The 273136-nt window shown below is 39.0% G+C and overlaps 1 protein-coding gene and 1 long non-coding RNA gene across 6 annotated transcripts; one reads left to right on the top strand and one right to left on the bottom strand.

Moving 5' to 3' along the window:
- Window positions 1–58008: 58008 nt before the first annotated feature.
- NTRK2 (neurotrophic receptor tyrosine kinase 2) lies at window positions 58009–262197 on the bottom strand. 5 transcript variants are annotated; one of them, XM_084505477.1, is made up of 18 exons: window positions 261622–262192; window positions 243981–244055; window positions 243679–243750; window positions 237571–237639; window positions 233818–233972; window positions 219731–219867; window positions 216507–216639; window positions 214652–214951; window positions 209608–209640; window positions 204925–205025; window positions 203327–203426; window positions 183136–183207; window positions 144843–145031; window positions 111593–111723; window positions 105546–105718; window positions 102090–102324; window positions 64455–64613; window positions 58009–63623 (listed from the first exon to the last, which is right to left on the bottom strand). In XM_084505477.1, exons 1-18 carry the CDS (start codon window positions 261840–261842, stop codon window positions 63438–63440), a joined length of 2541 nt encoding a protein of 846 aa, XP_084361603.1. In that variant the 5' UTR covers window positions 261843–262192; the 3' UTR covers window positions 58009–63437. The 5 variants fall into 5 exon arrangements, with proteins under 5 accessions (XP_084361603.1, XP_084361607.1, XP_084361604.1 ...); XM_084505481.1 differs by lacking the exon at window positions 261622–262192 and adding an exon at window positions 246706–246767; XM_084505478.1 differs by lacking the exon at window positions 209608–209640 and having other exon boundaries at window positions 261622–262197.
- LOC311427849 lies at window positions 103737–123547 on the top strand. The gene is made up of 3 exons (XR_014687594.1): window positions 103737–104008; window positions 105653–105795; window positions 123266–123547. It is a non-coding gene; the product is annotated as an uncharacterized lncRNA (long non-coding RNA).
- Window positions 262198–273136: the final 10939 nt, after the last annotated feature.

Genomic DNA, 273136 nt, shown 5'->3' with positions numbered 1-273136 from the left:
ACCAGTTAAAGCCAAGCATTCACTTGGGGCTACCTGATGAAATTGATTTTGAAACATTGGCATAGTTTGGAGTGGTTGCAGATTTCTTTCTAATTTCCTCCCAGGCTGACATGGCACGGTGTGAGCCTCCAAAGGGTACATTCTGAAAAGTTTTATTAGCAAATGTACTGATTTTATGTAGTACTGTGTTTCCTGCATGCTCTTTAGAGAGTATCCAAACTTAAAAATGAGAATGACCTCTTCCACTTCAGAGATCTTGGAAGAACATTACATAACTTACCATTAAAAGTGAACTCTATATTCTTGGTGTGAGGGGGCAGTAATAAATACTTCCATAGTGGAGACTTTCCTTGTTTTCTGTTCGATGTCTGTATATATCAGAAATGGTTTATCTAATGGTTTTCTCTCAAAGAGAAGGATGCTGTTCCCAAGAAAGCAAGTGGATTTCTCCAGGGTATCATAGCATCATTTTTACATTTTATGTAATGTTATACATAAACCTCCTTCAAGGGAAATATGTAGTTTAACTCATACTTAGTTTCTTCTTGAAATGCTTAATTTTGCAGTTCATAAGAAAATACTCTTAGTGTCAACCGACAAGCCACAATGCTTTTTTTGATATGTCATGAGCAACAACAACTAGAATGTATAGTAATAAAAAGAGAAAACAGTCTTATAGAATCAAAATGTTGTTTTAAAAATCTTCATCCGCTCACAGGCTGAGAAGGTGGAACACCAATGGCACTCCAGTGCAGATAGAAGTTTCTATAATGCTAATAATTCTAATTCTTCATGTCATTCTGTACTCTGATCTGGGATCATTGAATCTGTTTTTTGTGGAGAAGATAAGACAAAGAATAATCTCTCGGTATCCTCTTACCTTAGGTGATGGTAGTTCTTCTCTAAATATAACTCTCAACTGTTCCTACCCTGATGATGGTATCTTTTTTATGAAATATATGGAGCACTTCTTGGAAATGAAAGACCCCTTAAATAAATAAATAAATATTATTAAATGAAATAAAAAAACCCTCCAGATGAGGTGGTTGCATTCAATCTTAACAGGAGTGAAAACAAGATAAAAGCATCGACATTCCAAGTATCCTTAACCTGAGAAAAATGCTGGCAGGTCAACACAGTTTTTGACACAGCTTTTTCTTTTTTTCACAGAAGAAACACGGGCCAGAAAATTCAGTGGCCTGCTGTTTCCTTAATCGCACTGCACGCCTGCACCTTCCCTGGAGAATGTTCTTCAGGGACACAGTTTGAGAGCAGATGCAGAGGGGATGCTCTAGAGGAGTAAATGGGGTTGCTGGCAAATGTGAAGTTGCCATCCATGGTCTGAGAGGAAGCTTGCCTTTCAGCTTGCTGAAAGGGGCCATGGAAACAGATCTGTGCATTGAATCCATGTCTCTGAATGCGACACCACCGACTCCCTTGCGATGGAGAATTGCTGAGACTATAATTTGTACATTCAGCCCCTGTGAAGAGCTGACAGAGAAGACAAGTGTAGTGTGAGCCTGCATCTGTGCTATTATGCCAGCTGTGTATGTTTACCCCATGCACTTATGCACTGAAGTTCTTGCAAAAGGCGTAAATACAATGAAAGTCAAAATAATGAACTCTGATTCATCATGCTTTATCCTGACTGAATCAGAGCAAAATATGCAGTTACTTCTGTCCTCATCTTAAATTATATCTTTTGAGCTTAGATAACAACCTTTATGAGGCCAAAACTGCCACTTAGAGCTTTACTGAACAAACGTTCGGAAATAACACCAGTATCAGCAGCAATGATAGCAAAACCAAAGGAAATCTGAGTGAGAAGCCCGTCTAGGAGCCATGCCTGGCCACAACAGAGCAAAGCAGGACTCCACGTTCCTATTCTGTTCTCCCTTTGTGGGCGCAGAGCTGCTTCTCTGCCTGAAGCAGCCAAGCTTTCTGACTTGCAGAATCCCTACACAATCCTGCAAACCCAATGGTGGTAGCACAGTGAATATTGCACATGATTCAAAGTCTAGCCAAAGAGTCTACGCAGATCAGGGTTTTTTGTTTCCCCAGACGGCAGAAAGAAGGCTGTTCTAAAGTGGTATTTAGCAACAACAGATGCTAAACATTAACATTTGCATCTGCATTACAGAATAAGCAACCCCTTTGAAAGCCATAGAAATCGTAAGTGTATTTGAATTTTTGCTGTCATTATCTTAAAAAGTATATATATATTTAGGTGTACATAAGTTACACATAGTTTGGCTACTTGGAGGAAACAAACACAGAGAGGACCTGAGGCTGTGGTAAAGCTATTTCAAATACTCACATGTCAAAGAAAACAGTGTTGTACTTAATTTTATTAAAATCTTAGCTAATGTCTGTTGATGGTAACAATTTTTTCCCCATTTCTTTTGCTTTTAAATCCCAGACTTAGCTGAGTGACAATCACATAAACAGACAATAGAATTTCTCCAGGATGAATGAAAGATATTGGTTGGGAGACAGACGTCTGTTACCAATGATTTATCATCATACTAGAAGGTTATATTGAGTGAGGATTTTAACCACAGAGGATTTATGCTAGATGATGGATTTGCAACAACTGAGCAACATGATGGAGCAGAAAGTATGTCTACAGATAGCACTCAACATACCAGCAAAGTGGGAGGTACTGCCACCAACTGGGGGCATGGTATAGGAATTCAGAACAACCTGAACAAACTGAAGAATTTACTTCTGAAAAAAGAAAGGATGGAGAATGGCTGAGTGTAAGGCACCTTCATAAGTAAAGGAAGGGAGATGGAACAGGTCTGTAGTAGTGCTGCAGTGTTGGTGTAAGAGTTATAATGGATGGGAAGCCAAACATGAGTCAGCAGTGTTGTGCTATTGTGAATGAGGCAGACATCACAGAAAGGAGTTTTAATTGGCTTATAGCACATGTGAAGTAATCTTTCCAAAACACTAAACCTTAATCACTGTAGAGTGTCCCATTCACACATGGCACCTAGAAAAAGCTGACAACTAATTAGAGAGAGGCATGAAGAGAACAGCAAAAATGTTCAGAGCATTCAAAAACATGATACGCAAGAACTTGAAAGAAATGGAGATTCTGAGCTTCAAAAGAGATAAGGTGAGTGGAGGGGCATGACAATTCTTAAAAGATATTAAACAATCTTGCAAAGCAGAAGCAAATAGGTTTTCTCTGTGGGAGGACAATAACACACTGAAAAGTTGTGCTTTCTCTGCCTAGTGGTAGTTTTCGAGAATAGGGGAGATAAACTAATCTAAGGAATGAGAAAAGCATGGTGATCCATGCTGGGGCACATGCATGGACAAGATGACCTCTTGAGAGCTTATTCAGGTCTATTTTCTAACATTTACAGGCAGTTTGGAATGCATGACTATGATTTCATGGAAATGGAGAGGAGCTACTTGCTCAGCTTCTTTGCAGTCTGATCTGGGTGTCCGGTTATTTTGGATTCCTTTCACAACTCAGACTCTTTGATTTGGTGATTTGGCTTACTGCTAAGCAAGAAAAAAAAATAAAAATTTTTGACCCTCACAAGAATTTTACATATTGGAATAGGATTAAAAATGCAAGGTAGGTCATAGAAAACCTTCAGCCTGCTGTGAAGGAGAGTGTTTTCAAGTTACCAGAATATGAATTCAGGGCATTTAGCAGAGTCCAGATTAACCTTCTTCTTACAATTGGTAGATTAAAAACCATTGATCCAAGAAAATAAAGAACCTACAGGCAGGAGGAAAATCTTAACTGTTAGGACTTTTAAAAATGTGTGTGTGTGTGTGTGTGTTCTGACACAGTGCTTTATGCTAATAAACTCTCTGATATAAAAGAAAAGAATTTATGCAGATTTAGATTTACCAAGGCAAGCTAAAACTAGCAAGGGTGTGTGATGAATGCAATCCTCTGCCCCATGATTCACTGAGGCATGATTCCATGCTTTGCTGAGAGCTAGTAGATAGGTGTGTCCCATGCACCTTCAATCACACCTCTCTCTGAGCTGCCATTGTTCTTCCCTGATCCAGATAAGCTTTTTTCTTGCCTATCCCACAGTGGCTCTGATGTTCCTTCCCTTCAGGCACATGATCTTACCACTCCTTGCTGAAGTTAGTGAGGAGCAAGGGTGAAGAAGTGCTTCAGTGCTTCTTCTTTCCAGAGCCTGCCACCTCCATGGTTTGTTCATCTTCAGGGCTGAGGGTTATTTGGAGCAGGGCATCATAAAGTGTCACAGAGACAAACCAGCTCCTTAGTGTTTCTGCTACTATCTCTGAGGTAGCAAGGCCACTGAAAGGGAAGAGAAAAGATAGCACTCAAACTGCAGAACTGCAAAAAATACAACTCCATTTCCTCCTTTCCCATCTTTTGCCCCCCAAAAAAGACTTGGAAGATTTTACGTGCTTTTTTCATCCAAAATGATCATACTGTAAGTGAATAAGCTGAATCCAGGGCTCATGCTGCGTCAAAGTATGTCCAGGACAATGTCTGTACTGGATTAAGGTATGACAAGGTAGGCTTTCATTTGCTTAATCCCTCACCATCTACATGTAGCTTTTGAAGCTTTTGCATTCTAGAGAGGTCATCCCAGACCACCTTACATTACTTAAACAATGAATGGGCTTTTCTGTATTTTCATTAGAATTGCCAAAAATTATTTATTTTTATTTTTTAAAATTGATTTATGGATTTATTTTTTTTTCTCGAAAATGATCAAGTGTGCTTAGTGAGGCCAAGGCACTGCTATTTAAAAGATGTTTGTTCATTGTGACTCATGGTTGAAGATAAGATGTGAGAAGTTTTCTTAGGAAGACTTTACAGACAGTCTTGCTTTCATTTCTCTGGGCAGAGCTTTATCCTATCAGGGAAAACCACAAGGAAATCAATGGCATTTATTTTTTCCAGCATGTAAGTATGGTAACATCTTTCTCTCTGTGTACCATCATAGTTTTCTAATGAAAGATGAGTACTGGGTCCCCATCCATTATGTCACTGTTACTATTAATAGTGTTCTTGCTGACACTGGATTGGAAATGTTTATAGACATTTAGGATATTTATAAGAGTGGTGACATTTATGCTTCCACTAACATGAGTGGTTGCCAGTGTTCATTATCCTTCATAGCCTGCTGTTCTTGTCAATATTTTCTGAATCGATGTGTCTACCTCATGCAAAAACATTTGCACTGCACCAGACCTGGTGCACCAGAAGTATGTAGGTATCAATAAGAAATCTCTGTGCTCTACTGCTTTAGGTTTGTTTGCCTGGCTCCTGCATGTTCTGAGGATGTACTCATCCCACGGGGGATACCCAAGCTGCACCACAAACCAACGGAAGAAATTTCTCACCTGTGAGCAGAAGGGAGCTGTTGAGATATGCAGTCTGTGCTGAGCTATACAACTCTTCTGGCTAAATGCAAATGCTGTCATGCAGATGACATAACTCCCTACCACCTGAAACTGTATTTCTTTGTAAAATTAATCAGAAAATCTTTTAGACTCTAACCTTCTTGCCTGGATCCTGTTTCTCCACCTAAGATGCCTTAGCATCTTCTACATGGCCTTTTGTTTGCTTGTTTTCCAGTGTTTTTCTCCTTCCTTTGACGGTACCAGCCCATTTCAGCCATGAGATCAGGGCTTTAGGGGAGCAAGCCATGATTGTTAAGGCAACTACAATGTTAATGACAATCCCAGATTGTCATTCCCCGGCCCCTGGTAGGTATGTTTAGCCCACAGCATATTGAGCAAAGTCCATACCAATGAACAAAAGCAATTGCTCAAACCTGTTCTTTTCTATCAGTGTTGCAAAGGCACAATTTAATAACTTGATGAATGTGTGTCAAGATAACAGTGGCAGAGGCTTATATTCAGAAAACAGATTATCACTTTGCTCTCCACAGCAGAGCTCCACTCTGAATCCAGAGTGACTCTGCCTTTACAGGAATGAGAAATGAAATTACAATTCCCCACACTCAAGGCATTCCTGAAACACCTAGAACACTCAAAAAGATTTTTTTTTTTCCTTTTTTTTTTTTTTTTGGGGGGGGGGGGGGGTTAGAGGGGTAGGGGAGAGGGCAGTGGAGTGGTTACTTTCCTTGGTCCACAAGCAGCCATCACTCAGTCTCCTCTGGGGACACAGAGTTTTCACATCTCCCTTCTGTTCTGTGTTTCAAAAAGAGATATTAGTTCCTGTGAGCCCTCATGCCATCCATCCACCACAGCCTTTATACGTAAGCAAGGTAATTGCTCACAGAAAACCACATCTGTGATGGGCAATGCATTCACAAAGGCAAGGCCTTGATCTCCACTTCTTAATTGTTGGTGTTTGGTAACCAGAAATTAATGCTGTCATCCAAAGAGTGCTCCTGGGATTCTTCTAGGCAGACTCAGACCGTCTCGTCTCCCAAAAACCTTTCATTACTTAACCCTGGAGCAGTTGTCTCCCACTACAGACTTTTTTTGTCCTTCTACTAAATGCAATTCAAGCTAAATTACAGAAGTTAAATGAATGTATAATGGAAGCTTGTTATTTTCTTCCTGTGTGTGCATACACATGTGTGAAACTAACAGGGAAAGGCAGAATGAAAGAGAGCAAGTGTGAGAACTCATTGTTATGAAGCTTGTATTAACAAAGAAAACTCATGTAAAAATCACCACTGCTGCCTTCAGGAACCAGGTGCATTGCTCAAACACACCAAAGAAACACACACAGTGCTCTTCTTACTGTTCCTGGTAGCTACACCAGAATTTGGCTCAAAGCTACAGCCCAGCAACAGGGCAGGGACAAAAACCCACAGTGCTACACACGACTAAACACTGAGTAAAGCAAAATCTCTTGGGGGTATGGCTTTGCTTCTAGTCTTTTTACAGATCAGAAAATGTCTGTGGGCTTGATCAGCTCATCTGGGTAGGAAACACCAGCAGGCCAGCCAGTGAGATAACCCACTGTGTGGTGCAGGTTGACCTGGTGATATTGAAGGTCTCTTCCAACCTAAACGATTCTGTGATTCCATTATTCTAGGTGTCTGCAGACTGTCTTCAGTCCTTAAAGAAAGGCACAAGCAGCTCAAGGATGTCAGCTACATCCACACAAAAAGAATAAGCAATATATTTGCAGTCTGTTGTCTCTTAGAGCTGATAAAGAAAAGGGATCTTCAGTGACTGTTCTAGACAAGATGGGATTTTCACTACCCATTGCACCTGAAGAGGTCAGGAAGCTGTCAGCTGTGGTCCCAGGGAAAGACCAGGATGCAGACTCTGTCTTGTTGCTCTCACCTGTGGAACACCCGGCTGGAAGCATCTGTGCCAGAAAGGGTAACACTGCAGACTCACACCTACACTGCATCCTGTAAAACTGTATTATTTAGGATTTATGTGAGTGAGGAAAAATTGATCCTGTGTGGAACATCAGACAAATCCTCATCATTTTCTGTCCAAGCTTTACGTAAATCCAGATGTTCCAATGCACTGGGAAGGACAGAGTCAATATGCTGTACAACACACATGTGTTCCCTCTTTAATCCTCCAAAATTTCAGAGGTAAGACTGGATTTTAGACGAGCATGACACACCTCTGTAAGGAGGTAAGGACGTGCAAGAAATCCTACTTTCCTCCCATTTCAGCGTTGTCTCATCAGTTACCTGCCTCACATTATCAGAGCCTCCAGTCTCCTCCTGGAATGTCTGGTTCCCTGGGATCCTCTGCGGCGGCTGCAGCTCATCCACTGGACAGTCTTGAAAACAGGTTACTGTGTGGCTTAGGCTGCAGGACATTTCAGTGAAAAGGGAAGCTGTTTCTGACTTTTAGGTAAGCACAAATATTATGTTCATTAAAAGCCTTATGATGTGGCTTAGATGAAATGCTTTGGATCTCAATGTGGTCTCTTCCCTCTCTGTCTGTTGTGTTGTGGCCAAAAGTGGGTTACACCATTTCCTCCTGGGCCATGAGTAATGGTGGGATAATCAGAGCAATTTGGTTTCAGCAGAGTCAGATCCTTAGTCATGTTTGAAAGATGACAGCAAAGCAAGATGTCTCAATGGGAATTTATTCTCCCAATTGTATCTGTCACAAAAAAATGCCATTGACTGCCAGTCCTTCCAGCCATGCTACCTGCCTTCGATACTGTGCCGCTGACTGTGGAGGTCACACAGTGCCTTCCAGGCAGCCCTGTGGGGCATCTGCACAGCTGGGGACACCTTGCCAACCTTGACTTGAAGTTCACATAGTTCAGGATGGTAGAGATCCAGATATTTCTTTTATCCTCATTCTTTAGAACCTGATACTCAGAATTAGATCTAGATTGTAAAGCATGGGTCTTGTTGTCTAGTTTCTGTATGCCATATCAAGGTGAAACAGGGATGCTTTTATGCAGACATGAATGCCCAGTGAATCATTTTATCTTTTGTTATCACTGCCTATCACAACTCTGTTCTCCTGAGCATTTTGGAGACTTTTCCTCATTCCCTGTCATCTGTCAAGTCAGGATACCATAATATTTTTCCTCACAGACTCAAGCAATAATGATGAAAACGTCATCATATGTCTATAGTTTTTAGTGTGCTTCCTCTGAAAACATTGATAAACAGGTGTTTATCAAAAAAAGCTGATTACACTTCAAATGCAGAACACAGAAAGAAGCAGCTGCATTCTTTGGATAGGTCCTAAACCTTGGGGAGGGATCCTAGAACACTCTGTAATCAAGCCAAGACCTCTGGATTGTGTTCTCTGAATATACGAGAAAACACATGATTTAGATTTGAAGCTCACAGCTTTAAAGCCTCTCTCTCAGAGGTATGCCACATTCAGCAGCAAAGTTCCACAGTTATTTGTAAGCATTATACAATTCTTTGAATTATCCCTGTATACAAATTACTGCTGACAGATCACTGTCTGTCTGAAGAAGGCCTTTAGTGAATTCTTCAGTGATTTTGAAGGTTCATCATGCTGGACTCTAAAACAGTTCATCACACTTTAATTATTTCACATATATGTATCCCACACACTTTCATAACCATATCCATCAGTAGAAACCATATGGAATAATTGCAAAATATTTTTCCCTACCCTGCATTCCCTTATTCTCTTAATAATAATAATAATAATAATAATAATAACAACAACAGCAACTACTACAACAATAATATGCTGTTCTTGGCTGCTCCTCTGTGGGTCTGTTCTTGCCAACTCCCCTGGTCCTCTGTGACTGCTGGTACTGCACACCCCAGGAGTAAAATTGCTCCCTCTTGTTTGTAGTTGACAGCTCCAGAGTCTGCTTCTAAGACCACCATTTAAGGACTGGACACTCTCAGATGGGCTCAGGCACCCACGAAGATACAGCACAGATTCATCACACAGGTGTTTTTATCCAGGGTGCTGCGCTAGTTTCAGGCACCCACCAGTGACAGAAGTGCCCACTCCCCCAGAAGCCTGAAGACAAAGAGTCCAAACAGTGTTTTCCACTAAAATGTAGTTAATTGGTTCCTCAGACATTACCTTGCACATTCTCATTTTACCTTTACTCTCACATTAGGAGCCTTTCCTGATCTTTCTAACTGATTAGTTACTTTATCCCCATCCTAAGCTCACTTAAAAATATCAGCTAGTATCAGAATCAGGAGGTTGGTTCTTGCTGACAACTTTTAGTATGTGCATCCTCCTACAATATCACAAAAGTCTTGCATAGCACTGATTAATTCTTTTATAGGTTACAGACATTCTGTTCATTAGTCCATTGTTAGTTAAACTCTCAAACTGTCATTACTGTGGATGCCCAAATACAGTAATTATATATATATACATATATATATTTTTCAGCTTTTGTAGCACAGCTTTAACTTACAATTGTGATAAAATTTGAGGAGCAAGGGACAAGAGACAGAGATAAAAAATGGGCTGTTTTCTCTGTAAGTGATACTGCTAGTGGCTCTTGTGGTAGTTGGAAGGAGTGGAGACAAGTGCTCCAAAGATTTTTAAAGCTCTTAATGTCCAAAGCAGAACTTAATTTACCTTTAGTGCTGTCAGAGGGCTTACCAGAGTTTTGCTTTTTGTGATCCATAAAACCAAATAGTTTATGGGTTTCAAAGCTCAACTGCATTATCTCTGCTTTAACCACATGAATATACATGTATGCCTAGTACGACAGCAGTGAGGAAAAGTTACCAGTTATGCAAGAAGAATGATTGTCTGCTTCTGAGCAGTTTCAAATGCTGTTCATAAATTGTTACAAAAACCACGAGGGCACAACAATGACAACTTAAAGGCTGAACTTTTTATATCCTTTTCTGTTCCTTCAAAGTTAAATCAAAATTAAAGTGTATTAATTAATTTCAGAAATTGTCAACACAAAAGATGATACTTCTCATCTCTTGGACTGACTTCTCAAGCTGGCCCATCAGCCCCAAGCAGCAAATTCATTCGGCCTGAGTGCACACAAGTGCAAAACCGTATTTTGGTTTTAAGATCTTCAGATTTTCAGACATGAATTTTCGGACATGTCAGACTTTCAGACATGAATTTTAGGAAAAAAATAATAATCTGATTCCCACAAACTGTTTTTGACCAGCTCTGTTGAGGGATAAGACAACGCAAGCAGTCAAACCAAACATTGCCTGCAAGCAGAACCCAAGGAAATGATTAGTCTTAAACAAGTGCAGATCTCTTGTGAGATCTCTTGAGCATAGATGATGCAGTTATGTAAGTTTAATTTCACCTCACTTGGTAGCGTGAACTTCTTAAGTGATAGTTGTGTATGAAAAGTCTTCTCATTATATTCTGCACAGAGATTAACATTTCTGATTGTGAAATAATATTTGAGGATAAATCTCTGCAAAAGATCCCATTACTCTTTGGAACAGGATGAACAAGAGGCTGATAACTCTGCTCTAATGTTGTCAGTATAGGTTTCCCAAAGTTACATTACCATCAAAGGAACAATTCTGAGAGCATTTGCCTGATCAAAAAGAAAATGTTAAATTGCAAAAATATTAGAGTTTTTTAAATAAGGATGCAAGTGTCACTTTAACATAACCAAACTTAGTTAATTTTAAAGCCATCGTTGTCTTTTGGTGTACAAACCCTCAAAGAGGTAACAGTAAATGACAAGAGTTAGCAAAACACTTTGAAAACTCAATATCTCGTCTCTCAGTCCTGCAAATGTGAAGCATTACAAGCATGTTGCATGCTTGTATATATGTAAATAATAAGAAAGGTACAAATTGATAGCACTTGATAAAAGTTGGCATCATTTTGAACTTTTGTAAGACCAGCAAATATAGCAGCTGTGCATAGCAAACAGCATCCCTCAGTTTCTCTTTACAGTAGCATTTAACAGTGTTCTCCCATTTTTGGCCCATTTTTGTCATTTTTGACACTTATGCAAAGTGCCATATATATAAACTGTGTATTTGTGTTGTGGTGGTTTTACTTGGGTGGGCAGCTGAGGTCCACCACAACTGTTCTCTCACTCCCCATCCTCAAAGGGAAAGGGGGAGAAAAATATGATGCAAAGGGTTGAGATAAGGACAAAGACATCACTCAACAATTATCGTGACGGGCAAAACAGACTCAGCACAGGGAGATAGTATGATTTACTGCCTGTTATTAACAAGCTAGAGAAGTGAGAAACAAAGGAAAGAAACCAAAAACTTCCATCTGCCTCCTTCCACCCCCTCCCCCAGAGCGGTGCAGGGGAACAGGGAATGGGGGCTATGGTCAGTCCCTAACGCTTTGTCTCTGCCACTCCCTCATGGTCCCTCCCTGCCCTGTTCCCCATGGGGTCCCTCCCACGGGATGCCATCCTTCCCCAACTGAGCCTGCAGGGGCTGCCGACAGGCAGCAGCTCTCCAAGCACTGCTCCCACACGGCTCCGTCCCAGGGGGTCCATCCATCCATCCCCCAGGAGCAAACTGCTCCAGCACGGGCCCCCCACGGGTGGGCCGCAGCTCCCCCCAGACTCCCTGCTCCTGCGTGGGCTCCTCTCCACGGGCTGCAGCTCCGGCCCAGGGCCTGCTCCTGCGGGGGCTCTCCATGGGCCGCAGCCTCCTCCAGGCCACATCCACCTGCTCCACTGTGGTGTCCTCCATGGGCTGCAGCGTGGAGATCTGCTCCACTGCAGGGGGACATCCTGCTTCACCAGGGGCCTCACCACAGGCTGCAGAGGACTTCTGCTCCGGTGCATGGAACACCTCCTGCCCTCCTTTCTGCACTGACCTTGGCACCAGCAAGGCTGTTTCTCACTCCTCGCACTCTCCCAGCTGCTGTGTGTGGCAGCGTTTTTTTTTCCTCTGTCTTACATACGTTCTCACAGAGGTGCAAACCACATCATTTATTAGCTTTGTTCTGGCCAGCAGTGGGGCCCTTATCTAACCTGGGGCAGCTTCTGTATTCTTCTTACAGAAGCCATCCCTACGGCCCCTAGTACCAAAACCTTGCTATGTAAACCCACTACATGTGTGTGTGTTTGTGCTTAGTTTTACACAAGAGTCATTCAGACTTAGGCTGAACAATAACTTTCTGGTGCTATCAAATTTAGAAATTCAACATGGTTACACAGTTCTTACATAAAACTGAAGCAGAGAAATAACATAAGTTTAAACCAAAAAGTCCCTGCCACTAGTAATATTGCTTTGTGCAAGTTTACACCATTTATTCAGATGATCAAAAATCACTTTTCATATATTGTAAACCAGAGGCTAGCTTGCATGGAGACTTGTGTAAATGGTAATGACATATCAAGAAGAGAGGGAATGTGCCTAAAAAAACTCGTTGCATGTGAAATACTAGATAATCCTAAAAGTTGTCTTAATCAACTTCATTTTGATGTAGATCTCTATTTACTGAGAAAGAAAACTTGGGACACCTCTTGGCGATTTTCCTGTGGTTTAATTACCACCACTCCCACTCTGTGCATACTCCTGGTTTGGGTTAGATTCTCCAAGCACTACAGTAATAGAAGATTCTGGGAGAAAAACCTGTGGTAAAACCTTTATGAACATGTGGTATATCCTTATGTGGTATATCCTTTATGAACATTTTTTCTCTTACCAAACTGCCTGACATGCCTACCTAAGCTGTGTACCCTCCTTCTTTTCTGAGTGGAGGCCCAGGAGTCTCACTGTTTGGAACTAGAGATGCTACCTGTATTTACTCACCTTAAGATTACAAAGATATCAAAATGCCTGTAACTATACCATCCATGCCTATGACACACTACTGAAATATATTTAAGTACCATGAATATTTCTACTTATCAAATATGAGGTTATAATTTATGTATTTATATTTATTCCTATTTTATATTTATTCTGTATACACATATTTACATACAATCATTTCTCTTTATTCTCATCCAGTTAAAACTTCTTACTTTTATTTCATATCACTCTCAGTTTTGACCACTGGTAGTAAGGTTAAGTAAGATTACTAAAACTGGCACCATTATTTGGTTGTTACATTTGCTAAAACAGGTAAGGAAGAAGCAGGGAAGCAGGGATGTTTCTTCTGAGTTATTACAACAAGCTGCACCATAGCTATTTTTAACTTCAACCTCTTCCTCTTCATTTTTCTGCATTTAATCCTAATTCCTCTCCACTGCACGACTGGTAAAATGATGCCTGTGATTGTGTCATAGTTCCCATCCTATTGCATGCTTATCTTTCAGGAAGAGCAGATGTTCCCCTGTGTGCCCTATCTTTATCCTCTGAAGCTTTTGCTTTGCAAACAGAAGATTGTATTTCCGTTGCCCTTTTTGTCTGGAGAAAAAGATACAGCATTAAGGAGTTTTTCTGTATTACTCATCAATGGGGTTTGTAGGCAACCAGAATGGTCCCTATCCTACTTTGTCCCCATTACTACCATCCTCAGGTATTTTGCCTTAGTATCTGCTCTTTTTCTCCTCTCTCCATCAAATCTTCATTTCCTCTGGTTTTCCTTTCAGCTGCCTGGTCTGATGAAGGAACAAGAACTTACCTGGGTGCACAAAAGATATGATCCCACCTTACATTTATTTCCCCTGTGTTCTTAGCATGGCCTTCTACCAACATGATCTGCAGCAGGACAGCTTTGGGCTTGATGACAAGCCACAGGTGCCATATGTGATTTACTGCTGCTGACCTCCATGCAGACACAATGGTGTCTGAAGAAGTATGGGAAGACCTGCCACCTACTTGGAGGGGAATGCAAATACAGCTACTTTGGGATGAATCTGAAGTCAAAATGTGACTCCATGCTCACTGCAAACACTGTTTGGTGGTCCTAGGTTCTCATTTTCCAAAACCAGTCCCTATCCTTCCTTGTATTCCCTAGAAAAATTCCCAGCTCTGCTCTGCACTTACCCCGTGTCCACAGAAATCCAGAGTAAGTTGGACTAAATGGTCTTTGAAGGTCTGAAGTATTCTGAACTATCCTATGTTCCTAAGCAGGCTCAGATGAGTCCTCATGTTCACATCCCAGGCAGCTCTTCTACTTCAGCACATGGGGACTGAGAACCAGAAGATATCCTGATATGGACTAATCTCAGTGACAACACATTTCCTCACCTGTTAGTAAAGACAGTGTTGGAAGACTTATTTATATGAGCAAGATTGATTGTAATTGTAAATTATAGGTATATTTTAGCCTTTGGCTCAGCTGCTTAAAGGCACTGGCCAAATGACACTGGAAATGAGTACAGCACAAGACTGCATCTGTAGAGCAACACACGGGATGTCAACAACCTGAAGTCCACACTATATCCTTTACAGAAGGTTTATTGCAAATAAGCTGCAGTCTGGGGCTGTGGCCTGGACACCCCTTAGAGGCTGAATGATGAACAATAAGATGAATAAGATTCATCTTATTGTTCCATTTGCTTGTGGAGAATGCCCTACCATGAGAACCAAACCATGGTAAACAGGGCCCAAGGAGAAGCTCATTTCAAAACACACACCCCAGCAGAACCATTAGGAGAACATAGGCTCATTTAACTGCCTTTAGCAACCAAAGCTCTCTCTTGGGCTATACAGGAGTTTGGGGTCTAAATATCCTTCCGGATCTATCCTCAGCTGCTATTTCTCACTGCCATTATTTACTGTAGAAATCTTTTGTTCTGATATTTATTCCATAAAGCATTTCCAGATACAGCTGGCATCAAGAATACTGCACAAAATGAAGTCATATTGGAGATTTAGAGATTTCTTCCATAAATAGGATGTAAGGAGCTTAGTATTACTCCTGCCTAGGTTATTATGAAAAGTTGGGCCTTTTATGAAATTTCCATAACCTTAACAGTTTAAAATGACTTCTGCTTTTTGCGTTATGGCAGGGAGTACACATGGATGGCAGGGCCTCATCTGGCATTCAACTACTGTACCCTGCACTCCCCCAATCCCCAAAGGATATTGCAAATTAGGCAGGGTCAGAGCAGGGCACAAAAAATTATTAGGCACATGAGAAAACTGGTTTAGAAATATAGATTAAAAAGACTGGGATTGTTTATTTGTGAAAGGCTGTGAATGAGAGAAGGCATGATAAGAGCATACAAAATAATGACTGTTACCGAGAAAGCAGAGCAGGAGCCTCTATCCTTCCTGTCTCATAACACGCATGACAATGAAGCATTCAAAGAAATCAAAAGGTGGCAAATTCAGACCTGATAAAAGGAAATATTATCCCATACAAAACATAATTAGACTGTGGAAGCCATTACTGCTGCCTGTCCTGCTGGCCAGGAATGTAGTTCAAAGTTAAAGTTCAAAACGAAAAAAGAATGTGTTCTTTGTATAGAAAGATATATAGTGGTAACACAAAAAGAAAAAGGTGTCAGAAAATCTTAAGTATTTCAGAGATGCAAACCACTCAGTAGCTAATAGGACTAAGAGGAGAGAGGCTATGCCATTTCCTATCTGCTTTTCACTTTTTTTTTTTTTTTTTTTTTTTTCACTGAAGGTTAACAAAACCTTCTTTGAAAGCATATGGATTAGCTGCTGTCACAATGCATCCATCTGGCATCACATATGGAAAACTAAATACACGGCACCTGAAATTAATACATCAGGCTGTGAACTTCAGTGCTAAGGAACCTGCGGTTACTGCTATCACTGTCCCCTTAGCCACAGTGAGGGTAGCTGTCAGCACATGGAGCACAGCATCTTAAATTGCCTCAGCTCGATTTACTGCAGCTTATCTGGAAGCACTCTAAGGCAAAGCGAGGCAAAATGCTGTCACACTTAGCTGGTTGTCACTTCATGCATATTTCATAGTCACAGAAAAGGTCTTTTCTGCTGTCTCTTCCAGTGCTGATATCAGTTGGAGAAGAAACATTTATTTTTTACAGCTTCAGTACAAGGATACCTTGTCACAGCCTCTCCAGTGTTGGGTCTGTAGCATTCCACACCTCATGCACATGTGACAGAGGGTACAAATGAGAAAAAAAGGCCCTAAAGCTACAGCAGAAGGTAAAGATTGTCGTTATTTTGACATGATACTTGAAGCTTTTTATCAATTCAGCATCCAAAAGGCAGGATGTTTTAACTTCTCTATCTCAAGCTTTACAAAAAGGAATTTGTTCCATTAACATGGCAACAAAACCTTTTACTTACTATCATGCCATGATGGTGCTCTTCCAGTTCCCCCAACGTTTTACAGGTTTTCTTCATCTCTTTTTGCCTGATTTCTAGGGATTGAAGCAGCTTTGGGAGGAGGTGTGGAAAGAGACAGATGTGCCTTGGGAGGAGAGAGGAAAACTTTTGTGTTTTAGAAAAGAAGCAGCTAGAAGTGACCTGTGGGGACAATTCAGTTCTTTGGGAAGGCTGACTATCATTGTGATGAACTCTCCCTTTCGGGCAAGATGAATATAGGCATATAAGTGAACATTTACTTTACATGTGAAAAGAACACTATGTGGTCTGGACCGTGAATTTTGGATGAGACAGCAAATCAAGAGTGTTCTTGGTGCAGTGCTTTGAGAAAAGGCTGGGAGGTAAGTGATGACATATTCCTGCACATGTACCTCAAAGAAAAACACATTGGACTTTCCTGCCCATGTCTATCTTGTCAATGAACAACCATCAAGCATCAGACTAAAGTATTCATCCTATACCAATGTTTCCATTGTCTACAGTACTATTCTATGATATTTTGTTATAGAATTAAAGAGTTCCACCTTAAAAGTCCATATGTAACAAAAACAAGCCTAAGAGTCACTCGTACACATTCTAGTAAGACAATCAAGGTCTGCACTGCATTGTGACTGACCTAGCTTAGTTCTTTGTCATGTATTTTATGCTTTTTCACATAGAATCTCTTTCTTAAAAAAGAACTGCTCATGATCAGGAAGACCACAATAAGTGACCAAGACTTGACATTTGTGTGGGGAGTTTGTGACGGTGCTTGTGTCTGACACATGCTCCCTTGAGATCAGCCTGCAGTTCACCTATAAACCTGAAGCTACTAAAAACAAAGACATCTGATGCCTTTGGAAGTCCTGGAGACAAAAATTGCCATGTGGCCTTTTTCTGTAGTTCAGGTAGCATCTGTCTTCACTAGTCTTAGTGAATCACACAATGTCTGAGGTTGGCAGGGACCTCAGGATGTCATCTGGTCCGAGCCTCCTTTTCCAACATGCTCACATAGAACAGGTTCCCCAGGACCACATCCAGGCATCTTCTGCAGATCTCCAAGGGAGGAGACTACACAACCTCTCTGGCCAACCTGTACCAATGTTCCGTCACCCACACTTCTTATTAGTAGAAAATAATCCATTAGCCTCTCTTTGGTGTAAGTCTTTTCTACTGTGTATGGGTGTATTCTAAAATCACATAAGGTGTGTTCTAAAGCCATGATTTTAAAACAGCTACAACATAAATATAAACACATTACTTCAAGACAGTTAAATCTGCAGTTTGGTGAGAAAAATAAAAATCATCATCTAAATAAGGACATCATATGCACATAGAAAATAACTAGAAAGTAAATAAGAATATTACAGGTTCAAAGTGTGAGGAGATCTTACCTTAAAGAATTTTGGGAGTACTAAGTCAATGTTTTGTTATTAAAATACCAGCATACAAAGCTTGCAGAATATATGTGACATATGGATAAGAAAGCTGAACGATGATGGTAACCCATACTAATAAACATACCAACTTTAAAAAATTGCTGTCTGTCAAGTTTCTTTTGGTGCAACACTGAAAATGCACACCAAGAGCCTATATACACTCCACTAAAAGCATTAGCCTCATCACTTCTATTTCCACCCTGAATTTCTAGGAGATATGCTGCATTAGTTCTGCTGTTGCAGAACAAAAAGCAAAAACACAAATCTTTGAAGTCTCAGGTGAGAAGTTCAGACCAAATGAAAATGACAGTAAAAAGAGAGTCAGACAGACTCTTTGTATCAAGCAGTTTGTTAATATTAGTATGCATATTGCCTGGTGACCACAGTGCAATTAAGTAAGTACATGTCCATAGTGTGTCTGAGAACAGCGTAGCAAAATAACAAGGTAAATAATCCTTCTTTCAGTGTGGATGCATGAAACAGCTTGAGACATCACAAGCTACTTCAGTGCAGCCTTCCCTTCAATCATTATTGATGTATTATTCAGATCAAAAAAAACACAGTGGAAGCCCTTGACACTTTTTATACATATATTATACTTACATCTCTCTTATATATCAGTCATAGCTTCGGTAGAATTGGTTTTGTTCCGCACCAGAATAATCAAGAATTACTGAACCACTTAATTATTATTATTATTATTATTTTTTCTAATTGTGTTTCTATTTTTCAGCCTGCTTCCTGTTTTGGAGCAAATTTTGGTGATTATTAATTAATTGCTTTATAGATTTAATTAATGAAAAAACAAAAAAACAAAACAAAACAAAACAAAAACAAAACAAACAAACAAAAAACTTAGAAATCAGCATGTATTTTAAAAATCACATAAGCAAAATGAGCACTGTTTCTTGTAGGATATTTAGAAGTATTTGTTTCCAACTCCAGTTTTAACTGGAATTTTCTTTTTCATGCCAGAAACAAAAGTGAAAGACAAGTAGACCAGGGAAAATTGGTTTCAGTCAACCATATGGTATGGTTGAAGTAGAGTAATTTTCCAAATCTGCCTACAGATCTTGGCCTGACATTCAGGAATTGTTGAAGTACGGGATCAAATGAGGATGAGAGTTAGTGTGTTAGGCAAATGCTTCTTAGAATTTCAGCTCCTTCATTTTTGCAAGAGTATTTTTGTTATTGTTGTTGTTGAAGTCTAAATATCCAAAAAGAGAATGTATTTATGTATTTACAGTCAGTCAATTAAGATCAGTAGATATCACAGACTGTTTGCAAGAGTAGTGTTGACTTATTTTCTTACTTGTGAATGATAAGTAGTTCTACAGGAGTGGAATCTGAATAATGTTGCTGGGGAAAAAAAGGTCGGGGGGGGGGGGGGGGGGCAGAAGAAAGGAAAGAAAAGACAAGAAAAGGCTGCTGCTTGTTTTATTTGAATCAAAGAAGGTTTCTGCATGCTGTGTGCTGGGTGATCTACCCCACTGTTACACCTGAATGAAACGGAGCTCCACTACCCTCATCCAAGTTATTAGTACTTGTTATGATTACTGAGTACAAAAAAAGTATATGGGGTTGTTTCTTCCCTTGGTTCAGAGAAAGTCTCATTTTCTTAGAATACCATAGCTCATATGAATGAACACAATGATTTTCTGTTCTTTAGAGCCACTAGTTTATCCATCATCTCTTGAAAGGAGAGAAAAAGAGGGAGAATTCCCATTCATGGCAGTTTTTCTCACACTCAGCTCTTTCTAAAACAAAAACAAATGGTTGATCTCAAGGCACCTGGTAGTATTCTTTAAAGAAATCTTCCCAGTGTATTTTCATACCCACCCAGAGAGACAAAGTTCCTGGAACATTTTATCAGTTCAATGAGAGCTGGGAGGCTAACGAATATAAAAGAGACAGTGTTCTTTTAGCCAATTTCTTCCTGTTTAATAACATCATCCTTAAAGAAAATAAAAGGTCTTCAGTTTCTGCTGATTCAGGGCCTTGGACTAGATGTATAATTCAGATCCCAGTTTGAAAGAGACATCTCCATCTGCATACACAGACAGTGAAAATAAATGGGAAGAAGAATTGGTTCTCATATATTGTGTAAACATTTTGATAACTTCAGGGAAAGTTAGTCTCAATTAAGTCAGAAAGTGACATGAAAAAGCAGGTCAGACCCTGCTGTATGTCTGTGATCTATTTATATATGTTGTTGCCAAAGCCATTAAAATAATGTCAAGCATGTACTGATAAACTTTAGTAAGATATCTCTGACAATGGCATAGCACCTAAGACAATGGAGTATCATGGTTTAGTGCATTACATACTATAATGAACCATTAACAGCCTTTGTATACCAGCCACACAGGGAAAGGAATACTATGGACAACCAATGAATTGCTTCCACACCCTCAGAGGGACTGCTTCCCCTCAGACTTACACCACTCAGTCACTTCAGGGAAAGCAAGGCATTTTCATCAAACCAGATGATTACACCCTGGGGCAAGGGGTAAGGGATGTGAATAAACGATTATTATGTGAGAATTTCACCTAGCAATGTGGTTCTTTCCTTACATATATTATTTTTAGGGCTTTATTTCTATTTATCTTCTTATATGTAGCAAGCAGGGAAGTTATCTGAAGCAGCTGAACACTTTTGCTTTTTCGCACAGAAAGATTTCAATACTGCTGAAACAAGAGTGCATACACCCTTACTGTCTATCTCAAATGTGTGACTTCAAAAAAAATTTTTTTTTAATATATTTGGTTTAACACATCATCAGAAAAAGCACAAAGCCATTGTCCTCCTTCTTACATGACTCTCACTTCCACCTTCCTGGTGAACTGCTTCGATCTATCACAGACCTCCTCATGCCATATATAAAATACTGATTACCCATGTCAGATCTCTATGTTAGAAAAAAAAAATCGGAAAACTTTTTTTAACTTTTTTTTTTGTCTTTAGATGTTTTTCAAATTCCCTGAGACAGCAACAAGTGCTGCAAGTATGAATCTTAAAGCTAGAACAGCAGGTCTTCAGCTCAGTTCAGAGAGGCTTTGAAGTATAATTGAGGCTGTATACAGCCTTGGCTGATGCATTTGGAAAGCAAACCAAGCTGGGTATCCCTTATGGCAAGTCTTGTCCTCTCCTCCAAAGCCCTCTTTGATGGTCCCATCTACCTGTGTTGTCCCTGCCCACCCCAGAGCCAACACCCCTATCTCATCACCTGAAAGTCCCTGAGCCTTGTCTACTCTAGACCCCCATACCCCACACCCATTTTCAAGGGGTTCCCTGAGCTTGCCTTCTCGGCAGCTGTCCTCACCTCCCTGCCATGTCGGTGGAGAGAGCCACCTGGGAGGGAAGCAGACTTCTGGCCCTTTGGCAGAGGTAAAATATTCACGTGTCTGTGCAAGCAGCCTGTATACACTGCTGATTGCAGCCTGTCCTTTCTCCTGTGATAACATTTGTTTCCCACTGCTTTGCACAGTGTCTGGCACAGCAAGCTTCCAGCCTTCAGGGTCTCTACAAATCAAAAGTGGGTGGGAAGGAGGTTCTTGTGACAATTTAGCAGTGAGTTAACTGCTCTATAATGACAGGTGAGGGCAAGCCCTACTACCCACGTCTGTTTTTGCTGCACCATTTCTTCTGGTCCATGCATGAACTGCAGTGATTGCAGGGGCCCTTCTCAGCCTGAAGAGTGCTCTGCAGATTTGCTCTACACCTCCTGAGCTCAGGGCCCTGCTCATATTCACGGGGGAATTAGACCTTGGCTGGTGAGAAAGTGCACGCCAGGAAGCTATTGGGGCTCTTCTGTTGCTTGCTTTGAAAGATCACTTGGCTGACTGACCTTCCAGCACTACAGAGATTTAATTTGCTTCACGTGCCATTCCAGTATTCCTATTTCCCATACACAGGGTGGTTCATGTGCCAGCGCAGTTAGTGCTACCTCCTAGAAGATGATGATGGGCATAGGAGTAAGCAGATTAAATCCTTTGAGGGCAAATGTGATAAACACAGTCGGGCTTTATAAGTGAAACAAGTCTAGAGGGTTAGCTTAGTCTCATTAAAGGAGCAGTAACATCCAGAAAACATCTCTTAGAAGGAGATGAAGTCTCTAATCAGGAAAGCCCAAGGGAAAGAAGATTGACAAAAAATGAAAGATTCAGAGAAAAACTTGTCGAGCATCTGCTCTCATTCTAACTAGCTTTGTCAGCTCCTAACCCATATGAACAGCAAAACTGCACCTGAATTTTGAAAAATAGTATTTTGAAAGAGAAAAGAAAATATATAAATCATGTAACAGATATTGAGATCAACCGTGTAAGTAAACTTTCTTCAAATGTGGCCAAAATTGCAAAGCAGCAATATTTGTTCACAGAAACTAACCACTGTTAAAACAAGGTCACCCTATGAAGGATGTAAATTATCACAAGGTCAAATTAACCACAAATGGCATGCTACTGGCACACAGTAAGCAGGGCACTGAAAAGCAGGGTATTAACTTTTTGGTTTAAAAAATGTGCCTCAGATTTCCATTGCAGGTAAGGTATGGGATATGTCATGTAATTAGTTTTTCTATAAAATTCCTTGATCTTCTCCAATAGGAGACATTTTGCATTCCTATTGTCTTATAATGTACTTTTATGTTTTTGAAACCATCATGTGAAATATAAGAACACAGGGTTTAGAAAGCAGCCTGTTTTAAACAAAGATCAAGGCAAGCACAGTTGATCTGAAAGTTTCACTTCACCCTCAATATGCAATTTGAAGAGTTCAAGCTTCATTTGTTAATTTTTCTTTGTCTCACTCTTTTTTTGTCTCACTCATGTACAATGCTATGTTAAATTGTTTAATCTACCATAACATTAACAATAAATATATGACACTAGCAATAAGTGATAGCTAAAAGGGAACAGAATTTGGGTTTTTCTTCCTTTGTGGGAACAAAGGTACTCAGAGATGAAATGAGGATGAAAAATTCTGGCTATAGACATTCATGCTTCTCAGGTAGGCCAGGTTTGCAAAAGATCTTCTCAGTACTATTAAATGTCCCATCACCATTTTCATGGAAAGGCATTGGCTCATCCTAATGCAAAACATTGTCAGGGATTTCTCTTAAGACTCCCTGCAGCTCTCATCCCACCTCTAAACCTCTGTGTTGCTGCCACAAAAGCTGTCCTGGTTTCTCTGCAGTGTTTTCCTAAGGTAATGAAAGTTTTCCTGCCTGCATTCCTCTGTGCTTGCTGGGGACCAGCTAGCTGCCCATGGCCTGCAGGACTAGCACCACATAAATAACTGATATTTTAAGCAAAAGGTATTGTGGACTGCATGAGGAGTTTTGCTTGACCTGATACAAAATGTTTAGTTCAGTTCTGGGTATCTGAGTGCTTTTCAAGTGTTATTGCTAGATAAGTTTTGGGAGAAAAAAATAATAATGTTTCTCTAGAGTGAAAAATTGAAACATCTCCCTCTGAAAATGTCAAAACACTGTGTTCCAGAAAAGATATATTTTCTTTCAGTGTGAGCTACTTGACAAACTAGACACAAATTCAGCAATGATTTTGGACATTCTAAATCTTCATATATTTTTTTGGCAGACCTAATTCCAACCCTAATATTTCACATAACTAGAGACAGCAGTGTAAGCATAGCAACATTCAATTTTAAATGCTGTGAGCTCCCCTGAGTGCCCCTCAAATTTTAGGGCCAAGTTTTCTGATGCCAGCAGACATATTACAACGATCTATTTTTTTTTTTTTTTTTCTTCTATATCTTTCCTCATTGGACATGTGAAAGGATGTAAGGTAATGTAATTTGGATGTCATTTAATGTACTTGGGCTAGAAATTGCTTCACGTCTACAACAATTAGATTAAATAGCTATTGTCAGTGCTATGAGAGAAGAGCTTTCTTTTTCTAAATACAGCTCAGTGAAAACTGCTAGAAGTAGAAGTTCTCAGCCTAAATCTTTTGTTTTCTCTTACCAAACACACTAGCATTCCTCTGAAGAGGAACAAACCCCCCAAAGAACACTCCTGACAGCTGAGTCCCTGACAGTATCTTTTGATACAAGACCTCACTGGCAGCTCCAACACTCATGCAGGCAGCAGAAACTTTTCACACTTGTTCGGAGCACTGGCAATTTCCTTAGGATGCCTCCAGCAGCATGAACTAATCATCCTCCTGCATGAAGGTGGTTAGAAGATACAGTGCCGATCCCACATAGTCTAATGCATCTGCTTGAATCCTTTCAGGAGAAAAGTCCAATTTGCCAGTAATTAACTTTTTGGAAGCTACAAGAAGGACCCCAAGGACATGTATTCTTAATGACTATTTCAATAATTAATTTGCTAAAATCATCCATGAAATGCAGAAGTTTTGCTACTTCCAGATATGAGTTCCTGCTAGTCACATGTTTTAGGTTTGCAGAGGACTGCTGTCAAAATCTTATCTTCCATAACTCATGTATCTCTTTAAAGCATATTCTTCTTCTGAACTGTTCCAGGTGAATTTTAAGCAAACGTATGCTTAACTTTGAACACTTCATCAAGCCCATGGAACATGAAGGGCATTGATGTTAACTAAGGCAAATCATTGGAGATTGAAGGCATACAGAAATAAAACCCAATCAAAGACCTCAAGTTTTAACTGAGATCCAGCAAGAACTATTTTCAAACTTCTGTGTCTCTGTAGACTTTCCATTTGACTACAGAGAAGTTATCATGGCCAGACTTTTCTTTTCTTTTCTTTTTTTTTTTTTTTATTAAATTACAGCCTACAGTAGGTCTCTTTTTACATGAGTGTTTTTGAAGATGGGTAAAAGTAAAATTGTAAAAAAACAAGTATTGAACTGAATTTAAGAGTACAAAACACTAAGATGGGTGGCTGTGCAGATCAGCTATACCTGCTCTTATGGCTTTTGTGAATCTGGCAGGCGTGAAATCATTACAGCCCCTCTCGAACACGCAACATATCTGAACAAGTGTTATATTTGCAGTGATCCTTCTGTTTATGCTTTGTTAACTTCTGACATTAAGAGCTGATTTTACAAGTGTAAAATATACAAATTGTGCTGAATGAAATTTTCATCTTCCCTAATGCCACAGAAGCTCATAAAACTATTTCTTGGAAATTTAACTCCTGGATCACTTTACAAGGATTTTATTTTATTTTATTTTATTTATTTATTTATTTTCTACTAATTGGTAAATACCTCTATGTCTTGGCTGTCATTTTCTCATAGCTGACATAAATTAAGTGTGAAGTTACAATTCACTTAATGAATAATGTCAAGTAGGAAATGAAAAATACACTCACGGATGCTATTCCAGATATACACATTGCAGAGAGGAGGCACAGATTACACTTGGTCATCGTGCTTTGCAGAGAATGAAGAAACTCCTTGGATTTCTTTGTCTTTTTTGAACAGGAATTTGACATGATCTTCTACCCATTACTCTTGATGTGAGAAAACCCTCTATTTTTCTTTCAGGACACAATACAACTGTTCTTAGTGAAGCTGGATGGGACTTTTGAAATTCACACAAAAGGAACAAAATTTTGCCAACATATTTCTGGAGAGAATATTAGGTTTCCAACATGATATTTTGTGTTAACAGTCAAAAGTACTTAATTGCAAGCATATAGACAACACAGTTATGTATGCATATATAAGTTCACATCATGCACACATAGACATATGTAGTTTTACATGTTTAAAATCATACTTTACAGTTTAAATGTATATACTTCATCTAATTAATACATCTATGACTGCAGACTAAAAAGCCAATTTCTGAGAAACATCTTTTGCAATGGCACTGCTTATCTTCAAAATTGCATTGTTGTGTCCCCTTTGAAATAATTAGGACTTTGACATGTCTGTGCAGTAGTCAGCTGAACCATGCAATCTGGATTCCAAACAAGCTGCAGTGAGATACAGTTAAATTTTCTCTGGAGGTGGTTGATTGCCAACCTCCAACTGGGGATAAGCAAAGATGAATTAACCTTTGTGAAACCAGTTGCTTTGTTAATAAGCACTGAGATTTTTTGGTGGATGGACTAGCTGATCTGTTTCATTGTCTTGTTGCTTTTTATTTTAGTGATATGTCAGTATTTGCCATTATGGTAATCCTTGTCAGGACCAATGTTCATATGGAAGTTGCAACTTTGATTAGAAATGAAGCCACGTAGTCCTGTCTACACTAATCTACTTAACTGTAAATAACGTTTTTCTATCATTCTCTGTCTTTTCTATCTCCTCCCTATTCCTTTTATTTTATTTTTCCCCACTGATACAGGAGAGCCCCGACCACTGAATCTATATAATATATATAAGTAGAGGTACAAAGGCTTATAAGCCTTTGCTGTTTCTTAGTACATGGATGAATTTTCAGATAGCAGCCATTTTCTCCAAGTAGTCACTGAAGTTGTGTTTTTGTCATAGACATTTTCTCTGATCCTCTTTTTCTTCTTCCTGGAACATATACCTTTCCCTCTTTCCGCAAAATATGGAAATACCATTTTCACTAGCTTCAGAGTTCAGTCCAGAGGTGAACAACATTTAGACACCACAGTGGGTCCTGATTCAGCAAATGTAGTAGCTGGGTCAGACATTGAATATGAATAGCTTCATGGAAGTCAGTTGGATTGCTCTCACTGTGGAGAGGACACATAACTCAGTGTAAAGCCTTGGGCCACTGCAAGCATATTTCACATCAGACAGCTGAATACTTCAGTGTACCAATCCAAGATGGTGTGTTACTAACTACCTGTAAAATCCAGGCTTCACATCAGGACAGGAAAGCCCTGCAATATTCAGTGTTTTTTTTGTTGTTGTTGTTGTTGTAGTTTTTGTTGTTGTTGTTGTTGTTGTTTTTGTTTTGTTTTGGTTTTGTTTTCCAAACCTTGTTTTCAATAGTTGATAACTGTTCCAAAAGAAAACACAGAAAAGTTTCTTTCCTGCATCAAAATACTATATTCCTCCATTTAGAAATGAAGTTGTTGAAAGCAGATAATACCAAGACTGAAATTAACTTGAATTCTCTCCTTTGATTTTGATACATTTCCTTAATATATCCTAGGTATAGGTTTGAATGTAATTGAAAAACATATTTTTGAAGATAAAATGCACACCTCCCTGCAAGTACATGGTCTGCTTTTTTACTGAAGTAAAGAAGTGGGAAGCAAGGTCTCTTTCCACAGTGTCCTTGTTTAATTTAGGAACATTGTTTACTGAGTACTCGTTCACATTTTTTAGAGAGGCGGTCATCCTCCCATGCTTATTATATAACATTGCTTTAGTACTACGAAAGAGTGAGACATATGCTGGATTGCTATGATCTTCAACACAGTGATCTGCTGTGTAATAGCAATATCAGGGTACCTTTCAAACATTTCGTTCAGTATTGTATTCAGGATATAACCTGAAGTCCATTTGTCTTACTATATTGGAAATCTCTGGAAAAAAATCTGTTTTTACATTGATAATTAATAAATGAAAAAGTAAAATATCAAAAAACAGCAATTTAAAAAGGAATGTATTTTTGCTTGTTTAAAAATGATCAGAATTCATCAGGTGACATATAGGTACTCTTTTTAGTGGACTACATTTGTGTGGGAATGTATGCATATTTGTCTATAAATATGCATATAAAAATGCATAATATCAAAATGTTCACATATATAGGTATGCATGTGTATGTACATGCTTATATGTGTGTGTGTATAGATAGTACAGATAAAATAAATAATCAGAATATTTACTGACAGATTTTATGAGATGATGGTCCATAAGTTCTTCATCATGGTTGGCACTTACAGTTTCTGGTGTACCTATGCATCCCAGTCTACTTTTTAGTTACAAAAAGATCTTCCAGGCTTTCCAAAGGTTCAACTAAGCTAGAACCTTTTACACTTATACACAAAATGACCATGTTTAATTTCCATATGAGACAGGCTTGCCAAACTGGGTCTTAAATGGTTGAGGCAGTCTGAGGATGACCTACTTCTTTCTTGATAAAAAGAAGCCAGTTGAATCACCAAGAGGTGCCAAATGTTCAGAGATAAACACCTACCAGGAAGTGATATCCTGGAGCAGAGCACTGAAAGATGTTCTGCTTCAGACTCACAGACCATCAGGAAGCAGGCTGGTCCCCCACAGTCAAGGAGCCAGTGCTTTTACTCATTCAGTAACAAGGAAGTTTATCAATGGGGATTTCACTTTCCAAGGACACATGTCTTTCCCTGTCCTCCTGAAGTGAACAGCATTTTTGGGACATATTTTAACATTTTTTGGGTATACTTGCAAAAAGCCACATGTATGCATATGTTAAGGCAAACCATTCCTCTGGGGCTCATAACTTTGGTATCAGACATAAAGAAAAAGGTCATGAACTAGATTCTGAAGGAGTACAAAAACTATGTGTGAAAGTGAAAGCATGTTATTCAGCAAAATGGTCTAGAAATAGTCCTTCCTTGGCTGGTAAATTACAATACTTGTCTTAGGCAAGCAAGTAACATGGAAAAAAGCAATTCTGCCAAGTATGTTACATAGAATATCACCAGAATAACAGAGATACAGAAAGGTAACTCTGGGACTTCTCTGCAATACTCCTCTTTCAGTTAAAAGAATTAAAAGAGTATTAATGTACCATTTGGGACATTTCTTTAAAACCAGCAAACTGTCAAATCATCACAATACAGCTGATTTATTAACAGAAGTGGGAATCATAGTATTTAACAAACCTGAGTGATCTGTATATGTTATGTTAGATACTCTTTAAGGTAAAATGAAAAGGAGATAAGCAGGAGTCTTTCAACAACTATCCAGGTGTTTTTGTCCTTAACAAAAAGAGGAGACAATAGATACAATGTTTGAAAACACACTCTATCTTCTTTGCTCAAAACCCCCATATTTGGAGGGAATGCTTGAAGCTCAGCCTTTTAAGAGATGTGGAACCATACAGGTGCTAGGAATAGGTGCTGAATGACATCTAGAATGCCCATGGGAACCTTGTCTGGTTTCCAGTTCTTACCCTAGAGGGAAGAAGATCTGCCGTGCATGATATGCTGCATGTCAGGAGTATGGGGGAGAGCTGGAATCTGCCATTCTCCCAGGTGCCTCAGGATCCAAGTTCTTTACTTGAATTTTGTCCTGCATTCTTACACACCACTTAAATGTATAAGCCACTAAGGCAAATCATTATTATTATTTTTTAATTGCTGATACTGAAGTGAAATTTCATAGAGTTGCTTTTGCATGTTGTAAGTGACCAAAACTAAAATTTGTTATTATTTTAGTCCTGGTCCCTGTGTAATATAAATCAGAGGACTTTGAGTCAGATCTTGCTCAGACTACAACACAACTTCTGGAAACTTATGTCAATGATGTTTTAATATTTTTATTTATCAACAGTAAAAAAATCTATCCCAGACTTTCAGATTCTTTCAATAATGTCAAGAATATTTAGTGCCACTTAATTTTTAACATTGGTTTGGCCAGTTCTAGCTTCCAGACATTAAGTCATATACTCTCCTCCAAAAGACCAAAGACATCAAGAGTTTGTTCTTCGTGTAGGCAGTCTCAGAAGTATTGTAGCATGCCAATCCTTAGCCTTATTTTCAGTCAAGTAAATAGATTATGATCCTTGAGCTCTTTTTGTAAAGCATGTTTTATTGTCTTTGATCATACCATTAGCTCATCTTTGATCCTTCCCAGAACTGGACACACTATTTCAGCAGTAACTTCAAGGGAGTTAAACATGAAGACTAAAACATTAGTCTTCTGCATCTGCTAAAACTTTTCCAGATTCACAGTGTTCTCTCAATCAGTCCTCAGATCTGTAGGGACAAACTGCATCTTGGCTTTATGACTATGAATTTGGCTCTGTTAAAGTGCGTATGTTTGGATGGCCAGGTTTACCAAGTGATTGAGATCACTGCCTCTCAAAGATTTGTCCTCCATATTATGTAGCTCTCACCAATATTTGTGTCATTTACTGTCTCTGTTGGTAAAGATTTTCATTCTTCTTCTATGTCATTAATAAATAGTATAGCCAGCTTTTAATTCACTTAATGTGGGCCATGTTGATTTTGTACTGTTCTAATTTCTTAATCAAAATGTCATGTGGTATCAGACCAAATGGTTTACAGAAGTCTAAATACATTACATTAACACTATTACCTTTACCAGTCAAACCTGTAACCCCAGCAGAAAAGATATCAAGATAGCAATAGCTTTACATGTATCTTTTAAAATAAGCTTATGTGGATTGTACCACAGACCACTACTCCTCTGGGTAGCCACACTAATGATTTCCACATGAATAAATGACCCTGAATAATGTAATTGATTTTTTACTAGCATACAAAAGGAAAACTGAGAAAAATGTATTTCCTACAGATATCATTCCACTCAGTGCAAGTATCTCTTCCCTACATTAGTTGCTCTGTTACATAAGGTTTTAAGAAATATATTTTTAATGGATTACAATTCAGCCCCCAGGGATTTGGAGATGGGGAGTAGACAGGAGGCAGGAAGAAGGTGCTTATGGGTAGAAGATCTATGTGCCACTATTTATATTAACAAATCACAGTACTTGCAGTGTCAGAGAACTTTTTAAAGTAAATTAAATCTAGAATTCACTTTTTTTTTTTTTTTTTTTCCCAAGCACAAGATAGGTTTGATAGTTTTTTTTTTTGATATCTAAACTGATTTGGAGGCTGATTTTTAAACATTCACAAAGAAGGTAAGTGTGGCAGAGTAACTTTGTCCCATATTAGGACTGCAGAACATTCTCACCGCAACAAGAGAGTATTTTCATAGCAACATGGTACATAGCCTACTACAGCCAAGGAACAATCAACTATTTATAATCAAAGGAAGTTAAGGTTTTGTGTTTTCCATACTATCTTTCCTGATGGAATCATATTAGGAGAATAACACTTACAAACAAGGGCACAGTTAAGACATTCATTATAAGTTGTAAATAGGATTGATTTTAATGATAATTCCACTTGCCTACACCGTGTTCTCAGATGTGAAAAAAAGCCATGGGATTAGGACAAATATTGTCATGGTAACAGAAAGAAAGGGAAGTCATTCAGAAAGGGTTTCCAATAAGCAAGAGCAGCTAGCATTCTGTAAGTAGCCTCAATAGAAGTTGACATCTGTTATTCATTTGTTGTTTCTAGGTTTGAAGAAAAGCAGGATAATTGCAAATAGTACAGTGTTCTGGGAACATATTGAGTGAAAGGGCTCTTAGTGCTTTTTAAATATTGGTCTATTTATCCTTAAAAACATTTAACATGTACCTTCTTTGTCCATTTATAAATTGGACAAGCTAGTTGGAAGGTTGTCTAGACTCAATTATGCTCAAGCAGTGGAAGATCAAAGCAAGCCTCTTGCTTTTAATAAGGGGAACTACCATTTCAGCTGATCAGGGAACACCTATTTCTGGAAACTAAGGAGAAAATGAGTATGAATAAATGGTATAAAGTTATGTATTTTTCTCAAGCTGGGGATACTCTGGGAGACACATTAACCTGCACTAGAAGCAGGCACCAATACTGTTATGTTTCACTTCTTTTTCTCCAGCACACACATCTTTTAAGACCATCCTCACAGCTATACTGGTAAGAAAAGGCAAATTGAAATCCAGATATGGAACTCAAATAAATGAAAAAAGAAAAAAAAGAAAAAGCAAACCAAAAATCAGATGTTCTTAACACTGAAGGTTACCATTACCATTACCATAAACAGGGTACCACTGTATTTTACCGTATGTGGAATTTTTAAGACACTCTTCACAACATTTCTTAAAAGTTTGATAAAAATTTTATCATGGGCTGCTAAACATGTTCTGCTGTATGTTGGAAACCTTTGTTTGATCATCTATACTAGGCAATTTACCAAAGAAGGCCCTTTTATCCTGTGAATCCAAGAGATGTTTATGCATCTACTTTCTAGGGAAGTGGTTGATATGAGACACACACAGCTTTTGCAGCAAGAGCTTGCAAGTTAGTTTACAGTTAAAAGCCTGGGCATCTGGTAGAAGTAAAGGAAAGACAAGCAGCAATGATTTTGTTCATTCATCCTGAATATTATTTCATTATCTCTTCTCTCTTCATTATCTCTTCATGACGATGACAAAAAAAAAATGAGAGAATAATACAACCTTAAACCTTACACCTTACCTGCTTCTACATAAATCAGAAGTCTGGAAGGATACTGCTTTACAAAGTGTTGATAAATTTTCAGGAAAATGCAAGCTAGCTGAATTTTGTACACTTCTGCCAATATTACAGGTATCTTGGAGATTTCAAAGGAAGTAAAAAAAAAAACTTCTGCCTAAAGGAATAATTAATGAACAATTCAGTAGTGGCTGGGAAATCTGACTTTTTAACAATTTGATCTTAAAAATATCTAGCCCTTTCTCATTTTAGGATTAGATAGTGTATGAACACACCAGAAGACAGAAGGATAGATTTGTAAAATGTATTTAAGTACCCATGGAAGCACCCAGCAAAATTGTCAAAAGGCTTTTAACACCCAACAGAATGGTTAGATTCTTAATAATCTTGAATTTATGGACAAATATTCCTCCCATAAAAAAAAAAAAAAAAAAAAAAAAAATGGTACTGATCGAATGAACTTCGGTTATTCTGATTCTTTTTAAAGCTTGCAAACAATCATAAATTTGTCTGGCAAAATTAGAACATTCCTTGTTTTCTCACAAGCTAGAGCCACTAAATTAGCCCCGAAGACTAGCAATAAAAGGTGCCAATCATTACACATAACTACCTGACCAAACGGCTTTTATTTATCCTGTTCATGCTTTCTGCACAACACACAGGGGTCTCAGAGGTCCAAACTCAGTAAATGCTCCAACACAAAAATCTTCTCTGTGATAGTATGGAGTGATGTATCTGTGCAGGAGACATCAAATTGGCATTTGTTTTTATTTGACTGGCTTTGCTAGTAAAATGAACAAGTGCCTGGGACAATGTGCCTGCAAGATAGCTCCAACATCTCTCTCTATATGAAAGCATGTGCATGCACACAGCTGTACTCCCACACACTCCTTGGAAAGTCCCAAGTCAAGGACTCAAATGTGTTGCATCCATACAAAATAAGATGTAAGCATAGAAAAGTAGTGACGTCCTGCTTCAATGCTGTAGTTATTTTTTTCAACATATGTTCAGAGGAATATGTTTCTGTCTCAGGGTTGCACTGTGCTGCTTGCCCTGAAGCTCTGATAATCTTTGCAGCATCCTGAAATGTCATGTTGCACCCCACAATAAACAGGATTTATTAAGCATCAGTACAATGGGTTTCACTTCACTTGCTTGCAATTTTTCTTGAGAAGGCAATAGCACACAAAACACTTGAGTCAAGAACCAATAAAAAGCCATAAATGATCACCTTTCAGTTTATAAAATTAAAACAAAACAACGATGAAAAAAAGTTCCAAGAAAAAAATGCACAGATCATTTTGAAGACTATTTAAAAAAGAATATAACTGTGTCATGGCCCTAGTTTCACCTGCAATGTTGTACTTGCACTCTTTTTTTTTTTTTTTTCTTCCTCTCCAGACTATAAATTGTTTTTAACATTGATTCTCCCAGTTCTACTCATTCAGGCAACCTCCAGGGCAACACTAAGCTGACCAATAACTATAGATAATGTGCTAGATACAATTTCCAATTTGACAGCAGAGTGTTGGAGCACTATTCCAAAAATGGCCCATGTTTTGAAGCGATTTCATTTCAGTCTGCACTTTATATATGCAATTGCTTGCAGATGTTGCCCTTTGGATATAGTAGTGCATCCAGATATCTTTGCTCTAGCTTTCAGCTGAACTGTGTGTCACATGGGTCACATCTTTTGCATCTTTATCCCCAAATCAGTTTGTCCAAGTGTATAATTCATGCAGTCCCCAAATCCTCTTGAGCTAACGAGGACTTTGAAGGTAGGTGCTGCTCAGCCCAGACTCACAGTCCTGCGGGCTGCGGGGGAGCCATTAGATTAACAGCTACATATACTGGCTGTGTAACAGCTGGGGAATTCTTAGCATTTGTACAGCTTGGGCACAGTCATATAATATTTGTGTACATGAGAGCAAAAACAAACCCCAAAACATAAAAATGATTGAGTGTGGGGGGCTTTGTTTATAGAGACGTTTTGAAAATTTAGCTCCTACTTACTCTTGTGACTATTTGTCAGAGAAAGTCCAGCCTTGATTTTTTTAAATTTATTTATTTATTTATTTATTTATTTAATTTTAACTTACATCTCTGCCAGTTCTATATTTTATTTCGTTCTTCAGCTTTTTCCTGCATATGAACTTCATGCAGTGGACCGACTGCTATCAAATGGGGATTATCACTAATGAGGGGCAAAACCTGAGGTGTTTTGTTCTCACTGATTGGCATTCAGGGCTATAAGGGCTTTGTTGTTTCACACTGAGAGGTGGTCGGAATTACTTGGGCTGGTGCTGCCTGCCCCATGCCCATGACCAGACTCAGCCCAGGGGTACCATCCATCCATCCTGCTCCTCTTCCTTGGAGGAAAAGTTGAAGCCAGACCACCCTTGTGTCTGCTCCCATCACCCACCACTGAAGCAAGCAAGTTATCTCCAGGAGTCAAAATGTCCATGGGAAATGGAGAGGCTCCCCTGTCTGGGTTTGCTGAGAAAATGCAGGGCAGGGTTTAGAGAGCAAAAGCCACTGGTGTCGCAATGGTCTTTACTGCTGCATGGAAGAGATTACCAATTTTTACCAGCCAGAGGTAATCACCATATTCTGCCAGCTGTGGAAATCACCTCAGATCGCTGGAGATTATATAATAGGGCTGGAAATGAAATAGGAAGCTGATTTATTCTCATTGTCCATTACTGCAATTCAATGCAATTTATTTAAGGCCACTATCTCTCACTCTAAGGGAAAATGCAAACATTAATCTTCATAGACTGTATCTTGGATACCAGTGGTCTGGATAATTAGTTTGTTACACTCTGTGCATGCGCAGTCCTTTCATGTTCATCCAGAAAGACAGAAGTCTAATCAGCTGTAGTGCATGTGTGGGCTTATGTACACTCCACAGTTTAAACAAACAGGAGATGGTTATTGTCTGGAAATCAATGATGCTCTCAGTTTAATTTTAGAGACATTTATTTCTGTTGAGAGGTACTTGTGTTCTCACATTTAAAACCTCAGTGGTCTTACAGAAACCTCATTTCTCTTTCTGGAGTTGTCCAGACGTCTTTGTTGAGTGAGATGTAGCTGAGCTCAGGTGATGGCCCAAGAGTTTTCCGCAATTTTAGGGCAGATTTTGCTATTCCTGTTTATCAGTAAACCCATAGTTTACCTGTTCCACACAACACCCGTCTGGTACATTTCAACGTGCAGCTACATCTTGACTACAGTGTGCATGTTCCATTTCCTGTGGTCCTGAAGTCCCAAACATTGTTTTATGAAGATGTACAGACTCATCAAGCAGGAGCCCAAGCCCATCCTACTTTACAAGGAACTGAAACAAACACCACCAGTGGCAACACACGCAGAGACACTGACACAAGCAAAAATCGCTAACTTTATATTTCTTCATGACCCTACAAAAGTATCTGTCCTCCCATGTAATAATGGCATGGGGTCAACCTATGTGACTTCTCCCACTGTCTAAGACAAAGGGAGATGAGACAAGGAGAGGAGGGTTATATAGAGAAGAGAAAGTCAAGAGTGTCTTCAACTTGTTGGATTGGATCAACTTGTTGGATCAACTTGTTGGATCAACTTGTTTCGCTACTGGAAGGAGGGCCAGGTGTCATGGAAAGAATACAGGGATGCTGTTCGTGTTTGTAGGGAGAAAGTTCGTGTGGCCAAAGCACACCTAGAGTTGAAGCTGGCTGTGTCTGTGAGAGAAAACAAAAAGGGTTTTTTTAGATATGTGAATGGAAAAAGGAGAACTAAAGAATACATAGGGCCACTCCTTGATAGGGAAGGTCTCCTCACAGACAATGACATAGGCAAAGCAGAGACGCTTAACGCCTTCTTTGCCTCTGTCTTCAATGCCGATGATGGGCTTCGGGACCCAGGGTGCCCTGAGCTGGAGGACCGGGACGGTGGGAATGACAAACTCCCAAATGACCCTGAACGTGTGCGGGATTTGCTACTCCACCTGGATCCCTACAAGTCCATGGGTCCGGATGGGATTCATCCCCGGGTGCTGAAAGAGCTGGCGGACGTCATCGTGGAACCTCTCTCAATTATTTTTCAACGATCCTGGGAATTTGGAGAGGTCCCGGTAGACTGGAAGCTGGCAAATGTTGTGCCGATTTTCAAGAAGGGTCAGAAAGAAGACCCTAGCAATTACAGGCCTGTCAATCTCACGTCAGTGCCTGGTAAAATCATGGAGAAGATGGTTCTCAAACTTACTGAGGCGCACCTGGGGGACAAAGCAGTCATTGGTCCCAGCCAGCATGGATTTGTGAAGGGTAGGTCCTGCCTAACTAACCTGATTTCCTTTTATGATAAGATCACCCGTATGGTGGACCAAGGGAAACCAGCTGATGTGATTTTTTTGGACTTCAGCAAGGCTTTTGACACGGTTTCCCATAGGATCCTACTGGACAAAATGTCCACCATACAGCTAAATAAAAACATCATACGATGGGTGAGCAATTGGCTAACGGGCAGGGCCCAAAGGGTTATGGTAAATGGGGCTGCGTCAGGCTGGCGGGCAGTCACCAGTGGGGTCCCTCAAGGCTCCATTTTAGGGCCGGTACTTTTCAATATTTTTATAAACGATCTGGATGTAGGAATAGAAGGTATTTTGAGCAAGTTTGCTGATGACACCAAACTTGGAGGAGTTGTGGACTCGAATGAGGGTGTAAAGGCCTTGCAGAGGGATCTGGACAGGTTGGAGAGCTGGGCGATCACCAACCGCATGAAGTTCAATAAGAGCAAGTGCCGGGTCCTGCACCTGGGACGGGGAAACCCTGGCTGCATGTACAGACTGGGCGATGAGACGCTGGAGAGCAGCCTAGAAGAGAGGGATCTGGGGGTCGTGGTAGACAGCAAGTTGAATATGAGCCAGCAGTGTGCCCTGGCAGCCAGGAGGGCCAACCGTATCCTGGGGTGCATCAAGCACGGCATCACTAGTAGGTCAAGGGAGGTGATTGTCCCGCTCTACTCTGCGCTGGTGTGGCCTCACCTCGAGTACTGTGTGCAGTTCTGGGCACCACAGTATAAAAAGGACATGAAACTGTTGGAGAGTGTCCAGAGGAGGGCTACGAAGATGGTGAAAGGCCTGGAGGGGAAGACGTACGAGGAACGGCTGAGGTCACTGGGCCTGTTCAGCCTGGAGAAGAGGAGGCTGAGGGGAGACCTCATCACAGTCTACAACTTCCTCGTAAGGGGGTGTCGAGAGGCAGGAGACCTTTTCTCCATTAACACCAGTGACAGGACCCGCGGGAACGGGGTTAAGCTGAGGCAGGGGAAATTTAGGCTGGACGTCAGGAGGGGGTTCTTCACAGAGAGGGTGGTTGCACACTGGAACAGGCTCCCCAGGGAAGTGGTCACTGCACCGAACCTGTCTGAATTTAAGAAGAGATTGGACTGTGAACTTAGGCACATGGTCTGAACTTTTGGGTAGACCTGTGCGGTGTCAAGAGTTGGACTTGATGATCCTTAAGGGTCCCTTCCAACCCAGGATATTCTATGATTCTATGATTCTATGATTCTATGATTGTGAGATTTTATATCCTTTACACTATTCACAGTTCCTCCTTGACTGTCATAGGCCTAGAACTAGAGGACGTGTTTTTGCTTTGCATAAGAAGGTGTAATGGGAAGGGGAAGACAAGCCACCCCAGAGATTCAGCTCAGGTAGGACAAGGACTCCACCAGTTTTGTGAATTTACATGATAATTCCTGTTTTCCCAGGCAGCCTCCAAATGGTCACATGATGCTTCAACAGTGTCAAACAGCAACAGGGAATAAGACTTAAAAGGAAGCCAAAGAGAAAATCAGGTGTAGATAGCAGATAATTGAACCATGTAATGGCATGTCTGCAGAACAGCTCTTTGTGTACTAATCATAAAGAGCCATGCCCTGCAAAAACTGCTCTTCCATTGTGAATTTCAAATCACAATCTAGTAGAGCTAATTAATAGACAAGATATGCTCAAGGAGCAAGCCCTCAACAGCCAAATTAAGGCTGGCCCAACCTTGCACCCTCCACCGAATCCCCTTGTAGGTCCCTTTCCTGAGCATGGCAGGGCTGGCTCTTTGAGGTCAGGGGGCATTTTCAACCATGCAGGTTTCACCTTCTGACCTTGGCCAGACCAGTGGGGCATGAGGGCCACAGCCCCTGCACTCTTTGGTTGAGCCCTGACGTGTGTTTTCACAGCCCCAGTAATGTTCATCAATCCCTGCTGGCTGCTACTGCGCTGTTTGCGGTTTGTTCTCTAAATGTCTACGAGAAGATTAATAGTTTTGCTGCTAATGGGCTCCTGATTATAACTGAGGATCAGCAAAGGCTCTGGGCCAGATTTTCTAGCATCTCGTTGCGCAATGGAGAGGCACAGGAGAGGCGCAAGGGGAGCTAGGCGAAGCACTTCTCCCCCCACACCATGCGTATGGACCCCTGCACATGGGTGCACATGCGTGTGCACAGGTCATAGCAGCTCCAGGCCTCGTCACTAGCCTGCTTGCCTCAGACAGTCTGCAGCCTCATGCAAAGCCAAGTCTGCTTACACTGTTGTTAGACAAAGGACCCCATGGGCAGCTGGAGCCTGTAGCAGTGCGGAATTAACTACTGCCGGTCATTATAAGCAGCATCCTTACATATGCATCCTTACCCAAATATTTATAGAGGGCTGAACTTTGAGCAACCCTTTGTAAGCGCAAGTGAAACTATCCTGTAGACAGCCCTCACCATAGACTCGTGTAGATTAGGGCCGCTGGAGAATCCCAGGAGACCCTTACAGCTGCAACAAAATACGTGCAGCTTGGATTAGTTTAGGATTAGTCTCTGTCCTCTCTTAACATTTAAGAGCAGCCAGGAAAAAGAGCTCACACTCCACTTTTGGATAATGGAAGTAAAATCCTGGTGTGCCTCTACATATTTTCCTTCACAGAGCCACAGAAGAATAAGCCTGGGGAAGTGTTTGTTTTGCCCTGTGGTACCAACTTGGCATGTGTAAATAGGTCCAGGGAAACAGCAGTAACCAGTCCACAAGGCTGATGTCTGCTCTCGTCAGCTATTGACTTAGACTGAGCGTCTGTGATTGATACCAACTGGAGATTTGGCTGCTGGTCCACTTCACGTAGCACAGCACAGATTAACTGTTGGATCAGCCAAAGTGACTTGTGAAGTTAGGTCTATTTTCCTGAGCAGTGTTGGCTGAAGACAAAGCAAATAAAGAAACACTTCTGGAAGCATGAAAATGCATTGTTTTGGGTTTGGACATAAAAATCACAAGGAGTCACAGGCTCTCTATGCAGTGAGAATTTTATAGGCTTTACACTTGTCTCAAATCCAAGCTCTGAATATCATCAAGGCAGGAACTGAAGCCAGGTCTCCTGTGTCCAAGAATGCTATTTAATCTCTGGCTCAGCAGGAGGACACCACTTCTGCTTTCTCCTCACCACCTTTGTGAGTGGCAGCTGAAAACATCAGAGAAATTACTTTCTCTGGTAATGTGTCCTGGGAGCAACACACTGAGGAAAGCATCCACTGGTGACAGACTGAAGTTGTTCTGCTGCTGTGACTTCACCAATGCCCTGCACAGCAGGAGAGAAATCAGACTAGCCCTGCTCCTGCACCTCCTCCCTAAGCACATCACCCAGGGAGGCAAAAGAGAAGCATGTTGGGAGTGGGTAAAAGAAATTTCTCTGGAGGAGGAGGCTGAGAAGTGAAAGAGTTCAAGAAGTTCTGCCCTGTTGTCTGTTAGCTAAACATCAGGATTTATTACCAAGGATGAGAGTGTAGTTTGTACCTAACCCTAAGAGAGACACTGAAGGCTGAGAGAAATTGACAATTATGTAGATGTCTCTCAGTTAATTTGTTGCTGTGTAGACTGAAGACCACTAAGCCTACAACCTGTGAAAACATACTAGGCACAAGCTGATCTCTCCAACACTCACATTAGAAAGCAAAGCAAAACCATGACCTCTGTAAAGTCAATGTGAGTTTTTCCACTGGTTCCAGTGGAGCCAGGTTTTCACCCTGAGTTTTCCATAATGAAGGCCAGAATGTCCCCTTGATTTATGAACCATGAGACTTTTCCAGCTTCAGTGCATGTTGTCTCCTGTTTCCCAACAATACGTGCAAAAGCTGAAGCACACCTCCATGAAACAAAGGGACATACACAAATACACTTAAATAAAATAAAGTTTATAACACTGGGGCACAATGCTGACTGAGTTCACTAATTCTACTTCGTTACTGGTATAAATGCAAACCACAACATCACTTGTTTTCACAGGCAATGCTGCAGCCTTAGAAAAGGAAGATCATGGCATTGACCTTATGTTCAGGATGAACAAACTGACATGAACAAAGAAATCCCACAGTGCCTATCTCCAGTTAACTGCTTGTTTACCATGTTGTCCTGGTATATTTAGTTGAGAAAATTACAGCTTTTTAGAGAAAATATTTCAGTAACTTTTTGCAGTTCTGCTAAGTTTAGTGAGTCCATTGAGGTCTCCAGTTCAACAAAGTAGTTGTTTCATTTTTAATACCTCAAATTCTAACTCAAATAATCATTTTTTCTTCTTTACATCTTTTCAGTTGTAGTGAAAAAAGGCTTGGAAAATACGATGTCACAATGCCACACACCTAGAAGATTCAAAACTAAGAATGGAAAAAACACACAAGATCTTAAATTTTGTTTTCAGTTTATTTATTTTGTCTTGTACTGTGTATATTTGAGGTCACCAAGACCAAGCACACTAACAGACCTTAGATTCAGGGAAATGAGTTGCTTTACAGTGCATTAGCACTTCCATTTTCAGTGTGATTGTCAGGTGGCATCAGGCCGAAAGATGCCATTTATGGGAAGGTGCTCTGGAGTTTGGTGGTTTGCTCACCACATAGAGGAAACAGTTGATTAAAAAAAAATAGAAAGAAGAAGAAGAAAAATCCATACAGAAGGGCCCAGGGGCAATTAAACAAAATGTACGGTAAGTGCTAGATTGTGTGCTTGGGAGCAAAGAAGGCAGGCAGTCCTGAGAGTAAGTGGAAATGTATCCTTGGACTAAATGGCCCTGAATGGGCATTAGGGGACATAATGCATAAAGCAATTCAACATGAGAAATTCCACTGATGTGATAACAAAGTTAATAAGAGCATTGAGTGTATGAACAAAGAAGAAGTGAATAGGAATGGAGATAAAGGTAATTTTACCTCTCTGTACAGTACAAAGCTGACTACCAGGACAATCTTGCACAATAGTAAAATGATGCTGAAAAAAAGCTGAAGAAACACAGAGCTGATAGTAGAACTGAAATAAGTAGAGCATTTTCCAGACAGAAATGTAATAAATTCAGTTTATCTTATCAGAAAACAATGAAGCAAATAAACAAAAAATAATCTGATCATGGAAAGAAAGTGGGGAATGCTCACAGAATCTTTATTTTAGTACATGAAGGCACAACAAAGCCAGCATCTGGCATATAGTCCGATATTTTTAGATGAAAACTGATGGAACACCTCTCCTTACTTGATCTAAGAGAGATCAGCCACTAGACACACTTGCAGGGGAAGTAATGAGTACCCTCCTCTCGCTGACCTGACTGAAGTCTAGCTGCTTTACAGGAAAACAGATATAAATAAAATAAAGCTAAAGAAGCTTAATACAGCCATAACTGGATGAAATGTAGTGGCTTGTGATGCACAGGAGGACAAACTAGGTGATCTAATCATGCCTTCTGACCTTAAAATTTGTAAATTGTTTCTCACAAGGTGCCCTAATGAGCTAGCTCCCTATTTAGGCCTGAGCTGGCTCTGAGCTTCTTGATCCAGTTTCACTGCAAGGACAGCACTTGGACACTTTCAGGGCCAGGAGCAACGCAGGTGGCTGCAAAGGAGTTCATATCTGGCATCCTACCATCTCAGCAGCAGCAGTGCTGTGTAAGAGTTGTTTTCCAGGCTTTTTCTTGTTGGTAGGTTTCTGGTAGTGGAGCTGGTGGTAGTAGAGCTGGTCTTTGGACTTTCATTGTGTTGATTAGCTTATCTCCTAAGAATTGCATCTGTCAAAGGATCATATTTTCCAAACTCACTTTTAGGAAAGCCTGTGAGGTGGTACCCACATCTGTGGGGTCACACATGAACGTCAGTGTGGGATTGCTTTGTCTCTATTCTGAACAGGCAACATCAAACCACAAGCACGTAGTGAACAATATCCTAAAATCAGATATTTTAGGTTTAGAGGGAAGCTCTTACTTAAGACTATTTGTCTCATTTGAAAAAACAGTCTTATCACTCATTCCACATGGGGGTCCTTCTTGCTTCAGGAGCTCTGTTGAATGCAGAATACGCTTTTGTTCTTCATGCTGTCAAGCCCTCCCATATATTAGTATTTCTGTGTGGAGCTGATTGACTTGTTAAGAGATTCAGTTTCTCTGGGCATCACAACAAAGACAGACGTCCATCAAGTTTGTTAGAAATTAGTGATCTCCTTTCATTCAAATTTAATCACCAGTGAAGTTTAACTTGCATTTGTGAAGGCTGAGGCATTCTGATATGGCTTTATGGTTACAAAAAACATATAATGATTTGGATGCTGGAGCCAAAAGGACATCATCAGACAGGAAGAAAATTGTCTCCTTGGTAATATTTAAAATACTTTCAAAACCAAGTGCCTTGAATTGAAGCTTTGCCTGCTCTTGAAGGGCATAAGAAATTCTCTAATGTATTGGAAATTATATCTAAATGTAATGAGCAAAAGCACTAGTACAGTTTATTTCCAGATGAGACCTTGAAATTCTACCCTATTGTTCAGATATCTTTGTTACACTTTCATCCTGTTAATTAATTATTTAACAAAATTATCCCTTCTTGTTCTCCATGTGAATAAGTAGGTGACTTTGTTATATTTGAAATCACAATCCAATGCAGTTTGCTGACTACAAAAGTCACTGTTAACTTTTCATACTCATATATGTAGAAATACATCTGTGCAGACATATTTGCTCATATAATGTAAATGATAAATTACCTTTCACTTATTAAAACAGTTAAACAGGTATTACATCCCTCACAGGCTTTTACATTACATTTACACCAAGTACAAGAAGGAAAAATATTTATAATACTTATGGATTCATATATGCATGCCTGTGTGTTTTTCTGTGTTTATATAAAATGTTCATAGTGTTTTTACAGGTGCCAACATTTACTGCAATTGAAATTGTAAAGAATTAAAATTAAGGTAAAGTAGAATAATATTTTGTTTTGTTTTGTTTTGTTTTCAGAAGTGACTGAAAAAATATTTAATTTCAAATATGTGACATAACACAGTTCCAAAATACTTATTTGTATAAAACTGAACAACAAAATTATCCTTAAATACCTTTTTGATTGCTAATTTGAGGCTTGACTTCACACCGAGTGAATACTCCTATGGACGTCCCTGAGCTCTTGACAAATTAATATGTTTTCATGCAAGTAAGAAAGGTCTGTTTTAGACAACAGTTTAGCCCCACACTCTGCACCGTAGTGGAGTGAGACAAGATGCTTAAATATAGTTTTGTTCTGCTTGCTTCTCTCTACAATACAAAAGCATGTGTGAAGGAAAGTAAGATTGCTTTTGGGGATACTATGAATGGCTTGCAACAGTAACTGAATACCACCTAAAATGTCAAAAAGCTTTTTACTACAATAAAATAATTTTTCCTCAAACATATAAACATATTCTTTTCTGTGAACAAAGGTTTTTTTTTTTTTCTTCTTTTTCTTTTTTTTTTTTTTTTTATGTAATCAGGGAAGGACAGCACATACCAAGATCTGTGTGTGATTTTAAAAGGTCACCATAAAGGTCACCATTTGAACCATGGTTTAAATCTATTTGAAAATCATAGTCCTGCACTTGGATCCACATGTCCTGTTCTTGAGTAGAACTGGAGGTGAATATCATTGGGTAACCATTACTATTCATTCTTTCTTCAATCAAGCTAAATATTTGGGGTATATTTAAGTAAGAAAGAAACTTGTTTGGTTTTGAATTATTCTTCTAAAAAAATTGTACATCTTTGAAAAATTTGTTATTGAAAGTGAATGATGCAGAACCAACCGGAAATCAAAATCTTTCTTTTTATGTATTTCATTACTGTTTTAAATAGTATATTTCAGAGTTTTTAATAATTTGAAATTAGAAAGAATGGTCAGAATAAAATTGCTGTTCTTCTAAAATCAGTATTTTCCATTAGCAATGTTTCTTTCCCTCTGCTCTGTACAGAGACATTTCTGACTGACATAAAGCAGATGAACTCGGCAGGCTGCTCCTACATCCTTGGGAGCAAACAAAAACAGAAGGCCAAAACAGAGAGGGAAAAAAGAAAAAAAAAAGAAAAAAAAAAGTGTCAAAATAAAATGAAGCTTTTGGCAAGAAATTCTGTAATGTGTCTAGAGAAGAGCACTCAAGATTACCAGTCAAACCTTGCTACTCCTGCAAATCTAGCATTAACCTCTGTCATTTTGTTGATTTTTTTTTCAAATTCTTTGAACAAAAACATTGAGATATTAATAAAGGCCACTGTCCTCTTGAAGGTGATTTCACAGACCATTACAGCTTTGGTGTTAATTAGACAGAAGTATCAGATGAAGATTAAAAGACAGTTTCTGCTTTTAAAAATGCAATATTTTCTCTGCGTACTTTTTTTTTTTTTATTTTCCAGTAGTAAATTTTCACTTGCTACTGCCACAACAGATGTATTCCCTTCAGTTCAGTTTTCATTTTATTGTCTTGTACAGTTCTTCCAGTCATGTTCTAAATTCATTTTGAAAACAACTGAATTGCACCTTAGAAAAATTAGTTAAACTGCAACATTAAAAAATGTGGGTTTTGTTTTGTTTTGTGTTGTTTTTCATGTATTCTTCACTACCTTTTTCTTTATTTATTTGGTCAAAGAGGTGTTTGAAACTCTAGGACAATTCCAGGCTGGGCAGAAAAATATAATTTGCAGGAAAGGTTGTGGATGACTTTGACATTACTTTGAAAAAAAAAGATGCTCATGAAAACACAGGGTAATTTGGGAGTCAATATATTAACAGGTTCCAGATGTTTGCAGTGTCTAAGGAAGGGTCTGCAGCTGTGCATATCCCTGTTTCCCAGCTCCTACTGATTTTATTCTGCCTTTACATTAATCTGTCCTTATTTTCTCCACTAGCTGAGAGAGACAAATCAGCACAAATAGCAGAACAACTGGTAGCATACAAAACATTAATAAACATACAAGGTTATAAAGGAAGCCTTACTTTCAGTATGTGTGGCAGTTGTGAAGATTCTAGTGAACTCTTATCTTCACAGGAATGCCACCGTTTTCCTGTTCTATGTGCTCTGGACACAAGCATTTAGAAAGGCTTTTAGTTCAAGTTGTTAAGGAATTTTACTCTAGCATGCTACCACCCAGTAAACAGGAGTATTATTCAGGATGAATGACAAAGGGATCTGGCAATAGTTCAGTTTGTAATGGCAGTCCTGGACAGTAGTGACATTTCACTGTATTGAAAAAACACAGTCCCTGTATTAAAGTTACTAGGGGTGGTCTCTGAGTTGAAGATTATGGGCTAGTTACTTACTAGTGATTGTTACAGCAAGTATCCCATCCTGCAGCAGTTCTGCAAGGGGCTCTTCATACAGGAAGATGAGTCGATGCTCATACAGTTTGGATGGATTAAAGCCTCCCAAGCTTAAGCAGAAATGAATTAGTTGTCTGCCATATACAATGTAGTTAGCATGTAATGAATATGTAGTGAACAGCATAAGGGAAATCTCAGCACAATTGTCTTCCTATTAGAGGTATTGTCACTATATAAATAACTTAACAGGGTGAATGGTGGCATTTTAAAATAGCGAACATAAAAGGTGGTTGTCTCTTGCCTGTGTTGGATTGTCTCTTTTATTCCTTTCTGCAGATAATCATGATACCTTGCTGCTGTGAAGACAAGTGCCTTGTGCAGTGTCAGGCATCCCACAACTTTCCTTTCACTTCAGGCAGTCAAATATATTTTTAAGAAAAACTGCTTTCTGACATTACTGGTAGTTTTTTGATCAGGCTGCTAAGACTTCTCACTCTTTTTGCCTGATTCACCCTTTATGTCCTGCCAAGATAGACATATCTTCAGCATACCTTCAGTGCAGCCTTCAGCATCTTCATTCTCGGGTTCATCTTCATGCACTTTTACACATGATTTTTTTGTTTGTTTGTTTGTTTGTTTGTTTGTATTTTCCTTGCCAACCGCAGAGCCCAACACTAACAAACAGTGGAGGAAAAAGGCAGCCAGGATCCACCATGTATTAACACATTCACTTGTTTATAAATTTAAATTCTGTCTAATGTTCAGTCAGAAAACATCATCCTTTCTAGAGGAGGAGTCATCCTCTATGTAAACCTCTGCTTGAAACACTCATGCAAAGAATGTCTTCAGAAATGCCAGTAAAACTGCTGTTATTTGCATTTTGTTTAGTTTCATTTTCATTTGTAATGATGAGCATTGTGTTTACTCCCCGCAGTTGGTACAGCATGGCAGAAATACCCACACAAAAGGCAGAGGAGGGCTTTTTAAATTTTTTATACGAATCAATAAATAGTTGAAAGTGAGAAAAAGAATGTCTGGAGCGCACTAGGTCCAACCTCACAGGTCAAGGCCAAGCAGGGCCACCCGGAGCAGGCTGCCCAGGAGCACATCCAGGTGGCTTCCGAAAAGAATTGCAGCTTGTCAGAAGGGGGATTCGAACCCGTGTCTCCAGGGGAGATTGCGACCTGAACGCAGAGCCTTAGACCGCTCAGCCATCCTGATGTAGATACATATTTCTTTTTTTCTTTCTCTAAATCATTATCTGGTCTTCTGGACAATGGTTCTTTCTCCAAATTAATGTCTTAAATATATTGTGCTACCCAAATTTATCAGCTTTCAGGAGATGAGAGTGATTTATTTTTTTTTATTTTAATTTTAATTTTTTTTTTAATTTCAGTTTGTAGAAAAATGTATAGTGGCATACAAAAATAATGAATAAACATACCAAGTTTAAAAGAAGCTTCAGTTTAAATTAAAGTGTCAGAAGTAGAGATGCTGGTGAGCTGTTCTGTTCACGGCTACAGAGGAATGTCATCATTTTTCCATTTTGCATACCATGGATACAGGTATTTATAAAGGTGTATAGACTATATTAGCAAGCATGAAATGACAGCTCCACATACATAATCCTGAGTTTTGAAAGCTTTGTGACATAATCCCCTCACTGTGTAAGAAGTCTGGTATTCCACTGAGAGTACCAGCTGGATCAGAGACCATTGATCACTGTCATCTTGGAGACATAAAGTGGTCCCATGCCATGGAGATCTAAATAGATGGCATTCAATGTGAAATGGAATCTTCATCTGACTTTTAATAGGAAAACTATTCACTTAATGTCACTTCTGTCCAAGTGCTCTACCTGTCACTGTTACAACAAACACCTGGCTGAGATTTTTTTAAGTCGCCAAGGGGATAGGAGTTGTGTGTCTGGGTAATCTCAGGCAAAATTACTAGATGATAACTGAAAAGTATATGAGCAAAATTTTTTCTCTTCCATCACTTTGTTTCCTTTGTATACACTTATTGGTAGTTTGCATATTGCTACTGTTACTTTCACTACAGTGATTCCAGTTACTTCTAAACATCTTTCACAGGAGAAAAAAACAAGTAGAATATAGGAAAACAGTTATATAAAAATCATTAAAATTGAAAAGAATGCTTATGAGCAAGAGAAAGAAGCAAAAAAACTGACTCCATTTAATGAGGTTGTGTCTGAAGAGATTTCATTAAAGACTGAAATTACTTGAATGCAGAGGCATAGTTTTCTAATTATTCAATCTGAGATTTCACTGAGCATCATCAGATAGCAGCGATTTAAAAAGTATATTGGTAAGATTGTGCCTAATAGCTCACAGTTCACATGAAACCCCGGTTGTCAAAAATCATATTTCATAACAACAGCCATGCTATCCCCTCTTTCTGGAAAATAATCAGGTATGAGTGGTTGTACCCTGTCAGATGAGAGATCTCCCCATTCCAGAAGCAATCTGTGGCAGGTACTTGGAGATGGGTGCAATGACAGGAGGAGCACACAGTAATAACCGGTATCTTGTCCCAGATTGTAAAACGATTCCTATGGAATCCCATCAGTCAAAGACTGTCTCACTTTTTAAAGTATTTTTGTAGATTTTGCTTATGATTAATTTGTTCAGAAACATATGGCTTGATTTTGGGGTGGTCCTATATGGAACCAGGAGCTGTACTCTATGATTCTTGTGGGTCCCTTCCAACTCAGGAGATTCTATGATTCTACCTTCTGAAACCATCTACATCCCTGCTGTCCACAAGAAACTTTGGTCACATTGAAGCTTTGGCAGCTAGGCTGTAGATGGGTAGGGTGTCTTGTCTTCTTGTCTCTGGAACAACCTCCTATTTCTTTTCCATGCCTCTCAGTACTTGTATCTGAAAAAGAGGATGAATAATAATGCCATTCTCATTTTCACCAAAGCAGTCAGGTTTTGACAGTTCTCCACTCTAACCTGGAGAATTCCATTGCCTTAAATGGATGCCTTACCAAGCCATAAGGCACTCCCCAGCCACCACTCAACCATGAGAAAACCCCAGTGGGTGGTTTGTTTATCTTGAGGACTGAGCACATACTAGAAGCTTTCACTGTCAGAATAGTCAGCTATTACACAAGTAAGTAGCTATGCAGGCTGTTTTTCATCGTGAATACCAAATTTTCTCTCTTCTCGTACTTTCTTAATCAAGTCAATGCTCAAAGTAGAGAGGTGTCGTGGTTCCGCTCGAGTGGGCAGCCGAGCTCCACCACAGCCGCTCTCTCACTCCCCCTCCTCAAAGAGGAATGGGGAGAAAATATGTGAAAAGGGCTCAAGGATTGAGATAAGGACGAGAAAATCACGCAATAATTATTGTAACGGGCAAAACAGACTCAGCATAAGGAGATAGTAAGATTTATTGCTTACAACTAACAAGCGAGAGAAGTGAGAAAACAAAGGAAAAAAAAACCAAAAGCACCTTCCCCCCCCCATCCACCCTCTTCCACCTCCTCCCCCCGAGCGGCGCAGGGGAACGGGGAATGGGGGTTATGGTCAGTCTACAGCACTTCTTCTCTGCCGCTCCTTCTCGGTCACTCTCGTCCCCTGTGCTGTGGGGTCCCACCCACGGGATGCAGTCCTTGATGAACTGATCCGGCGTGGGCTTCCCACAGGCAGCAGCTCTTTCAGAACTGCTCCAGATATGGGTCCGTACCACGGGGTCCATCCCTCAGGAGAAAACTGCTCCAACCTGGCTCCCCTACGGGCAGCAGCTCCTGCCAGGTCACCTGCGTGGGCTCCTCTCCACGGGCTACAGGTCCGGCCCAGAATCTGCTCTGGCAGGGGTCTTCCACAGGCGGCAGCCTCCGTCGGTGCAGGGCCACCTGCTCCACCATGGTCTCCTCCACGGGCTGCAGCGTGGAACCCTGCTCCACCGTGGTACTCCAAGGGCTGCAGGGGGACATCCTGCTTCACCATGGTCCTCACCACAGGCCGCAGGGGACTTCTGCTCCGGCGCCTGGAGCACCTCTCCCCCTCCTTCTACACTGACCTTGGTGCAAGGCTGTTCTCTCACTCCCTTGACTCTCCCGGCTGCTGTGTGGCACAGCGTTTTTTCCCTGTCTTAAATATGCTCTCACAGAGGCGCAAAACAACATCGCTTATTGGCTCGGATCTGGAAAACAATGGGGCCCTTCCGAAACATGGGGCAGCTTCTAGATCTTTCTCACAGAAACCACCCCTATGGCTCCCTGCTACCAAAACCTTGCCACGTAAACCCACTACAAGAGGAAAAGCCAATCACATTTTCTTTGTTTTTCTTCTTTTATGACCAAGATAAATCAAATCAATTATATTAAAAAAAAAAAAAAAAAAAAAAAAAGTTGAAAGTTTAATGATTCCAGCTCATTATATTTTCCATATATATCATTTTTTCCACCTCCCCTCTTCTCTATACCACAGTTCCTTGAATTCAGTTGCTTTTCTTTTCCACAGAACTTCTGGTTGCTAAGAGTTGCAGAATTATCTCTACTCCTTTCATTGCTCACCTGCCCTGAGTCCACCAGAGCATTAGCTCTTTGGAGGTTTCTTTTGTGACCTCTCTGTCTCCACGATTGGAGCACGTCCAAAATGCAGGAAGATTTGGGAAAGTATGGAAGCATAAGAAGGTATCATAAAGAAGTATTGAAATATATATATATATACAAAAACATGCATATATATATATACATATATATGTGTGTGTATATACATATATGTATATATATACATATACATATATAAATGTATATATATGTATATGTTTATATATATACATATATATATGTATACATACATACATGCATGTTTTTGGATATATCCATATATATATAGAGAGAGAGAATTTCACTTTGAGGATGGTGAGGCACTGGAACAGGCTGCCCCATCCCTGGAGGTGTTCAAGGCCCAGTTGGACAAGGCCCTGAGCAACCTGATCCAGTGGATGACATCGCTGCCTAAGGCAGAGGGCTTGGAACCAGATGATCTTTGAGATCCCTTCCAACCCAAACCATTCTATGATTCTATGAATTTAAAGTAAAAATTACAGTTTTAAACTGAAATTTCTTTTAGACAAAGAAATGCTATCTGTTACAGTCTTGGCAATGCTAGGTCTGAAGGAAGTCTGTATCACCAGAGAAATGTTACTAAAAAGCTCACCAGCTTTGCTTCCGGACTATGCATAGATTCTTGTATGAGGATTTTTACCGGAAACATATTTTAGCTGTTAAAGAAAAAAAGAGAAATTAGATTGCCCTAAATAAGTGGAGAATCTGTAATAAAGGGCAAGAAAGAATCTGTCACTAGAAAGTTTAAATCATGTTAAGAAATGTTATAAAGGCAGGACTTTATAAAGGATAAAGTCCTTTATCCCCACTGGTTTTTGTACATGCTGATGAAACAATTCTCCTGTGTTTTGTTAAGCCTTGTTTTGGTCCTAGGGAATGTCTGGATTTGCTATATTTCATATGGATTTTTCTTCTTCTTTTTTTTTTTTTTTTTTCCCCTATTCTGTTCAGCACCATGTGGGTGACTACTTTTTCTTTTAAATAATGCATCTTTCAATACTAGCAAATAAAACATAGTGGTTCCTTGATGCCAAGATGCAAGTTAACAATATCACTCAAACTTTTTCTCATATATCAATTCATTTAAAATCTTCTTTGTAATCCATTGTTTTCCTTTTTCCTTCCTTCCTTCCTTCTTTCTTTCTTTCTTTCTTTCTTTCTTTCTTTCTTTCTTTCTTTCTTTCTTTCTTTCTTTCTTTCTTTCTTTCTTTCTTTCTTTCTTTCTTTCTTTCTTTCTTTCTTTCTTTCTTTCTTTCTTTCTTTCTTTCTTTCTTTTTCTTTCTTTCTTTCTTTCTTTTCTTTCTTTCTCTCTCTCTCTCTCTCTCTCTTTCTCTCTTTCCTTCCTTCCTTCCTTCCTTCCTTCCTTCCTTCCTTCCTTCCTTCCTTCCTTCCTTCCTTCCTTCCTAGATGACCCATAAGGATCATCTAGTCGAAATCCTGGCACTGCACAGGTCTGCCCAAAAGTTTAGACCATGTGACTAAGTGCACAGTCCAATCGCTGTTTAAATTCAGACAGGCTTGGTACAGTGACTACGTCCCTGGGGAACCTGTTCCAGTGTGCAACCACCCTCTCGGTGAAGAACCAACCACCCTCTCGGTAAAGAACAGAGTGTGAACTGTTCTAATAACAGGAATGTGCATGTGAGCAGGCAATCTTTTCCCAAGTAGCTTGCTGTGGCTGGTGTCAGTGAATACATGGAAGTCCTTATAGTACTGGCTTGCAGAACTTGTTCGGTGGCGCCATATGTAACTGTAAATGTTATCCTTTTTGGTTGCCTGACACTGCTGTGGCATGTGCAGCCCAGAACAGGAAGACCCATGCCATGGTCACCCATGCAGTGTGCACCAGCTGTGGTCCCAGGACTGCACAAATCAGCTGGTTTTCTAGTCACTTTCAAATGCTTCCCATTCTAGGGAAGGAACCTGTGGTGCTCCCTCTGCCTGGTGTACCACCACTTGCCCTGGCCTTGTGAGATTTTTGTCGTGGCCTGCAGTGCTTGGAATCCCACTTGGCAACATCAGCCATGATCTGCTGCATGATAAAACACAGCCTTATTCAAACACTATGAGAGTTTGCACTTCTCTGAGAATATGGGCCAAATCCAACACCCAGTACAGTCGTGGGAGATGGATTGGCCTCTCCGTGAAGAGCAACCTTGTTAGTGGCTCTCATTTAGCAGTCAGAGCTCTGCCTTTCTAATCACTCAGCAATTCTACTCTGTTCCTTCCCAAGCACCGAGCATTTCCGATTTGAAGAATTGCTTTCCCATAATTAAATGAAAAAGAGTTAGTTGCAGTCCTCTGCACAAATTACTACCCAGTGAATGCGGAATAACGTATTATAAGTAGTACTTTATTCTATTTATTGTACAGGTATTGATGTGTGTTGGATTTGTTCTATTTTGGAGGCACTGCCATGGTAACTAGTCTCTCCTGACAAAGGCTTTATGTCAGAGCAGAAGTGGAATACGCAGAAACTGAACTTCGGGTAGCCAGCGAGACGAAGGCTGCCAGCATCAGCCTCACCACAGCATCACCACAAAACTCTCTGGTGTGCCCGTGTTCCTCTGAGTCCACTGCTCACTGGGGAGTCATGGGGGAACAGAGGCAAGGTGGCAGCAGCCAGCTCTGTCTTTTTAAGGTGAAACTCCGCAAGTCAGCGCTGCCTTGTTTTTTAAGGTGCCGGCTGCATGCACAGGTTTAATCTTGAGCATGTTTTTAAAGAGGAAATAGCAGCATGAAAGGGTTACCTTGGGCTGACAGCACTAGTCGGTGCCAGCAGAAATACTTCAGGCAACAAAACAGCCAGGAGAATGAAAGCAACACCAGTATGTTTTGCTGCTTTTCACTGCTTTGTTCCCACTTTGTGTGTAACAGCTTTGCAGCCATTTCAAGGTACCGCTGCCGAATTCCATTTTTAGCTTTTGAGGGCCAGCCCTGGGTTGCTTTCTGAGTCTGGCACAAGACTGTGTCTACCTCACCCCAGGCCCTTTCCTGCCACACTCACTCCCCTCAGCACCCCAGGTTTTGATCTCTGGAAGGCAAAACTGCAGTGGCAGTGTCTGATGCCTACAGAGGGCCCAGGAGACACCCCCATCTCCCATGCCACATCATGCCCTCACTGCTGGCTTGGGCTTTACGCCTCCACTTCCACCAGGCAGTGTCTCTGCACTGTTGATCCTGGTGAGACCCAGTTGGTGCTGCAGTCAAAATGTTTTTGCCCATTCGTTGCATTTCTGGCTTTTAAAACAAAACCTTGGTATGGTCCAGAGGAAGCTGGCATCCAGATTTACCTCATACCATTCTGGCTTGAGAAAGCCATCTTCAAACCCATTCCTGAGTCACGTTCACAAGCAGGTGTTTAGCAGCAAATCTAGTCTGAAAATAACTGCCAAGCAACATTCCTTCTGTCATGACACCGCTATAGGATTTTGCACACCTTGGGAAAAAAATGTGACCTGTGATTGATACTGCACACTCCTCTGATCCCTACCCGGTTTCCTAGCACTGAAGCCAGTGATGATATACAACACAAGGCGAGCCAACGAGTGCTGGAACAGCTTGCAGAGCACCGAGCTCTTGCCAGATTGATTAGTCTCCCACTGGTTAAAAAAAAAACGACAGCATTTAGTGCAAATAGGTGTTATTTTAACCAAGCAAAGTGCATATTTATTTAGTGGCCTCTGTGGTATCAGAGGCACCATGTTTACTTTCCATCTGCTTTCTCTCACCCAAACCTCTTCAGATTCTGGGTGGTTAAAAATGACTGGTGATAATGACATTTGTCAACATAATTCCCCGAATCATGGAGCTGTGAAAAAAAAAAAAAGAAAAGCATAAATGAAAAGAGATGACCTGTATTTGCAATGGATTGTTTGCAGAGACTTTATTTCTTGTGTAACAGCTTGTACGAGCTGGAAGACAAACAGACTCTGTACTGAACCCCCCATGCTCAGGATGATGGGGAAAGGGGAGCAGGGAATATGAGTTCCATATGTTCCTCTTATTTTGTCTCCAGAAGACTTGCCATTCCTGGCCGTGATTTTTCTTGAAATGTTAATTATAGGCACTAGGGATATCAGCAGTGCTCTTAATAGACTTGCTTAGGTGCTGAAAAAAAATCACTTGATGAATAAAAAGACGATTTCAGAAATAGTGATCAGCTGCTGCAAGAGCAGAGTGCTTGGAGCAGAGGACTGCCCTGCTGCCTGTCCACATTGTGCCCAGCTACGGGTCTGTCTGGCTCCCAGCATGAGTGGTGGGAGCCCCTCGGGAAAAGGAGGCAGCAGGAGCCATGCCAAAGAGCCAGAACATGTATTTTGGTGTTTCAATCTCAAAATCATCAAAGTGGCAAAGCTATGCCAGGAAGAAGCTGGACAGAAGATCCAGAAGCTGGAGAGGTCACAGGAGAGGATTGAGAAGGACCATCAACCACAGTCTGGCCATGGACACACTGCTCACACTGGAGAGGCAATCTGCTGTCCCCAAGAGCATCCTGTGGGACTTCTCCAACTAGCTGTAGATGGACTGGAGGCTCATCGTAAATAAGGGATCTGCGGATCCATAAATACAGGGATTTCTTCTATCAGCTTTGTGGGCTGCTTTAACTGTCATTCACATTTCTTTTTTCCTCTCTAGTTCATGGACAACAATCTGCTTGTCCTTGTGGGTACTGAAAGCATCTGCCATCTTCTCAGTAGCAGGACACAGAAATTAAAGGGCACTTACAGGTGTGAAAACCAACTGGCAAAGTGCTGCTTCAAGTCCAATAGTGATCACCTCTGCCAAATTTGAAGGTTTTGCCCAGGTACAGTGGGCAAAACTTCCTCTGGGGAGGAAGAGATTTTCATCTTAAATGTTACCCAAGAGTTGGGCTGGTAGGGCCAAGAGGGCTTAAAAAAAAGGTGCTCTACAGAGGAGCTTTTGATTTTGATTATCTGTCATCAAAAAGTTGCAAATTACTTTCAGACTGTGAACAAGAATATGTTAAAGACCTTATCATTCCTTTTGCATCCCCAGCCTTTCACTGGAAGTCTTGGGTGACCTGGAGCAGGAGACAGCTGTGGGAGCTACCTGTGTCAATATTCCCCTGCTTATTCCCAATGGCTTCCAACTGTGCCAGCTGACAAACTCAAATTATTTAACCTTGGGGACTACTTTGACGACACTGTGACATACGAAACAGCATTATCAGCTTTTATGTATTTAAACAAATTCATCCGGAAGGAAAAAAAAAAAAAAAAAAAGAGTAGCAGACCTGGAGTTTCCACGAAACTAGCAGTCATCATGCCATGACAAAACATTTCTAAGCCTAGAAACATCATCTTCTGCATCAGAATTGCCCAAAATATGCATAAATAATTTGTTGGGTCTGCTTTATTTGTCTTTAAGCTCAGAATCTTGGACATAAAAAACACGCATTTCTGATATTTACATCACATTTTAAATAAGGGATTGCTCATTTACTCCCTGATCTTGTCCCATACAGGTCATCTTCTACTTGCATACCATTTAATACACATCTCAGAGAGAAAGAGCACAAACAGTGAACTCTTTTGTTCTTAGCATCCTCATATTTCTCTGTTACACTAAGTCCTTCCTACCAGAACCTATGTTTTATCAAAAATACCAATAAGCTGGTTTGGTAAACTAGTCTATCAATTAGTGTGGTATAATCTGCCTGACCCTATCCTAATGATATTTAAGTGTTGGTTTTATTTATTTATTCATTTATTGTCCTTCCTAGGGCCATAATTCTTCTTTGTAACATAAACATTTTCACTGATTTCAGAATAAATTATTATAGTCATTAAAAATAGTAATGGGAGTAATCAATAGGCACTGTGAATCACTCTAAAATAATACAGTGATCAAGATGATTGATTTTCCAGTTACTGAAGCATTTAGCACAAAGACTTCATCACAAAATCAATTGTGGGAGTTTGTTGAGCCTTAGCAGAAGCAGGAGCAGGACTTGCACTGAATATCCCCTCCTGGCTGTTTTGGTATTTCACAGCTCTCTGTGGAGTTTATGCAGAAGGCAGGCACAGGAAGCACCAGTGGGTCCTGGACTCTGCAGCTGGCTGTGGAAGGCTGATGCTGAGCAGCATCCAGAAGGATGCCCAGCTGGTGGTGCACACAGTAGGAGAGGCCAGTGATCTTAAACATGCTACCTGTTTCATCTGACATGTTTTGGAGCACTAGCAAGCTCTTGTCAGCCTTCCTAAAGGGTCTTCTCTGAGCTCTGAACTAACACTTTTATTCTTACAGTTGTAGTGAACTGCAATGTTCCCTGTCACTATTTTTAAGTTGAGGAGTTGAGGCTCTGCTCTGTGACACTGTGCTCTTTCCCAGGCAGAGAAGACAGAAACACACACAATACTGTTTCCCACACAACGAGAGATGAGCAAGGGCATCGAGGTACCATCGCCTTCTGTGTGCACAAGACCCTGTCAGGGGAGGCTGTGATGAGGTGTGAAGGAGCCATGGGACACTGCAGGCACCAAGGAGCAGCAATACCTGGTCCTGCTGCTGCTGCTGATGCACACCCCTTGCCTTAACCCCCCCGCCAGGGAAGGGGGAAGGTGTTTGTGGGGTGCCCCTGGGCAGCCCTTGCTGCTGGGACTGCAGGGCAATGTTTACACAGGCTGGCCCTGGGAATTTCTGCAGCTCTTGCTTCTTCCAAACACACTTCATTGCAAACAGAGGTGTTTCATTTTGGTATGGCAACACAACCCACCGTGTCTGGAAGACAGACGGGCCTTACTGTGAAAGAAGACAGGGCAGGTTTAAGCCACTGTCTGAACAAAAACTGCCAACAAAGTTTTTCAGTGTGGATAAGGGTTGCTTTAATATCTTTGGACAAACTTTGTTCTGAGGCTTCTTCTTTGTGGATTATTTCACCTTCACCTTTTGAACCTTTACAGACTGCTTGCCTCATCTCTCTCATCAAGAGGTCTCTTGGCAGAGAGAAGCAGGCACAGTCTGAAAGTGGCTCTCATATTGCTTTGCCCTAACCTTGAGGGGTTTGATTTAAATCAATAGCTCATGGAGGGACCTTCAAACAAGTTGGTGAACGTTCTTTTGGATGCCTAAGCGCTCTGTGTTCTGAATGTTAATAATCATGTTCTTCAAGGACTTGGGTTTAATGCTCTTTTTGTTCACAATATAGGCTGATATGAGTTAAAAAGAACAAACTTGTCCGCTGCTACATTTTTAATCAGGCTTCAGTTTGAGTGACACATTTGGAAGGCCTGTTTGTGCTAAAGGATAAACAGGCATTTGTAAAGCCAGCTCTTCAAATGGACTAGTGTTCAAATAGGATCTTCAGTTTGAAAAACAAAGAGTAAAAAAGACTCTATCAACACATTCAGATTAGATATTTCTTTTTTCTATTACTATGGGTCTCCTCTTTCATCAACTAAGAGTTCAGTGACCTGTTTTGTATTCAGGGTCTTAGAGCACAAACATGTCATGTTTCTAATCATACAAACCTCCTCCTTAACTTCATATTTTTCATAAAGAATGAAGATAAACAAAGGCACTCACACAAAAGAAAACACAACACTTCATGGAAATTGTACGTTTTTTAAAGTAATCGTTTTATCTTTCTTTTGGATGACATTGTTTATTGTAAGACATCATTTTATTAAATACACTGTAATACAAGAGACTTTCCATGTCATGTCGAGAGAAGCTGGTCACATGATTCACAAACAAAACTTTTAACACTGATACCTAGGCATCACTTTGAAATCAGCCAAGATGCAATGAAAGTTTAAAAGCAATGACTTGTTATAACAAACTGCAAAACAAGAACCACTAAATATTTGCACAGAGACATCACATTAAAAAAGAAGAAAAGGAAAAAAGAAAGAAGAAAAATTGTTCTACACACCAGGTCACAGTTTGGTGACAATATAGAGATTCTTATTTATGTGTAGGTATCTTCCTCTTTATCTCAAGTAACAAAGAGAGAGATACCTATAAATATATACATAAAGTATAGGTGGAGAGCAGGGCTGGGACAAATATTTCATAATTAATTGATTTTCTCTCTATTCAATTAAACAACAATGTTGAATTAAATTACTTTTATATAAAACATTCTTAGCTGCTTTTCTTTAAGTTACAGAAAGATACATATAAGCTGCAAGATATAGGCCTCTGGAAAGTTTTGATTTGATCTCCTTTTTCCTACATATTCCAATCAAATGGCCTCACTACTGGCAGCTTCTATTATCCTTGCCCAAAATACTCAGTGTTTATAAAATACCAGCCAGTCATCACTCAGAACCTTCTACAAGCAAACAAAAAATCCCCACAGACCTGGTCTAGAATGCATAGACGGTAAAATAATACACCCATCATTTCCCATTTCTTCTCCTGAGACATATGTTTAAAAGATGGCAAAATAGTCACTTGGTTGCTATTGTGAAATTCACAGTGTTTTCCCTGCAACATGTAGAGGTGTTTTTTTTTTTTTTTTTTTTTGATTTTTTTTTTTTGCTTCATATTTGTGATGAATGTAGCACCCCCCCTCCCCCCTGCCCAAATAAAGGTGTTTAACTAAGGCTGTTAAAGGACCTCTTGATTCAAAGCAGCAGTGGTTCATCCCAGCCCTGACAAGAAAATACAACTTCCTGTGCTATCAAAACCTTAATCTTTGATTAGAAACCCTGATCTGTTCCCCAGCCCCTCCCTGTTCCCCTCCCTCACATTTTATAGCAGTATTTGAGTATTTAAAATTCCCTTACAGGCTGCAACAACCCAGACATAGTCTTGTTCTAACACATACACAAGGTACCTTACTCATCCAGTGACCTCATCATTTTATTGGGTTATTTTGTTTCTTTGAAAAATGTTTTGTAAAGTCCACATCAACCACAACAAAAACTGTGTCTCAGAAAGGTGGGGAGGGTACACAAGAAGGAGGGGAGAGAGAAAGAGTGAAAGGGTGAGGAAGGAAAAAAAGGAAAAAGAGGAAATGAAAGATAAATAGAGGCAGGACAGAAGAAGGAAAGAAAAGAAGAAAAGGAATTAAAAAAAAAAAAAAAAAGTGAGCAAGAAACAGAGAGGAAAGACAAAAAAGAAAGAGAACAAGGCGGAGCAGAAAGAAGGAGAAAAACGGGCATTTGCTTTATAAACTGTAGACAATATATATTGGTTTACAAATCAAAATGAAGTCTTTTACGAAAGGGTACACTCCATCACGCATCACGGGGTGCTGTTGCTCTACAAGTATCTGTTCTTCATGACCATTTCTGAATTCTGCAGACCTACTGAGAGTGAAGGACAGAACGTGGCGATTGCTGCTACTATTACTGCCGAATTTTGGCATTCTTGATGTCCTACAAGTCGTGTTGCAGTCTGAATAGTCCAGCTCATTCTTGGAATTATTTCATTACTGCAGACAAGTATAAAATGCTAATGGAGCTGCACTGTTATTTTAGGACAATAAAACAATAGCACAAACCCAGAAATGACAGTCAAACTCTGCTTTTGGAGCTTAGGAGCTTATCTGTTCATTTCCTCATGAGAAATAAACAAGTGAGATGGGAATGGAAGAGATGTTTTTATGCAATCATTTGGGGAAAAAAATGTGCTTGTTGTTATATCTCTGGCATTCTAGCACCGCCTCTGCTGCACACCAGTTAAAAAGTTGAATCTTACAAACATAGAAAAAGAAATATCAAAAGAAAAAAATTATTTTGGTTACTCAGCAGACTTTATCAATTTATTAATAGAACTCTAATTATCATTTGTAATAACGTAGGTGTATGTAAATTTATACATATACACACAGCCCATACATAATGTGCATGCATGTCTGCACATATATAAATAAAATACAACAGACATAGGCATACATGTATATGCTATGTGTGTGTATATATATATGCCATATGCAAACACACATATATAATATATATTATATATATGATCAGTTCATAGCACAGTCCAGAGAGACTTTTTAAATGAGCCTGATTGTCATATTTACTCAGTGTACACAATTTAGCGGACAGTGCAAGCATGATGAATATGCACATAAACTCACCCTTCATTGTGATTTGAGCATATTTCTTCCATTTCTCTGCTCATTCTGCTACGCTTAAGCACCTTTTCATGAACAAATGCAAAATACATATAGCTACAGTTTATAGCTTGTCTACTCTGATTATACATTTTAAGCACTATCAAGAACATTAATGATATAGGTCAAGGTTATCCATACTGGTGGCTCTGTAGAACATTTGGTCCTTTAGAAGTTTAACTTACTGCTATGTTATTGCACAATGCATTGTAACACTATTCATTCTCTGAAATTATTCTAGTAGTCTCACAAGTAAATCAAAAAGAAGATGCCACTAACTACAGCTTCAAAGTTTTGTGGGTTTGTTGTGTGTTTTTTGTTGTTGTTGTTGTTGTTTGTTTGTTTGTTTTGTTGGTGGTGCTTTTTTTGGTTTGATTTGGTTGTTGGGTTCTTTTTTTTTTTGCTCTTTTTTTTTTTTTTTTGGTATACATTCTTTCAGTGTTTGGAAAACCCACCTGTTTGCTTTCAGGCTTGAGCCTGTTTTCCAATAGAAGCATCTCAGATGCCCTTTTCTTAAGCTCATAAGAAACTAAGACAGAATACAGCAGGCAGAAACTCAGCACCTCCCCCTCCACCACCTGCAGCCTTCTCCCACTGCACAGTATCAGTGGACTCTGACACCTTTCTTTTCTACCACTGTTATTTTGAAAATCAGTTCCAAATTTCTTTTAAAAGATGAAACACAGATTCTCATGTGAATGGGTTTCACTGGATGATCAGTCTTTATCTAGCTTTTCATGTGAACTCCAAGACAGTCTAGATAAAATCTTAAGGCCCATTTTGTAGGAATCTTCCTCTGGCTTTTTGTGTGTTTCCAGTTCAGTAGCAATTAAGAAATAACACCTAGTTTCTTAAAGAAATACTGAGTATGGCTTTATAGATACACTGTCATGTTTATTTGTAATGCTGCCTCTTCAATGACATTGAGAAGGGTAAAATTCCATCACTGTCCAGTGAACCGTTTTCTTCTGAAAATGTTCAAAATCTTTATAAGTTAGCTCTAAAAGCTTCTGATGAAAAAAAAAAACTAAAGCGCCTCAATAAATAATATATGCATGCAAATTATATATTAAATGTGTTATGGGAACACTTACAAAAATAAAATGCTTAATTTATTAAATAAAATATCCCCAATGCAAAAATGAAGGACTATTTTGATCTGGCTCATATCAGTAAGAGATAACAAAAAGAGAAAAAGAAAACAAAGTTGTTTTTTTTTTTAATTTTTTTTTTTTTTTTTTTTTGCAGTAACACCCCCTCACAGAGGGAGGCAAAAGTCTTGAGGAATAGGTAAGGTAGGTTTTCTTTTGTAAGAATTCATATTAAAAATAATCCTAACTCTAAATTTGAAATCCTCAGCTTCTGGTTTGAAAAATAACAGATATGCCCATGCACTTGTCATCAACACAGTGGCCATGCAAATGTACACAAACAATGCCCATCCAACCAAAAAATAAAGTATTTAAGAAAGACTGGATGTCAGTAATGACAGCACTAGTACCAATACAAACATGGTGCTGAGCTCAGGGTCTTTGCACTCTGAATAGTAAGCCATAACCTCAGAGTTATTTGTTTTCCCCAAGGATCTCACTCTATCCCCGCCACGGCTCAAATATAACCAGTGAACTCCATGCTTTAGATTATTCATGTAGTATCAGCCTATTGTATCTGTAACATTGTAAAGACATTTTAACATAGCTAATGTCTTTCATTATCCCCATTTAATGAAATATAAGTTATACTATTATGAGTTCGCTATGCCTACTAGAGAGTACTACAAGATGAGTGATAGTTTCTGCACAAAGGGCATTTATCGACAGAGACCATGCACAGTTTGCTCGCACGGTTTAAAAAAAAAGAAAAAGGATTGAGGAAGGAAGGAATATGCTGCTGGTCAAGCAGAGTGTAAGATACACCTGCTCCAGCATCTATAGCTTGTCCTGTCTTATCAAAATCCTTAGTTTTGATGTGTGATCCTGAAATTAATGCTGTACCTAGCTTCAGTCTTTATTAAAAAAGACTAGCTGGAGAACATTTTATACCAGTGGCATGACGATATCCTTCCAGAAGACAAAATAAGGGCATGTGTTTACTTCTCATGTTGTAACATAATCGTGTGCAGTGCAGGCAGCATCTTTTTCCCTTTTGCCGTAGACTTGTATCTGGCAATGAAAGGTACTGGCGAAGTGCCTCCTTGAACAATCCCTTTACTCTTCAGAAAGACTCTCCAGGGAAAGTGCTAAACCTCCTCTTGCCTTCCATCAAATCATTTCAATGTTTTTAGTGGGGTTTGATGCCATCTGATCCCATAGTTTCTCCAGATAGTGGATCACACAACACTGTCTTGTTTCCATCTGGCTTTATCTCCGCAAGGAATACTCTTTATGTAGAGAATACTAGTCTTCTTTTTCCACCCACGTTCTGAAGCAAAAAAATTGAGGTGAATCCATAGAAACTCTCAGTATCTTTACAGCAGGTATCACAAAGTTCGAGTCAAATATATTTTCCCTTTTTTTCATCCACATCAAAGGCATGAATACAACAAGGCATTGTTAGTTGTGGTGAGCAAACTGCAGAGTCTGCTGATATAACAAATCAGGTTTTTAAGGCCTTTGTCTATGCAGAGTTACAATAATGCAGAAGCCAAATTGATTAGAAAGACAGGAGAGAAGAAAAAGATGATAGGAACTGAAAGAGGGAGAGAGAGAAGAGATATGTCTCAGTAATGTCTAAAAAGTCAATACTGTGTCTACGGATGGAGAAGTGCACATTGCTTGCCCTTTGAAAGCTTCTCCGCAACTTTGTCATTAATACTGTCAAAGTTAAGAACACATTTTAATGGAGTTCAGCGGCAGTTGAACACATTCATTCACACAGCCCATAAGAAGAAATGCTAGGAGACTTTAGCCTAAAATATCCAGGTAGACTGGAGATGCCTTGGCCAAGTTCTGGAGGAGGGAATGGATTTCTTTGATGTTGAGCCTCATGTGAGGCTCCCGTTGCCAACAGCCCAGCATCAAGTCATACACTTCCTTGGGGCATGTGCGAGGTCGCTGCAGGACTCGGCCCTGAGTGATGCACTCAATCACCTAAAAGAAATCATAAGCAAAGGATCAGCACAGCTCTGCCAACTAAATAGGGCTCATCTATGAAAGTGTTAGCTGCTGATAGCCCCAGCAGCCTCACTGGTGGCAGTCAACTGTACAAAGGGTTGCATTTCTAGGTAGATGCATGGCAGCATCTAGAAAAAATCACTGTAAACATATATCACCAAAGAGCAGTAACTTCACTGATACTAACTTCATGCATGTCACCCCTTTTACCCTTAAGGAAATGATGGTCAAGAAGCACTCCCATACATTCCCTTTCTGCCTGTCTGCCAACCCCGCTTCATCTCAAAAAGAAGCTAAGTTTTCACTTTCCTCACACAGCACTTCAGCACCCCTCCCTCCTTACACCTGTTGAGTGTTGCTGTGGCTAATTTCTGCACAGGGGTTACTTCTGATTCCCTGTGCATTAAGAGATCTCAAAATTCCCTCAGTCTATTCAGGAGTGGTTCAGAACAATCGCTTTGCAGAAATGATATGTAGTTGAAATCAGCCAAAAACAGTTCTGGAGTCTGCTAAGCTCCTTTTCATTGCCTCATGGTCCTTCTCGGTCACCAAAGCAGACTCTATAAAATACAAAGGAAAAAGCTGCATTCCGACCTAGTTCTGCTTGGTCAACTTCCATCCACCTTGTGGAGAAAAGGGTGAAAAGGAAGAAATTAAACCACAATGTTTATGACAATAAATACTTGACATTGGGGTTTTTTCCTTTACTAAATAAATTTGTTGCTGTCTTTCCTTGAGAGAAGCCATACATACCATCAGTTTCAATGCAAGCCTCTCTTAGGCAATTTGAGAATGTATTATACACACCTCGTTGTTTGAGAGCTGATACCATGGCTGTTTGCCATAGGTAAAGATTTCCCATAATACAACCCCCAGGCTCCAGACATCGCTTTCTGTGGTGAACTTCCTGTACATGATACTCTCTGGAGGCATCCAGCGAATGGGCAGCATGGTGTGACCCCCAACCTGAGAAGAACAAATGAAAGAGTCAGAAATAATTCTTCAAGACCCTCACCAGGTAGAGTATCAAGATGTTAAATTACGCGAATATACAGTTTCTATTTTTCCCATATATTGCCATTTTCTACCCAGAGCTTTTAAGAGCTGGGAAGCTGTGATCCAAGCTCCTCTCCTCAAATGACAATCCCTCCTGTGATAGGTTTTTCAGTAGAATCTCCACAGATACTGTTTCTGAAATACGAACTCACCTTTAACATTTACTTGGAACCCTTCACCCAAGGAACTAATGTCCTATAAAATTATTAACTAATTCAAGCCTAGCAACCCACTTCAAATTAGGCTAGTTTTACTCTCCATTTTAAGACTCTGGAAACTATAAAAAGATTCATGCAATGAAATCTGCACTGAATATTTTTTTCTACAAAATCAGTGATACCACATGAAATCCACAGTGGTCTGACTGCTTGACACAGTAGAATTAAATTCTTTATGGTTTAATCTCCTAATTGTGATTGAAAACAAACAAACAAAGAAAACCCAACACTGTTTGCCGATAATTTCCAAAGTTAATCAGTGCATCAAAATATTTTTTCCCACATTAACAACCCAGTCCTACATAGTTTTACAAAATTTTCGGGTTTTTGGATATATTCCCTTGATAACAAAAAAAAAAATTGTAAGATGTGGACTCCCATCTCAAATCAACTCATGTTGAATTCACTATTTTTTCTTACGGAAAGAATGCCTTTCTGAAAATCATTTAAAACATTTTTCATTTCCCCTGGAATGCTTTCCTAAAGTCCAGTTACCTAACCATAATTTAAATAAATAAAACAGTTATTTCCAGTTTCTAAGCAATTCGTTTTTCCTGATATGTCCCATTCTGACCAGATCACATCAATAAAGAAATCCACTCAAGTACTTTTTAAATAGTACAACTGGCTCAGCTACTGTGATATAGATGTATAGGCATTCTGATTACTTTTACATCAAGACAGCTGTAAATATTTCCAAGGAAGTGAGAAAAAATGAAAGCTTCTTCAAGGACATCTAACTTTTGATTAATTCTCATTTTCCTGTCTGAAAATGTGTTTAGTTATAAAACCACATTTGCACTTTCAAGATTCTGTCAATTCAAAATATCATTTCTCCTTGTGGGACTTTACATATGTTGTTATAAATAATGCCCTCCTTGTTCTCACGTAAAAACGGCAAATGGAAGGAAGACCCACTTCAAGTTCAGTCAGGGTTCACATTATTTCTAAATCACTCAGAACATCCGTTTCCAGCTATTTGTCAGCAATTCGGTGTTAGTGCAGCATACCAAAAATACAGCTATGGCTTCTAGAGCTCAGTCCTGTTCCATACATCACCACAAGTCAACTGTCACTACTGATTCCATAAAAGCAGAGTGTCATGCCAAAATTTTCATGGACTTTCACACCTAGTCTATTACAAGGGCACTTCTCCTCCCTCTGTCTGAGATGCCATGCAAGTGAGGGAGGAGTGTTTTTTTTGTTTTGTTTTGTTTTGTTTTTTTGAGATATTAGGTGAAAGGCAGCATTCCCAAGTTTAATTCCTGACTGCACTGTGGATTTGCTTCTGACTTATTACTGGCTGCTCTACAGATTTTAGAGCCCTTCAAAAGGGGATCCAACTCCAACAGCTTTCAGTCTAACTTAAAAACATACATGTCATCAGTCCATTGACAGAGTGAATATGTACTTTTTAGTGATTTTTTCCATCAGGCCAATTTGTCTCTGTGATACAGTTTACCTCTCTGATACACACAATTTTTGTACAGCCATGTTCATTAATATTTTTAATTGTCTTTGACCAAGAAATCACTCAATGATGTGGAGAGTTTGAAATAACTCACAAACCTGCTGAGATGCAAGCAAAGCTTCAGTTTCCCACCTCATCATAAACTAGCTGGCATGGCAACCAAACAGCTCCAAATCACCACTTTTACTCCTGTCTTGAGAGGTATTTCATTAGAAAATCAGAAAAGTTAGTCCCTTTGAAACAGGCAGTCACATACACACGGCCAAAGGGCAAGTGCCATTAAAAGATGATTAGTGATGAGAGGCTTTTGGTCTCATTAAATATTGAAATGGCTCTTAGATCTGCTCATCATATAGTCTCTACAATTGGTTCTTTTCAGCAATTTCTTTGACTCATTCCTTAAAAATTAATGAAAGCTATAAACAATAAAATAAGTCTCCCTATTTTTTCTTATTTGTCACATCCCACATTAAGAGAATTTTAAAAAGCAATTAAAAATATCACTCTCCAAATCTTTCCCATCGTTCCTTGCTACAGAAGCACAGTGTGCTTGTGGTAGAACTCTGTGCTTGATTTCTAGAGTCCTTCAGTACAATAAATACCTCTACAGTGATTATGACATATGACCACCAAATGATGGATTCACAATGAAGTGATCTGTAACATCACAGACCTAACTGCCTCTCTTCACAGTCATAGCAAGACTGACTCATCAGTAGTAATTCTTACCATGAATTCAATTTACAGATATGCACAAAATACAGGGCTCTTTGGTGTTCTTCCCACATCACCTTGCCTGAAGCTGTGTCCATTTCTGTCCCTGAAGGCAAAACACTTCACTGGGCAGAGTACTGTTTCACTAATAGAAGTCTGGAGGTGTCCCACCTCTATCACTGTCCATGTCTATCATATTAGCCAAAGTTACCTCCAATGCCAAAGTCTTTGTGACAATAATATTTAACCTCTTTGCAAAAATACCAATACTAGTATTAGAAGAGGTGCTTTCTTGCCAGATGGCATTGCAACAGAGGCAACACTGAGCATCACTTGTGGCAGGCTGAGCATCTTCTATCCCTGGTCCAAGAGCACCTTCAACTCAGATTTCAGTTCAGCCACATCAAAAACACAGGTCAGGGCCTGGCCAAAGGCAATTTTTCTACATGCACAATTACTTGGTTCAGAAAAGCACTAAGGGCTGTCTTAGGTGCATGCTTAAAATGAAGCATGTGCACCACAACCTTCTTGAAGTGAAGCCTGGGGCTTGACATGGCTGTTCTCAGGCTGCCTGAAACAAATTGCCGGTCACTTGTGAGCTTCTTTTGATCTTTATTGGACTGCTGAGTCCAAGCACCTACAGCTATGTCATAATAGCAGCAACGAGAGGTAGAGTGCCTTTTTGCTGTGGCTTCCAAACTCTCAGCAAGGCTAAAGGGTGTTTCCCAAGTAGAATCAATGAAGGAAAACATGAGTACGCTGACTAAACTTTAAAGGTTCTGTGTGCTTCAAAGGTATACCTTCTGTGTATGCTTTAATAAGAAATGCAAGTATTACATGGCTCTCAGATATCAGCATCCTGCAGGATTCATCCCTGATGTGCACATTGTAATTGCAGTGCTGCTTGATACATATCATTTTAAAATGCTCATGTGCTAAGCAGACTACCACTGCAGGTGAACAACACCTTTATATTCAATCTAGCTAAAGTTATGGCATGTTTAAAAGGATTCCAGTTTTAACTTAATATGCTATCATTTTAAAATCTTTACTATAGCTGTAAAAATGCTGCAAAAATTACCATTTTATGGATACAAACTAGGATATACTTTTTTTACACTCACCTGAAGGCAGCTGCATTACAATGGTTCATTTTTTATTTAGAATTGCACTTCTATGAATCCTTTTTGTGACTTAAGTATTTACTTCTATATGTCAGTGTATGCAAGCAAGCTCTCCCTAGCCCTGCCTTGTATTAAGTTTACTAGTTATGTTTACTAGCAATATCGGGCTAGAATGTAAACCAGAAAGCCTAGTGAATTAGCTTCTGCAATGTGCAAACTATCCACAGGGAGGAGACTACTATGCCAGATCAGTGAGCTGTGATACTGTTCTCCAAAAAAGCACTTAAGGAGAAACTGCCACATTGTTCCATGTATAAGATGCTACACATTTGAAAACACAACATCATTCCACTTGTCATCACTTTCAGCACTAATCTGTTAATTTAATTTACTACTTTGAAAGGTGCCAAGTAAGCAGATCTTGAACACTGTTTCCATCTAATAACAAACATCAAACTTCAAGTAGAATCATCATGTCTTAGCCTTGAAGCAGGGCATCTAATGCCAAAGTTAGCTAAAGTTTCATCACTCTCTGGCATTGTATGTTCCATATCTTTCTTTGCAGGCATTAGGAGATTGTGAGGCTTGTCTAATATGGCAGCCTCTCTTTTAAGAAAGAAACTTGGGCGGTAGTAGGTAATTCTGTGGAAGCTGATTGCTGTAGCCCAAGAGTTTGCACATGTCTATCTGTCTGACCACCCATCCATCCATGCGATGTAAAACCAGCTTTCTGGCAATTAATATTATTGCTACAGACATGAGCTCTTGGCTTATCAAGCTAAAGGCAACTGGCCAATGTAATTGCCATATGCCATATGAAAATCTATCTCTCAATACCATGCTCTGGTCACTGTGTCAACTACCACTGTCCAGCCACCATGGGAACACAAAGTTCTGTTGCCTGACAATTGTGAGCAAATGGATATGCTTACTTACACAGAACAAGCACTGGCAACAGGAGGGTGTGGGTAGAGGCAGGGAAGCCAACCTACAGGGATGTGGAAGAAACAGACTCTGTGTGTGGCTACACCTCCAGGGATGGTGACTCCACCACTTCCCTGGGCAGCCCATTCCAATGCCTAACAACCCTCTCAGTAAAGAAGTTCTTCCTAATATCCAACCTAAAACACCCCTGGCGCAACTTTAGCCCATTCCCCCTCGTCCTGTCACCAGGCACATGGGAGAATAGACCAACCCCCACCTCACTACAGCCTCCTTTAAAGTACTTATAAAGAGCTATAAAGAGGATCAAGCTACAACTTTTCACCCATTTTTTTACCCACTCCTAACAAAGAATGTATCCTCCTGGATACTGAGGGATTACAGCATTTCATGGTACTTTCCACTATTTATGGTAGGGTCTTCTGACTTATTTCCCCATCTCAGGATGATGTAACTGCAAAGAAATGTTCTCTGCAAAGACTATCACGTCTTACTGCTAAAACTGAAAACCTCTCCTCTCTTGGTGAACATCTGCTCTCTCCTGCTCATAAAATGCTGGCAAGTGTTTCTTGCAGCACAAGAAAAAATCAATAATTGTTATTTTCATTTCTTTCATGCCCTGGCCTTGCAGACAAAGTCAGTGTCTTCTCTTAAAATATCATCAGTCCTGCCACTTGCAGAAAAGAAATATATTATTTTCACAGTCAGTCTGGATAACAAGCACAAGAGGTTATGAATTATGAAAATAAATTATGAAATAGAGCAGATTATATGCAATAACTAAAGAAATGTCCTTTCACTTTAACACTGCTCTAGCTCATCTTAATTCAAGAGGGGCTCATGTGTAAAGTTCTTAAGTAATTCTACCAGGTCTTCTCAGAAAACTGAAACAATGTCCAGAATAACATTTATTACACCTTCAATTCTCTGTTAAGTTGCTCAACTTGAGTTCAGTGTTGTGTCAACTTTGTGTCACTGGAGATAAAATTTGTCTCAATAATCTCTGTAAAGCCATGAGTGGCATGGAGAAGATGGAGAAAGAACAATTGCTCACAGTTTTCTGTAATGTGAGAGTCACAAAACAAGAGATGGAATTTGTAGATGGCAGGGTTCATAATGAACAAAACCAGGCACTGTCATGTAACATACAGTTGCTTGTGGAGCCCATTGCCACAAGATACTGCAAACACCCAGGGCTTAACTGGGATCAAAAAGTGATCAAGCACATTCATGAAGGATAAAATCTAACTAGGGCTATCAAACACAAAGATAAAATCTCTGGCCCAGCAAGTGCCTGAGCAGTAGACTGCTGCAGGCTAAGAGCACAGATGAGAGAAATATTACTATATGCTAAAACTGTTTTCGGACTATTCCTCAGGCACCCATTACTCACACAATCCTGGAGGAGAAGAGCTTCTGCTTTGGAGAACCTGCTCATGTGTCCCTGTGTAGACAGGACATATGTTTTTGCAAAATACAGTGTCTCAGCAACACTTACAGGGGGATAGAAGTAATTTTGCCAAAAGGATGGAATGAAGGAGATTAACCAGATGAAATCAAAATATGTGAATGACCCATTCTATCTTATATCTCAGCAAACCTCTTTTAAAATGCTAAGTTAAAAGAATAAAAAAACTATATCGCTGTGTTTTACACAACACAGCATCATATTGGGTTGGTCAAACATAAAGGAAAATTAATAATCTGTAGTAGCTATGAAGCTATGGGGAACTTAGCTTTCCAAGAATGGAAGATGAAATGTCCTTGATGTAAGATAAGTGCAGAAGAAGGTGATACAATCTGCATTTCTGATTAAACAAAAACTTGTCCCAAGTCAAAGGGTCAGAAGGAAAGTTTAACTATATGGAAACCTGCAGCAATGAGATGTAATGTATTACAGCTCATCAGTGTTCCATGATGAATGCTGGGTGAATGAAAAATAAATCAATTCCTTTAGGTTATCATTACTTTTACTTTCCGATGAGAAGAATTTATCTTCTTAAACAATAAATTATAATTTAAGTGAAAACAAAAGGAAATACACTGTGGTAAATTGATGGGAAAGGCAACTGGAACAGAGTATTTCAATGAGTTCAGTGGATATCTAGATTAATTTCTGAAGATGGGAATTCAGGACCCTGGTGAAAGAGCAGGAAGGGTTTACCATGGAAAATCTGGCCTGTGGAACCAGATGTTTTTGTTATTTTTCCTAAAAACAAACAAACAAAAAAATCCTTATATCCTCCTAACTTCCCATATCAAGTTATGCCACAGCATACAGTTACCGATCACTCCAAGTGTCACGACTAGTAATTCACAATATTGAGCTCATGGGAAGTCCTGTGTTCTGCTTTCCAAACCATGGTTGCTATGACACTTGTTCCCTATTACTGTTCCCTTATAAACACCTGAGTATCTGCTGCTTGTACCCCTGGGGATGAAGAGAGGTATGAGGTACCGGCAGACAAGAAGCTGAAACGGGGCATGTTAAAACCCTCACAGGCTCAGGGGTGATCATCTAATGTGTCCAAGTAATCAGCAAAACAAAATTTCAATGCAATATTAATGAAATACATTACTGTCTTTGTGATTTTCAAAGCAAACAGTTTGTAATATATCAAATTCCACTTTTTCCATTAACCCCAGAGAGTCTGGGCTACCGGAGCCAAAGACATATTAAAAGTAATCTTAATGTGCATTGGAAAATGACTCTGTGAGTCTCTACCATAGCTAAAATTCTAACTTCTGATTGCTTTTATAAAAAGCGGGGTTGTGGTATAATGTGATGAGATGTTAACTGAACCACACAGTCAATATCAACTAGTAGCAGGTATACTAGGGCAAACTCTGAAAGCCAGTTTGTGTTCATGAGAAAATCTCCACACCTGATGTCAAGTCTGAAGAACCCTTTCCCATATTTTTTATTGAAAATCACATTTTATTATTATTTTTTAATTTACTGTACAGTAGGCTAATATAGCATGTCTGGTTCTATTGGTCACATCAAATTACATCATGGTAGAAGAGGGGATCAACAGAGTTTGGTTTGTAGCTTTTCTTTTCCTTTCTGAGTCACAGAAGTGTTTCTGTAACGTACACCGCATGGGAGCACTACAATTTCTAGTGGAATTGTCTCAGATATTCAAGTTCTTTCATTGTTGTTAGATAGGCTTTCCACCTTTCCCTGGATGTTTAACTTACACAGTTTATAAATACCAGACTAAAAAACTGTCACACATATATCACAGAATCACAGAATTTCTAGGTTGGAAGAGACCTCAAGATCATCGAGTCCAACCTCTGACCTAACACTAACAGTCCTCCACTAAACCATATCGCTAAGCTCTACATCTAAACGTCTTTTAAAGACTTCCAGGGATGGTGATTCCACCACTTCCCTGGGCAGCCTGTTCCAATGCCTCACAACCCTTTCGGGAAAGAAGTTCTTCCTAACATCTAGCCTAAAACTCCCCTGGCGCAACTTAAGCCCATTCCCCCTCGTCCTGTCACCAGGCACGTGGGAGAATAGACCAACCCCCACCTCGCTACAGCCTCCTCTAAGGTACCTGTAGAGAGCAATAAGGTCGCCCCTGAGCCTCCTTTTCTCCAGGCTGAACAAGCCCAGCTCCCTCAGCCGCTCCTCGTAGGACTTGTTCTCCAGGCCCCTCACCAGCTTCGTCGCCCTTCTCTGGACCCGCTCAAGCACCTCCATGTCCTTCTTGTAGCGAGGGGCCCAACACTGAACACAGTACTCGAGGTGCGGCCTCACCAGAGCCGAGTACAGGGGGACGCTCACCTCCCTAGCCCTGCTGGCCACACTGTTCCTGATACAAGCCAGGATGCTGTTGGCCTTTTTGGCCACCTGAGCACACTGCTGGCTCATATTCAGCCGACTATCAACCATCACTCCCAGGTCCTTCTCTGCCTGGCAGCTTTCCAACCACTCCTCTCCCAGCCTGTAGCTCTGCTTGGGGTTATTGCACCCCAGGTGCAGGACCCGGCACTTGGCCTTGTTGAACTTCATGCAGTTGACCTCAGCCCATCGGTGCAGCCTGTCCAGATCCTCCTGCAGAGCCTTCCTACCCTCAAGCAGATCGACACGCGCACAGCTTGGTGTCATCTGCCAACTTACTGAGGGTGCACTCAATGCCCTCATCCAGATCATCGATGAAGATATTAGAGGACCAGCCCCAGCACCTAGCCCTGGGGAACACCACTAGTGACTGGCCTCCAACTGGACTTGACTCCATTTACCAGTACGCATATATGGGGCAACTGTCACACATACATGCGCAAGACTGGCGCATATATGGCCAGTCTTTAGTTTCACAAATACTAAAAATATGGGCATACCTACTGAGCTGACACATCTTTTCCACAGGTGGAAAAAGTGTTGAATGATCAGTGCAAAATGGGGATAGGAAATTCAGTGATTTTATGTCAGCTATTTTGGCTTGTTCCCAGACTACATGCATGATGCTGGGCAAGTTATGTCATATCAAATCTACCAACTAGTGACTACGTGAAGAGAGTTCAGAGATGTACTCCAGTGGGAAGCATAGCATCAACAAGGCTTCATGAATCAAAGGAAGAAAAGTACCTTACTATTTCAGAGCAAAGGATCTTTTCTGTGCACACTTCTCTCTATTTGCCTAAAGACCAAGTAAATTATGACCTCAACCACAGTACTGATCTGTCTTCAGTGCCCACATTGAGAATGTCTACACTGATGCTGTCAACAAGGTAGTCTATGCAGCTAGTCATCTACATAAGCAGGTAGCTGAGAAAGGAAAAACTATATTGGTTCTCAACCAGATGTCAATAAGCAAGTGAATAGTAAGGTCCTTGTCATCCTTATCTTCTGCAGTCTTCCTGATGCTTTCTGATTCTCACTTTCTCTGGACCATAATTTCTTTACATAAACTGGGAAGAAAAAAAAAAAAAAAGTTTCACTAAAATAGAACATAAAAAAACCACAACCCTCTATTGTTTTCTTTCTGTGAATTCTAGTTTTTGATCCCTCATTTATACCACGACATCACTCTATGAGTTGAAACAGGCATTTGCTCTGGAATGAGGTGTCCATTAAACAACATGTAATATGATCAAATGATGCACAGCATGATCATTAAAAATACCAGTAACTGCTATTACAGAAAAAATATATTATTTCTTCTTACGGAGTTTGCAAAATTTTATATTGATGTTATCTAATTCATATGTTGAATTATTCCTCAAGCCATGTTTAAAATATTTTTCTTGGACACAACAGTCAAAGTACGGCCCAAGCAGTGATGAAAATGTTTTATAGCTCTTGGCTGTATTTCTACACTGGTGTTAAGGGAGAATTTACACCAGCAAAGGGCCTGGAAGCATTAATTTGGTTTGGCTTTCTGACATAAAGCCTGTTGAACTGGTTCATTACAGAAGAAGATCATAGCCATCTTTGAAAGGATTTTGTAGTCTATAACAAGATTGCTGTATTTCAGGTAGGGGACATCTGGATTTCCACACCACACCACACCACAGACTGAACAGCATACTCCGCACATCCTTCACCAAACACTGGTGGTGTATGGACAAGAGAGAAGAGATGGGTGGGAAGGAAGTGGCCAGCTACACCTACTTGTCCTGCTTTTCCCTTTTTGCAGTACCTTGTGGGAACATTCTGGAAAATCTGCTACCTTCTCCTAGGATGATGCTATTCTTTACAGTAACCATGCAGTGCTGAGGTGGTGCCTTCTTCATGTACGCTCACCTTCTCTGGATGAAGAAGAATCCCATTAAAGATTAAGTCCTCTGCTTGCTGCACTGCTGTGATGCTATTAATAACTCAAAATCTGTGCATAAATGTGATTTTAAGCTTAGTTTCTGAAAATGCTCACATAAAGGTAGGATCTATACTAAAACTGAGACCTTGTAGGTTTGACCCTCCCCCCCCCCCTTTTTATTATGGCTCAGAGATGTAAACAAATGATATTACTGCAATTTTAAACAAAAGTAGTTAGATTTTTTTTTTTTTTTAATATATTGTTACCATTACAAGCACAAGTTAGCTCTATGATTTTCTATACAAATATTACATACAGCATTCCCAGACTCCAAAGCTCCCTAAGTTCAAGGAGGTCCTTGAGACATTTAAAATAAGCCAAGTGTGAAATGAATGAATCAGTGAATACTTTTCTTAAAATATGAATGTCTCAAACTACTAAGATTATATATATATATATACACCTATATATACATATGAATAGGATAGGATAGGATAGGTTGGATAGGATAGGATAGGATAGGATAGGATAGGATAGGATAGGATAGGATAGGATAGGATAGGATAGAATTTATTTTTTTGTCCTGAGATTGACTACAAACCCGGTGTTTTTCACAATAAAGGAATAATTTGGGCTAGGGCTCCCATATCAGAATGTTTGAAAAATTGTTGCTGAAATAAGTCATATTTAACCTAGCTTGGCACTAAGATTTTGACCAATGCTCATGTAATGCCTAAGTTAATGAAGTTCTGATCTATGCATGAATCTCATGAGCACCTTTGTAGTACATGTATTGCATAACAATGACACTTTTTTTTAGGCACATTTTAAAAATTATGAATGGGTTTACTTTAACTGCGTTATATGATAGTGAGTTATTGTAGGCCTACTGCTGTTTGTGAGTCATGTGTACTTCAGAATATTTTTGTCTGCTTCAGATGAAAACTTTGAAATATTGTTCCATAAAGCCTGCATTTCCATTTAAAGTCATGCTACTTTTATAACATTCTTTGGACATGTTTAGGATGATCCACACAGTACACTCAATGATGTTCTTATTAAAACGTTATGCGCTTCAGGCCTCACAGTATAGTTTTCTTTGTTTTCTTGCCAGGCTAATCTATTATTCTCTCTGTACATTAGGCTGCAACCTTGACCCACCCCTAAATCCTTGCCCCTATGGTTATTTCCATTGCAAACTTTAGTGGATTTTGTATCCATCAGAATATTTTTGTTTTATGTCTCACCATGGCCTACAGAAGGGGGTGATTCTGGGGTTCCCATTAGCCTTGACCTTGTACTTTGACTGCAACCCCATTTTATTTCCCTTTACTCTCTGTCTGATAGGAGTTCCTCTTCAAGAAACATCAGTCAATGAGCTAGCTAGGAGGCTTTGGTTAACAAAAAGCAGATGCACCACTAAATTCTCTTCTGAGAGGATCTTCCTCCTCCCATAACAATTCTGAGTTTGAAAGCCTACAATATTGTGCAAGATCCATTCTGTATGAGTACTCTAGCATACAGAAACAAGTGTTTTCCAAGTTTCAAGTTCATTTTCCTGGTTGGCTTAGCACTAACTGGCTAATAGTGACAAAACAGAGTGCCCTACTATCATTATAATTGCAAGTGAATACTGACATTTTAAATAAATGTCCTCCAAGTTACTGAACAGTGGATTTGTTATGCTTCTATTTGCTTTTTAAGTCTTTTGAAAACTTCACATAGTTATCTGCATTAGAGATTGGGTGTTCTGCTGCTGGGAACTATGAACTTGGTAATGAGAAAATTGAATTAATATAAACCATGATGCTCCATTGTAAAATGTATGTCACTAAATTTTGACACATTACCTACATCTGCTTATATAGGACAACATTTTTAGCATAATAGTAAAAGCACTGTAGTTTATTTAGTTAAGGTACTTAACTCTCAATGAGATATTGCTGTTATGGTCAGCATTAAATCTTTGATGGAAAGCAAGAGGTAACTCCAGATTTATATCAGAACTGTTGAGCTAAGGATAATCAGGTGGGAGATAATAATTTGAAACCCTAAAATAATGCTTCCAGTACTTTCTTTACTGTTTTAAAGAGACGACAATGAACACTGCATATGGGGCAATATGCCATGTAACGATCATGTTTTATCAAACAGAAATGAAGTCTGACAATTCGTAAATGGAATTCAATCCAACTTCTTACTCTTCAGGGTCAGACAGCTTCCCAGCATCCATGTCCTCCTGTGACAGGCCTGACATAATAACAGCAGAAGAAAGTTATCACCTCCAGGACTGCCTTGGCTCTAGAGAAAGCAAGGGAGACCTCTCCCTGTTGAACAAACCTAATAGGGATTATTCCCCCTGATAGCACTTAATCAAACAAGAACGTCTTACTCTAATTAGGGTCTCTTTATGTTCAGGAGGACCACTTTGATGAAGAAACATCTATTAAAAATGTAACAACTCAACAGCCTTGTCCTGGGGGAAATCAGGAGTGGGGAAAGGAAACAAGATGAATACCAACAGAAAAGAGGATTTGGGGATGAGAGGAACACAGCGTGAATAAGAATTTGGAAAAAAAGCAAAATGGTCAAGACCACAGACCAGGCACAAGGGAATAAATCTATTTTGTTCTTTTACAATATATTATAAAGCATCTCCAAGAAGCAACCAAAGAAGACAGAAAGAAAAAGAAAGAAAGAAAGAAAGAAAGAAAGAAAGAAAGAAAGAAAGAAAGAAAGAAAGAAAGAAAGAAAGAAAGAAAGAAGGAAGGAAAGAAGGAAAGAAAGAAAGAGAAAGAAAGAAAGAAAGAAAGAAAGAAAGAAAGAAAGAAAGAAAGAAAGAAAGAAAGAAAGAAAGAAAGAAAGAAAGAAAGAAAGAAAGAAAGAAAGAAGGAAGGAAAGAAAGAAGGAAGGAAAGAAAGAAAGAGAAAGAAAGAAAGAAAGAAAAGAAAGAAGGAAAGAAAGACAAGACAGAGAACACATTCTGCTCTTTACTGCACATCTGCACATTACTGATGTTTTGAAAAAAAACTTGATTCTGTATCAGGCAAAAATACCGAACATTTTCACAAAATTGAACTGTTTTAAGGAAGAAAAGTTTAAATTAAAAATTAAATTAAATTAAATTAAATTATAAATGTAGTGTTTTCCAGCAAAACAAAACAGTCTGGTGCTCCCAAAAGATTCCAGTTTGAATGTAAATTTAAAACAAATTGTACTCAATTAAAAATAAAATGTGACTGACATTAAACATATTCTACAGAATTATTTTTTGATACTGTACATCTTTGTAACTGGTTCTGAATTGAAGCAACAACCTACAAAGGTTTCTTAAGAAACATATTAGCAGTGTCTACAGAAGGAGGCCCTAGGAAGTAGAGGGGAAAATTATGTTTTTTTGTTTTTGTTTTTTAATGCTTTTTGTATCTTCCCACAGACAGTGGCATCTCAATTGAATAAGAAGAAGCCCAAAATCCAGGGGATTCCCTGTGTGCTTCAGGTCCTGGCCAGCATGGCAGAGTGAGGGACACACCACTACTCCCTGAAGTACTTCTGCTATCACTTTCAGAAGGAATTCCTGGAGGAACTCTTCCTCTGTCCAGAAGTGCTCCATGTACAACTCAGATACTGAAGATCTGTGCTCAGGGAAAGCTTGTTTAACAGAGATTCAGGAGAGAAAAACAAGTAAACAATGCTTCACATAAGATCAATAAACCATGTCTTAAAACAACTGGAACCCAGATAAGGCACATAAAAACATACTATAGGGACCAAAATATATTGGTAAAGGGATGGATTATCTGATACATGAAACAAAATCAAGCAACAGCAAAATGGCTAATTAATAGGCAAGTCTTTCTGAAATTTCTTTGGGCAGATTCTATCCATGGAAAGTGAAATGCTGGGAAAAAGTATTCAGTACTTATTTTCTAAAAAAATCAAAGTCTGAAATAGCACCAGTCAATGTCCTATTAAGATACCGAGATTGTTTTCCTTTAACAGATTAAGTATTTTAGTGTGTATATATCATAACAGAATTAATGATTCTAAGAATCTCTGGCTGTCGCATTACATTGTTTATCCAGAAACATCACAAAACATTTATAGCTCCTCTTCAGTAGCATAAAATGCACACACCTCTGACTGAAATATTGTCAACCCAGGACAAAATATTGCAAATGTTTAACAGAGAAATTTAAAAACACACATTCACACAAAACTGACTAGGCCAAGAAATGAAGAAAAACACCATTCCAAAAGAAACATGATGCTCTACAGGAGGGGAGAGCATGTCTCTCATCATCGCAGCTGGAATCCAGTAGAGCCCTGTCTTCTGTAACCATGAAAATGCATCCTTCTCTCCAAGCAGCATCTTTTCTGTAAGTCAAGTTCTACCATGTGCTGCAAGCTAGCTGGCAGCAGAAAAAAATCTCTTTATCTCCATCTGATTTAACGCTCCCCTCTCTTTCCTCTCTTATTCTCCAGCTGAATGTCACCATGATATATGACCTATTATCAAATGCAAAAAATTGAGAGGGTCTTCCTAACTTTTGTTCCTGTTCCTGGACAGCAGAAAATTAGGGGTTTTCCAATTTCTGCAGCTAAAAGCTGCAGAGCTCGTCTGTAAGACAGCAGGTGCATGCCCCGTGAGGTATCCTCCCTTAGCAGGCATGCCACTGCCCCAGCAAGTGCCAGGTGTCCTTCAGCTCCCTCCAGCTGTAGCCAAATGGCTGTGACTCTATCTCTCCCTGGTCTGCCATGCAGCAGGGGCACCCCTACTGCTGCTCGCTTTTGCAAGCACTGCTTGCCACAGCAGCCCTGGCCCTGCATACTAATTGGCACATGTAATGACTTTCTCTTGCTCTCCCTCCTGTCTCCTCCCAAGCTGCTGTTTGGGAGCAGAGGAGCCCGGCTGCCATGGAAACCGAGCATCCAAAAGCCCCAAACCTGCCTACCAACCTTTGGAGAAAATTCCAGTGGTGAAGCTCAAAAAGGGGATGCTTGTGGGGGTATAAAGGCGGAGGAGTGGGAAGGAATCATACTGACCTAGGTGGGAACAAGGCTGAGCTGTTTTGCCAAGAAACCACGGAAAATGACTGTGTAGTGGGCATAAGATAAAAGATATTTAGGGCAAAAAGAGATTAACCTTTCATAACATACATTTTTATTCAAAATGTTTCAAAATTTTCAACCCCCTCTACCCTATGCATTTAAAGTGTGGATCAAATACCCAAAATGAGTGCACACAGGCCACATCATCAGAGGGTGGGGGGAGTTGAAAACCTCAGATATGACTTTCAAATTTTCAAGGACTGTTTATAGCTAGTGAAGTGCTGTTTACAATAAGCAAAAGGTTCAAGGGGGCTTCAGGTCCTCCAGAACACAAGCTGGCAGAGGCCAAACCCCTGCCTAGGCAATAAGGCTGTGATCCCGTGCCCAGGCTTTCAGTCCTGCCTCTCTTTCCCAGGCTAGCAGCGGGACTGCAGTCACATGGAAATGCAGCCTTTGTGGTACTGTCTGTGTGCGTTGTTGCTTTTTCTGGGCAGCCACATAATTCAACTCCAGCACTGTCCTCAGAAATATTCTGGACCATGCTTTCTGGCTGTGTGGCAATGGGAACTATGCTTTTGTCCTCAGTTCTGCCTCCTTGGGATATCTGGGCTTGCAAGGGGGATAAGTGTACACTTAAAATTGAGTTACTACCCAAATCTCATCTTTTGAAGTACACCTTCACTTGCTCTCAGACCACTTTTAAGTTTTAAGGCCACTAACAGAGTGTCTCCTTGGATATCGCTTTTTCTAAGCAAAGTTCCCCATGATATAATTTATTCATGCATAGAGCCCTCAGAAGGTCAATAAAACTGGCGTGCTCCCAAAAATACACAAGCAAACAAAGCAAGGAAACAAAACAAAACAAAACAAAACAAAACAAAACACTGTTCTTTTATTGGAACACTGAGAAAATTTGAGACTGGGTCAGCACATTTCCAAAGACTAGATGGAGCTGATTATGTTCCAGGCAGACCCTCTCATGCAAAGGACATAACAAACATTTAAAGTCTCATTCTCTGTCCCAGCAAATTGAACAACCAGCTTAATGTTGGGAATTCAATTCAGATCCAAGTCAAAATGTGGCTTGCCATCAAGCAGTACAAAGTGTTGAAGCTGAAGTAACCAAGATAACTAACAGAGACCCTGTTTGGTATTCCTGGGAGGTAGGGAAAGGTCCACTGCAGAGAAGCACAATGAGGCAGGTTTGGGGGCTTGACAACTAAGGACAGTCCAACCTTCTTCCCATAATGACACTTCCTTGTTAGCTAAGACCAGCAAAAGGAGATTTGTGCTTGGATTTTCACTATCTACATGCAGGTACATTGTTTATGTTGTCTGGTACCTGATCTTGCAGTAATGTAGCTAGAATTCCCCCTGACTTATATAGGACAAGGACTGGACCATTAAAATTTCAATACACTAGATCGGTCACACATGAACTGTTGCTGCAGCACAAATTGGTGCATAAAAGATCAAGGAGTGCAGAAACGGTGTTTGTGAGTCACTTTCAAGAATACAATGCAACCCAAGAGGGAATACTATTTTACAGAATTTGCAGCATATGTGTAAGCCTCCTCTCTCAATAAATCAAGTTACAGTGATTTTATTAAATAACATTTGAAACAGAAAGTTCTAGAGAATTACAAAAAGGGAAAAAGACTATTTTTATTTTTTTTTTAAGGAAAAAAAAGAGTATTTTGTGGTTAATGTTACCAGGACCAAATGGCATTCACCAAAATCTGAACATATGCAGGTGGGAAAACTTCAGGTGTATTACTACCATTATAAAGAACAACCAGACCAGAGAGCTAATGCATTACACATGGATATAAACAGACTGTTTGCATCTTTCTGAGCAGAGTGGGAAACAAAAGCTTCTTTAGAAAGGGATTCCTCCCTACCAGCCTAGGAGTGGCACAATGGGGAGTCAAGATTCATCTAAGCAAAGGTGATCCAGCAGGCACACGTGCATTTTCAAAACAGCTGTGATAAGGCTCTACATCAAAAATTATTAAAGAAAATAAGCTTCTGCAAGGTTTAGGTAAGGTCTTTCTATAGACTGACAGCTGGTTAAAGGAAACAAACAAACAAAGAAACAAAAAAGAGAACAGGACTTGAAGGTCACTTCTCAAGATAGAGAGGAGACGGTAGTGAAGTACCCTCTAGAGGTCAATGCCAGGACCAGCTACATTCAACATCTTAATCAGCGGGCTGGAGATGGGAGGGTACTTCTACTTAATCCAATTTTGTGGGTGATAGTAAGCTCTCAGAGAGGCTTTATTGGGAATCATATTGCAAAACAGAGAGAGTAGGCAGTAGGTGAGCTTCAATGCTGATAACTATACATGTGATAAACAGGTGTAGTAACCTAGTAACCTGTATTTATACTCAGAACTGGCAGCTACAGCTCAGGCTGGAGATCTTGGAGCAATCTCTAAGAACTCAGTGAGCAGTAGCAGTCAGGAAAATTCAAGACATTGAGTATCATCAGCACAGGTACTAACAACAAGATGTAAGGGCATAATTCTGCTGTATGCTGTTCTGCTCTCCACAGCTCAAAGAGGATGTAATGTGCTGGAGAGGCAAAGAAAAAGGGAGCAAAAATGCTTAAGTTGAGGCTCATAAAATCATGAAAGTGATGGATAAAGCAAGGTCAACCAACAACAACTGAAGTACTGTTATTACCAAAGTCTGAAATACTGTAACAAGAGGACATTCCATTAAATTAGTAGGACATAAGTTAAAAACAGATACTTTTTTACATAATGGGTAGTAAAGTTATGGAACTTGATGTCACAGTTGTTAAGGCAGACAGTATCAGTAGGGTCAAAAACAAATTAGACAAATTCATGAACAGTTGATCCATAAACAGACAGTAACAGGAACTGGCGGGAATGTACCTAACATCCCTAATCCACAAATGATAGACTCTATAACAGTATAATTAAATGCCCACAAAAAGTGTCCAGGTTTACTTGCTCTCCCTAAAGAACATATTCTACAGCCATGTCATTGACAGAATACTGGGATAAGTAGACTTATGTGTTGTGATCTCATGATACTCACAACACCTTTCTTACATTAAACAATGGTACATGTATAACCTGCAATCACTTAAGGGCTTAGGATACTTTAGTTCAGACAGTGAAACACTTTCCTAACTTAATACCTTGGAGGAAAACAAACAAACAAACAACAAAACAAAACAAAACTTCAATTTTAAAATAAAACAGAAAAACATCTTTAAGAAATAAATATGTACATAAGTCATTGCTTGGTATTTTCATTCTGCTACAGTTCAAACCAAGGAATATCTTGCAGCTTTTCTGCAGTCAATCCAGAAGCCATCTCTTGCCTTGGTATTTCCATTGACTGAACAGGAACAACTGGAAAGGGTAAACTTTGCAATTATTAGATATGGACTACAAAGAAAAGTTGCTCTTCGTAATCTTCTCTTTCTAGTATCACTTTGGAGAGAGTGCAGATTGCTTAAAAGCAAGTGTGATTTATGCTTAAGAACCTCAATTTTTTGAAAGGCTGGAGTCTTGTGTGGATATTGAATTTGCTTGGGAAGGTTAGACAGTCAGGACAACATCCACCTCATCATAATGTGTATACTGTTTACATATGAGATGTCTCAATTTGAAGATGGGCCCAGTTTACTTCTTGCTTTCCCTGCTTCTTCTCATGTACTATGTGCATTTCACATTAGAAAGACTGAGTTAAACCTTCAATTTGGTAAGGAAATGAGGAAATATCCCCTGCATATTGAATGAAAATGTAATGGAGTGCATGAAGATCTTTGGCATTTCATAGCAAGAACTGAAGGTGCTGGAATCTTGAGCAGACAAACATAGATATATTCATTCCAGACTGAAAGACTCTGGCAATTGCCAGCTCTGCCAGCACTCCAAATATGCATTATGGAAAACAGTTTTAGTTCCATGATTTAATAATATTTTTTCCACAGGACCTCTGCTGAATTCTGTGTATTTGCTAGACTGTGCTCAGGATACGAGGGAACTGTTTAATATTGTTTTTTAATCTCATCACTCAAGTGTGTGGCCACCTGCCTAAGTTCTTCCGCATCTACTTTTACGCAAACACAACAGTTCCTTGCAACGTGTCAGCAATAGGATTTGACCCTCGAAGGTTTACAACTGCAGCAGAGACAACTGGTTCCTCAGCTATCCTACTAACTATACTATCTCCTATACTAGAAGAATGTAGAATGGGTCACCACTAAGACCAAGCATAGCCATTACAGCAAACCTAATCTTGTTGCCTCTTTGCTGACTTCTATAAGGAATGACACTTCCATTCCATTTTGGTGCATGTGAGATCCCCAGGAGGAGCATAAGCTGCTTTGTGAGGAATAAAATGGGAAATCTGTGGTGGAAGGGAATGTAGCCAATGTTCCCTACTACTGATGTAGGAGACAAGCTCTTCCCAGTAGTGTCCTAGAATGGCTTGAGCAATCATATAATCCCAAGCAGTGCACTGGAGAAGGTTAAGAGGACCTTTAACATTGATAAGTGTTTAGAAACCCACCCCCAGGAAAAGAATAATGTTCAAATCTGGGTATGCACATGCCTCTGCTCTTTTATGCACATGGTGGAACCAATTCTAGTGTTTACAAATCAAAACTTATTGAAAGCAAGTAATAGCTGTGTTTTTTAATTTGACGACCTCAGTATGACAAACTGGAAACTGTACTGATGAGTATTCTTCCTACAAAGCAGAAGAAAGAGTTGAGGTAAAGGGTGGAAATTGCAACTTACTAGTCGAATGCTAGAAAAATTCTGGAAGGACAACCAAATTTTTTCTGTTTTGTTTGTGTTTAATGGGGTTGGGGGATTTGCTATTCAGAGGGTAGTAATCTTTAAATAGTCCCCTGGTAATAACTATAATTTAACCTGTCTGTCCCCAGAAGTCTCCAGACTCCTTTTAAATTCTGAATAGTTGCTCTATAAAAGGCAGGAGATCATCCTATATAATTAAAATTACAGCTGCAGAGAGATACTCTCTGAGATTTCATTGTGGAACAAAAGCTCCACTGCCACCTTGGGACGTGTGTTTCCTGCCACTCAAGGTTCCCACTGCTCACAATGGAGAGCAAGACTAGACCAACACACCCAGACACCTACTAGAAATCAAGCAACTGATCTCAGTGCTGTTCAACCTGGTCCAGACTCAGCAACAGAAGAAAGGATGAAAACAGTAAGTGAAATTTAAGGCAACATGCCCTGGTCCCTTTCTAATAGAATACCTTCTAATGTAGGTGGTGCAGGGAAACATGGAGTGAGACAGAATTACTATTCACATTTTGAGAATAACAGATATAGATTTGCTTTATTACGTCTTCTGCCATTCTATCCAAGATAAGATTTAGCCTTTGTCCAGTTTAGCCATCTATACTCAGGAAAACTTGCAGATGGGTGTTCTGATCATCGTATCAGTGCTGGACTGCTGCTAGTTTCATCATCAGACTGGGGATCTCCAGAACTTGAAAACTCCAGGCACTGTCTAACGTTATAATGTTTTTGTGCTCTCTGTGAAAGTATGTGCAGAGAAGGGCGACGAAGCTGGTGAGGGGCCTGGAGAACAAGTCCTACGAGGAGCGGCTGAGGGAGCTGGGCTTGTTCAGCCTGGAGAAGAGGAGGCTCAGGGGTGACCTTATTGCTCTTTACAGATACCTTAAAGGAGGCTGTAGAGAGGTGGGGGTTGGCCTGTTCTCCCACGTGCCTGGTGACAGGACGAGGGGGAATGGGCTTAAGTTGAGCCAGGGGAGTTTTAGGTTAGATGTTAGGAAGAACTTCTTTACAGAAAGGGTTGTGAGGCATTGGAACAGGCTGCCCAGGGAAGTGGTGGAGTCACCATCCCTGGAAGTCTTCAAAAGACGCTTAGATGTAGAGCTTAGGGATATGGTTTAGTGGAGGGCTGTTAGTGTTAGGTTGGAGGTTGGACTCGATGACCTTGAGGTCTCTTCCAACCTAGAAAATTCTGTGATTCTGTGATTTTTGAGCAATGCAAATAGAATGTAATGATGAGTGTGATGAATTTGCTATACATTAAAATTCTAGTGAGAACCTCGTATAAACCAGCATAGAAGGCCCCATTTGCATGCAAAGCTGTAACTTTTTGATCTAAAAAAACCTTCACTGAACCAGCAAGGGTCATTGTGAACCTTGTCACAAACAGACATGCTACGCATGCTTTTAAGATGGTCATGGGCTGAAAAGATGGTAAGTTCAAATTGTTGCCCTTCTTGAAAAAAATTAAGATATGAAGGAAATAGGAGGAAGATATAGATGGACCATAAGAACTATTTGCTTGTATTCATCCTTTAATATCTTCTCCTGACTTTACCGTATGATAAAAAGAGGACACTGGGAGAAGACAATGACAAATAAATATTTGCTCGTCTTATGGTCAGACAAAACCATCAGTGAAACTAGAACCCAACCTCCCTACAATTTTGAAGGTTAAAGTGTAATAAATACTAATGAAAGTAAAGTGAGGACAGACTGCATGCAAAATTAAAAAATCAGAGAAAAAAAATTAAAAAAAGTCGTAGAGAGGATACAAGGTCTGAACTGATTTTTGTTGTGTGTATGGCCTTGCCAGCAGAGAGAGAAGCTAAAAAGTTACTAGAGTTGCATAGCTATTGACAAGTATTTTGATGAACCAGAAATATTTTCTCCTCAAAATTATTTTCTTGCCATAAAAAATCAGCAACTTTAAGCTTTCACAAATGCTTGTAACTCTTCTTGGTATACAAAGTGTACAAACCAAAGATGGGGTGAACTGATTCAGATTTCAGACTTTTATAAATTGCTCAGTACCACTTTAAAACAACAATTTCCTCTGTGGATTATAGGGTGTCCAGTAGCCTCATTCTTTTGATGGTTAGAAACCATCTCTAATTCTAATCTCTTGCTTAAATTCCTTCATGACCATTTTATGATTATCTGTTCCTTTGCAAACATCATCCTTCAAATATTTTTTTCTTCCCTAATGTTTATGTACATCTCTGATGCATTCATATAGTACTTAGAGAGTCTTAAACTCTCCTTCAACAAACACTAAGCCAAAGCATCTGATACTTCAGTTTGGAGGTATTCTGTCCTCTCAAAACCCAGGAAAATGGTTGATGGATATTTCAGGAGTTTTCTGCTGAGACTAGCAAGAGTAGGAGTAGGACCTTCTCTTTGGGCAGTAGTGCTGATTTATGCTACTTAAATTATTTCCTGAACTCTTAGTCTCCTGCCATAAAATAGGCTCTCCATTTCCCTCATTCTTCTAGGATATCTTCTTTATGTATGCTCCAGGTCTAGCTTTCATATTCTCAGTCCCATTAGCCACTTTGCCTGTATCTTTGTATTCATCACTGTTCTTTTAAGACCTTATGTTAAAAATTAATTTTGCTTCCAGGCCAAACTAACTCTCCTTTCCACATCATCATGTCTGTAGTGGTGCCACTTTCCTTCTTACTCTCTTTACAGTTGCGGGATCTTCTACTGTTTATTTTAATATCCTTTTCAACTTCAATCCCAAATGCTTCTTGGCACTTTTCACTGTATCCCTGTAGGTCCTAGCTTTATTTGTCTATTAGCCTTTCCCTGTGTGTTTTCACTTATTCCTAGTGTCCTTTGGGAGGTGAAATCACAGATAGTTCTTCAACCTACTGCTTTCTAACTCCTCTTCTGGTTTAGGGCCACACTTTTGCACTTTTTATTAAAGCAAATCCACATTTCCCCTCTACATAACTTGATCCTAACAACTAGTTCCTGCCTTTTCTCAGAGTTGACCCTCTGAAGCAGTAGACCAGTAAGAAAACACGGACACTCAAAATTTTGAGGTTAAAGTTATTCCAAAATCAGGTGTTTTGAGGATCTCAGGTAGTTTTAAAATCCATCGTTACCTCTCTGAGCTTGCTGCTTTTTGTCTTAAAAAGTATCTATTAAAGTGCAGTAAAATATTGCCAGATTAAAAGGGGAAAAAATATAATCAGGAAATAATCATTAGATTTATGCACATATTTTTGCTTGTGTTAATTAACGTGATGTTGTTTTCCATATCCCTAATGACAAAACCGAGTACATATGAACACAAGCCAGCAGCTTGTGTTCATATACACTATACAGCAGCTAACTTGGGTATTGTGAGTAGCACACACAGAGAAGTGTACGCCCCAGAAAAGGAGTATTCCCTCTGCTTCTGGCTAGCTTTGCAGTCTGTATCAAGCTCATGTCACAGCTTTGGAGCTAGCAGTGTCTGCAGAGTAGGCATACCTTCAGTCTCAGGTTGTACGGTGGAGCTGCATAAGCCTGTCTGTGACACTCCTTTTTATCTCCTAGCTTATGCAATTTTAGCTATGCTTAAGCTATATTTGAAGGGCTTCTCATTGCATGTAGTACAGCTTTATCTGCTGTGCAACCTTCAATTTCCTCCTCTCCTATTTTGTATTTTATTCTACTAACAAAAGCTGTTCAAGACAGAAAACAAGAGGGTTAATATTGCATAACAGGGAAGCATATACAACCTGGCTCAGATCCAAAACCACCATTTAGTCCCTCTCCAAACTGCCATGGAAACATTTGTTGTTCAAAACTGTATGCTCCTCCAGGCATGATAGATGTAAAATATCGCAACTGTGTGTCTATGCAAACAGGTAGGAGTTGTACAAGGTGGATCTTTCAATCACTTTCAACAGAATTCCCCCTGCAGAAGATTACAATATTAGGCCTGTATATCTTAAATATCTTGTAAGCTTTATGTTGTAGATTCAAGTAGTATCTGTTGGCTTTCCGCTGAGGGGCAAATTCCACTCACTGTGCACTGGCACTGAGCTTTATTTTAACATGGTTATGTTTTTCCCACACAATTACTCAACACTACATTCTTTTATCTGAAAAAGGCTGATATGGCATGAGACACCAGTCCTAGAATATGTGAGGATACTCAAGGAGCATGGAAAAACCATTTGACTGAAAAATGCTAAATTCCATTTTTCATTGGTGCTTTCAGTGCAGAAGACAAGACAAGACATGTTGCCAAAATTATGACATGAAATATTCAGCTCTATTTTGATCTCTCTTTTTTTCTCTGTGTCTTGTTTTGCTAAAGATGATTTAAAACTCTGCTTGCTGAATCCAAAAAACAAACAGCTCATGCATATGACAGGATGCCAAGAATGCAGGACCCTGCCCTTTGCTTAGCTCACAAGCAAGAAAAATCTCCTACAATGATACTGCCAGCCAGCTATGCTGCACTAAATCTCACCATCAGAAAATAGCACTGGCAGCATAATCAGATGCAAAAGAACTGCATGCAAAGCAGTAACTTGCAAAGAGCCCAGCCTATCAGTTATCCTTTCAAAGTGACTTGGTGGTGACAGGCATCTGGTCTATCAATTGGGAAAGAATCTCTATTCTCCAGGTTAACATCACAGTTTTATTTTGTGGGATTAGGCTGAGGCAGTATAAGAAAGGTAGATGACAAAAACAATATGGCAAATGATTTGTAATCATCACGTCTGTCATTTGTGTTTCCTCTTGTTTTTTTTTTTTTTTTTTTGGCTGTTTATACTGGCAGTGAAACAATTGCAAGATTGATGTGTTATCAAAGAATATCTGGCAATATTTTTAATGAACAGTTCTTTATCTTCTCAACATTCTATCACCAAAAAAAAAAAGAAAAAAATGAAAAGAAAATAAGAGCAAGTTCTTTGCCATGACAAATTTTCACCCTTTCTGTGTATAACATTAAATCCAGATTTATAGGAACTTAATATTGCATGTTATAAAGTAGTTTGAAGGAGTCCCTTCATACATACATGTATACCTTAGAGTGGACAAAATGATGTTATAAAAAGACCTAATAAGGAAGGGAGAATAAGGCTCCACCATATTTTACATATCAGTTGAAAAAACAAAACAAAACAAAACAACGTCCCCCTTTCCCTCCCCCCAACCTATGTTTCCAGCAAATCATTTGCTTCACATTGTGTCATGCATGGATTGGATCAAAAGCTCATCACAGTTGTGATTTTTTTCCCTTTTAGATATAACAATGAACAAACAAGTAAAACAGATGTAATACCATCACAAAGTTGCAGTTAGTAAGGATAAAGGTAAAAGTCCTGTCCCCAGTGATGTCAGTTCCCGTTTTCCCAGTGAACTGGAGCCGGACAAGTTTTCAGTCTCTGAATATGTATGAATATGTCTTTCTGTCTTCAATAAAAATTGTACGGGCTATAAAACTAACTATTTAGATCATATTCATTTTCAGTAGCAACAACAACAACAACAACAACAAAAAGTATCTTGTGGTTAAAAGCATCTTGGTCTCAAGCTCCCTTTAACTCTAAATGGCTTTTTATACATTTTATTTTCACCACATACTCCTTTATTAGTAGTATTTTACTCCCTTAAATAGTAGAGAGACTCAATATTTTTGTAGATGCAGTTTTGCAGTCTTTTATTCTATTATCAAAAGTCTTGCACTACAGCTCTTCCTTACGGTCATAGCTTCTAATCATGTGATTATGTGACTAATCGAGGTGACATTTATTTAAGAATGTACACTTTCAGGCCCTGCAGTTGTGGAGAAAATCTTGAGTACAGCTATGTAGTATATGGGACTGAAATAGGATTTCATGAGACATCAGGACCTCTCCTAGGTACCTCAAATGACTATTCTTTTAGCTTTTTCCAAAGTGTATCTACCTCTACCTTGAAAGCAGCTGGGCTTTATGCTGAAAGGGTGCTTTCAGGCTTAATTCTTATACTTACAAAATTTGCATTTATACTCTCAATCAAGCCAGTGCATACCTATTTGTTTCTGAACCAGCTAAACAGACCTTTAGCTTGAATAGCTCTTTAACACCAATGAATACTTTACTCCAATATATTTCTCATTCACAATTCTTGCCCTTAGCAAAAGGGACAAAAAAAAAAAAAAAAAAAAGATACTTTATGGATTTTAGCACTGTTTTTTTTTTTTTTTTTGTTTAAGTGAAAGAATTTAAGTTGCTCTATTGAATTGATGTGTATAGAAGTAATTCAACTAATGTCTCTTCTAATAATTAGAGCTAGCAATATTTTCCACTGCTGGTATGGAAAAAAAAAAGTCAGAGCATGTATTTTCTGTAACAGTGCTGAAAATGGTTTTGTTTCATCAACATCAGCAAGGATAAAGATTTATAAAGATTACTGCTGACCATTCTATTAGTTGCCTTCAAAAATTGGAGCCACAACTTTACTGTTTTTCATGACTCAATTCTGTATAAGGTGGCTTAGGCAAACTCCTCAGAAGCAAAATTAATCTCAAAAAGGGTCCTGACTTCATACGGTTAGGTACCAATTTGGATTAGTTTCAACAAGTGTTGGAGTTCCTGGTCACATGATGCAAATCAGAATACAGCTCCTTGAACAAAACCACACTCAAGTAGTCTTTCCTCATAATTGCCACAAAGGTAAAAAAAAAAAAATACCACAGCAAACTAAAAGTGTGATTATTCTAAGTCAAACTAAGTGTTGAAATACAATTTAAGGACTAACTACATTCATCAGCAAAGAGAACAGATGCAACTCATGCCAAGTCACACATTTCCTTAGGCCCATCCACTCACCACGTTAAACCTCTAACCAACATAAATGCACATTGGGGAATAGCTTGAGAACAACACAAAGATGCAGGACTAAATAAGGAAATAGTTTTCAAAACTTCATTTGTATCACCTCTTATGCAAGCTCAGATAGAGGTACCATACTCTGTCTGACCAGAATCAATGGGTCCGATTCTGCACCCAAATCACAGGCAGGAGACATTGCTGTTGCAATATCAAGCCCAGGATGACATGTACAGGAACAGAGGAATATGAACTGTTTGCATATCAAATTTAATGCAAGATCTTCAAATTAACAAAGGCTGGACAGCAGCTTTGCAAGGATACTGTTCACTGGCAAGTAAATAGTAACTTCTAGAAGTAAATTCAAAAGTATTAAAGTAGAAATTTTTCTTGAAAGCATTTCTCTGCATTGGGAAGAACAAAGTTACTTCCTACTTGTGGCTTTTCTTCTGCAGATCTGTTTACTCATCTGATGGAGATATAAGCATTCAAGTCAACCTGAGCATTGCTGATTTTCTTTTTTAAGATCAACCCTTGATATCAGATGCATCTCCCCTCATTCATCATAAAGCAGGCCTTCATCTAATCCTAAAAGTTTGGGCACGGCTAGAAGCTTGACAGCATTTTGTAAAAGTTTTGGCTCCCTATGTAAGACTATATTAAAGCAAAGCCAAGTTATCGCTGAAGATTAAGTACAAGTTCCTGGGCCTGCCAGATGCAAAATCATCTCACTTTTGAGGTCCTCACCTTTTGGCAAACCTGGAAACTGTCCTGACAACCTCTCAAAAACTTCAGCACTCTTCATGACGTCTGATACTAAACAGGCTTTGGAAAGGTATATGGGTTACAACTATATAAAAAACCTAGAGCATGCTCACATCACTTCTCTGTCACCAACGTCAACAGGCTCAGACAGGTCTATTTCAAACAGCCGAGGGACCCAGAAGGTAGTGGAGACCTAAGCTACCTGCAGTACAACACATTGCTTCCCTTCTTTGCAATTTCCACTCACCATCAGTTGCTCTTTCCTATGTGTGCACTGATCTACAGAACCATATTTTCAGGCTCCACTCTATATTGCTAGCTGATGTTGTCCTCATCTTCTTGATCCATTCTGTTACATATAGTATTTCAGCCTAATTATCTAACTCTTCCTTTCTGTGTTTCCTGAGTTCTGTACGCCAAGAGACTGCCAATTGTCCTCTGGACCTAGGAAAAAAATGCATGTTTAGGAAAACTGCTTAGCAACTGCTTTCCTTTCTGCAAGGAGGGAGCCTATTAGCATAAGAAAATCTTCCAGCTGGAAGCCAGCAAAGACTCTGCTGGGAGGCGAATCTGTGACCAGTCCTCAAAGGAGAACTCAGCTTAGCCCTGCTCCCTCTGGGTGGCCTTTCTGTGCTGACCCCACCATCAGCAGGGGCAGTGGCGTGGCCGCACAAGGTGCACCAGTGCTCTGCTGCAGCCCAGAGCTGCCGCTCCACTTTCTGGGTCTGCTCACAGTGTTCCCAGAGAGCTTTTTCTCATTTTGTTCCCACTTCTTCTCCTCACACTGTGTGCATCACACATCACAGTCAACAGCTTCAGCTGCTAACCTTTGGAGTTCTGTCATTTGCTTTGCAGATTTCCTGCCAAAAGTGACTGTCTGTACCACTATAGTACAGTATCTTTTTTTCCAGATATTTACAAATGCTTCCTTACCACAATTACAGAGTGACATTAGTAGTCTGCACAAGGAGCTAGCCCGTGAAGCAAGACTACAGAACTCACTTCATTATTTCTCTTGTTATTCTATGCCTGTTCTCTAGAAAATGCTGCCTGTAAACTCACTCTCTAAAACCCTGTGCTAAACACTGGCTCTTGATAAAATCATAGGAGCTAGTCCCCACTAATCATCAAACTATGATCCGGCAAATTGTGAATGGGGTTGGGATTAAGGACACGGCCCTCTTATGTGCTAAACATTTCAGCAGCAGCCAAATCTTTCCAGCACCTGCAAAGATGGCTTTGTAGGGCTGCACTGCTACTTAATGGATTACAGTTCTGCAAAGCTCTACAAATTGCAGTTCGTAAAGCTAATTTCAATGTGTGATTCACTGCTTTCCTGCAATTTATATCCATATGTGTGGTTATTTTTAAGAATGATTCAGTTTTGTATATATAATTTTAAAAGGACTTTTAAAGTTAATGAGCATCTGTGCTAAGAGCCCCTTAACAGAAAAGCTTGTGTCAGCCACCAGTGATGCTGACTGTGTAAACTTCCTGCTATTCTATAGGCATGCATATAGATCTTAAGGCTCTTACCTCCTGCATTCATCAGGAATAACCCTCCTGAAATCCACAGAATAAAAATGACTTTAAAATGGAGTGGACAAAACCAGAATTTCCATCTCTTTGAAAACTGTAATATCTGCTTTATAATCAGAGTAGGAGCAAACCATAAATTCTCAAAGCTTTTAACAGAAGCAAACAGAGGGAAAATTTCTAACCACTTTGGTTAAGATTTTGATCAGCATACACTCAGAACTTTCAGCAATAGTGTAGGTCAATAGAATTTCTGTATCTCATAGTGTAATTTTCTAGGTACTGGTTCCTGCCTGAACATCTTTTCTCAAGACAAACTAGTTTTTAATGACTATTTCTTGATATCCTGCATATGAACCATGCTGGCATAAATACATCAGGGACAGATTTCCAAAGGAAAAGACTGGTCACAAAAGCAAGTCCACTATGCTCTAGCTTTTCTTTCAATCAGCTCCATTTTTTAGCCTTGTCATTATATTCTTCTGGTTTTGCCCTCGTGGATCTCACAGACTGAAGGAGAATGTGCTCAAGAAACAGTGGAACTTGTTTCCTGGTTGCACATTTCATGTGAGAGGGGTCTTAAAATGCAGCAAAACAAAGTATACCACAACCTCTCAGTGAAAAACTCATTTTCTATATTACTGTCTTGTCAATAAAACTGCAAGATGGAGCTTAGTAGGAACTTGCTGTTAAACGTGTGATACTACACATGCTGGACATCTGATGTTTCTTCTCCTAACACTAATATGGAAAACTTTCTGGGACTCCCCTTTTAAGATCAGTGTCAGTGGAAACAGATGAAGACAGAACCATAAGCAAGACCAATGACCCTGATGTGAAGAAGATGAGAAAACTCCACTGGGAAGTGACTGCTTCTATTGCCATGCTAAAAATGGCAATAAAAATAGAACTACACCTGCTTGAGACAAAGCTGCCTTTGGACACTCTGTGTAGCACTGAGCAGGTCACTAAGCTGCAGCTCAGGAAGAAGCACCAACAGTCTGGGATGTGTAAAAGCAAGCACTGTAAGGAGCACGCTTCCTGCACATAATAAAATATACTCTCACATGGCCAAATAGCAACAGGCATTGTCCTTTAGCATCAGGATGTTGTGGTGTATTAAAGTTTCTGAATGATGACATAGTAGTGACTTTCAGAAAGCCTCTGACAGCCCTCTAGAACCATTAGGCTTAATTCTGTTTGCAGTTATTTTAGTGTAAGTTCAAAAATACTGCACTGACTTCAAGGAGACCTAGTTTAGATTTACATCTCTGTAGCTGCCCCACTATTTCCTGTATTGTTTCCAGTTGCATGAAATCATCTGTGCATGTCCTCCAGGGCTGCTGGAACCCTCTGTCCTCCCCAGCACTACACATGATGCAATGAGCCTCTGACGGAGGAGGAGAGACGAAAAGTCCATGTAGGGAAGCAGATAATTTCCTTTTGAGCAATGAATGCAAAAATAGCAGCTAATAAAAAGCCTTCAAACTGTGCCTTCAAACTGTGACAATTCAATACACACACCTACGAGGATGCCTTGACAAGCTGGTTGACTTCTCAGTAACTCTTTCTTGTTTTCTTTAGTGCAGCCTCCTCCAAACACCCCCACATAGGTATTCAGCTCTGTAGTGACAGCTGAAACCTGCAGGTGTTTGCTGCTACTGCCCTTTCGGAACAGACAAACACTTGTTCCTCACTGTAAACATTTGCATGGTGGTGCTTGCCTGGCTAGTTATAGCCCAAATAATGATGAACCAGCCTTTTCTTTTTTTAGTCCATTGCTGTCATGCATTAATTCTCTTTGCAAACAGGCATTTGGTACTGGAAATAACTTAAGTGATATCATTCTCTGGTGGTTATTTTACTAGCATTATCTTTTAGCAAATGTTTCATATAAAGAGTCACTAGAAAACCATATTATGCAGTCGCCAGAAATACAGCACTCTACAATATTAAGTATTAGGCTCACATGTGAAGGAGGGACTGTGCCTAGCAGCCAAGAAGCTCTTTTCCATTTCACTATTCTAATACCAATGTTGTTTCACTGTCTTCAAAACCAATATTCTGTTTTTTTCAGAGTAACACAGGAGATCAGAATCGGGCTTCCTTGCCAAGGGCTGTAATATTCCCAGGGTCAAAATTGTTTCTTAAAGGGTTTTTGACCTTTTTATGTAGAAAGAAGGTCTGGAAACTGGGTATTTTTAAAGTTGGCATAGAATATCAAATTGTGTAATTCTTAGTTTCTCTGGAAGTTTTCCTTGGAGTCTAAGAAGCATAACAACTTCTCACATCTTAAATGAAAGTTGCATGGGTACGCTATGTTTCAAGAAGATATCCTTTCCCAAAATACTTATTTAACATTAACTAGAATTGATCAAGAAATAAAACACTAAGAAACAAAGACACAAAAATCTAGGAAACTTGCAAGTCTATCTCACTCCCTTGTCAGTTTACTTTTTGGTTCCACTATTCTGTTTCTTTAGTTCTTTACTCACCATCAACTTAGACAAGACCTGAATTTTAATTAAAAAATAAAAAATAAAAATAAAAAGCAGCCCCCAAAGAAGCTAAAAATAAATGAAAGACGACAGTCTCTCTCAACCACCAGAGGTACAAGATGTGCCAGCCACTCACTTAGAGACTGAAACCAAAAACTTCAGAAAAGAGGATGTTCTTCATTTGAAAGCCACAGAATATGAGAGTGGCCCAGGGCACTGTTTGACAATACAGTGACTGTATGCCAATATCACACAGGCTATGTGAGTCTAGGATGTACTGTGCAGTGCATTTTCATTAGAGGCAGGGAAGTATTTCTGGTCCAAGAAAAGGCAAAAACCTTATTTGGAAAATACTGCTCAGAGCTCTTGTGATGTCTGAAACGGAAAGAGACACTTAAACTGTTGTTTCACACACTGAAAGATGTAAGAGAAGGCTACTGGGAGAAGAAAAAAGAACCTTTTCTCCTGACAGTTTGCCTTGTTTAACCATCCAAAACAGTCTGGGAGGGGAAAGCATTACTTTTTCTAAAAACATTTGACAAATTAAAGCTAGGAAGAGAGAATAATGCTCTCTGTTGGAGAATAATGTGATCAAGTGGGTGTACACTGGTCATGAACTAATTTTGACTACTTATTAAGATTTGCAGCCAGGACGAGTGAGAGGTTCTGGAGCAGCCTTCCAAGGAAGGCCCCATCATCAGGATCCTATTTATTTTCAATGTCCACCTTGGAAAATTAATGGGAGGGGCTGTATAATAATCAAGAGTGTTCTAGGAATTGGACATTCAAACTTCAGAGATAGAAGACTGCTGCTGTCCAATTTTGTACTATACGTGAGAGAGAGATCTGAAAACAAGGTTGTCGGCACTATGCAGGTTGGACCATATTTATGTGCAACTAACCTATTTCTTCAGGATTGGCATCGGTCTCCTGCATTTTTGTTTTACCTCTTGTTGCATGGTGTGGATCTGTGTTAAGCTCTGTTCCCCCACTGCTCTGAGGCACTGAGGACAGATGACATTCATAAACAGGATATTGAGCCAGATGTGCTCCAATGGTTGTTACTAGACCCCAGAAATGCCAGGCTGGTGTAGCTGGTTTGAGCACTCATAACATTATGCCAAACGGAACCATTACTTGCCAAAAGGTAATTCTGACTGAGACAGACTTACAGGGATTGTTGTCACCATCTGTTTTATGTCAGGGGTGATTGACTTTGGAAGACATCTCAGAAATTTTTGTCAGAAGATTTCTTTTTAGGGACCAAGGACAGCATTGATACCCTTGACATCTCTTCCTCTTTTCCCTTGGCAGATTGGAATTTTCATAAGATTTGGTGCTAAGGGTGTTAATGAGTATTGAGGTTTTCCCTGTGACTTGAGGAGGTCTCAGGCTCTTGTCACTCCTCTTGCCCTTAACACCTAATGTATAGATTTCTGCAGTGGAGAAAGGCTTAGGCTAATTCGACTTTTAAACCTCTCTGTAGCTTTTGGACAAGTTGGGCCTAAAGATGAAAACTTTGCTAATAGCTCCAGGTTTCTGATAGCTCTTTCTATGGTTTGTACAAGCAGAGATATAGAGTCCTTATTTTCTCTACTGTTCCTTGCACTGTTGCATAAAGGCAAGTTAGTTATACAATAGCTAAACAGGGATTACACAACTTAGCTCCATAAATCTAAATCAGAAACAGAGTTTCTGTTCTGCACTGGGCAGACATAACGTGGAAGGGTGAACTTCTGGTCCTAATGAAGTTAATGCCAAAGCTCTTACTTACTTCAGTGAGATCACAGTTTCATGCAAGATCTTGGCTCAAGCTTGCAGCTGGCTGACCAGGCTGGATATTTAAAGCATATCCCTGTTAAGTTTTTCCAAGTACTGAGGTGAGATGACCTTCTTTTTTGTGTTTGTTTGTATATGATAAGAAAATGTAGAAAAGTATTTTAAGACCAAGTACTGAGCAGCAGCTGCAAACTTCAACTCTGAGCCTAAAAAGGTCCTGAAGTATTTTCTGAGTGCAAGGAAGTATACTAGCAATCTGGTCATTCCCATGCTTTAGTATCAGTACGTCAAGCCACTGAAGGCTGCTGATGAGTCACATTATTTGAGTATCAGAGGGAAAGAAGGGAAACTCTGACTTGTGAGTGTTGGGAGTCCAAGCAACAAAAAACAGACATCAACGTCAACAAAACAAGTAAAAGTCCCTAATGAACCTGAGACCTAAACTCTGCAAATAAATAACGTCATGAAGTGATGCACTGTGCTACAAGGCCTGCAGTGCAGCAGTCACTGGAGCTTTTTGGCACATGGATGAAACTAATTATTTGACAGTTGCTTTAGTTTGACCTGAGGTGGATGGCAGTGCAGGAGAGGAAAAGGCATTGCAAATTCTTCGTGATCATCTGGGGTGACTTTTGAAAACTATTGCTGTTTCACTGTTAGCATGTATATCAGGACTCTCTCCACCCCCCAGATGTCTGATGAAAAAGGAAGGAAAAAAGAAGGGAGGAAGAAAAGAAGACGTTGTGTGTAACCAGAGCCACGCATGACATGCATTCTGAACCCAAGGGATATTTCTCCCTCTTTCTCCCTCAAAACTCTTTTAACTACTGAGCTGCTTCAATACAGAGTATCATTAACAATCTGACAGCAAACAAGTACTGGTGACCATCCTTATCTTACAGAAACAAACAATGAATAATCATCTTGGGCAAATCTAGCATCCTGACAAGGTGGTAGGATTTCAGTAAACAGACTCCAGTGCCTTAACAAACACAAATACCAAACACAAATACCAAACTGCAGAGCTTTTTGAAGCTGTATAAATCCTTCCAATGAACATCAGATAAAGTTGTCAAAGTTGGGGAAGAATTTCTTCTGTGCATACAATTAAGTCTGACCAGTTAAAAGAGACTTACCCTGCTATAAGCAATTAGTTATGGTGGGTCAGTGCCATCCCAGTGTCATCAATTAATTTCATTGCTTAGGCCTGCCATAGACATAATTGTTAAGGCAACATTCTGGAAAGTCATCATAGCCTTAGCCTTGACTATTTCACAGTCAGACTCTGGCTAGCCCATATATGGCCCAAGCTGTGCAGTCAAAAACCTCAAAGACTCAGCTGTGGCTTCCAGCTTTTAACAGTGTGAAATACAGTGGCAAGGCAGTCTGTGGCTCTGTCTCTCCTCTGTACCAGCTAAAAGACAGCTGGAACGTGCGGGGTTGGAGAAATGATCCTTTTAAATTTTCTCTCTGTTCAAAACAAATGACTACACAACTTGAGGTTTCATACATTTCCATCATACTGCAAACTTACTTCATCAATTTGGGTGGAACCATGATATTTATATTTTCATTCATCACCTCTGCCATATGTCTACATCTTTCTCCCTTCAACCACATTTGTGTCTTTTACTAATGCCTCTTTCCACTTTCCTTTTCCTTTTTCTTTTACATTGCTTAATGAACTGACTTATTCATTCCCTCTCTCACACCCATTACTGCATCCTCTTCAAACACTGTCCTTTTCTTCCTTTCCTTCTCCCCCTCTCTTCTCATTCCTTTATTTCTTCCTGGACCACACCGATCCTCCCTTGGCCTCAAAAGAATGATGTGAAGAAGGGAGGGGGGGACAAGAAGAAGAAGAAGAAGAAGAAGGAAGAGGAAAGGAGAGAATCACTCTGAAGAAGAGGCAATGAGAAATGCAATGAATCACTTGCATGAGGTACTTTGAAAAGCACCCCATGACTGTCCAGGCTACCAGAACCTCCCTATGTCATGTTTCAGGCAGGACAAAATCCTGGTCTTGTTCTAAACTCCTCCTTCATTTGGTAAAAGCTTTGCTTGAGTGCTGATGCATAAAACTCAAGGATTAAAGCCAGAAGAACATGAGGAGGTAAGGTGCCACCAAAGCCACTACACCAATGTTTGCACCAAACCTCAGCTGTCCCCAGGAAGCCTGTATGATTACCTAGTTTCTACCCCTTTTGCCTGTAGTTTTTCTGCAGCAGGATTTTTTTTTTTTTTCAAAAATTAGAACAAGACAAAGCATTTATTTTTCAAAAATGCTGTTCTTGTCAAGGTTTTTGCAAACACTTACTATTAAGCATGAACATTCATTCTTAATTCTAATGATGAACTGGTAAATAAATCCAGTCTCACTAAAATACATAACATAGATATGTCTCCAGTCCCAGCAAGTACTGTTCATTTGTCAGAAGCAAAATCAAGAAAGCCTTTGTTGCTCACTGGTGTCTTTGCGAACACAGAGTCAGTGATTACTATCCTATGTATTTTTCCAAGTTCTGAAATGAAGTCATGCTTGTTTTACATTGACCAAATAGCTTGAAGTGCCAAGTTTCCAAAATAACAGAATATAAGAGGAGTCTGGTTCATGTGTTTACAAATTACTAGGTTTGCCTTCTAAAATAAGATAAGAGGAACAAAGAACAGAGAAAGCTTATTTCTCAGCTGTTAAGAAAAACAATACACAACAAATAATTTTTGTGTGCACCCTCCTCTGCCCTGTCAGGCATCAGTTGGATGTAAAATCAATCTCTTTTCAGGCATCCGACAAACACTGGCACAGAGGTGACACTGTCATTTTATGGACACTGCAACCCAGTTAGGATGGATAAGGAAGAGTCCTTCATTTTACCTAAAAAGAAGTCACTGATAATAAGTGATGTGAGAGGCACATACAGAGAATGTGCTTCGAAGAGACTGAGTAGCTTATTTTACAAGATACATACAGTTCCAGCACCCACAAACTAACAGCTTGCCCATGGATTGCCTTCTGCAAGCCATAAAAACCTGATAGCTGCAGTTCCTACTCATGAAGCTACACATGTGGTAATCAACTACCTGACTTGTCACGTAGTACAAAGACAGCATCAGTGATACTGATTAATGTACAGGGTCCTGTTAATCCTAGCAACTCTAGGAACCCTTTACAAACTTTACACATCATTATACCACAACTGAGCCTAGGGAATACAACCTGGGCCAGAATCTGAACATGCACCAAGGGCTACTCTTACCCACTACTTAGTTATCACCCTCACCAGAGTGATGCAAAACAGTTCTTCAACCATAAGCAGTAGAATTAAAGAATAGGCTTAAGGCAGGAGAAGCTTGCAGATAGCTTTAAATGAACTGAGAAGTTAATAATTTCTGAACTAGTCTTTCCATGAGCGAAATAGCTCATTCAGCACTGCTATCTGCTACTTACAGCTACTCAAATAAACTTTATAATGGAACATCATAAAATACCTAAAAGAAACAATTTCCACTTGTATGAGAAACATATGATAACATATTTCAATAACTCAGAAGTATTGGGCCAGATCTGATTACCCACTCTTCCTTCCTATCTGCTTCGTTTTCGTCTTCGCTACAGCCAAACAACCATGTAAAATTTCTGCCCAGAAAGACCTTCCTATCTTTTACTATTAGAATTTAAAGTCATCGCACATAAACAGGACATGCCAATCTTATTCTGATTAATTTGCTCCAATTTTACTGGAATGTTGTAACCCAAAACCAGGATCTCCGTATACCAGCCTCAAAATTACCCAACAGTGTAAAACCAGAATCTGTCACATCAGTGTGGTATGATTACTGAACCAGACCTCAGTTGTTAGCACTTACAGCAGTTCACTTACCCTATAGTAGTCCGTGCTGTACACATCTCTAGACATCCCAAAATCCCCAATCTTCACCAGTAGGTTCTCACCAACCAAGCAATTCCGGGTAGCAAGATCCCGATGCACAAAGTGCTGTGATGCCAGGTAAACCATACCAGCTGCAATTTGCTGGGCGATATGAAGCATCTGGGACTGTGTCAGCTCGGCTGGACGGTTGCCTTCTGCCATCAGTACTGCATCTGGACCATGTGCCCTGCATCAAAATATAAGCTGATTAAGTGACAGGCCACTTGCAAGCTACAGAGGTAAAAGGTATTAGTGAGACAAAAACCACAAAAGTAACTTACTCAATTAAAAGAAAAAAAAAAAAAAAAAGGTGGGGGCTATAGATTCATTGATGAAATAGAAATAATTTGTCTCTTGGCTTTTTTGACTTTCTGTTTTCCTTCCCTGTGTGAAAGACAGGTGGTTTGAAGAACATATTACAACAGGTACATATACTGCTCATGAAAATAAGGCAGCTGGATTCATAATACCCCCTATCCTAAATCACCACCTTTCTCCTGTCACATCCTGGTAACTCAAAGATACTGATATCAGCATTCCTATGTACACAATTTTATGATAAGCATTGCTATCCAATCCTTAGCCAACTAATAAGATCAGCTAACAATCATTCCTCATTCCTCATTCATATACCTTATAATATTTTGAAAAGGACTTTCTATCCATTCTACTCGTCTCGGTCTTCAGTAGCCTTTTTTATTTTATTCCTGCAAAGTAATCTCTCAAAGAGACTACCTCTGCCCTTCCCTCCTCAACTATTTTGGAAAAACACTCTACAACCAATTTTTGTTTTCTCTCAGAAGGTCTTCCTTCCTCCAAAGTAGAGTTTCAGAGAATCACCTTTCCAATCAATGAAGGTGAGGCCTTATTCATCCCTAAGGGAAGGGCACAGGAGTTTGGAAAAGAGTTGCAAATTAATCAAAATCTGTGAGATCAAATCTGACATTACTTATTAGAAATATGATATTAAAATTGCCCCAAGGGAAGAACTTCATGAGCAAAGTGACAGATGTGAGAAAGACATAAAAGAAGGTGTGTAGCATTGCTGGGATTGCAGCTGGTACCAAGTAAAGAAGTTAACTGCACTTTCTCTGCCACAGGATACAACCAAACATTCAACTGGTCTGGGTGAAGCGGGATGTACAGGAGGATATGAAACCTCCAACCAAGACTCAGAGGAAAATTCCTATTGAGAAGCACTGTACCTTTTCATTGCACTGATTTTTTTTTATTATCATTTTTTTTATTTTATATTTTTTTGGCTGCTCTTAGATATGAAGCCTCAAATCACTAAATTAAAGAATTCTTCTTTCACTGGCTTCCTTGAGGAGATTTGTATCTAATGAAACTTTTTTATTATTTTTAACACTCCACCCATCTTGCAGTTGTGGTGCTCCTCGGTGTCTGCAACAGCCAGTAATACTGACGGAGATTTCCTTGGGTTCACATTAGCCTCCACTGCCCAGAACAAGCATGAGGCAGGCATGGCTTTGAGGCTGTGGTCCTAGATCTGAAACAGCCTTTGGCTACACACAGACAGCGAGGCTCATTCTTAAATTTCGGATTTTTTCCCGTCAGCCTTTGGTGGCGCTGCAGGGTAAGAAATTTAGGCTTTTACAGACCACTTACAGCTAACCTCTGATCTGCAGCACAAGCTGCGGCAAATGTGAGAGGAATGACAAATTGGAGCTTAGGTTAAACAGCTTGTCCCGGCATAATCATTTTATGTTCTAAAGACCAGGGCTGATTAATAATTAAAAAAAAAAAAAAAAAAAAAAAAAAAAGAGAGAGAGAAAGAGAACACCTAATGGAGGAAATATACTGTCTGCTAAACTACCTTTCTCTACAACAATTCAAGTCAGAATTAGGAGGTAAGAAAAGGCCAAAAAAAAAAAACAAAACAAAACAAAACAAAAAACCAATAATCAAAGAATAAGTATTTCTTATTGTAACAATGAAACAGCTGCAAATCTGGCCTGTTCTAATGGAAATTCAGTGCTCTCAAAAAGTACTGGGACAGTGTATTTGGAAACCACAGTTTTCTCCTGATCCACGGCAGAGGTCCAAGCAGGCAAATGTAAATGCCCCAACACTGCCCTGACAATACACTTAAATCCTTTGCCAAAGAGACAGTCAGTCTGGGAAAAGTAGTGCTTATTCTGCAAACACTTCCCCTCCTTAGATGAGTTGTAAAGAACAACTCACGGGTTGAGATAAGGATAATTTAATTAAAGGAAAAATATAATAATAATTATTATTATTAAGGAAAGAGTATTATTAACTAAACAATTTAATTAAAGGGAAAAAAAGGGAAAGGGGAAAAGGGAGTGGGAAAGGGAAAAAAGAAAAAAAAAAACAAAAAACAAAACAAAACAAACAAAAAACAACAACAACAACAACAACAAACAAATAAAGGCTATGTGGAAGTGCAGAGGAAATAAATTACTCTCTAATTCTCACAAATGAGCAATGCTTGACCGTGTCCTTGAAGCAGGGCCTCAACACACATAGCCGGTGTTCGGGAGGAGGACCAATGTTTTCACAATGAGAGCCCACCACTCCTCTCTTCTTCCTGCTTCCACCTTTAATTGCTGAGTGTGACATCATATGGTATGGAATATCCCTTTGGTTGGTTTAGGTCAGCTGCCCTGGTGATGCTTCTTTTCTCACTTTTTTGCCCACCCCCTAGGAATGTTAGAGAGAGTCCTGGTGCTGTGCCAGCACTGCTCAGCAGCAGACACAACACTGGTGTGATACCACTGCTGTTCTAGCTACAAGTGCAGAGCACAGCACTGTACGGGCTGCTGCAGGGAAAGTTAACATCCCAGCCAGACCAGTACACTACTTTACTGCCAAATTTCAATTTATAATGCACATTCCTGAACAGTTTTATGAATTAGACCCCAAAATGTAGTGCTTTCCACCACACCAAAGTTTCCATGATTCACTATTTTCTTGCCACAGATTAATGGCACTCTTTCCAAAACTCTCAGAGGAGGGAAGAGAAAAGGGGTTAGATTTCAGAAGCTTTTAGATGCCTACAGATAGCAATAGATATTGAGTGGGATCTTCCAAAATGCTACCAGAAAACCCTCAAGAAGACAATTCTTACTGTAAGCTTTATAACCAAACATTTCAGAATACCATAGCCCGGAATACACAGAACTATATTTCTTCAGTTTCCATTCCATTGGGGAAAAGTGTGAGGCTTAACGTAATGGTATTTCCAAATATACCAAGAAAACGAGCTCCACATCACAGTACACAAAATGAATGTGACACAGATTTGCACTTTCAGGTGTCTGCATTTTTAAGTGACAGGAGTTAATTTGGCATTAAGCACCAATAGGTGCCTACCTTCATTGCCCACTTCTAGCTCTCCAGCACAATACATTTTGGTGGATTTACCTGAGGAACTTGTTAAGATCTCCATGCTTCATGTACTCAAAGACCATGATGAGCGGATCGCCCTCAACGCAGACACCATAGAACTTGACAATGTGCTCGTGTTGCAGGTTAGTCAGCAGCTCTGCCTCACGGTGGAAGTCCTTGCGGGCATTGTCACTGGCATCCTTCAGTGTCTGGCAGAGGAAACAAGGATGTGAGGAAGGAGAGAAGTTCACAGAAGGTAGTGAACATGTGGGAAGGCATTGTAAGGGTAAGATAAGGACATTATACTGCATAAAGAATGGAAGAAATACATTTTTAGTAACTCTTTTAGAAATGCAGATGCGATGTTTAAGTGCAATTTAGTAAAGGCAATAGAATTGTTGTTCCCCTGCCCCATGTCACAGTATAATACCCACCAAATAATTTTTATTATAAGAGGATGTAGAAATACTCATGATCTTGATGTTTCAAGTGTTTCCCAAAACACAGAACAAAAAATCTGATCTTATCCAAAAAAACATACTAGTACACAACTGGTTTGTATCCTTTAGCTTGTAACTCAGGTAAACCCCTGCTATCCCGTTGGTATTTACCTCTGCTTTAAGTTCCCTAAAATAAAGCTTTGCTTGCTTAAAATACTTAGTGGAACATAGATGCATTTCTTATGTATTACTGATGTAATTACTGCTGATGTTGGTCCCTGTGGTGCAGTATACATTCAGTAGATTTGTAGAAGGGCAGATCCTTGGAACAGACCTTACAACCTAAGACTTCAGTCAGAAACTCCTTTGAAATAAAGTAAATTTACTTGCATGACTAAGATTAAGAAATGTGTAAGTAACTGAATTATCAATCCCAAATTGATAGACAGAGAGTAAGTAGATGCAGGTCAGAATCTTGGGGTGGCAGTTTTTATTTTCCCACTTCTTATTTATATAGATCTAAAATCCTGCTCATTTTCATTTTGTAGGAAATATATCAATGTTGGATCAAACAGGAGGCTTGAACTTTGTATAATGAAATAGTACTAATTTACCTGCCACTCATAAGCAGTTTCAGATCTCTTCTTAACTACAGTTCATGAGCAAGGAAACACTTTCATGCATGAAACCAAAAGCAAATTCTGACACCAATTAAGTGAGAAATAATAATAATTGACAATAAACCACTACTGTGCTCTACCTTCAAAAGGTACAATGGTGGTACTGTATTAATTGAAAAAACATTTTTAAAACAGTAAGAGAATGATAGCAGGTTAACAATGTTCACAAGTTATTAATCACAGAAACTGACAGCTGGGCTTTGTACCTTTGTATTTTAACTACCATTAGACTTAAAACAAAAGACAGTAAGACTCAAAACTAACATCGTTGCTTTAACTTAGGATGTTTTTTTCCTGGCTATTTTCTACTCTGAATTCATGTAGACACCATGGGACCAACCACGCTCATCAGAGCAGACACAGAACAAGTTGATACAGTGCAATCATTCTGCCAACAAACCCAGTTTCTAGCTGTAATAATTATGGTTTGTTCAGTTTTTTTTTTTAAACAGAGAGAATTCAGTCCACTTTACTAGTATGATACCTATGCTTCTGTGAATGAGGGACTAGGGACTAAAAGACGACTGTCAGAGAAAATGCTTTCTTCACTTATGAAACGGCAGACATGGACCTTAAAAATTAACAGCTGGGGTGAAAAGAAGCAGGGCTGAGTGAATAGCCATTTATCAGATACAGGGGCTTTTCCCTGTAGATTTCAGGCTCTGTGGATACCAGAGGCAATAGAAACTTGTTGTGCCACAACGACACTTCCCTGAGGAAGCCCTTTACGAATCTCATGTGTCTTCAGGTGCAGAACCCTTCTTTCACATGTTTTATCAATAATGATGCAACAAGGATTTTACAAACCTTCATAAGCTGTGACATATTAATATACACAGCCATATCATCTAAGGTAAATATCAAATCAGCTCTCCACCTATGGTCCCAAGCAAATCACATCTGAATCAAGCAAGGACTGGAACTGAAATATCTTCCAGTGCATCCAGGCTCTGCAGTGATGCCTTAACATGATGCAGGCACCAACTCACAGTCCAATCTATACTATATAAAGAAATCACCTGGAACAATTTTGTTGTCAATTGAGTCTCCTCTGTTGGCTTCATGTATAAAGCAATTGGACTGTAATTCTTCTCAGCAAGAGAATTAGAAAACAATTAATATAAAAACATTTTTATATAATAGCAACCCAGGAAAAAAAATATAGTCAGAAGCACGGGCTCATACTCTTTCCAACATGCTCTTTCCCTGGAAAGACAGTAAAAATGCTGACAGCTCTGCCCTGTGATGATGGCTTATTGTATATTTCAGGAGAAGCTTTTTATCTCACAGAAACAGCAAAATTATCATATGACAGAGCAGTTGCCATGGCAATTACGCATTTTCTGTCAAACAGCAAAATGCAAAAAGGTCTAAAACCCTGGCAAAACTCAAAAAGGGTTTCTATTACCAAGGGCAACCTTAAGTTCTGTAACCCACCATTGTTGCAACCTTCACTCCTCTAATTTTCATTAGTTCATGCAGGACACAGCATAGACCCAATGCATGAGAGATAGCCGACACAGGCAAGGAGGAGATTGGAAAATGAAAAAATTAATAACCACGTAACATTTACATAGAAACGACAGGGAGTAATGCATTTAACTTGTTTTCAGTGTAAGGGAAAAAATAAAAACAAAATAAAACCACAAGAGCACAAGACGGGGAAAAGAACATACTCATTTTTATCAATACTGACAGGTAAGTCACAGCTCTGCATGCAAAGTACTGTCACCAATCCCAAGCAGGATCTGATATACAACCACAAGAACTTTCCAACTAGTAGGCCACTTGGCCAGTAGCTAAGGAGGAGGGGACATGCTCCCTTGGGCAACAGAAGCACTTCCTGGCTGGTAGAGGAGCTCCTCATCTGCAGAGTTCAGCCCTGTGACAGGTGGACTGCCACCCCTTGTTTAATCTCTTCATCAAGACCTTGCCCAGGTATCCATGTAGAATCTGGACCCTGCAAACTTGCACTGCGCAGCAAGTGCAAGCCACCAGCTTTTTAATCCACCCTGACGCCACAGAGCTGTAACCCCAGCAGCAGGGGGATCTGGCTCTCACTAGCACCAGTATGACATGGTAATGAAACTCTCCTGACAGCCTTCCTTTACACTCTTTCAGCTTACTGCTCCCCAGCACCACATAACACCTGAGAGCTGGAGAAGAGTTGGAAAGCTTTGGTTCTCCTCTGCAGTGCCATGGAAACGTTTGTCACCTAGTACATGCATCAGTCTGCTATACAAACACAACCCTGGAGAAAGCAGTACGGGGTGAATCCTGCCTTTCCCAGGGCAGCAAAAGGCAGCTGCTAACTTGTGTTCTGCAGGTCATCCTCACCTCCAGCTCCCAGCTCCAGACAGTTTAAACAAGGTCAAAACTCTGACTGGGAAACCAGCCCTACGAGTAGACAGTGCAGGAATACTGGCCCTGAGTCCAGGCCTGAACAACCACTGTGGCACAGCAAAAACAGCCAACAGGGAAATTAGAACCTTTCTTTCCCCCACCCTCTGTTCTCTAGAACTGTTTGCAGCACATTTTGTACTGATCTGATTTGAAAACTCACCCAGGGTGGGGGGAATCCCATGCCCAGTCTGACCTGTGGTTAAACTCCATGCTTGCAGGTTTTGATCCACAGTAAGCATTTCTGAACACTCAGTGTTCTCCCAAAAGGTCCCAATAGTCAAATTTAAACAGACTATCCTACTCCTCTTCCAGTGAGGAAAAGCATAAGCATTTGGGGTTGTTTATGCTAAGCCTGCTTTTGTATCTTCCCAGATTTATCTGGAACTCTTATCTCCCATGCAGTTAGCAGCAGCATCAAGGTCTCAGATATCATCAGCCTGCTGGTGAGGAAAAGGATGGATGTTGAATCAGACATGGAGATGTTTCGGCCAATGTTTTAGCACACTTGCACAAGGCCACACAGTTGCATAGCAGTCCGCAAGCAAGGAGACCAGCCGTTGTCCTGAGGTCTGCAGGTCGATGAGGCCATGCTTCCTTGCTGCCCCAGTACCCCTGGCACTTCCTCACTTCATACCAAACAGACGCTCCCACTGGGCTCACTGGATCTTTTTCACTGAGACAATTTTGCTGTGGATTTGCTGAGGGGGGTGGAGGTGGTGGTGGTGGTGAAGCACTGTAAAACCTTTGCTGTTAGCCAGGAAAAGCAAACCTTGGCTGCTGGCATCCAGGTCTGCTCCTTGAAGAACAAAAAACACTTTCAATGCCAAACCCCGTGGTAAATGTTGGGGCCTGGACACAGTCCAGTTCACCAAAATATTTCTCTTAAAGATGTGACTTTGGTCACTATCTAAGAACCAATATAAGAAACCTAAAATGGGCATAATCTGTCCACAGAGGTTTTTCTTGTCATGGTTATCTGTGCAATAGTTTTTGATGCTAGGAAGAATTGATTTGGTAAAATAATAATAATAATAATAATAATAATAATAATAATACCAATGCAGAAAACTGACAGATTTATCACCTAAACCCATGGAGATACCTCTCCTTATGAAGGCTGAATACTCTTGTGAATTACACTAACAAAGTGCAGCAGAGAGAGAGTGCAGTACAGCATTTAACAGCAGAAGTGCTAGGCTCAATTTGGTCAGGACTTTCAAAGGCAGCGAGTGAATGGAGAGACTTTTATTTTGCTATCAAGCACTTCTCTGAAGTGATAGAGAAATGGAAGTTTCCACTCTAGGTTCACCAAAATACAATAGAAAATTCATTCAGTTCTAGTTTTGTCATCTCGTCTTATGCTTTCTCCCATCTATGATATGTCCCTTCCAGGCTTCATTTCTCCTCACCAGTCAACATGACGGAACAACTCCAACTATCAAAAAGCTTGTAACTTTGACAAACACACACACAAAAATGCTATTTTTGATGGAGCAAGATGGCAGTCTACAAATTCATCTTCCTTTCATGTTCTTACTACCAGATCCAAAACTCTGTGCCTTGTTTCCATTTTCAAAAAGATGATCTACTTGGTTTCTTTTACTGTACAGCTTGATCCAAAACATACACATGGTTGACTAATTGTGGCTGGTCAGACAAGATTATTTTCTGATCCCTAAATACAGCCTGAATTCTAAATGTGTATTCACCCTGCATTTAATGAGATACCTCAAATGTTGAACACCTTGTTCAGCTTTCAGCAGAACAACAGATGGAGATAGGAGATTGTTGCCAGGGAGACTTTGCAAGCTCTTTGAGTGTAGTTTAACTGATAATGTCTTCTAGTGTACATCCATAGCTGATGGTGATGACCAACCCTTAGGCCTTCCATTTTGGGGGACTAAAAGATTTGCTACTATGAAGCATGTTCAGTGTACAAACCCCAAGACCACGCTGGATATTTCCCTTCTACTTTGGACTGTGTTTTGGAATGGTTGACTGGAGCTGTACAATCAAGAATCACTCCTCCAGCTCTGAAATATCATGACTTCTGGATTTCCATATAGACAATATTTAACAGCACATGAAAATATTATCCACAATTTTGTTATTAATATAGTGGCCAGGAACATTATGACCATTAACTACAGATAATTTCTTTGGCTGATTAAGAGAATCACACAATCATGAAAAAAAAAAAAAAAAAAAAAAAAAAAGACTTCTTTGACTGGCAGTTACATGCATAACCTATGCACTTAGCTGGTTATAGATTATTTTGTTAGACACACAAATATAAGTCACATGCATTTTTAATGGCCTCGGCTTTATTTTTCACTAGTCATATTTTAAATAGGTCAGAAAACATTTTAGCCCTTTGTAACACTGTTTTCTCCCTTTTTTCTTATGAAATTCAGCTCTCATTTTATAATCCACAGCAAGCTCACGTATCACATTCTTTTAACACCTCATTAGCCTTGTGAACCTTCCACACGATCATTTACAAATAAAATATCATTAGTTACAACTACGTATTAATGATTGAAACCCTAGACTCTTTTACCTTCACTGCCACCAAGATCTTGTCCTGCTCAGGACAGAGGTTGTAGCATTCTGCCAGAAAGACTTTCCCAAAGGCTCCTTCACCAAGTTCTCTCTTAAGAACAATATTGTGGCGCTTGATGTGCTGAACAACTGCAAAGAAAAGACAAAACAGAAGAAAAAGTGAGCTGCAAGGCCTGGATGGGACAGGGTCCATGCTTCCAGCCACTTGGAGATGGGTTTGCCTGTAGAACACGGTGCGTATGGTAAAAAGAATCAAAGCGCCCATATGTGTTTCATTAATGCCTTTCCCCCCCCCCCCAATATAAATTATAAATATATTTATGTTTGGAGAGCAGTCCATTTGCTGTATAAGAAGACATGGAATTAAGAATCACCTGGGAAAAGGCTATCTATCATCATATTTTGACGACTGCTGTAGAGCGTACTTAAAAATGAATGCTGTTGCAATTTAAGGGGAAAAAAAAAAAAAAGAAAGAAAGAGAATAAGAAAACATGAGCAACCTTTCTCATGTAACTTCTATTTTTGTACCTCTAACAATAGCTGAACTGTCTTGTCCAGAGACAAAAATGTTTTGAAGAAAAAGTTTTAAAATTAACCTAATCCAGGAAAACAAAATATGCCCTCTTTCAACTAAATTCAACTTGCTCTCTAGTTTCCTTATCACTTGTTCATCTGCTTTCCCTCTGTTAGCTGTATTTCAGTTACCTTAAGATAGAAATTTCATTCTTACAAACATGATTTACAATATTGCTCTGAAGTAAAAGAAATAAAAGATGGACAAAGGTTTTAGTCAGTGTCATGGACAGAGACTTAGCTGAATTGCTGCCCAGAAGCAATTGATTCAGACATTAAAATCCTTGAGCATTTTTGTTCACCTCATTTTATGTTCTTCTTTCAGTTCAAGCTTCCATTAAAAGATTTAATATTTAAAAGACTATACCAAATTTTGTACAATACACCATCAATTTGCAATGTTCTACCTAAATAAAGCAGCTGCAAAGTCAGTTTAACTGGCCAACTCAATAGGGCAGACTGCTTGTGTTGCTGAAATTGTACAAAACAGCCAGTATCTACTGGCACATTTAACCTAAGAGCATTTAACTGCTTTTGCAAACACTGAAATTCAATCCTGCTCAGACAGAGCCTATTTGCAACTTAAATCTGAAATGCAATGGGCTAAATAGCGGTGCATAGGCATCAGGCTGCCTTCTGCCAAGATACAAATCTCCACTGGACCACTTAACTGCAGACACCAGGGTTGAACCCTGTCAACAATCCGGGATATATTCAAACAAAGCCCACCCCCTGGCCCCATGCTTGGCCACATGCTTGGTCCAAACCGAGTGACAATTAACTTAGAAATGACCTTACCCCCATTACTAAAGGGTGGAAAATGGAGTCCTGCTAACATCAGTAGTGGGAGGAAAGCTTGTCCCCACTGCTATCAGCAGCATTTGGAGAGTGGGCCCACAGTCTGTGAGAGGGAAATCCCCACATCCCACACCCACAGCTGTGGAGGATATAAGCACACGTTACAGCAGTGGGCACACATGAGAGGAGCCTGAAGCTGCTCCAGCCATGGTGCTGGAGCAGTTCAACAATTGCTTAGCTCCCTCCCCACCCCCAGGCCCCTTGTGCCTGCCTGGGGAGTGCAAGGCCCTTGGGCAGCCATGCTTATGCCTGGCTGCTGCGAGGGGATCCAGTCACCATGAGACCACGCCTGCTGAGCCTGAGGTGGTGGTGGCCTGGATGTTGTGTGGGACTGGGAGCAGAGACATTCAGCTCCATGATACCAGCGTCATCACCCTAAAATGCTCACAAACCCCATCAGCTTTTGTAGCAGAGAACAGGGCTGAAGTCCTGCTCTATTGGAATCAGCAAACTACATGTCTGCAGGGGGGGGTCTTTCACTTTGCTCTCATTGCTGCTACCAGAGACGTCGTCCTGACTACAGCCTGATTGGGTCCTCTCCACTCTGAACACCAACCACTATTGATGTGTGCCCTGGAAGTAAGAAGACTTTTTACCAAGTTCCTGGAGGATTTCACAAACAATGCAGTAAAAATAAATAAGACATGTATCAAGTATTTCCCTGTAGTATACTTACATCTGCTGCTACATGCTCTGATATAAATCAAGCATTTGAATAAACAGCCTGTCCCGTACCAAACTGTCAAAAGCAGAACACTGCAAGCCACAGAAGAGCTCTGCACAGAGTGTATTTGCAACTTGTTACGTTCAATCCATCCCTGTTACCTTTCTAAGCTGAGCAGAGTTGCTAAACAAATAAAAAATGACAGTAAATGTGACTAAATACATTCAGATTAAATACAAGAACAATGTAAGTAAATCAAACACATATGATGTGACAGAAATATGAGCTAAGGAAAAAATCCGTTTAGCACAATCAGGGCCCCTGCCACACTGACACCATATTCAGTAGGAGGAGATTTCAGCAGGAGATACATGGAAAAATGCAAGTCAAAGTCTGCTTTCAGTTAATATCAGGATAAAGCCAATTAACTCTATAGAAGTCCAAGAGATTATCCTGGATTTGCATTGAAGAAACAAAGCAGAATTTGGCCAAAGAGGTGGCATAACTGAATTACCAAAGAAGTGGTCTCATAACATTGTCTCTCAGGCAAAGATACACAAACATTCAAAGGGTGGTTATGTATTTTCCTCCTTTTGACTCTAAATGGTGATTGCCCTTGAGCTGCCATTTGTGCTTTTAAGAGCACGTCATCCCTGGTTTAAAAGATCTTGTTTGATTACTGTAAAAAATATGTTACATTAAGCTAAGAGCTAAGTCAAGTTGAAACACTTAAGAGAAAAATGAAACCTAAAATATGAAGTGAGACCAAGCAAACTAAACAAGGGTAAATGCTGAATAGAGGCTGTGGTGTTAAATAATATCCATAAAAAAAACCCTGCCCATAGAAGCACAGGGCTCTCCTGGATGACTGCAGGGAACAGGCTGGCAACAAGAAAGAGGACTGCAGAAAAGGATTTTCTTCTCATCTTGTGATCCCAGAGGCCTTCCACCAAGACAGCCGGTCTGACAGTATTTCATACACTAACAAACAGCATGTCACATTGTCAGTAATGCATTGAGGCCTTATCCTGTAAACACTATCTGCAGGCATGAGATTTCACTACTAGGTAACCTGCCTTTGATGGTGAGGCTGAACAAAGAGGATCAAAGCACATTCTGGAATGGGTTCCAAGAAAAATGGACAGCTCAGGATCACCTCACCACATTCAATTCACTGAGCTGGATGTTACTGATTTCAGGCATGGACAGCAAGACACTCAGAAGCACAAGTTATTAAAGAGTTTCTGCACATAATTAAAAAATGAAATGCTGTGACAGAGTAAAAGTGTTTTCCCCTTGGTCACAAAAAACAGGTCTGAACATTTTACCACTACATGTGACCATTACACCAGATAGTAAGATACTAACTAAGATAACCTTCTGCACAGCATGGAGCATAATACTGACTTAACTGACTTGTGCTTGGCAGGAAAATACCTCCTGAAAGGAACTGTGTCAGTCTTTATTTGGAAGTCTGAGCTATTCACTTGCCCTAAATGTGTAATCATTTTGCTAATAAAAATGTAGGCTTTATTCTCTTTTAATTTTTAGCTTGTCTGGCTTGCATCTATCTTCCTTGGGTTTTAGTAGATTTCCTCTGCTAGCTCGAGCACCCTTTCAAGGTCTGGTGCAAAATACAAATAATCAACATCATTCTTGCTATTGGTAAAGCAAAGTTATGGAAGCCCGTTGCAGGTAAGCATCTTGTCTAGTTTGCCAGTCACTTTTTGTGGCTCTTCCATGGAAAAATATTCAATATCCTTTTTAAAATGTAGTTGTTTCCAGTTGTTTTTCACAACTGCAAGTCACACCACTCTCCACCAGTTGTGATACAAGCATAGAATCAGCTCCCTATACCCCTGCACATCCAAAGATCACACTAGTCCTTTTACAGCTAGTTTTACTAAAGAGCACAAAATTTACATACATACACATGAACATGTGGCATGAGTGAGTGTCTTACTGGGTGAACACCTCACCCAATTACAGTATTACAAATGCTGCAAGTTTCAGATATGTTCTCACATACCTTATGAAAACAACAGAGAACAGGAGAGATCACTGTACTTACAGAGAGACAGGGACTTGCTGTCTGATGGACAGTAAGAGCCACAGCAATCAAGCTCCATCCTTACTACTCACTGAACTGCCAACACTAGAAGACTCTGTTGTGTTGCATACTCACTTACATTATCTGCTAAGTCTCCTTTCCAGGATACTGTTCAAAATTTTGCTAGTGGTACACATGCGAAAGATTCTGATGAAATGTGTTTTACCAGGAGTCTAGAGAAGAGAATGAGGATCTTCAAGATGTCAAATAACCCGACAAGGTAATATTATAGACAAATTTACAGTTGCATAAGAAAAAAGCAGCAGCAGATAAGACTCAGCTTATGATGTGACATGAGTTGTCACAGAAAGACATTTTGCAAAGTTTCTTCATTATCTTCTTCCATCATTTCTCTTGCGATCACTAAGACTCAGCTATTTCTAAGATCTTGCTAGAAAAAACAGGTGTAAATGGCTGAGTGATTGCTCAGATAGTATACCAAATTTGTACAGCATTTGTCATTCACATAAAAAGTAGGGTGGAATTTCAGAAAGAATCACATAGCAGGAGGATACAAAATCACTACAAACAGCAGACAGCAAGTCTAGCCCAATGACCTTCAAATTCTGCAGCAGAAGCAGCAGCTCTACAGTCCTGCATGCTATTGGAAGAGTAGAAATCCTGGCACACTAAGGTATCCACTCTCTAACATGGCAATAATATGGCAGCAACAAAACCCACCAACTTTATCTAAATAAATAAATTGCACAACATTAACAGAACTTGCTTGTCAGAGTTGCCTCAATGCAGAAATAGGTCAGCTCAGTTCTGAGAGTATATTTATGATTATCTGATGTGTTCATCCCATACAACATTTATTATTTATTATTCTATATAAATTTTTGTGTAGTGATACTGTTTAATTTTTACCATAGAGCAGCAACAAAACCTCATGCAAGACTGGTGCCCAGTTCTTGTAGGTGCACATAAGGAAGCAGTCCTTTTTCAGGTATATAGTGCACACTTGAGACACTTCTTTAATTGGATTAAAGTAAGCCAACAGAAAACCTGCTTCTCAGGAACTCTACTCCAAATCAGAGGTGCTGGTACAGGATATAGAGGCCAGAACACAAAGGGTTCACAAAAGAACTACTAGGCCAGAGAGACACTCAGGCCTTTTCACGTTACCAGTGTAAGTATGGCTTCAGAATCAGTTTGAGTGGCAATCAGTGACATCTCTCATTTTTCACGGGCATCAGACCACAAGGAGCCCTGAGGGAGATGTTTAATGGGCAAACTGAATAAGGCACCTCCATGGGCTTAGGTCTTCCTGAAACAAGAACTGGAAGTGTTTTATGAAAAATAAGCACTCACCAGAATGGCATAATTCCCAGGGACTTCCCAGCTGTCAAGAGCTACATCTGGTGATAAACCTGATAAATCCGTGACTTCCGTAGCTTTGCCTTTCAGATACTTTATTTACAACTTAAATCCTCAAAGGATCTCTACTTTAAACTCCAGAGCTTCCATTGTCTTGGTGGGGAATTAGGTCTCCCTTTGTGATACAGTACTGCAGCTCCTGGGAAGGTGCCCTGGCAACAGTCCTTCCCAGGGCAGCTGGGGCACCACAGATCTTGTGCACTGTACAGTCACTTTGCTGCAACTGACATGGCCCTTCTCTGGCTGAAACTCAATGGTTTGCTGGCTTTTGTGGGTTTATATATGATTTCTGGTCAAGATCTTATTTTCTTGTTTGGCCAAGGTCTTCTCAGTGTCCTACAGATAGGCATATTGCCACTCTCAATTACATCCTTATAATCAAACAAAAGCTACTTCATAATAAGTTATAATAACAATGCTAACATTGTTTTAAATACATGAGTTTTATGAGCTAAATTCACCCTACAGGAAAACAAGAATTATGAAGTTGAATGAATTTTTCCAGGCATGAATTTTATCTTACACACACAAACAAGGCCTTCAAGCCTTAGTAATCTGAAAGTGTTTTTGATTTCAATTATAAATATGTCCTAAATATGGACTTGTTCTGTAATCTGCTAAAAAAAATTGGGGATATATCAGAATAATTGAAAGCTGAATTTAGCTGACTACAATCAAAGTAGACAGTAGATTTTATTCACTTTGTTTTCTCTCTGTATACTGCTTCCTGTTTACCAACAGTTTTTTCAGCAACGTGCTGCAAATCAGCATTAGGCAGAAAGCTGTGCTGCATCTTTGACCAAACTTTGCCTTTGCAGGTGTGCAAACACTTAATTTGTAAGTGCCAATCTACATGCACTTCTAAATGGTTACTGAATTCAAAACTTGAAGGCTTTGTGCATGAGTTGCAGTATAAAGTATCTGCTAATATTATTTTATTATGGCAAATCTGGTCCATCTTATATGTCTAAGTTAACTGGAGAGAATGATATCACCACCACCACCCTTCTCTTAGCTCAGACCAGGAAATCCTTTCCCTCAGCATGACACTATGATACTAATCTGCATGGATCTTCTGTACCACAGAAACAGAAGGACTCAGGAAAGGATGGGGAATTACCATGGAGCATAGATGCTTGCAGGGGAGAAGGGCTAATAAACATTCTGCCTTTAGAACATTAACTCTTTTTCTACCTTTTTTCAGAAACCAGCATAGTCTGAAAAACTTCCCAGGATGCCAGTCAGAGAAGTAGGACCTGAAAGAAATGTCATACGTTCAGAGACTGAGCCATATTCAAACTTTGCCTAACTGGTGCAGTTCAAAGATGACCCATTCTTGATGCAGGCTTCTCTGCTTTACTTTTTCTCTTATTTTAGAAGGAAAAGAAATAATTAAGTATCTTGATATGAGGGAGGACAGAATGGTTTTACTTTTGGCCTCTCACAAGAAGTGTGAAAAGTGAATGGAGCTTTCATTCCAGTGTTGGAGTAAAACATAAGTTTGGCCCACAGTCCCAAATTCTAGCCCTTTAGATAAAGTTAAGGGCATATCCAGTTTTCACTGTTGCTGAAATATTTTACTAAAAGATAGCACAGCACCTGATTCTGCCATGTTAGATTGGCTGCTCTCTTGCAGCTAATTGTGTAAGGAAGCAAATGGAAATCAGAGAGAAAATATTGTAAGAGCATGACAGAACCCAATTTTCTATATATCACAAACAGTACTATTTACCCTTTTCCTAGCAATTTTTGTCCAGCCTCAGAGCACTATTTACAGTTCCATCAGGCTGCATGACATTGTATGGCTTCCCACGAGGAAAGCTGAATCTTATGTATGCCCATGTTTTGCTTTCTTTGGGCCAGCTGAAGTAAACTTCTCCCTCAGTGGAAGGTTTATTCATTAATCCAATGGTACACACTCAGGTCTTCAAGGCCACTTCGTTACTTGCTCTTATGATTCTATGCATACTACCCCCTTTCCTGGGTTTCACCCTAAGTCAAACACAGAGAAAGTGACATTTTAAAATAACAGCTTTGGTTATCCCCAAAGAGGACCTGGAAAAAGACACAAAGATATCAAGCATGTCAAACAAAGAAGTGAAGAAACATTCATCGTCCTTTGATCAGATTCCTACATCATTTACCAAGAAAGAAAAATCAGCAGGAAAAAGAGCAAATTCCTGATTCTTCCTATATGAACTGAAAAGAAGCTCAGTTTGCCCTCCTCCTCCTCCACCCAGGGACACAGAAGGCATTAGCACTGCTATAGTGCCTGAAAACCCCGCACAATGGGTGAGATGAGCAAAACCATCTTAAAAGCTGAACAAAGCTGGAAAAGAAGTTATTTCCTCTTTCAGATATTTTGTCCTTCAGTGGTTCTTCATCCTTTCCTGGTGAGGCATTTGTTGTTCTGCTTTCTTTCACTGACAAGCTGGTACTCCTCTTTGCTGGGGTGTGCCATCTACAAAGGATTACTCCCCAGATAGCTTTCTCTCCTTGGCCTCTGTTACAGTTTCAGGATCCCAGTGCTTGCTGATAACAAAGGCACTTGTAGCTAACAGTGTATACATGCATACTACACCCAGAAAATTTGTCTTTACTGCAGGGCTATGCCAGACAACTCTGATACAGCCACAGAACAGTCAAAAGATTATTACATTGAAATAGCTTCATACGAAAGCCCTACAAATTCCCAAATAAAGTCACCAAGGGTTTACAAGACAGAATGTGCTTAGGGTTTTTTGGGATCAGGCCCTCAACAACTGCAAAGAAAATACCACTTTTCTTTTGTCTTGTTGCACCTTCAGTGGAAAAAATACTCCTCTGTTTCCATGCTAATGCGGCAGGTTTAATTTTTCAAACTTACAAGACCTACCTACTGTAGACCATACACTATCTCCTCTGCTTACCTGGCTCCTCCATTTTGTATCCTCCGAGCGGTTGAGACTATAAAGTGCATTTTCATTGTATGATAACAACACAACCATCCTGTATGTAAAAGTCATGACGTTTTTACAGCCTGTATGATGTCTCATCATTCTCCAGAATCTGAAAACCTCTCCAAATCCATGAGATGGGTAAGAATAAGACTGTGGCATGCCTCTTGTATTAAGTTTTGCTAAAATAGACAGTGGTGATCCTACTTGGAACTACTCTGCAAATTACACTAAACAATAGCCCAGCAGGATGTGAAAACACTTCAAAACCTCTTTCAATAGCAGTAGGATAGGTGCCTATTCTAATTGTCCTGGTAGAAAACCTAACCTGCCTCATGGTTACAGTGAGAAAAGACATGTCTTGACACTGGGAACAGTAAGATTTCCTGGATCATTTCTCTTGAAAAAAAAAAAAAAAAGTCATATTGTCTTTTCTCTCCTCTTTGATCTGCATGTTATTTTCTTGTAATATGAAAACTAGCAAATCTAGCTAACAGGTCCAGCAGAGAATATGAGAAGTCTTCCATTCACTTCAGCTCTGGATATTGTTATCTATCAGCTGAAATGACATTTTCCTACATTTCAGACAAATAAGAAAGAGTCCTCCTTCTTTGTTAAAATAAGTTTAATGAGGGAGCAAAGTCTCCTCTACACAGCCTCTTGCAAACAGCCTGCCCAACATATTGCCCTGTTAGCAGATCCGAGGCAATCTTATGCTCTGCACATCCCTGTAGCTGCAGACAGCCAGGCACCAGTCATCCAGTCAGAACGCATCCCCTCTGTCCAGCCAGCAATCCAATCACAAGTAGGTAGGGGACATAAAATATGAGCAGTGAGTGCCTCAGTTTCACTAAAGCCAACAGGTAAACAGGTTTGCTTCTTAGCAAAGTTCCTTTCAGACAGCTGTTTAAATAAGAACTCTGTAAATTTTGACAAAACTGTATAAATTCCCTCCCATATATCAATAAAACTTTATTTTAGAGACATAAACTGAACACTATGCAATAATCAAAGAGCAACTACGTGATACATCAGAAGCTAATGAAAAACAAAGACCTGTACTCCTTTAGGGTAACATCAGCTTCCTAAAGGATCTAGTGTGTTAATGAACTGTCAGAGCCCCAGTACCAACAGCAACAACACACTCAAACATCCACTAAATGGGATCTTTCAAAGCTGTGGCCCATGACGAGGCTGAGGACAAGTTCACTCTCTGCCATTATGCTTTCAGCACCTAAAAGCATCTTGGTTTTGAGTTGATAATTACAGTGTGCTGAGCCAAGCAGCTGTCACTAAGGAACAGGAGCTGCCCAAATGCAGGAAAATGCATAGAAGTTTACTGGTTGATTTATCAGACAATAAAGAACTCAGTTACAGCCTTTTTTTGTTTTGTTTTGTTTTGGTTTGGTTTGGTTTTTGGTTTTTGTTTTATTTTGTTGTTTGTTTGTTTGTGTTTTGTTTTGTTTTGTTTTTTTTTACTACCATGCATCAAGATGGAGAAGGAGGGGAAAAAAAAAAAAAGAAGAAAATAAAAAAGAGGAAAGGGAAGAAGAAAGAGCTTTGAACATTTTGTTCCAGTCAGTTTCCAAGAAAGAGGAAAACACCAGGCGAGATTCAATTGAAGGACGCCCTCCCACAACCCACTGTTGCTGGAGAAGTAGCCACTGGGCAGATACCCGAGACACGTATTTCCCAAAGCACACAGACCCAGCCTTTGCAGAGATGTGAACTCTTGCTGATGGCAGCACACACACATAGCAGGGGAAACAAGAAGAAGTACAGCAGAAATGGCTGAATGAACTTTATTCAGGATCTGACACACTATGTCAGTATAATGAACATGACCTAAGGAAGAGTGTTACACTCATAAGCAGACTGAGTTGGCAACGCTGACCAATTAGTACCAGTTAATTTTGCAATGATAGGTAGTACACGTGTGATATTCTATAAAAGCTGGATACGTGTCACCATAAATCAAACACTCTTTTCCCCCTGTGTTCTTTATTCTTGGAAAGTACTTACAGTTGAATCTTCTGCAATACTTGTATGCTGAAGTGAATGCAAATGTTATTTCCATGGGCCTCTGCTAGAAACAAAAAATGTTCTGGCCAGAAAAGTTATTTTCTCACTCAGCATCTATGTGACTATTGCTTTTTTTTTTTTTTTTTTTTTTTTTTTTTAAAAAAAAAAAAAAAGAAAGAAAAAGAAAAGTCTGTTTTATTTCAACTACCATACACTACAACATTACAGCACAGTTTAAAGAAACTGTAGTCTGCAAAGGAAGAAGATAGGCAAAATGTAGTGTGTGTATTTTTTTTTCCTCCTGTTCCTTCTGAATTTCATGTTCTCTCACAGAGCAGTAAGTACCAGCTGCCTGCATACGCATTTACTTGGAAAATATTTTGAGCTGCAGTAACTGACAAAAATGGCTGCTACATTTGTTCAGCTGTAATGGCAGAATACCCCACATGCTTATCAGTAAAGGAAGTATTAAAAATTACCATCATTTTCACTGTCACTAGTCAAACAGCTGGATTTTTCTCTCTAGTTGCTCAGAACTGGCACTTGCAGCTAAGGAAACAGGTGTTGTCCATCAATATCATGCTGTCTGTACTAAACTAAAAAACTGAGAGGTGTGAGTTACTGCTCAGCCCTATAGATAAGATGTCACCAAGGTAGATTAACAGACTAGTTTACAACCACTGTTGATTAACTATTGCCTCTTGCGAGACAACCTCCAGCAGGAGGCTGAATAAGGTTTTGCTTTTAAGAAGGACTTGGTGTTAAGCCAGTTAACTTTGCCTTTTGGTAGTCAAGAATCCACAAAATGGTCCAAATGCAATTTCCAGGATAGTATCTTTCTAGTCTGCCCTTCTGGTCAGAATTTTAGAGAAAAGAGGAATGGTCAGAAGCTAACATGATCAGGTATAAACCACTTCCAAGATTTACTGGGTAGTTTTTCCAGCATTTTCCCATATAAAACTCAGAACTAAATTACAGGAACGTATGGTGTTTACACCATCGCTTCTGTCACATTTATTCTTCCCTTTTAACTCTCTCTTCATTATGAGAATTCAGCCCCATGTTCCAAAAATATAACAAGCTCTAACTGCAAAAATAACCATACTGATTTGCATTTTCCCTTACAGAGAAACTACAGAGAGGCAATATTGTTTACTTCTGAGACCCAGACAGACACAGAGATGGAAAGGTATTTGTCATCAGAACTTCAACAAACAACTCTTATGATGCTCCTTCTGAGTGAATCCCTTCAGCACTGTTTTCCTCATCTAGAAAATAAGGCCAGAATTGTCTAGATGTCTTGTAATATGTCTTTGTTTGTTTGTTCGTTGGCTCTTTTTGTTTGTTTTTTAAGACTAATTGCTTTCTATTTGGGCTGTGTCACAAAGCTATAAAGTGCTTTAAATTCATCAAAGTTCTTATTTGGTGTATTTTGAAAACAATGCTCCAAACTCCTCACTGCTGTCTTAATTTCCAAATCTTAAGAAGAGGCTCTTCATTTGACCTCCTTAAAATTTAAGTGTATTAAAACACAGACAAAAATAAGAGCAACTGAAAAAAAAATACATTCAGAAAAAGGGTTTTACAACAGCTCTATTTCCCTTCCACCGTCTTCATTGTTACCTTTAATGCCATGAAATTAATCCTGCTTTCACCCACAAAATGGAAACTGGGAAACTCAGTGGATCATTCTAGATTAACAATCACAAAAAGAAGCTGCTGAAGAAAGCAATTAAAAAACCCACAACACCCTCTAATTAAAAACAAAACAAAAGAAAACCAAAAGAAGAAGAACAACAGAAACAAATGACACACCATGAATGGAAGAAAATATGTGATGTCTGCTGCTCAGTTAACTGCCCTAATTCTTTGCTTACTCCAGTCTGTATGTCGTTAGCTTAGTCTTTTATGTGCTATCCCACATAAAAATAAACAGGCCTTCAGGGATTAACATACCACAACCAGCACTTCAAAACTACTTGCTGCAGCTTCCTTTCCACACCTTCATAAATGCAAACAAATCAAGATTTCTGAACAGGAGCTACTGAAATGATTTTCCTTCATATTGTGCCAAACAGGCATCAGAAATGCCAGTTGTTGTGTAAATCAGGGAAAATGGCAAGTTGCATCTTAATAAAGGCTATTATAGCTAAGCATCCAAATACTGTCATTGGGGAAAAAAAAAAAAAAAATCAGAGCATTTTAAAAAGTATTTTTGCTTATAATTAGCCCAGTTGTAAGTTAGTCGCAGTAGCTGGGGACAAGTGGTTAGAGAACCTGCATTATCCCTGCTATTGCACGAAGTACTGTGATTTCACATATGGGCCATGGTGAAAGCTGTAGTTAAGAACAGCCATAATGACTTCTGCTTCAGTACACAGTTTTTAGTTCAAGCCCAGCTCTACAGGACTCCTATAGAACTTGCTCAAATCACTGACAGGCTTGCCACTGCCATCAAAGGGAACCTGAAGCATGCACTCTCACAGAAAATAGGTACATCTTGCCTCAGAAACACCATCCTTCTAATTGGACAGGTATGAACATGAATGTAAAGACAGTACATACACAACAAATTTGCTGCATGATGCAGCTTCCACCCAGTAATTTGTATCTTCATATACAGTAGAGAGGAGGATCATTCACATCATGGAGTTTATTGTCTCCAGTGACAAGTGCAAGCCTCTCATGAGCCCAACTCAGAAACTACGTATGGGCAGAGTGAAGCATAAACTCCCCCCCGTAAAAAAAAATAAATAAATAAATAAATAAATAAAAAAAAAAAAAGGAAGATGACTAGACTGCTCTAACTCAAAAGAAATGGAATCTCCAGACCTCAGCTGATTAGTAGTCCTAATCAAATTTCCTTCCCTTTTTGCACTTAGGCATTTTAGGCTCTGTTAATTTAGATTTGTTCACCCTGAACAGCCTGTTACAGCTGCTCAGGGACAAGCCAAACATCTGCCCTGCAAAGAGTTCTCTCAGAGATTTCTTATGACATTTTGATAAAATGCTATTCCTAGAGCAAGAGTTTGTCCATATCTAAACCAATGTCACTTGTTTCCATACAGTGATTCTTTTCTGTTACTCTAGACAATCTTATTTGGGATATGCTCAGAAAAAAACAACCTTTTGCTGGCTTATTTATCACTACTTCTTAGTGACTCAGCTTTATTTTGATGCTATGTATGGCACAACTGCCAGCCTGTTGGAAATATTTCTACATCCCATTTGGTTAGTGATCCTACAATTTCAAAAGCTTGTGATCTTGTATGTAAGTTTGCAGATGTAGTTTCCTCACCCTCCCCTGCTATAGCATGACAATGCATGCCAGAACACAGGCTCTGGCACAGACTTCGGAGACGGATGTGGAAAGGTTACACAATTTTGCAATAAATTCATTATGATCAAGCAGCACCAGTTAAAGCAATCACTGTCCTGGCCAAAGAAATAAATAAGGAAAAAAGAAAAAAAGAAGAAAAAAAAAAAAAGTCTTCGCTTTTCTGATGTCCTGTTGCATCAAAGCACAGGTTGCAACAAGCAGAGAAAGTGTAATGTGCTTCAACGTCTTTGTCAGTTGCTATGGTACAGTTTCTTATGGAAAATTCCTTGTTCTGCGTGATGTTTTTCCTGCCTCATTTGGGATGGCAGAACCGTTCCTTGTGTCACCTGAGAAACCGGGCTGTCAGTTTCCACCTATTGGTGAGAAAGAAACTCATCAACAGCAGAACTCAATGGAAAATTCCTCGGGCAGACGTGTCTGCGCTGGAGGCCAACATTACACTGGGGAGGACAGGTCAGGAGCCGAGGGGGCCGTGCTGCCACACAGGAGATCTGGCTTCCACTTCAGGGTTGGCCACAGATTTCCTGCATGAGCTGGAGCAAGGCATTAAACCTCTGGGACTACCCACTTTCTGGTCTGCGCACAGGGGCCCCAGGTCTGCAGCCAGCCCACAGACCAACCAACTAGAGCCAGGGTATGGGAGCCTCAGCCCAAAAGCTCTTCAGACAGGGATTATTTGAGGCGGTGGAGTCCCACAGTGCTTTGCACAATGAGGTCTTGTTTGGGCCTCAGAGCTCTAAAGTAATGCATGTAAATAATAACAGATAATTGCATTGTTCTCTGCTTTTAAGGAAAAATAGCAATACAAGCAAGGTGGGAAAACTCCGGTGTTGTTGTATATAGCCGAGCACAAAAAAAACATTTGGCTTTTAGATGAGATCTGCAATCTATTTTCTGCATAGATTATATGAAAAATTGCCAGAAACACGGTATAAAAATGGTATTATAGCATCACACTGGTGATACAAAGCAATCAGGAACAGGGTTTTTCCACTAGGGGAATTTCTTTTATAGATTAATTGGAAGTAAGCCGATTTTAATGTGATATTTTTCCTGCTGGAATGTTTCTCCTTCCAATCAAAAAATAATTAAATTCCACCACTTTTGATTCATGACAAAACCACAGCATGGTTAAAATAAAGAGTGCTAACATTTTAATGCATTGGATACCTGCCGTACTCCAGAACACCAAAATTCCCCTGGGCTCCCTATGGTGATAAGAAGAGCTTTTGACCCCGCTGAGGAAATGGGTTTTGGAAAAAAAAATAAAAAAATGTGTAAGTGCTTGAAAAGAGACTCCTTCACTAACTTCTGTCATGAGAATGAAGAGCATTCAAGATGTGACAATGCAATTGCACTCTATGGGACAAATTTTCTGTTGGCGCCAATATTTAAAGCTCCATTGACTTCAGTGGAGTTTCACCTTTTAATCCAAAAAGGTTCAGACTGGTCTTTCAGGTACGTACAATCATTTTTCTCTTTTAGAGTCCTTCCCTCTCCCACATGATTTCAACATGAGAATTAATGGATACACATGTAAGAACGAAATATACATGCTAAATATTAATTGCATACAAGTCAGAACATGCAAAATTTTGATTCCCACAGCACTGACTTCAGCATAAAGCAAATCAAAAAATTTCACTGAAAAATTTTAAATGGCATAAAATAAAGTTTCAAAGACTTGGCAACAGGAAAATAATGATTTTGAATTACATTTGTGGCTTTCTAAAATAATCAAATTCAACAATGAAAGTGAAAAAAGGTTTATTTTGCCACAAAAGAGATCAAAAAAGCTTAAAAACAATCTTGAAATATTTGCCCAAATAAACTTTGTATTGTAATATGTCAAATTATTTCAATTTTATTGTTGGATCACGGCTTTCCTATTTCAAATTTTCAGCTTGAAACAAAACTGAATCAAGTGCCCTTAGCTTTAACTTTCATTCTGATTTTAAAGTAGAAAGTAATTTTGAAATGCTGAAATCTCACATGGGAGGAAAATTCTATTTTTGAACAGCTTTACCTCTGTACATTTAAAACCTCAGCTATTACCATGCTTTAGTATGGAGCTTTGGAGTAAATGGAGATATACCAAAGATGGAATAATTCAATAAGGGTTGGATTATTCTGTTTGTACAGCATAGAAGTGGTTCTTCTATATAATCTTCCTCTCTGATTCTGCATTATGGTGGAGGAACCAGTCATTCAGGCTATCACTGGACAAAGAACTGTATGCCAATCTTATATGGCATATCTATGCAGGATGTCAGTTCATCAGCTCATTGCTCCACTGATTTATTTTTTTTCCTATTTCTTATCCAGAATTTATCAACTTTCACTTCCAAGAAACTTGTAGGCAAGAAAATCATGGACAAGTGGAAACAATGTGGAGAATAGAAGTCAAAACTAAGCTTTAAGCATGGCAAAGATATATGCAAGTTCTAATGAATATACAGAATTTTGAGCCAGAACCCAAGATTTGAATACAGGTGACTTTTGATAAACTTTACATCCTGATCTCAATGCTATGACATAAAAGTCATAGCTCAGAAAATCTCTCCAAGGCTGAACAAAATGATAGTCATTAAAGAAAAATTCTGCAATTTAATTCCTATGGTACTGCAAATAGTTGTCAATTTACAAGTATTTGAGAAGAGCAAAAGCTTTGCATGCAGAAGTCATTTTTGTGCTAGAACCCATCATCAGAACTATAATAGACAACCTCATCAGTGAGGTAGGTGCTTTTACATGATTATTCATAACACAGAGAGAACCTGCAGAACTGCTTCTATAGTTTTCCACAACCAATGCAAGTCATGATATCTTTTAAATATCCATTTAATTCAATAGTCACAAGTACTGTTCTTACATTTGTTTTCCAACATTTCTCCTTGTATCTCCAACAACAGAAATAGCAGCTGTGGGCTAAGAGGTGGAGGGGGAGGGTTGAGGGGTGGGGAACAGGAAACGAGCAGAGAAATAAACAGTGACCCAGAAGAGCTTTTTGTTCTTCAACTATCTTGTACTCTATTGATCCTTTCTTGCTCCCTAGAGACCAGAGACATTTTATAATTATGACCATAATTAAATGCCATCAGGGATTTGAGAGGACTTCCCTCCTGAACATCCATAAATGCAATAAACATCAGTTTAAAAGCTATGAAACCAAATCAACGAAGAATAAAGCTGCAGATACAAGGCCCTGCCATGCTGACCTCCAGTTCTCCTGACTGAGGCCAGAGCTGAGCCTCCACAGGAGCAAAGATAAAATTCCCTTCCCCAAATGACTCAGATATTCAGTTGCCTGCTTGGATGAAATGCAATAAAGAGGAGAAGGTGGATTAACAGATTAGCCTAGTGAAAGGCAATTAAAAAGATCCTTAATCAAACATGACTGCTTCTATCAAGTTGGGTATCAAAAGCAAAGCCTACTTTTGCCCAAATCATTCTGTTCCCTGAATCCAAATCCTGCAGTCACACTGTCAAGGAAGGCAAAACCTACAAAGTGACTTTAATTCCTTGAACTTTGGAAAAGTATAGCTGCAAGATACTGCCTTAATTGGCATAAATGACCAACAGGCCTACCCTTTTTTCATTCTTATCTTTTATTTCCTTTACCTTCCCCCATCCTCTCCTTCCTTCTCTTTGTCTCAAAGATTTGTACTCATCATTGTCTCACAAGGTACCACTTCTTATCCGAGCCCTTTCTGATAATTGCTTAGATACATGCAAGTTGTGGGCTTTCATACTTTCCGTGCATTTTCCCTATTGTCTGAGCATGATTTATCTGTTTCATCTTTGTGATGTTGGTCCAGTTTTGTCCAGTCTAATGAGTTTTACTAGTAACTGTGTCTAGGAGTTTATGACGACAACTGCCGTAAGTAGAACATTGGTCATCCTTAACAATGTTCTTGTTGGCGAGAACAACACCTACAGATGAAAATATTTTCTCCATGTTTACAACATGAGAGGTATGTCCTGTAGCAAAGTCTGGGCGCGCACAGTGAATTGTCTGCATATGGAGAAGCTGTCTATATAAGGTAACAAGGAAAACATTGAAGTCTACAATGCACTTCTTTTGTTCTATAATCTTGCTGTATGAATATGATGTTAAGGGACTGATTTAAGGGATGATAAGTGTATTTATATTCTTCCTTTTTTTGTTTGTGGGTACAGCATGAATTTTGAAAGCCTTTACACTGTTTTTTTCCCTGACAGCTTGCTCCACCACATTTCATTGGGTTGGAAAGGAGAGAAGAGGGTTTTTTCTTCTATGCATCAAGCCATCATCCACGGATCAGACTGAGATCTAGTCTCAGAGTGTGATTTACATTCACACAGAGTGCACAACTTAAACAACAATGCACATCAAGAACCTCAGTAATTCAAGTGTATCAGGACACAGAACTGCTTAGCTTGCACAGTACTGAACATCTTTTTAATTTGTTTAAAAGCAACGTGAGGCCTATTTCCAAATAAGCTCTTGTCAGAAACAATGGGATTTGTTGCAAATTTGGTTAGATAAAGCTTGTTCCATTACTGAATCTGAGATACAAAGAAAACAGTGCTCACTTGTCTTGACTCAAATGTGTTCAAATAGGCTTTTATCCCTGGATTTCTTAGCCTGATTACCCAGAGTGTTTACCTGCCATGCAAAGATCCAAGTTCAGCTCAGCACTGCTACAGCTTCTGAGAATCTGCCAGCACAAAGCAGTGCAGGGAATGAGGGACAGCTCATGACTTGCAGCCACAGAGGGTTTCTACCAGAGCTCGTAAATTAATATTCCCTTTTCTTATTACAAGAGCCTGAAGATCTAAAAAAGATTTAAACCCAGAATTGTTATCTTTCCTTAGACTGAATTTCCATTTAAAAATTTGCCTCTTTTTTCTTAAAAAAACAAAACAAAACAAAACAAAACAAAACAAAAAACTTCTAACATCAAGGTGTGTTTCTCTAAGCAGTTTTGTTATTATTTCCCAGAATTTCTCTGTCTTTCTCAGAGGACCACCTGAAAAAGACCTCAGGAAGACAAGAGAAATCCAAGGGACAATTCTGACACACGTTTTCTGCAGAGTGTTGAGGTACATTTTTACCACAGGACAGACACTAATCTCTCAGTTACCCAAACGTCTCTCAGCACAGCCTTTGGTTGCAGTCACAGAAGAATACAAGTTTAAAGAAACAGGTCTTGAGATGGTTTAGCTAACAGTGTGGGTTTTGACATATATGCTTCTATACAGTATGGTATACCCATAAACAAAGGTCAGATAGATCATAACAAAATGTTTCTTGAAAACTTTTATGGACATTTGGATGGAATGACTGGTTTGATGAGGCCAAGAATTCACTGTGGGTGGGCCGAGCCATTTATATATGATGAAAAATAAATATTGCATGCTCAGGCGGAGTCCATCCCTAGACCAGACCAAAACAAATAAAAGTCAAAGTTTTCTCTGTACTCTTTCTCTCCATTATTAAGAAAAACACCCGTAGCTTTTCTGTGCCTTTTCCATAGAAAATGTTGTAAATATTTCTTTGTGTATATTCCATCAACAAATAAAAAGCTGCAAAGTTGAGACAGCAAAGCTCTCTTCTGCAAGAGCAGTGAACACCTGTATGCTTTGTTCTGTCTTGAAACCATTCTATCTTGCAGTCAGGAAAATTTACCTGAAAATTTATCTTACAGAAATGTATAGGCTCTCCTACATATAATAATATATAATAATTTTTTTTTTTCATTGACACACTACAGGTTGTTTAATGTTGCTGTTCACAACAGTCCTGTTTCACAGTAATCAATGGACTGGAAAGACTTCCATTGATTTCAATGGAAAATCAATTCTTGATTGGGCCTCTCGAGAAAAGCTATCACTGAAAAAAAAAAAAAGAAAAAAAAAAGAAAAAGAAAAAAAAAAGCTGAAACTTTTTTCTTCTTTCTCATTTCTGAAAGACATTTTGCACCGCATTTATACCTCAGCATGGTACCATTTCAGAGTTCTGTAAAATGTTCCCTTCAAAAGGCAAATAAAATGTAGCTTTAAAATGCAATACAACATTGTAATAAAACTGCAAAACCAAATCTCGGACAATTCCAGTGAGGAAACATGCAAAATCAGAATATGTAGTGGAACAGACTTCGTGAGTTGGGAAAGAGCCACCTTGCAGGAAGGTAAGGATTCTTGGCAATAGCAGAATTCAGATTAACTTTCAGAAGGGTTCACTATACCTGCAAAGAAAGCAAAGCCTGGAAAAAAGCTTCTGGAGAGGACTCCAGAAGCAAAAGTTAAGAGAAAAAGAAAATACATTCTTCAAGCAGGCACACATGAATTTGAGGCCTCAGTCTGTGCTCCTATAGCACGTCTCCAGGGTGAGTGCTGTGATTTACTGTCTGAGGCCATGTCTTGCTGAAAAAGTGCACCAAATGTCTCCTCCCAGGGTGAAGCACAAGACTGAAAGGATTCTGCAGACATGTCTGAGTTCAGCAAAGAGCATTTCAGCATCCCTGCTGATGCCTGCTGGGGCTGCCAGTGGCAGCTGAAGAGGTCCAGCTCATGAATCCTGTGGTGGCTGGAGAATTGAGGCAGCTTGAAGTTGAAGGCAGCTTATACATGGGCTGGAGGCACTGAAAGATGGTGAACCTACTTCTCAGCTGCAGAGGGGTGGGCACCTGGCAGCAGTCACTTCTCCAGGCACCACTGCTATTTCTGGCAAATTGCAGGAGTTTTTGGCCACTGAGGAAGTCAGAGGCCAGCACTGGCCACTGCCATCAGCACCTGTCACGCTGCAACAGCAAGGATGTCAGCAAGCAACCTGCACCTTTTAACTGCTTCTGATCCCTCTTCTCTGCTCACCCAGTCCAGAGGTTTTTGGCCACAGGAAGACAGTGTGTTGAGCTGGTGGTATGTTGATGATGTCTGTGAAGCTGCCTACCACTGCTATACCACTACAGGGAACCACACAGGGAGTATCTACTGGTTTACTCAGAGCTAGCATTTAAAGAGGAAATCAATCTTTGTATTGCAAAGCTTAAGACAAACTCCTGGTGTTGGAAGATCTGGAAGAAACACACTGCTTAAAGATTATTAGACACCTATTTGATGAAGGGTTTCTAATCTATGCAGAACCAGCCACGTACGGGCTCCAGAGCATTACTACTGAGATCCACTGTAGCAATATGTCCATTCCCAAACTGTGCAGATACAGTAGGCAAAATAAGGTGAGAATTTGCCATCAACATAGACATCATGATAGCACAACTTATTTGGCTGCCAGCTAAAGATAAAACGCCTTTCTGCACTGCTGGTGACACATGTGAGCTTCAAAGACCCAAGCACCACAAGCACATTACAAAACTGACAGTCCTGGAGGGAACAGCCCTGTCTAACCGGGTACTTCCATTTTTAAATCAGAGGATGAAAGACTGAGTCCATAAGCTTTTGCCTTGCATTTTACCACCCAAGAAGGAGCTTTTCAAGTTTTCCCACATGGTGTTGGTCAATGCATTTCTGTCTGGAGGCAATCCTATTGCTATTCCAGTCTCAACAGCCTCTTGAGTGGAGACTGCAAATACAGCAAAGCAGTTGCTTTTCTTCTGATGAGAATAAAACAGGGACAAGACAAATCATGTCCTCCTGCACAGGCAGTCAGAGCAAATCAGTCATGTATTGTTATTTCTTTGCCAAAGGCTGAGACTGATGTTCTTTTGTTTCTTTTCCATTTGTTTCACCCTTTTTCTGTTCCTCCCTACTTTGTGTGGGACATGTTCCCCTCGATGGGTATTGTTTTCAGTTTGTTTTTTTGTTTGTTTGTTTGTTTGTTTTTTGTTTGTTTTTTGTTTTGTTTTGTTTTGTTTTGGTTAAGGCAGCCACAGGCCTTCAAGCTGTGGGCAAATAAATAAATAAATAAATGAGAGAACGTCCTTGAAAGACAGCCTAAGAAACCAAATCTAAACAGATCATAAGCAACATTCAGAAATACGAGAAGCTGCGTGAGAATGGTTTCATCACAGAAATATACTAACTGGAACCATGGCTCAAAAAAGATATTTGTAATGGCAGTTCAAAATTATGTCAGATCTGTATTTTCCTCAAAATGATACAAATTGGAGGTTATTTGAATTTAGATTTAGCTTCTAACTATCCAGTCCTGAGCACAAATAACCATACGATAGAGTGTCCAATTTTCCATTCTTTCTCTACAGTGCTGTGGGAAACAAACCAAGGTAGGGGGAAGGAAGAGGAGGAGGAAGTGCCTTCATGAAGAGAGCTTTCCATCACCTTAACTCTGGCTCTAATCCTTGGATACAACTGAATGCTGCTCAAGGGATTCTCTTGGAGACTGAAAGCCTTTTCCCGCACCCTGTGACCTATACTATCACTGACTTAAACAGAGTCTCCAACAAAAAAATTTCAAAGGTATTAAGGTGTAGAAAGAAGAGTCAGTCATTTACTGGAATTGTCCAAAGTACTAAGCTGATTAAGAATCTGATTCCTACTGACTAGACTTTAGGTTTCCAATCTGTTCAAGGGTTTTTCAGAAAACCAGTAAATTGTTGACTTGAATACTTTAGCACCTGAATACCTTTGAGATTCTCATTTCATGTGCCAAGCTGACATCTGAGAATGGAACTTGGATTTCCATAATGCATAAATTAAAAAATAAAATTAAATCCCTAGAGATAAGATTGGCTTTACAGAGATACACTGAAATTTAGAGAAACAGTCAATAATTGGTATGCACATACCATGTATTTTTTCTAAATGCAAACAATACTCCCATGCAATATGTTTTTAATTAACATGTTTCTGTTTAATTGCCCCCAAAAGCTAATGCACAAGTTGTTAGCTAAAGGTATTGCACAACTTTTCATCAATAGAACTTTAACTATTTCAGACCTCATTGCAGGGTCTTGACTTCAGTCACTTGACACTTTTTCCCTTGCAGGGGTCTTATACTTCAATCATGGTGATTCCCCAGCAATGTGCAAATAATAGTGATTAATTATTGTGGGCATTGATGGGCTAAAGATAAGACATAGCAAGTGTTCACCCTGTATCAGATCTGTATGCTTCTTGCCTTAAGTGATATACTGGCCTTCAAAGAGTGATAAACCTGTCCTCTGTGGAATGGCCTGCTCAGCTACCTGGTCAGCTGCTGAGAAATTCATACCAACCCTCACAGCGTAGGAACTGCTGTGCCCAAGAGTTGCTTTCACCCCTCAGTTACAGCCCCGGTAAGCAGAGGACCCTTCTACATCTTTGACAGAGAGAAGCTGGTACTGAGAGGCCCTATTGTTTCTGTCCAGCAAACCCAAATAAAGCTGGCTTAAGGGAAAGGGGAAAGGGAGGGTTCTGAAGATGACCATGAAGATACATTTTAGCCATTGGGTTTTTATTTGTGCTAATTAATGACAGAAGCATGTTCCTAGACTTGCCTACCTGTGTAATCATATTTTTTAAATGTCAGAAAATGGTGAGCTCAGGTATTCTACCATATAGATTATATGTCCAAGATAAAGCAGGTATATTAACAACTCTTGGTGGAAAAAAAAAAATTAAAAAAAAAGGAAAAAAAAAGTCTTATATTTTTTCCCCAACTGCTGTTGTGAAAAATGAGAAGCCTATTGAAAGGTTTAATTAAAATATTAATGCTGGAAGACTGATTTGAAGAATATTACAGAATATTTCAGACTATCAACAAAGTGTTTTTATCTCTGACAACATTTTAAAAGGCTGCTACATTTCCTTTGTTGCTGACCAACACTATGCCATAACACAAGTGAAGCTAACCTTGAGACAATGAGATGCTCCCCAGCAACTCCCTGTCAAAAACAAGCTGAACATACTCACTCATACAAACTTTGATGTTACTTTTGTTGGGAGAGTTTTCTCAAGACAGAATGTCAATGAAGCTGCACAGACATCAGACTAAGATAGTCTGGGAGATCAGCAACCCCATAGCAGCTAGTGAGCCCTCCTTCTTGTAATGGGACAGGAGTACAGCTTTCCATCTCCCAGCTGCATGGATCCACTACTAATGGGAAGATCGACCACCATGGGGAAAACACCTCTAGTACTGAATCTGTTAACCATGATGTAGTAAAGAGAGGGACAGAGCAGGTGAAGCTCTTGCTGGGCACAGAGCCTGCTATGCAAGCCAGTACGCCCTCATGCATACACAGAAACATGTAAAATAGAGGGTAAGCACATATTCAGAGGAGCCAGCTGGCCCTTCTGCAGTTCTGGTGGGTATGAGAAAATAATCTTTGAGTGAATAGTTAGCTCAGGGCTAACTACATTTTACACACTCATGATTTTCAATAATGATACAACTACTTGGTGATGACCTCTAGAAAATAAAAGTAGGATTTATGATATTGTTTTGGCTACAAAGTTATTTGATTTAGTTCTGATTTTCTCTTACTTCAGTATTTATCAGAGCTAAGATTTATACATATTTATATATTTTTATTTCTTATTTTATTTTATTTATTCTGATTTTATTCTTATTTGTACTATCTTGCTTCCCTGTTATCTGTATTTCTTATTTAGCCAAAGCTCTCACTGACACAAGGAATAAATCAAAGGCCTAATCCTGCTCCCATGCTTAGGCTCATGATAAAGAGGTTTTCACAATGGATTACTTTTTTCCCATTAAGCTTAATTATAAGTACTACCCATTTTAAGCTCTGTAATATTTCTTTTTCTTTTTCTTTTTCTTTTTCTTTTTCTTTTTCTTTTTCTTTTTCTTTTTCTTTTTCTTTTTCTTTTTCTTTTTCTTTTTCTTTTTCTTTTTCTTTTTCTTTTTCTTTTTCTTTTTCTTTTTCTTTTTCTTTTTCTTTTTCTCTTTCTTTTTCTCTTTCTCTTTCTTTTTCTCTTTCTCTTTCTTTTTCTTTTTCCTTTTCTTTTTCTTTTTCCCTCCCATTATGCATTTACATACATATGCAGGTTTCTGCATATAAAAAGAACATACCTAGACCTTACTATGCAGCACGGAGTCTGAAAGGCATAATTAAATCATTACAATATAAATGGTGCTATCTGTCATCTATGTATTATATATATATTAGTATATATATAACTGATTAAGCTACATATTTTGGTGCCAAAGTAGTGTATGTATTTCTAATGCTCTTGTATTGTCAAATGACAAACTGAAGGTAGCAATGCTACCTACTAAAAAAGTTCTGTCTGTTTTTTTTTTTGTTGCTTTTTTTTTTCATCTTGACTACTACCCTAATTACAGAGAATGTTTATCTACGTGTTTAATTTCACTTTATCTTTCATAATGTCCTCAAGTGTGCATTTAACATTAAGGCTGTGGTGGGGCTTGATGCTGAAAGTGAATTTCAGTGCTCTGCTGGAGAACAGCATGCTAAACTGAAGTTAACCTGACAAATTTACGCAACAACTCTCTGGACAAAAACACACTCTTCGTGAATGTTGACACCTGGCACTTTACTAAGAGTGCATGTCTCACTTTGTCTCCTCTCATACTCTGTCTTTATAATTGAAATGCATTCTTTGGGTCTTAGTTGCTCATATCTCCTTCCAAAATATCTTCTGTTTAGCCGGAACTATGTTTCATGTGCTGTATTTCTAGTTGATAACATAAATTACAGACCAGAGTCCAAGTTGTATTTGTACTTGCATTTCCAGAAATAGGACTCCCAGTGCAAGTCAGAGTTTACCAAATAATTCAGGTCATAAAACACCATTTTGTGTAATGAAATGCAAGCATTTTGCTGATCATGTAACTGCTTGCCTTTTTTACCAGGTATAAGAGGAGTTCATGAATGGATCATTACCAGAATGCAAGTAACTTTTGGGGACAATATGATTCTATAGGTTCACCTCTACAATAAATGTGGAAATAGACCCTTTACTTCCAATTCTGAATCTTTAAAAAGGTAAACTTCTCCACTGCTCAAGTTGAAAGGTTCAGCCTTTGGGAGAAATTTTTCCATCTGGTTGAAAAAGAAAAAAGAAACCATGTCTACTGAGACTCAGAATGAGCAGCAGGTGTTAAAAAAAATCTCATTTCTTACAAATTTATTTATTCCCTGTTACATTTTATTTATTAGGCAGAGGAAGTATGAGACCAGACTATTGGGAAAATTATGTGAGACTCAATATGACGTGTCTGGGGTACAATTCAATTGCCAAGCTAATAAAGGTCAAACACAGCTAAGGAAATATACCACCTATGTATGTGGTTGACATCTTTGACATATGCATGTCTTGATGAACAATTGCAAAGACACATAATTTAAGTGGTGACTGCAATCATGGATTGAAAAATGCAATACAAAATACAAAAATATTTAGTCAAGCCGACAAAATACATCTTCATACATCCTTATTGCTCTATCTAGCCCATAAAATATCTTTAGAGTAAGGCACACAATGGGAACAGGACAAGCAGTACATTTGACATGTATATCATTCCTCATAATCTCAAACTCATTCATCCTTATTTTGCAGCATTTAAAGTTCGTTGGCTTTCAGCATCTAAAAATTCTAATTTTGGTGAAGTGAGTGCCCTGTTAATCCTCCCAGCTTCTGAACAATGATTGCCAATGAATGTCAAGTCTGGCAAGTTCAGCTTGGGTAGCGAGGTGCTTCCACTCAGTATGGATTTCACCAAGATTGATTGTTTTTGCTCCTCTGTGCTCTGGCTGCTGAGGTTAGGCTGTCCTTTATAGGGAAATGAGCTGGTTATAAATTTTCAGCTCTGAAAACCTTGGGAGTTGATGGAAAATCCCCAGGCTTACAGTTTAGCTGTCTAAGAAACCACAACAGCAGATTTTCTTTTGTTGTCACTGAGATGTAAAAGCCTTTCAAAAGAGATGAAAATGCTGACAGTCTTTCTCGTGGGAGACCCTTATTCTGTGTATTGGTACATAGTCTATATTTTTAACCTGTAATGCATGTCAAAAATTACACCTATTCCTGAAAATTCTAGGAGAGTGTAACGTGACAGATACAACCTGGAACATGCCACATTTGTTATATGGGAGTTAAATTCAAGTAGAGATTGTCCAACGCTTGCAGTTGGCTCATTGAGTCATTTTGGATTTTTAAATGACACTGTGTAGGATGGGCACTACAGAGCAATGAACGCATCTTCTGCTGTGGGTCAAACATTTGGCAGATCGCTGCAGCACACAGGCTCTCTCCTGGTGAATTTTCCTTTTTGCCTACTGTTTTCATGTTGCCAGATTCTCATGTCCCCACTCCACAGTGAAAGCCCATGCCCTGAGAGAGAAGAAGGAGATGCTGCCATAGCAGAAGCACACGTGCTGGGGACAGGCTCTCCTGTGGAGTTCCTGGGGCAAGGATGCCTGAGAAATACACCCCAAGTGACCACAAACCCTCTTTCTGTTAAACTTGCCCTGGTAATGTAGATAACCAGTTTTTGTTTGTTTGTTTGTTTGTTTGTTTGTTTGTTTTCTTATCAAATGGTCCCTTGCTAGTTATCCAAGGACTAGGGAGAAGGTTGTCAGTGCAGCACCAGATCAAAGGCCTGTTGAGGCCTGAGTGATCAAAACCACAGAAACAACTGGTCTGAGCTACAAGCAGCTGCACCCTTCCACTAGCCTCCTGGGAGAAGTAATGCACGTCTGAAGGTCCAGGAGTCTGCCCTGGCTGCCCTCTGCTCTGCATGGAGGCTGAGCCAGGGCTGCACCCCTGGCTGGCAGAGGTGGCCAGCTCTGCACCCCAATATGCTGCAGCCCTGCTCAATGCTACCGCCATGCTCAGTGCTACTGCATTGTGAAAGAAGCTTGAAAAGAATCACAGTGCCATAAACAAAATAAACAGAAGGAACACAAATCCAGACCTCTTTCTGTTTTCTCAGACTTTTGGGTTCTGGCTTACATTCTCAAGATCTTCTTCACAATTTTTCCCCTTTAAAATGAAATCTGAGATCATCACCAGACTCAAAAATGTGGCTTTAATGTCCAATTCTATGGGAGTCATGATAAAATGACAAGAATAACACTCCTATTTCTTTTCTCCTATAAAAATCATTCAAGAAGGTGGTGGACAAAAGCAGAGCATTTCTGCAACCTTGCTGCCTAACAAAGGTAACCATAGTCTGGTTTATATTCCTTAAAAAGAAAACTATAGTCACAGAATAAGGTAAGTCAGAAGAAAACGAGATCACCACTAGCTAAATGGTGTAAGAATCCCTGAAATGAAAATGAAAATGCCTGAAAGTAAGTAGTAAGTTGGTAAGTTCAGTGCTCACAGTGGGATAGGAGAGGGGTTAATATATATATATATATATATATATATATATATATATATATTTCAGATAAGCAAAATAAATTAAAATAAAGTTACAAACATTATTTTGATCAACTTATAAACAGCTGCTGACTTTCCTTAACAGAAGCCAACAGAAGAAATACAGTAATTTTTCACAGTGGGTATGTAGACAGCATCTTGTCCACTAGCTCAAATGATTCAAATGCATTTTTCTATGTATATCCACTAGAACCTGAACTAAGACACTCACAGGTGGTAAAATACTGAAAGCAGTCAAGCTAAGTACAATAATTGTTATTACTTTTCAATGGAGTCTAAATAACCACCTATTTCCTCAACACAGTATTGTAAGAATAGGGATGCTATTTGTGTGCTAATACAAGTGCAGGTGAAGCACAAATATTAAAGCGTGTCAGGACAACCTTTCATTTTTATAAAATAACAGAAGTAAATCTGAAGATTGCACTACATTTTTTTTTACCCAATGTATATATCTAAAGTGCACATTCACACTCTGGTTCTTGAAGGAACACCGTGTACTGCAGAAATATAGACCAAATATTAAGACTACCCATGAATACATACCAATTTCCCACTTGCAAGCCACAATCCACATCACATTATCTGAAACACAGAGGCCAAGAGGCCAGTCACTGAAAACACCTTGCCATTACATCACACACTGACTAATTAACAAGCCTGCCCAGTATGCTATTTTCTACCATCGATATCTTAAGGTACAAAATCAAATGAAAGCATGGATGTGCTGTGAAGGGCAAACTGACACTAGTGCAGTTGGTACTTATTCACCCTCACGGGCCTGAAATCTGGAGCTTACAAACCTCTTCATGAAAGTTCCACCTTCTTTTCAGTTGCACCCAACAGCCATGATTACTTCTTGGGGTGGGGGTGCAGGGTGGTTCCTATTGGGACGATATTCAGAGAACAATTTTATTCTCCAAATGCAAAAACCATTTGCAATGAGCTTTGTATCTAAGGTCTGCCCTGAGAGTCTCAACTTGGGCTCTTCCACTGGCATCTTCTGCATGCCTTCTTCTCAGGTTTTGCTTTTCACATTACTACCCAGCACAACAATGTTATTTACTGACTGCATTTCCAACATTAATCACTGAAATGTAACAGCAATTGGCTGATATATCCTAAGACCTATGCAGGAAGTTAAATGATGAATGAAGAAAGGCCAGAGCTGTATGTGGGCTTAATTGTTTTTCCTTCCACCCTGTTTCAACAGGTCCATCAAGCTCAGTTGATAACTGTAGCAACTACAACTTCCATGTAGGAATGTAGAAGACTATTTTTTTGATTTTTTAATGAAAAGATCAAATAGATAAGGTGCTGTGACATCTCATAGGATTAGTGAAGCCAGCCTTTTAGCAATGGTTGGCTACCATGCCCGCAAGATACTAGATCAACCATTTGATTTCAGAGGAGAAAAATCTTTTCAAGGTTTGCCATCCATGAAGGGTCTCTGCACCTGAGAGTGTTACTTCATTACAAAGTTATGGCCTGATTTTCAACAGCAGCAATTTAATACTGTTGGTAATTCCTAGGTAAAAGGTTTACAGGTTGATGCTAATATAACACAATGTGGTTTATAATGAATCAAGTGCAAAGAGTGTTTCACCATCTCCAGGTGGTAAACTCTCTCATGGAAAAAAAAAAAAATTACAGTTGTCACTGTTAGCTACGTACCACCAACAGAAATTACCAATTGATTTCACATAGAGAGGAACCAAGAAATCTGGTATGTGTCTGAAACATGTCAGTGCACCACAGACTGTAAACTTCCAAGGTAGAAATAGTCACAATATTGGAGTGGTATATGAGCAAGAAGCAAACAATGGTCCACAGCAGAGAAGAGTCAGGAGTGTTGGGACAGGTTGGCAGATAGAGTAGTGCCAAAGCAGCATCAGTGAGGTTGCTAGCAAGGCAAATGAATAGTTAAGATGGTGGACAGTTGGAACTGAAGTATCAAACAGTACCAGTTGCAAGATGAAGGGTAATTTTCTACTGCTTTGCCAATTACAGGTGCATATGAGCACTTGGGCTGAAACATGGGACAGAAATTCAGTCCTTCTGAGTGATGACTGAAAAACAGCCCCTGAAGTCACTGGGACTTTGGTCTTTATCAGTTTGCATTTCCCACCTTGAAGACTGTGTCTCAGGAGCAGGGATGTGTTACAATTTTTAGCCTGAGACTTTGATTCCTTAGAAGCCATTACTTTTTAGGATTTAGTTACTCAGTAGCTAAAGTAGCGATTTACTGATCCAGTGATGGAATTTAAAATGAAATCAGTCACAAAACATTGTTTTATTTTCTTCTAAACACATGCACTTTGAATACTTCCCAATGTACTTGGAAATGATCGTCTGTAGAGAAGTCAAAATACCTGTCATGTTGATAAGGAAACTCTACTTGCTACTCAGAGCAGATGTGTTCCTTTAATTTGAGAAAACTGCAATTCAATCTGCATACACCTTCATCAAGCTCAAAGTCTCACCTTTTTCCACACAATAATGTACATACACTAAATACTTCAGAATCATTTCCAGCATGACTGTCAGTGGTTGCTGTGTTTAATGTTAGCAGACAATGGAACTTAGACCAAATAGGAAATAACCATAAATGTTAATTATCTTGCTGAAGATGAAACCAGATGATATCTGGTGCTGGCATTATCGTAAACAGGAAAAAGGTATGAGAGGTACTTAACTTAGAGCTTTATAAATACCAGATATGCACATCAGGAGGAAGCTGGCAGGCTAAGAAAGGACAAGTACAGCTCTGTAGTAACAAGTGAGTGAGAGAGACAGAAGGACAGGGTATGTGAAATCATTCATGGGAAGACCATTTTTATCCCAGACAATTTGTATTACCTTCTTTATTGGACAGATGCTCAGTGTGTTAGGAGAAATATGTCTTGGTTTATATACTGCCACAGTTTACCTTATTTTCTTTGCTACAACAATAAAACACAAAGACTGGGACCACCATGGTGATGTGGCAAAATGCAAAGCATCAGTCCCATATGTCTCCCTGGAGCACCAAAGCAAAGTCTTGAGCCTCATCCTGCAAACATTTATGCACAAGCTGAACTTCATGTACTGTGATTAATTTCCCTGACACCGTGTGGGTTTCATTGCAGCACACAAAACCAAACACAGACTTACGTATTTTTAGGATCAGGACCTACTTAGCACTACTCAGCTGTGATTTAATGTGATTGTACTTAATGTGCATCTTACTAAATGTGAGAGAATTTTGTGTTTTGGTACAGTTTGTGTTATTTTTTTGCTCAGAACAGCATGTATGTTGTTTCAACATTAATGTTGAAAGTGAAATACTCTGTAGTCACTGATGTTTATTTAAACAATTATAACATTGTCTAATGCAACTGGGAACGGAGGTACAGTAGCCTCATATTTAAAAGCATGGCCTTTTATATAACATTAAAGAGCTCTAGTGGGCATGTTGCCCATTTCTGATTCCCTAATGGCTTCTATTTTTCACAGGAATTAATGTTCTAATCACAATGCATCTGTATAACATTTTCCTTGTGCTGATCAAGTATCAGCAAATCAGTGATTATTTAATGCATCCCACCACATATGCTAGGCCAAATTATACAAATATGGTCTGGTGGAAGATATAATGGGGCACTTCTAATCATAAAATAGTGCCCCCCCCCCCAAAAAAAAAAAAAAAAAAACAAACATAGTAAAGGAATAGTAAAGGAACATCAGGGATATATAATAAAAGCAGAAATATCCCTCATCTTTCATGGCAGGATCATTTTTTGTGGACTGTGCTTAGATGCTTAGAGTAATAATTGAGATGTAGATGAGCGTCAATATTCAGAATTAAGCAGTCCAGCATCAGTCTTTACAACCTTAGAGATCATGCATATGTATATGCATGCAAGCACTCATTCACAGGTCAAGCAAGATTCCTATCATGCAATTTAAACATTGCAAAGTTGGAGGCAAAGTTTTCTGATCTAGGCAGTAAGCCCCTAAAAAACAACTTGTTTTTTGAAGCCGTATCATTCTGGTTAGGATAGAAATAGGTTGTATCATCCCTTAGTTGCACATCCAACAGCTCACAGCTCAACAGCTGCACTGGAAATCTCTGGACTGACTTCCCAGAGAAACACATCAGTTGTCCATGAACACCCTACAAATGTATGTATATTCATATACACACACACACAGACACACAAAGAAGGCTGATATACTTAAATACCTAAATGTACTGATGAAAAAAAAAAAAGCAGTACTGCAGTTGTTAATAATCACAATACCACTTAGGTATTTTTTTTCCAGTTATCTGCTACAATGCTAATTGCTGGTTCAAAAATCAACATTTCACATATCTAATTCTACAACTGAAGAATAGTAGCTGCAGTTAGGGATATTCTTTTTTAACTATAAAGAGTTAATTATTTTTAACACTTTATACCTATTCACATTTTATCTGCTTCTAACTGAACATAAAATAATTTGTAAGTGACATCTCTTGTCCACTGAGCAACCTCCTGCTCTGTTTTTCAACATCTTTTCCAGTTACAGAGATTGAATTATACAATTAAACTAAAATAATGGAATTTTTAGTCCTTATTCTTATTCCTTTACAAATGCTCACATTTCAAAATTAGGTTATATTCATTACCAAATTGAGAGCAGTGAGTATGTAACAATACTGACTTTCTTTTTGACCCAGCATTTTGTTTTGTCCCAGAAAAGCATTCAGTGCACAAGACTGGCTAAAGACCACTGAAATCAATGGAAAGGCTACCAGTGACTTTGATGGAATATGGACTGGGCTTTGAGCATAACACTGATGTCTTAATTAACTCATTAAAAGGGCTGAATTTGGCTTTGACAGATGTAAAGCAGTTCATCCCATGTATTTTTAACAAACTGCATATATTTTAACCCCACCCTTCCACTCCCAGGAATTTAGACTTTTTTTTTTTTTTTTTTTTTTTTTCTGTTTTCTCTGTTAAGGAGCCCCAGCACTTGCACATGAATAATGAATGACTGGAATACATATATTTGTTTTTACTTACAGGTGTCTGGCTTGAGCTGACTGTTGGTAATGCCAAAGTACTGAGGATTTTCAATGACGGGAATCTTTGTCATCCCAATGATGACTGCGTCAGGACCCCCCTCAGAAGAAGATGGAGTGTTACTGCCATTTGAGATGTGATGGAGAGGACTGGCTGAATCATCATCATTGCTGATAACTGAAGAAGGACCTAGAATTAGAAACAAAGATTTGCCTTAATTCAGAACTTTTTTTTCCCCCTCAGACCATTCCTTTTTTTTTTTTATCCATTTTTTTTTTATCTCCAGTCTTTTTGTCCAGACTATCTTAATAGTCATATGCTCTATTTATGTACCTTGTTGATCTTACCTCAGGAATTTTATATGTCTGAGTTGAGATGGAGAAGTGGGGGGGGGGAAGAAAGGAAAAAAAAAAAAAAGAAAAGAACACAGTGGTAGGCCATTAGAATTTGGAATGTGAAGTAAATTTTTTGCACTGGTAGATCACCTAGACTACATATGTCATGGTCCAGCATAGTCTGTTATCAAGAAATATCCCTAAATAAGTTATGAAATACACATAATAACTTTTTACCTTAAGACTTTCTCAGATCACAGAGCAATAATACCTTTTCCCACAAACATGGGGAAACACCTGCCTTCTCTTTGAGGTGGCATTATAACAAGGCAAAAGACAGAGAGAAGATGGGCTCATCCTAAACTTGGAAACTGTGTCAGTTCTGAAAGACAAAATGGCTGGGAGCCAAAATCAAGAGGACATGTATACAGTCATAGAAGGTGCAGAGTACGTGCTCAGAGTAGTGGGAAAGACATATCTCATACTAGTGTGACATCTGGGGTCACTGCACATGTGGTCCTCCAGTACAGGATAATATTCCTGTGGCTCCTGAGGCCCCATCCATACTTCAGACTGGTCACATTCCAGAAAGAGGTTTATTTTGATCAGTAATTTAATGACAGTTTTTGTTGTTGTTGTTGTTGTTGTTGCTTTTTTTGTTTTGTTTTTGTTTTCACTGTGTACTCTATACTTTCAAAGAAAGCACTATGGTGTTAAAACCTTGTAAGTAAATAATAATAACAAAAAAATGCTTAGCAGCATGCTCCACTTCTGTGAGCTGCAGGGGCTTCTGAATTAATGGCAAGGTCAGTGCAGATACCATTTGAAATCTTGTGATCTAACACTGCTATTTAAATTCTCCATTACATCTTCCAGTACACAGACAATGTTCAAAGAAAACCAGCGTCACCATTTAGCAGTGACAACGTGTTGCCTAAACTGCCCACTGAAGAGCCAGCAGAGATCACGCATGCCACATGTCAGACCATTTTCCATCCACATTAACCTGTGCTTTTGGTTTGGCATTCACGTATTCTAATTTTAACAATTAATAGATGATGCTAGCAACAGATGGAATGATTCACCCCCTTGACATGCCTGTCCTGGAACGGCATCCTCAGACAGCACCTGTGTCTGCCCTACCAGCAGAATTGATAGGTTTGTCTCCCTAAAGAAGGGGGAAGCACAGGTGATCTTGGCATAGACAAACAGCTGTATTTACTCCAAGTCACCAGCCACTCTTCTGCAAAATGTTGTCCCAAACTGAGCTTTAAGTTGGACAGAAGAGAACAGTGCAGAGGCAAGATAGATCCAAGTAACCCCAGCACACAGATGGCATCTGTGTTTGCGGGAGAGATGGGGGACATAGAGACACCAGCAAATCATGTAGAAACATCACGGAGGATGTAAAAGAAGATGAGGAGGATGCAACACAACAACTAATACACACAACTAATGAATGAGGGCAGGCCCAGACACAGCAGCCAAGAAAGGTCAGGTTTATAGAAAGGAAATCTAGACTCTCTTACTAGTTTGTGGTGCACTGTATCATAACAGGAACACTTTATCATTACATGGTATGGTTCACAGGAATAAAGCTTAAATAATTTGGCATGTGGCTATTCAACCGTATCTTTAGAGGCTCAAGCATACTCCCACCCCCGTCCTGCTTTCCCTTCTCCCCAGTTGGCTTAATGGTGCATGAGGGAAATGTTCTCATAGTTTGAAAAAGTACTTCCCCGCCCCTCCCCAGCCTGAAACATTAGAGGTGATTTTTCAAATGCCTTGCACTTCACTGGAAAGTCACTGTTGACAAATGTAAGTGAAGCCTAGATCTCTGCAATTTATCAAGTGAAATACTAATACCAAGGCTGTTTTTGTCATTACTGATCACTGAGATTGATTCTACTAGGAAAGCTGCCAGGATTAAGAGTTTTTGGTGAAGATTCCTCTAATGAAGTGCAGAACCTAGCAAACTGTGGGAAAGGGACCCTCAGATGGCACCAAAGATACTCAAGTGAAGTCACAACACATTTTCCAGGTGCATGGGAGTTGTGTGTGGTAGAATTAGTGCAAACCCATTTAAAACTGCATGCAGTTTTGTTTTGTGTTTTTTTTTTTTTTTTTTTTTTTCTAGAGATCATCCTTAGGTCTCTCAAATTTCTGAATGTCAAGCTAATGGCACCAAAAAGCAGACAGGCAAATACAAATTTTCTTGGGAAAATACAGTCCTTTTTTATACATATACATGTATATAGTCCTAATACAGATTTTGTATGAGGGTCAAATCCCTTCTCTTACAGCAAATGGGAAAAATCTCTTGCCTCTGTAGTTTCGTAGACACACCTCTCTTAAGTCCTTTTCAGCCTTGTTGTTCTCTGCCACACAGGAGGAGGCTCCTTTTTCATTTTTTGCTTCCACAAGTAGTGATGGCAAGGAAAAACCTCCATTACACATTTCTGGATGTTAGAATGGTATAATGAATAGAAATTAATTCTATTCATCAAATCATTTCTTACTACTCTAAGACACATTTTTGTGTGGTGAACTGTTTTTTCAGTCAGTATAAACTGCAAAGTGCTGCAGGTGAAAAGTAGACAATTGTTCTATAAATCTATTCACTCACTTAAGATAAATGGTAAAAACTAGTCTTGCTTGTGGCATGAAATAGGTTCCAAGTATATTCAGCTCTCTGACGTAGCTGAGGAAAATTTGGAAAATGAGGTGATTCCTCAGTAAGTATGTAATAGTCTAAGAAAAATTCAACGCTGGGAACTTTGTGCTGTGTCCCTTGATGTCCTCTCTCATTTGGTAGAAGCTAATCGGCTCATGCAATAGTCTTTGGAAACAGTTGTTCAGATTCAAAAATCCTATTTCCTTTTACTGTGTATTTCTTCTCTAGTTAAGCCAAACAGAACTCAACAGATGGAAATTTTTGTGTATCAGAGGCAAGCTGAGCTCACATCCTCTCAAAGAGCCTCTTTGCTGGGACCTTTTAGTGAATATGAGCAAACTGGTACACAAACTGTTTCCATATTTGCTTGTATGCCAGACTACACTTTCTGTGAAGCTGCATTTCATCTTTCAAATGCACTAAGTCACATTACAATTACAGGCCAGCATTGCAGCTCACTCCTTGCAGCAGCAGCCTCTGACTGATATTCCAGTAATGCAAAACCATTTTCCAGAATGCAAGATGAGCCCATCATATGTGCTGACAAGAAACTTGAGCAATGCTTTTCTGAATTTGAGCTAAGCTCAAATCAAAAGATAATTTCTTAAAGTACCTTAAAGTGTGGTTTCATGGAGATTAAATGGGGTCACTTTATTATTTGTCAAAGGCAGAATGAGTATGATAATTACACCTATTGTAGATTCTGTTTTTTATTAAATCTACTGTTGATTTCACATCCAAAATATGAAAATTTCACACAAAATGTCTTTGGTGGAAGTGAAAATCATGGGTTGTCAGTAGCCATTAGCTATTGCCAATAGCAGACTCACAGTCAGCTTGACCTTTTAACAAAACTGCAGAGGTTTTCTCTGCCTTCAAATGTGCAGCCCAACATCTTCACTAGATATCATTTTTAGACTGTGTTTCTTATCTTAAGAAGACAGAAGCTGGAGCCAGATGAGAAATGGTAGGCTGCCTTGGAGAAGAAAGATGAGAGCTACACTCTGCAGGGCTGAATTTCTTCTCTCTCTGATGTTAAGCTAAAAAACTGCCCATTCTGCATGGCCTAGACCTAAGAAAAATCACTTCTGCATACAAAAATAGCAGCTATCAGAAAAGAAAAGAAAAAAAACAAACAAAACAACAACAACAACAACAACAACAAAAAACAGTGCCATGTAATGTAAAAAAAACAATTACATTCTAAACTGGCACACTATGAAAAAGCCAAAATACTCCCCACTTCCTAGGCTGTGAATGAACCTCATGGACATAGTATGAGGACGAGCAGAAAGACTGCTGCTATTTCTGGTCAGAAGAAAGAGGCTCATGATCATAAAATACATCCTTTCCTGATGCTCTTTTTGCCATCAGAGTAAATGAAAAAATAGAGTAAATGGTAGCATGCATGCTACCAGGATCTACCCACACTGTTATTTACTGGGACTAGGCTTTGCTCTGCCTTATTCCAGATTTCTGCAGATACTTAGGTAGCTGGCTGCTGCAACACATCTGACTACTGTCTGCTACTGAACTAATCCACATGACCTTCCTGTGTATGAAAGTACAGAAAGAGTCCCAAAGTGAATAACAACATGACTCAGCTAAGCAAGCTCAAAAAAAATAAATAAATAAAAGGAAGGTTCTCAAGTGCAGAATCAGAAGGAACATATGGTTATGGTTTGCACCTGGCATGGTCTTGCAAGCACATATTTTCAGACTTTAGTTTAGATGGTCACAAACAATCACTGCATCATTCTACTTCTCCCTTCACCTACTGTGTTGAAGATGTAAGCAATCTATCCCATGCATACTCTCTGAACTCTAACAAGAGCTCTTGAACACAACACTATTCTGCATGCCCCTTGCAATACCCTTCACTGTGTCACACGTCACTTGAATTATCCCCGAAGTCACTATGAAAGGTTGAACTAAGTTGGGAGACATCAGGAGTAGTAATTCTCAAAAAAACAGACAATTTTAACTTTATGATTGGAGCTGTGTAGTTACAGGGACACATCTGCTTAGCTGGGTCTTAGAAGGCAGCTCAAGTAGACGATTATTTATAGAGATGACTTCTGTGCTGTGATGCCTTAATGACAATGGCTCCTTGCATTTCAAATCGCGCTCAACGCAAGGAGGATTCCTCAACTGATATTGCACTAACATTGGCTCTTGCTTCAGATCCTTGTTCCCATAGGCACAAGGAGCAATCCATGCAGGGATGTAAGGTAATGGCATACCATCCAGTCAAAAGCAGGCCTGTAAGTGCATGTCATGTCAGTAAGCATCAACTCTGTTGGATTTTAAGGCCATACTGAATCTTCTCTCTTTCTGCTTTTTGGTGGGGTGTATTTTTTCAATACTTAAATACTTTGTTCTAAAAAATCAATTATTTATAATTTCTTTCCCTATAAGACTCCCATATCTTCTGTAGTTTTTGTTGTGTTTTTTGTTTGTTTGTTTGTTTGTTTGTTTTTGTTTTCTAGGATTAAAAGGCAATTTATTTTTTTTTCTGCTTCAGTAAGACCAGAGATGCAAATTCACTTGTTATCAAGCTAAGATTCACATTTCTTACCAGATATGACATCTTTGTAGCTCAACCCTTGAATCCCTGTTTTATCTTTCATTCCCTCTAAAAGACAACTCATCATTCATGACTTGGTACACTTTTTTTCTGACCAGTGCTATAAACATTACTTTGAATATTTCTTTGCATTCCTGAATTCAACAGCTGTAGGTAACTGTGATGTTGAAGAATGTTTATGCAGTTCTATTTGACTGAATAAGGAGCCCAGCCTAATAGAAGGTAATGCAATTATTGCAACATTACTTTATATTATTGGTCTCTTAAAATGCTGCATGCTGAATACAGAGAATTGAATTAAGAGGCATAAATAGAACACAAGGAGAAAAAAAAAAAATCAAAGCCAGCTGAATAAGCTTCCCAAGGAGAAACCAGTTTAGTCTCACTTTGGTTGGTGGAGCTGTTCAAAGTAAACTCAGATTCCTCTGCAAATCCAGAGTGAGCTTGTTAAAATGATGCTCTTTGCTTTGCAGCTGCTGATATTTTAATGAGGAAACAGTCACAGCATGGTGCTCCTATGCTTCCTCAGCAGTTCATCTGTGCAGAGCAATAGTATTTCTTGCTTCTCCTCACCTTTCAGCCAACCCTTCTTGTCTCTTGCTCCCAGCCCTGCCATGTCCCCAGAACACAGCCATAAGTGTTAGCCTTATTGCTGTCATCTCAGTAGTCAGTGGCATACTTAGTTGCCAAATTAGTATTATGGGGCTGATACTCCTCTGCTTGTGGTGAAGGAAATACAAGAATAAGATCACCCCAAGCAGCATTGCACCCAAGTACAATGCTCCTTGCGTCTGCTGCAGAAGCACACTGTTCTTCAGAGCTCATACAGTGTATGCCCTTCTACCCTCGTGCAGCACGCTGAGCCAAAAACTACATTGTAGGCATTAAATTTGTGACTCAGAAAACTGAGACTTGCCAAGCTTAGGTGTTTAGAGGATAAATAATTTCACATCTTCTGACAGGTATCATTAACGTTTAACTGATGTGCACCTAACAATGCTTGTTTAAGCTTGCACTCTCTTGCTTCTTGATAAGTGAGGTAAGAAAAACTTTCTGATGCTGCCTAAAAAGTTCACTTCCCATCCAAGAGCATGCCCCCAAGCAGTCAGGAGAACCAGAATGGATGTTGATCCAGAGAGCAAGAAAACTTTCCCATACCCAGCAGACTAATGCCTCCAGTCAGCACATTATTCAGAGACTCCCTTTCCAACTGTTTCTGAATTACAGAAGAAAGAGGGCTCCTAAGAGATCTCTTGCAGGTAAAAACTGGCTGGAAAAAGAAGTTTAAACTCAAGAAGCACCCCACAGGAATTGATTTACCTACAACAATTGCAGAACAAATGGGAGACTTTTGTTTGGAAATCATAATGGAGCCACACTACTTTGACATAACATTTCACTTGGGTGATCAAGTCCCCAAAGTATTTTGCATTTGTTTTCAAATGAAAATTAATGTTTTTTATTTCCTTGTTTGTTGCAGCTCCATGAGAAGACTAAATTGTTTAGCTCTCACTGTATCACATTCCTGCAGAGAAAGTTAGTGACAGATTATTTTCTTTCTCACACAGAATAGCTTAAGCAACACATACCCATGACTGTAATTAAATAAAAGGTGCATTAGAAAACTTTATAGTGCCAAATATTCAGTGTTGCTAGGTGTGAAAGGTCAGTCACAGTTACTTAAATGCCTTTCACCTAAAAAGCACGTTCTTCTTGCTGGAAAACTTATTTCAAATGCCTGACTCTTCTGCAGAACAACGAACATGTAATCTGGGTAATTTCCACTGAAATGTCTATGCACAGATTTTAGCCACTCAACTATTTCATCAGGCCTTTTTGTTGTGGCTTTCCATCTAAGAGCCACAGCTGCTTATTTGTTTCATTCAGCTTTATTCTGGATTCTGGAGCATGATTGTGAAAGAGTCACAGTCAGTGCCAATTAACTGCTTTTTTTTTTTTTTTTTTTTTTTCCTCACAACCTCATCTACATTGTCATGTGTACACACATTCACACATTTATTTATGCAAAGCCTAGAGCATTCCAGAAGTCATAATATTTGCAAGGGGGAGGTTTTCAGCGCTAAGGAATACACCCTAGGATCCCCTTAGGGACCACTTCCTAAAGCAAGTGACTCCCCAGAAACCATGCAACCTACAGAACAAAGGCACAGATGTCCAGGTGTCCAGGTCTGGGACAGGCTGTCAAGGTCATTCACCCAAGAAACCTACTTTGTAGCACTGCAATCCCATGTAGGAATAAAGACAAGGTCTTTAATACATACTTTTTTTTTTTTCCAGGGTGGTCTGTGCAGGAGGGAAGGTGGGTAACCCCGTCTGTCCAACTCCACGGCTGACTGTTCCCAAGGATGCCATCAGCAAAGCCCCATCCCACGGCACAGAGGTTGCTGATTTCTTTCTCCTTTCAGCCAGTGAGGCACTTGAATAACAGATCTTACAGCTGCAAATTGGTACATGCCTTCAAAATCTTAAGCACCATGACCAATAAATCCTCATAGCTCATCCTCTGCAAGGTACATGCTACTATTATTCCTATCTTGGAGGCAGTGGTAAGAGCTCTGTTTAGCTTGCTGATTTGCCCAGTAATGCAGGCAGGATCTTTGTCAAAGTCATGGCCAGGACCGCAAAAGACGGCCATCCCCTGGTGCCAAACCAGGCAGTACCTGAAGAATTATAGGTCTCCTTCAGCCATAGGATAAATGGTGGCTGTACAGCTGCCCACCGCTCCATGGACATGTTCACAGTATCTGCAGCTCAGATGATGTGTCCTATCTTAAAGAATGAGGAATTTATGGCCTCTCATTATTGGTAGTCAAATGAAACACAGATCTGAGACAAAAATCTAGCAGGGATGTGGTATATTAATCAATATAAGTATGTGAGCCAGAAAAGTAAGGATACAGGGCAGCAGAAAATGTGAAAGAAGGAAGGGAAAAATGATTTATCTTTTTTAATATAGATCACCAGGACCATTTATTATAGCCACCTGCAGGTTTAGATATCTAGGAAATGTGGGTAAAATTACAATCCTTCAAAAATACTACAGTGAAAAATCACTGCAATAAGAAACAAGATCAGCTGGAATGTGCTTGCTGTTGGCATCAAGCAAGAAAGAATAATTCACCCCAAATTAGATCCTTGTTGCTTTTCATTTCATTTAAAAACTATTTAATTAACAATTGCTTACTCAACACTTCTCATAAATAATCTAAGGGTTAACATTCCCTTTCCTAGGACTGGGAATGGTCCTCTGTTGTCTCTGTTGTCTAGAAGACAAATACAAAACGTACAGAAGCAAGACAAATTTCTTCATGCTGCTTTCACAGTTAGTCTTTCTCTGAGAGAACAGCAAAGCCATCTGAAATAGTCAATTTGAATAATTTTGCAAAGTCTGTTTAGATAGATATAGCTAAACATGGTGAGAAGATATGGTGGATATGCTAGATTGTGTTGAAATGTTAGCTGATTTTTTTGTTGTTGTTGTTGTTTGGATTGTTTGATTATTTATTTATTTATTTATTTTTGCTTTGCTAATGAAACTTATTCCTTTCTTTAAACTCTCCCTGATTAGTTTCTTGGAGTATAGAGGTACAATCTACAGGCCTTTCCTATCCACGCAAATCAGATGAAAACATGATATGGAAAATCTCTGGAAATACTCTAGAGAAACCTAACAAAAAACTGAGGAATTTTAGTTTTTTGTTTTGTTTCGTTTTTATTCTAAAGAGATATCTGAGGACATTCATGAGGAGAGCCTTCAAGACTTTTGCAAATGGAAGGAAATAATATTTGTGCTAAATGGGATTCAGGAGTTGTGCGATAATTTTTTTTCAAGTAAGACTGAGGTGAAATGTTACAAAACTTCCCTTGGTCGTTGGCATTACTCATAAGAAAGTTCAGACATTTCTACCTCTGGAGATCTTAAAGCTATTCCAGGCAAACATCTATGGGGAAAGACACAAATATAGTAGATACAGGCTTAGGACAGGGAAGAATTGTTCCTTTCCAGCCCTAATCTTCCATGATACCATATAGGTAGACCTTGAATGGTCTTATGGGAAACACTTTGACACTTCAGATGTTGACTGATGCCTATTCAAAACTGAACAGACATGCAGCTCAATAAGCACCTTGCTTATATAAATAAAATACATAGATTTCACTGCAATGGCAGTTTACTTTTCCAGGCTGCAGAACTAAGATGTATAGACAGGTGAGAAACGCACCATTAATGTAGGACTCCAAAGTCTACAGTGGGTTATTCTACTAGAATATACCTTATATCATTGAATTCTTTACCTAAAATCCACCCTCACACCCACACTCCTACCCAGCCTCCCATCTTAATTGTTTCTGAAGTTTTCATTAGTGAAAGTATTAGTTACATGACACTGTAAAACAAAGTTTTGTGTCATTTCACTTTTTTTTTTTTTTTTTTTATTATAAGTGAGAGATTCTTACAGGCTTATGTGAATTATAAAGGCAGCACTATATTACATTGAAGTATATCTTTCAGTTTTTCTCAACAAACATCACAGCATAATAGTTTCCAATTCATTTTTCATTTACATCCACACTAGCTAACCTTAAACATGACAATCTTTACTGAAGCAAAACTAAATGATTGCATGCAATCAACCCAAACATCACACTCAAGTGATAAACAGCATCTGCAGAAATGTGGCATTGTTGTCTACTCGATTCTTACTGAGGCTATTCTACAGCCCAACTAAATATTTTTTGGTATTGCACCAAGTCCCAACCCAGCTTCTCTTCATCTCCAAACACTCCCCATCCTTGAAAACAGGCTTTAAAAATCAAATTCAAAGGCCCATCTACACTTTACAAGAAGGGCATGGGAAGCTGGTAAATCAACTTACCAAGCTGGTGAACCAATTTACCACCAAATAGGTCCACCAGCTTACTCCTTGTCAAGTACTCCACTGTCCACTTGGGTGAACAGACATTGAGTACCAATGGCCCAAATACTGCATGTGTTCAGGAGGCAGTGTCATTTGGAATAGAACTGCTAGAAGGACAGGAGGCTTCAGCACAGGAGAGAGGCTGCCCAATACTGGCCCTCTGTGAGCACAAAGCAAGTAGTAGCTTACTTTTCTTCCCAGGCATCAATGCCTGATATTTACTTCAATTTACATTAAATTACTTAGGAACACAACTCCTTTTGTGTTTCTGTCACCACAGTGATATCATCAGTTTTCTCTACAGCCTCTGTCCCTACAGAACTCAGCAATTTCTCTGGCCTTCAAACAGAGATCCTTGCCTCTGTCCAGAAAACCTTGCTGGCTTTGAAGACTAGCCAGAGTCTTCTGGGAAGATTTTTGATGGTTGGCAATCATGTATCACTAGAAAATCTTCTGTTAGAGAGTTGAAGCATCTACTTTTTCCAACATGGAACAGCCTTAGCAACAGACTTACTCTAGCATCTGGTGGTTTTCTGCACCCCTAAGAAATCATACAGAAAAGTAACATCTTTCCGTTATTTGCTTTCCATATCCACAGTTATAGCTTTCTGGATTACGCTCAGCTAGATCTTTTGGGTCATTGTCTAAAAAAAACAACAATGCAGCTTTGGAGATGGGACAGAGCTAAATGAACTGTTTGGAAAAATATCCCTGCCAATTCAGCTTCAGATCAAAGATGTAGATTCACTTCAGAACAACACCCTTTCTTCCCAAAACACTACTCCTAAGGTTGTGAAGCCTCACATCCTCTTCAAATGCAGATCTAAAAATTCCTGCAGCAGAGCAAATGACACCTGTGTATATAGAAAGGCATCACTTCAAATTTCAGCCTGTCCCAGCACTGTCATTCACAAGCTGTGGAATCAGCTGCATGAGTTGGCTGAATTACCCCTAGATGTTGGTCTTCTACTGACACTCACAGCCACCTCCTCCTGCCTGTCACAGCATGCCTTCTGTCCTGCATATTTTCTCTCCCTTCCATCTTTGCTTGAAATTGTTGCTATGACAAGCAGGAAGCCACCATGTGCAGAAAGCTGTTTGCACCATTCCAACCAGCTCAGCCATTCCAGAGGTGGCCATACTATAAGCTAAGCTCTGGCTGTTTTGCTACTGCAGACTTGAAAAAGGATACATTAACTGTGAAATTGGTCATGAAAACACAAAGAGGTTTTGCCAAAATATGGGAAGGACCATTTTTTCTATTCTGCAGGGCTCTTTTTTCAAGATGTTGCAGAGAATATTTTCACAAATAGCTTCTGCAATGCCTGAGACCTTTGCTAAGTATTGTCCACTATTTTATTCTTTCTGATGTGTCTTCTCTGCTTATTTATTTGCCTCCTTCTTTATGAAGAGTTTTGCCTCTATCTTTGTAATCATTTCTCTTTTGATCAACAGGTTCATCTACAGTGTCTTGTTTTGTCATCATCCTGAATTGTTTAACTCTTTGCAGCTTCCTATCACTTTCTAAAGCACTTAGTATATTCAGCTTGCAATTAACCACATGGCTTCCTGTGTTGTTGTAATTTATATATTACCATTAAATAACATTAGTACTTGTTATTCGCTAATTTTGGTTGATACTCATTTATTCTCAGAGTTTAACTTTCTATTTTACCAAAAAAAACAGCCATAGCTGTTTCTTAGCAACAGATTGATCAGAACAGATTTACATGGAAATCAAATACTCTCAAAAAGGAACTGCTAAAGGAAGCTGATAATATAGCCTTATTCCTGTCAATTAGCAGCAAATACTACAGTGTATAATATAATGGTTTTGTAATTCTGTATGAATCTAAAGAACATGTGCAGAACATTAGCACTAAATGAAGTAGAAGACGATATGAACTTTCCTAATTAGTGTATCTCTGAGTTGATCTGCAAAAATAGTCTCTTGCCTGAAGAGACTGCAAAGCAAACCAAATCACACACAGCCACAATCCTCACTTGCACTGGACTAGAATCAAAACTACAGTCTGTAATGGTCACATACAAACAGGTCTCAAAAGGCAGACGCATCCATTTCACAAAAAGTGCAAGCCCTTACTTCATGCATACTGATCCTAAATAAACAAGCATTAGACTTCAATGCAGGAATGTGGCCATTTAGTACTTCATTCCTGAAATTTACACAATTTCAGGAAACTGAAACTTTTCATTCTTGCAGTCTTCAGAAATGACCAGTTTTCCCTGAAGATTTTTCTACACCTCACTTTGCCAGACAAGGTTTTCCTCCTTTCCTTTTCCTTTTCCAACCCTAAATAATGTGCTGAGCTCCAACTAGCTAGTTCATCAAAAGTGCAAATAAAATTAAATATGAGGATAGGGCAAAAGAATGAAGTCAAATATGAAGTGTGAAATCCTATGAACAGAAAAAGTGAAACAGCAATACAAAAAGTCTAATTCTCTGAATTGTACTAGCAACAGAGATGAATTTATTAAACTGACAATGGTGCAAAGTTCTTATGAATGACAGCAGAATCAGGACAGCTGTCTTTTTATTAAGAATGATGACATCCTTTTTGGCAAATGAAGTCTTCTGCTGCTGTGGCACTTAGTTCTGTCACTGGAAGGCGGCATATATAATATATAGCTGCATATGAATTATACTAGGAATGGGTTAAAGTGATAGATCTGTATTATTCCCAAGAGGCAACACCAAAAAGGTAATTGCCCATATTTGTACCACTAGGTTATAGAGAATGACAGTTTCATGTCTTCCTAATGATTAACTGAAAATCTATAAAATCCATTTCTCTTTCCTGCTGAGAAATTAATGCAGAACCAAAAACTGAATTCCCACTCTGGTCATACTCACACAAAACGCCCAGGGAGAAGAGTAAAGACAGTACAATTCCTTTCATGCAAACAGAGATGTAGAGGCTACATAGCTAGTTTTTCATAAGGGTGCTGCTGGGCTTATTAAAATCAGCAAGACCTATACCTTTCACCTTTCACTCATGCAGTCACAAGGACTTAGAGAGGAGGGATGGATATGATAGGGACAAGTCAGGTTGCTGGAGACTGTACACCTGGATGCCCCCTGCCTTGGGGGGCTTTCAGGTGCGCTGTGTGCCACAGAGATAAGACACATCCAAAGAAAGATGGCAGGAAGCAGCCTACACACAACAGCCTCACTGGGTTTGTTCTGGGGCGGCTGAGCTGCACCATACCCAGAGCCCATTATCTCTAGCAAGGCACCAGGCTCTACAGAACCTCAGGGGTCTACAGTTCGGCTGCCAGCTCCCACCACTTGGACATGGTATGCTTTGTAGGTACACAAACTCATTTAAAAGAGTGCACAGTTCATCTGCTGAGTAGCTTGGGTGTCTTTGTGCTCCAATACAACTTCACAGAGGCATTAGGATTTGGTTTGATAAGTACCAACTTTTCTTGTTTTACCAGCCTATTTCTCCACATGGTAATAAAATCCAAGGAACAAAAATATGACAACTTAAAACAGCTATTTAAACAGTCTGCAAAATAAAACAACATTAACTTCTAAGCTACAAGCAGCCTGTAAAATGATAACTCACCCATTTTAAGTTTTTATGAGAAAGTAAGAACAAGAACATCAGTACAAATGTCATTTTTAAAATGAAACTTCAAGAGTAAGGTATCAACAGATTGCTGATGTTTTATATCACTAACAATGCCCTCTAGCACCAATTTCACTTCAAATTGCCAACCAATTATTTCTAAGTTAACTGATATTTATACCCAGGGATATTTCTTATAATGTTTAAAAAAAATATATATATTATTTAGGAATCATCATCACATAGAAAATAAAGATCAATACAGTACTAATTAATGACTCAGGCACCAGCACAAAGATGTCAGTGTTATGACTTAGAAATAAGTCAGTCCTGCTGATTTAAAGTCATTGATCTGGGTTCAAAAGGAAGTTTCAAAGTAAATACCACACACATATTCATTCAAACCTAGTAGTAAAAAATTAGATTACTTTATTCACTCTGTTCATAACACATGACTAAAGACATAATACAGCACTATTTTACACCTACATAATCTTCTAAATTATCATTTTGTAGAAAAAGTCAAACTACAGATATATACAGCTCTTACAAGGAATCTGGCTATTATGGATTAAAAAACACACAGAAATCTTACCATTTTGGAACTAAAATTTCATTGCTTCATTTTGTTAGCACTTCCTTTTTATATTAAATGTCTGGCAAGACCTGAGATGTTTACTCCTACAAATGTTCACTGAAAGTGAATTTAAAGTTTTAAAATTTACCATTCCCACATAGTAGTAGTAGTACTTAGGAATGGCAAATATTTAATTTGACCTCTTAGCTGATTTGCATTGGTTAAAGGATCCGACTCATGTCTTTCCCAATCTGATTTTAAGTTCCTTGTAGTTATGCATCCTACGCAGATATGTTCATTGCTGAACAGATAAGATCTGTTAGCATTTTACAGCCATGTACAGGCTGCACAACATGTGCAGTTGCTATTCCAACATATAGGTAGCAATGACAAGAAGTTACAGATGGCTATAAAAAAGCAGTTAGATATTATTCAGGTACAATTTAACGTGGTACACAAACAGTCTTCCCTCCCATCCTGAAACAGATTAAATGACTTGTATAAGAGAAGGATGTGACTTCAGGCAGGACCACACACGCATGCACAATCTCTCCTGTTCATAACAGCAGTGATGACAAAAATCTCAGATGAATAAACGCTCCTGATTTATTTCACAGGGAATACAGTGCTATGCTGTATCTGGGGTCAGAGCCAGGGCTCTGGTGCAACTGAATGAGCCAGGCAAGCATCTGCACAGACTCTTTGCATCCTGCAACATGCAGATGGAATTCCTTATGAATGCAATGAGTTAAAGTTACATTTATATTCTGTATTAAACAAATACATCTTACAGTAGCCTGATTTATGGCACCCGAAGCAAGACTGATGTCTCCAATTGAGGAAAAATTCTCAAAAGCTTTTCTGCATTTCCCCTCCCCTCCTAGAGATGATCAAACCCTTTGTAATTAGACTGATGACAGGATAACTCAGTCTCTCTGCCATCAATCCTCAGCTTCTCTGTGTAGTCTGCCAAAGGCTGCCCTTTCCTGGCATGAGTATCTGTCCCCTGGCAATCACTGATCAAACTGCTATCGTGTGGGCTATCTACAAATCACCAGTGGTTACAGCTGCTCTCAGCCTGGGCAGTTTAGGCCAGATGCCAGGAGCAAAAATGCTACAGCTCCACAGTGAGGAGCAATCGCCCTCAGAGGCAATGTCACCACCTCCTTGTGGCAGGTAACAGCCTCACCTGGGTCCCCTGGCAGGCTGCTTTAACAGCAGCAGGGCTGCACATTCGTTTGGACTACAACAAAGCCTGAAGCAGCAGCAGGAATGGAAACTTGGCATCCTCTTTAGAAAGGAAAAGCAGTGACAATAAATCTCTCTCCCTTCCTCTTGAAGAGGCACACAGCCCTTTTCTGAACACAGGGATATGAGGGTGATAAAGTGTGACTCTTTCTTTACCTGGAAAGAGATTATACCAGCTCCCATAGGGAAAACCAATGCTAACACATGAGAAAGATTAACCCTATCTTCCTCACAGCAAACAGAAAGCTGGCCTCTGAGCCTTCTGCTTTAAAAGTTATAACTTTTTTAACAAGTGTCTGGTGGTTATTCCAGAAAGGAAATGCTCAGGTAGTTCACAGATAACTTACCTGATCTTGGTTCATATTCTCACAAGAAAACAAATGCAGGGTTGATGGTACGGGTCATATTTTAAAACCATTATTACATGCATTGAAAAGTAATGAGAAAGCTCATCAATTAATAAAAACACAAGAGAACCTGCTTGTGTGGCAGAATCCTTCTAGACTCACCAGGGACTGACACATCACTCAGCTGCTCGCTATCCAGAAAACAAACCTCATCAGGACAGGCAGGCAGGTATATTACAACACAGAAATACCTCAGTACCTCAGTCTGCCACAAAATTAGTTTTATCTTCTGTAAGCCAAAAGTAAGAGAGAAACTAACTTCCTATGGCTGCCATCTAATCAGCTGACATTAGCAGAAAAATCAGTGAGCAGGGCCTAGCATGCTCACTGGTACTCCTTCCTACTTTAAATTTTGTCGCTTGGACTTAAGGTAACACACTGTTTTTTAAAATTTCATATCAAAGTAGGAGTCTCATGTAAATGTTTTCCTCTGCAAAATACAGACATATCAAGACTTCATTCTTTGTTCTAATGTCACTTAATCTTTACAGCTGTGTAGGATTTTATCAGGAGTCCTAAGACATCTAATGCTGATGAAGAAACTCATTATGACTCCATGAATTCATTATGTGCAATTGCACCAGGAATCTGTGGTGCTGCTATCCCTATTGACCTAGGGCAGTCAGAAAAGTGTGACCTAATTCATGAGCTCTGACCTCAACATCATGCAAGGCCTCATATAGAAGTATTAAAATTGGTTCTATGGCATACATCTTTAGAAACAGAAGGAGGAACTCTGGCTTAGGCAGCAGTCTACACCAGAACATCTACTGGAATAAAGATAAGAGGAAAAATCAGCATGGACTGACAATGAACTGAAAGAAACATTACCTGGCCTTGGACAAAAGGTTTATATAGAACCAGCTGTTTTCTGCAGTTTTGTCCCATGAAACATGAATGGAGCATTCATTACTGAGGCATTATCAACTTTAATTTTGTACACACGGGAACTATGCTAAAACCCTTCCATGGGAAAATGCAGTGACACCGCAGTAGGATGCACTAGTCATCAAGAAACTGCACAAAGAATTGCCCATGTGGTGATGGCAGATGCGCAAAGAATGTCACTATTTTCTGTTCTTTTGCTTCTCATACCTAATATTAGCTACTAAGTTATTCAGGAAATATTACCTGTGCTGTCATCAATATCTTGTTCCCAACACACGCTTGCTTTCCTTTTTGCATATCTGCTCTCTTGGGAAGGCATCATGACTAAGAGCAGCCAGATGAATACTCTGCTTCTTTTGGATGCGTAAATAACAGAGCACTTCTACATGGCAAGAGTAAATGGATGTGTGAAAGACACTGTTCAGACAGGGCATCAGGAAAAATTTCTGTACCTTGAGGGTGGACAAACACTGGAACAGGTTTTCTAGAGAGCTGGTTGGTGCCCCATTCCTGTCAGTCTTCCTCTCCTCTCCTCTCCTCTCCTCTCCTCTCCTCTCCTCTCCTCTCCTCTCCTCTCCTCTCCTCTCCTCTCCTCTCCTCTCCTCTCCTCTCCTCTCCTCTCCTCTCCTCTCCTCTCCTCTCCTCTCCTCTCCTCTCCTCTCCTCTCCTCTCCTCTCCTCTCCTCTCCTCTCCTCTCCTCTCCTCTCCTCTCCTCTCCTCTCCTCTCCTCTCCTCTCCGCTTCTTCTATCCTGTCCTATCCTATCCTATCCTATCCTATCCTATCCTATCCTATCCTATCCTATCCTATCCTATCCTATCCTCTCCTCTCCTCTCCTCTCCTCTCCTCTCCTCTCCTCTCCTCTCCTCTCCTCTCCTCTCCTCTCCTCTCCTCTCCTCTCCTCTCCTCTCCTCTCCTCTCCTCTCCTCTCCTCTCCTCTCCTCTCCTCTCCTCTCCTCTCCTCTCCTATCCTATCCCATTCCACCCCATTCTTAGGAAACCATATCTGAATCTATGATTCTATGATTCTAAGTCTGCCATGATGAAAAATGGATAATGGCATCATACATCATATGGACTATGGGAAAACAAAAATATTAATTTTCATAATACAGTAGGGAAGCAAATTGCATACATAAAGCAAATAAATGTTTTTAAGTTACTACATATATTTTTCAACTACCAGAGAAAGCCATTTGTGTTAAACACAGTATCAATTTGTGCACCAGAAAAGAACTTTAACCTAAATTCATTTTCAGATCTCTTTAAAATATAACTTTCTACTGTCTTTATCTACTTTCTACTGATGCTACACACTCTGAACTGCAATTTTATGTTCTGAAGGGGTTATTTAGCTGAAACTCCATTCTCTGTTTACAGACCTTAATGATAGTCTGGCTCCTTTATTGCTAACTTTGCTCTGATGACAGAAGTCCTAGAGCTCTGGATAGTAACTTGGAAGACAAACAAAACACTATCATTTAAAAATAAAGTATCTGTCAGCTTCAACAAACTAGCTACAGAACTATTAGTTTAGAAACCTGTATACTATATTTCATTTTCTTAGGTAAAACATGTTGCTAAAAAAGTATTTTGATAGAATTATCTGAATATTAGAAATGAGATTTTTGTGACTTTTTGCAAATCATCCTCAAGAACTACAATATTCAAAGACCTGCTATGTGCCAGGATTGTGTGCATATTTGTTTTAGAGCCCGATTACTGACATACTATAGAAGCATCAATTGATGAATCTGAAAACTAATGTTTAAATTCATTTTACCTTTAAAATAGTAACAGGATTATAAAGTAACCTGTGAAATTAACTTTTTATATATAAATGATACAATTAAAGATATACAATATATGTTGTTTATATTTTTTTCTCACTAAAAAGAAAAAAAAATAAAAGAAAGGCTTTACTTTTACAAGAATAATGTTAAATCACAATTCATGATTATTAAAAAATGAACCCTTGTCTGCATTTTTCCATTGATTTGGAGTATTAAATTTGGGAATATTAAGTCTCTATGTTACTACTTATTCTGTTTACTTCCTAAATTTCTGGTCAGTGTAAATAGCTATTTTAACTTTTGCTTCTACTCTTTTACTTCTACTATTTTTTGATGGTTTTTAGATAGTAACTCCTTGTTCTGTTGAGGATGCAAATTTTATATTACAGCGTCAATGGTATATTACATTTCAACAGTAAGCTCCATCACCATGAAATATATCCAATAAATGTTCTTTGATTTAGTAAAGCTTTTGTATTAATCTAATATTTTATATTGTTTGAATACTTTCTTTAAAATAATTGTATATCTACCAGCTTAATTAATATTATAATTTACCTTTAGTAAAAAGTCTAATTAAAAGCTTCTCATAGAATGGATCTTTACATTAAACTTCTTTGTTTTAGATAGTGACAATACATCATACTGGTTTCAAAAGCACATTTTGCACAGATTATGATATCAAAACATACTTGTAAAATATACTGTGTGACATTACAATTGTGACAAATACATGAAAATGCAGAAAGTCGCCAAGAACAGACAAAGCAGACTGGGTAAAAAGCTCAAAGATACACTGTGATCCCAGTAGAGAAAAATGTGACCAAACACCTCACTAACAAGAAAAGGAACATGCAATGCAATACCCACATCTGCTACATTCCAAATACGGTAATAAAATCCATGGGAGAATATGACATTCTCTAGGAATAAATAAATAAATAAATAAATACATTAATTAATTAATTAATTAATTAACAAACATAAAACTTGGGCTGAAACTGTGACATAACAGTTTCAACTGTTCAATTCTTAAATTATGTACTCTGTTTCATTAGGTCCATCAAAAGACCCAGATGGTCCAGCCCAAAAAACAGAAGTTCCAAAGCAGAACACACCCTTCAAATCACAGTATTGATGTTTCCTCAAAATAGTTTGGAAAATCAGCATGTCATGCTTAAGTATTCGACCACCCAACTTTTTCTACTTAAAGTTCTGAGTAGATGAAACATGGCCTGAAATGTAAAACTTGCTGTCTGATGGCCAACAGCTGAATATGTACTCATTTGATCTGAATAAAAGCATGCCTGACTGAATGTACAAGTTAAACACACATATATTTAAATTAAATAGAAATAAAATTATCTCTCACATTTTTTTTTAATTTTTTTTTTTTTTTGGGGAGGGAGGAAGGGGGAACAGGAAGGAGGAGCAAGAATGGAGAGAAGGTTGATTTTTAAATAGGGTAAATGTGTTCAGGATGCCATAAAAAACAGCTATGGAGATGAGTCTTTCTATGTACCAGAAAACAAAAGCAACAGTAAGCACATTTATAAAAACAGGTGAGGAATTCCAAGATTCACATATTTTCCAATACATAGCAAAATGACTACTGAAATACTAGATGTGAGCACTTTACAGAGAGTGAAAGACACAATGATATTGAATTATCAAACTTTATTGTACTGCTAAGAATAAGTTCATCAAGTATACTGTTTTTAACTATAGATTGTCCAAATTGTTATGGTAGTACTTGGAAATTAAACCAATGAATGTCTATTATTTACAAGAAATTTAAAACAGTTTCACTGTGAAGAATTAGAGGGGGGAAAAAAAGAGAGCAAAGATTTACAGCTTGCTGATGGATTACAGCAAACTATTTTTATTTTATTTTATTTTATTTTTTTTAGGATTCTGTAACAGTAGAAGTCATTTTTGTGCTATCTTTTGGAATATATATATAATTAATTTTATACTTTGATAACAACCAAATAACTCTCTTCCTATTTTTAAATATAAGCTCAGCCTAAGAAACAGCCAATGAAGGGCTCTGAATGACAGCAGAAGACATTTTACATGTGTTTGCCAAAGCCTTTGGTCTCAGCAGCACAGCAGCTCATTTCTGCTCTCACACTAGTAAATCCAGTAATATCAATTAAATAGCTGTGCTCAAAAAAAAAAAAAAAAGTAGGAAAAAAATCAGGATTTCCTGTTTTATGGACATGCCTGGGAAGTGAGAAAGACACTGCTTACATCAATGAAAAATCAAAACCATGAGAAGAAAGCCACAACCTCACCCTTTACTTTCTTGAATATCACGTAGTTCCCTGAAATCCCAGTTGGTAGCTCTTGTCATTCCAGCCAAGGAAAAGAAGTTACAATGAAAGTGTGTATGCAACAAGGGAAGTCTCCACCTATATTAAGCCTAATCTGCTCAGTAACGCTGCTGTGAGTTGATGCCCCTAGGGACTACAAGAAAATTGCCCTCTTCAAAGTGAAAGCAGTTTGTCTCTAAATTGCCTGCATCTCTCCTCCAAACCAGGGCACATGTGCTTATCCTCCACACTCCTTGCAGCTGCAAAAATACAGCTATTGTCATGGAAGCATACTACTAAAATTTGAAGGATAATGGCATCTCCTCATCAAAATAATACACACCATAATGTGGACTCTTTCCATCCATCTTTTTTGATGATTAGCTCAATTTCTGAAATTGTTTTCTAATATAAAATATGAATAACTTCCGGTTACTGTTGAGGTTTGATTAAAAAGCAGTAACCTCTTTTAAAAGTCCAGTCAAATAACTTACATGCTTGTAGAATTAAATAGCTATATTTATTTCCAATTAATAAATCATTTGTTATTTTAACACCTCATTTAATTTGTATGTACAAAAGAAACACATAAGAAATGAAAGCCAGCTTCAAAACCTTGGAGATACACATTTCCATGAACGTGGGACAATGAAATGGGCAGTGAAACATGTCAAACACACAGTACCAATATTCTTTGCACTGCCTACCACGCTGTATTTATAGTTCTCAGTACGTCCTACCATCCATGAATTCCTGCTGTAGAGATCAGATGACAAAATATGACACAATGTGGGCCTACGTTATAATCTAGACTACTTTACACCATCACATTGGCAAAGCCCTTCAAAAGGGTATTCAAAGACCCTGCACATATATACTGTAATGAGAAGAGTTTGCAGCACATCAAGAAGGAAGAAGTTCAAGTCTCTCAAAAAGAGAAGAGAAAGAAAGAGAGAACTTTGCAGCTGAAAATTATAAAGAAGAGAAGAAACCAGAGAGTACAATGAGGAAGAAGAAAGTACTAAATATGTTCAGGTAAACTTTGGGGGTTTCCTTTTGAAAGTACAATGAACATAAAATTTACTTGCCCAATTCAAGAATAAATTCAACATTATTGCAAATGTTAAATATGCAACAGAAGGGCTGAATTAAAATGATGTCAGAAGGGATGCTTCTTCTATTTGTCTGATAATGGCCTCCAACTTTACAAACCACTTGAACATCTTCAAAAATTCAAACAGCTGCATAAGAAGTTCTGTCCTTCATGCTGATGGTTAACAGTCAGCATGTCATGGACAGCCAGGTCGCAGAAGCAGGACCTTTGTATGAATACTGTTGTCAAGAGAGCCAGTAGAAGTGCATTGGTCATTCCTACATGGCAGACTTCCGTAAGTCTTTTAGTCTTTGAAGAACAGTGCTTAGGGGAGTGTCTGCACCATAGAAAAGAAGTGGATTTTGAGTGCTTCAGACCACAGCCAAAAAAGAAAGAGCAATTCCTCTGAGACTTATTTGAAGTAGAATTGTTTCCAACTAGATGTCCACATATTTTCTTGGCATTGTCTGCTGCCCCCAGGGATCTTCCTCCTGCTGAAATGAATGGCTCTTTTCCACACTGTATGGGATAGATCCAGCTGGTACTCAAAGGCAGTGGAAAGGCTGGGGAGTGCCTTGCTACCCAAACACATTACAAATATGTCACAGCAACCTCCATAACTCCCATCAATAAAAGACATGGTCCCCAAGCACTTTTCTGCAGGAACAGCCAACCTGAGGTCCCCCACCCCACTTGACATGACAGGCAACTGCAGCAAGTACATTACAGACCCCAGGCCCCGCCTGGGAACAATGCACTCATGTGCAATATAGACCTGGCACTTCCCCCAAATTTAATAGGATTTTTTTTAACAGCCTGGGTTACATGCCCTGCCCCACACCAAAGCTCACCCCTCGACTGCTTCCTCTCGTCTCCCAACTAATCTGCCCTTCAAACTGTCCCACAGCTTATCTCAGTATTTCTCTGACTATATTAAACATCAATTTGAAGTAAAATTGAGCACAAATCCCTTCTAGCAGAACATTAGAAATATGCTTTTATTTTAGTTTCATGTCTGGCACATTGAAAAAAATAGAAACTCTGTCTTTAAACATTTCATAGCCTTTTTTATTGCTCAGTGAAACAATATAAAAGCTTTTTTAGTATCAAATCCTCAATGTTCAGCAATTTTTACCATGTTAATGGTTCCTGCATGATTCTTAGTTTGAGTCTCACTTTATTTTAAGGAGGTCAGGAATTTGTAATTAACTGAGCCCTTTGTAAACTAACACCATTTGAGCAGATCAGAATCTCAACAGTTACAAGCAATGTCACTTACAATCAAGCTGAAAAACAGGAGCTAGTGGGTACTATAATTTCCAATATAGAAATTTAGCTCCCTTAGCTTTAAGGCACTCTGTCCACATACTGAAAAGAAACAATTTTAGGAACACATAGTCTTTTCCACCAAGCATTAAACATCTGTATTAAGATACAATTAGTAACAAATCATGTGCTGTAATTCATAAGGTTCTTTGAATATCTGCATCAAGTAATAGTGCACTGAGTGGCTAATATAAAAGATATAATACAAAATATGTAAGAAGGATATTCTACAATATATATAAATATATATTTCACTGGTGCATAAATCAGTTGTGGTTTATTAAAGTTTCCTCCATGATTACATAAAATCCAACATATTGTGTCAGTACATGCTGAAGGTCAGTACACTTGAAGGTCAAAACTACTCCTATGTCATAAAGATGAACTGCAAAGTGCTACAAAATAAGTTACAACAAAAATATGCAACAATAACTGTGCACATTTATGCATATAAATATTATGAATCAGAAAGAACTACCTTTTAAAATGAAATATTTCAAAAATTATCTGCTAAATTCCAACTCTCCAAGTCTGTCTTTTCCCTGCCAAAAGAAAAAGGATCAGATTCTCACCTCATTTATTTGGCAACAAATTGTGAATACATAACTCAAATAAGCTGACTTTTCCCACATAACTTAAGACTGGAATCTGTGCTACTGAGTGAAGCTCTGCTTATGATCCAACTTGTATCTGATGTAACTCCACTGACTTTAGTTCAAAAATTCCTGATCTAAATGATTCTCTGTTGGTTTACATTCCGCTCAATGTCATTGGCTGTTATTTCAAAAGAGAGAGAGATCCCCAGGTAAGCTAGAAATTTGAGAATAAAATAATTAAAAGAAAGTTACAGGAGAATCAGTATCTCGAGAAGATATCTCCCTAAACTAAGATTATTTCCACATAGACATAGGGAAGAAAAAAAAGGTATTCCCAATATTTTTTTCTGAGGAAAAGAACAAAACTTGTTGACATCTAACTTCAAACAGGGAGTATGATGGATATCTTTAATAGCTGCCATCCTTTCCCAAATCACCATGTTATGTACAGGGTGACAAAGACACTGTGATTCTTAGGTCATCAGTAGACTTCCAGCTCTACCATCTTCTTTAATGTGGAGAGAACACATCTTTGGAACAGATTTTGGAGAAGGAAAAAAACCAAAAAAACAAAAAAACATAGCCAACTGCATAGCCAATGACAAGTGAAAGGAAGTATCTTAATACATAGACTCAGAAGAATGCATATGTGGACATATTTCTTGACTAATGACATTATTTCCAAAATTTGACCACAGCAGGAAGAAAACACTTGGATGTCAGAGACTGATGAAAACATAAGAAAAGGACTGAGTCTTAAAAGGCAAAAAGAGAGTAAGTATGTGGAGAAAGAACAAAAGGGTCAACACCAGAAAAAAAAAAAAAAAAGAAAAAAAAAAAAGAAAAAAAAAAAGAAAAAAAAAAAAGAAAAAAAAAAGATTAAATATACACTATTGCAGAAAGAAAGGGATAGTGTATGCTTTAGAAAGCCATTGATGTTGACAACAGTGTTTCAATGGAAGAGTGAAAAAGAGTGAAAAGGCTGAAAAATGGCTGAAATTAAAAAGCAAACCCACCCACAGGGAAAAAAAAAAAAAAAAGAGAGAAAGACAAAATATCATCTCATGTCTTATTGTTTGTTTTAAGGAATTAAAAAATTAAATTAAAAGGTGAAAAGCTGTGAAATGTAATCGAATCAGAATTCATAGAAATATATGCATCTATCTCATTTTTTTGCTGCTAGTTTTCATAAGAAACTTTCAGAAAATAAAAAACAGAAACTTCACCTTTCTTATAATGACTCCTTAAACTGAAAAGATAAAGTTATAAACTCAGGACTTCTTAAGTAAATAGCATGAAAATAAGTGTCTACTATTATGCTCAAATGCATCCCTCTTCTTGCGAAATGTTTGTACTTTCACTAATTTTTCTCATTCTAGTAAACTCTCCTCAGAGGACAGCATACTGAACAATTAAATGTACACCTAAGTATACAGTCTGAAAGACCAACTGTATAGTGTTATTCTTGCTCTTGTTTCAGAATCGGCATTCCAGTCTAGTAAAGACTTACACTTCCCCAAACTTAAGGACTACATTGCATAATCATGGCCTAACTGAATGTGTAAGCAATGGCACTTGTTCAAAACAAAAAAAAAGCATTGATGAGCAGAATTGCCCTCTTAATCCATATAGCTTATGCTTATACTCTGCCTCTTCTTGGTAAAGTCAGTGGAACCACATGCATAAATATAATTTATATGGCCAACTCTGCAATTTAGTGTTTAGCATTTAAGGCCATATCCTGTCATATGTCAGTATTCCCATTGAAATCAACAGATTCACACACTTAAATTTTTTTTGGAAGAGTTTTACGAGCCACTTATGCAATAAACTAAATGCAACTTTGCAGTTCACCTTTGATAAATATTATTTATAAAAACAACATCTTTCCAGTTAAGTTCAAACAGAAAAAAAATTGGCATAGGACACAATGTAATGTAATTTCATCTCAATGTCATATTGAAGACACAGCAAGGACAAGGCAATAGGGAAGAGTGTGATAGCTTATTTCTGGACTTTCTTGAGTTTTATAGCTGCCTCAGGGCTTGGCTTCACCCTGCTCTTGCAAAAACAGCTACTGACTTGAATGTGCTTCTAGAATTCTCCAAACACAACCAATGTCTAAAAGAGAAGTCCAAGGGAGGTGGCACGTCACTGCACAAGAACACTGTCCACTCCCTACTGTGCAGCATACAGCTTCCACAACAAGCTCAACAGCCCCTCTCTCATCTTTTCCTTATTTCATTTACCCATCCAGTGGGATCTTATGAAATAAAACAAAACCTAAAAGAAACAAAATAAAATATGAGAAATCATGCTATGAGAAAAAGTCAAAGAAAAATTAATACAAAAGCCCAAACACAAATGAAAACTTGGCAATCAAGCACATAAACATAAAATGCATTTAAAGCATACATAAAATATCAAATAAAACGGGTTCATGAATGTATGAAAATGACAACATTAGCTCTATCTTGTGGCCAAGGATTTTGTTCATTAATTCAAAATGCATAAGGCATGTTACCCATTTGTCTTTAACATTTTCGAATGTTCATATCAAGCTGTAATATAATCAATCTAGCATTCTTCAACCAAGGGCTGTAATTTGCATGGGCAGATGAACATACTTTGCACAAAGGCCTATGGTGAACAAGCCTGGGTGCACAATTAAGTTATCTGCTCCATCAAGGCCAGATAACCAGGCCATTATTTGGCCTGGTCCATCAACCAAGTGAAGAACACAACGATATCACAGAGTTACTGTAAGTGAAATGCCAAGTTACTCTGTAATCTTTGTTTTATGCTTTAGGTCATGCAGATTATTTTCTCTGCCCACTCCAAACAGGTTCCTACTCTTAATGATATCAAATAGCTCTATAATGGCTGAAAAAAAAAATAATAAAATAAAAATAAACTGGGGAAATAATCAACACCTAAATACAATGGCACATTGAAGTGCAAAACCCCTTGGTCACATTCTAATTTAGACAAAGGAAAAACCATATGCACCTAACCCTCAGACTTTACCTTACCATCTAAGGCTAAGAACCTTAAAGAAAATTACGTTTGGCCCTGTGTGAAATAAAACTATCTGACTTTATAACATAAATACTTCCTGGAGCAGCATTGTCTTACCCAGTCTGTTGTTATCTGATGCAGTTGAGTTATTATGTACATCATTGTTCACAGTCACCATTACTTGTTCTAATGACATTTGGAAAAAACAAAAACATGTGAGTTGTACTATAAACCTGCAAATGTAAACTCCATAATATATATATATTGGTTTTTGTTTGTTTGTTTGTTTGTTTTACCTTGTTTTAGTAAATTCTCAGTATTTATAAAGAACTGAAAGCTTAAGTATATCCCATAGCACTTTAACAATTCAGGGCCAGACCTTGGTTTGCCTCAAGTCAATATGACTTTTGCTATCAGTTTCAAGAGAAATTGGATCTGACTGTTAGTAATTAAGTAATAATGACTAACTTATTTGCATTGCAATTCTTGCTTGTTTTAACCTAGAGGCACTCCTAGTACTTCCACCCTGGACGTAGTTAATGGCACATTCAGAAGCTGATCATGTTAGTTTTCAGCCACTGCACATTTCCAAAATGTTGTGTCAAAATTCATTTTCTCTGACAATTGATAAGATTCAGTTTAAGTAATCAACACAAAACAAAGAGACCTGGCTAATTAACAGACATACATATAATAAAAGTCTACTATGATGTCAAGAAAAATGCACACTTGTGAAGTTGACCTGCATGGCATATACACATAGCAAACCATGTCTAACAGAGTTCGAGGAAGATTGAGGATCTATCTCTAGAAGCTGTACAATGGTGGCCATTTTTTCTGGGCTTTTCTGAAGTATTTTTACTAAGTCACTGTAGTTAATAGTTATGTCCATGGTATTTTTCTGAAGGAGGTATGGAAGTTAAGGTTTAGAGGGAAAAAGCGTATCATCACAGTTTTGGCAGTAGAGCATTGAAAGCTACTGCATGGCTGCTACCTTTCCTTCAAAGTTCCTAGGCCTTGCAGAATTCTCCTATGTGGAACTTTGGTTTCCTAAATTTGTGAGACTGTGTACATTCTTGAAAACTAAGTCAAAGGACAAAAATATGTATTTACATAGCACACATCTATGCCATACTTTTGACACCAAGGCACATCATTGCAACTGAAAGCTTTCCGGACTTTTAGTTCGTTCCTTATCTGGTCTGGTGCAATCACAGTGAAATCAGACTGTTGTGTTTAATTTCACTTCTGAATTTTCATTTGAGAAGTTCTTAATCAATGAACTGTTACTAATATGCAAAACACAGGTAGGGAAAAAGTCCACTTATATTCTTAACTGCATCTGTATATGTCCTGGTTTCAGTTAGGACAGAGTTAATTTTCCTCCTAGTAGCTGGTAGAGTGCTATGTTTTGGATTAGGATGAGAAGAGTACTGATAACATGCTGATGTTTTAATTGTTGCAGAGCAGTGCTTACACTAAGCCAAGGACATTTCAGCTTCTTGCTCTGTCCTGCCAGCAAGCAGGCTGGGGGTGCAGCAAGAGTTGGGAGGGGACAGACCCAGAACAGCTGACCCAAACTGGCCAAAGGGGTATTCCATCTGACATCATGCTAAACAATATACAGGGGTGGCTAGCTGGGGTGGGTGGGCCGAACTGCTCGGGGTTAGGCTGGGCATCGGTCAGCGGGTGGTGAGCAATTGCATTATGCATCACTTGTTTTGTACACATTATTATTCTTAGTACTATTATAATCATTATTGTTATTATTATTATTGTTATTATTATTTCCCTGTCTTAATAAAATGTCTTTATCTCAACCCACAGGCTTCACTTTCCCATTTCTTTCCCCCATCCCAGAGCAGCAGGGGGGAGGGTGAGCAAATGGTTGTGTGGCATTTAGCTGCCGTCTGGGTTAAACCACGACAGTATATTAGTAACTCTTCTAGTCATCAGTGATGCTGAAAACAACTATTATGGAATGAGAGTCAGACCTAGGTCCTAAGCAGTCTGCAAGTCAACAAGGCCATAAGGGAGTACTACAAGTCCTGTTGAAGGCATGAGGATTAAACACAAGAAATATACCTCTTAAATGGAAGATTCATAAATTCATAACTCAGTCTACAAATCTGTCTGAGTGTTCATGTGCACAAACACCTACTATCTACTCTATTCTAACATAGAGTCAAAAGTAACAGGACATTCCACGTAGCAATAACTTATTTTTTCCAAGCCAGAATCAGTATAACTAGAACAACTTTATACAGGGGCTTATTAATTTACATAAATGTAGTCTAACTACACTTCAGGCCAAATGCAATGGCTGTTCTCCAGTGGAAACCAAGGCACAATTTACAAACACACAGAGTTATCACACTTGTTCTAAATATCTAGTGGCTAGAACATGCGTCCAAGATGTAGGAGACCAGTTGAATTCCTTTTGAGTGCCCCTACCATAACCCTCTAAAAACAAAAGTATTCTTCCAATTTTAAAAATCTGGCCCTTCTATTTCTTTCACATTTCTCACATGTTCCCTGTTCCTGACCAAAAAAATAAAAATAAAAATCTTCTTTAGAGTGTAACGAACAGTCTAAGGAAAGTGATCTGAAGTTTCGGGCTTTCATTTTGGAGTAGGAAAAAAAAAAAAAAAAGGAAAGGGGAAGGAGAAGAGGAAGAGGAATGGAAAGGAAACAGTATTGACTTAATCCACGGAAAGACAGAAAGCAAAAAGGTGAAGTATGTAGAAAAGAAAAGAACACAGAAATACAGAATCTGGGGGTTGGGGTAGTGGCTCTGACAGGACACAAGTGAAATGGAGCAAAGAAAAAGGACTGGGGAAAAACAACACCACCACCAAATAAACGTGGAAATGGAACAGGAGTGCTTCAAAAATGGTTCCAGGGGAAGTAAAAAATGTACAAACCCATTAAGCAGTAGGCAATATAGACTTAATTTGTACACTAGCTCTCTGACTATTTGGAGTAATTGAGCTAATAGAAGCAAAATATTATGGGCAGTGGGTATTTATAAGATGATTTGCTGTGTCCTAACTGCCAGCCTCTCATCTGGCTTCTCAGAGTTCAAAGGAGTCTGTTAGACAGGTTGAGGCAAAGCCTGAGTTGCTGCCGGGGCACTGGATTCTGAGTTTAATATTAGTTTAAAAAAAACTGCCGTTATGTAAGCTGCCACTCAGCCTTGCAGAGGAAAGTACACAGAAGAATAAAAATAAAAAACTCAAAATAAAAGTGGAAGAGAGAAAAAAGCATCTCCCCTGTACAAAGAATGACAGAACTTCATTCATCCTTTAAGGGAACATTATGTATCTGTCTCTCTCAGATGCAAATGTCTTGAACATAATAAAGAAAACAAAGTAGTTTAAACCCTAACATACTGATAGTTTAGTTCAATATCAGTTTATCATTCAGAGAGTTCTGAATTCATTATTAGTCTTAAAACAAATTTGTATTCATTATTACTCTTAAAACAAACAGTGATTTTGCAATATACTATTTTGGGGACACAAAATTTAATTGCTCTCTCCCAAAGAGCATGTGCTAAATAAAGGGTAGCATGATTTATGCTATTAATATAGATCCAGCTGAGCCAACTATGACAATTTTTTAATATATTTTTTATCCCATGGTTTGCTTTCTGGAAGTACCACAGCCAACTATCTCATGAGCTTTGTAAATATGTCACTCAGATGCTAGCTGATCTGTAACTTCCTAAGTTTATTCTCATTGAGAGCTGGGTAAAACGCCTTTAAGACCATTTGGTTTTAGCTTTTCTATTTATTATACTAAAAATCCCATTGTTCACAAAATAAAAGCATAACTGCAAAAAAATGCCATATATTTATACATATTCAACTCATTCTGAAAGAAGAGCCAGTCATAAACACCATTCTTATACGCAAATAAATCACTTCTTCCTCCTTTAACCATCACAATGTTTGAACAGTTAATGGCATCAAGATATCTAAATGGCATCAAAATATCTAATGGCATCAAAATATCTAATGCATTTCATTGTCATATTTGGGAATATCACTGTTATGGAGATATCCACACATCCATTAGCTCAATTTCTACCTGCCCTGAAAAACCATGATCATGTTCCTTGCCACAGGTCATGTTCTCTACAAGCCTACACCTACATCAGTCAGAAAGGAAAAAGTTACGACACAGTCTTTTTTGAATTTCTCCACACAGCAATAGTATAAATTTTAGTTGCCTGAGATTCTTTGTATTCTGATTGGATATGAAAAGATACATTCTGATGAGCTGTACGTAAATTGGAGGTCTGCAGGCAAACTTTCTTGATCATTATGAACCTCATCTAAAATCTGCCAGAGTAAATAAAAGTTTCCTGTAATGATGACATAACTGAATTTAAAACCAAGTTTAATTTACTCATATCCCACTCTCTAAATATGCCTATAAATATCTGGAGTTGCATAAATTCAGAGATCACGTATGTAAACCCGGGTACTCAAAGGAAGGCACAAGTGGAAGAAAAGTTGTTCAGGTAAAAGTTCCTACATTTTGTTACACTTAATCTCTTCACCAAGTACATATGGTTTATCCTAAGCAGAGAGTACATATGGTTTATCCCTAAGCACATGGGGCTTTCATCCAAACAGAGTATTTTGGAAAAAAAAAAAAAAAATCTATTATTTTTACTTTTCCCATCTTGGAAGCAATCAAGAATAACATGACATATATCTCTGGTCTTTTAAAATGAACAGTGATTTATAAGGAGAAAGCTCAAATTGCTGAGTGGAAATAAGAAAGTAAAGAGAGGATGTAGCTGAATTATACAAAAAAGTATTCTTCTCAAGTTTGCCCGTTTCTGATTTCAAATAGAAATTTAAATTAAATAATTAATTCCTAGTTTTATTTGTTTTCTTGGATCTGAGCCACTGCTTCAAAGAGCAGCATAGGGTAATGCAGTGGCAAAATGAGGACAAAATGTCACCTAATTTTTATTGGAAAACAAGGAAAGGCTCCTGGAGAGATTTCTGTAAAATGTTTATTGCACAAAGAAGAATAGTCTTGCCTCATTAGAGCAATCCCTACGCAACAGCAGAAGATAAAATTCTTTGAAGAAAACCATACTTTTCCTTCAGAATTTTGTATGCACTACACTTAATACTACCTTGTGTTTCAGAGCACAGCTGTAACATAAACATATAACACAACTTTTTCTTTATTTCTAAACAAGCTTTTACTCCATGAGACACTAAAATAGTATTTTTCATTTACATCATTAAGAGCTGTAATGATGTACTTATCTATTATTCTTTTCACCGAAAGATAAAAGCATGAATAGAAGACAAACAAAGGAAAACCTAAAAGCTAAACATACAGAGAGGGACACACTCTAACTTAATAGAGGGCCAGGAATTCCAGAAAATGTGGATCTCAATTTCACATCAGTACTTTTTTTTCCAGATAATATTTTCCAGTGGCTTATTTTACTTAATAATTGGAAATACTAAGACCAGAAGACATTAACAAGCCTACACCATGAAGTTGTACATCAAGATAAAGAATCTTGATGCTCTTACTCCGTCTGCTTACAAAAATAGGAAGTCAGTAGGCAATAATCACAGAATCACAGAATCATAGAATCACAGAATCATATAGGTTGGAAGAGACCTCCAAGATCACCAAGTCCAACCTCTGACCTAACACTAAGAAGTCCTCCACTAAACCATATCACTAAGCTGTACATCTAAATGTCGTTTGAAGACCTCCAGGGATGTTGACTCCACCACTTCCCTGGGCAGCCCATTCCAATGCCTAACAACCCTTTTGGTAAAGTTCTTCCTAATATCCAACCTCCCTTGGCATAACCCCTCCATTCCCCCTCGTGGGAGAATAGACCAATCCCCACCTTGCTACAGCCTCCTTTAAGGTACCTATACAGAGCAATAATATTGCCCCTGAGCCTCCTCTTCTCCAGGCTAAACAATCCCAGCTCCCTCAGCCGCTCCTCATAAGACTTGTTCTCCAGACCCCTCACCAGCTTTGTCGCCCTTCTCTGGACTTGCTTAAGCACCTTGATGTCCTTCTTGTAGTGAGGGGCCCAAAACTGAACACCGTACTTGAGGTGCGGCCTCACCAGTATATCAACATATCATATTAACTTCAGGATTATTTATAGTAAACCAAAACTTAAAGAGTGTTTGCTCTCCTTTGTAGTTCTTCAGATTACTACAGTGTTATGAAAATTTTTTTTTCCACTATCACTAGCTTTTCTCTAATGTTTAAATTTATGCTCTGTAGGTAAGGATACATAGTTTGTAATTTCATGGATGCTGCCACCTGTATAAGATTTTTAAATGGGCTTAATAAAATTGGAGACATTAATATTAGTGTTGTAGGCATCATTCAATCTACTTAATAGTTTGTTTCATTGATCTGCAAGTTCATAAAATGAGTAAGGGGGTCAAACAGAATTATATGTACTTTACTAAAGGACCCTATAAAGCTGTTCTGTGTGAAATGAGTCAGGACCAAGAGATAGTAAAACTTGACCTGTCTACTCCAAATTTTAGAGGCCAAAAATATTTGGGGCTAAGATTCTCCTACAGTGCCAATATTTTAATCGGTTAATATCAGTTAATATTTTAATCTGTTTTTCCCTTTGTCTGATTTGGAATTTTTATTTTATTTCCTTGTATGATACATTGGAAGGTGTTCTTATTTTCCAAGCAGCCAATAGAAAATGAAACCTTTGTAGTCAGCACTCTTAAGAAGAAAATATTGCATCTTTCTCAAAGAGAATCATTACCCTCATGTCTTCCAGCACAATATCTAACAGGCATCTCCTTTTACATCTCTACTTCTGATGCTGTGGTTGCTTTGCTTGCTATTGATTAGTGACAGTCAAGGACATTAAAACCTGAGGCTCAAAACACCAGTGCTCAGAGCTAGTCAGTGCATTTATTTTACTCAGCTTTTAATTCAGGTGCAGCTTAAAGTGAAAAGAAAGAATATGAATAAGCAACCGTTCAGACTCAAAAGCTCTGCAGAAACAGCAGCTCCCCATAGAACCTTAGAAAATGCACATTAATAGAAACCCACTTCTCAGGAAAGGGCGTAACAATTACTATCTGCACACATTTTAAAACATAGATGTCTGCAGTTATTTTACACTTCATTTGCATGAAACACTGTATGCCTGAGAGATCAATCAATACATCAAGGAACATTTTCTCCAAGCTTTCTGCAAGTACTTGAAAAGTCAAAGCAGTTAAGAAAAAAGGCTGTTTATGTTATGACATCCCCTGCATTTCTGTTTAATATACTCATTGGTATGCATATAAAATATAGAAATGCTACTACACAGATGCACTTTTGACAAGTGCCAGTGTACAGCCACAAAAAAGAAAGATCAGAGAACATGAAGGACATAGCATAATGATGTTTTACCCCTTTGAAAAACAGAATCAGTCAACTTCAAAACCATTCTGTCTGACTGTACCTGAATATTTAAGTCAACTCTACCATCACTTAAGTTTGCATAATTCCAAGGATAAATAGATATTCCACATTTTCGCTACATGGCCTTTTGACTTAAACTGGCAAGGCAGGTTATATATAGAATAAGGGAAAAAATGTTGCTTATTCTAGTACAGTAAGCGTTATGGAACTATATCATGTACATGTGTATTCATTTATAATGGGATTATTTTGCTTACTGTTGCCTTACAATAATTTCAACTTCTTTGATCATTACAGGCTTCATAGTAGTTATTGAACAATTCTCCAGTTTCCTTTCTATGACATTTTAGCTTGAGACTGTGAAGTCTGAATGCTTCTTACAAGACGTATGTACTAATCACTGGCTGCATCTAGTAAAACAGTTCTCTTTCTTTTACTCCATTAATCTCAGCTATCTCTCCTTACATTTATTATCATTCAACAACTTCCATGTGGCAGCTAATGATCTTCCTTATAAAATCCGATCTGTGCAAATGCTATTGAGAAGTAGCACGGTCAATGATTAGGATAATGGACTGAGAGCAAACAGCCAAGAGACAAATTCTACCTAGCCTAGTCATTGTTTTGTTTCATGAACACTTATACATCATTTCTGTGCATCTTTTCTTCCTTCATCTTTTGCAGACCTGAAGGCCTCAGGGCAAGAAATCACTGCTACACTTTGATACAACTGTGGTTCAAGTATTTCACCCCACAAATTCTCTCCTGATAAAAAAATAAAGACACAGTTCCCACAAGGAAAAAACAAATATCCTTAACTCTTATCACAAATCCTTTTGCTACAGGGCAGGGAAGAGACAAACTGACAGTTGTCTTCCACTGAACCTTATGCACATTTGTCCTCCTCCAAGCATCACAGGAGCTTTGAGGGCAGATAAGTATGACACACATGACAGTTCCTTGTGAACCTCACAGTCTGTATTTATAGCCCAGAAAAGCCATCCCAAAGTCTGCCACACATTTCTTAAGCATATACATGTGCATTAAGATCCTGCACCACTTATAATGCTACAGGGATTTTCCTGTCTCCACAGGTACTGCATTAAATTGGAATCACACTTGAGGACACTGCTTGCCTGTGAATGTTCTGGTGGTTCCTCACAGACACTGAAGATGGAGAGTATTTTAAATGAAAAACACTGCACAGCTCAGTACTACATAAAGCTGTCTGAGTCTCCTGAAGAACAGTTGCTTGGAACCAAAGTGAAAATAATTTGTTCTTACTCCTGTTTGTCCTTAGTTTGCTTTGTTCTGTTCTCAGCTTTACATGTGCACAAAATGGGTCTCCATTCAAAGAAGCACTCTTCACAGGATGCAGCAAAGAACAAAGGGGAGAATGGTACTGCAAAATTGTCTTGGGGAAAAAGGGAAGCTCCTACTCTTTGTATTTATAAATACTACCTCTGGCACCTTTCTGACAGAATTAAATACTTACTGTATTTAACAGGCTAATTGCACCTAAAGTAAAGCAAAAAAGCCCCATCTGAAGACTTAGCCACTTTTGTATGGGAGTAAGTAAACAGTTTTACTAACTGATACAGTGTAATTATAAACTTAGTTAACATGAAATAAATTAGACATGAGTCTATAACGGTACTGTTTAGTTGCTTATTGCCTTAACTGCCAGCAGAGTCTATTAGCAAGTGTACTCACTTACACTGTGTGTAAGACTGTGTTCTTTTTTGATATTCTGTTCCTGCAACTGAAGCTGTTGGGTTTCTCAGCCAGGTCCACTACACAGCATGCTATATGTGCTATATATCCTTTTTGGATACTATCTATCTGCTAACACTGATGCATCACAATCCTAACTTCCCAAGCTGTAGAAACAGCAACAAAATCAGTCTTTCTGCACATGTGGACCAGCCTTGTGTCCTGTTACCCAACCAAAGAAACCCACTCAAAGAGGTATTTCTATCATAAATTTTGCAGGTAAAGGCTGGTACAAATTAGAACACAAATGACTCCACTAGAACAGAGTAATCATGTGAATTCAGATGGGGAGCCAACACAAAAAAAGACCCAAACAGCAGCTACAAGCCAAAAACTTGCTCAGGACATATCTATGTTTGTAAATAAGAAAAAAAAGAAAAGGCCCAAAACCTTCTTTTAGTGTGTATCTTCTTTTCTAGCCACAATTTTTTCATCTACGCTTAATTACAGCACCTTTTCAGCCTAAGATAAATAGAACTCTCCTAGTCAATGTCCCACTATGATTCAAAGCATGTATCAGGAATTATTGACAATACAGATTATGGATGAGGCCAGCTTTCTGAGGGAGTATGGAGAAAAGACTTTTAAATATATGGGCATTATGTACACCTTTCCCTCTGGGCCAAAGAATACCCTAGTCCTATTTGCTTTGATGGCACATTCATAGTCTCAAATGCTGCTGTACTTTGCCACAGTAGTGATGAAATTATACAGTACACACAAACTACATACTATACCTACTTTCCAGGGAGACTACGTAACAGATAATACAGAATTGAATTATTTCTGATTACCTGAAGTACAATGGAATGGAAGGGGTGAGTCAGTTACATGAAATGCATTTGTATTGCAACTAGTTAATTAACTTTCAAAATAATCATACCACTTTTGTTAATGGAGGACACAAAAGCTTGGTATTTGGCCTGTTCTAATTATTTATGCTTGGTGCCATGAATCGATACTGATGGAACAGAAAACAATTTTTGACATTCTCTCTGAAAAACGTATTAACAGGTATTTGAGAGCTCTTGTGATTTTATTCTTGTCTGGACTGGAAAAGAAGATGAAAAGATGATGATTGAAAACATTAGCAAATTAAAAAAAAAGAAAAAAACAAATAAAAAACACTCATCTAAAAACACCAGTCTAAACATGGTATTTAGGCCTTTTCCCCAGATATAGAGCTGGATTTGCTTATACCAAACAGATTCTTACCAAGCTCTACTTCAAAATGTATTTCTAATGAACAAAAGAAATGAAAATGAAAAATAATTATAATGAAAAAATACAGTAAGTTGCATTCTCATCCTATTATTTAATCCATCCCAATTTATCATATATTTCAATAGAATAAAATCTTTCTCATGGCCTATTCAGAATCTTGAAATTTAAACAAAAAGAATTTCCCAAATTCAGATTGAATTCAGAACTTAGGATTCATTAATAATTCTTCACAGTTTTGACTTCATGTTTATTTTTTACATCAAAAATGTATAGATTATATACATACATACAGGACATATATATCCTGAAAATTAAACTCAAAACAACTGTAGTATTTTACAACCATATTTGTTCTAAGAAGAAATAATTCTGTAAATTCACCAGGTGTATGTAGAAACAATATAGTCTTTGCTGTTTATAGATTAGGAGTCTAAATAGCTTTATCGTCTCACCTTCATTGTCGCAGTCTTGCAACGAAAGCCATATTTGATCTACCAGACCAACTCCTTTTACTTCACCATGAACTGGAATGGAATGCATTACCATTAATGCAATTGTCAAGGGCTTGGTTTGCAATTGCCATTTCTACTACATTTTATATTCACATTTCTTCACCAATTGCATTATTTTCCATCCTACTCTGCAGGAAAATATCTGCTGCATGATACTTCTAGTTGTTTCCCATTCACATTTTTCACCATTAACAATCTATACAATGAAGAGGACTGTCACTGTTAACTGGTATTTTTTTGGACTGGATTCTACTTGACACAGCTTGTGCATGTCTTTTAGAGCTTTAGAAAACTGTATAGCTTAAAAATATGTATAAAAGAACTATAGTATCATGCATTATGATCGGTAGTGAGGACATATTCCTCAGTCACCAGCCATATTCTTCTTAGTGCATATCTTTGGCTTGCAAAAATGAACATAACATTCAGATAACTCCTACTGAAGTCAAGGGTCAATCCTTAGTCATATTGCATAGAGCACATTTTTGCTTACACTTTGCGTTTTACATTTTTCCACTGGGGCTTTTGCTGGGGATCATATACAGACCTAAGCTGATTCATTAATAGCCAAGTCAGTAATTCACTGCATTAAAGAATTCTCAAAAGATCTATCATCAAAGCAGCTTGTTTAGTACCTGGCCCTACTCCTTACTCCTAGCACTGAAATTAATGTCTAACCAACTTGCATTGCCTAAAGTTTCTCTGAGGTCTGTAGTGCCAGAGGACCTGGATTTCTCTTTCTGTTCCTGTAATTACTATAACAGGTGTTCTCCATCTGTTCTAGTCATTGGTAGCTCAAAATTCAAGCCTTTCTGTCCTAATTTTTCAGTTACCTGTGCTAAGTATTCTTTGCAACGTGAAAACATGTATTTCATATGCAACGACAACAGGTCTGCAGCCAGTAGACCTGGACATATGTTATGAATTCAATACAGGGACAGACATACAAAAGGAAAATAAAAAATAAATAAATAAAAGCAATCACCAGCCAAATGGCAGGGCTCAACTTTAATAATCCATTTAAATTATATTGCTTGAAAATTTGTGTAGCTGAAAAATTATATATATATGTATACACAAATACCTTCCAACATACTTCACATGAGTCACTCAACAGCTTTCCCCTTGGAAATTATATTAACTTTAAGTTACTAGTCCCACACAAAAATGCAATAGAAATAGATTTTCTATTACCAACATTTTATGAACAGCATAAAGTTAATAGGGTATGTATAAAACTGTTTTGAGTGACATTAAATACAATGTCAGTAGAATGAGTAAAATGAACTGTGTACATTCTTTGACTGATTAGGGATTACAACACACAGCAAATTTGGAAACATTGTGTTCAACAAGTATGATTAACTGTGTTCATAATGTTCTACAGTACAGCTGACCTCTAGGAGCTCACTCCTGAAATTATTATGATACCTCAAGAGCTGTTTCTTGACTGCAGACCTTTACCCTGTCTAGATTTTCTTAAAAAGCTGAAGATGGAAGAGATGATGCCTTACATTTTATCTGCTATTTTTCAGCCAACATAAAAATTATACCAGAACAACTTTTTTGGTCCAGAGAGCAGCAACAGAAGGCCTTTGAAACACCCACTCCACTCTCATTGCTGCAGAAAGTGCCACCATTATCTCCACGAGTTTTAATGTCCAGGTAACAGTTGCCAGATCATGTATCAACACAGCCAATATGGGTAGGATTCAGCTCAAAATCTGGAGGGCACTCACAGATGTAACTACCAGCAGTATTGACACATGTGCTACTGATGCAGGTTGTGGGATCTTCACATTTAACATCTGTGAAGTTACCAGAATGAGGTGGATGTATTTGTAATAGTACTGTAGCAGTACACTATAATAATACTGTAATAGCACTGTAGTAGTACACTGTACTACTACAAATACATCCAGCTCATTCTGATCAGCTCATTCTGATCTAGTCAACAGATCTTAAATATCACTTTCACACCTCAGAATTTATACTTTAAAAAGCAGAAAATATTTAGCAATATCATGTCTACATACAAACTGAAGTTTATAAGGATAGGCAGCCCTACTTGCCTCTTGACAAAGTATCAAATCCGTATTTTAGCAGCCTGTTCAGAAAGCAACTGCTTGTCTGAGAGAATACTCTAATGAGATTCCAAACAAAAGTACAATTAAGATATTCTGCTGTATTTGTGGGTGACTTTATGATATTTTTTAAAACAGGCAAGGTATGTTACAGGGAGAAAGCTTTCCACCCCCAATTAGAGGAACATTGTGGCCTTTCTTGCAATTAAAATAGGGAATCTGGGACTCCCCTTAGGATTTACATCACTTTAGGATGTGAGGTTAGTTGCTCAGTAGGTCTATTTAGTCTACACTGAACCAATTTCTAAAGAAGGGGAAAAAAAATGAACTAATAATATATTTTTAAATACACTTTTCACACGTTGTTCTGGAAAACAAATTGCCTAAATACATTAGGAAGGATATCATCCCTGTCGTGGAAGCACCCTTTCTCTCACATAAGGAGAAACATTTTCTCAAACTCAGCTCAATTTTGCAGAATCAAATACCTGAAATATGTTACAGCATTGTTTCACAGATGAACATACTTTCCTGTCCATAACACAACCATGGGATTAAAATGGACAAGAAGAGAGGGGAAAAGCATCATTCATGACTACCAAATGGTGTGACCCAAAGCCATTCATCAGCACAGCTCCCCTGTACTTTCATCAGAGCTGAGCCCTCTCCTGTAATAATACGGCTTTATGTCTGAGCTTGACAATGCTAAGAGTTATTGATGACAACCTCGATTAAACTAGTAATTAAATCCTCCAGAACACTCATATGGCTGGGGAAGGGTTATAAGAAGGACAGAGACCAAGAAGCAGTTATGACCTTGAAAGGAAAGTATTGATCACATTTTGCCTTGTGAAAGGAAGGAGGGAAAACTGAAACCAACCATCCTGAATCATTAATGAACACCCACTGCATGCTCCTAATTCCATGTTTTTACATATCCAAGTAAACCTTTCTTTCGGCATTCTCAAAAACAGAGCATTTACAAACTATTCATAAAGAGAAACTGCAAATTCATTACAGACAATATGAAATACATCCAGACAACAACTCAGAAGGTGTCTTTTTTTTTTCTGTATGTTAGACTATACTGTGCCGTATAACATATGTTACATATGTTTTATATGTATACATATATGTATGTGTATATGTATTATGTTTATTACTGTGAGCAACCATAAAATGCCAATTTTTATTGATTGCCAATGCTACTATGTAGGCTTTCCTCAGTACCCACTGATGTAGAATAGGATTTTCCAGTTTTTAGATCTTTCCTAAGATCTAAGAAGGCCCACTTTATATGAGGAATATCCATTCAGCCCTTAAAAAAGGTGTTTGATTTGTATTTATTTTGCTTTTTTTTTTTTTTTTTTTTTTTTTTTTAATGTTCTCCACACAATAGAATGGAATAATATTACATGAAAAATAGTGATTCATATAGCAGGAAAAATCTGAGCAACTTTATGGTCCATCCATCAGGAGCAAACTGCTCCTGCATGGGCTCCTCTCCACGGGCTGCAGCTCCAGCCCGGGGCCTGCTCCTGTGGGAGCTCTCCGTGGGCTGCAGCCTCCTCCAGGCCACATCCACCTGCTCCACCGGGGGCTCCTCCACCCATGGGGGGGCTGCAGCGTGGAGATCTGCTCCATGTGGGACCTATGGGCTGCAGGGGGACAGCCTGCTCCACCGGGGGCCTCTCCCTGCACAGGCGGCAGGGGAACTGCTGCTGCCTGCCTGCAGCACCTCCTGCCCTCCTGCTGCACTGACCTGCGGGTCTGCAGGGCTGTTTTGGACTCCTGACTCTCTCAGCTGCTGTTATGCAGCAGTTTTTCTTTTTTTCCCTTTCTTAAATATGCTCCCACAGAGATGCAAACAACATTGCTTATTGGCTTGGCTCTGGCCAGAGGTGGGTTCCTTTTGGAGCCAGCTGAAACCAGCGCTTATCTGACATGGGGCAGCTGCTGGATTCTTCTCACAGAGGTCACCCCTGGAGCCCCCTGCTACCAAAACCTTGCCATATAAACTTAACACAGAAAATGTATAAAAATTTTCTCCTAATTTATCTTATATTTCACCATGTCCTCCTTCTGACTATTTCTACCTCAGTGCATTGTGTGATTTTTCTGCCATGGCCTCCTTTCCTACAAGTTATCTCCAACATCTTTCATTTGGGTAGGTCCAGCTACTTACTGCAACACAGAGGAAGCCTCCTTTTTCCTTCTTGGCTCAACTAGCAGTTCTACTGCAAATCACACTCTATCTATTAATGTTCTTCTTCAGAGAAGTAATAACTTCTGTTATTAAGAAGTTATAACTTCTTAATATTAACTTCTTAATGTTATTAAGAAGTTATAACTTTTTAATAACAGAAGTTCTGTTATTAAGGTTACAGAACTGCTTTTTTGATTTCAAAAAGCCTTTATTCAACAAATCTACCATGTTAAGAGTCTGGAAAAACATTAAGCCAAGAAATTTTTTTAAATGCGATTGAGCCAAGAGAACTTGAAGAGAGCCACCAAACAACTTAATGATCATTGATTACAGGCACTTTCTCAGAGATAGGTACTCAGCAGAGGTAGGTACACAAAGCAAGTCCAAAGACGAAAAGATTTTTCTGTTTACCACCCAACATAGGAAGGAATAAATGCAACAACTTCTTTCCCCACTGCCACGCAGCAATGCACTGGCAGAAGTCTATAGGTTGTATCTGTACAGAGGAGCGCTTACTGCTAACAAAGACAGTGAGCTCATGGATGTAGGAAGTGGACTGGTTTCAAAATGTCCATGTGATCAGTTTCTCTTCTAGCTGCTCGCTTAATTACCAGCATTTATGCTTTCTAGAGATCATAAATTGTCCTTAATTTTAACCATCTAATACCCTCTTTTTCAAGGACAATATGGCAGCATTTTCAAAAGCTGAGAATTACTACTACCAGTATTAAAGTCAGGTACCTTCTATAGTAATAGGATAGCAAAACCCACCAGAGTAATACTAACACATCAATACTTACTTTGTAAAAAAAAAAATGTTAACAATTGCCTTATACAAAATATAAAAAAAAAAAATGTTAACAATTGCCTTATACAAAATATATAGGTCATTAAAACTTCAGTATTGCAAAATCTCAGTCAAAAGCCCTGAACTCTGAAATATAACAGGTCTGCTCACAGTGGAAATTTATATTTTTTATGCTAATGAAAAAACATCCAAAAAAGATTAAAAGTTCATAGGTAAAGAACAGGTGAGCTGGGGAATAAGGACACTCACTTACAGAGAGAAAGAGAGAAACTGTGGATTGCAAAGACAGACTATACAGATCAAAAGAAAACATGAAAACCTACACTATAACAAAACCAGAAACCAAGTATCTTCAGCCTTACTACAAGATTGCGGTGTGACCACACAATAATTTTAGCAAGAATCTGGCAATGGACAGTTTGACATCAGAAATTACATGGTGCTATGCAGACAGAGAAGAATTGTTCGGTTTACGTTTTCCCCCTACCATTGTCTGATCTGTAAAAATATAGGCAATGAAAAATGACATGTTTCAGTATCATGAATTGGACAGAATACAAATGCCATATCCACTGGCCTTTAGGACCTAAAAATTAATTCTTTCTCACAAAAACAGATTCTTATTCCCTTTACATTTCAAAAACACCGCAAACCTTCCAACTGTTGGGTACACAGTTGTGTTCAGTCCCATGGCTCTGGCATAGACTTAATAAAAAATCAAGGAGGAATAAAATGCAGTGAGGTGTTCCCCTGTCAAAAAAAGGTCACGGTCTTGGCTATAACTTCCAGAGTCACCTAACATCAGAATAGACCTCTAGTGGTTTTTAAAAAAATGATTGCTTACCATCCTATGCATAAGTCTGAAATGTACAGACCAAGGGAAAAATTATCCTGCTCCTCCATGTAAGCTACAAGTGTGAGGAGTTGATCATAATGGTTATTCTGCAATAACCTGGTGTCTCTGTTCCCACCAATGGTGCCTCCCATGCTGAAAAAGCAATAGAATGTGGTAACCAAGCTACAACAAAGAGGTTTGCTCTCACTGCTGGTCAAACCCTGCAGTACCCATCACCACAACACAGACTGCCATTCTTCTGATTTAACAGAGCTAATCAGATGGTTCTATGCATACAATTATTTGCACATGGTGGGTGGGAGAGTCTTCATTTTTTTTGCTTCAGTTGTGATTTTATTTTCACACATTGAAAGTCTCTGTATTGCCTGAAATATCCAGAGAAAGCCTGCCAATGCCTGAATTTGTTATTGTATTCTTTGATGTGTTCACATCTGATCTTGTGACCACATGGGAGTAGCACAGGTCAGATTAAGCAAACCTTTGCCAACAGAGGTGTTCTGGCTAGGGGCCAGGCTGACTGCCACTGTACTGTTTAGAGAGCTTTGCAGAATAAGCTTTCTCATCTAACCTGCAGTGGCTGTGATGTGAGAAGCTTATTTCTTTGCCCTGCCTGTCAAATCTTCAGTGTTCAGTGACCCAGTTCATACCAAACTGAGGTTTAATGTTTTGTTTCTTCTTCTTTAAAAAGAGTGCAGGAATTCAAGACAACATGGACACACAGTGGGGCAGAGCAGAAGACAGCTGATTGCAAGACACTGCTAGCTAAGGAGCAGGACATCTGCCCCAAGAGAACAGTTCTTTTCCCCCAGTCCCATGATATTATTCTGAAACATACATGTACATACCTTCAGGTATCACATTTCACATTAACAAAGCAACCTCTCAGACATACAATTCCACTGACTGCTAGATCTTGATTTCAGGTTGGCAGCACTTTGAGAGGAGAGAAAATCCAGCTTGCCAGGCTTTCACTGTGGTGCTACAGAGCTCAGAAAAGCTTCTGGCACCAGTTGAACAGTTACTATGACTGGACTAGGTTTGGCAGCCTTTTCAAGATAGTTGTAAATGATGCATTCCCAATACTAACCTGACCTGGAACAAGCTCTTACACTGTTGTGATAGGAGACATCCTCTGCCCTTATCATCTCTGAGAACTCATCAGAGATGACACTCTCCACAGGTGTATATCCTCCCCCTTTACTGTCTTTTTTTCTTCCTTTCATTGGATAGGATTATCAATTCTTTCTTTCTGCATTCACTTTCCCACCTTTTTTATTCCCTCTCAACGATGTCACAGGCCATCCTTGCAAAGCCGGGTTGAGACCATGCACAACCTTCCAGATGGACAAGAACTCACACTACCTATTTCCACCATTTTTCCTGACAATGGAATTTAGTCCCACTTTCCCCATCATAATTAAATACTGCATCTTCAGTCTTTACAACTTTTCTACAACATCTGACACCCATGTTAATCCTTTTTCCCATTTCTTTCTACTCAGGATATAATCAGTCCTTCTAGTAAGAAAATGAAAAAGGTTGTGATTTTTCACTTCTCTGCTTGTTTTCCCTTGGTTATACTACAATGTTAACTAAACAACCCATTCTTTTTTTCCCCTAGCAGTTTAAGAAACATACTATCTGCTCACCAATTTTAGTCTTCTCACTTGCCCCAGAGATTGCCTCCTAGATTCCCTTACACCTGTTTTCAGCCCCTCCTCTGGTATTCTCTCTCTTTTCTCACTTCAGAAAGATAGGCTTTGATCTTGCCTTTTTTTTTTTTTCTTTTAATGTCCTCTGTCCCTCAGACTACTACCTATATTTCTGATTGATCTCAGTGTAGGAACTGCAGAAGGTTCAGCTATCATGTTTTTGTGGTTTATCAGCCCTCTGGTGACAATCTTCCTGGTCTGGATTGAGGACCTTACTCTATGTAGTCCTGACCCATGACTGCATTTCTTGCTAGCCTTACCTAACGTATCATTCACCTTCTGTGCTAGGAGTTTTGCATGGCTTGTGGTTTAGAGCTATTCGTTCTGATCCAAATTGCCACACGTTGTACTTTTTTATAAAGCAACTCTTGAATTCCTTACAGTAAATCTTATAAAGAAGAAAATGTAATTATTTTCATAAACTAATGGTCAAGGTGATGCTAGTACAAAGAATCCCCAACCAACTGTACTTCTGCTGAAGACAGACTAAAATATACACAGAGAACTTCAAAACATTATTTTGCAGAAAAGGTAAAACAAATCTGTTCAGTTTGGCTGCAGGAGTTATGCAAATTTATGCAAAATTCATTCTAATTCACTTTGTTTGTTTTTCCATCTTTAATATTTTAGACATGTTTACCATGATTAGCAGCCTTTTTTAATGAAATGTAACAACAGAAATGTGTCAGACATACGACTACATTTTTAAAGGTGAATCATGGGCAGTAAAGCCCTGAGTTATTTCAAAAATTGATGTATTTGTGTTTTAAGTGACTAATATATGAGTATACTGGAATCAAAAAAATATTCAAACACCATAAACTTCTGTTAAAGAAATCAGAAAATTATCTTCAGCCACATTTAGGGAGATATTTATGTGCATCCAGCTGACAGATTATATACCAAACCAGGAATGGGTAGGCATATATGAACATGAACATGAATGTACATGGATGCCTCAGTCTGTATAAAGAGGATTAATCAGTTCAGGGTACTACCTGTGTTCATACTTACCACTAGACACTTAAAGTTTTCTCACTGGCCATCAGCAAAATACCTTTGCTGTACCTTTTGTACTTTCTACACACATGAGCCAACACAGCCAGGCATATTTGAAGTGCAGTGGAGAGCACTCTCTGAAACTTCCATTCCTCAAACTCCCTCCTCCATAACTGTATGGTAGCTAAGGCTCAAGAAGGAGAGTTGGTCCATATCTTGTCCAGAGAAGGCTCAGTAGAGACCTTATTAGCTGGGTCTCTTTCCTGTTACTTCCTTTGTGAGTTCTGCCACGTTGGCTGGAAGCAGTGCTCCAGCAAAACGTTGATATTTCATCCCTGATTTAATAAGCTATTTAAGAACCACTCTAAGATGCCTCCCTCATCCAGAGCCCAGTCTGTTACAGTGCCAAGGTTAATTGAGGAGCTAAAGGCCAAGATTAAGTTCCACCTATTCTCTGGGAGGATTTAGTTTCCCATGTTACTACAAAGATGCTTTCCTAGATGCACATGGAAGCTGACACAGCCAACCGCAGGACCTCTGCCTGCTGCACTTCTCTCCCTAAAGAAATGCTAACCCCCATCAATATAAATGAGTCCAATTCCCATCTACACTCAGTTACTGGCAGGCTAGTATAAAGGGGTCATTGTGTAAAAAAGAGCCAGGCTCACTGACCTTTTTTTTTTTTTTAAAGAAGGATACCATCAGCATACCAACATCTTTAGAAACCAATCACGCATTCTGTGCAGCTCATTTCCTCTCTCCCTTCACTGAGACCACTCCTCCCCTCACACCCCCCCCCTTCCCCAAAAGGAAAAAAAGAACAAGGACAGGACTTCAGTTTTAAATATTAACAAGACAGCTCTTTGACTGAGTGACAGTAAAAAAAATAAATAAAATAAAATAAAATTCTGAAGTCTTCATTGTAACTGAAGTTTTTCTTTTTTTTTTTTTTTTCCCTTGCACTAAAACAAAACAAACTAGTAATCAAGTTATTGAACTGAAAGAAAACATTTAAAATGAAGCATTTCCACAACATTGCTCACTATTCTGAATGATTTTTCCGTACTGTAACAGAGGAGAAAGGTTATCAGTAGTCAGATGCAATGGAATGACTTGGAAAAACATAGGGTATGTAACTAGCTGACTTTGAAGTATCTAATTAAAGTTTAACTAAACTTGAAGGTTCGGACATCTGGAAGAAGCACTAGGAAATTCTCAGAAGCTCTATGCCTTGTAGTTAAAGGGCAAGTAATAAATGACAGGAATGAATTTAGTGTGCACAAAATTGGAAACTGCTGTTCCATTGCTAGCAGGTGTATGCAATAGTGCACATACACACACACAAAAAAAAGAAAATCATACATGTAGTGGTCAGTGAGAACAGTGCTCACACTTATGACATGAAAGCACCTGTTTGTGGAAGCACAGCTTGTACTTAGCAAAAGTGTTGTGCTGCCTTCTGGGAGCAAATCAAGGTTTGCAAAAGTTACCATCATTGCTGTATCTAAGCACTTAAATGCTAGGCGATGTCATTGTGATTAATAATGAATGTATATTGTGGCATGATACACAGATGGGTCAGCCAATTGCATAAATGACTGCAAACACATGGTGGAAATTCCGCTCCCTTTGGCACCAGAGGGTAAGGCTGTAAGCCCAGGGTGCCAAAGGCAGTATCAGTGTGCTCTGGATTGCTGCTGGAGAAGGAAGGTACTGGAAGGCAGAGTAAGACAGTCCTATACTTCTCTCAGAAATATCAACTCATCGTAATATGAATTTGGCATCTTGGGGCCAGAACCATGCCACTGATGTTTCCAGGCTATGCGCATCCTTCAGGAACACACAGACTCTGACCTAAGCTCAGGAGCTGTCTTAACACACCACAGGGAAAAAGCAGGGGACTCAAACTTTCACAGGTAGCCTCAGGACAGTATGGTCCAACAGCCTGAAGGCACTTTCAGGAGGCTTCTCATTTTCTCTGGTTTTGCTATTGTGCTCCTCTCGTGCATCCCAACTGCTTTGTGGCATATGCCATGTGCAAGACTCTGGTACAAGGTCCTTTTCCAAGAACAGAAAGAAAAATTGTTTCCTCCTTTTTCTCTCACTCAGGCTAGATCATCTGGTGAAGTACAAAGGGATTTTACCCTAAATCAAGTCTAAGAAATTCCAAACTATGCCTTTGTCAAAATAACGTCAGGTGTACTTACTATATACTTTACTTCAAGAGACCAACAGGATGCTTAAGAGACTAAGATAATGAAAGTTTCTTTCCCCTGCCAACCTGCCTGGGTGAGATAAATATAACTAAGAATTCAAGAATAGCCGTGTCAGTCCAACCAAATGGACGTCTATTGCTCTGCCTCCAACGGGGGCCAAAAATGCATGCCTAAGAGATCACATAAACACAAAGCATGTACTTCAGACACCGTGAGAAGCAGCTACAACCTAATAAGCCAGAAAGCTGGCACTCAGAAGCACAGAAAGAGAGAAATGTAGCAGGAGAGATTATCTACTGGTGTCTGAAGTGAATGAGGGCTGTGAGAGCTCTCAGGAATCTCCCAAGAAGATGGATCTGGTCAGAAACATTTACTGGTGTAGACACAAACACAGAAGTTGGCTGCCCATTTAGTTTGATGCTCAGGTAGCTATGGTGTGAGAGATGTTCAAAAAATAAACAACTGCAATCAGAGCCAGCTGAGGACTTAAAAAACAGGCTGCTTTTAGCACTCATCTCCACATTTCATAGGGAAAGGGCAGGTAGCAGTGCAGCTCTAGGGAATGCAGAAGGGAACACTACAATAGCCCTCTCTACATAAATTAACTGAAGCCAAGACATTCTGGTTCAGATATTAGTGTGGAAAAAGGAGTCTTTCTGTGAGGTACATTCCTGATGCTGCCTATTGCTGCAAATCACAGCAGCGCAACTTTTTTAAACAGCACAAACATACGGAGATTAGGCTGCAAAACATTATTGGAAGCCCTTGGGCATCCCAGGGTTCAGCTATGGCCACCAGCTCATGCATCTGAGCACTGCCAGCTGAAACAGAAGGCTCTTGTAACTCAACTCACTGATTTTAAGAGTTTTTCTCTCCAAGTTTGCATTCCTTACCATGTCTTCTGACCAGAAACAAAGTTAAAATTTCTCCTACCTGAAAGTGCCATAGAGGGTTAAGTCTTCATGATGGGGCTGGAGACTAATTTAGGGGCACTAGTATTACTCACTAAAGTGATGGAGAAATCCATGAGGAAGATGTGTTTAAAATACAAAACAAATATGAGAAAAAAGGTTCAATTCCAAATTCTTAGGCATGCCAGCTCTGTATTATTACACATTCAATATTCAGAGTGGACACAAAAGAGAAGAGCTGGTGGAGGCAGGAGGACCCCAGTCAGATGAGCTGGCCAAAGTGCTAGGAAGAAGTGAAGTTTCATGACAAATGCTCTGTAATCAGTCAGGGATGCCTGCAGGACCTTTTATGAATACTTCTTCCATGTGCATTATTCAACTTTGTGCCCCTGGGTATACAGCTATACCAGGCAGTTAAATAATAGTGGCATTAACCTTTAATGCTAAAAATAAAACTAATCTAGAACTAGTAATTTTTCCTAAACAGTTACTTTGTCCATTTTACTTCATGATGAAGGACTCATTATTTTACTCACTCCCACCACAGCTTTCTTTAGGAAGCTTCAAAAATCAAACAGAATAACGTAAAACGGAAAAAAATCCCAACTCCTCCTTTTGTTTTTAAAAAATCTCAGAGAAATAAGACTAATCTCATTTTGCTAGATCCAGCTTTTCATTTCCATACTGAAGTGTCAGTTCTTCCTGGTTTCTGACTCTGGCAATGTGAACAGTGTTAAAAGGGACAGAGCAGGGCAGAGGGCAAAAAGAAGAGTGAATGAGAGACACTTGTTTAAAAAGGCAATTCTGATTTTTATGTAGGATACAGAGAAGGAGTTAGGGCAAAATGGGCTTTAGAGTAAAATGACCTCATCGTTCATTTACGGGGAGGGAAAAAAAGGCATTATGTATAAAGATTTTTCTGATCTCTGAAGTGGAATATCATCCATACTGGTGACAGCACACAGCCCTAATGTCTTAAGTAAATAAATACGAAAGGCTAAAACAGTACCCCTGTAAAGCAAGGAGGCATACCTATGTCACACAAGTGAAGAAGCACTGGGGAGGTATAGTATCTCCAGGAAGAGAACAACTGAGAATGGCTGTAAGTCACTTGGAGAACATGTGTTCAGCTACCCATATAGAAAACACCTTGGGGAATTCACAGGTTGCAGTAGTGGGGCTGTGTCAACAGCTAATACACAGAGCTGCTCCTAGGCTGTAGATATCCTTGGTGAAGATAAACATGCATGAGTAGGTGGGGGTGGGTGGGTGGGGGTGTGTTTGTGAAAAAGAGATATAAAAAGGACCCATTCATTCAAATAAAACAATCTTATTTGAACTTTTGCCCAGAATTGAAACAAAACCTAAAGTGTTCTTTTTGCTACATATTTGAGTAGCTTGACTACCTTTTGTCTTCATTTTACTTAATTCCTGTGAACTTTTGTACTTCTTGATTTTTTCCTAAGCAGCCACAGCACTGCTACAACGGGTTTGCATTGTTTCTTGTTCATTCCAAAAAAAAGAAGTCACAAATCTTGAAAAAAAATCTATTTTTTATTCTTTTTCCAAATATTCTAGTCCAAGGAGTGTAATGCTATGAGAATGTACAAACAAAACAAAGGCATATTCAGATGCATTAAAGGAAGCTGTTGATAAAAGACTACTCCTGTGTTTTTGCAAAATCAGACAAGAAAGAACAAGCAGTTTTCCTGGTTTGGAGAAAGTTCAAATAACAATCAGAAAACTTTAAAAATCATATGTAATCTCTGAGCAGTTTTTGCTTGCAGAGCTTCTCTAGACACACATTTACCTGGAAGATACTTTTATGAGACTCAATTTTTTGTGATTTCATCCATGCTACTTTTCCACTGCAGGAAGTAGAACAACAACAGCTGTGAGGAGAGCTACAGCACAGTGCTCTGTGCTAGACAGACTCTGAGCCCATGGTGAATCTTTCCCTGTGGTGTGAAACTCAATACTGAAAGCTTTTACAGGAACATAACAAAAAAGGGCCCTCCAACTGTACTAAGATTTCAGCATCTGTTAACAGAATTCATAAGGAGTTACCATGGCCAGGCATTTAAAAACACAAGATTATGAAACAGATAATTAGAACATTTTCTACTATTCAGGACAAGCACAAGGTTTCCCAAGCTTAGGAGGAGAAAAATTAAAAAAAAAAAAGGGGGGGAAAAAAAAGGGAAAAAAAAAAAAAAAAAAAAAGAGTTCAAACTTAGAACCTGAAACAGAAATTAATGCAGCTCTACCACGGAAAGAATCCTACATAAGTCTTTGAAAGCTGAGGAATACGAATGGATGGAAACTTACATAAAATCTCACAGGTATTGTAAAAGCAGTGGAACAAAGTCCTAAGCAACATAAATTTGTAATCCCCACTGGCAATTACAAGTGGTGATCTCAGGGGAGACTCACATACATGAGTCAAGTAATTCTGAGGAAAAAGATGTCACTGTACTGGAAAAAGTATGCACTCTATCATAAACATTTGGTATTTCCCTGTCTTCAGTTCAATTAAGCCAGTATTCAAGGACAACATGACACCACTCAGAAATGTTTTTTTTCACATGCCACCTTTATTTTCCCCTTTTTTTGTTCCTCAGCAGTGAGTCAGCACGGCTGGTGACAGAACAAATAGCCATGAGCACAAATTGAAAGAGAGGAAATTTCATTTAAACATAGGAGGGAAAAAAAGTGTACTACAAGGGTGACTAGGTACTTGTAAAGGTTGTCCAAAGATGTTGTGGAGTCCTGGAAGATTTTCAGTCTCAGCTGGACAAAGCCCTTAGCACCTGCTGTAGCTCACTCTGCTTTGAGGATGGGGGTGTGGGGGGGTGTTGGACCAGACACTCTCAGGAGTGATTGTCAGTGCCAGCTGTTCCAAGATGTGTCAGTACAAGGTGGACCAGCCACCAGGAGCGGCAAAGGAACTGCTCCAACAATACCTATGCCAGCAGCCCCTCTGAAATTAGCCTTTTTCCCAGATGGAGATGACACAAACAATCTCATTTCTACCAGGAACACCTTTATATTTATCTGCTTTTCATGTTCGCACCTATGCTGTTTAAGAACTGCTTGGATTATTAGCATCTAGTTTTCTATCATCATGTATTCTCAGCATTTCTCAAATGGTGATCTCCATGAAGCACATATGTACTTAGAACTGTATAGAATTTAAAGTATTGGAGATGTGGGGCCACTCAAAATAAAATAAAATAAAATAAAATAAAATAAAATAAAATAAAATAAAATAAAATAGGCTGGCTTTGTTGTTGTTTGCTCCTGTTCTTTCTTTCTGATCCCTCAAAATATCTGGATACTTCTAGATCACAATTTCCCCTCACAAACTAATGCACTTCTGAAACAGCATGATCTGCATATAGCCAAAAGTTCATAAAAGCACATGAAAGCGTTCACCTTTTGCACAAAAGAAACAAAGAAAAAAACACAAGTCTGTTGCATAAGGACTTATGTGGCAACATGGATGCAGACTGAACACATGGTCAAAACACTCTTCAATTTACACCATTAAGTTCGACTCTTCTCTTTTGCCATTGCCTTGATCAAGCTTTCTTTAAGAGCTGTGCTATCCTCATAGGGCTCAGTCCACATCAAGGTAGATAGAGCCCTGTATACTATGACTTTCAGATCTCTTCACTTTCACTGCATCCATTATTAGTCTAATTTCTCTTTGGTATCTTTCAATTTCTTTCATAACTTGTCCTTTTTGTATTCAGCATCTCCCTAGTTCTCAAGTTCATCTTACTTTTCTCTTACAATATGCATGTGTAGTTCTTCATCCCACCACCTGTTCATATGCTTCTTTTGGGGAGATGGAGAAAGGGGAATACACCAAGCACTTGTTTAAACTTACTTTACATATATGGTTTACTAGTAAGAAATATGAGACCCCAGATAATTTTCATGTGTTAACAAGATCCATCAGTGTAGCAGTCTGAACCATTAAAAGCTGTCAAAAAGTTAAAAACTCATTTTCTGCCTCAGTCATTACAACTAAGTTTGAATTTTGTAACCAAAGGCAATCATAGTCAAATGCCCCATCTTATCATTAAAAATGTCCCACCTTCAGATTATTCCCAGTTTTGTTTAATTACAAAGTTTTCAAAGAGCTTCGTGGTCTAGAACAAAGTTACTGAAATCACTTGAGAGAAAAAGCTATCTAGAAGTAGGAGAAAATATCTGGGTTTGACTTTGGCAGGCAAGATCCATGCGTTTGTTCATAACTTTTAATCAGCTTGGTAAAAAAGTACTGCATTTTGACTGATAGTCCTAGTTGGACTTCCACACAAAAGTCATAACAAGCAGCTATGAAGGGCCTGTGGGAAAAGTAGTATTTTGGGGTCATTTATCCCCAAAGGAATACTTTTTACTTTTTTTTTTTTTTTTTTTTTTACTTTTATTTTTTTAGATCAACCCACTTGATATCTGGTCAGAGAAAGACAGATTTCTGTATTGCAAACTGCACACTCCCAAAAGACTGCAAAAGGGGCAAATCATCAACAGCCAGCAGCTCCATTTAGGACATGGCAGGCAGTTCAGAGAGAGCTTAAGGAAAGACAAGCACCATTCAAAGGGTGATCCTTAAATTCACAGATGGGAGAAAACAGCTGGCATTCGCCAAGTATGATGGGAACTTCAGATTTAGTTTGTTATATTACTTTGCACTGCACTACCACACAAAGCTCAAAGCATTGACAGAAGCTTCTTACAAACATTCAAAATAACCTCAATAGCCCCAATGGGATTAAGTACACATTTGTTTCCCTCTACTTCTGTCAGATTCTATTTGTTAGTTTGTTACAGGGCTGCTTTGGGGAAGGGTGAGTTCTCCCTCCTTTCTGGTTATGGTAAAACCTACAGAAACTCTACAGTTTCTAAAAGCAGCTGTGATAACATTCTGGTCTGCAACCACCCACTTGCAGTGCTCCTAGCATGTTAGTTGAACTATAAATGTTGTCCTTTTGCTGGAATATGAACACCTTGTGCTAAAATTTTATGCAGTTCAAATTGGCAGAAATATTTTCACCCTTTTAATTGAATTATGCTGTTTCAAAATTTATCCATTGATCTACCTTACATGAGTTTGCTCTGTACTTCCATCCATGCATAGTGGCATGTTGCTGTATTAACATTCGCAAATATAAAGTTATAAAGTTGTTTATTTTGCAATTAGCTGTTATTTACGTTCACTTTTTTTTTTTTTTTTTTTTTCAGCAGTGCAAACAGAATAAAATGGGACTAGTATTATTCTTCCACAGATACTCTAAGGGAACTCACAAACTTTCTCCTGCCTTCTCCTCTCCTGTTCCCGTTTGTTTGCAGTTTCATAAACTGGTTAGATGGAGTCAGACATACACACAAAATGATAAGAGATGTCTTCAGTGAACTACTATATGCACTTTCATATCCTCCAGCAGGCAAGCAAGCCAAGGTGTTTCGTAAGAGCAACCCACAAATCTTAATGAATACACTTAAGAAATTAACGGAAGAATTCACCATTTATGCTGCTGCACCTTGCAAGAGTCTAAGAACCTCACCTCCAAATCGAAGAAACCAAAAGGATTTTTTCACACAAAGCCGTTAACAGACCCCATATTAAAAGTGATTAAAATATACACAGGTAGAGCAAAAGATAGAATGGGTTTCACCAGTTACTCCAATGAATTTTGCAATGCTATCTGAAAGTCTAGCACACCATGAGAGCTTATCCACAGAACAGTATCTTTATTCATACTAACCCTATTTTAGGTCTGTTTGTGCACAGCTCGCAGACCAGCTGTATACTGATACTGTTCCTGAAGTCAATCACCAGAACATGCTATTTCAACAAGCTCTAAAAGACAAGTGAAAAGGAGCAAGACAAATGTTAAAATAATTGCCTCATATGGTGCTACCCGATGCCAGCTAGAGTCCAGAACACCACAAACAAAATATTTTAGTTTTTTTACTGGTGGGGAATGAGTGAGCTGACTTGCTTGTCATTTTTATCTGTAAAAGCACTCCACTACTACAGCTTAGGAATGAATGTATCCCAAACTGTCATCTTAACTTAGATATAAAAAATGAAGCCAAAGAGAGGGTAAGTTATTTCCACACAGCTCTTTAACTTCTCTTGGTAAGAAACTGATTGGTACAGCCAATGTACTGGAAGCCTCCAGAGGACATGGTGCTCCCTGTCACATAAACTGGACTCTTCCAGGTACAGCCAGTGCTTACAGAGCATAGCTCAAACAACAACCATCTGCTCTACATTTATTTCTGGGGACACTAAATGCTGTTAGTCCCAAACTGCAACCATTTTCAAGCTCTGTAAGCAACAGAATTACTCAGCCAGGACACAGTCCAAGTATGGGATAGATAATCCCCATGCAAAAGACAGGATAAACTAGCATTAAAAAATATGAGGCATATAACAAAGTCTTCAAGACAAAGCAGGTGCCTGCCATGAACCCAAAAGGGATGAAAATTTCATTCCTTACATAAAGATATTTCCTACTGGACATACAGCATTGATGCCTATTTGCACACTTCTTTTTCTGATTTTCAGTGGGACGTTTTTTCCTTCTTGTCATGTACATGGTTATGCGAGAAACACCGAGTGCCAGTTTGAGTTCTCCATTTACTGAGTGATCAGGTTTTTGTTTTGTTTTGTTTTGTTTTCTAAAGTAGTTTCTGAAGAAGGGTGGGGAGATATTTAATGAGAGGGTGTCTGAGGTGACCATATTGTATTTTCACAAGACAACAGAAAAATGAAACACTGCCTTTTCTGCATCTCCTCCTGAAGGCAACTCAGGAATTTCCTTCTTATGAATGCAAAATATTCATTCACATTTTGGGAAATATTTGACAAGATTTTTTAATCATGTTTTATAGATATTTTCCAAGGCAACATGGATTTTTATTCTCTCCTACTTCCTTACTAAGAGTGTTTATTAAACTTCAGTTATAAAATAATCTCTATATGCTAAATTGGGACTAATTTTGCTGTCACTTAATTCAAAGGCATGTGACTCAGAGAGTTCATGGGTAGCTGACCTGATCCTGGTATTCAGAACTTACAAGAAATGTTACTTTATTTTGCTTTATTTCACTCATGCTCATACACCCTAGATTGTTTACCTTCATTTATTAATTATCAATATATATTTATGCTGCAGACTTTTCAAAGCAGGTAATATTTTATTATTAGTTTAGGTCTTATATATTGATGTGGTGTTCTAATCTCATGTTTTAAATATTGCTTTAGTATCAATTCAATAATTCAATTCTAATGGTGATAAATCAAGAAAGTGTTTCTGGGACTTTGGACTATGGATAGATCCATACTTGAATGCTCACATATGAATGCAAACTTTGGATAAGTTTGAGGTTCACATCAGGCACAACTGAAGGTCATTCCTTTCTAATGAAACATTTAAGTTATTTGTAGCTCACCACTACCAGACATACCACGCCTGTGATTAGTTTTTGAAGGACTGTATGTGAACTGTGATCTTGTACCAGTGCTGTTGGTAACCATCATTAGTCATATTTAGAGAATAAATAAACTCTGTGCATGAGGTTGCTGCCCTTTCAGAAATTTATGTAGTCATTATCCCAAAAGCATACCCTTAATAAAATATGAGCTAGATAGACAATTTTGCAACTAAAAACCTACCGAAGTCAAACTTACAGATTATGCAGTATGATAACCCCTTCCCAAAAGGGACATATACACTTGCCACTCTCTCCTGCAGCCACTTACCAAGATATGCACAGAAGCTCAAGAAAATGCATCTGTCAGAATGTGCCAGTAAGACAGGAAGCACTGCAATTGCACCTTCCACTCTTGCTATCATTTTCCTTGCATCTATCACCCTAAAGCAACATTTGAAGTATGGTCTGAAGTACCTCTGATGTACAGCATAGATTCTCATCAAATATTTGTAATCTAATTCATATCAAAATAAATTTTAAGTTCCTATCTTATTTCGCCCTATACTGAACAACACACTACACTCAGGGAGTATTTTACTCCAGGACGTGTCCCACGGGGCTGTGCAAGCAGGAGGGAAAGAAATTGGATTTGTCATAAGAGAAAAAAAAAAAAACAGACGCACAGAAGAACTTGATCCAAAATTCTGTATTCCCATCTACATTTGTCTCTGCCCTTACTTACCTGATGAATAAATGAAACACTAACTGTGATGGCTCTTTATCTGGTTATCTGAAATGCTCTTGGTGCAGAAGCCTAATGTAGAAGTTTGTTCAACCCGCAAAAATCATGATATATTTAAGACATAAAAAGCAACCCTGCTTACCTTTCATTCCAAACTTAGAGTGTCTTCCAAACTTCAGAATAATAAGCATTATTACTAAGCCAGTGCACACCAGTGCTGCAATTCCCACCACAACATATACCTAAAAAAGAGTACACAAATAGATGCGTTTATATTGTTCTCATTATCTGTTTTCCAATAAAACATTTAAGATAACATTAAATAAATTAAAAACATTAAATGAGACATTTAATTCAGATTAAATCAGTTTGGTAAAGAAATTCATTTCAACCAGGAAACATTTGCACCCAGATCAAAGAGTAGTGAAAACAGCCACTTCTTGAAGTTTCTTCCTTCCTTCTATCCTACAGAGAACAGAGATGCAGACACCTCTGAGAATCACATTTCAACATCCTACATGTTCAAGGCAGAGAGGGAATGTACATCTCCTCTTTCCCTTCCAACAGAGTGGCATGTTACAGGAAAGCATGTAAGGAAAGTGCATCAGAAAAAACTTTTTTACTGTGAGGGTTGTCAGACACTGGCACAGGTTGCCCAGAGTAGCTGTGGAGCCTCCATCCCTGGAGATACTAAAAACCAGACTGGACACAGCCCTGTGAAACTTGCCTTGATTTAGCTGACCCCACTTTGAGTCAGGTGGGGAAGAGGAGCTGAAAATTTCCAGAGGTCCCTTTCATCCTCAGCCATTCAATTATTCTGTTATCAGGGAAGATAAGAGTGGCCGGGATCCTCGAGATGGGGGACTGAGGCTTGTCAGTGTTATGGCATTTAATAGACAGGAACAGGACAAGACAGGAGCTTTAGGAACCCATCCACTGCCCTCTCAGGAATTCTCACCCCCCAGCCATCAACACTGGAAGGAGACGCTGGTCGGGTTTCCTCTGATTCCTCCCCCACAGAGGAATGCTTCCTGAATGCCTTCTTTCCCTCTCCTCCCTAGCTCTCAGCCTGTGTTCATAACGCCCTGCATGCATTGCCTGCTGCTGTGCCAGGGCACTGAAGCTGGGGGGCAGCAATATTAACCAGGCTAGCCTCTCAATGCCAGTTTCCAGCAATTCAGCTCAGCGTGAGAAGCAAGGCAGCAAAGGAGGAGACCCACCAGTTTAGCTACCTATGCTGAAGTTCTCCTGCACATGATCAAAGCACTAGACAAAAACACGTTTTAGAAGCATAGGTAAAGAGTCTGAAAGTTTGTTACAACACAGCCTCTCTGTTAGGAGCAGCTGACTTCAGGACTGGAATTCAAACAATCTTTAAATTACCTTGGATGCCTTTGTTTTGTAAATAAAGAGTTGCTCTCCTTGCCTAAAATTAGAAACAGAGTCTTGGCCTAAAAAATTACAGTTAGTTGTTCAGAAAAACACAAAACCAATTAAGTAGCTATTTTACTTGATCTGAGAAGGGATTCTCTCTTTCAAAAAATGGGACAATGGAAGGGTAGGAGTCGGGTACATTGCTCTAATTTTTCCCTTTTTTTTTTTCCCTGTTTTGATCACAACGTGGTAATAGCTCCAGTGTTCTAGTAGCTTAGGGTCCCATTACAATCTCTGCAGTTTCATTAGTTGCATAGTCAGAAAGTCTGCCAAGATTACAGATCAGGAAACAATGTATATACTTACAGTGATGCTATCTTCATTCTCTTTGTTGGAAACATCCGTAGAAGTGATTTGATTACTGTTATTTGTGGTGTCTCCAAGATCATTAGGTGTGGTTTCATACTCTTAGAAAAAAAAAAAAAAGAAAAAGAAAAAAAAAAAAAAAAGATTGCTTTTATAATTTCGTAACCTCAGAAGGGAAACGGTTGTCTTATTATTTCTGCTCTGTAGCACAGTAAGGTCAGCAACACCTCTTGGGACTCTTTGAAAACAGCACATAATTGCTCTTGTACTTGGTACACTAGGTGGGGGATCTCTGTGACAGGTAATTTTAAACAAATGTGTTGTGACTGAGAGACTTGACAACAGAAGCTGCTTCTCTCTGCAGCTTAACAGAGAATCAATCTACACCATAATCTCTCTGTCTATTGGAAAACCTAGAGTTAATAAGAACTCCATCCATAAAGCTATTTTTATGTGTTTCTGACTTCCCATTAAAAATGAAAGACTGCCCTCTACACTGAACTTCTCTAGCCTTATATTCAGCCAAATATAGGACTGTCTTAGAAAATAGCTTGGGGACTTTTGTTTAGCTGAGGTGAATTTAGCATATGGCTTTTTATCCGGCTTATTACTCTAAAATGTGAAATCGCTGTTTTTCTTAGTTTAAAAATAATTTTAAAATACTGTTGTGTGCATAGGAGTTAAAGTTTAGCATGACAAGGTCATAAAGGTAAAACTTTAAAAAGTAACATGCCTGAGATAGTCTGAAGAAATTTGATTTATCAAAATAATCCTACTGACCAGTCTACAGGGTGAATCTGGGACTACTCCATCAAAAGAATGAACGGGCTTTAATTATTTATAATTATTTTAAAATGAAACATATTTACAGTCCATGATTTTTTTTGTCAAATTTATTCAAATGAGATAAAAAGAATTAAATACTATGCATATGAACTTAGAGATACATACATTAAAATAAAAACTGAATGTATTTTATGATTACATCTGAAAATATACATGTTTCAGTTTTATGACTGTAATGTGTGCAGATCAAAGAAACAAATAAGGGTAATAACTGCATCTATTACTCATGCACCTCTAGCATTGTAATTTAAATTAGCAATTAATCCTGTATTTCTTTGCACATTTTGATTAAAAACAATGCCATAAGCCTACAGATGAAACTGTAGCCATAAATATGAAAAAGCAAAATGCAAAGGCATAGCTCTTGCTAACCACAGAGGCACTAACCCTTGCTACTTAGAAAGGGGAGGGAGGGAGGGAGGGAAGGCTGCACCTTGGTAGAATTCACCTTCTCTAGCTCCCAAGGCCATTTTGGAGAGCTCAGCTGGCAACGCTAGCAACAAGCTGCACCAGGTTTTTGATCTTCATGCATGCACAAACACATTTTCTTTTGCAAACCACTCAGCAGGCTGGAGATTTTTGGTATATGAACCCACACAGCTACCTCTGCCACCAGTGTACAGTCAGGTTGTCTAATCAGCTCTGTTCTGGCTCTATACTACACATGCCGAAGGACAGGATTTTTTTTCAAGCCAAAATACATACAGAGCTTTCGTGGGAAACAAAATTTAATTTCCTGGTCTTTTACCATTTGAACTCTCCAACTCAGCTTTGTATCTCTATACCTATAGCTTCCTATGCAGCTAGGTCAAAATAGTAATGAAAAGCAAACAGCATTCCTTACTCCAGGCAGCATAAACGCTACCCAAATGATTCACCTGCACAACCAGCCTGGACACTGAGGCAGAGTGCTGTGCAGACCAGCCAATACTCTGACTACAGGTTTTACCAGAGCAAAAGAAGAAACTTGTTCATTTGTAAGCAGCACATAAGCTCTTCACTAGTGCAGAACCCAGTTTATAACAAGTATCTCAGCCTACAAGACTGGGTTTCCTTTACAGTTACCTTCACTAAACACTCACTGAGAGTTTTGACCAACCCTATTTACAGTAGCTTTATAAGACCAATAAACAAAACATATTGAGAACCTTTATTGCTCTCTGTAGTACAAAGTTTCTAGAGGGATTTTTTTTTTTTTCTCTTAAATTTACCTGTAAATAGTGGAGAGCAAAAGCAGTTGTTCTTTGCAATTCTGTTTACATCCACATCTGTACTAAGCTACTAGGAAGCATACCCTGAAGGACTAATGAGAACTATGCAGAGTATTTCATGTCTGGCTTGTGAGTCCTCTGAATGCAGTTTTATATTAAAATGGGCAAGAGAAAAAGTAGGTCACTTCGGTACATTGGTGTTGCATTGCCATTTCCCACCGTATAACTGTGAAACATTTACATTTGAATGAGCGCCAGATTTTCAAAGCCTCTTGAAATGGGTAAGCCAGGCAAGGAAAACATGCACAACAGCCATCCAGCCAAAACCAGGCAATTCTGAATTAAACAAATTCTTGTTCACTTTATTATGCAATCATGCTATAGACACATAGCATTCTGATACAGACAGGGTCACGCCTCTTGACTCACACTATCTGGGACTTGTATTGCTTCAGGGCCAGATTCCCTGATGCCTAGCACCTTATGCAGTTACCTACAGCTGTGCCTGTTGAGGTAAAGCACATCTTGAGCTGGATAGTATCCTGCAGCTGCTTTAAAAACAAGGTGCAAAGCAGCTGGGATACAGATGAGAGCACCGCAATAAACGCTGGGGCATCATTGTGCACAGTCCTCCTGGGGGCTAAGTGCTACAGGACACGATATCTCTGTCATGTTCATGACCACATTACAAGAAGCAGGGTGGCATGGAAACATGAACTAGCAGCCAAGGAATCTGGCTCTGCATTTGGTTTCCTGCACAACCCTGGGCAGGTTGCTCTGTCTCCACCAGTAATTCCTGCACAGGACCACACCGGCCTCTCCTCCTTGCCTTTTTCAGTCACGAGGGACCAGTGAGCATGCCAAGAGCAGGTGAGGCTCCACGTGCAGGGAGCCCCCCCAATGAACATAACATCATGCAGACTTCTGCTGCCTCCCCAGTTCTTCTGTTTCCCACAGTATTTTTAAAACACTTAATGGGAAGCCTTTGGAAACCACCTCACAGGGAGTGCAAGACACAGAAGGGTCAAGACCCAAGGGACAGCTGGGGAGTGGGTCGCCTTTAAACCTCCCTTCAACATATCTGAGTTGCGGGTAAACATTAGCACAGAGATCAAGTGGTCTGAAGAGGAGTCGTGGAAAAGGCTGGGTCTCCAGGGGGAGCTAATCCCAGAGGGTCCCCCTTTCAGCTGTGCAGGCTGTGGTTTTACACAGAAGTGAAAGAGCTTCTCTGCTTTCCAGCCTGTCTCATATATTCATCTCACCAACTGGACTTGTGAATTTGGAATAATTTAGGGAAACACTCTGGAAAGTGTTTCTCAAAGCAAGCACTGAGTCACTGAAGCAAAGATCAAAGACAGCAATTTCAAAAAATAGGAAGAAAAGCCAGAAATAACAAGGAATACTGCTTCCATCAGGATGAGATCTTGCTGATTGTGATTCACTTGCACAACTTTGTGCACACAGTTCCACAGAACGTACCAAAGTCACTTGAAGCACAGCGCTCACATGGTTAAAGCCATACACATGCACCAGGATCTTGGCAAACAGCTCAGAATCAAAAGCTTCATGTACATATGTATATATGCTTATACAATACAATAGAATTAAGAAATCGTGCAAACCATCATCACCTTCTGCAACCTCCATCCCCCTTAAAAGTAATAATTTGAAAAGAGAGGGAGGGGAAGCTGTGCTTTAGTATTTCTAAGCACTTAAAGCCAAAATGATGCTTCTATTGCACATTTGCTAAAGTTTAATGACATGGAATGGAATCAAAGCAATAACATTTAAATCAGCTTAAAGAAAACTTGACTTATGGGCCATTTCACCCAAATGAAAGTACTCCAAAGAAGGTTCAAGCTTCTGCTGGAGCCTAAAGGGTATTGGGGTATGTCGGTTAGGATGGACTTTTCATGCTCACCAGAAGTACTACGTAAAACTAGCTGGTTGTTTTGTTGTTAATAGCGTCTATTCTAGTGCATGCTGGCTTCTACTAGGTGCAGCCTAAAATATTTTGTCTAACTAAAAACTAATGTGAACACCATGTCATCAAATCTTCTGGCACTCACTCAGATATCACTGAGCTGATGCTTTGCTTATGTAAGAGAGATTAAGGGAAGGTACAAATGAGAGGACAGAGAAAAATAAATTGCCTACAGGAAAACTTATGTGTACCAACCTCATTTCTAACTGGGATTTAGGGGTACATTTTTGGAAACTAAACAAGTATGAAAACATTCCTGAAAAAATAAATTACGTTATATAAGGAGAACTCATGAACTTCCTTTCCTCCAAAAAAAGCCTCTGAAAGGTTCACAAAATCTCATGCCTGTGAGTTACATCAGACTACTGTCATCCCACAGAACCAATTGCAACCATTCATAGGAGTGGATTTATGCCTCTCCTAATGTGAATCCAAAACAGCAGGGTAAGGAAAGCATCACATTGCCCTTACCGATCTTAAATAGTATAAGGCAGGAGAAGAACCAACAACACAAAGTACCTTTAGAATTGTATTGTAACATGTGCCATTCAGTTTAATTGAGCCTGACATTCAATCTTTTAGTGGTTTGAGTTCCTTCATTTCTATCATTAAAAGAAAAGAAAAAGAAAATCAAATATATACCATAAACGTCTGGATCCACAATTGGGCCACTACCTGTACATGGAGAAAATAAAAAAAAAAAAAATAAAAAAAAAAAGAAAAAAAAAAAGAAAGAAAGAAAGAAAGAAAAAGCCTTTGTAAATAGATTGTAAATACTGAAAGAATAAGACTTTCTTTAGGATTTTTTTAAGGGTTGACATGTTATTTGTAATAGCATTTATCAGTACCTACACAAACACAAAGCAACATCAATATACACTACCTGTTAATCAGATTACATTTCCACTTATTTTACAGCTATCCCAAGTTAGCACTTGGTTTCATGTACTCTCTGCTGTTAATGTGTATCTGAAAAAAGTGCAACAATAACTATTCTTGTTGAGAATCAATGATAAATTCACCTTGACCTTAAGCAGACTTCAGTGGGAGTTATCATCAGTGACTTTTACCTGGACAAAAATTTTTGCAATTTAAGCACTGCAAGAGCAAAGTGGTTTACAGCTACAACACTGTGAGCTGTCAAGTTAAGGGCTAGAGGTATAGAGGTATATATTGACCTACACAGTCCAATCTCATTCACTCTGTGAAAGGATGCTTCCAAGAAAGCAGCTGCACAGATGAACCACAGAGTTCTTTGTACCAGAAGAGTCTCCTATAAGCCAGCCTTTACAGAGGCAAATGGACACATCTAGTCTACACTTTTCTAAATTTTACTAGTTCCAATTTGCAGCTTTTTCTAATTATCACACATACATAAGGCTGAGCACATATGTGAGTGTAATGCACGGAACGCCCACTGAAATTAGCATGACATTAGACTATACACACCCTGAATGATACCAGGCATTATATTTCAACATACTCATTCATCTTGGTTTATAATGTATTTATAGCATAGCATAGTTTATCTAGTAGGCTCCTAACTATCTTTTCCTTATATCTACCCTTTCTTTTTGTTGTTTTGGAAATAAAATTAGCAGATAGTTAAAACCTTTAAAGATAAATTAAACTTCAAAAAGCATAAGTCTAGTGCTGTGTAGTAATTACACACCAGTGGCATTATATTGGAATAAAGCCACTGACAAGTATGACCAGAACACAGTTGTTTCTGCTTATGTCAACAGCTTGAGAATCTGTGCTGAAAATATGAAACAAAGAGTTGCAAACTATCTGCAGAATGGCAGCAGATAATTAGGTTTGCTTTTAAATGCATTTGAAGATATTCTAGTATCCAGAGATATAGGTTAATAGACCCCATGGGAATTGTCAATCTGCGGAAATAAGTAACAAGTGAAAACAGCCTGTACTACTACTGCCTGTCCTCAAGCAACTTCTGACCAGGGTTTCCAATGCATAAACATTCATGGATTCAGTTTTTCCACTATAAAATATCCATCAGATGAAAGATGATTTTTCAAATTTACTTTCTGTAATCTGAAGCAAAAATAACGTCAGCAAAACTCCCAGGCCTTTATTTCCTGATAACATGGCAACATTTTTGTTACTATTTACTGGAATGGGCTAAAGTCATCAAACTAGTTTAACCCTTAATTCCTGTCAGGGAAGTCATGACTAGGAAGTCATTGACTCCAGTCAAATACCTTTTGCACATCTAAATACTTCACTTCAAATAAAGTGGTAAAAATCAGGTTTTCAAAATTTGGACCAAACCCAAATTTCTATTTAGAATTGTCTTCATAAAAGCATATCTACTCAATCACCAAAACATCACTTGAAGCTATTTTAACATCAAACTTCACCACAGTAATTTTACATGTTTACATGCAATTATTTTTTAAGGCAAACAAAGAGCAGCGTAGTTGTTTTGGTCCCTGTTAGAACAGGTTGCTGTGTAAATAAACTACTAAGAATCTTATCCTATTCACTCATCTTTATAAAGTACATCAACTTGATTTGCTTGCTTCTTTCTTTATAAAGTTGACATTTCCAAAATAAAGCAGCAGCAGCAAAAGACTCAATCCAAAAACATAATTTTTCAAAACAGACCCATGTTGTTATGCCACATTAACAAGATACTACTTTTAAAGCATATTTAACATTTTCTTTTACTTTTGCAATACACTGTGTGACTTGAATTCCTTCAGCTGAATTTTAGAGTACAGGTCTGGTAGATGACAGAGCTTATTTAATTATTATTGGTAAAAATCTCTCCAGCACTCATTAGTTGTTTTGGATCAACTTTGTGAACAGCTCCCAGAATGTAACTTGCATGTTTCTTGCCTAGTGTTTGTTGTAGTGTAAACTCAAATAAGCATATTATCATCAGCCGGAACAGCTTTACTGGAATTCAAGAATTTTAGCAGATTAAAACTAGTTTAAAATCTACCTCACAGAATCTGAAATTTCTTCTTCTAGACTTTAACATCTAAAAGAGACTTTTATTTTATGATGCTATCAATGATACCATTAACTCAATCCGAATATGTTTTCCTCTCATTTGTGTCTGCAAAGAAATATCTACAAGAAGCTTGCTGGAAGTTGAGAATAACTTAGCACAAATTCTGTCTTCGTCATCATGTTTGATGCAACTTTGAAAGTAAGTATTACTCTGCTGATGACAGAACATGGTTCAGGCTTAGTTGTAATTTAGATAGACGTATAACTTATGGGTGAGGGCTTATATATATATACATATACGTTTTTTTGTTTTGTTTTGTTTTTTTACATTCAGTGCATTTGCTCATAAGTGATGTAATAACCAGAGAATCAGTTCAAAGCCTAGTGAGGATACCCCACCCCATGAAACATCAGGACAGGTATTTAATTCAGTTACGAAGGCATGGAAATGAACATAATATCAGGGTGTGGACCTTGATCTTTATGCTTCATTGTACAATATGTGGGCCAAAAGAAGAAACTACACAATAAAGACAGCACTGAAGAAGTCTTTTACATGTAGGTGTTTAGAAGAATCTTATCAGTGTTTTAAATTATAATACTAAATAGTAATATTAATAGTAACAGTAATAGTAATAGCAATAATTATAATAATAATAATAATAATGGAGGAATCTGTTCTGGTTTTTTTTGTTGTTGTTTGTTTGTTTGTTTGTTTGTTTTGTTTTTTTTAACATTTGTTTTTATGTCACCTTCAGAGGAAGAGAAAAAAATGTTGTGAAATATTCTAAAGCTCAGTGCCATGATTCTTATATGAAAAAGCTCCACTAATAAGAACAACACTGAGAAGACTAACTAGATAAGCAATTTCCCCTGTTGTTAATTTTTAAGACTGGTTTGGTGCCATCTATGCATGAACTGATGCAGCCTGTATGTAGTCCTGTTTCCTCCATACTGTTTTTGTGAAGCTTAATCCACCACAGAGCTTCGGAAATGCTTAAAGAATACAGCACAAATGAGACCTAAATTCCTTATGTATTTAAAAATAATAGAGCAAATAATAACATTGTCTTTCTTATTTGGAGGATGCCTTCTGTTCTGTTTAGTGATTTACAAGGCCACAACTGGAAATTTTTCAGTGTAAAGGCAAAAAGAGTAAAAGAAAAACAGAACAGAAAGAGGAATTTGGATCAAAGACAAAAAATGATAAAATCTTATAAATGTATTAGGGAAATTGTTACTCTGCTGAGAAAATGAAGCCAGGTTCATATTAAATAGCTAGAGTGTAGCAGAGCTTCCATTGCATGGACGAGGTGAACTGTATTGCTGAGCTGCTATAACACAGTATCAGAGGATGCCAGTATCTGAAATCATGGCTTGTTCCTGTAATGAGTCTATTTAAGGAAGAACTGCAGAGAAGAAAGAGGAGAGGAGTGCTAAGGACAGCAGGAGTAAATACAGCCTGGCTGTATCAGCTCTTCACCTTTTTTTTCTAAGTGTGGGAAAGAGAAAGACCTGCCGTCTTACTCCCTATAGGAGACTGAGCTGTTAGGAGCAAATGTTAAAGAGAGACCATATTTTTACTGTCTCTAGCCTGCAATGCAGGAGGGAGAATTTAAATAGTCGCTTGCTTTTTTTTTTTTTTTTTTTTTTTTTTTCTCTTAGATAGCATTGGCAATGCACATTGCTCTTTCAGAAAAAAGGCTTTTTATATCCTGTGATTAAAAAAACAAACGTAGATATATGCTTATAATTTCAAATACAATTGTGCAATTATTTGCACCAAAACATGCCTGTATTTCCACTCTTGCTGTGCAAGGTGCACTCAGAGGTTTTTCCACATAAAACAATATACTTGCATATAAGCCTTCTTACCCTTACAGTCACTTCACGTATAGTTTTGAAGATATGGGGAACTACCACACCACAGTGAACATCAGTCACTGACAGGAGTCCCTGCAGTTCACTGCGTTAGTCAACCTTGAGTCTGCTCTCATATGGCTGAGAATGGCTGAGGCAGAGCCTCTGGAGTAGAAGATGCAGATATTTAACAGCAACTATCTTGAACATGGATATTCCTAGGCATGTAGATTCCCAACATCAGCTGAAATGAATGGGAATTGGACATCAGAATGCCTGAGAGGGCCTTAGACTTTGACCACCCTACTTCTGGATTACCTGTTTTCTCTCCAGCTCCCTCTGGTGTCCTAGACAAGGTATTATCATCGACTCACTGGACTGCATCACTGATTTTGCCACAAGGCACTAGGTTCTAATGAAGGCATCCCCGTGTCCTTGGATACACTACCTAGCTGCATTCACACATAGTATAGGAAACCTGTGGAGTGATTGAACAGGCACTCTTTGCTTTCCCAATCAGAACTGAGGCTTGAGGAAACATTTCAGAGGCAGCCACCTTTCACTTGCCTTAGCAGACATGAGAACGATTACCTAAAGGAAAGATTTAGAGAGCAGTAGCATGGCCTGCCTTGAGAAGCAATAAACAAGAAGAAAATGTTAAAGGAAAGCAATATTTTAAACCTGATTTTGATGACACTCATTCAGAGGACAGAAAAAAAAAAAAAAAAAAAAAAAAGCGTATAAAACTTTTTCTGAAAAACTGTTGAGCTGGCCAGGAGCATTGTCTCCACAATCCCATCAATTTGTAACAACTAACACTGAAAAAAAAAAAGTAAATTATACTCACCATCTCCAGGCACTGACATGAAATGAGCATCAACCCGTTTTTCATCTTCTCCATACTCATTCTTTGCCAGTAAGGTATAAGCACCATTATTCAGGTGTGTAGGGTTGTCCAGCTGAAGGCAGCCATGGTATTCACTTTGATTGATAACATGTATTTTAGTACAGATGTATTCAGACTCATTCAGTATAGCCCCTTCATAGAACCACTGCAATGTGGGCTTAGGGTTCCCTTTCACAGTGAATGGAATACACCAGTGGTGGTCCGGGGTTGGAGATTCAATAAATGTGATATTTGGTGCAACTATATTGGAAAAAAGAGTGAAGAACATCAGAATATCCTGAACAAGCCATTTTCCCCAGCCCTTCAAGTTATCAGGGAAGTATTTTTCATTCAAAAGTGCAAAAGCATGTTACTTGTAGGAATTATACCTATTTGCAGGACACTCACGCAGTACACTCACTGGCTCTGCCTTGGGTACTACATTCACAACTGAAATTAAGCCATTATTCAGAAAGAAACAAAACAGACCAGTTTCAGACGAAGACTGAACACCACTTAAATCCCACACCCTGCAAGGTGTGGGAAGTTCAGTTACTGAATCACTGAGAAGGGAGAGAGAGTGATTTTAGCTTTACTTTTTACTTTTAGCTGAAAAAATGGTGCAGAGGAGTGCTGAAAGAACAGAACAGTATTGAAAATATTTAAAAGTTGGCCCAAAGCAAGCAGTACTGGAAATATCCTCAGCCAGGAATCCAAACTTTCAGATGATTTTCTTCACAGAATCAAAGCCAGAACAGATGACTTCATTCCCTGGATTCTTCTGACAGAGAAGGACCATTTTCTACTATACATTTTCTCATTATTTGTTCAAAACTGCTAAATGCCTCAAGTTTACAGACTTGTTCTGTTTCCCTCAGGAGACTATTCCAACACCTTGCCCATTATTTCACTATTGGGAAATTTTCCTTGATATTTATTCTTAACTGCATCCAATTTCATCTAGTTACACTCCCTTTTATCACTCATAACAGTGCCAAGCTCAGAATCTCATTTACACTGTTCAAACATTTCTAGTTTATGTTCCTTCCCATAGCTATTACATATCCAATTTCAACCTACAAACCATTTGAAGTACATCTATAGTGTTTTTTCTAGTTTTCTCTGTCATGAGCACATGCTGAAAAAAGTTTGCCATCTACAAAGCGTTCTGTTCCCATCTTCAGTTGAACAGAGGACTGCAACTTGTGAAAACATGCTGCGTTGTTCACACAAAATGAATTCAGGCTGGAATCTTAGAAGGCACTGTCTCCATACTACATGTCCCTTCCCCTTTCCTTGGCCCTGACAAATAAGTACATTATTCAAAGCTATGACAAATAAATTTACATCTGGCAGTACAAATGTTGCAAGTGTGTTATTTTTGGAACAAACCAGTTGTTGATTTAGATAATAAAACCTTTAATATTTGTAGCCTCTTTATAATTAACTCTCTGACCCTTTTGATGCATTCACACTTCCGAATTCCTAAGATAGTGTGTACATATATGCACACCATTACAAACCTTCCCACACTGACGGTGCCACTGAGTACTTTGGCTCTCAGACCGTTGCTTATAGGTTGGTCTAACTGGAAGATAAAGCATTTGGAAAAGTATTTTTTACAGAACTCAGAGCAGAAGATAAATTCAACAACTGCTGATTGAGCTATTCCCATTATTAACAGCAGTAGATAGTTCACATGCTTAAAAGGTGTTTCTGTTTCTGCAACCCGTGCACCCTCAAAATATTTGTACCCAAAATAGCTGTAACTAATGCAGTTTGGCCTCATGAGCTGCATGGAGGCCTGTGTACGTACAGAATACCGTGAGCTCAGCAGAGGCTTGGTCCTCTCCCACAATGTTCTCTGCAACACATGAAATCCACAGCCCGCTGTCCATGGATGAGACATTCTTTATGGTTAGCGAAGCAGGATTCTTACTTGTGTCACTCTACAAATGATCAGAAAAACATATGTGTCAGCTGAAGCCTAAAGAAACAAGAGAGAGGCAGGGTATCATTGGCCACAGCTTAATGGCATTTTTCGTTTTCCCTTCCCTTTAGCTCCATTGGTCTGTAATTAATCAAAACGTTACTTTGGCACCTTATCCAACAGACACAAAAGACAGCACCATTGGTGGTTGGAGTTCCAAAAGTGTAGTCCTGCTGCAAACACTGCACTTGTCCATTTCTCTGTCCTGTTCCTTTCAGTTTCTGTCTTTTCTAAACACTTCCCCTCTAGAAAAATGTCTTCTTGACCCACACCCTTCCTTATCCCTTTCTTCCATTTCATGACCTATTTATATGGTCCATCTCTGGTCCACTTGAGTTTTTCCTCCCCCCCTATATTCTGTTCAGTCCTTCTTTATTGCTTTTTGTCTCTTCGCTATTAAGTATGATATCTCTTTCACTGCTGCCTTCTGAGCTCTACTGCACTGTGACAACTGTGTGTCTTCTCCCCCCTCCTTAAGCCAAATTTTTCTTGAAAGCTTCTTCCTCTTGTAAACAATTTATGGGAAATTACATCCCTTCTAATACCTATAAGCTACTGTTTTATAAGCATTGTTTTATAAGTAATGTTTTATGTGTTTGAGCACTAAGGCTAATTAAGGTAAGAATTATGAATCTTAGAACTCTTGATTCTTGTGATTCTTAGAAAGCTCACGGCACATTTACAGCTTAAATGCCATATTAAATATGCAGCTGTGCTACACTGCATAAAGTGAATAGGGCAGATTAATTAAAAAACAAATAATAAAAACATTTAAAAACAAAGAATAGGGCAGAATCATTAAAAAAACAAAACAAAACAACAACAACAACAACAGAACAGCTAACAAAGCTAGTTGTTAAAGCTAGTTGTTAAAGACCGTGTTTTCTTAAACCGGGTCATTCATGTGATCTCCAAATAACTATTTCCACACTTGAATTTTTTATAAAATGCAAAACTACATTCTTAAAATGAAAAAGAACCAAAACATATTTAGAAAACATACAATAATTAGTATTCTTTTTAAAAAACTCCTTTTGAAATAATTTTTTAGGGTACATGCATGCTTCAGTATTGCACAGTAGACAAAAAGATAATACCCTGCACATGTAAAACCACAGTGACCTTCAGCAGCAGTCAACGGGGACACATGGGGATACTCCTGCATACGGGACCAAAAGTTTGAACCTCAAGGTCCCACCTAAACCCCACTTGAGTTAAATGCCCCATTGATATCAGTGTGACATTGATATTAGTGTGACACTGTTATCAATCAGTATGGTATCAATCAGGCAGTATGGAAAAGCCAAAAAGCCCACTGCATTGTTCTCTACGTGCAGCTCTCAGAGGTGAGAAGTACTTAAAGCTGCATTCAGAGCAGAGGGCTTCAATAGTGGATTCAGGGCTGAAATCTATAGCAAGAAAAATCTAACTGACATAAACAAATTTATATACCAGCATAAAAAAATAATCATATGGTGAAATGTAGGACTAGAGTATAGTTTTAACTTTTGTTAACATTTCCCTTTGTAAAATGGGAAAGAGAGAAAAAGCAGGCAAAGGCAGCATAGGAGGTGAAGAAAAGGGAGTCAGAAATATAGATATGAAAGTGAGAGAAAGGAAACAAAAAAAACAACACTCATGGAGAAGGGAAGGATAGTTGTGAATGAGGCTTAAAAAGCACTCATTCTTCTGCTACTGAAAAGACTACTGTGCTCCACAACTAAGGTTGTAGCCAGCCTATATTATGAGACCCTCCGAAATCTCAAACATGAAGTTATGCCAGGACAGAGTATTTCTGGAGAGCTTGAAGAAAACTGAACACGGCATTTGAAAGATAGGAAGGTTAAAAAATGAAGTGATCTCACTTTTTGAACAGCATCCCACATTTGTTTTGGCTCATAACTAAAAAAAAGGAAAAAGAAGAAAAAGAAAAAGTACAACTTGGCATAAGTTCCCCAAACTGTTTTAATTTCTTGTTCTTTAAGATGACTGGTTCCTTTGGGTAGTTTTCCAGATTAGAAAAAGTTTTAAAAATAAAACTAGAGCTCTGTAGAATTCTTTCTTATGGAAGCTGAGAGACACAGTAATCAAAGCCTATCTATACGGCCCAATACAACGACCTCAGGGCAGAAAGTACAAAGGTAAAGACACCCCAGAGGTCCTGGCATTCTCACACTGCAGGAATAGTTTTAGAAGTACACATCCCACACTTTTTACAGACTAGAAAGCTTTAGGTTGTCTGCACCCTCATGAATACATGGTAGCCAATGCCATGAAACTGTAAATAATAGAAGGCCTTGAACCATGAAAATTATGGCAATTTAAGGGGTCAGCAGCTGCACCTGGTTAAAAACTTCTTCTTATCAACAACTCCATCAGAATGAACTGTCTATCTCCATTATGCATACAGTCCAAGGAAAGGACATATAACACAAAACTCTCAGAAAACAAAATTCCCACTCTCTTTCGCTATGTTGAGCTAAAAACTTCATACTTCATTAAAAAAAAAAAAAAAAAAAAAAAAAAAAAAAATTCTTTTTAATAAAACCCTCACCTTAACTTTCTTGACTCTCTGTAGTTTGTTTTCTTGAAAAAAAAAAGTGAAATAAAACACAAAACAATTAATTTTGATGAACAAAATTGTCCAACCAACAGTTAATATGGACATGCAGGTTTTGGCTTGGAAATATAACAAATTAACAACCTAAGGCTTTTTTCATGCCTTGGGTAGGTAAGAGATATTCTATCTGCATAGGTATATGTGATACTGAGAAAGGACTTTTGCTTCAGTATCTTTATTCACCATGTTAACCCCAAAAAATTACTGCACACTCATTTACAAATCTGAATTAACAAGTGTTTGCCATTTTCCAAAAGCACTGCAGCAGCTGCCCTGGATTGAAAGAAACTGGGAATTAAATTAGAGTCCAAAATCAATCTTCTATTTCATCTTTTTGATAAGAAGTTAACTAAAGGTGGACACAAACTTCATTCCATCCATCAGCAGATATCTGTATAGGAATTATCACCTCTTTGAATATGAAACTTACCTCATGGTTTGAAACAAGATTAGTGAGCACCCAGGACACATTAGGGGGCGGCCCTCCACTAGTATCACAATACAATGTGATGCTCTTTCCTTCTACCACGGTGATGTTGTAATTGCTTAAGTTTGCTGAGGGTAAGTCTGTGATAGAAAAAACAACAACAAAAAACACACGCATTTGTATGTGGCAGAAATAGACACTGATCAGTTCTAAGGAAACTGCATAAATACAAGCCAAAACAACACTAAATTAGATATTCACTGTGGTCAGTTACTGTTGAATTATAAAGTACAAACAACATCTTCGTAAACTATAATCTTTAAGCAGCTATAACACTTTTCTGCACCACCTCTGCTTCACATCTTCAGAAAACATTACTGCAAATGAAAACACATTAAGTTAATTATACAGGCAACTGTTGCAGGTGGGCAAACAGAATTTATCCTAACTTCAGTTTTTAACTTAAAAAAAAAAAAAAAAAAGAAAGAAAGAAAGAAAAACAAACAAACAAACAAACAAAAAACACTAAAACCTTCCCCTCATTCTTTAAACCTGGAAATTTAAGCTGTTTCTGTTACAGTTGCAAAGAAAACTTAATTTTCCAGAAAGTAACTGACGCTGTGGTATTCTCACTGTTCTCCACAACTGTAATGGGAAAATACCCAGCACCACACAAGAGATTACAAGAGTCCTTCCTCTCACACAGAGACACAGCTCACAGAGAGCACAAAACACAAATTTTCAAGTACAAAATGAGGGAAACAAAGCACTGAATATATCAAAACAGAGGATAGAAAGGGCAGAAGAGAGGGTTGGCTATTGCACAGAGCTGCTTTCCAAGGCATGCCAGTAGGCTTAGCTATTGCTCTCAGAAAACAACCCAAATTTTGCAGAAGGCAGGACTACCCCTCCAACTCGTAGTTATAAACCACTCTGCACCTCAGTCTTTAGCACCCAAAGCACTGTGAGCTTCCAGAAGAATAAATATATAAGTGCTTCCAAATGCACGAGGAATTATAGACTGACCCTCCTCAATAAAATGTAAGGAATACCAATAGACACCTAGTACACAGGGCCACACATCAAATTTCTTAACAAAGCAAATAATGATGCAGCATGCTAGAAATATTAATTCTTTCTTAAGTAATTCTGCAGCTTCAGGTGGAGCTGCTATGTATTGTAAAAAGCCTTGCCCTCTTTTATAATGAATTTATGCTGGAGGGTAGAAAGGCCCTGCAGAGGGACCTGGACAGGATGGGTCAATGGGCAGAAGCCAGTGGGATGAGGTTCAACATGGTTATGTGCTGCACTTTAGTCACAACAACCCTATGCAGCGCTACAGACTTGGGGCAGAGTGGCTGGAAAGCTAAACAGAGGAAAAGGACCAGGGGGCATTGGTCAATAACTTGTCTGAACATGAGCAAGCAGTGTGCCCAGGTGGCCAAGAAGGCCAACAGCACCATGGCTTGTATCAGGGACAGTGTAGCAAGCAGGACCAGGGAAGTGATCGTCCCCCTGTACTCGGCTCTGGTGAGGTCACACCTCGAGTACTGTATTCAGCTTTGGGCCTCTCAGTACAAGAAAGACATTGAAGCCCTGGAGCATGTCCAGAGAAGGGCAATTAAGCTGGTGAAGAGCCTGGAACACAAGTCCTATGAGGAGCAGCTGAGGGAACTGAGGTTGTTTAGTCCAGAGAAGAGGGGGATCAGGGGATGCTTTATGGCTCTCTACAGCTACCTGAAAGAAAGGTGTGGGGAGCTGGGGGTCAGCCTCTTCTCACAGGTAATTAGTGATAGGACTAGAGGGAATGGATTCAAGTTGCTCCAAGGGAGGTTTAGGTTGGAAATTAGGAGACGTTTCTCCTCAGAAAGAGTAGTAAGCTGTTAGAACAGGTTGCCTAGGGAGCTGGTGGAGTCACCATCCCTGGGGGTGTTTAAGGGAAGGTTGGATGTGGTGCTTAGGGACATGGTTTATTGATAGGGTGATGGTTGGCCCATGGATGATCCTGGAGATCTTTTCAAACCTTGATGATTCTATGATTCTATTTCTCATCAGCAGTTCTGTGCAAGTTTTACTTGCAATTTATGATCTCAAATAACCTAGCTTATCTACTATGCTGGATATGTATGCATGATCCTGCAACTATTTTCTTTTCCTGAAACAATTTTTTGTTTGTTTGTTTATTTTTAATACATATATATACAAGTTAGAGTACAGAATTTGCATTATGTACTTGAAGGTATGAAACTTTACAGAAGGACTTATATCCCTCTTTACTTATGTAAAAAGCCCCAAACAAACAACTAACCACCTTGTTAGTGTGAACTATAACACTTTAATACATTTGCCAGAAGTTCAACAGAAGCTATATGTATTGGAAATCTCTATTTAAGTTTTATTAGTTCAATAAAAATGAAATGAGAGGAACTAATAGCAAAGAGAAGACTAATCATTTTCCAGGCAATGCTTTCTTGCCTAATAAGATTTGAAGATCAGCACGAGTACATGATAACTGTTTAGATAATTCTAGTGCTTCAAGCAGAGCTGTAATATGATTCTCATTATAGGCATCATGGATTTATTCTATTATTTTCACTTTATAAATCATATGTAGAAGTTTATCGAGATAAAGCTGGACAGTTTGTACATCTTGATGCAGTAATCTGTCAGCAAAGGTAGCCATCTGCTCTCGCCTGCTGTGAATTCAAATCTCAGCAGTGTCTGTCAACTAGTTGGGCAGGAAATAAAACTAATCTTAGGGAACATTTGGATATTAATTACACTGGTTAAGGAACAAGGAGAGAAGTAATGAGATCATTTACTTTATAAAGTTTCACACCACCTCTGAAAACCTTTCCAATTGCTTTTGCCAGACCTGGATATGCAGACAGATATCACTCTCCCTTCTTCCTGGCACAAGTACTAGGGACAAGGTCTACATGATAGATCAGTGCTTCACTGTTGAAACCTACATGGTTCGTAACAGCACATTGTTTCACATGAAACCTGTCATTTAAGCAAATTAAGGTAACTTTGGTCTCTTAGATCCCTGCTTTAATAGCTGTTAAGTTCTGAGACAGCTTCGTCCTGCTGTGTTATTCACAGGATAGACAACAAAAATTGAATTCCTTTGGTACTGGTTCTTGGTCCCACTTTCCAAAAGTCTGCACATACCATGCTCATGTTATAGCTCTGAGGAAGACAGCTATATCATGCTTGAATCCTGCCAGAAGGTTAAAAAATAATTTTATTTTTTTTTATTCTGTAGATTCTTATTTTTACGCTAAAAACCAGTTACAGGATCTTGCAGAAAGCAACACAGAAAAAAAAATTAAGACTATAACAGATATATTACATTAATAATACTGTATTGTATTATATTTTATAGTGTAATCACATAATTGTATATGTTTTCTTTTATTCCTTTTCCAGTCATGAAAGGGTGGGGAAACACAAAAGAATTGCCTTTGGATACATTTCTGTTAGTAGCATATCTTGAGCCAGTGAACTTTTGTTCACCAATGTCATTCTGTCTTTTTTTCAGGTGGCACTCAGACTACTACACAGGCAAATACACATTAGTTGAGAGAGGTGGCTCTGTTTAGAGAAAACAGACAGCAACATAAGACCTCAGATCTAAAAAAGGTGATATATTGGACTTGCCGGTAAAGCAGTGCGACCAAGGAGCAAAATCTGTATTTACAAGTAACTGAATACAAAAAGATATAATATTCCCTAACAGATACATATGCTCAGTATGTGTACTCAGAGTAGTGTGAGACCATTTATAAGAATTAGTAGCATTTTGACACCTACAATACTACAAAGATATTCAGCCTTGCTGCACTTATTCCTAACTTACTTTGGCTAAACATGGTGTTTTAGATGACTATCACTTACGTTAATATAGATGCACATTTAAAAGGACTTTGTATATAGCAATCGATGCAAGCAACCACACGACAGGTTCAAATGGTTTTGTATACTGCCAGCAGAGTGAATTTAGACTGTACCACAACAGCCCACACAAGGTAGACATGACATCATCTTCCCACAAGTCTCATCCTGATATCTGTCAGACAGAGATTAGCCTATGCCCCAAAGCTTGAAACATAGTATTTCTTTCAAACTTTGATAGCATTAATTATTATAATTCTGGATATCAGTAATAACCCTGATAGTATCTGATTTATTTTTTTAAGTTTGCTCTGTTCTTAGCCTTAATAGCTTTCTAGAGCAATGAGTTTCACAGGTGTACTGTCCGGACTGTATGCAAAAGCATTCCCTTTTACCATCTCTGAAATTTGTTCCTGAATTCCAAATTCATTGAGTGCTGTCCTAAGTTTAAGTGTAAAACTCCTCGGAAAGTGTTCTAAGAAAAGAATGATCTGAATGATCTTCTTAAGATCACTCTATTGTATTTGTTTTTTCTCATGCCCTTTTTCTTTTTAATATCTATTCAAAGCTTTCCAATCTCTCAAAAATAGGAGAACAGAACTTGCTATTGAGGATTTAAAATTGTAATGTTGAGTTTAATGGATGGATAGCAAGGGTACAATAAAATCTATGTGTTTCATTATGTATAGGTATTATGGCTATTGTATACCTATACATACAGACAAAATCTGTTTTCATATTAAAATTGATAACAGTTTATTCCAGGGAATAAGTAACTGGATTAGAATAAGTAGTTACTTCCACTCACCCCAGACCAATGGGCCAAAACAGAGGCAAGCAGGAGAGGCTCATTTATGTCCAATGAGTCTCCCTAAGTATCATGTCAGGCTTCAGAAGGAACAAACCCTCCGTTAAGAAAGGGGGACCTATTTACCTTAAAATCAGTGCAAATCAGTGGCCTGAGGCCTTGTTATAGTGGAACTGTGAAGAATAGCTAGGGAATAACTCATATATTCGGAGTGCACAGCTGGGACTTCAACAAGCACAAAACCAAATCTTTTGGCTAAAATTTTCAAAGGTTACAACAGCATTTGGCTCCACAACTGTCAATGGCAATTAATAAAAAGAACATGTCTAAATTCGTACAGCTTTCAAGGACCTCATGCTGCTACTTACTACTTTCTACAGAAAAGTTACACTAGTTTTGGTAGAGCCAAGCAGTCACTGCATCTGTCAAAGGAAGCATATGACCTAATTAAGAAACAACTGAGTGTTAATGCAAATTATGGTCAGCAGCTCAGCTCTCAGGACCAAGTTCATATTCTAGCCAGTGTACTACAGCAACTTCTAGAACAGTGCAGTAAGCAAGAAGAAACGATTTTACCATTACACCCAAGATGTTGCTTCATTGGTTAACTATCTTAACAGTTACAAAAATTTTTACAAAATTATTTCCAGATAGAGTTTTTCAGTTTCATTTTTCATCTATTTAGTTCTAAGATTTCTTCAGCTGCCTGAAAACCTTAATCAAAAAGTTTTCTCAATATGGTCAGTTACCATCACTAATACCTAAAAAATGACATGATGAAGAAATGAGTACCTGAGAGAACACCATAAATTCAATATTACATTCATTTATGCCCTCTTCTGCACATTTAACCCCTGATTTTTATCAGCCTGTCTACAAACTCCCATGAGTCTAGCCATAATGCCTTGTCACTAAGTGGTTTTTAATGTGGCCCATGACATCTCTTTTTAGCTTGGCACATTTTTGCAGGTCAACCTGTTCTGTGGTAAGAACAAACAGTTATCAAGAAAAAAATGACATTTTTCCCTTATAACTAGTCAACTGCATATGAATTTCCATAAGGTCATATGAATCCTTATCTTAAGTCCTTAATCATTTTTTTAATAAATATATAAGACCCAGAATGATTAAATTAATGATAAGGCCAGCAACCATCTATCAAACTGAAGCATTTAAAGGCAGAACCACTGATTTATAAAATATCTTCTATGATTCATAAGATATAGCGTCCCAAATCCAGTCTGCTTACTTCACATAAGTTTTAAACACAGTCCAAGTTTCTCGGCTCCCCTGCTTTTGCTTTTTCTCTCTAGGGAGAAAGGATTCAACTAATTACAGCACTACACTACCGCTTAGTTACACCCACTACTTGCGCTGTCTAGAACCTGAAAACAGGATGGTTGACAATGCAATTTGTTAAGAACTGTGCAAATGGATCTGCAAGTTTCAGAGACCTTACTGTCTCTAAAAACATTTTCATCAATACAGAAGAAAAATAAGGTTTTCTCATATAATTCTATTAAAATTCTGCTTTGTTTGAAAATACAGGAATGCCTACAAATTCTAAAGGTCTTTTCCTATGGCCTTTTATGGGTTTAAAAACAACACAAAAAGTTGTCTAGTAATTCCAGCTATAAAGCTAGGAGCTGTTGGGTATGTGATTCACCTCCTGTGTTTCATTTAGCAGCTATCTGCAGCCAACAAGCTCCAAGCCAAATTTCAGCCATGGGGTAAGTGGGCATGTTTCCACCAAAGTCTGCAGAATCACAGGGCCAAAAATCAGCCTGACTACATGTTTAGAGCAATGTAAAAAGGACAGTCCAAAAGGTTATATGCAAAACATGAAGAAACATAAATCATTGTTTCAATTTCCTGTTGCATTACAACCCCAGAATCAAAATATTCAATACATAGAAATAATTGCAGAAATCTCACGGAAGCTATTCCAAGATGACCCCAGCCATTTTCAGTGAATATACATATACATATATATATATATATGTATATATACACACAGATGTGTGTATATATACATATATATATACACACAGATGTGTATATATACATATATATATATATATATATATAAGTAAGTCAAACAAAATACAGAAACAGAAGAAATTAGAAACACATACAAAACATTATTTCAGCAACCAGAGGGTAGAGAAGCCTGCATCTTTCTGCTTCACTGCTCTAACCATCAGGCACTACTCTGCATTTGTCCACTGTAATTTTGCTATTGTGCAGAACACAATTTGGAATTTCTATCAGATTAAAATGAAGAGTAAAGGTACTAATCTAAAAGGTAAGCTGAAACAAGGAGAAGGAATCCTGGTTTATGATGCTTTTCACTATTTTATTTCCACAGTATGTCCACTGAGTGTCAATGTAAACTAAAGAAACTGTCCCAGACAAAAACCTCTTTAGCTCTTGAGACAACCACTAAATAAAGCACTGAACAGAGATAAGCTCTCCAGGAAGCACAGCAAATCTTGGTAGGTATTTTCCATATTGACTATGGTACTTTACATAGGTCTGACAGGGTTAAGCTAGAATAGTCTTAAATACTATACAGGTTGGTGGTGAGATTATCCCTGAATTTGTAGGTTAGATTCTGCTGAATCCAGAGAAGTGTTAAAAAATCCCCTCAAATAGCCACTAATTTATTTTTTCTTTTCTTTTTCTCTCTCTCTCTTTTTTTTTTTTTTTTAAGTAAAATCAAATAAAAAGAGGAACTCTTATTGTGCCCTTTTGAAAGGAAAGGCATGAATTCCTACTGTTGAGAGAGACTGAGTCCAAACATAGAGGATCCTTGACAATGCCTTGAGAAGAGTCCTTCTGCTCTGACTTTCCCATGCTTTTAGCATTTCTTAATGAGCAGCTGGAAGGCATGTGCACACTGAACAAGCTCATTTCAGACTACCTCTCACTAGATGTGCTTGCTGCCTCAGTATACCTTCTTAAAAGTCCTGATTTCTTTCGTACCACGACAGATCTGATACTCATGACTCCCACCTTGTCAGTCCATGGAGGAATGTCTTTCTGCAGGGAAGCAGAATGAGTGATGTGGCAGCTCACTGAGGCACCCAAATATGTTAAAATATTAAAAGGCATCTGCCTCTAATCATGACATGCCTGATTGTCACTTTCAGCTGGAAACTTTTACAGAAAATAATTAAACAAGTACAGCCTCTACCAGAAGATGATCATTATTTAAAGTATGCTTTCCCAGAGCCAACACACCCTTATTTTGCCTTTATGCACTCCATCACTCCCTGGTTAACTGAAATTATCACTAGAAGCAAAATTCTGCAAGTAGAGCCTGTCTGTGCCACCACGAAGAACATAAAACTTGCTAACCCATCTTCACAATTACAGAAGCAAACACAACCTCCGCAGAATGTTCAGGGTGCACAGCTGTGCTGTCTGTACATTTCAGACAGTGCTTCAAATGCCATCATGAAAGCTAGGCAGGCAAAAAACCACCACCTGCTCTGTACCAGGACATGTTCACATGGATAAGAGACCCATCTTCTGCACTCAACCTGTACAGACGTTTTGAAGCTTGCTGCTGAGCTTTCAGACCAGATGGAAGGCCTATGAGCTATGTGTCCAAGGTTTCTTTCCCTAGCTATTTCAGCTCTGGAACTTCTGCCCAGGCCCTTCCATGTCACTAGGCCTGGTGAGGGTTCTAGCAGAAAGGTACTTATTAAGAAAGGATTTTGCAGCACCCAAACTCTTTAATTGACCTTGTTCCCATTATTAATATCAAGTTTGACTGCAAGAATTTTCAGATTATATATTTTTGTAGAGGCTACTAATCTCATCACCACTTCCCTTGCTAACCATCTCCAGCCATGTTTTTTTCTCTCAAAATTCCCTGAATGATTAAGGAAATTAAATTACATCTGGAAAAATTGTTCTCAACTGGTATTTAAGCTTCAGTTTATCCACATCAGCTTTCAAAAGAAAAACAAATGCATTCAGTGTAGTTGGGTGAATACAGCAGCCACAAGTTTAATAGATGAACTGAGCTAAACAGCCTTTGTAATGTAAGTTAATCAGGTTTAATCTAGCTTATGTGAATCTTTAACAAACAGCTTCTTATTCGCTCGTGCAAGGAATGTGGTTTCAATTCCTGTAGGTTTATCTGAATTCCACGTGTGTCTAGAAAATAATGCTAATGTGTCAAATATTGCAACATGATGAACGCATGACCCTGAAAGAGAAACATTTTCAGAGAATGACATAAATAAGTAAAATTATGGGTTTCGCTTTGACACCAAGTTTGCATATGGCTAAAGGGATGTCTTCATGAATTGTCTCAATTTTTTAAGTGAAAAAGTCTTTTCTATGGAATATGGTTGTCAGTCTTCATCAGAATTTACATCACAAGCAAAGTAGGAGTACCTACAGCCAATAGCCATATTGCCATTCTCCCTTGTTAGATCAGTACTGCACACTTAAGCAGATGTGCCAAGTCAGGCACAGAGAATAACTTGGCAAATGTGTACAATGCATTGAGTTCAGGATCAATACCTGAATGGTTAAGAAACATTTCTTTTCCTTAGGTATTGTTCTACCACTTTGTATTTCTAACCAGCTTTGTATTATAAGCTTACTTCATTCAAGTTCATGAAGAAATTAAATCAGTATTACAAAATGAAATTCTGCTTTTTTTTTGAAAAATGACATGTTCACATACACATTCAACTAACATCATTCAGAAGCCCTAATTTGCATAACTTATATCTAGATATCTGTATGAAAGTTAACGGTCGCTTCATGAACAGATCAAAGTCTGCATGCTTACAAGTAAGTTATGTACATGTCTTTGAAAATTAGATTCCTGTTGCCTTTTCAAATATCCATAAATTATTGCTTATTTTCACTGAAAAGCTGGAATAAGGAAAATTATTTTAATTAAGTTAGGAAAATTCTAACTCAACTGCAGCAGTGAAACCCTACTACTGTCAAAACACTTATTAAAAAAAAATGCAGTCCATGATCACAGATAAGAAATAAAACTCTTACAGAGAAAATAAGAACAGTTTGCCACCATACATCATGCATAACATCTAGTTCTTGAGCCAAAATAAACAACACAGGCTGGAGAGCCCATGAATATTCTGAAAGGTAAACATGGAGAATGTTTAAGGCCTTTTTTAAACTCACTTCATTCTGCCTGTAATGTTCTCTTCCTGATACTCTTATCTGTGAATTCTGGCTGATAATGGAAAAAAATGTCAACACCGACTGGATTATGCCTTTGCTTGTGGTTTGAGACTGCATTGTACTGTGACTGCCTAAGAACTAATGCTTATTTTATTGACTCACAAATACTACAAATCTTCAAAGAATAAAAAAAGTAAATCCAAAGAATAAACCTGTCAATCCTTCGGTTTGCCTTTTTCCTCCCTTAGAATTTATAACTGCCTGTCTTCAATCTGATATTTCTTTTACTTATTTACCTCAGGACAAAAATCTACCCCCAGAAAGAGGCTGAAATGAAGCCAGACACACTCAAGTCCATTTATAATCATCCGAACAGTTGCCTGTAAAAATGTCATGGCTTTCCCAACAAAGCAAGAAATGGACAACACATTTCTGTATGTTGTAACTCTATATTACAACAATGACTTCTAAATTCTGTTAGTTATATACAAGAAGCAGCACTAAACTAAGATCAACACCCACCCCTTACAGTACCTCATGCACAAGGGAAGAGACAGAAAAAAAATTAGCAATCATAAAAGTACATCTTAGGTCAGATGAAATTTCTGCATATATAAACAAATAGCCAGTCTGCACATGTTTGCTATATGTACAACAAATTAGTACATGAGAATAATTTGCAACTTTGTTTGGTATACTTTATCTAGCATGTATGACCAATGACAGACAGAAAACATCTGCGGAGACAACATATGATAAATAAGCACACAATGCTGGTAGGATAAACAATACTGAAAGCCAGATCAAGCCCCACACCAGCATATATAAAACGATCTATCTGATTAGCTAAACTGGCCACATAAGACATAATAACATTACCAGACTGAGATACAGAGCAACGAAAAATTCATATGGGAATGCAAATACAGCTGTAGAAGCCATGCCTCTCCTGAAAACACAAGAAAAAAAAGACATCTCCAGTATCAGTGAATTCAACAATAATAGCCAAATGATCGAATATTTACCAGGGAAAGCAACAAACACCTTAATAATCAGTCTCGAAGAACCAGTTTTTGCCTCCCTAGCATTCAGTGAGCTCCAGGTGATGGGCAAACTGATAGACTTTCATGTGATTTTACCCTACACATAGAACATGTCTTGCTTCCACAGACTTAACACATCAGTGTTAAGTGCAATTGCAGCCATCACTTACAGAAGTAGTAACAAGACCCAACTATTTACTTATTTAGTTCGCATTCTAGGTTTTCTAACACAATTTACCAGGTGGAAACAACCCAACCCAAAACAGAACAAAAGGATGTCAGGGCAGCAATGCTGTCAATGTTACATGGTCAATCAGCAAATACAGCAAAAATGGAAGAACTAAACACTACCAAATCTCTACACCAAAAGCTTTACTAAAAACTACTGTGGTACAAGTAGATAAAAACTTTTCATATAGTAATTAAGACTTTAAAACTGAAAAGTATCCAAATATTTTCATCATACGTAAACATATTTCAAATGAAGTTGAAAAAATAATGTTGTGAACATCACAACTGATGGACACTTAATACTGCAGTTGGAAATGATCTTCTAGTGAGTCAACATACCTGATTTTAAACCTCAAGAAAAGAAATCACAAATTTGATGGCATCTAAATTGCAATCAGCCTTTAATCAGCACATTAATGAACATTTCCACCATATAAACAATAAGTAAAGTACCACAGAACTTTGCTAATTTTCACATCAATTATCTACAGACCAGAGCCTTGTGATCAAGAAACCACAGTGGTCTCTTCCAACTTCCCAGCAAGAGGTTTATTAACAGCACACAGTAGCGAGATGTCCTATTACCAAGACATTTACCGCATACTGTACCAGCCACTTAGTATAATATCATGAAGTAATTAATAACACCTGCACACACACACACACACGCACACAAAAGAGTGTGTTTGCTCGGTTCCTAAATTAAAAAAAAAAAAAAAAAAACAGAGCGAAGGGATGAAACCCTTTTATTGTTGGAGAAAATTAGGAAAAGTTTTATTAACAACATTCAAAATCTGCATGCCTAAAAAAATTCTCTTGACATCAGAGGAGTTAGAAGGGTCATGTAGTTCACAGGGAAAAAAAAAAAAAGAAAGAAAAAAAAAGCAATGACTGAATAACTGTAAATAACGTATGTCAAAAGCTGAATTCTTCATCTATTTCAGTTCTACTTACTAGCCTCTCAAACAGTGCTAGAAATTAAATTAACTACAACAGTGTTTTGTTGTTGTTGTTGTTGTTTTTTAATTGTCTTGTGCTTTTAAACACAGAAAAAATATCTGCAGAGATACTGAAACCAACAGCCATGCAGTGGACCTTTCAGAATACAGGCCATGGTCATCAAGGCAATTGTTGCTCCTCATCTGGGATTCTGTGTGTGGGAAACAGTAGTGTTGTCATCTTTATTAAAAACCTATGTCCTGCATTTGTTCATATTGAAAAAAAAAGGTAAATTAAGTTTAAAAAAAATAAAAAACAAAACAAAACAAAACAAAATAAAATAATAAAATTAAGGAAAAATACAGGTGTATAAGATCTAGCGAAATTCACACACTGTAAAACAACATTAAGCCAATAGTGTGATTCATTTGCAGGCCTCTGTGGATATCCATACAAATCTTGAGCTGTATGCAAAATTTTCCATATGCAAATTTCACATCTGAATGTCATATATTCTCACATTTCCTTCTCTTTTTCCTCCTCTGTTTGGAAGTACTACATTTCCTTCTCATGTCAGGTATTTTAGTCAAGATGTGCCCACATGACGAGCACGTGTGCACACATATGTCTACACACTATCAACAGGTCACTGCCAAATCTATTGTTACTGCAGATGGTCAAGAACCGGGAGAAAGAAATAATGTCTCATAGGCCTAATCCTGGGTATTTAGCACCAAAGTTTTCAAAGAAAAATCCTATCTGCCTGGCAGCTTCTAGCCAGCCAACGATGTTATGAAAGACTATGCTGGCATTCCTATTTCATACCAATTGATTTCAATCCACCAGGAGACCTTCCTATATCCAGCAGATTAATCTACCCTTTACTCCATCCAACTGAGACTGGGGCTTCGTTCTATTTAGCTGGAGTTGGTATCATCTCCCATGTCAGGTAAAGCAGACTGTGCAGCACACGAGACCCCCTGAACAAGTTGCATGTTATTTTTAATCCCATCAGACACTATCATGATTTTTGTCCTGAATAAGCCAAGACACCTGGCCCTAGCAGGATGCAGGACACAAGATTAATGGAATGGTATATGGCCATGATAGACATTACCACCAGCATGTGTTAAAGTCTGCAGCATGTCTCTGCGATGGCTGTTCCTTGCTGGCAGCTCCTATCAGAGGGTGCTGCACCCTCCAAATACACAATCAAGAAAAGGATGCTCAATGGATAGTGGAAAGCAAAAACTCCAGATTTCAGCAGGTTCCATACCATGTCAGAAACACCCAGACTCTGTCCCTCACCCACAGTAGAAAAGGTATCTCTTCATATGGTGGGTGAAACCACTTTCCAGTTGTCCCATATACAGGAAGCAAAGCACAGGGATGGCCTGTCCCACTATCTCAAAATCCACATAAGCTAACTGAAAACAATATGTTGCAAAATATTACAGACCTAAGTTTGCAATGACTCTTTTGCATAAGTTATACGAGTGAACTCAGTAGACTTTTATCTCTGTAGCAGAGCTATTCCCTAATTTGTTGCTGTTAGCAGTCAGTTTTTCTGAATTTTCCTCCACTGTCTAGTACAAGAGTTTGTAATTTTGAAGAAAAGTAAAGACTTCATTAACCTCAAATAGCTTAAAAAATCAAGGAAGAATTTTGTGTCTGTTCAGTTTGAAAGCATTACTATTTAGTTTAACAAAGGCACATACTTTTTATATAATTCTTGTCTGTTATCTATAATTCATGTTCTGTTTTTCTGCACTTGAATAATAGTACATTTTTAAAGGATCAAGGGAAAAAAAAAGGTACTTGAAGCTTCCAGAGATATTCCATATGGAATGAAAGACAGTCACCGACTGGTTAATAACTCCCCTAAAGCCTTTTCCTTTAGTAGTGCTGTCATCATTCTGAATATTATTTTGTAAAAGAAGTTTGTTTTTCCTGTCTTACAATAATTTAGCAGAAAATTTATGTTAAAAGAATATTACCGCAGTTTGGGACCTTCATATCCATCAAGGCTGTCCTCTTGTTGTTGTCGTCTAAACAATATAAATCCTGAGTTTCTGTGTAAAACTTGGTCTCTTGAAATTTCTTGATCCACATAATTTCACAGGAACACTTGAATGGATTGTCCACCAATATCCTACAGAAAAAAAAAAAAAATAATAATAAATATATATATATATTTAGAAAGCAGAATGTATCATGCATGCAGAAAAAACTGAGGGGCAAGACAACTCAAAGCTCTCATCTGGGTCAAAGTAGAAATTGAACTATTTAGTTAAGAAAAGTAAGGACCAAAGACCTCACTGCAATGATAGCTTCAAACAGGCAACAGTTTCCTTGCAGAGAATGAAGCCCTACTTGCACTGAGAATCCAGACTGCCATAGATCTGAGACATCACACAGGGGGTTCAACTACTATCTCCAATCCACTGGTGGAAATCAGAAGCAAATGGAGAATTAGACTTTCCATCAAAAGTTCCATTTTATTTCATAACACTTAAGCAGAGACCAGAATTTCTTTGACTTAGAGGTCTTTTTCAACCAAAGTGATTCTACGGTTGGCACTCTGCTCAGCTACCTCAGAAAGACCTAGTCAGACAGGGTTTAATGCTCTTAGGTGAAGTAGGTAAATTCCTCAGAGACTCAGTCATGTATTAGAGACAAACTTTAAAGAACTCTAATCATAACAAAGGCATTTACCTAACCGTAAAGGTACATCCATTACACCACCAGAAAAACCCACAGTAAAAACCCTAAGAAATGTTATGATGAAACACTAACTGAAAAATGTCCCTGAAACAGAAATGTTTAGAATAATCTAGGTATAAAGTATGCTGTATGGCAATTAAACCACTGGTTAGCAAACTTACTAAATTCTACACAACAATGTAATGCAATACAGCCAAACTGAAATATGAACAGAAACATCCCAATATCTACAGAAGAAGTGACCTGGTATGATTTTTTCTCCTACATGCACATATCACAGATGACAGTCACAGTGATCTCACAGATGAGATCCAATAAAGTCTCTGTGAGTGACTGAGGTATCTCATTACAAGGAGCACAATTGTTCTTAACAGAATTTCACAGGTATTTTTGATGTACAGAAGTGACCTCAAATTGTTCACTGTATCTGTGCTTGGACCGGAGGGTGTCCCCTGAGGATGTGAAGTGTGCAAATCATGAAAAGCTCAGGTTCTCAGAGCTGTAACCTGTTGCCCCAAAAGCCATCTGTAGTTCTTTGAGGATAAAAAGCTGCAGGGATCATCCTTGCAAGTCTTTTAAGAGCAATTTGTATTCACAGCACTACTGTGTGGATAAGGGTTGCTTGCACAACACAAGAGTATGAATATTAGGATCCCTTGAGCCAAAACCTACCATATACATTTTCCAAACAAGATTTACTTCTCATCTTCTGTTTCATCATTTAATTTTTCTTTAAAAGAAAATTTTCCCTTAACCAGTGGCCGAGCAGTCCTTTTCTTCCACTGTTTTATTTTGTACTAAACCCATCAGAGGAGCTAGGCATATCATAGACAGCATGCTGGATAGAAGTATGATGGCCCTCCACACATGCTTGTGTGAAAGAAAGAATCTGACCTAGTAGAGGGAAATTACATGTCTTTATCTTGTTTACTGTAATTTTACAGCTGCAGCTACAGCTTGTTCTAAAAGAAGAAGCCTTTCAAAGCAGCATCTCCTTCTCTACAGTATCTGGTGAGTATCTCCTACTTCACCCTAGCCTGAACTTTTCATCCATTTATGTTTTGATTTACAAGTGTGCTAACAACAGGATACTTATTTTTCAGATTTAGAGGCAGCTCCTCAGTGGCAATTTATAGCATCATTCCTTCTCAGATTCCCCTTCCAACGCTCTTAACCTTCCTCATTCTGACTTTCCACCGGTGCATTATCTATTTATCAATAGAATAGTTCAACTGATAATAGTCTTACCACTGCTTTTCCAACTTTCATGCTCTAATTTTTCCCCCAATTTTCTTTCCCTTACATTTCTTGCATCATCTCACTCAACAGTTACGAACAAAGCAACACTGACTTTGTTCTCCTTCAAAATATCTACAAGCTCTCACTATACTGACAACCTAAAAGAAACCATTCAGCTGAGATGGAGAGGTTCAAGCATGGTTTGATCTGTGCTTTGGAATAAACTTGACAGTGGCAGCAGACTAAGTCCAAGGAAGCACCCTGGACTGGGGTCAGAGTATGCCTTCAAAATTGTAGTCACTTCCTTTTTTGCATACTTCCTAAGCTACAGTGTACCCACCCTTACAGTTCCACACACCAGCGGGGGCAAAGATGACCCCATTTCTTCACTAGCTGATTAAAACCATTAGGAAAAACCTAATCAATGCACACTGAGCACTAGTCTAAGTTTTTCATCTCTTTTCTTTGAGGTCGTGACAACTAAAAAACATACAAGTTACAGACAAATACACACTAACAGTGACTTCTGGCAGAGACTAGATAAGGGACTTCAGCAGCAACAGGCCTATGCAGGGCGTACAGCATTGGGAGTGCTCTGCAACTACCTAGTCTTTCCATCAGTGTACTCAGCAACAGCCAAGTTACGAAAGAAAATTCAAGCCAGCAATAATCTCTGGGCTGTAAAGAAAGCGATTATACCAACTTAATTATCAACAAAACATACCTAAGGGGCATAACCTCTTTTTGATGCAGTAGGATTTACTTACTTCATTTCTTACAGGCTGAAATCCACCAGAAGAGGTTCAGAATTCCTAGGCTGCTGCTGCAATTCTTGGACTGGCATTCAGGCAAATTCTTGACCCTGCTTTGAGCTCCAGGAGAGCAGCCTCTCTCTGTCCTACAGCCCCAACCCTGCCCAATGTTCTGAATGCTCTCTGCAGTCCCATGTATTAGCAAAGATTGCACAAGATGACTTTTTTTTTTTTTTTTTCAAAGAAACACAACTCCAGACCTTTTAAATTTTCTGAGAAATCACTGTGAAGAACCATTAATCAAACCATTACACAACAGACAGCTTCTGCCTTCCTTACGATCTGTGTCAGTACCCCCAGTTGCAAAGTCATTTGCAGACTTTAACTTTTCTGCAATACCCAAATTTAACAAAAGAGGCAAACACAAAAATACCTGCCATATCGGCGTTACATCCTTTTCTCCCATTTTTTTATTCTTTAAGTACAAAATTATGGAATGTACACCTTTACAGAATATCTGCTTGAAAAAGCAAGAATAAAAATATAATTTTGAAACTATCAAAAACTATGTTTTTCTATGCTTCATTAGCAAATGAATTTATAAGGTACAATGTAACTCAAAGTAAAAGTAAAAATATTCTTCAATAGTCTACCGCAATGATAGCAGCTGTAGGGCCAATACAATAGAAGAGTTTAAGACAGAGACTTCATTTGGAGATTTGGAGATAGTAGTGTTTTTACTAGCTTAAATATTTAATAAACAAACACCAGTCATTTTGTGTGAAGCAATTTCATAATAAAAATATTTTAAAGCTGACAGGAAGAGGTTACTTCAACCTGCAAATTTGTTTTAAAACATACACCTGACCTGGAATGAATCTCTCTGTATTTAGGTCTCTGGCATTACTGCTTTCTTTGGATCTAAACTTCGTTCCTAATCATTGGTGGACGTCTACCTTCAACGGAGCAAACTTCAAAGCCTTATTCTTTCATTCTAGCCACAAATAAGCTTTATTTTAAGAAACGGTGACTTACAGATCAGACAAACCCAGATGGCGAAAAGGCTTCTTGGACAAACTTGAGAGCTTGTTTCTGGATAAATTGCTACAGGAAAAGAGAAAGATTGCATTAATTGGGATTGCTTCTTCTTAAACTGGAATTTGTGTCTCTTTAAATGACCAAGAGCTCAAACCAGCTCTAAAAAGCCCTCACTTCTTTGACTACAGTTGGAAAGAAATGGTGCTAGGTCTCTATGGTTTGATTGGTTTCAAGCATTTGAATTTAGTCCGTATCTGAAGTCATTACATTCAAACTCAAACTCAGCAGGGGTCAATATTTTCACTTTTAGCATTTCTGTTCATTGCAGAAAAGCAGCAGATTTAATTGTGTTTGAAAAGTATTTTGTCAAGTCCAGGTGTTAATTACTTGCTCAATTTATTCATAAGTGAAATGGGTGTATCCCTTTCTTTGATGCTGCACCATACTCTGTACTCACATAAGCCCTTCTCACATGCTAGCACACATCCACATCTGAGCCTTTTAGTTATTCTTTTCAAATTGCATGTACAATATGCACCCACATGGAAGATCAAAAGGAAAACTGTAAAATGCCTATATTGGGCTTTTTTTATGTCAATTAAGCACTTACGGTTTCCAGTGGTAATTAAGTGAAAGGTCCTCTCCCATTACACAAAGAAATATTCATCTGAATCAGAAATACTCCTCCCCTCCCAGGCTTACAAAATTGCTTTCTCCACCCCAACCCAAAATAATGTTGTTTTTCTATAGTCTTATCAGTCCATCAATTAAAGACAGTAAGAGCAGTAAGCTGTAAAACTGCCAGCACTGCAGTGTAAATCAGTGTTCTGAGCCAAAATACCACATGAGTTTTATGTGGTATTATAAAGGCGCCATAGGGGCTCCATAGTTATAGTTGCGTTACATTTAAAACCAAAGATTAGACCTTTTTTTTTTTTCCCCTAACTGAAGAACACAGTGTTTACTTCCCAAACTTTCAGTCCTCGATTTCTGAGTACAAGATTTTCTGAGAAATTACAAGGACACAAGAATATTTGTAGAATGTTCAACAAACATTCAGAAGAGAATTTTTGTGAGATTTTATTTACCATACTTCTTTGTTGATTCCTTCTAGAAAACAACAGCCTGAAGTTTACAAATTGTGTGGTTCTAATATTGGACAACAAAATAGATGAGCTATTATTTCTTTGACATGTGAATTTACCTGTCCTATGGCCGATGCAGGTAGACCCTTATCAAGTATATCAAAATTAACGTGCAATTTGCACATATTACAGAAGTCATGTTTAAGTAAAAAATGTCACTGTGATCTTTTCCCTAATAAGCAGAAACATTAAGTTTTGAGGCTGAAAGAAAAAAGTTAAATCTTCATGTGGCCTTGGGCTTCCTCTCTAGCACTGAGGCAACATGAACCACATTAAATCTCACCATTCCATGGGCAGCTCTTCACTCACCATGCAGGAAAACCCTTTTAGTTCTGGCACTTCTAAGCAGCACATGCCTTTCCAACAGGCAGGTGCACTGGCAGTTCACTATTTTAGTGGGAAGCAGTATATTCCAGGTCACGTGAGGACCAGGTTTGACTCTGGGTTCACACAAAACATCCCTGTACATCCATATCAAGAAGCCATCATAAAATGGATTCCTCAGGAAAATCTCTATCTAGCTGAAGCCCTTTCATGTTGTACAAACTGTTTAACAAATCCAGTTTTGTAAAAAAAAAAAAAATGTATCTCAATAGCTTTAATTGTATTTTCAGACTTCTACCAGTTGTACTTGATAGATACCAGAAAGAAAAAAAAATGTAAGAAGCAGAAGAAAGAGTAACAAAAGTAAACCTTGTGCCTATATTCTTGGTCATGGATTAATAGATTTAGTAATTTCAAGACTGTAGTCTTTTCTTCCACGTAGTTTAGTGTCTTAAATTGACAAGTAATGTCAACAGAAGTAATTCAACAGAAATTGTTCAGACACCTTTATAGATTTAGCATTTTAAATAATGCTTTGACAGTAAATTTACTGTTTTAGGGTTGGTTCTTTTTTTATAATCTGAGCACTTTAAATTGATTATAAAGATACCTTCTATGGCCTCTTTAATTCATGTTAAGTAAAAAACTCAGTACCAGGCTTATGGAGTAGTTAAGGACTTCCACTTCCGTGGAAGGAGAATATAAATTAGTCCCCCAATTCAACTACACACAAAAAGAGCATCATGAGCAGCCCAGAGAAGGTCTGTCTGGGGTTCCAAAGACTCAAAAAAAAAAAAGTCCTCTGGCGTGAGGAGTCTGGCTACACCTACGAACAGGACCAGAGTTCAGTCAAAAGCACAACTGTATTTTACATACAAATATCAAGCTCGCTTCAGACTAGCTAGCCATTATACAATCAAAGGAATGTTTTGGCAATGCAGACAATGCAAGAGCAGCCTGAGAAGCTGCATAAATATCCACACAGCTGGCAACACTTGTGTAGATCTTCATTGCAATGTCATTGAGCCACTATACTGCCTATAACACTCCTGGCAAGATGAGACAAGAAGGAGAGGAAACAGATAAAAGGAAAACCAGGGAGAAGAGGTGAAGAAATGGCCATTCTGCTACACTCAGTCTCCCTCCACAGGCAGCAGCATGATCTGCCTACAGCTGGAGCCAGCCCTTTGTGCATACTTGGGAAAATCTGCAGCTAGGTCTCAAATGGTTTCATTTGTCTGCTTTTCCTAAACTTTACAGACATAGAAACACATCTTAACACCTAGAGTTGTATGTATACATTGCACACAAATCTATGATTCATCAATCCAATTACACACAGTCTGGCATGTAATTATTGCTCTTTTCTAATATTTTAGGAAAAAGACACTTTCTGTGAAATCTATTTTTATGTTTTAAAGGCACTGACAGAATACCATGTATATGTATTACACAAGTCCATTAAAATTACTGTTAGCAGCAGATAAACTTATAAATTACTACACTAACAAACTAGGACTGTTTAATAGCTTGTTAAATGTGACTGTTGACTAATTTGAGTCTGAGGTCAATGAGAATACCAGAATTAGATGAGCAAGACTATTAATTCCATTTAAGTAACACCTATTAAAGCATTCTCTTCCTGTTTTTTATATTATAACTCAAGTCTTCTCATCATACATAACTCTAGAAAGATATTTGGGCTACAGAAGTTTGGCCAAGAAAAGAATATAATGACAAAAAAGGGCTTAGGGAAATGTGTGTTAATAAGTTCCTAACCATCTGATATTTTTATATGTATCACAATATAAATGGTACATTTATATCACAAAGCTCCTTAGCTATATCAAAACACTTTTCATGTAAGAAAGAGAAAACTGCAATAGTGTCACCAGCAAAATTAAAGTTTATAGAGCTATGTCTCTCTTTAGGAAAATGTTTGTAGTTTTTGTTTTCATTATAGGAAATAACATACTACTGTTTTAAAATAAGGTGCAAGACTTCTCAAAGACCTGTACAGGTTACTCTTGTAAAATAAAATGCTTGCATATCTTAATAGTCTTCACTGTCCCAACCAAAATGGGGGCTACACCTCATTCTCCATGCTGTCAACAGAAGTTTTAATGCTGATGACAACAAGCACTGATTCTCTGCGGTTTTTAGAAACATTTTAGTGTTTCTAAAACACTAAACACAGCACCAACACTAAAACACTAAACACAGCATCAAGACATCCCAGAGAAAATAAACTAATGATTTTTTTTTTGCAGGGATAATAGATCTGCCTCAATAAAAAATGTCTGCACACTTACTGCTTTGCCACGTATATATAAAGGAGGTGGTAAAGAAATCCCACGGTGTTGTCACTTAATATTTTCCATCTTATCAGGACTTATCCTGTTTCTGCTAATATTACTAATTTCCCACCAAAACAAAGAATAATATGAGACTGAATAAGTTCCTGGTTCAGGAAAGTTCCTGAATCAGGATACCACATACATCAATCTAACTGATATCAGTCAGCCTAATTTGTTTCCAACTGGCAGTTCTATGAACTACAGATCTAATAAATCATGATTACCAACAGAAATACATTCCATGGTTGCCTGTGTGAAGAGCTGAAGCACTTCCTGTATCCAAAGCATTGTAAAGACACCTTGTTCACATGCCTTCTCCATTACCTTTTGTAGTTCCTACTTTCCCATACAGCTGGGAAGGTCTCCGAAACATCCATCTCCCTTGTTGCAAATTAAACTCATTATTTATCATCCTACACTCATGGTCATGGAGCAAACCAATTGCTCTGTTCATCATAATCACTCTCCTTTTAAAGATATGAAGATGTATATTCCCTTACAATCTTCTCTTATTGTACTGAACATACTCTCTTAGTTTCCTTAAATGATTTGCTTTACAAAGTCCTCTGCTGCTCTTCCCTGTAATATCTTCCTAGATGGGTAGATTTGGTGTCCTAATCTCTACACTGTATTTGGATACATGTCTTCCCAGCAGCTAAAGTAATGTGAAAAATCTAACAAAAAATTCCTTTTGATCCTAGACTGTTCTGGTGCATAAGGCTGTGATTCTGTCCCAGCATAGCCACTAAACCTTTGTCTGCAGCTGTACGTCTTGGCCAGTAAGTTTTCATTCTGTATTTCCTTAGTCAGTGCACGTGCACCTGGATTTATGGAATTTTATCTTTTACAATCATAATTCACTCAGTAATTGTCACACTAGACAAACGAATTTGCTCCTGGAAGATATTTCTTTATATCTCCAAATGATTACAGTAAAAGCTATTTACTTTATTCATGACTCTATGAAGCAATATGTAAGCCTCATAGGCCAGCAAGGTCTGTTTCATGCTCTTCTAGTGACTGTTCCACATTAAGGGCAGCAATTACTGTTTAGGCAGATACAGATATTCACATCCACTTCCTTCCATAAATTAACTGCTATTCTTTGGAAAACACAGGTGCAGAAGGTGATTCTATTTTATTAACAAAGCCCTGAGTTCAGTTCAAAAGTCCTTCCATATAACAAGGAAGCATCTTGGAAGCCTTATGTCTTCTTGATCTCATTAGGACCTAACGAAAACAAAGGTTTAAGTAACTGGTAAACATATCTAATGAAGATGGATGGACTGAAATATACACTTGCATATTTGGCTAAAACACATAACCCATGAGGAACTGACTCCCACACATTATCTCAATATTTTGTGGGACCAGATCCACAAAATGTAAGTAGCAAAGTGAACTACTCTGTGTCTGTCTCATCAAACAGAACTACAGTCCTTCAGGGACATCTACTTACACGCAAATACAAAGACCAAAAAAAAAAAAAAATCTTTCTTTTTAGGTGATCATTTTTCTCTGCAGTTTTATATATTAAAAAAAAAAAAAAAAAAAAAAAAAAAAAAAGATGAATTCAGCCTTTGCTAAATCTCAAGTGTAAATAAACAAGAAAAACACAGTTGAAAAGCTGCACAGACACCAGCTCTGATTCCTGAACTGCAAATTGCAGCTGGCTGTGGAAGTAACCTCATTCTTACATTCTGCTTCGGATGTACTTGTTCAGATCATGAGTGAACTTCTGAAGTGAATCTTCTGATCATCGTCACTTATAGGACTTAAGCACACAGTCTCTGAGCATGAACACTGATCAAGTCACACTAGAAGATATGCCCTATGCATGCACTTATTGCACTGCAGTTGCTAAAACACAGAACACATTCAGCCCATTGAATCAGACTAAAACCGGTCAAACCCACATCACTAAGTGTGATGCATATAATGTGGACATCATGCCCTCAGCACCAGTTCCGTTCAGCTGGGAGAGACACTGCTATGCTGCTCCCTGAAAAAGACACAGCCAGAGACCTTTGTTAGTGACAAGATAATGAGCTAGACAGTTTTTTTACCAGCCCACATTATGTTCTTGTGATCTGCCAGTTCCTTATCATACATGTTGAATGCTCTGACAGTTCCTTATCATACATACCCTATTTGAGGTTGATTAATGACAGAAGTCTGTTTTGTTAAAACATTTTATATTAAGGAAATGGTAAAAGAGAGAAAAAAATAACAGGAGTTGGGCAATTTTGATTTAAAATGTAGATGCTCTCCTTACTCACATATATTGTAGGTTGATGTTTTTTGCAAATGCCTGACGGGACACAAACCGTAAGCCTGAATTCACCACAGTCCTGTAAAAATAGATAAAACTGTTAGAACAGTTTGTTTACAATACATTAGTAAGAATAATGACAATAATGGCAAAAATAAGAATGTGGATGAAATCTCTACATGGATGAACTGTAATGTCTACAATTGTCCTTTGTAACAAAGTCAGACCCACTCTCTGAGGGGGTCTCTACATTCTTCTGTCAGAGAAATAAAGAAATAGCCTTTTAAAATATTTATTCCATGTACTTACAGATTTTTAAGTCCGATGTAAAATCCAACTTCATTGTCATTGATGCTTTCTAATTTTTGCTGGTTTGCAATGTAACTGTTGAAAAAGCAAGGCAAGGAAAGTATGAAAATGGTTTCTTCCATGGCTTTGATTGTTCAGGGGGCAAGCACTGAAGCCTGAAATGTGGCAGCAGTGGCTCCCCTGTCAAAACTGACACTAAGCTCTAGCTGGAGCATCTGCAATGCAAACGTGATCCTTAAAATCTTCTCCATCATTTAAATAGTACTTTGTGGGACAGGGCTGAAGGAGAAACAGCTGAGTTTTACACAGGGGAAATGAAGCTTTGCTCACTGAGGAAGGAAGTCACCCTCAAGGCATGGTAAAAAAGCTGCATTACCGTGCTACTGTTTTCCATGACACTGCTTCCCTACGTCATGGATTTTACAACAGCAGAAAATCAGCCTTAATAGTGGCAGTGGAGTTACTCCCACTTTCATTTGGGGTGGACTGCCCTGCTTTCATGTTGTTAGCCGAATTACCTGTTAAACTGATTTTCTCTCAGCACCAAAGCAGTCTGAGTTCTACTTACAAGGTGTAGCAATAGGAAAAAAAAGACAAGGGAGGATGCACTTCATGGAACTACATATGTAAGTGGAATTTAAGAGACAAGAAACTATCATAGTGCTGTGTACTATGTATGTATGTATGTACTGTATACAGAGCACAAAGCACTGCGAATCCACTCACATGAAAATAATATGTTTTGGGCCTAAGCCCCAAAACGACATGGGGATGCAGGTTGGTCCTTTGCATCATTACCATGTGAGATCTACAAATGATCAGTGGCATCCTGTGGAGTGGAAATTTAAAAGTTACACGGGGAATGATATAATCAGTTACCTCTACTGCAGCAAGAAAAAAAAAAAAAAAAAATCACAGTGCAAGTCATGCTGTCTAGGAAGAAGGAATAAGCAGAAACTGCAATTCAGCTAAACATTATGGGCTGAAAAGTAAGCCTGATGCAAGAAATAACCTTGCTAAAGAGTCCATGCATTTCAATAGATAACTCCAGTCACAAACGTAGAGATGCACTTGTACTTTCAGAAGCATCCAGAAATAATCAAGCCACAGGTTTTCCTAAAAAGTGTGAGTTTTCTTTGCTAGAATAAAATTTATTTTCACTCTAAGCATTTGTCACATTCAAAGAGAATTCTGGTGAAATAGAAAGGAAAGTGGATTGCGTTCCCACAAAAGAACGAATGTATTTCAACTAGTACATAAAAGAAATAGTGTGTGCATATCCCAACAGAAGATTGAGAATCCGAAGAGCTTGGCTGGGCCAATTCCAAGTTGCAAAGTTGACTTGGGCTACACTCTCTCCAAGTGCCAGGAAAAGCAAAAAAATTTCACCTACACCATTCATTACACCATTCATTGTCTCCTGAGAAAAGAAAAGCAGTAAAAAGCCAGTGCATGACACTGGACAAAACACATTACCCCTGCGTCATATGACACTGACAGCTCTGCAGATCTTCATAGGATAAGAATAAGAGCCATCACAAGACAATGACTTACTTTGAATTTAGTACATGCTCCCTTTGAATTTTAAAAGCAATCTGATCTCTTAGGCTTTATTAATTTTTTATTTTTTTTTTTTGGTAGGTAAATTCACGTATTTTGCCAACCAAAGCAGTTTATTAAAGACTATCCCACCCAAGAGTCCTGCACGTGGATGAACTTGCTGCATCTGAACCTGACCCAAAGAACAGCTCATTATTTAATTATCATCTTCTCTGTCGCTTGGATCTTACCACACTAAAATGCAGCTATTCAAGAGTCAAGATAGCTTCTTCATCCTGTCTTCAGTGTTCAACCACTAAGAACCCTGGTGAGACGGTGATAGGAAAAACACAAATGAGCTGGAATAGGGGAAACTGACAGAGAAACACAGGGAAAAGGGACTCAGAAAAGTAAAAGAAAATGAACTGAGAAACCAGTTGCACTACGTAAAGATTAAGCTATTGGAAGAGTTCTGACATACACCACCATAACCCAGATCCATTACTTAAACACAGTTATTACACATCGAAATCTGACATCGCAATTTTAATCATAAAAACATTTACCCAGAACCTCCCACTACAGTGGAGGAGCTACAGAACTCTGATATAACTTACAGTGTCACATAAAAATATATTAGTGTATTGCATTCTGTAGTAAACCTCAGCTAGTGTAAAACAGTTCAGCTCTGCTGAAGTCAGTGAAGCTACCAACACAGGTTACACCAAAAAAAGATCTGAACATAATCACAGAATCTAAAAAAAAAAAAAAAAAAAAAAAAAAAAAAAGATATGGAAGGAAGAAGCAACATAAATGTATAGTCTTTATCTTTCTCTTATTATGTCCCTTAAAAGTTAAAAAAAAAAAAAAAAGAAGGGGGGGGGCAGACAGACACAACCATACTTTACTCTGAGATGGTTGCAGTCTCTTTACAGTGAATGTGGTAGATGATTTAAGATGCCACCTTCTAACTAACTGAAAGAACCAAAAAGAACCATCAGCTGTCCATAATTGCACTTCAGGTAGGAATGCAGAACATTGGGTTACCCAGTGAATTGTAACTAGCTCAGAACAATAGCTGCTATGCAATACATTTGTTAAAACACTCTCAGTCCAGAATATGACAGTAAAGAATATTTCATACAGTTGAAAATCCTTGCAGAAAGAATGGACAGATGTAATTTACCATGAGCAGGTTCCCTTATGCTTCCTTACTTGCTTAACAAGACTATTTTAAGTCAAGCTTGTGCAACTATTTCATGGCAGTAAGAAAGAAAAAAGTACAGTGACTAGTTCTACACTTTCAGGGGAAGTTGTTCTTCTGTTTAATTTAGAGGCAGATTTGAAATAAAACCTCTTCCCCAACTGAATGCTATTTTTACTTTCTTCACAACTACTCTACCTTGATGTTACTTATCATCAAACATTAATACTCTAAAAGCTCTGACTCGCAGTGGGCGACACTGAGAAATGTAATTTGCCTGCCTGCCCTTCAGAACATCCACCCTGTTCTTTAACTGAAGGTTTTATCGTAGCACAGAAGAAAAACATCCTGACTCATGGCTGGCTGAAGTCACATGAGGGGCTTGGAAGCTCCCCCTGTGCACCACAGCAAAGTGCAGTGCCACCAAACTGTGGCTGGATAACACCCAATCAGATCACACACAGCAGCTCACAAATACCAATTACTACCTCAAACCAAACCCTCAGCTGTCTACAGTAGTATTCACTTGATTATGCTATAGCATTCTGTCTCTCCTTCAGTGAGTCATCAGTAAACCGTATTTGTTTTTAGACCTTCAATTTCATCTCCTCTTTGTAAACTACTGATTAATTCTGATAAAGGCATTCAGAATCATACACCTACTGAGTGCACACTACAACCTATAATAACATGTTCATCTCAGCATACTTCAACAGCTATTGAACAATGCCACACACTCATGCTTCACAGTTTCTGTAACATTATTGAAAGGATAATTTAAAATTTCATTGTGAAAGAGTTAACTCTTCCATGTTCTTTTTTAAGAACATGTTCTTCTTTTCTGCTCCTTACACATGTGAAAGACTATAGATTAAGTTTGTACAAAGCCGGGAAAGCAACCTGAAAGCAATTGAACTATGAGAGCAAAAATAGAAAGCATATTCTGCACTTTAAAATAAATGAGCTTCTTTTGTGCTTTAGCAGCTCAAAAAAGTATCTCACTCTAACTTTCAAACGTCTTAAAAAAAAAAAAAAAAAAAAAAAAAAAAAAAAAAAAGCAGAATTCTGTATCCCTATCTTATCTAATTTACCCTATTTCCTCTTTACTAATGTACATTAATGTACATTACTTCATTTGGAGCTACAAGTTCATGCTGGAAAAAGTTACTGCACCCTAGTCTTGACAACATAGATGCAAAGATGCAAGCAAACATTGTAATTCAGCTTCAGAAGTATTTCTGTTGCCAGAAAGCTCCCTTTATGGGAAACATATTTTCTTAACACTCTAAAAAATAAATCAATTATATGTTTACCTCTGGTTCACACAGCTGTGGAAAAAAATAAAAAAATAATAATAATAAAAAAAAGTTTTGAAATGTATTAAATATTCTCTAGTCAAATTAAATGTTTCTGAACTTTGGGAAAACTTAATATGTTGAGATATTTTTTCACTAAATCTTTAGGGAGAAGGCAGCACACTCCAGACATTGAACTGCCAGCAGATCAGTTATCGTTTAATGACAGGTCACTTATGTCCCTAGTCTACACTACTGTGAGAGCTGTATGTGACATCCACAATTAAACACTGCAAAGTTCCCTAGTGCTGTATTTTCTTACAAAATCAAATGTCAAACCAAGTTCATCAAAAGGCAAGCTAAAACTTACAGACATTTTCAGCACACCTGGGCTGATTTATGGTTATGCATCAAAATCATGCAAAATTTTGTAAGCTTGACACAATACTTGATGAAACTTGGCAGATTCAAATGGGTTTCATTTGCAGCCCCTCTGAAACCAAACTTAAAATAATGCTCGAGGGGTGTGAACTCACATAGTTTGAAAATGAAGCATAGAGCTATACAATGCTGCATATCAGGAATGCCAGGTTTCAGACAGATGTAGGGACCAATGACATAATCTCTACTCAAGCAAGAAATCTTTATATGTAGGACCACGCTCCCCCTAGGAGGGAAACTCTAACAGCATGCAATGAGTATAATACAGACACATACAAGCAGAAATTTCTCTACAGATATACAGGCTCAATCTTATTACTGTTATTTATTCTGTATTGCTCTCCTCATCTGGTATTATCCATGCCAGATGTCATTAGGCCAATGTCAAGAAACAGAACTTTGACAGCTGAAAAAGTGTGTCCTGACTCAGGAAAGAGGCACAGCATCTGATTAGTCCACCATGGACTTACCCAGAATTCAGCAGTTACACAAACACGTGCTCAACTCCTTGCCTCTTTGGTGTCTCCTGATAAATTGTGAGCAAGTACTGTTGTTTTTGTTGTGTTTTTGTTTGTTTGTTTGTTTGTTGTTTTGTTTGTTTGTTTGTTTGTTTCTGTGAGTCACCCTGTATACCACAAAGAGTGGAAAATCAATTGCGACTATCCCAGGCTCCTTAAGTCCTTTAGGGTAATTTTTCCTCTCATCTACAGTGTTTGGCAGAGAAAACTAAATCATAGAATCATAGAATATCCCAAGTTGGGAGGGATCAATAAGGATTATCAAGTCCCACTCTTGGTGCAACACAGGTCTACCCAAATATTCAGACCATATGAATAACAGCACAGTCCAAACGCTTCTTAAACTCTGGCAGGCTCGGTGCTGTGACCACTGCCCTAGGGAGCCTGTCCCAGTGCCCGACCACCCTCTCTGTGGGTAGAACCTTTCCCTAACCCCCGGCCTGACCCTCCCCTGTCCCAGCTCCATGATGTTCCCTCAGGTCCTGTTGCTGTCGGAGAGAGCAGAGCTCAGCGCCTGCCCCTCCTCTCCTCTCGTGAGGGAGCTGCAGGCCGCCATGAGGTCTCCCCTCAACCTCCTCTCCTCTGGGCTGAGCAAACCAAGGGACCTCAGACACTCCTCATATGTCTCCCATCTAGGCCCTTCACCATCTTAGTAGCCCTAAAGAAGGTACCTATCTACATGCCAGCACAGGCACTCTAGAACTGACAGAATTAACTCTGGGATCTTCTTTGGCAGCCACTGGAACACACATTTTTTGAGAGGCATACACACAAATTCTTCTTTTCACATATCCCACAGTCAGATAACACACTGTTCAGGGCTATCCGAACTAGATGTCTCGTGGCAAAGGTCAGTGAGAACAGTTAGCTTCAAGAATTCCTTGTCCTTGACATTGTGGCTGCACCACCGGCCAGGAGACGGAGGGACTCAGACATTGACTACATGCCAAAATACTATGATACTATCCAATCAGTAGTGTCCAATAAGAAGCAAGCAGTTGCCATTGGGAATTGCTTCTCCAACCCTGACATCTTGAACAATTAGTGCCATTTCACAAACTTAAAGTAGGAGAAAGGAAGAATACACTGGTGATCTCATTCTGGTTCTCATGCTGCAGGGGCAGATCCATACTCTTGCTTATGACTACAACTGCCTGGGAAGTGGAAACCCTACAGTTTACCAGCCAGCCTTAGTTCACTCTACAGAATGCAAACATGAAGGCAAAAGTAAAAATAAATAAATATGTCTGCAATGCAGAGTTTAAGGAAACAGTTACTATATTTAGAGGCAAGGAAACTGAAACATAATGCACCCTTGGGCTTACTTACATCTTTGGTTTGGCTTCAAGGTGTTTGTTTTCTTCTCTTCAAATAGCACACTACCAGATCTAGCCAACTCTCAAGACACTTCATGCAGCTATCCAGATTTAAGATTCATGCCCTTGACAAGCTCCACATTCAGAACTACTTTCCACAAAATGAATGCAGAGTTTATTTAAGTATTTTCTCCATCAGGATCACTATTCAGAGACCTGTCCTCCCCGCTGAGCTCCATGAAGTTCACATGGTTGATATTTCACCAAGGCATCAATTTTTGACATTTCTCCAGAGGTCAGTTGACAGCTAAAGTCTAGCTTATCCTTAGCAAAGATGTTTTGTAAATGCTGCTATTATTTGTTGATATACTCAGAAAGAAGTATCAAGCTGGACAGACAATAAGCTATTAAATCAAAAAATGTATCTTAATCACTGACTTTATACTTATCTACAAAGTACATTTTACCTACTGCACAAGAAATCATCTCTGCAGAATGTCAAGAAGAGGCTTAAACTGCTATACAGGTCCTTTATAACATACACTAAAAATAAGACATTATATAAACATACAGAAGAAGAGTAGTGAATGTGGTTCTTTATTAGTTCTCTAAAGAGAGCACACATAAGAGTAAACAAGCTCTTTTTTTCTTCTTCTTCTTTTTTAACTTGATAGTAAGAAAAAGCATCTTGAAGGGACATATAAATGTGTCCTGGTTTCAGTTAGGACAGAGTTAATTTTCCTCCTGGTATCTGGTAGGGTGCTATGTTTTGGATTAGGATGAGAAGAGTGCTGATAACATGCTGATGTTTTAATTGTTGCAGAGCAGTGCTTATACTAAGCCAAGGACATTTCAGCTTCTCACTCTGTCCTGCCAGCAGGCAGGCAGGGGGTGCAGCTAGAGCTGGGAGGGGACAGACCCAGAACAGCTGACCCAAACTGGCCAAAGGGGTATTCCATACCATATGGTGTCACGCTAAACAATATATAGGGGTGGCTAGCTGGGGTAGGGGGGCCTGGCTGCTCGGCGTTAGGCTGCATATCAGTCAGCGGGTGGTGAGCAATTGCATTGTGCATCACTTGTTTCATACACATTATTAGTAGTACTACTATTATCATCATTATTGTTATTATTATTATTTTTATTAATATTTTTCTGTCTTAATAAACTGTCTTCTTCTCAACTCACAGGCTTCACTTTCCCATTTCTCTCCCCCATTCCAGAGAGGGAGGGGGGAGGGTGAGCAAACAGCTCTGTGGTGTTTAGCTGCTGGCCAGATTAAACCACAACAAAATGCAAAAAAATATATGTGACAATTCTTTTTCCCACAAAATCACCTACTGTAGTGACTTTTCAAAGAATAGTAACACAATTGCTCTCTTTTTCAGCACTTGTACACACTACCTCTGTAGCTGTTACTGGCCCGGATGCAAAATGAAAATGGAAAAACATCATTCCGTAACAGCACAGTAAGATTGCTCCTAACCATCCTTTAGATGTGTCTTTTTAGTTCTCTCGGTGAACGAAAACATTAAAGCGTTTTGGTTGATGTCAAAACCTTTGAATTCTTTTCTTTCCAGGCATCCAAGCTCAGGCAGTGACTTTGTGGAGGGATGTCTTAAGTGAGTTGCACATCCTTCAGTTAGATAAGTACTTGTTGACATAAATCAGTCTGCTTCACAACTGTTCAGGTCCTTTTCCTGTCTTCAAGTTTTGACGTGTTCAGTATTCCCCGAGTCTTTTTAATTCAACACAAGAAAGTACCTCTGAAATTCCCTCTGAGGTCAGTTATCCTCCCACATATATTATTTCCACTGTTTGACACAGATTTATTCAATTTTAAAGTACTGGCTCTTGAAATGTCACATATTCTGTTCAGTCTTTTCTGATATTCACCGGATCATCAAGACATATGACCATACCTGGTATGCCTTCCATTGTACCACTCACTGTGTGCAATACATCTTGCACCAAATACAGATCAAAAGGTAGTACTTCCAACTGATGAAGTGAAACTACAGAACTTGAAGCCATCTATTCCGGAAAATCCACCTGTATCCTGTTAATGCTTTAAGTTTGCTGAATAATTTGACTCCTAACATCTCAAATAATATTCCCCTTTCCAAACCCCTCCCCCCCCCCAAAAAAAAAATAAATCGTCCTTGCTCTGATTTTAAATTTTGAGAATCTACATATGGTTATAATCTCTATCCTTTTTCTCTGCAACCCCTTTTCCCTTTCAAAAGGGATACAGGTTGTCTTTCTGAATTTCCATTATACCAACTTACTTGATGTTTACCTCCCTCTTGTAAGCTCAAAACAGGTTGCCACCTTCAGTATATCAACATCAATCTTACTGTTTGTATTTAGCCAATGCATTTCACAGAGAACATTTCAACAACATTCAAATTACTTCTCTGCCACAATCTTCCAGGGGTATTCTTTGCTATTCCACATTTATGGTTTCCTATTTCTCTTTCTGTTATCACATTTATTTTCATTCTGTTCTCTGTCCTGTCCATTTCTCTTCACTTAATTGGCCAATCTACTGAATTTATAGCTTCTTCCATTAGCATTCCTAAAAACACCACTTTCTCTTCACTTGAGAAATCCTGTTCTTCGCTTAATGTAAGTAGTTTCTTACTTTCACTGAATATATTAGCATAATTATGTGTTTTTTACACTTTCTGAGCATTTGTCAGTATCCAAACTATTTCTAATACTCATGCTGACTAGCACATTGCTGTCATTTTCTTCATAACCTTCCATGTTCATGTACTTGGCCAACATGATTTGGGGGAAATCCTCCCATGCAACGGTACATGCAGACCCATGTTCTGTGCCTTTCCTTCAGGTTTCTAGTTGTATTTCTCTTCATTCTGCTGCTTGACATATATATATTGCCTTTTCAAAAGTGAGATCAACTTGACTTAAAATGCATTCATGAACATAATTCCGTAATCTTTATTGCTATACTTTAGGAAAGTCTACTCTTTTGTAAGTGACAATTTTCCATTTTAACATAACTTCTAGTCTTTGAATGGCTTCTCTACTATTTTCCTTTTAAACTATACTCTCACCCTGATATACTTCTTTCAGAAGGTGATGTTTTTGTTTGTTTGTTTGTTTTTTTTTTTTTTTTTTTTTTTTTTTTTTTTTTTTTTTTTTTTTTGCTATTGTGATCTTCAAACTATTTCACCATTTCTACAAACTCACCTTCTTCTTCTCTACTATTAACTTCACAGCATTCTTCATTTACCTTCACAGCTTTCGCCCCTGCCACTGTTTAAGAATAGAGTAATACTTTTCTCATCTACCAAGCTGTTTATCCTTATGGCTCTTGTAACCAAACCACACAGCTGCACACACTTTTCAGCACTCCTTCAGTTTACATACCTTTTGCAACTTTACCAATCCCCAGGATGTATGAAGTGCAACTACACAACACTGGGCAGATATTTCAATGATATCTCCGATTTTGTAGGTCTCTTATCTACTAAGCCTTGCATGAACAGCAAAAACTGTTCATACAACCAGCCAAGAAAGCAGACAGAACAAGTGCCCCATCTCTATGCAAACAGGAATGGAGGGTTGGGAAAAATGTTAAGGGCAGGGAAGATCAACATAATCTTCCTTTGACTCACTCCCATCTCCAAGACAAGTGGTATCTATTTCTGTAGCTGTGACACCTAAGTCCACGTCCCCCAGATGACAAAAGCTCCAAACAAGACAACTACTGAACATAAATATGGTCCAGAGGATCTGCAGTACTGCAGTGATGTCTAGAGCTGAACAAAACAACAACAACAACAAAAAAAAATCAGATGCAGATTTGAGAATTTGAGATTTGTGCCAAATCAAAATGTTTGTAAATCTATTTGCATCTGACCTGAAAAGTTTGAAGTTTTGTGTACATATGTCAGTATGTATGCAATACACAATATTGAAGAGATACTTAAATTCCTTCCACTTTAAACTGTAAAATACTTCAGCATAAGCCTAAGTACACTACTTACTCCCACTGAAGTCAAAAGAACAGCTCCCAGCAGGAGAGTACTGTACTGTGTTTACCAGGTGAAGATCACTGTATGCATAATGAGTTCCAAAAACAGTTTTTTAGAAATTAGGCAGATGCAAGTCTGGAGGGAGAAATAGGAGATAAATAAGCAATAGCCTGTTCACCTGCCTATCCAAAATAAAATGGAATCTCACCCTCCAAAACTAGACCCATATTCACCAAATAGGTTTCCACTGATTTAAAAATAAAAATAAAAATAAAAATAAAAGCCTCTCTGTGTGAGGTAGAAGACCACAGGTTTGTGAGAACCACTGAATTCTTGGTCACTCCAGACCAAGTAAGGCAACTCAGACAAGAAGAATCAAGGCAAATCCACATCTGTATGCCACACAGGACAGTAGTTGTGATACTGATGTGCAAGACCCAGGTTCTGACCAATGCTCTGCTGTGAGCTGAGACAGTCCCAACGTGTTCTACGGAAGAGGTTTGCTTGGACCGCCCAAACAACTCACTCCACAGCCTGACACTGCTCGCTGGAGGAAAGCTCTTGCATTTCCACTTACCTCACTGAACTAAGTCCCCCAGGTTTTCTTACTGAGAGTGGAAGAGGGGGCCTCCATCAGGTAATTCACAGTAGGAATCTAATTTAGCCTCCTGAATCACTTCCTGGAAGAAGCGGGCTCTCCGCTGCTGGCAGGAGAGAAGCCAGATGCTTTAAGTGCCTTTGCTGCACAGTCTGCAAGGAGTTGCCAGATTTTAAATGCTGAGGCCTGGGACAGTCCCAGACATGCTGAGCAAGTCCAGTGCGTGACACTTGCAGCACATGCTGTGAAGTCTCCCAGTGCATGCCCATAAGTCTGACATGCCCAGTATGAGCACTTGATTTATCTGCACATGCTCGCTGTGCTGTCTGGCATTTAGAAAATCAGACAGTTGTTGCAAAAGAATGGGAAAAGTCACGTCCTATGTACGCTTCATGTGGGATACAGCATCTGATTGTGTAATATGCGTTTCACAGAGTATCTGCTGAATATGGCCCTAATTATTTTTATATGTATGGTTCAGAAACAAAAAAGGTAAAAATAAATTCATTTAAATCTGAAACTGGGAGATTTCTTTTGTCCCAACAGTCAAACCACAAGGTAAAACAGATAACTCGCCTGGCCCCAAATAGAGCTTCATCATGGGACTCTTCCATAGGAAGCCCAGAGGTGTCACCATTTCACTGCTTTAACATTTCAGCAATGGGCTAACTTTGATTAATGCACTGTCCTTCTTTTATTTAAACATCAGGCAGGTGTATATAGTGGACCATGTATTCTCTGTGGATCTCGTATAAGCTTTTGAAGCGACTGTAGTTGCCACTCTTTTGCATGGGGAAGTACTCTAAAATACTCATTCTCAACTTCCTGTTGACTCAACATATTTAGTCTTCACATAGTAGGAAAATGCAGGGGAGCAAAGAAAACTCCCAGACAAGCATACATCAAGCAATGGAGTAACAGCCCCCTTCTCTTCCAAAAGTAAGTCAGGCAGGAAAATGTTTGAACTGGTTATTTTCATGCCTTAGTTATGTCCTCTGAACTACTTTGCATTGGTGAAATGCCAACTCTGTCAAGTTTTGCCATTGACTTTAATGAGTTCAGAAAGCAAGCCTCAGTTTTCCCCTAAAATAAAAGGCATCAAGTGAAGGACCTTGCTGGATCATGATCAGGAGGCTTAGCAAAAGGCTGGTTCGAGTCACACTGTTTAAAGATTACAATCTTTTAAAATGCCTCTAAAAATGCCTTTGGCCTTGGGTTTGTCTTGCTCTACTTTACCTTAGTTCTGCAAAAAGTCTCATTTCTTAAGGCCTTGACTAGGAACCAAAAATATTGACCTGAAACCTGATCTTCAAGAACATATCCTACCAATGACAACCCATGCCAGAAACAAGAACAGCTGAATTGCTATGAAATATGTTTAACAGTTTCAGCTATAACTTCTGTCAATAATCAACATTCAGTGCGGGTCGTTTTCTTCCAGGAAAATTTTAAAAAATTGCATATTCACAACAGAATTTCCATGGCATGGCTCCTTTCCCGTAAATGCATTATGGCTCTTCAATGTTATGTTAATAGTAGCTATATAAGAAACAATATCTCTGTATACATATTTCAGTGGGGTTTAAGCTTGGCTTGCTTTATGTGGTTTCTGAAAATACAGGCTCACAATCAAAAATTGAATTAAGGTGTATGCCCAATATATTTGATTTCAATAGCAGCTCTGTGCCTACATACATTTGTATAAAAAGATCTTAGCAAACACAGCGTGCAGTAACAGAGCAGTACAGGCATATGGCTTTCAAATCTCTACGAATATATTTCTCCATTTGAAATGCACATAAATGATGAATTAATACAATCAGTGCTCCACTTTTTAAAGGACAGTTTTCAAAGAGAGGCTTTTCAGGCCTAACAAGCTAAATATACATTTAACATCAATAAGCACTGAGAGGGTTTTTAGGGTTTCTAGAGTTCTCTGCTTCATTTTTCATCATTTATTACTTGTCATTACCAGCTACGCTCATCCAGCTTGGGCAAGGATATTCTGCTAGCCACCTTCACTGACATGTTGTTAGACATTGCTGCAGTGAGAGATGAAAAATACGGGAAAGAGGGAACTGCAATACAAAAAGAACATTTTTTTCCCTCTTATTTGAAAGCAATATCCAAAATGGAGAAATAAGGCTTTTGTTTAGTTATGTAAAAGTTTTTATTTTACTGTGATTTGAGATCTAGAATCTTGCTAAGCTGCCTTCTCCCTTACACTTTTGGAATTTAAAAAAAAAAAAAAAAGAGAGAAATCCAGAAAAAGTCATCATAAAGATATTGCAGGGTGGACTGCCCAACTCTCTGTTTTCTTGTTAGTAGGAAAGGAAGCACAAGTTTCTTGAAAACGACATATCCAACACCAAAGCCTCAAATTCTTACAAAAGGCCTTCATTTTCATATATAAATCCCAACCTTCTCTTAAAACTCAAGTGACCAAAGACATAGAACAAGAGGCAGTGTTTTGCCAGCCCACTCCTACACAACATTGAGCACCGCCTGAAGGATGCTGCATTCCTCCAGCAAAAGCTGGTTCACACCAGCCTGCCGGAGACAGCCCCTATCAGCCCCCAAGGAGCCCATCAGTCCTTAACAACTGGAAGGAGGAGGACTAAAACAAAGCATAATGAAGATCACTGGGAGCAAAAACATCCAACATATACAAAATCCTTTGTTTTGTGATGTCTGAAGTATTTTTAAAGCCTGGAAATTAAAAAAAAAAAAAAAAAAAAAAAAAAAAAAAATCTAATGCTTACTGTCAATTTACCTTAACCTGCTACCCAGATCTTTAAAAGTAGACATAAAAAAAAAAAAAAAAAAAAAAAAAAAAAAAAAAAGACAAATAAGACAAATTCTTAAAATGAGCTTTTATATCACCACTGCCCCTACCCCCTGTAATAATTTGTAGCCTCATGCGTTGTATTTTACTATATAATTCCAAGTCACCAGAAATAGCTTTGCAAACCAGCCAAGCCATGTATTGCTGCAGAGTCTAAAGTTTCTTTGAAGAAGAAGGGGCTGGGGGGTGAGAAGCCTTGAAGATAGTTTTACACTATATTTAATCTACAACAGCCTAGAAATCTAAAATGAAAGAGACCCAAAATACCACCAGCACTGATCTTCATATGAATTTCAACATGCCTTTTTTTTAGCGCAAGCTCACATGACTTGTTAAATAATTTACTCTATAAATTACTTATCCTGTCTTATTTATTAACAATTCTAGAGTGCTTTATATAACTGCATTAGTAATTTACTTTGTGGTTTTGAAACGTACGCGATACACAATCACCTCTGTCTTTTACTAGGCAAGAGCTAAGAAGTCACCTATTTGTTGGCAAGTAGTTCTTTCTGAAATACACTCATTAATTTCAAACCCACTTCACCTGAATAAACATAAGTCAACATACTAATGACTTGATACCAGAGCTGAAAAACTATGCCAGGAATATACTAACAGTGCAAGAAAACACTTTGAAATCAAGGTCTATGAAGTGTCTTAGACACAGGGATATACTAACAATACATTTTACTCAATGAGAAAGTATTAGACCAGTCCTTTTACAAAAAGTCCTGAACATTTTTGAAGTGACTCATTTACTATCCTATTAATACTCTTGCTCAAGTGATCTCACTAAGAACTACTTATTTGCCATAACGCCTGGATTTAACAATGCTTATATACTCATTTTGCTCTCACCATTCTTGCTCCTTAGCTCTTAGTGTGAGCCTCAATGGCTGATAACCCTGACTTTAATGCAGGGCCTTGCCGTGGAGTTCCATTTATCTCTAATAGCATCACTAGTACCAAATAGTTATTACAATTGAGCTCTGTTACGATAGGCAATTTTAGCACTGGCACATGCTTTCCAGATCAAGGCCAGCCCATGTCAGCACCCTAACCAACTGGACAAATCTAAAATCTCACTAGAGACAGGGATTTTTTTTAATCTGCCTTTATTCATCAGAATGAGAAAACTGTGCAAAATAACAAGGAAGGGAAAGAGTGAGGAAGATGACTAAGAAAAGCACCAGGCAGAAATACTCCTATGCCCTCCCACACCAAGTTTCAGCAGCTGGGCCTCACAAGGCTAATGCAGAAGTGCTCTGAAAGTCTTTCTGCTAATTTCTGAAGATTTGGATGCAGATCCAACCAGAAATAAAGTAGTAGTTGGACTGGGAAGAGAAGACTTATTTAGCTCTAAACCACCATTTACATTGTGGGCCAAAATAGTACAGAAGCTCCCATGTACCAGGCTGTGGAGGCTGCCCTATGCATGGGACCGCAGGTCTATTACTCCCACCAGCATCATGCTGGCTCTCTCCCACCTCTCAGAGCCAAGGGGAAACCCTTGCTGCCCACTTGCATCCTGCCTGCTCGGTGCCATCCACCCAGCCCGCAGCCAACAACCACAGCTGCCACATGCCCACCCTGACCATTCAGTTACCACAGAAATCCCACCACACACAACGCAGGCGAAGATCTTTATTCAGCCCATGTGCACTTGGAGTCAGTGAATGTTTTGTCTGAGATCACAGGATCCTCTCCAGTCAAGAGGAGGGCATAAGCAATAAATGAAGGATTGGTCTCAACTGGCATGCAGGAAATATAAGGGAATAAATTACTAGAAATTAAGTGTCTTATGCTTTTCTTGCTCTCATTTATACCAAGAGTAATTCCATCAGAGACCAACAGAATTGTGTTCCTGTATCTACAGAGCACATAAAAGAAAAATCAGGCCTGAAGCCTCCTAAGTAAAATGCAAAACTTCAGCCTCTTAAACTGGTTTCTTAGATAAAATAAAGAAAGATGTACAGTGTTAAAAGCATGTCTTCGCAATCTTTATATACCATGAAAGAACTGCTTCTTTACATACTCAATGCTTGCTAAGTTCCTGCAATGAAATAATGTGACAGTTACTGCAGTCCAACTTTTAATTTATGTCTGCAAACTAATTAAAGGGCCTTCATGTTTTATGTCAAAAGTACACTAGAAAAGACCATCTTAAATATGTGCAAGAACATCTCCTGAGAAATCCATGACTCAAAATTATTTTTAGAACACCAAACACAACAACATGCAATGTCACAGAATGATACAGTAGAAATTGAGAAGAACTGTAAAGACAGCGATGCTGACAAAAACATAGGGCAGAATAAAAATGAAAAGCACCAATCCAAAATGACTAGACATGTTTTAAGTTGATTGTGGCTGGAGTGCATATTTACATATGCATTTATTCCTCTGGCCTTTTAAACGGTTTAAATTCTAGGGGGAAATTGCTGCATTACCTCCAAATTGGAAGTACTAGATAATAAGGCTAGCAAAGCCTATGAAGAAGAGCAGAGATGCATAGCTTGAAGCAATTCTTTTTAATGAAGCAATCCACAGAATATTAAACAAGCATCTGAAACAGTAACTGCCATAACAACTCAAAAAGGTTGTTCCATTCTCATAGGTCCTAAAAATCTGCCAAAGGTAGGCCGTATATGAATAGTAGAAATAAATGCCACCAGATTTTTTGCCAGGCGCACACAGGGAAATGCAGCAAGCTGACTACAACAAACTGCAGAAAGATAGCCCAGAGGTTCTAGAATTAACCTAATATCACAAAATATTTCATGGCATTTTTGTATTGTTTCTAAATAAAGATTAAAGAGGAAAAGGAAATAGAAATTAAACAGTGAGAAATCTGTATGGATTTGGATGAAAATATTCTGGATTTTTTTACAATAGAAATGTTGTGGGTAACAATCCACAAACAGCAGGGGCTGGGGAAGATAGACAAAATAGCTTTAGAAGGCTGTCCAGGTCCATTATCTGTATGCCCAGTAGCCAAAATTTTTGCTCAGTAAGTCTTTGCACCTTTTCTCAAGCAACCTATGTGGATGCCACAGAGTACAAGGCTATTAAAGGATGTAGGATTGAACATGAATCGCTACACAACTCCCTCACCGACTATCAGCTGCAGGCAAACAAGGATGGAAAAAATACAGGTGTGAGAGAAAAAAAAAAAAAAAAACTTTTTGCACCTTCCTTGCTAATAGTGAGGGTTTCCTAATCCTCAAACACTCTGAGAGCACAATTCTCATTCTCCTGCAGGCTCAGCGTTTTCTCCTTCCAGCCACCTTATGGAGAAGGGCAAAGCAGGCTTGCATGTCTATGGCCAGGGCAGGGAAGATAGTTTGTTCTCCCTTTCCCTTCCATTAGAATGTGCTGCATCCCTACCTTTCTCTTTTTCTTTTTATTTTATTTTATTTTTTTTTTTCAATTGAAAAAGGGAATTGAAAAGAATTGAAAAGAGGAGAGACCGGTGACGGGGGTGAAAACCACCCAGCGAAGCCCGCAGGAATAAACCGTAGCCGCGAAACTGAAATCGATGGATTAATTAAAAACCCGCTGCCGCCGCAGAGGTGAGGCAGGGGCCGGAGGCTGCAGCCCAGCGCCCACCCCGAGGATGCTCCGCGGCCGGCAGCGACCCCCGCGCCCTCCCCGCGCTCCCGGGAAGCCCCACCGGGGGCCGGCGGGATGGGTCATCCCGCCGGGCTCGCAAGGGCATCTCCGTGAGGCCGAGCCCACGGAGATGGGGCTAAATCACGGCCGGGCTCCCAGGCTCCCGGCCCCCGCAGTTGCCCGCGGAGCGAGTGCGCTCCCCCGCAGGGAAGCTGCCCGCCATCCCCCCGGCCCGCAGCCTTCCATCCCGGCCGTGCCGTACTCACATCTCGGTGACATTGTCGCCCTCGGCGCTCCGCTGCGGCACGGGGAAGGAGGAGATGCCCGGCACCGGCTCGGCGCACCAGATCCGCCAGGAGCTGCAGCGGCAGGACGAGGGGCAGCCCAGCGCGCCCCGCCAGCAGCCCAGCACCAGGCAGCACAAGCCCCACAGCCTCGCCAGGCCGGGGCCCGGCCTCCGCCGCCAGGACACCGTGCCTCCCCCCATCACCCCGGCGCTGCCCGACGGCCTCCTCGGGATGCTGCGGAGGGTGCGCAGCCTTCCGCGCCGCGGGCCGGCACCCCGCGGTCGGGGTTCACATGGGCGCGCCGCAGCAGCAGCCGCCACCGTGCCCGACCGGGGGCTGCGAGGGTCGCCGGGACTCAGGAGGGAGCGGGCACGGCTCGGCACGGCTCAGCACCTGCCCCGGCCCCGCGGGTGGGCAGCGGCACCGCCTGTCCCCGCGGCGGCTCCCGATGATGCTGCAAAACGCGCGGAGCGGCAGGGGCAGGTGGCGGAGGCTCCGCTTCTACCTGCGGGGACTCGGGCGGCCGCTGCCCGCGGGAGGGATGGAGAGAGGGAGGGAGGGAGGGAAAGAGAGAGGGAGGGAGGGAAAGAGGGAGGGAGGGCGGGGAGGGAGGGCGCAGCCCGCGGCGGCGGCGGCGGCGGGGCTCGGGGCGCCGTGCTCGCCGCTTTACGCACCGTCTCCTCCTCCCCTCCAGCTGATAATAAAGCAGCCCCGGCTCCTGCTCCAGCCCAAGCCGGGGAGCTGCCGGCAAAGTGACGTGAGGCTGACGCAGAGAGGGGCAGAAACTCCACAAAATGAGCCTGAAATCCAAAAAAAAAAAAAAAAAAAAAAAGACAAAAGCGACAAGGGAGGGAGGAGGGGGGAAGGGGGGGAGGAGAGGAGGGAGAGAAGGGAGGGTGCCCGAAGATTAGATACCAATAGGCAGTCTGCGCCTGAGCCTTCACTCATGCACGCACATAAACAGAGACTCGCACACGCGTACACACGCACACGGACACTCGTGCACACGCACGCACACCCCCGCGGGTGGGGAGCACCCCGCCGTCGGTGCGGGCTCCCCGCTCCGCCAGGCGCCGTCGGGGCTCCTCTCCGCGGCCCCTTACGCCCCAGGACGGGGACACCTCTCCGAGGGGCACCGGGCATACCCTCCGGGGCGGAGAACGGCGGCAGCTCTCTCTGTGGGGCGATAAAAGGGGCCACTCTAAGACCCCCGCGAGGCTGCGGACGAGCGGCCCCACGACGCTCCGCTGTTTCCCCAGACAGCCTCCTCCATCCCGCAGCATCTCCGCGGTCGGGAGAGCCGTTCTTTCGCTCTCCTTCCCCCGGCTGCGGGTTTTCGGCAGCGGTTTCGGTGCCCCGCAGCCCGCCGCAGTGCCCGGCGCTGCGCGCTCCGCAGGCGCCACCGCGCGTCCCGCCGCCGCCGTGCAGCGCCCCGGGGCCGCCAGCGCGCACCGCGATCCCCCCCGCACACGGGCACGGCTGAATAAAGTCAGAGTCCCCCGCAGCCCATCGCGGTGCTACCGCCTCGGGGCGGCTGGGGGAGGCCAGCTGTCGGAGCTGAGGTTTGGTGTGTTCGAGCAGGGCTGACCCACGCGTGTGCACCGCAGATTTACAGAGTGAGTGGCGGGGGAAATTGGGCCAAATGACAACGATGTTGATCTTCTCATGTCTGAATCAGTGTTCCTCCTGTCCCGATAAATAGCAGGCACACCTTGCTTTGTGTTGGCAGAGCGCTCACTTGCCTCTATACCATTACATCCAAAGGTGGTGATGGCCTGTTCTGATCAAACTACTCGAGCTTGGTATTTCGAAATGAGTAATTCAGAGCTCCACCGCTGAATTCAAGAAAGAAAGGCTACAGAATTTTTGTTACAAAGGTACAGAACAAGTAGTCAATACACTGTTTAGAAAGTGCTCAGGAATCAATTTGATATGGCACTTATTAATTGAATGAACACTCCGTTCTTTTTGCATTTCTCAGGCTACAGAAAAAATCCAATTCTTACAGGGTACATTCGTAGGCCTTGCATTCATAGTCACAGGCAGGGTTGGGTTTGCTCTTAAAGAACATCTTGCTAACAAAATCATAGCCATACCTAGCTGTAACTCTGATTCATGCCTCTCTATAGGGCAATGAGTGAAAATTAGATAAAGAAACATAAATGAAAATATTGTCAATCATGTTACCATATTTAGGACAAATTTATTAGAAATGTATGTAGGATTATTATATAAATATGTGTATCCTATTTGGAATATATGTCTTCCTTGCCAAGTCCAGCATTCTGTCATTTCTAAATAAAACATGAGGAAAATCAAGAGAGTCCCAGGCAATAAGATAGCCACATAATGCAGCATAAAAACATGAAAGGGCCATAAAAGATATTACTCAAGTACAAAACATTGTGTCTACAAGTAACACAACACTGGAGAAAAAGCCATTAATTTAAAGTGACTTTTTTTTTTTTTCCTAACAAGAAATATTCATAGAAGTATAGCAAGTAAGGTGATCATTCCAAGGGACAATCTTCTAGGTACTATCCCAGTAGGATGTGATTTTTAAAGGATTTGGAGAAAAATACTTAGGAGGAAAAGAGAGCAGAAAGATTAATGGCACAAATGGCAATATGATTCCATTTTCACAAAAGCTTGGGAAAGGTCTCTAATGCAGAACAGAAGTAAAGTTTCCAAATCTTTTGGACCTTATTACTTCACAAACATTTCAAGTCTGTTTTCTAAGATTCTAGGAAATTGAAAAGTTCTCAAAGTTTCAGATAAAACCATGCAGTTTGATCAAACTGGCTCATTATTGCATTCAATAGTGTTGGAAGAGTGAAGTTCTGTAGGTAAGACCTCAAACTTGTAAAGCTGTGGGTAAATGTTAAATGATACTATACCACACACTAGAAAACAGTCTTAACACCTGTTATACAAGGTGTTGGCTTATACAAGGTGTTGGTTTGGATTTCCACAAGAGCATTGCTGGGTTGTGTGGTAATACTTTCATAGAAGGGCTAGGACTTAACAACATAGATTGCTGGGTGACAATATTGAAAATGACCAGATGTCAAAGCACACTGGTAAAATATCAAATTTCATTAAATATATATTCCCCACTCTCAACTTAGCATTTTATCAAAATAGGTTGGTGGGCTGGAATAGAGATGGAAAGTAAGTGCAGTGAAAGCTAGGGAGTGCTCCACCTAGAAATACCATGGATGGCCTGCATTACTGGGGGGAAGAGCAGTTCTTTCTCTAAGCACAGCTAGATGCTTGGAGTCTTTTAATTCTAGATTGAAAAAAGAGGAGCTGCACAAAGAACTGATGTGATAAATTGTGACTTTATTTCCACTTTAAGGTTTTTATTTATAAAGGTAACACCACTCTCCTATGCTTTTTCTCACAGCGTAAGTAAAGTAGTAAAGAACTGCTTAAATACTTCCTATGAACTATTACTTAAAGGAGAGGTGCAACTAAGCCTCACTAGCTTTCTGGTAGTTCTGTGAGAACACATCATTTCAGAGGTGTTAAAACTAGAACAAAGATTTTGAAATATGTCAAAGCTATAGAGTATGGTCAGAGGCCTAGCAAATACAAAGTCTGAGCTAGGATTGAAAGAACTGTCTTTGTTCAGTGCACAAAAGATTGAAGGGTGATGCAATAACACTCCTGAAATATGTAAAGGGCTGCGCAAAGGGATAGGTGATGATTTTTTTCATTGTGAGACAGAACAAAAACTAACAGACTTGATTTACTGCAAGGAAGATATATGTCAGACATTATGAAAACTTTTGTATGATAAGCGTAATAAATGGATCACTGTGGAGAACACTGGAATCTCGAACAATCAAGCCTGTTTAGAGCAGTGAGGAGAGCGTCTCCCCAGAGCAGGTGAAGCAGAGTAAAATTTGCCATTGCTAGGTGAAAACTAGTTAACAGCCTTGCAGAGATTCTATTCCCTTGCAATAGACATTTCTTTGTCCAATTTTTAGCTACCACAGTTCAAGTTATGAGAGCACATTTACCTGAACATGTTAGAAGCAATACCAGAAGATGCTGAAATACTCAAAGTGTTTTCTTGAAATTACTGTCCTGAAATGGAGCTTGATCACCCTGAAACCTTAACTCATAAAGTGTATACAAAATATCTTTGTATATCATAACATAGAAATTACAGTAAATATCTGGAAAATTGCAAGAATGTACCTGTAGAAAAAAGGCAAGAGCTGCAACTCAAAGAATCTATGTGACAGTATTGTTATTTCAGTGGTAGAATAAGTAATTGTACCACAGAGCCTGTGGAAAGGTGAGGGCATGACCTCTGTGTGTACTAGATTATCTTTTCTCAACCAAAGGCATGCATACATAAAAACCAATCTTACATACCAACACCAAAACTGCATAGAAGTTTTGCATCTTAGCTGCTTACATTTTGCTTACTGTTTGGTGATTCCTTGCTGTCAGAAGAGGGAGAGCTCATAGGAACTCTGGATTTTATAAGAAATGCTTTGTTTTCCAGAGTAATATGATAATTCTAATGCAACTTTCTCTATGAACATTTTCTTGCATTCAAACTGAACCTGTGGTCAGGGAGATACAGTCATACCATGATACAGAGCACGCTTATGAGACTGAATCTTTAACATCTGCCAGGCTAGTATTTATGTGGAGACGTACTTGTCCCTCTTCCCAAAGTTCCTGTATCCTTTGCTCAGCTTCCACACAGCTCCTCAGAACTTCCTCAAAGCACAAGGGAGTCTGTAATTGTCCTAGCCCAGCTTTTATTATTTCCAGTGTTCCACCTGTTCACAGGTTTATGCAGGTATTTGATCATTGCTGATTTTGCACTCCTGAATAATAGAAGCATTTTTTCCTCGGCTTCAAGCAATGATCAGTGCTTATTAACTTTAATGTGAAGCTGAATCCTGCCACCTTGTGATCAAGAAAATTAGCACACCATTTTGTTTCGTGAGGAAGGGAAGGGGGATGAAAGAGTAAAGGAAATATTAACTGTACCTACCATAATCATAATAAGTAAGGAATTAAATGAGAGCCTGAAAGCCTAATGTTTGGGTCCATCTGGTGCCTCCTCACAAATGCAGTCACTCTGCTATGAGCACTCTTCACACTGCAACGTGCCACTTTTCATACCCCCACAAAGTTTCAAAGATATGGGGTTTCAGTGGCCTTGCCAGTGACCTAATAATGAAAGCAAGGCACTTAACCCAGCCTCTTGGCCTGTATTCAGTTTCTGTCTGATGGCCAGAGGTATGAATCACAGAGCTCCTGGTAACTCCATGTTTCAATTATTTGCAGTGTGCTACAAAGGGTAGCACTACACGCTTTTCATCATGAAGCAGTCACATCTTGGGGCAGAAGGAAGGATTCTCCTCATTTACAAAACAAAGCTAGCATTTGTGGAGGAGGCAGTAAAAGGCGTGAACTTCCATTTTCTGCTGAAGTCCAAGGCAGCACTCTTTCTGACAGGACTTCACAGGAGCTGCCTACTGTCTAGATCACTGTAAGTTCCTACCCCTATTTCACTCTATTTTGTCCACTACTTTTCTGAGTCACTCTGTAGACGGCCAGGCAGGACAGCTGATTGTTTCTACATGTAACCATAAAACTGCCTTCTGGACACCTTCTGAGAGCAAATGTCAATGGTGTTTTCACCTATGAGATGTCAGCAACAGGAACGCCAAAGCAGCTCCACTTTTCCTTTTTGCTGGTTGTGTCAAATGGTATTCATTCAGCTTTTTATCAAATATATGGACTTGTTCAGTTCACAGAAATCATTTCTCCCTCAGTTAATCCAGTTGACTTTCCTTATGCCTGTTCGCACATACATATTTTGGTATGGAAGACTTGCTTGTCTTTCTGATTACAAGGGTTCAACAGGTGGAAATTGCAAACATAATAAAAATCTGAAAACAGGTTGACAATTTTCTCCCACTTTAAAAAGAGGAAGGATCTGGAGGACATGATGAGCTGATGAAATTCTGCATCCTCTTTTACAGCAATTAGTGTAATTATTAAAAAATAAAAATAAGAAAACAACCCCCCAGTCTTTGTTATACTGATTGAAAGGTTCAAAAATGTCCTGAAAACTTAGCTGTAGCAGCATTTCAGGTCAACTTCAGTTGATATCACAAATTACTAACTACTACTGACATTATTTGTTGTCACCCATTCAAAAAGACTACATATCATGAATGTGTATCACTCAAAATTGTGGGGGCAGAAAATGATTTTTGACTCCTTACCTTATAGGCTATATATGATACACCAACCTGGAGAAGGAAATCTCTGTAGTTTGTTGCTCAAGATGGAAATCATTTAATCTATGATGCAGATATGCTTGACATGGCCATGCTAGTTTCTCATTTGAACTGGAGTCACATCTCCTTACAGGGACTGTTACTCCAAGGGAAAATGTTGTATCTACTGTGCCTCTTCACACACTAGCCATGAGCAGTAATAAGCAGTCAAACTAGTAGATACCTAGAAGGTCAGAAATCAATCATTTCTGACCAATTGGTTTAGTACTCAGAGATCCTGATGTCCTGCACTGCAGAGGTAAATGGAGGTAATTCTTCCACTAAGGTTATGGATAATAAACTGTAATATACTGTGAATAGTTTGGTAATTCTAATCTCCTTGATCTGAAAATATGGCAGCACTTTTCTTCTTCTTCTTCTTCTTCTTCTTCTTCTTCTTCTTCTTCTTCTTCTTCTTCTTCTTCTTCTTCTTCTTCTTCTTCTTCTTCTTCTTCTTCTTCTTCTTCTTCTTCTTCTTCTTCTTCTTCTTCTTCTTCTTCTTCTTCTTCTTCTTCTTCTTCTTCTTCTTCTTCTTCTTCTTTCTTTTTTTTTTTCTTTTTAAAGTTAAAAAAATTACATGATATTCACTATTTTTAAGACCAAGAAAGACAAAAACAGGACTGTTGTTATAAAAGACCTACCAACTTCTCTTATGGAACAGTACAATACTCTCCTTTCTGAAAATAGTTGTCTCATCCCTTTCTTATAAAATCATCTCTTGATGCTGATAAATTTCTGTGCCAACCTCTAGCTTGACATGAGGAAATGTATTGACAAGTTTGTTGCTAAGCCACTCTGATGGAGGCTTTTTTGGTCCCTTTCAAGTTTGATTTCAGCATTTAGTCTGGAGTGGAATCTACGCGTATCCTTTTGGTTAATACCTTTTCCACCCTGTTGTTACTCTCTCTCCATCAGCTATGGATAAGACCACACCCTTGCTGACTATTCTCTGTGGCTCTCCAGCCTTTGCTGACCACCAAGACATTGTGCCTTCTCCCCATCTCCTCTGGATCCTTTTCCTTCCAATGACACCCAGATTTGGTCACAGGGCATAAGGGATTCTCTTACATAATGTTAATGTTCTGCAGGTTTCTATGGTACTGCCACTTGGTTTCCCACAGCAACCACACAGTACAGGAGACATTTTAAGCTGTACCATCATCATCGTTTCTTAATCATTTTCCTAAGATTCAGATAATATTGCTTCTTCATGCTGTCAGTGTCCAAACTGAAGTTCAAACAAAGTTTCCTTGTGTTTTGCAACATTTGGAAACATGGAAGAGCTGATAGCTACTGTCTATTCACTGAGAATATCATGAAAGTACACAATCTGAGAACATTTAGGTTTTGTAAGTGCTAGCATGAATTAATCTCAGTATTTCTGGTACCTTCTCTAAATTGCTTGCTAAAGCAGAGTACAGCTGCCTCCCCCTAGCAGCAGAACTTATTCTATGAGGCACAGTACCTACAGTTCTGCACAGGAAGCAGGGCCTGTTGACTGCTAAGAGTATTCACATTCATTTAAGGTGAATTCAACCTACAATTTAAAGTTAATAAAAGTTTCCTATTGCCATAACTATAGCTTATCTATCCTGCACAGCTTAGTACTCTGGAGTTAAATGCTGTTCAAATTTTTCTTTTTTACCTGGGCCTTATGTTCCATCTGTTAGCCTGAACTGATAATGCAGAAGTTTTATACCTACCTTCAGTGGAATCTGCTAGAGGTTTTTGTAGAGATTATCTTTTTAGATGTATGAAAATTCTCATTAATGTACTCCATTCAAGCCCAACATACTTGATTATATTTCCTATAGCATTTTTTTCACATTGAGTGTTGATGCATGAACCTTCACTACACATATTGTTATGTTAAGCATCTCATCCAAGAATTACAGAGAAAATAAATAAATAAATAAATAAAAGAGAGAGAGGGAATGAAAGGGGTGGTTCTTTCTTGCTTACCACTGTCAACACAAACTGAAGGTTTGCTTTCCTTTACCATAGTTTATTAAACACATTCAGAGCCTCAAATCAAAGTCTACATTCTAGTTAACTGTTTTTTTCTAGGGACATGATCCTGTCCATAATCAATGTCTCCCTAAATTCACTGGTCTTTGGGTAACACTGTAATTTTGCATAAGTGATGGCTACAAACTTTCTCTGCCCACTAGCAGGTTTAACTCAGCAGATTTCTGAGAACCTGCCATGAGCCAGCCCCAATTACCATTCCAAGCACTACCTTGCATTCAGTGACTCAGCTGCTCCAGCTCTTTGGCTGGGTCCCTGTGTCTTAGGACGATTCCCTCATTCCAAATGAAATCTGTAGATTTTAACAACCCTTCTACTAGCAGCAAGTTGCAAAGGCAGATCAGGACTTTCTATTGAGGGTGCCAATGTGAAGTATTTAAACTTGGGTTTGCTTCATTATTTGCAGTTTCATCATTCATCCTACACCTTCTCTTTTCAGATGTTTGTACATTTATTTGCCTTTTACATAAGCCACTTCTTCAGGATTTGTTTCTGGCAGACATACTTCTTTATGGCTTCTCTTTCCCCCTGGATTTCATCTGTCAAGTATCACACCTCACTTGCACCATAGGCCTTCCCCCACAGTTTTTGTCTAAGTGCAGATATTTGGGTAGACTTCTGGAGTTATTTCCAGTTCCAGTGACACAACACTAGCAGCTTTCACGTGCCTGTCAGACACATATCTTTCTTTCTCTCCAGATGCTTCAGGCTTTTCAGTCTATCACAGCTATGGAAACAGCAGATGAAATAACAGGAGATGAACTGTAATAGGGAAAGGGGGACATCTAATGTGGATGCACTGCTCCCCATACTTAGGAGATGAAGTCTGCATTACATAAGCCTAACTTACTCATCACAAGTACCACTTGGTACTGTACATTTTTGCTTTGCCTCTGCAGCAGGAATTCTCTGATTTTGTTAGAAATTTGGTTGGGCACCTAGAAAAGGAGCTAAAAGAAAGCCAAAGGTCTTAAAGCCTGTTAATATCAAACATCAAACAGTAACATTTTCTAGCTGTGCCATTGTGAAGACCTCTCCTGCAGAATGGTCATCAACTGACTTAGATATATTTTCCTCAGTAACAGAGGTTGGCTGCAGCATCAGGATTCATCTTATTACATGTGGACACTTACAGCATTGCTCTATGTTCTTTTCATGTTTAACAGGAAGAAATGGACAGTGCCTGACACATTTCATAGAATCATAGAACCATTCTGGTTGAAAAAGACCTCTAAGATCATATAGTCCAACCATTAATCTAGCACTACCACTAAACCATGTCCCTAAGCACCACGTCTGTATGTCTTTTGAATACCTCCAGACATGGCAAATCAACCACTTCCCTGGGCAGCCTTTTCCAATGCCCCACAACCGTTTCAGTGAAGACTTTTTTCCTTATAACTGGTCCAAACCTCCCATGGTGCAACTTGAGGCAATTTGCTCTTGTCATATTACTTGTTGCTTGGGACAAGAGACTGATCCCTACCCTGCTTTGAGGTAGAGTGCGATAAGGTCTTCCTTGAGCCTCCTTTTCTCTAGGCTAAATAGCCCCAGTTTCTTCAACTGTTCCTCATAAGACTTGTTCTCTAGATACTTCATCAGCTTTGTCGCCCTTCTTTGGACATGTTTCAGCACCTCAATGTCTTTCTAGAATTGAGGGGCCCAAAACTGAACACAGTTCTCAAGGAAATCACTTATCTAGTCCTACTGGCCACACTATTTCTTATACAAGACAGAATGCTGTTGGCCACCTGAGCACACCGCTCGCTCATATTTGGCCGGCTACTGACCAATACACCCATGTCCCTTTCCACTGTGAAGCTCTTCCAGATACTTTTCTGACAGCCTGTTGCATTGCATGGGGTTGTTTTGCCCCAAGTCCTCTGCAGAGCATTCCTACCCTCAAGCAGATTAACACTCTTGCCTAACTTGGTGTCACCTGTAAAGTTACTGAGGGCACACTCAATCACCTCATCTAGATCATTGCTAAATATATTGAAGAGAACTGGCCCCAGTACAGAGCCCTGGGGGACACCACTAGTGACCATATAGTAGATGTCTAAATAGTTCAGATGGATCATGTCCTGAAAGTACCTGTTTCTTCATTGACTGCAAGAGATCTTTGGGTGATTATCTAGATTTGGAAGACTGTTTACCAGATAGGTACATTTAAGTGGATGCAGATCCTGGAGAGAGTTCAGTCTTGGAATGACCTATTGAGAAAATCTCAGCTGATGTGCCTGTAAATATTTAGAGGCTACAGGCACTACAGACTATGTTCCTCATAAGACTTGTTCTCTAGATACTTCATCAGCTTTGTTGCCCTTCTTTGGACATGTTTCAGCACCTCAATGTCTTTCTAGAATTGAGGGGCCCAAAACTGAACACAGTTCTCAAGGAAATCAGACTATACCTTGACTCTTGGATTATAATTCCCAGACAAAAGAAAATTTTTGTTTACTAGTCTTAGCCATCTTTCATTTCTGTCAATGAAATATAAAAGGCTAGGAAGAACTTTCATCATAAAAACAGTAAGAAAAATCCCCCACAAATTCAGGTGCATCATATTCCAATAGCATTTGCATACCTACAGCATGTAGTTCATTGACCAGGAGCCAGTAGTATCATGATTCAAGCAGAAGATTGTCTTTTCATCATGTCTACATGTAGAGGAGCTACTTTGCCAACTGTGTAACTGTTCAACAACAACAGTAGGTGTCTGTTTTCCAAGGTCCAGCTCTGTAGAATTCAGCCCAGTTTTTGCATTTGGTATATAATCTTGGTCTTCCTATGATTTTGGAGTAATTCATTGCATGTTGTCTGCTGAATCCCAGCTATACAAATTCTTCAACCTCTTCTGATTTGTGGCTGAAGACATTATGTATCCTCAGAAAGCCAAATCAGTTCTGAAATCCATGTCCAGAATCTAGCCCCGAAGTCCATGTCCTTGTAGCCCAGTCCTGTTCCATTTCTTTACCCACTACAGAAACCATTTATTTTCTTGTACTGTCCTGGCTAGTATGCAAAATCCAACATTTCTTGTGGTGCAGTATTTCCTTATAGCACCTGCAATCACGATTAGACATCTCTGATGCAGTATGCTTCTTGGCACAGACCTGTGCCTCATCAGAGTTTTGTGCAGTCATGTC

The sequence above is a fragment of the Aythya ferina genome, assembly GCF_964211825.1.
Source record: "Aythya ferina genome assembly, chromosome: Z".
NCBI classification, from domain to species: Eukaryota; Metazoa; Chordata; class Aves; order Anseriformes; family Anatidae; genus Aythya; species Aythya ferina.
This window is presented reverse-complemented; position numbering and strand designations above follow the sequence as displayed.

What these genes read in the sequence shown, in the direction of transcription:
- NTRK2 (XM_084505477.1), bottom strand. Translation starts at nt 261,842, where the DNA reads ATGGGGGGAGGCACGGTGTCCTGGCGGCGGAGGCCGGGCCCCGGCCTG. An exon ending in TATGAAGGTCCCAAACTGCG is followed by an intron (nt 219,868 to 233,817) that starts GTAATATTCTTT and finishes TTTCTATCACAG; the next exon opens with ACTTACCCTCAGCAAACTTA. An exon ending in TCAGCTCAAGCCAGACACCT is followed by an intron (nt 111,724 to 144,842) that starts GTAAGTAAAAAC and finishes TTTTCTTTGCAG; the next exon opens with TTGTTCAGCACATCAAGCGC.